Source organism: Pseudopipra pipra, chromosome 4 (assembly GCF_036250125.1).
Source record: "Pseudopipra pipra isolate bDixPip1 chromosome 4, bDixPip1.hap1, whole genome shotgun sequence".
NCBI classification, from domain to species: Eukaryota; Metazoa; Chordata; class Aves; order Passeriformes; family Pipridae; genus Pseudopipra; species Pseudopipra pipra.
The window spans coordinates 13,708,396-13,996,753 of NC_087552.1; the positions used below are offsets into that span (position 1 = coordinate 13,708,396).

A 288,358-nucleotide genomic window follows, 5' to 3' on the forward strand; every position below is an offset into this window, starting at 1 on the left:
TCTGCTCTGCCTAGCTGCCTGATGCTGCAGATGTCTGAGCTGCTGCTGGTGAGTGCTACAGAAGGCTATTCAGCTTCCCTTTGCAGTCTGCTCTATCCCCTGATTCTCCAGGAGATACCGTAGCTGTGGCTGCAGATTAGATTTTTCTCTCCCTCCCCCTGCGAGACCTCTGTGTGCTTTGACGTCATGTGTGCTCCTTTCAGTTGCCATAGCAGCCCCATTCCCCAAGCTCTGCCTGTCTCCTCTGGTAGGTTCCACAATGGTACAGCCAGCATCACGCTGCACAATGGTTTCCAGGCAGTGAAAGAGCGTGATTCAGCAAGCCACTCTTCCCCCCCCCTCCCCTTTTATTTCATTATTATCAGACATTTTGCCTCCCCTTTTTCTGTTCTGTTCTACCCTATCCCCCAGGCTTTTATTCGGTTCTTTAAAGGAAAACCGTGATTTACCTCGAAACCAGCTGCCCATCTTTTTTTTTTTTTTTTTTTTTTTTTTTTTTTTTTTTTTTTTTAAATTATCATCTTTTTTTTTTTTTTTTCTATTATTATAAATAGCCCATTTTTTCCTCGGCACTCTTTGGAATGTGATTTAAAAATACCACCTAAAGTCGCAGTTTGGGGAAAAGGTTTCTGGACGAGGAGAATAGCTCGCAAGCAAGGAATGGTAGGTGTTGATGCTAATATTCTTTGACTAACTGCTTTCGCAGGGTGGGGTGATGAATATTGATTGCTGTTTAAAAAACAAAACAGGGGAGAGGGAGAGGGAGACACACAGGTTAATGAAGTAAATTGCTAACCGAAGCAGGAAGGCTGCACCTGTCCTTTTTGTGGCCGGAGAACCATCATTTTCCTGTGTTCGGGTGTGTATGATCTTTAATGTTTGGGCGCTGCAGGTGACCGGCGGCCGTGGGAGCAGGGCAGGGGGCACATCACGGATGGGAGTGTGATAGTGCTTTACCAGCTGGCTCATGTAAACAGTAGTGTTTTACTCAGCCTCATCACCTCTAACGCTGCTTGGGGGCTCTGGGGGGAAGGAGGTGTCTTGGCTTGCAATTCGGTAGAAATGAGTACGTTATGTGGGTTATGTGGTCCATACAGAGCCATATGAAATTCGAATGTGTAAAAATAAAGAGAAAGAGAGGATAAGCAACTGTAGGAGACTGAGAGGGCAGAAGTCTTGGCCTTTTGCAGTGGTTGAATAGGAAAAAAAAAAGTCTGTGTGGGGAGAAGTGAGTGTTTGACAAACCTTGTTGGATGTGGGGATGGGGGTTGTTTTTAAGAAAGTGGCCTTTAATCATCACTCTTCTACATTACTTGGGTGCAAGTGAACAACTTGGCCCATTGGGTTTTACAGAACCAACAAGAGCTTTCAGGAGAAGTGTTTACAGCAAGCTACAGGCCAGTTATTTTAAAAAAGAGAATTAATTATCTGTAGATGCTGCAGAGAAATCAATGTTGCTTTGCAGGGAAATCCTCTGACAGCAAAGCTACTTCTACAGGAAGAAATGTTGGTTTTGTTTTTTACAGCAGAGAGATATTATTAAAAATAATACAAATTTTGACCTGGATAATTAAGTGTTAGAGCATTGTTTAATAAGCCGGTGGTGCTTCCAGTGAACCATGATGGGCATGTTTCACAGCATTCATGTACAGAGGGATTGTAAGCTTGTTTACATGGGCTCTTTTTGCTGCATAGCTTCATGATATCCTCAGTGCAACCTTCCCCTCCTCTGCTATGTTCACTGTGAGTTTTGCCAGAGACTTTTTTAGAGACAAACTGATGCTATAAAAATACAAATTTTGAAGAAAATGATGGCATAGAGTAGAGATTTATTAGCAGGAAAATACAAATTAGTATATTGCAAATGATCAGAGGAATCTGCAATCAGCTTGCTGGAGGACACAGAGCTTGTCCTGAGAGCCCAGCTTCAGAAAAAGAGAACAGGATGGTGTAGGTACTGCACAGGGCTGTTTGTCTCTGCTCACATGTAACCTGTCTTTGGCCCCAATGCCTTGGGAAAAGTGGAGTGCACCAAACCTCTCGTATTTTAACCCTCTTTCAAAACACTGCTGGGTAGTCACTGGTCAGGAATACTCTGGAGTAATATTTTCCTCTGTGGTCCTCCTGCTGTGTGCTCTCTTCCTGCTAGGAAAGGTGGCATAGAAATACCTTTTCAATAGGCTCAGCTAATGACTTTGTCTTACAGGGAAGCAGATGTGAATGACAAAGGTGATTTGACCTCAACCATTAAACAATATTCTTTTTCTCTGATTCTCAATAAACTGCACTCTTGTGCATTGTTCTCTCCTGCTGTTTCAGAACATGCATAATTTGTCAGGGTCCTGTTGTAATTATGGTTTTGTTGAGGAGTATTAGGATTATCCTAAATAGGATAAGGACAGAAATCACTTAGCATGAAAAATAAGTTACCTTCAGCTGCCTCTCTGCCTGCTTGAAAAATGTCCTTCTCATTGTTAAAAAACTCCTTCAGTGCACACACACATTTTTATGAGCAGACCTTGGGGATGAGTGTTTTCTTGCAGGTTTGGGCTTTTTTTCCCTCTTTTTTCCACAGTCAGTGCTTGGCATGTTTGCAGCCCTTTTTTAGAGGTTTAACAGTACTGGATCAATATACCATCAAGCAGTGTTACAGTTCTGGGATCTGGCTTGTGAAAGCAAAGAGAGGTATCAAAATTTCACTGCCATGGTATTGGACAATGTCATAAAGTTCGTCTGTAGTTTGCAGTCCATTGCAAAACTCATCCAATTTAAGGAAGAGCTAAAGGATGCCCAAAGGAGGATGGTTTTAGCATTGCTTTTGCAGATGACATTATAGTTTTGTTAGGACTTGGAAGACAGAAAAGCTGCATTTAGGGAAAGGTCTCAGTAACCTCTTAAATTGTTGTTCAGTAAAAACTACCCAGTTCTTTAGACAATTCAAAATTACAGAAAATATCACCAGCTTGTTGATAAATTTTCAAATCAAAGTGAAGTGGTTTTTTGTTTGTTTGTTTTTTTTTTATGGCAAGCGTTCTATATCTGTAACCCCTCCCATTCCACTGATTACATTTTGAGCTTATAATAGCACTACTAGAAATGATGTCCTAAAAGCCTAGTGATTGCAGTATTACCACAGTTGCTGCTCTGTTATGTCATCAGGAGTAAAGGAGAGAGACTTCCCTGTCTCTCCCTGTATTATTGGACAACAATACTGAATATGGATATAACCTGGCTTTCAATGCTCATCGTCTGCTACCCTTATCTGTGATTCTTGCACACTTACAGTTTTGAAGGCTACTTGCAAGAAAAATGAGCCTTCATGAAAGGGCAGCAGTTAAAATTAAAAAAATGCTGCACTTGCTGTGAATTCCTTTTTTTTTTTTTTTTCCCCTTCTGGCAGCACCATCTGTGGAGGCAGATATAAGAAAAAGTCTCTCACAGAAACAAAATCTTTTGTACTCGGTTAACCGCCTGAAACCGATGGTCTAAAACTGAGAACAACATACAATTTTAATTAGTGTGAAATATCAGGTGTTAGGGCTATGTTACCTTTCTATTATTTGTGATAGTGAGATTAAAGTAGAGATAAAAAGCAGTACAGGGGATGGGACAGAATTTCACAATCCCCTGTCCACTATTTGCAAAAGTTACACAGCTGTCCTTGAGTTGCTATACTGTGTTTTAGCCTGATAGCTGTAAGCTTTGTTAGCAAGCTTTAGAATCTGTCTTGGCCAGTTGTTAGAAGGGAAGAACAGGAAATTCAGGTCCCATTACTTTCCAGTCTTATTTGTTTGTTATAAAATGAAATTTTTTACCGAAGAATTTGGTGTATGAATTCACTATTGGGGGTGGTGTGTTCTCCTCAGCTTCATCTCTACAGAAGGGATGTAAAGTCATGAAAAAAGCTGGAGGTTCAGAAGATCCTTCCAGTCAAATCAGTAGCTGCTTCACCAGGATTCTACCCTAAGAGGTCAGTAATCCAGGAAATTAAGAACTGCAATTTGAGGTGGGGTTTCAGGAAGCCTGAGTTCACTGGACCCAGTTCAGTGAAGTATAGTGGGGCCTCTCTTGTTAAGTAGTGATTTTCTCATGAGGATTTTTAATCTTCTATTTTTAGTACAAGGTTTTAGTTCTCTTCTAAGATATTTGAAAACCTGTTGTGGTACAGGGGTAAGAAAATGTTGCCCAAACCTTCCACTTAATAGTAATCTCTCAGTTTTGTTCAGTGGTGAGACACCAGAGCACTGTGTGTTTGATTGTTGCATCTTTTATTCACTGTCTTAATACCACAGCATTTGCTTTTTACCACATTTTTTGAGATTGTCTGTCATGCACTTTGGCAGTAGAACTTCTTTTGTAACGTTTTGTTGTTTAACTGGATGCTAGTTTGATAAACAGCAGTAATTCTCAGGCCTTTTCTTATGCCTATATGTGTCCATATCACACAATTTTTAAAGCTGTTAATAATGTCACAAGTCAAATTTAATTTCCATTCCCAGGTATTGATGACAGATGACTGTATACATATTTCAGCTCGTTATAGGTAAAGTTTCTGCTCTTCCTTATTCCAAAGAAAAATTTGAAGATCTGACCTGAGAAAGATAGTATAGAAACAAAAATAATTATTTTAGAACAGTCTTATGACTTTTTTTATCACCATCTGTTGCAGTTTGAACAGACTTGAATATGTGCTCCTGAGAAGTAGGGCCTTGATTTTTTAAATTTTTTTCCCCCCTTTTTTTGCTGGTAGGGGAATAACCATGACACACCTCCCCCACTTAAACAGCACTTCATTCTGCATTGTTTTCTCTCTCTAGCCTTTCTTCTTTGCATGGAAGAAGGGAAATTTATGGTACAGATACTGCCTGAACTGGATGCACTATGGTATAATCAGAGAAAAATCTTAAGTCTTTGCTATATGGTGTGCAGATGCTGATATTCTGGGTTAGTTTAGTTTTCTGAAATTTTCTGTTTCTATCAGATTTGAAAAATAAACCCCAAATATTTCTTTCTCTTTTTTTTTGTGCTTAGGGCTAGTATTAGAAACCTGTACCAACAGCAGGCCAGACTCAAATATCAGCTATGGCAACCCATGCATGAAGTTGATGCCTTTGAACTATTTCCTATAGATGAGACATAGCACATGCTGTGGTGAGTCAACAATGTATTATTGTATTAAATGATACTCCTTGGCAAAAAAAAAATGCCAAATGCCAAAAAATGCTTAATGCCAAAGTGCATGCTGATTTTTTTTTTCCTCCTTTTTCTTTTTTTGGTGGGGGGTGGAGGGAAGGAACATTATTGTTAAAACTTCTTGTAATTTTTAGTACACATTAGCATACTACTGTCATCTTATAATGAGTTTTTCAGGTATATATTTTAGCATTGTATAATTATCAGATGGAGCACATCAGGAATGTGGTTTCCGTGAGAGTTTTATTATAGCAAAATAATTTTTAAATGATCCTACATATGCAGAATTCTGAGTACTATTTAAAATAGTAAAATCTGTTTTACTACTGTAAAATCCACTATTTTACACCGATTTTTCTAACTAATGTTTTGCACCTCTTTGACTTGGCGTGGGGGCAAGGAAAAGTTGCTTTGTGTCTCTGAGATAACTGAAGAAGATTGTGATGAGTCCTCATGGAATTTTTGGACATATATCTCTTTATCCTTGGACAGGAAAATAAATCCTGAGAATAGTGATGAAAAGCAAATGGTCTTTATAAAAATACCCTATAGTTTTAACTATCTTAAGTCTGCTAATAATTTCAATGCGTGTTTCTTGCATAATAAGTCATTTTTGATTCTGATAATTTCTTCAGGGTGGTTTTGGTATACCTTTGGGAGATGAGGAATTTTTAGATTTCTCGTGTAATCTCAGTAGAGTTATTGTGAAACCTTGTTACTCTTGATGGTAGCCAATTTTCTGCTCCAAAAAGGTTTATTTTTTTTTTTTCCACCCCTAATACTATCTAGATGTGTGTCAGTGCAGCCACCACAACCAACACAAACTGAGGGTCAATGGCTTTAAAAAGAAGCCAGAGATTCAAGTGGGTCTGTAGACTTCAAGCAGGTCTTACGTGATTTGGCCTTTATCAGTGGCCAAATCTTACTCCTGATGCTATTGCACCAATCAGGTGTAAATCCAAGTCCCTGAAGTGTTTTTACTGCTCTGTAAGGAGATAGAACTGTTGCTTGCAGATGAGACAGAGAAGGAGATGCACAGTACATACTGATTGGTGGGCAGCAGTGGCACGAGGCTGATGTAACAGTGATGAAATGAGTGCTCTGGGGGCATGCCATTTTCATCCTTGGTAAAGCTGCTGGAAAGAATTAAACAGGTGTCAGCTAAATCTATTGGACTCTGCTTTGAAGTGAGGTGAGTGGCAGAAAGCAGTGCCTAGTAGTTCACTGAGAGAACATGTGTTCTGCTGCAATCTAAAGGGCTTCCCAAGGGGAGAAGCCATATGTTGGACATTTGTGGCATGAAGAGTCCCACCCTGGATGCTCACATCCTTTACTTGTGGACATCCAGTGGAAGCAATTTATTTTAGCATTTATGTAGAACTTTCTAATCTCTCTGTATTACTACTATGATGTATTTAAGTTGTTATGGCTTTTAAGGCCTGTTGTCCAAAGGTAATTCTTGCCAGCAAGACAGCCTTCATCTTGGTTTAATGTGTGGACTTTGGAAACTGTGACACTAAACCTTTCATATATGAATAGATCTGGGTGACTTTTGAATTCACAATGAAGCCATATGATTTTTTTTTATTAATATTCTTTTTTTTTAATTACTGTGTTTAGGGTCATATAGGTAACCTGCTAGTTGTAGATAGTGAAAGTTTTAAATAAGCTAGGAACAGCAAAGTTTATATGATTTATGATAGTTGATAGAGTTGTACAACTAAAGAATTTTGTTAATATGTCTGTAATGAACAGATGTTGCATGAAATTTTTGTGTTGTTGTGTACATGTTAATACAATTAGCTGGTAGTCATGGCAGTCCAGTTCCTCTCTCCATTAACATTATTAAAACTGTTGTATATGTAGAAAAATCACTTTTAAGAAGCTGAGATTCTTAATCCCCACTCTTGGCAATTTTACTTTTAGTAGTATACGTAGTGCTAATACTGGGATACTCCTGTCTGCAAGAAGTGTGACTTGATCATTTGTCCCTCAAGTCATGAAGATGTCTTTATCTTAATGTTGCAGCTACTGATATTGCTGTGTGGTATTTCAAGCATGCACCAAGGGCCCTGTTCAGTGGACTTTCTGAGTTCAGTGCACATCTAAGTCACTTCCTGCAGCTTTGTTCTTACCAATTTCAGTTTCAGGATGGCTAATCAGTACAAATAGCAGGTTTTCAGAGACAGCAAAAAAATTCAGATATGTCATAGGGAGAGAGTTGCTCGAGAAATTTTCCTCCCATTTGACATAATACTACTAGACCAAAATAGTTAAACATGTTTAACAGAAATTAAGGACTTCAAGGTCTTGTTCTGAAGCTACAGCTCCACAAAAAGTATCTGTAGGTGTCTTCAGGCACATAATACAATCTACTAACACGTATTTAAAGCTTTGTATGTGTAGGAATTAGGGATGCAGTCCTGTAAACATATGTGAAGCAAGTTCAGTTTGAAATTTGGGGCCTTGATGTGTAAATACTTATGCTTTCTGTGCGGGCCCTCTCCAGTTAATATTGGTCATTAAGGCAGATGCTTTGAGCATATGACTGTATTTTGAATTCAGCCATGTCTGCTGAGGAGAATGCAAACTTCCTAACTGTAGAACTTGTATGAGAAATCAGAAACCACATCTAAAACTTAGCATATAACAATCAAAGTTAAATTAACTGTCAAAATACTTGTAAAAATGGTCAGGAAAAGTAGCATTTGGAGAACAGAAGTCCTTATCAATATTCATCACAGAAAAGAGCAGGTAAGGAAAAAACTTGGGATATTTTGATTATCATAAAAACAAAGTTAATGTTCTGGGCAATTAGAGATTTGTAAAGCTGAGTTAGTAATTTTGGTAGAAGTCATGTGAGAAAAAGGCTTTGATATAGTTATGGAGAGAAGCAAAGTACTGGGATAAAGGAATTTTTGGGTTTTTTAAAGCACTTGAAACATTTCAAGATCTGTCTATTTGTCTTTCTAGTGTCTTGGCTTTGTATCTTGCTACTACAATTGCATGTTTTTTTGAAAGATTGTGTTGGTTGCTCTTATGTTCGTCACTGTGTAAGTGTTAAAGTGCACAAAGAGAAATTCAGAACTCCATCTAGCCAAGTAAATGTAAAATATAAAGAGCTCCAGTGAGATTAGTGTAGTTACACCTGTAACTGTACTTTTATCAGACTTGTATCAGAGGAGCTTAGAGCACAATTTCCTCTGAGAAACTTGTGTTCGGCTCCTCTGCCTAATAGACAAGCCCTATTTATATTAAATTTCCAACATATTGTAGATGAAAAAACTTATTATCTGTTACTGATGATGGTGATGGAATGTGCAACATATTTCCCCTTGGAGAACTGTTGCCTTAGTGTATTTCCAAAAGCTATTTGTCATGTGATCAGCTACATACAAACAAAGGTCAGAAATGACCTCTAATAGTCAACACTTCAACTCTTCACCTTCTCTGCTTTTCAAGGAGCCTGGATTTTTTTCCAGAAAGTGCTGAGATCTTCACTTTGAATTACAGATTTTGCAGTGAAACCCCTTGATCACCTTTTATTTTTATAAATGTCACTGGAAATGCCCATAAAGGGAATTTTCCCACCCTTGCATTTTTTTATTGTCGTTGATTATCTTTTTTTCCTTTATTTGGATTTTTTTGGTCTCCTAAAGATATTGATTTGCAGAATGTTTTCACTCCCTTTTTAATTCAGATGACATTATGAGGTTTTATGCTATTAGTTCTTATTCTGATTCATATCCCCTCTCTCTCATCCTTGATTTGTCTTTACTGATTCCCACAGCCCCTAAGATTAGTATTTTAATTAAGTTATATTGAAATGTAGCATTGTCAACTCTTGCAGTATTTGGGTTTTTTTAATGCCTTAAGCTAAGTGTCACATATATATGAGAAACTCTGATCTTTCTTTTAATAAAATGTAGGCTTTTTGTTCATTTACCAGGGAAAAATGAAGCTTGGACGCTTCAAAAATGCACAGCCCTTCCACCAAGATTATTCCCTGGCAATATGTTAGAATATTGGGATCACATGACATGGTTCTTAGACATTTGGGACTGATAGTCTTAAAAATAATATATATTTTTAAGTTAGTTGGAAAGTAAAGATTTGCTATCTTTCTGAATGCTTTTAAAGACATGTACGTGCCTTGTGCTGTACCTATGTGTATATTCCTCCAGTAGCCTGAATTGGCCTTGGAAAAGTCAAGCTATTGGCACATTTAAAAAGTGAAGATGAAATCAATGTAAAATATTCAAGTGCAGATGTCTGCCTTTGGGGGATCTCCAGTTGTTTAGTTTCACTTTAAAAGCATTTCATCCATCAGTATTTCATTCTACCACATGTCAGTCTGTGCTTGTTGAAAAGGAGTGGACTTAATTTACAACCTTGTGTCAGGTGTGACCTGTGAATATATCACAGGAAATATTTGTGTCTGCTGTATTTTTTTGAGTTGCTGATGGAAAAACTATCTCTGTACCACCTGCTAGTCCAGTTCAGTATTTGGCAGGCTCCCCTTCCAATCTTACGGAAAATATCCAGGATTATTGCTGTAGAATATGGGAGTAGAATGTCAGACAAATATCTTCCGAACCTTTGAGCATTTTTTTCAGTGTGATTCTTATGAGTTGTATTAAAATAATTTGAATAGCCTGCAGAAGAATAAATGGAAATGCCAAATCAATAACAGAAGACACGGAGAATGGTGCCAGCGGAAAGGTGGAAAAGAGAGCAAGACAGCAGTAAATTCAACTGCATTAATGGGTATGGCATATGAACCCATATTATATAAAGTGGTGGGAAGTATTTTGTTACCACAGGGTGAAAGATTTTGCCTGCTTCCTCTTCTAGGCTTGTTAGCGGGGTATAGCTCTGTGCCTATGTCTTTGTGAACTGTTCTTATCCGAAGTGTCTTTCCTTCTCACAATCTGTCAACAGGAGCAGAAACCTGAATATACTGTGCAATACTGCCAGCTTTTCCTCTGCTCACCTTTCCTCTGCTGTTGTGTGTGTTGGAAAGAGCAGGGAGCAAGTGAAGAGTATGACTCTCCTAGAGAGAAGCATCCACAGTACTGGCAACATCAGCCACTACATTCATGTTCCCTGTACTAGGGTGTAGGTCAAGCTGGCTCAAGACAGCAGTATGCTAACTGCTGTACAGACATTAGGTTAGCTGCAAGCTCCTGGGGCAGTCATTTCCCAGCCATAAAAAAGGGGGAAAACAAGTAAAACATGCACAGAGTTATGGATGCAATGCAGCCATTATGACCTTAATGTCATGTTCCTTCTCTCTCAACTGCTGTGTGTTGGGATGGAGCGTGGCAGACATGTGAAAGGACAAAGGATAATATACATGGTGAGTTATTCAGAGGTCATTTAAAGTCATTGTACATCCACAGCCTCATCTGCAGCCCCTTAGTATCCTTGTTGTGTTGGCAAGGAGAGAGGGAACATTGCAGGCATGGTGCAGTACTTGTGCATTCTTTATGTGCTCAAATTCCTGGCAGGATTAATAAAAGCAATTCACCTGTGATGAGTTTGAGGAGATGTAATTATTAAATAGGTGTTCTTGAGCTGTTGGCTGTTGAATAGCTCTGGCTTGGTTTTATAAAAAAAAAAAAAGAACACTATGAATGTAAGAACAGTCAGTAGTCTCACATGAAAAACCCATCTAGCAAAGGCTTCTGTCCTCTGTGGCCACCAGCTAAATATTTGGAGAAGAAAAGTGAGAACAAGATAAGCAACCATAAATGTTTCTCTTACTGTGTCTTTCTGTATTTTGGAAGCTGTATTTTTGGGTCAGAATTGTTTATTTGTGTTAAAAGTTTTGCTTCCTAATTCAGCGTTTTCTGCCCAGTATGTGTTTTATGAGCTCTTTTCTAGGTGTGCAATATGAAGATCAAGTTCTGGCTGCATTGAAAATGCTGAGCTTTGGTTTTTACAAGTGATGCTGGGTGTAGATTTAGTCATATTCTGGAAAAAAAATAGTTCTTCTTGTGTGAACCCTTTGTAAAACTGCAGAGGCTTTGAAAGTACTATGAAAGTATAATAACATCCTCATAAAAAGTTCTGATTCCTAGCAGATATGAAGTCATTGCTAGAGTAATATTTATACAGCAGCTTCTGGAGTAATTTATTGTTTGTAGCTCTGTCCCAAGCTAGTTTGTGTAGACCAATGCAGCATATGGAATCATAGAATTGTTTGGGTTGAAGGGACCTTGGAAGATCATCTAGTCCAACCCCCTGCCACAGACAGGGCCTTCTTTCACTACTAGTAGGGAGACTTTCTAATGTGTTTCCTTTCTGCCTTTGTTTAAAAATCTAACTCCAGTTAGGTATCCAGTTAGTAGGGTTACTTTCCTTAGAGCAGCATGTACTGGGCACTGAGCAGGTGCCAGTGCTGTCCATTCTGGCCTGTCATTGCTGCATGAAAGGAGAGAAGAATGGGAGGATTTTCTTGATTTATAAGCTGTTAGGAATGAAGTAGAGCACACAAGAGAGAGCAGGATGGAATTCATTATGCTATGTTTCATGGAGTGGACGTGATGGTTTTTCTTGGTTGCACATCACAACCAGGTGACATAATGACCTAAAATGGTATCCAAATGTTCTTGTTCTTGTATTCTCAAAGCAATGTTTTCTCTGAACCTGAGTGGTTACTGTTATTTGCGGGTTTTCACCATTTAACTTCACTGCTTCATGCCTAGTTCAAGTACTGTGTATGTAATTTACCACCAAGAATTCAGAGATAGTTTTTGAAAATTGCTTCCTATTCTTATGCAGGAACATAAAGAGCAAGTAAAAAGGAAATTACATTTTAATACTGTTTGTCTTGAAACAAAAAATCCTCTCTGAGCTGTTCTGAAAATGTTCTGCATGGCTTAATTGTGAATCATAATGCTACTTAAATGCCTGCATTAATTTTATGTTAGATTTCAGTCATCAGCACATAGATAGATGTTTTTGTGGCATTATGAATGCTTGATTTGCTGTTGTATTTAAAATAATTTTTTTAATCTGTCAAGCTGTGCAAAGACAATCTGGTAGATGTCTTCCATGACAGAACAATGTCAAAAAATACCCACGTGGTTGTACAAACAGCACTGATCCACAGACCCTTTCATAAAAACAGCATTTTGAAGGTGGTATATACTCTTCAGTCTAACAAACCTGTAGTGCAATTCTCTGCTTTTCTTTTGAGGATTTGAAAAAATGAAGACAAGGATATCTGCTTGGTTTTGGCTTTGCTAGGTAGTTGCAGCAATTGTTAGTTGAGGTTACATGTGTGTCCGTCAACATAAAGTGTAACATAACACATGTGAAGCAGTATTGTCAAAACAAAAGTATTTGAAAGCCTTGAGTGAAATCTTCAGACTTTTGAAGCTCTTTTATTTTCATTTTGTGAACTTGCAGGCTACCTTTGGGTCTTATTGTGAATGTTTTCTCTAAAAATCAAAAGGACGTAATAAAAAACTCATGTAGGCTCCAGGAAACAACTCAGCTAATAGGAAAATTACAGCAAAGGTACTGGTGTCAGCAGGGATTGGTGGGATAAATTTTACAGCAAATTTCATTGGAAATAATACTGTTTTGCATGGACCAACTGCCCAGCACCCTTACCAGGCAGAATCTGACCTGGGAAGTAATTCTTACTTTTTTTAAGAAATAATAGTCAAGATCTCCCCCCAGAAGCCTATCAGATGTTAAAATTATAAACTGAAATATAGCTCTTTAAGCTTAAATTGCAAAGTCAACGAAGCAGTACTGTTTATCTAGAGCAGGAAGAAATGGAGTGGGTGGTGAAACAGCTTTATGACGCATTGTATTGTATCTTGAAGGTGGGCTGTTGGAATAAAAATTTGCTCACGGTGAGGTTAGATGCACATTGCCCTGAATCTTTTTCCACTTGATAATTGGTAGACTTGACTGGTTGGCTCAAGAGTTTGTTCATGTGAATGGGCTGGACAACAGGTAGTCCATACCAATTAACCAATGAAGCAGAACTTGGTGGGGTTATGGAAACAGTACAGACAAAGACAGCCTAGGTGTGCCTCTGTTTTTATAATTCTGAGGACATCAGAGTTACCTCAACTCTCATTAGCTCTTTGTTCTTTTTGTCAATGAATGAAAGAAAAATTAGAACTTGGCTTAAATTTTGAATAGTATCAGGAACATGTTCTTTTTGACACCAGATTCTGGTGAGTTTGATGACATAAAGCCACACATTCTTCTCTTTTTCTTTCTTTCTCAAATTCCTTTTGCAGCTGTGATGAACATTTCATGCTGTCCTATGTAACTGTAATACTGTTATCAGAGCTAGTATGCTACAGTTTTTCTTAAGGGTTGAGGTAGTATACAGGACCACTCTTCTTTATGGTTCCAAAGTTTCAGTAACTGGAGAGAACTGCAAAGAAGAGAACTATAGTGAAGTTAGACTTTAGTGGCTTTGAAAATTATAGTTAAGTCATCATATTCAAGATTTCAGAGTAAATACATTGTCAAGTGCATGTGACTTCCTAATCCTTGTTCAAGTACTATTGTGTTTTTCCCCCCCCACTGAAAGATTACTTTTGGACTAAGGATGAGTTTTTACACGAGAGATCAGAATAGATCAAAGCAGACTTTTGAGCTGGTTCAAATTAGAATTGCTTGGGTGTTTTCAAAGAAGCAATGTTGAATTGTGGCAGGAGAGAACACAATCCACTGCTGAAGGTCGATGCTCCTTTAACCAACAGGGTGAAGGCAATATGGGCATTTTTAAAACAACGAAAAATATTATGCATAAAATATCATGTATAAAATTACTTCCTAGGGACCCTAGAGCACAGAAATAGCAGTCCATCATACATTACAATCATTATTATTACTTTTTAAATATAAAAGAGAGAACAAGATTTAGTATATTCTGAATCTTCTGCCAGGATTTGACTGTCAGCAACAAAGTCCACATTGGAATGTAAGTGGTTATCCCTAAAATAAATCTGACAGCACATCTGGAAATACTGCAGAGAAACTTTCTACTGCTCAGTGAGCTAATTTTAATCATCTGCAAGCACAAATCAGTTTAATTAGCAAGTCTACTGTTTTCTAATGAGACCTCACTTGGACTCCATCTAGCTCTGGAGTCCTCAGTACATGATAGACATGGACCTGTTGAAGCATGTCCAGGGAAGGGACAAAAAGATGATCAGAGGGATGGAGCACCTCTTCTATGAGGAAAGGCTGAGAGATTGGGGTTCTTCAGCCTGGAGAAAGCAAGCTCCAAGGGAAGACTTCTTTGTAGCCTTCCAGTACTTAAAAGGAAAGTTCAAGAAAGATGGGGACACTTTTAGTGGGGCCTGTAGCAACAGGACAAAGGGCAATGGTTTTAAACTGAAGTAGGGGAAACTTAGAGCAGATATAAGGAAGAAGTTTTATTTTTGTTATTAGGAGGGTTGTCAGATACTGAAACAGCTTGCCTTGAGGTGCTGGATGCCCAGTCCCTGGCAACATTCAAGGTCAGTCTGGATGGGGCTCTGAGCAACCTGATCTCATTGAAGGTGTCTCCTATTCATTGCAGGGGGGTTGGATTAGATGACCTTTTTAAAAGGTCCCTTCCAATCAAAAAGAAAGAAAAGAAAAACTTGGCTAAGTAGATAAACCAATTGTGCTGAAGTAGGCCCAACGCTATTGCACAGTAGCCGTCTTCATGGAGCAGCCTGACCTTTTCCAGTAGCACCTCAGACAGAATTTGGTATCATCAAACCTCAGGTTTTTGCTACCCATCCTGCTGGGTTACAAAGCCCAGTTGAAGCTTATCCTGATCTTGTGATGCGAGCTACTTCTGTTTCACCACCTACTCCATTTCTTGCTGCTCTAGATAAACGCTGCTTCTTTTTTAACTTTGTCTGCAGTTTAAGCACCGGATTAAAATCCATGTCATTTTCCCAACGAAGGCATGCAGGATCTTTCTGCAGATTTCAGCAGAACTCTGGTTTTGATCTCATTCAGAGATTTGGAGGGATGAAGAGGAAGAAGCTTTTTTATTTCAGCCATCAGGATTACCACTATTTTGCCTCAGAATGTGCCTTGCAATAAAAACAGATTCCAGAATCAAGTTATTCTTATTGCTGTGCCTTACTGACAAAACTGTTGTATCTCCTCTGAATCCATGACCTCTGTTTCTTTTCAATGTCTGGTCATCTCTAAGTGAGTTGCTTTTTAGTTTCATCTTTTGCTGGTGCCATGTTAGAAACTGTCTTTGAAAAGGCTTGGTGGACGTTTCCAAAAACAGATGCTTGAAGTAATACTGTGTGGAATGCTCAATCAAGCACCAGCATGATTTTGTGTCAGATCTGCAGGCTTGTTTTGTGTCTAGGGCAGCTAAAGGTGAAAACTAAATATGATGTCAAAAACTTGAAAGAAGGTTAAATGATGTCTTCAACAGAATACTATAAAAAAATCACCTTTTAGAGAAAAAATCAGCTCCAAGAGATAGAGCAAATTCAGACTAGCAAGTCCATACCTTTAAAAGCTTGGTTGTAATGAGACTATTTAGTAGCCATGCTGAAAATGAAACAGATTTCCTTGCCTAGAATGCTTCTTGATTCAATCAGTAAATGCAGACCAGAAACCAGTTGCTATTTCAGTTAATTCACTGGATGCTATATCATTGGTTGGGAAGACAGAGAGAATAGGCAGTAAAAAAGCAGTGTACCTCAGTTCTGCAGGATTTATTTTGCTGATTTTTTTTTTTTCTCCCCAGTATGAGGCACTTGCTTTTGACACTTCAAATTTATGTTGTTATTTATTTTCAATCCTTATGTTCTAGTGCAAAGCTTCAGCTTGGAGTTGAGAGTTATGTGAGGGAGAGAGTGCTGTGAATGCCTTCTGTTTGTCCATGAAAGGAAAGTCTCTGTCCTCCAGAAATTCTGTGTTGTAGCAGAGAGCTGCAGTTTGGAAAGGCTGTGTATCACTGCTCCGAAGGACAAGCATATATAAAGATAATTAGCAGGCTCAGCAGCTAGACAGAGGCAGAATGGGGATACATGTAGCAAGATAGAGGCAGAATGAGTTTTAAACAAAACAAGACATATTTAACTGTGTCATTATGTTGGATTCATATGTTACATGAATGCACTTAATGGTACATGAGGAGGTTTGTGATGTTGAATATACCTAAACCCACGGAGAGCTTTTTCAAGTTGATTTCACCTCCATCTGATATTGTTTTCATTAGCTTTAATGAATATATGACTAGCCATAAACCCTAAAATGTTAATTTATATTCATGGTGAGTTGTATTAGAGTATCTCCTGGCACGTTTCATGGTTGTACATTAATAAAACTTTCTGCTTTTTATTGCCATGAACGAAAATAAAAAATCGTGTCAAGAGAGATTTAAGCCAGTATTTCATCTTCAATACTGAGTAATACTGCAGGTGGATATTGTGAAATTCATGTAGAGAATTGCTTTTTTCCTACAGTAAAAAGAAATATTTGGGCTCAAAGCTTCTGCTAGGCTAGTAAGTCATTAGAATGAAAAAGATTTTCATTGTGGGTTTGGTATTATGAGTTTGTGTTAAATATTGCTTTTTAGTAAGTGATGTAAGCATTTTCTTTCACTTAGGGTGAGGTCCAAAATACATCTGCCTCTTTATCAAAAAGAACAGATGCTGCCATTAAATTGCTCAAATTTACCATCAGAAAATGGTGTTGCTCTGATATTGCACTTCTTTTTTGGCACTTAGTTGTTATACTCAGTTACGTTTTTTTCATGCTAAATAGCAGCTTTTTAGTGATGTCTTCCCCTTAATACACATAATGGGAGGAGGAGGGGAAACCACACAATGCTGGAGTTTACTGTAATTTTTTTTTTTTGTAAGATGTAAAATGCAGGAAATTTGTGGAATACAAAGCTATTTCCTCAGGATACAGAGCTTGGCCTCTTTGTGCATGTGGTATTTTGCGCTATTTTCAGTGCTATAGAATTTTATGGCTTAATTCTCTGGCACAGTGCATCATCAGCATTGTATATTTGCATTGACTCATCAGTCTTGGTTGTTGTTTTTTTTTTAAATAGAATATGTAGTAAATCATAACTGGCTTTTGAGAATTAAAATTAAGCCACTGAATGAATTGATTTGTCCTTGCATATGATAAATAAGTGTGTTTGTTTGCAAAGTACCCTGCTTGCTATTGAAACGTAGTGTAACTGCAGGAGTAAAAATAAGGAGAAGAGAAAGGGAAGCTGGTGTGGGGCAAAGACAAATGACAGCAACTTTGACACAGTTGTTCTTGGAGTCCAGGTTTTGGTGCTGTACGTGACATACTGCAATTTTTTTGCAGGAGACTTTCCCATAGTCAGTGAGGGTTTGTTAAACATTCGATAAGCCTGGTTGACAAGTGTGCTATGCTTGCAGAACCGGAGGTCTAGAAACATGGAGGACAATGTAAAGGGTGTTTGCATAAGAGGGCAGAAAAAGCCCACTGCTAATATGATATTAAGCCTTTGTCATTGAAGTTGTTTGGTAGGACAAGCCAGTGCCATGGGAAAAATCTGCCAAAGGAACTAGTGCAATTAGTTACCAGCTTTTGAAATATTCATCCAAATGATTACTTCGATCTGTTAATAAAGTTAGGAGTAGGAAAATCACAGAATCACAGAATATGTTGAATTGGAAGGGACTCACAAGGGTCATTGAGTCCAACCCTGCACAGGACCATCCCCAAGAGTCACACCCTGTGCCTGAGGGGATTGTCCAAATGCTTCTTGAACTCCGTCAGCCTTGGAGCTGTGACCATTTCCCTGGGGAGCCTGTTCCAGTGCCCAGCTACCCTCTGGGGGAAGAACCTTTTTCTAATATCCAACCTAAACCTCCCCTGACACAACTTCAGGCCAGCCCCTTGGGTCCTATCCTTGGTCACCACAGAGCAGAGATCAGTGCCTGCCCCTCCTCTTCCCCTCACAAGGAAGTTGTAACTGCAGTGAGGTCCCCTCAGTCTCCTTTTCTCCAGCCTGAACAGATCAAGTGCCCTCAGCTGCTCCTCATACGGCTTCCCTTCATGCCCTTCACCATCTTCATTTCCCTCCTTTGGACACTTTCTAATGGCTTAATATTTTTCTTAAATTGTGGTGCCAAAAACTGCACGTCAGGTCCAATCACACATGAGTGCCATTGCATCTCATGGCCATGACTGACTGAAATATCTTGATTTTACTGACAGTTTTCTTATTCCAATTTAAATCTAGAGAGCTGTGTTTCCTTTAAGCCTGTTTTTTTAACCTTACAAAATTTAATTTAGATTAAATAGTCCTGTTGGCATTTAGTGAAGAATGAGTGTCTCCCTTAGTTCTGCTCGAATACTGATTGCTGATACAGACATTTGGTCTGGGTTAGTACTGGACAGCATCTGTTTATGCCTCACTTCATCTCAAGACTTGGGATTTGCTGGGTATCAGTTTTGGTTTTGCTTCTTGCTTTGTTGTCGCTTTTTTGTCGCTTCACACACCCACGCCCCTCCCTCCCATGAAGTGTGTTTTCTTTTCATGTCACTACTTCTGAAAACTACCATTGCCTTCTCAAAGAGATACCAGTTCTGGGCAGGGAGTAGCATGGACACACATGCTTTTTAAAGGCATGTGTGCCTTCTTAAAGGCACATTGTTTTAGTGTTGAATGCTTATCCTCTTTTTGAAAGGTTTGTGAGTGGTGCCTTATCTAAACAGATTTTATGTTTATTTACCTCTTCTTATGAGCCCCTGAAGTACCAGCAGGTGGTGTGGGGGGAAATGAAGTGAGATTATTTTCTTTCTGTTTATTTTCTTTCTGTTTATTTTCTTTCTGTTTATTTTCTTTCTGTTTATTATCAGAAAATGACCCTGGAGCTCTGTCTTTATTTGCATAAACTGTGTCAGAGCGAAAGCTTGTAGAACATGTTTGCACAAGATTTGGGAGTGATGATTTGAAGTGATACTTGTTTTGACAAATATGTTATGTCAGGTAAAAGCAAATTGTTTTGCTCACTTCTTTCTGTACAATAGCTCCCTAATTTTCAGTGTCATATACTTTTGTAAGTCCTGAATTTCTTCTAAGCAAGCCACTTACAGGATTTTGTATGTTTTTTTGATTAAAGGAAGAACTGTGTTGTCTAGGATTTGTAACCTTGCAGGAGAATCTTATTAAGTTATCTTGGTAACTTGGCAACTTGGTTTTCATAGAATCATGGAATGGTTTGTGTTGGAAGGGACCTTAAAGATTATCTATTTCCAGCCTCCCTGCAATGGGCAGGGACACCAACTGCTAGATCAGGTTGCTTAAAGCCCCATCCAACCTGGCCTTGAACACTGCCAGGGATGGGGCAACCACTTCCTGGGCAACTTCTCTGGGCAACCTGTTTCCAGTGCTTCACCACCTTCATAGTAAAGAATTTGTTCCTCCTATCTGAACTTACCTTCTTCAGTTTAAGGCCATTACCCCTTGTCCTATCACTACACACCCTTGTAAAAAGCCCATCTCCAGCTCTCTTGTAGCCCCTTTAGGTACTGGAAGATGCTCTAAGGTCTCCCTGGAGCCTTCTCCAGGCTGAACAGCCCCAACTCTCTCAGCCTTTCTTCATAGGAGAGGTAAATTAGCCTGTTTTCCAGGTTAGAGATTGTGCCAGTGACAATCATATGTGTATCTTAAATTAGTATATAACAAACAGAACGTTTTTGTTTGGAGATTTTTTTTTTGAAATCAGGATCCCAGTGATAACGTATCACCAAATAAGGTACTAGGTATTGTTTCTTGGTTGATTAAACACTAAATTTAATCCGCATGTTGCCTCTTCTTAGCTTTAATATGGAAAACAAATGTAGGAGTTGGAAAAGTGGGGATTAGTGATAGCAAGGCGCATATAAAATCATCTCATACTGTTTTAAGAGTGAGCAATTGCTAGCTTGCAATTCAGAGCTCATTTTTCTAATACGCTTATGTTAACAGTTTTATAATTAAGCTTCAGTTAAAATTATAATAATAATTTCCTTTTCCATTCAAGCATAACAAAGCACTTAAACAAGCATTAATAAGCCTCATATCAACTCTGAAAAATAAGTATTATTGCCCCTATTTTACAGCTGGGTAAGCATAATTGAGGGTAAGTGATTTACTCTGAAGTGACAAATACTGCAAATGGCAGCTCCTGGATACTCCTCCAGCTATGTGGACCTCAGTGTTAAAGTGCATATATCAGGTTAGATCCTTAAATATTAAGGCTTAATAATAAAAAATTAACTCAACAATGCTTAATGTAGATGGAAAAACTTTGTATAAATAACATGCATTATGGCAGAAAATATGGGTTTGAGACTTTTGGGTAAAAGACAAGGACTTGGTGTTCTGGTTGATCTGCCTTTTTTTTTTTTTTTTTGAAGTCTTTTGCTCAGGTCTTCTGCGGATCTGTGGTGCATCACCTTTGGTGAGGGTAGAGATCTCTGTGCTCTCTGCTTCTGTGGAGATGAAGAGCCAAGGAGCATGGCCTGAAGTGGATGAGCACAAATGCAATCCAGGAGCACTTGCTGAGCAAAGCGTTGTGGTCAATCTGTTATTTCACAGCTCACTTGTTCAGACAGGAAGACCCTAAGTCTTGGCTGGGATATAGGGCTTTGATCCATCCTTTGACAAAATGTCCAACTTAAGCTGAATTTGAAGGACTTCATGTGTTCCCTCAGCTCTTTGAAATTTTTCCAGTTTCTTCTGAGCAAAGACTTTGTATGTAACCTGTTAATAATGGGTGTAAGCAGAAAAAAAGAGCAGTCTAAGGGTAGTTGCATGTTAACACAGGGAAAACTTTCCTTTCTGTGGGGAAGCAGATAGGTGGATGTCATCAAAATGTCTTTAATGAAAAAAAACCCCAAACCATAATAGAGTAAAACTGCTGGACTAAATTGCTGACTTTGCAGCCGCTTCCAGAAATATATCCTAACCTGCACCACAGCAGGAAATGCAGAATAAATAATTACAGATCCCTCAATGGAAGGCATGCCACAGGCAAGGAATAGAAACCCAACCTTCCTTCAGAATGAAAAAATAATGAAAAAAAATAGGAGCAAACCACCATAAATAGTGACAAAGCCCCCTGGAAATTAAAAGCCCACTTCCTTGGAAGAGGGAGAATTTTAGTGTGGCCAAAGACTGCTGATGGCTTCTGACTTAAATTATACTCTGGTGTTGCTTACTGATGGTTTTCACAGGTATCATCACTGCATGTATGTAGCATGTGTAAAGTTCACAAATACAGAAGTCAATGCCATTTACATTGATCAGCAGCTCACAACCCTATGGTTGAAAAGGCACCTCCCCATATAACAGCATGTGCATTGTTGTATAGTATATATGGATGTGTCTATTGTCAATTCAATCCTACAAATTTATAGGCAAAACATTTCGATATGACTGAAACATCTTTTTTTCTCTATTTCCTGAGAAGTAATTTAAATATGAGAACAGGAGGTATTTCTGACAAGTATTTAACCTTGTTGCACATTAGAAGTTCAAGTACTTACCATATCTGAACAGTATTTGACCCTAAATTAATTATTAAATAGAAATTGCATGCATATGCAAACTGATACCTACCCACAGATTAAAGGGGCAATGAGTCAGTTGGTACCTGACTACAATGGAAGAAGGAAGAAATTGAAATAGTACTGTGTCTCAGCTCATTTTTAGGAGTGAACAGCTATGATAAGGAAGATTTTTTTCCAATAGGAAAGAATATAATTGTTTTGTTGCATTGTTGGTGTTAGTAGTAGACTACAAGTAACTCTAATCTGTCTCTGGGAGATCTTATAACCTCGAAGGGAAGGAAGCAAGATAAGCAATGTAGTCAGGGTACCAGAGTTAGAATGGAAGAAAATAAAATTTGGGATACTCCTCTGCATTATTAGCCTTCATTTAGCTTTTTTTAACCTTGATTTGAGAAGAGCATTCATTGACTATTGAATTTTTATTATTAAAAAAAAAAATATTCAGCTGCATTCTATAATTTCTGTATGCTCTATTGTTAGTATCAACTGTATTTCTGGATTTGGTACTACCAACAGGACTGAAAAAGAGAGAGCTCTTTACCTTGATAATTGTATGCATAACTTAATTTTAAGCAACTAAATCATCCTGACAAATCCAACTTTAAGCAGTTGAACAGTGCCTTAATCAGGCTATTCAGGTACTTAAAAATAAGCACAGCATTAGAACACATTACTACGTTAGGTTTGAATGCAGAAAACAGAATTGCAACGCAGCAAAAAAAAGTTTCCACAAACAGAAATTAGTTTTCTCTCCAGTGTACATCTTTGACAACCTCCCACATACACAGTTGTATGTACATCATAGTTTAATTCAACTCTAGCAATATCAGCATGTTCGTTGGCTAAAGCTGATGAACTTTCTAGCTGCCATTGCAGTTAGACCAAGAGTGAAATAAAAGGCATGAGACTGAAACAGAGCTCTCATTATTAGATACCAGACAGCTATAATCCCATCTGGGTAGATGTACAGCCAGGATCTGGGTCATGTGAAATACTCCCTCCCTCCAACCAGAAGCCTTCTAATGGTTATTCATGATTAATTTTAAAGTGAGCACTGCGCTATAAGGCTAAGTGAATGCATTATCATTTTTAGAATCCCTCCCACTGAACAGCATTTCAAGCAGCTATTATTGTAACAGTCCTGACAACTCCCTGATTAATCCTCATCCGTGTGTGTCAGATGTTATTAACACTTAACTAGTCAAAGCTCAATCTTTACTACTCTCCAAGTCTGTTTCTTCATGCAGAGCCTGAGTGAAGCTGTCACACATGTCATACTGTCAAGTGAGAATGCATAACCCACTTCTACTTGTTAATTTGTTTACTGGCATATCTTACATAAAGTGCATCTCTAAAGATGGTGGTGGCAGTTCTAATCACTGGTGCAAGTGTCAGTTGTTGTGTGTGCCATTCTTTAAGTGTAAATAAGTGTGCTGTGTATATGGCACACGGTACAGTGTTGGGTGTTTCCCCGTTCACATTGCCCTGATACTCTGCTGATGTCTCAGTTTGTGGTGCTGCAGTGCTGGACACCAGTGGTCATTATGTGTAGGCACAGTCTTTACCATAGAAGGTGACTTGGCTCAAATAGTCTCAGGAGTAATTTGTCCTGCTGTTCACGGTTGCTAAGCTGCTGTCGTGTAGCAGTTGCTGCAGTGGACAAAATAGGTTTCATCTGGCATATTCTCCAACTGGATCTTCTGCAACAATCCTTACAATTTCAGATTTAGAAGTGACTTTGAATTCACTTGGCTGGGTTCTGTCAGTTAGGAGTAGGTATCTCATGCATTTGTCGTCTTTCGTTACAAACTGAATTTTACCTGGACTGACCTTAAAATTTTCTGCTTGGGCGTTTGCCATCTCTAGCTTCAGTCTCTGCCTGAATTGATGCTGTTGTCCTGTCATCAGCTACTACACAAGTGCTGGCAACACCATCAGATTTTTTTGTGTTCGTTAGCAAAAATACTTTGTCAGCTTATTTAATTGCCAGAAATAAGTAGATGGAAAAACACTTTTTTTTTTTTCCCCCGCTCCTTCAAAGTATGTGCTTCAGACAGTTGATTATCTGATCTGATTTGTCAGTATCTGTGTGGATTACTAAGTATGTTTTTAGCAATTTGGCTGTACTGAATGTCTGGTGTGGGGACTGAAGAATGCTGCCTCGGGATAGCCTTGTTAAGATGTCTGAAACAGAGGCAGATCCTGTTCTTGCTGTATCTCTTAAATTTTGCCAGGCTGTCATCCTGTAGAGTCAGCTTGTTTGCTTCACCAGTTTACCAGTTCTGTCACTGCAAAGAAGGTATTTCTGCACCCATATATGATGGTGGTCACTCATCAGTTGATATATTTATTTGGCTTGTTCAAGAACTCTCGTACTTCATCAAATTTCTGGATATTGTGCAATCAGCTCTTTTTTTGTGTGTTGTGATTCTTTGTTTATAGTAAGCTTATAATGCATGCTGGCTTTAACTTTATATATTTATCCATCTGATATTAAAATAGGAGTGGAGAATTTCACCAGCTGTGATCTCCATAGGTTGCAAACGCAAAGCTCAGGTGGTTTTTAAATACCTTTTTCAGCTGTAGGGTGGTACATGAACTTAAGCTGCAGTAACAGAGTTGAAATGCATGGGTATATTGCTTTCATATTGAGCAAAGTACAGCTGAATTCCAGTCTTCCCCTCCACTAGCAGGTTTCCATCCCTAGGTCTATGGTTCAGAAGCAAGACCTGATAAACACAAGGAGTCTGGCTAATACCTTGTGTTGCCTTGGTGGAACATGTCTGTGGTTTGTGTATTTTCATGCAAAGAGTTTTCATGTACTAAGAGTGTGCCTCTGTTGCTGTGAGGGTTAAGGCATCTAGAGATGGCTTTTTGTCTGTTTGCCCTCTTAAATTGTAATTTGGAAACCACTGTATTGTGTAATTGCTCTTAGTCTGTGATGCCTTATACAAGAGAACAGCTTGATCACATCTGAGTTCAGCAAGCAATTTGCAGGTCTTATGTTTGGATATTTTTGTGGGAGAAGAGACATTTATTTCTCTGCATTTTTGCTGCTACTTCAGATACTGACTGAAACAATAGTTTCAGTGGTCCAGTTACTCCTTCACTTATCTTGAAACTACTTTTGTGCAGCTGGCTACTCAGGCTGGTCAATATAAGTCCTTTGGGTTCCTGTAGCTTAAGGCAGTCTCTGCAATTATACATTGCTTTTTGTATCTTACAGTAGGGTCTTCCAATACCTCTAATTTTTGTCTAGTTAACTATTGCTCCATAACTGTAATTCTTAATTCTGAAGAGTTTTTATTTTTATCTGTCTTAGCTATTCTTCTAACATACAGACATACCCAGAACGAGTCAAAAACAAACATCATTTATTTCCTGAAGAAATCTCTCTACTGGTGCCTTCCAGCATCAATCTTGCTCTTGATGACTTTACAGATAATAGTTGCAGGAGAAGGGAATATTTCAAGTAAATTTAAATATTTCTGTATTGTATATATCTGGTAATGGTGGGCTTCTTAGTTCAAGCATTAACATACTGTGATGTAGCTGTTGCCTGACAAGGGTGGCAGTGTACTGTCTATTCTTCCTCTGCCTTTGTATTCAGCACAAGGGTCAGCCATGAGTATATGGCTAAGTTTATTGATAGAAGAGATGGTCATACGTACTGGTGCCCATAAATCCATGTCTTCCCATGCACTAGAAACATCTCCCTCCCCCTGCTGCTCAGGAGTTGTGCTGCAAACTGTATGTAATAATATCAGTAAGCTGTATTTAATATATAGAGATGGTACTGATTTCCTTGATTCTTACATGCCTATTGGTAGTGCAAGTTACTCTGAGCTGAAGCTACCATTTAGGTCATATGTCAGAGAAGTCCCTTCTTTGGGCTGCTGGGATTTCCTCACAGGATTAGGTGTTTTGTTCTGTCAGTCTGCAGTTAGAACCATTTTTTTCCGACGTTTGAAGCTACTCTGGTCACCACCATCCATTTTAATCATGCTTGCTAGGTTCATTCATTGTCTCTTGTTGAGGCTGGTAAAGAAAACCTCACTTCTGGCCTTAACACTTCAAGGGGTTGTCAGAAGTAATGAAGATACTAGATTTTTGGCATCACTCAGCTTGCTTCACACACACAGATACAAATAAGTGTATTGTCCCCGTGGTTTCTCTGCTGTAGCTGAAATTGAAAAACGTGTGGAATGAGAGATTATTGGCAGGCAAATATCAGGACAAAGCAGATTAAAAAATGTGTTTCAGCTTGTGGAGAAACATTGATTCTAAAAATTAGTTTTAGGCAATAAGGCCAGTATGAAGAAAACTGACAAAATCCTGCAGCAGTAAACTGAATATGTCTTCATGCAGCCTGTGCATTTGTAAATTCATAACAATTGCAGCTGCTGGACCAGATAGTCTCCCTGGTTCTCTCCCTGTCCTTTCCTGTGGGAAGATAAGAGGAAGAAAATGGGAATTGCATTACGTTTCCTGTTCCTGTTAATTTTGGATCTGGAAAGGCCTTCTGCTTTACTCTGGTAATTGGGTTATATACTGCAGGAGGCTAATATATTATCATGATTAATAATCTGTTTTGGCAAATTATGTATTTCTGAAAAGTACATGGAGCACACTGCATTTCAATGTTGGAATAACCATGGTTTGCTCATTTATAAACATGCTTCTCTGCTCTCATGTAGAATGTGCATAAACCACATTTCAAACATGAGACAATCATCAGCAGTCAGTAAAAAAGATATTTCCATGGCAACAGTTGCTAAATTGAACAGTGCATCAGTACCTTCTCCCTATTTTTGTCCAGAAGCCTCCCTGTCTTTAGCTCAGATAACATTTACCTTTCTGATGAGTAACAAAATAATCCTACCTGTTAAAAAATAATAAACTTACCACTGTCTATGTGAAGAGTTATTAGAGCACAACTGAGCAATAATTCATTACTGCTGACAGTACTGGGCATCACTCTTTTACATCTGCATTTCTGTAACTCTCCCTAGGCCCTGTTGAACAATTAGTATGGCCTTTCCCCACACCTGGTGGAGCTGCTGTGACTGTAGTTTGGGAGCTCTGGAAAAATCATCTGGCCTGGATGAAAATCTAACCAGTCTTTATGGCTTCTGCTTGAAAGAAAAGAAAAAAAATGTGGAAGTGATGGTGCTTCCCATGGCTTTATGGTCTTTCTTCCTCATCTTTATATACACCCAGGAAAATTGCTGTTTTAAGGAATAAGCTGACATTGTTCAGCAGACATTTGGAGATTATTATTCTTACATGTGGCAGGTAACATGAGAGTGAGCAGGAGGATTACAAGATGATGGACACAGGCATTCTGGATCAATGTGAGTGCTACTCATATAATACCATACTTGATGGAAATTTATAAGAGGGATGGAGGCAGGTCACGAGGGTTCTTTATAGGAGCAGGCAGGTGGCTCATCTCTGATGGAAGGTTAGATAAGAAACTTGGGCTTTGTTTCCATGCATGGTCAATAGAATCTTTCTGCTGTACTGTTCCCCATGGTAATTTCCTTGTACCATAATGAAGCCAAATCTCTGAACAGAAAGAGGCAGTTTTCTAACAAAGGGAAATATTTTGCTTTTAAATCTACCTCATCACTAGCATGAACTGTTCTAAATTTTGAACCAAAGATTTCTAAACAGGAGATCAAGCAGGTAGAGAACTAATTGATACTTTTTCTTTCCAATTTGTCCCTCAGGTATAAGCTGCAGGGACATATTTTGACTGTGTGTGTCTGAAAGAGGAAAATGCTTACTCTTTGCTAGTAGCTAAAATGTTTCTTTTTTACAATGCCTTTGCAAACTCTCAACTCTCTGTTTCCCTTTTTTTTTGGTTTATAAGGCGTAAATTCATATGGCCTTGTTCCATCAGCATTCTGTACTGTTTCACCTCTTTTATAGCTTTTCATGTGACCCAGTTCATCTTGTGCCTCCTTTTGGCCTGTCCTTCCTTCATCCTAAACTGGAAACTTGGGGACTGACGAGTGAACAGCAGAGATGGACTGCACTTATTCCTGCATTAGGAGTCTGGTGGGAAGCTGAAGTCTGCACTGTTCTGTTCCTTGTCTCTTAGATCTATCTTAGGCAACTGTGAGATAGGCAAAGGTGGAGAATATAGACACTAAGGCGTTCAGAAACATTTTGCTTTCCCTTAGGGGCAGTTGGAGATGTAGAATTGGACTCTCTTATGGAGTCAACTGAGGAATAGATCAGTTGCTACTTGGAAGAATGAAGGCAGTCACATGTTGTGGGTTTTAAAATCCTGTCTGTTCCTGACCAAAATGGCACTGTTACCAGACTGATGTATGACAACTTCTGAAACCAGCAGAACGTTTGCAGGTGTTAATTGATTTTGCAGGTGCTTTTTTTTCCTTTTATCTGAGAAGTAAAACTAAATTTAGTCACTGTTGCTCTTTATTAAGAAAATGCAATGAAAAATCTCAGCTGCTTTTGACTGCCCCTGCATCTCTAAACCAGCTAATTTTGCAATTCCATCCGACTCTGTTTGTGATCAATTGTGCTTAATTTGCTGTGTATGAAGGTAGTCCAATGAAGTTTATCCCAGCAGGATGAAAGACTCTTAATGTGGCTGTTCTAAGTTCAGGGGACTGTGTGATTATGTTCTTACAAATTTCTTCACAAATCTGAGAAAGAACTGTGTAAGGCCACAGTTTCCAATGTTTTCCTTCCTGAGAGAACTTGTCCATGCTTTCTGGCAGCTGGCTACACCACTGGATTAAATTTTAAGAGGCTGCTTTTTCTTATTAAACTTAGAGAATCAGGGACATTAATGATAGCCCAATTAGTATCATAATTAAACAAACACAAATAGGCTAGTCTTGGGGTTCCTGAAAATAGTTATGTGGAGCTATTTCAGGCTTAGGTGCACTAATTGAGTTTGAGGTGACTTGGCCATTTGTTGGTTTTACCAATGTGTGAAAAGTGACTTTTTTTGTGTGTGCTCTTGGTTTCATTTGCCTGCTGAGGCTGTACCTCAACTCCTGTGTGGAATCCACTGATGTATTCAGCAGTATTAGGTGTTTCAGGTAGAGTTTGCATATAATTTAGAGCTCCATTTCCATATTTCCAGGGCAACTTAACCATGGGGCACATCACTGGGAAATCAGTCCCTTGCTTCCTACCATTTCTTTGCTCCCAGACTACTTCAAAACAGGTCTTTCACTGCCCAACAGACTTTATGCTGGTTGCCTGTGGTGGTGTAGGTATCCAAGGGTTGCATGAAGTAGATGAAAAAATGCCATTCTGTCTGCTCTGTTATAAAATAGGGATTCATTCCCTTAGTCTAGTGTGAATCATGTCCCCTCTTCTAAAGTCTTCTTTAAGTAACCTCAGCTGAAATGAGGACTCTTGAGGTGAAGGACCATGCAGGCAGAGCAGCAGAAAGCATTGGTGTCTAGCAGTAAGGCTTAGTGGTCTCCAAGCCACGACTAGAGAAGCAGCATCAATACGATCAAAGTACTGCTCTTGCCTATACTGCTTTTGTTTCTCACCTACCCATTTCACTTTCTTTGACCAGTAAAGCCAATAATCACCCCTCCTGTTTTGATTGAAGATGGACTATTATGCCAGAGTTTACGCTGAGCGTTGGGCTTGGCTTTGTTTCTGGAATCTCAGTCTGGAGACTGAAGACAAGAAATTAAATAAGCTATGGGAAAAGTCAAGTGTCCTTGAGGGGGGAAAAAGGAAGAAAGTATAGAAGTGGGAAGGGTGTGCTCAGGAAGGGACATACTGAACGAAAAAATAAGAAGAGAATGTTCTGGACAGAAGAAAGGAAAAAAAAAAGTCAAGTGTTGGCCACTGAAAAATGAGTGGACAGACTGGAAAAGGAGTAGGCAGTCTGGGGAGAAGTATCAGAAAGGAAGTTGGAAAGTTGCAGAAGGAGCAATAAAAAGAAAGCAAAATAAGGAAAAGGAGAAAAAAATGAGGTGCAGAGGTAAAAAAAGATACTTGAAAGAAGGAATGCATTGAATTGGGAAGGCAGTGAGCAAGTTTAGGAATGGAATTAAGGGGGAGTGAAGTTGGTGAAGAAGGATACCATCCCCTGTGTGCTTCCCCACAAGGCCGTTTTCTTTAAGCATTTCAGATGGATGATCCCCTTTGTCTCTTCTGTCTTCCTGTGGCGTTTTCAGTCAGCCTCAGTTTGTCTTCCATGCACTAATTCCTCACTGTGGTGGTTTACAGTCCCTCTAGAGGAATGGCAGCTGTTGACAGCAATTGAAGAGAGTTAGTTGTCGCTTTGTCGTGAGCATTAAGGCTGGTAATTTTATGGCTTTTTTCTTTCTACCTCACAGGAGTTAAACCTCTGTTGATTAGGGTAGAAGTGAGCTGCTGCTGACTACTTCTCTAACTCCCAAGGCAGTCATGACTTGCTGTTGGAGAGGCACAGCTTTATGAGAAGAGTCTGCAGGCAGCGATTTTATCTTTAGCTTTTGTAAAGGTAAACATGCTGAAACTGGGCAGTCTGAAATCCTGCTTTATGTCCCTTTTTTCTTTGCACTTTTTCTCCCCCTTTTTGGTATCTGTCAAGAGAGCTACTGCATTGAGGCAGTAACTGACAGCACAGGTGACAGAATTGTGTTTTGCTTGTCCCTCTGAAAGTGTGTGTTTGTTACGAAGAACTCATTCAAATTCTTGTCATGGGTGTCATGTTCAAATGTTGTGAAACGCTGCTGAGTGAGACCTGACCTCTTGACCTGATGCTGATTATTATGCTCAGTACGGTGCATCCAAGTATTGTTTGCCTCTGTAAGGTTTAATAATGAGCAGAAGATGAAGTAGTTAGACATACACCTGGGTTTTATGTATTTACACTTGCTGTCATGTGTGTTTGTTTATTTCTTGGCTCCATAGACATGAGTCAATGAAACCAAACATGAAAATAGGAGAGAAATTTTTATTGTGTGAGGTATATTTGTTTCTGAATTCAATGTCTTGAGACCAAACAAAGAATAGCCTTAAATTATTATAAAACATAAAGAAGACCAAAAGATCTGAAGAATTTTGCATTTCGCTTCTTGGACATAAATTAGGTCTTTTCTTGCCATGAAGAAGGTAAGAGTCATTCCAGTGTCCTCTATAAACTTTTTGCATGATTTTGTGTCTTTTTTTGTGACATGGCTGGTGATGGCTCTTACTAAAGGCAGTTGACAGATGGAGTGCTGGTGTAATAAATAATACAGGTTCTCTTAGTTTTTAACAGAGACTGCTATTTATTGCCCATATTATTGCCATTGTTAATGGTGTTAGTAAGATGGTACCTTCCAGACTGTGCCCTGTTACAAGGTCTGCAGAGAGGTGTTGGTCTTGGTCACTAATGAGAGGGAACTGCAGTTTAAACTACTTCTTGCACATCTCTGCCAAAGGCACGGTGGCCTTCCGTGTAACTTCCCACGTGTGACCTGTACTTTGAGGTACAAAATACAACTTGCAAGCAATTCAGACTGTTTGTGTTTGGTATTTAGCTACACGGTAAGGGTTTGATAAATCTAATATTCCTGATTAAATAAATTCTGTTATTTATTTAGTTTGTAACTGATACAGCTTGACATTCTCTGCTAAGGCAGAAGTTATCTCCAGTTCTGGTCATTAGACAACCTGAGGCATGTTTCTAAACAAGTGTTTGCAAGTGTTAGAACAGGCAACACCTTTTTGTGTTGTACATGTTGTTTTACTCTTCAAGCCATTTCTGCAGCAATTCTTTTTTTCAGTGTGAAAACCTTCCTTCTCATTGGATGGGAATCAAATGATTCTCATCATTTAGCTAAAAAATATTTCCTGCATACTTCTCTTTGTAAACCATAACCGAGTTATGGTTCTGACAAATTAATTGGTAAATGCTTTTAAGCATCTTTAGCATTGCAGGAAGGATATTAGTTAAGCTTTAATCCAAAACTGGTTCAAGAGAGCCCATTTCCTGCATATAAAGTGCATGAATGACTGGAAGATTCTGAGTTTTACTGAGTGTAGGAAGGGTGCAAATGTAACTGGCCTGTTAGAGACTAATTCATTTTGAGTCTGAGAATGGAGCTGAACCAGGTATGTAGGTGACAATAATGTAGTTATGACAGTTGGATTTTTGACCTCTCTCGACTAATTGCTTCACTCATTAACACCCTTCCTGCATTTCAGCAGCCTGCATACCTGCTTTAGACTGAATTGCACTGTTCTGAGGACAAAATAGACGCAAAACATGCTAATAATGTTTTGCAAAGGGTAATGCATGAGAGGATTGGAGTTCTTAGAGTTCAGAACATGCTGGGCTTTGTGTTCTGTTGTGGTTTGGTGGTAGATTAACATCTGAAAAACCCATATTAGCAAGTGTAGGAAAACATTTTGCTCAGCAGAAGGATCTTTTTGTTTGTTTGCTGAGCAGTATAACATTGACACAATAAAAGATACTGAGGCTCTCCACATGTCCTGAAAGAATGCTCACGTTTTCTGTGTGGAAGAGACTTTGGTGGTGTTTCAACCTGTAATGTCTTTGTGCATGGAAAACATCTGGTATGTGAAGGAGAACCAACCTTCTGCTTGAAATGGTTTTGGCATTTAAAATGGCCTGCTGAGCTGAAACTTAATCACAGACTGCTCAGTCCCTTGTCATAGATGAGAACTGCAGGTTTAATCAGCAACTTAAAGAGTTCAGGATCTAAGCTGAAGAAAATAATCCATGTTATTTTAAAAATAAAGAGTTATTGACGAGGGAAGATTCGCCAATACTATTAAAATGATCAGCAACTGTTGCACTGTCAGCAGTGGAAAATGTTGAGAGTTAATTTCCAGTTGGTATCTTGGAGCTTTCATTTGAACACCTGCTGTTTAGGATCGGGATATGAAGCATTAACTGTGATTACTTCCCTCCCAAAAGGCACCCAAAATGAGGAGCTGTTATGCCTTAAATTAAGATTATGTTTAACATCAGTTCAAAACTGTCATAACATGGACATGACTAGATTGCATATGGAGTTCCTAGGGTTCACTCCTCTGTAACAAAGTGAAATTACAGTCTGCTGATAGATCAATGAGTGAATGCCTTATGAAACATACTCTGTGAGAAATGGGAACACTGGCTATTTTTCAGTAAAGATGAGTAATGTTAGTGTTCACTGTGAGGGACAGGAGGAGAGTCAAGAAATGTTGCCTTTGGCTGCCAAATTAAAAGGCTTTCATGTTCAAAGGACCACATATGTTCAATGTATGATTAGATAAATCTGTATAGTGTGTGTATATATATGTATATCTATATATATGGTATACCTGCTAGATATTGCAGTGTAATGTGGGCTTTAGAAAGAAGTGCTCTTGATTTAGGAAATGTAAATAACATTTTAGCTATTTGATGGTATTTGGGCATGTGGAGAAGGCTTTGAGTCAGAGAGTGATAAAGTGTGTTTCATTTATTTATTTATTTTGTACAAGAAAGTGAGAGGGTGTTTGTTTAATTGCCCATGGTATTTCATACTTTAGATCATTTTCCTGTATTTTCAGTTTGTAAAATTCAGGAGATGAGTAAGATGGCAGTTTTATGAACTACTTAGAAATAAATGGGCTCAAAATATGACGTAATCTTCTGTATAAGTGTTAGATACTTTTCTGTTTGTTATCTGTAAAACTTGATAACATCGGCTACTTCACTGCACAATCATGATAGTGAAGAGAAAAAAAGACATATGGTCCATGTGGTTTCTTTTATACCTTTCTATGTCCAGTCTCATTTAGTGTGATAAAAGCTAAGACTTTATGGAGTTGTTCTTGGAGGGAAAGAAATAAGAATTAACGCTCTGTCTTTCTGAGGTTTTTATAGTCCAGTTTTGTTTTCCGTCAGCTTCAGATCACTGAGTAGTTTGCTTTGGTTTTGGATAGTGGAAAAAAAGGGGAAGAAGAAGCAGAAGGATGATCTTTATTTTCTACTTTTATACACAGTGGCTAAAGCACTTTGTTGTTGTTGGTTTTTGTCAAATAATTTTTCCTTTTCCTTTCTTTAAAAGGACACTATTTGCACTCAGGCATTTAGGAAGCCTCACAGCAATTTAATGAAAGACATATAAAGCTGCCTTTATTTTTTTAAATAGAGTTGCAGAAATTAAAGCAAGATTCTGAAGGCTTCCACTGATTTGGAGTATTTCTCACTTTTGAATTCCTAATGAAAGAATACTTTGGAGCTGATTGTGCTCAGACACTTATGGAAAGTTAGTGGATTTGTCAGTTTTTTTTACCAGTCCTAGATTTCTGCTCTTGCAAACAGTTCACACAGTCAGAGCTTGACATAGGATATTTGCTGAAGAGAATTACTGAAATTAACTGTCCCCTAGGAATTGTAAGTGGCTATCCATTTTTATGCTGTCAGAATTGCTATGACAACAGCACAAATGGTATTGCTGCCTGGAATTTAAGGTGTTATGAAACCTCTCAGCCTGGGGAGAGCTGAGCAGTTAGGCACAGGATGGCATCAGTGTCAGCCAGCTCAGTGAGCAGATAGCTCTCCTGTGCCATTTTCTCTGTGTGTTTGCTGTAATAGGGTATGGCTTATTGGATTTTATTATGACAGTTTTATCTGGCTGTTCCCAATGTCCACGTGGATATTGTGATTCATGTTCGATATTTCCAGCCTCATTTGCTGTGGGTAGAATAGCCTTGTTGAGAGAGACATGAAAACAATAACCAATGATCTGGGTAGTCCCAGATAACTAGAATTTTTACACTGCATATGCAGATAAAAGCAGCTTCACCTGGACTGTCAGATCAGTTAATCTCTGAACATCTTGACTTCTGTTAAGAAAGGTACTGAGGTTGGGGTCAATTATATTTCAAGCTGTTTGTCCTACTGCACTTTATTTCCTCCAATATGTCATCTTTTCAAAATGCATCTGCTTGTAGAAGGACTTTGTCATAGACTGTATTTCACACATAAGAAGTGGTTGAAGGTGTAATTGCTTTTTGAAATCCCATTTGCATTTTCCTTAACATTTTACATCACTCATATTGTACATGACAGGTCTACCTTATCTGACTTCTGCTTTTTAGTATCGTCCTATGGAGAGAAATAATTTCTAACTCTCCTAATTTTTCCAATTTCTAACTCTCAGTTCTGGATGCAGATGTTAGCTAATGTTTTGGAAATAATATTTTGCAGGATAGCTCCCTTTGTCACACAGGAAGATGAAATGGAAAATGTATTAGGGTCTGTATTAATGTTGATTTATTTCACTGTCAGTGCTTCTTGTTTTCTTTAAAACAGTGGAATTTGTGAGGAAGCTTACTAAGATAAAATTTGATAAATTTATTGTAGATTTTAATATGCCTATTCGTATGTAAGCTGTGCTTTTATTTAGACTTTTTCTTATATTTACAATGGCTTCATCTTTCTCTATCCAAATTAAGGCTATGCTCTGCTCACATTATGCTGTCCTGGCAATACAAAGGTACCAAAGATTAGCCAAATAAACAAATTTGCATCTACTTTTATAATCAATGACTTTGATTCAGAATTGGTTTTCTGTAGTCTGTAAAAACTTAAAAGAGACTTGTGTGCAGTTCCAAACTGTCATGAATGATAGTTTTATATTTAGAACTGAGAATAGGAAGGAGAAAAACTACAGGTATTGTAATAAGAAAAAATGTTGGCAGTTGACTGGTTAAATGTTTTCATATAGATAGGTCGATTTATCCTGGATAACATTTGGATATGCAGTGTGCTGTTAGATATGAATATTGTTCATATGCTTTTTTTTTTCCCCCTTGGAATAGCTGATGATATTTTAAAGACAGTCAGGACTGTGGTTGCCTACAGGCCCTCCCACTGAGGCTTTCTGTGTTGTACCAACAAAGTAATGCTATCTATTATACAGAAAACAAACTGAAGAATATTGCAACAAGACCAGACTGAGCTGTTTGTTCCCTGTTTGCTTTTGCAAATGCCTGTGTTGATTCTAGGGCAAGATGTATGGCCTAAAGCTAAAGGAGGAAAAAAGTTTTCAGTGGATGTTAAGAAATCACTCCCAAAAGGGAGAGCAATTAGTGAAATACGCCAAGTGATCATGGAGGCAGCACTGCTGCAAGTAAACCATAACTTTCCAAATAATGACTGGCAAGGTGCCACACAAAGAATACAGGCTGGACTCTAGTAGCTAGGGTATGCTGTACCTGTAATTTTGCCACACATGATAGTCCCAAGACTATCTTGCAAAATGGCAGGATGTCATTCTGAAATCACACTGCAGTCTGGCAGATTCAGCTGGCACTTCAGATTATCCAGTGAATCTCCTCTCCTAGAACGTACATTTTGCTGTGACGTTTTAAGTAATTAATCAGAAATTTGAATCTCCATACAAAGTGAGTTATTTCAGGTCAGGAATGCACTGTTGCTCTATTTTTATTGTACTGCTGTCCTTGATTAGTGCACACTAGCAAGTTCCTAAGCATGTAAGAAACATCATGGAAATGAATGTAGTGACTTTTCTTTGAAGTTAGACACTTATTAATTTGGTGGATGAAGACAACGCAGACAAAGAAAAGCATCTTTGGAATAGAGACTATGTTTTCTATTATGGTTGTTATATTATCAGCATTAATAACATACAACAGGTGGTTTGGATAGTTTCTTATTAGGAAATGAGAGAGGAGAATTTCTTGTAGTAGTAGCAGCAGCATGAATTTTGACTATAGAAACAGAAATGGTTGGAATTGGTCTTTTTGTAAGTAAGAGGTAACTATAACTTGTGCTGGAATTGCCAAGTTGTTTGTTGCATGTGTTTCTACTTCTGTTTTTTTAAAAAGCTTATCAAATACATTTCATGGCCTCATTGTTTTTAATACTTTAAGTGCTCTTGTAATATCTCATACTGCCTTCTTTGAAAAACACCAGAAAATTTTGCAATGTTATGATCAGAGGCTGAAACCATTCAATTAAAAAAATTTCCTTATGTATTCTTCAAGATAGTTGCCTTAAACCATTAACATGCCCTGTTTTAGTGAGTCCAGGATCTGGGCTTTGGAAAAGATACCATCAGAGTAGCATTCAAACTTTATTAGAAACCTACAGATACTGGCTTTAGTGGGGAACCATTTCACCCTTCAACAGTCTGCCTTGCCTCTGTAGGACTTGATAGGGGAGGATGTAAGGCATATTCCTCTGGTTGAAATGTTTGGAAGGAGGTCTAAATGATGTCTCAAAGTTGAATCACTTGAAATATTCAGTCAAAGGTAGCTGAAAGTTTGTTGTCAGCCTAAGGTTTGTTGCCAGAATTATGTGGTATGGGACAAGATTTCTGGAAAGCGGGGTTCGCTGTTCTTGCTGTTGATGGAGTGCAAAGGAAGGGGAGTACAGAGAGCAGCGACTACAGAAATTACTTCCACAGTACCCCTGACTTTTATTGAGTAACTTTTATTGAGTAACAATGGGAAATCTGTCTCTCTAGGGCTTGGGCACAAGGAAATTAGGCAGAGGAGTCAATGGGCCCTCAGTGTACTGTGCCCAAAACCACACTAATTTAAGTAATTGCTTATTTTGCCTTTGCCAAAGTTCATGCCTGAACTTAACACCCCAAATTTACTTTAGTTAGCTTTTGCTGAAATGTGAGATATATAAACTCATCTTCTGTGAGCTTCAGTCAGTCCTTAAAATAATTACCACCGTTCAGTAAGATTCACATTTTGCGACCATGGAGGTCACCCTGGGACAAAAATGGTAATGAAAAATTGAGAAATAGGAAAGGAAGAACAGTGGAAAGGTGGCAGAGAAATAGTTTTACTTTTGTTTATGATGGTGAATATAATGTTTCTGAAAATAATTAGTATACTTTGCATTCCTTCAATAACTTAAAATCCAGGCAATTTCTGTTTATATTCCTGTTAAAAAAAAGAAGCAATTTGCTTTTTGATACATTGAAAACATCCTTTCATTTTGACCATGGTAGAAAGCCACTTTTATAACATTATGATGACTTCCTGTCATCTGAGTATGAAGGCTCATTTCCGGAATTCAGTTAAAGAGAAAGAACCAGCAACCCCTGTAAAGTCATTACAATAAAGATGGAATTATTAAGGACATGATGAGTTATCGTAGTGTGGCTCCAGGAGAAAGGTTGAAAAGCATTCAATTTTTCTGCACAAGTAGAAGTGTCAGCAAAAAAGTCTATCTGCCAGCATCTGTAAAGGACTTAAGGGAATCTAGGAAGAATGCCAGGGAGGAGGAACTATTGCACAAGGAGGCTCAGCTACAGGAATACAGCTCTGTGGTAAAGTCAGACCAATTAATTCTTTAAAGATTTCACCAAGGCCCATCAAAGGTGATTGCAAGATGGGCAGTAGTCTGAGAAATGGAAAATATATTGCCACTTAACTTTTAATACTTTAAACCTAAGCTATATATAAACATGTTGAATGACAAGAAGAAAAATCCAACTAAAACAATTTTTTTGAAGGAAGACCCTCTATTTGTGCATTTCTCATTTATTCTGAGTATTGGACATTTGATATCTTTTTTGATGTATGCACATATTGGGATGTTCAGACACTGTTTCAGTTGTAATATACTGCTAATAATAGCCCTCTCCTTCTGTCCCTATTCCCTTCTTGTTTTGGCCTTTCACAGATGTTTTTTCCCAGTGGATCAGACTGTTTTACTGATATGGAAAGCTCTTTCTGTTGTCTTCTTATGATTTTCTACAATCTGCTGTTGTCTATCCAATAAGTGTGCTACAGTAATATATCTGACTTCCTGGTATGGAGTGCTGATAAGGTCACTCTGGGACTTTGTAGAACAGAGTGATGTGCAAAAATAGCAAAATATATTTTTGTATTGCATCTATGGTCTGGTTTCTGGTACAAGAGTATCTGCAGTTCACAGTCCATTCCCTAAACCATGGCTTATTAAATGCCTCAACTGATGGGTAATAACCATCTCAAAGGAGGGAGCTGAAAAGTCCAAGTTTAAGAATATGTCCCAAGGCTCAAAGTAGTAATTTGTTCTGTGTCAAATGGAGCTCAGCTTTAAGGGATTACTGAATTATGACCATTTTCGTTGGTTTGATGTGCATTTAGGCTGTTTGAGCTGCCCTTTTTGAAGGTTGCATTTGTTACGGGGCCTTCAGGCCACTTCCAATATTAACTAACAGATTATGACACCCAGTAGAGTTCATTTCATTGAAAACAATATAGCGTGCAAAAAGTTGTCTAACCCTCTTATGAAACTGGTAAATTCGTGTTTTACACAGGCTCTTGGGCATTTTGTTTTGCAAAGGAATTGTCCCCCTTTACTGTCCTTGCCTACATTAAATAGTTAACATAGTAGAAGGGGCATTATAGGTAATATTTTCTAGAAAAAAAAGTATTATAGAAAAATATCCCAGTATTTTTCATGCCAAGTGTTCTTTTTTCACCTTAGGGAACCCAAAAGATTAATCTCATGAATGCAGTCCAAGGTCATACATTGTTTTGGCATGCCAGTAAAAACCATTGGTTTCTAGGAGGTATGAGGTGTGGAGCAAGGCGGTTGACTGGCTCTTTTTATTTTTCTCCTAATTAGATTGCTTTTGAATAGCTGCATGTAATATTGTAAAAGAGAGGAGGGACAAATCAGCCAGCCTTGAACTGTCCTAAAATTCCTAAACATTGAGAAGAGGGGCAAGAAAAAGCTTGTTTATGCCAGATGTATTGTTTTCCTGAACAAGAAGAGGTAGAGAAGTACCGTCTTGAGTTTTTATCAGTTTAAAGCACTGAAAAAAGTCCCAGGAAGATCCATGTTCTAGAAACGAAGTTTTGGGTTTATAAAGTCACTTTGACAATCAGCTGCTTTGTGCTGATGTTCTGCTGCAGTGCTGTATTTGCAGAATACTGGTGACATTATCTGTGCTGCACAAGACACAAATATAAAGGGAATTTCTGCTCCAGTGAACTCCTGTTCCAGAAAGCAGACACAAAGAAGGGCTCAACTTGCTGTGCATCCCAGAGAAAGGAGGCGATTGTAGATATAATTCCATGTCATTAAATAATTTCTGCAAGGCTTCCCTTTCTGCTTTTAGTTTTTAGTGATTTGGGTTGGCAGCTGCAATTTACAAAATATTTGGCAGCGTCTGGAGGCTTTTCAAAGTGGTTTTGATAACCTCTGGCAGAGAACAGAAGAGGGTTCAATTTTGTGGAACAAGTTATAGCTTCTTACTTTTGATAGTTTCTTACTTTTCATAGTCACATTGAAATCAGTGAGGATTTCCTTGCCTGATGACTCGGATTTTTTTAGTGTAGTGTCAGTTTTTTAGATGTTGATGACATCTTTCAATTCAGTGCCCAGATTGTCTGAAAGTTGAAGGACAAACATTTCACTGAAAGAAGTCAAGCTCTTTTTTTCTACTTGTACAAAACTGTGCTTTCACTGCTTTTGACAAATTATAGGATTATGACAACTGCAGGCTTGTGACTACTCTTTGTTTGCTCTAGGGTTGGTGGTAGGAATGATGGGAGATAAATATAATCTTGAAGGACAAAGATGTGCGACACCCAGCCTGAAATGGACCTGAAATGGTTATCTGTCTAGATTGCTGGTAAAAAATAATGCAGCTTCATAAAGAAGAGCTCATGGGGGAAAAAAAGCTTGTAATATGGGTGTACTGAATCTGCCTGAAGAGGGATGAATAGGAGGAGTCATGGTGGACAGTTTTTTCTCTAAGGTTTTTATTGAGTATAAAAGTATTGAAACAGACTTAGTAAGTTAAAATCTACACTATAATGCTGACAATCTTTAAGCGAGCCACTAAATAAAACCTCAGTTGTTTTAGATTTCATTTATGAAGAACTCGGGATCTTAATGGGGTAATGGGCAGAGGACTGTTAAAACTCAGTGAGCAAATTTCTGCTTGTTGGGTGTGATTGTTTCTTGAAGTGTCTAATCATAGAAGAGAGAAGATAGGATCTAAAAAGAAATCCCACAAATGTGGGAACAGCAGGGGTTTACTTGTAATTAGAATGGATATTCCTCGCTTTTCTGTACTGCCGCAAACTAAAATTACCAGAAATTAGGTGCATAGAAAAGAGCTAACAGGCTGGGAAAAGCTGCAGCCCACAAGGAAACAGAAAATGATCTCTAGACAGAATTTAGAAAAACTCTTTTCAGAAGGAAGGCTATAGAATCAACTATATATTTCTAAAACACCAATGTATATAGTAATTACTTAAAAGGATGGTATTTTTTCTATCAAAGATTACAGAGGCATTTTCCTGAAAGTTTCCTGGTGTATATAATTTTTTTGACACATCAGCATGCCCCAAATAGGTAATTTTAACAGCTTCACACTGTGTGGTGCCAAAGGTTCCTTTATAGTACACAGAAGCACACAAAAGGGTGGAAAATTGCTTAAAATACAAAATGCTGTATCAGTAGTTTTAATAGAAACACACAAAAAAAGTATGTTAAAAGAGGCATGGTAAGAAACATTGCAAGAAAAGAAATGCAGAATTTGGGAGTCGGGGATGTAGGTAACACAAAAGTGCTATTTCTGGAAAATGTGCCAGTAGCACGAAGGAGACAAACGTTTTCTCAGGGCTTGGTAAATAGTCATGTTTGAGGGGTGGGAAGGGGGATGCAGGGAACATTGATTTTCTTTATTGGTGGTAGACATTGAAGAGACATCCTCATGGGGAAAAAAACCAAAACACAAAACTATTTACTCTTTCTGTTGTTTTGTGGAAGAAAGAGTTCTTTTTTAGAATTTTTATTTTAACTTTTTTTTTTTTTTGCCTACCAGTTCACTGAGAACTTGACACTTCTCAGTATGAGAACACTAATAATTTGTTTACCTCATTTTTCACTGTATTTGTAGTTTATGGCTGTGTTTTGGTGTTACAGGCTATAAGTTTGGCTGACAGGTACCAAACTAAGTGCCTGATATGAAAGCAGCAGCTGGGGAAATCTTGCTTCTGGTGACCTTCAGCTTGTTAAACCATTTGGGTTAGTGAGTTGGGAACTGGCAGTGAATTTGTACAGGCTCATGGGGTGAGGAGAAGTGAGACCAAGCCATGCAGCTCCAAACAACACCTGAAAGGTCCCTCATTGTTTTCTCAGTAAAAACACTTACCTGTCTTCTTAATCGTTGCAGCAAAAGTAGGAGTCAGTATCATTAACAGAAATAATAATAGCACAATAATAAAGGATTAGAAAGTAAAATATAATGATCCATTGTTGAATCAACCAAATCATATTTCCAGCTTTCTAGTTGCCATTGCCATTGTCTCTTTCACGTGTTTGTTCTTTATTGTTGTACAACTTATTGCCATTTTGGATAAACAGGTCTGTGGGGTACGGACCTTGACTTTTTGGTTGTGACTGGTCTGCAAAGAACTGCTCAAAGAGCATTTGCCACAAAAAGCTGTACCTGCTTTCAGCTGCAATGAAGCAGTATTTGATCTTCCCTACTGAAGCATTTAAGACTTGATCTGAAAGTTGTGGAAGTGTGTGGTGCTGTGCCATGGCAATAGCTTATGTCTTGTTCAGCTGTTGGGTTGTGTCGTATTCTTAATAATAAATTCATTGAAAGATGCAGCCTAGTTATCCAGCCAAATAACAGATTTTGTTGTTGAAATCCATAAAGGTAAAGCCACAGGTAGCTTTAAATGGGAAGCTGAATGTATTGTAGATGATAGAGTGTAACATTATAACCATTCCTAGAAATCGTAACATCAGCAATATGGGTGATGAATGTGTTCTGCAATAGTTCATTTCTGGCTGTCTCTTCTTAAAGTTGTTTAGGACCAGGCAGAGCCTCCAAAATGCTCTGGTGGTGGTGAGGTTGGAGCATCAACAGCTGATGCTCATAGTTTTTTCACTGAAGGTTATCTGATGTATGGATTATAGGTAGGTGACTACCATGGATGTGACTCCTACTTCACCTGTTGTCTTTGATTTTTGCAAAAGGATAGATGCATTTGCCCAAATAGCATTCTGCTCTGAGCAAGTCAGTGCTGTAGTGGTCTTCTCCTTGTAATCCAGACTGGCAACTGTGCCAAACTTCTTGGCAGTACTTCACAAAGATGGAGTTTATGTTTAAGGAAGATGATGCATTGTGAAAGCTGTCATGTTATGTTGTGCTGATGGAGGAGCCAACTGGAATTACTGAGACAGAACTCCCTTCAATCACTGTAACCTGTGATTTCTGAACTGAATAGTGTTTTCTTCTAAAAGCTAGTGAAAATGCATTTTTAGGTACTTTGAGGAAAAGATGTTACAAATACTGTAAATATTACCCATCGAATATTTCATACACAGGGAACTTTGTCTAAGTATGTCAGCTGTAAGAACACTCAGGACTTAATTTTTGTCCAGGAAGATAAACCCATGAAAAGAGATGTAAAAATAACCAACTAAGGTGCATGGTATCTAGGTCAACTAGTCAAATTTCTGACTGACCTGCCTTTTTTTACTGAATGCAACCCAAAATGAAATTCTTGGCTGAAGAAAACAGTCTAATTATGGCCTTATAGTTGACAGCCTTGTTCTTCAGGCCTTCATTTCTTCTGATTTCAGTTACACTAGTACATATTGAGAGGCCACATTCAAGTGGCACAGTTGAATGTGGTGGTAATGTTTGGTAGGTAATAGGTAGGTAGGTAACCAATACTAATTTCATGGTGTCTTGCCTGCTTGCAAGTTCGCCATTAAATTGTGACCATTAGCTACCTGTTTTTAGCAGCAGCTTACAATCAGTGAAGGAAGACAGAGCCTCACCAGGTGGCTTTGCCATTGCTTTTGCTGCCTAGAGAAGTGTGCTGGCTGCTCCCACAGCAGTAGGACTAAAACTCAATCTATTCACTGTATCACAAGAGGAACAGTGAGTGCCAGAGTTGAATAACTTTGTCCTTTCCGCTATGGCGTTGTTTCTTTTCTCTGGTCATTAATTAGGACAATGGCCCAGTGCTGCAACTCAGTCAGTAATGTCATACTGATTTATGTTAAGACATTAATAACTAGAAGTTTCTAATTTATTTCACTTTTGCTTCGTCTTACACAGCTTTGACTAAAATGTGTTCGTTGGTCTTGGATATTACATAATATTTAAGTGGTGATAGATTTCTCTTAAAATGACAAAATTTTCTCACGTTCCATTGTTTGGAAGGGAGAAGAGAGCTAGAGAAATAAAGGTGTTTTGGATTAAAATTCAGTTTATTGGTTAAGCAATTTTCAGTTTGACGTTTTAGGTTTGTTATGCAAAGTTCTTAAGCATGTCCATCAGGGAATTAGAACACTCTAGACTAATTACTTTGCTGAATCTGAACTGGAAAACATCACTGAAAGCTATTAGGTTGGCACAGTAAATATGATGCCTTTATAGCAAACTAGAACACCATTTAATGAGATAATCCAAAGCCCAGTGAAATCAGTAGAAAGGTATCTGTTGACTACAGTAACTCAGTACCAGACAAAGTGTCAACTGCAGTAACTTTTTTGAGATTGCAGATGTGTTGTATAATCAGAAATGAAGTTACTGAACTGGCACAAAAATTATTCCTAAGGTTGAAACACCTATATCAATCATACAAAGCTTCTCTGTTATGAGAGTAAGAAATCTTGTATTTTATATAAATAATGTAATCTAAAGACAAGATGCCACTGCTGTTCAGGGAATGGGTATCAACAAATGGTTGTCAGTATCTGTACAGGAGTATTTATCTTCCCTTTGTCCCACTGCTAGCTTATTCTTTCTGAGCATGAAGGCCTTTTGGGAGTCTCTCTAGGCTAAGACTGTGGTTGTAAGTTTCTTGCCTTTTATCTGGTATTACCTGGCTCTTGTTTGTTTGAAAATTTAGTTTCACAGTGATGCATTTTGTATTTTCTTTACTAAGCATGTTAACCTGTAGTGTCTATGAAAACCTGAAGTAATCGTACAGCCTTCTCCTTTTGCCTGTCTTGAGAAGAGATGGGACCAGCCTCCTGCTTCTACTGATTCCCTTTGTATAGGTTCAGTTGCAATCAATTGCTCACCCATCCCATGATGTGTTTATCCAGGTTTGTGCTAGACATTTTGTCCAGAAGGATACCATGAGAGACAGTATGAAAAACTTTACTGAAATCCAAAAAGATTACATCAACTGGCTTCCCCTGATCAGCTAGGCAGGTTACCTTGTTGTAAAAGGAAATCGGGTTTGATAAGCAGGACTTTCCTCTCATGAAGCCATGCTGGCTGTGAAGAATGACTGTGTTGTCCTTCAGGTGTTTTTCAGTACCTCCCAGGATAATCTTCTCCATAATTTTACCAGGCACTGAAGTGAGACTGACAGGCCTGTAGTTTCCAGGGTTGTGCTTCTTGCCCTTCTTGAAAATCAGGACAACATTCGCCAGCTTCTAGCCAGCTGGGACCTTTTGGGATTGCCAGGACCAATCAAAAATCACCGAGAGAGATTTTGAGATGACATCAGCAGCTCTTTGAGGATTCTGGGATGAATCCCATCAGCCCCATAGATTTGTAGGGATCCAGCTGGAGCAGCCAGCCTTCTACCTCATCTGCTTGACTTTCAACATTTTGGAATTGCCTGCTCCTGTGCCCTTAGGAGGTGATGTTTGAAAAGTGACCAGCACTGATGGGCCCCATCACCTGCATCACATTAAGTGATGTTTAATGTTGCAGCATTACTGTCCATTTTGGTTGACTAGACAACTTCTTTAGGTATTGATAAGAGTAAAATTAAAACAATTATCTACTTCCCCCCCCCCCATTTTCTTCTATGTCTAGCCATTGCAGATACTGTTTAATTTTCCAGATTTGTAGGTACTTTGCTACTTGTTGATTTTTTCCTTTGCCTCTTTTAATTAATTTTTTCTTTTACTATTTTTGCTAGTTACTATCTTAATATATGTCTTTTTCTATTTTAAAACAGTTACCAGTTATGTAATGCACATGAAGTGCAGAGAAAACAAAGTTGTTTTCAAGTGTCTATAAACTTTAAGTGAACTGACTGTGTAATGTACACAAGTTCGCCTTCCTCTGAGACCTGAAGGCATTTGGATTTTGTGTCCAGGTCCAGTACAAAACAGAGAGAAGAGCCGAGCTATCAAACCCTCTCCTTTTCAAAGGGAGTTGGCTCTCACGTCCCTATTAATCTGTCCCTAAACTTCACAATGTCCTCCAGTGTGACATATACAATTGTAGCACTGCCAGTGTGCAGACAGAATTTTAATGAAGGGGGTTGTTTTGTTTTGAAATTTTGATGGGCTCAAGTGCATCAAGAATGTGCATTTCTGACAGTACAAAGTGGTACAGGACAAAGACCCAGGCTTGCTCTCTGTCAGAGAGGTTTTAAAATATCTCGCCATTTGATGTGCTTCATTCCACTGTAGAGGAAGAAAAGCTGTAGATTCATTTCTAGCATGAGTGGTCTAGCAGTATGCAGAGAGAAGTAGCTGTAAATCCAGGAAAGGTATTAAAATAGCTATCCCTTTGAATTTGAGAAAAGTGTTAACTGAATTCTTTCTGTGTACCTTAATGAATTTGCAAATAGTGCCTTTGTAATACATTTATATATAGAAAGGTCATTGAGCCAATTACAATAATTATTTTGGCCTGCCTACAGAACTCCTTATACTTGATTTTGCACAGTAGGTAAAGAAATGAGAATGTCTGACAAATATGGATACATTTTTCAACTTACCATCTTCATGTTGTGGAGATCAATGGTCCTTTCTGAACTTTGCTTCAGGAAACAGTTGCATGTGAGTCCAGCCTCTGAGGGTTGTGATTCTTAACCCTCCTAATCTGCAACTGGTGACAACTGGGTATTGGACTTTCTGAGAAAGAAATCAGTATCTCTTAACTCTTCATTCTGCGAGCTCCTTGAAGCAGTGCTGAACAGCATTTCACAAAGGATCAGTGAAATCAAACATGAGATTGTGTACATTTATCACAGTTATGTAAATCTGAGTAACTAATACAAAGACACATGCTTGCAAGGAGTGCTGCATGTTAATGGATCCATAGACACCTAATAATTTGAGCTTTTCTTTACATGAATGATGCTTAGAATTTGTAGTGCATATTGCTTAGAATACACTAGATAAGTTGACATTTGATGAAGAAACCACAAATGTGTTGTGGTTTCTTTACATGTAATTACTCTATCGGGTGTATGTTGGTAAATTCAGTTACTTCCTAGAATATGGCACCACGTGCTCTGCTGTATTATTTATAGGATTGCCTTCTATTTCTGTTTACGTTGCTTCCAGATAATTGTTTGAGAAATGTAACTGTGCTTATTTTTTTACTTAATTTTTTATTCCTTTGAAGAACTGGTAGTGCACACTCGTTTTGCAGGCCTAGGGAATCCCAAATGTTACCTTACTGGCAAGAAGTGCTGCTGCTTTGTGCCTGTATGGGTTTGAGGAGTGACAAGTGATCAGCACATGGACCCATATGAGCTGAAATCTTTTCAGATGAAGGATGTAAGGGGACTCTGGGTGCTGTGAGTAGAGAGAATATCTCTCTGTTCAGCGGTGAAACCTAATGGCCTGTGGGGTGGTGTTTCTGAAAGCGTTCCTCTGAGTTTCATTTATATACATTTTAACTATGTATGGTCTGAGCTTGCTATTTAGGTATTAGGCTGTGTGAATTACATATTTATAGTAAAGGGTGCAGATGCCAGAGTATGAACTTTTTTCATAGTACATGGTTAGTAGTTTTATTCTCTTTGTGAGTAGAGGGTGAGCAGGTGGGTGAAGTCTGTCAGAATGGTAGACATCGAGCTAGAGTTGATATGAAATGAGAAATGCAGGGTATTGGCATGGTATTTCTGTGATCTACAGCCACATTCACATTTATGATTAAATACTACTCTGCATCAGGTGGCTTTCTTCACTTGAGTCATTGTCTTTCTTGAAGAAGAAAGTATTTTCCAACATGAAGCTAAACAGAGGAGTAGTTTACCTATTCATAACTCATTTAGTTGTAAACAGAAATTAAGGAGTCTCAGTATGGTCAAGGATACTTACACAGATGTTTTCCTCCAAGATAAGACCATCACTGATTTGGCCATGCATGTCGTGAGGGGAAAATCCTGAAGGAACTGGAGAGAATTGCAACTTGTCCTAGGTTGTACACTTGTGACTTATGACAGTTATAGGATCTGTGTAAATACAAGGAGGGATGCTCCTGAAGTGCAAAGACATGGTGGTCCATACTCAATGTGGTGGATCATTGGGACTGTGAATACAGCTGCAGGCACATAAGGAGAGGCTCATTAGTGAAGCAGAGTGAATTTTGGTATCAGAAAGGAAATGTGTTCCTTCTGCAGCTGATAATTGCTTGCCTTGCAGACATGGGAGTATAGGAAAGCTTGGAAAGTTGTGTCACCTTTATGATTTATGCTGTCACAATGACATATCCTGACCTATAGGACTTCAGGTAGCTTGAATCCTTAAGCTATTTTACATTTTTAGATTATGTATATTTTTTCTGAGACTTAATAATTTGTACTTAGACCTTGGTTTCCTTGCTTCCCTCTGAAGCAGATAGGCAGTACCAAAAATAATTCTTTTTTTTCCTTTTTTTCCCCTCAGTTTTGATGAGATCCTTCCGTTCATCAGACCATTCTTGTCATAAGCACATGTAGAAATTCAAGATTTCATTTAAGTTTATTTAGAAAAAACCCAAACCAATCAAGCAAAAAAGGTAATAAAATACATTCTTCAGAATTCAACCTCTCCACCTTAGGGCCCCTTATTTTATCACCTGGGTGAAGACCTACAGAGTAATTGAACTATTTTTAAAAGAAGGACTTGCCTGTCCAAAAGAACATCACATATTCTCAGCCCAAAGCCAGGGTGTATGATTGCCTCTTGGAATTCAAACCAGATACAATCCCTTCACGAGCTTTTACAACTCCATTTTTTACCCCATTTAAATCTTTTATTGGTTTATAAACGTGACCTATTGATGTTGTCAAGGATGTCTCCTAAACGTTTTGTCCAATCGTTATTCATAATAACTATTGCATAACCTTCACAACCATGTACTTCATAGTTTCTGTAGGTCAGGGCAATTCAACATGTTATCTGACACCCACTTTGTAGTAATTTCACTGGACGTAATGTTTGTGACAGAAAGAATTCCAGGTTCTACTGTGAAACTCTGCATAGTGATAATAGTACCTAACTGCTTCAAAATAGACTGGTTTAATCAGTGTATAAAATGCTAAAACTGTTCCAGTCTTCATGTTAAGTGAGTGCCTACAGCAGACAGAATGTGAGATTCAAACTGGAATTCAAGAGCAGACAAAAGAATCCCTCGCTAGGGCCTACATATTTCTCAGTCAGCCGAAGCATGTGGTGAAAAGCAAACCATGGATCCAACTCATAAGTTTTGAACTATCGTAATAAAACGCAGAAATTTTAACAAATGAGCTTATTTCCCTCAGTGGTGTTAAAATTTTGCGTATATACGTAGTTAAAATCTATGCAGTTGGTCCCACTGGTTTGTTTTCCACCCACATGCTTCGGCTGATGAGAAATATGTTGGCTAGCGAGGGATTCTTTTGTCTGTCTTGACATTCCAGTTTGAAATATAACTTCTGTTGCTGTAGGCACTGGGGTTTTGTGCTCACAGAGCAATTGGATAATACTCACAGAGAAAGCTGATAAAGTCTCATCTCGGTGAAAGCTCCTGTCTAATCTCAGTAGAAAAAGGCAGTGTAAAGACAAACTCAACAAACTATTGAGATCACATTTATGAAAGGCAGCCTATTTTCACACTGAACTTTGTGGCTCAAATGAAGTGGACATAGGCTGCTCTTGGATGGGTATTTGAGCAACATGATCTAATGAGAGATGGTCTTGCCCACAGCAGGGGGAATGGACTAGATGATTTTTAGAGGTTGCTTCCAACCCAAACCATTCTAGGATTCCATATTTCATGCTTAAATATTTGACATTCATTCTGATCATCTGGGTTTGCATCATTAGCAACTTGGATACTTGATTTGGGCCAGGATTTGGGAGGAGAATTGCCCAGAAAATGTACAAGTTGTGTTCTAGTCAGTTGTTGCAACATCAACTGAAAAGTTGTCTAGAGAAACTGGGTTGTCAATTCTTATTACTGAAAGGTCTTTTCTTTGCACTTTTTCAGTGTTCTGTGTCATTCTGTCATATTTATATAAAAATAATGGCATTGTTACAAAGTGTCTCTGATATACTGGAGTAATTTCTGACAAATAAAATGTTCTCCAGTGAGCCAATGCCCTACAGGTACTCCTTTATATGTGCAACTTTTTTCAGATTAAGCCAAGAAAATTTCAGTAGCACATTGGCACACACACGTGCTTTGCTTCTATGTATTCATAAGGGCTGCAGTAGACTTATACACTGACAAGGTTTTTAAAAACTTTTGTTCTGTGGTGCTCATGGTCACAGTGGAGATTAGATACTGTCTATATTTTGGCTTTGCACTACTCCAAGCTAACCCTTAGTTAATACTGCGGAATTTTATTTCAGTGGTAATTTATCTCAGCAGAATAATTGTCCATCCTGCTGGAATGCCTTTGCTTGGACTCTTAACTCTTGTATAGTGATTTATCCTTCATTAGCAGTGACTGATACCAGTCACCAATGAACCTGTTTTTCCTGCTGCTGAAGTAACCGGTAGAGTTTCCTTTAAATACTGATTTTAGAGGAAGGCATCTTTTCAAGACAAGAAATTATCTTGAATTTATGGCTACAGGTTGGCACATGCCTAAATCTGCCTTTCATTTGCAAAGTGGATTTTTTCTCTGTGTACTCATAAACCATGAGTTGAAGTCTCAAAAAATTACTGTCGTTTTGTTTTTAAATGGAGAATATTTGTATGTTCTTTTTTTTAATCTTTTGAGGCTGTTGAGTTCTCTGTTCCTTTCTGCAATCATAAGGGAGAGAAATGTCTTCTATTTAAAAGTTAAAATTCTTAATCTGAAGTTTTGAGGAAAAACAACAAATACCATTGGACTTTGTGATACCATAGAAAAACTTGTCAGCATTAGCAATAGTAGAGAAAAGTGAGCAAAGGCTGGTTGTGTTGGGCAGTGGCTCATGTTCTTTGGAGGATAGTACACAGCTGAAGTTGGAGGGGCTACCCTGTGCTATGGACTTATGCAAATAAAGTGAAACATTTCTTTTGCTGAGGATTATTTGTGATTGCAACAGAACTCTGCTTTTGTGCTGATGGTGTTTGGCTTTAAAATTGCCTTCCTATTAGAGCTTCGAAATTTGTTCAGGGAAGACTTGTGGCAAATTTTGCAGACTTGCAATGATCACATTCCTTTTCTCCTTTTTCCCTTCTCCTCTTCCAACTCAAAGTAGACTTCTTGCAAATTCGGTTTCCTTTCCAAGGCGACAGCTGCCTTGTGTTCAGCTGACTCTGCATATTTTTGAGAACTTCTACTTCAGGAATTGTCTCTTCCATTCCCAGGCATGGAAGTGCTTCCACTGTGGAGCTGGCGTAGTGTACGAGTCATTTTATTTTTATCCTCTTTGAAATGCAGCTGGGACTAGGCATGAATGCACTAGAAGGCCTTGGAAATGGTTTTCTGTGACTGGTTTAATGTGCCTTTCTGATTGAGAATTGGAGGCATCCATCTTGCTTTTTAAACATCCAATTCATTATTGCTGATGCTGTGTGTTTCATTCATACAACATCTCTTTCAACATATGGACTGATAAACTGCATTGTGCTTAGCAATAGGATAGAGATTTGGCTTTTATATCATGGTTGAATGTTGTTCAGGAGTGATTAACTATTGAACAGCACATGCTGGCTAGCCTAGAAAAGGATCTGATGATCTTCTCTTAACCATTTAAGTATTGCAGGTAAGTTCTGTCTACCAAAAAAACTTAACACAACAAAATCTCAAATATTGCACAGTGTGCTTAGTGTTTCGCTTCCAAACGTCAGTTTGGCTGCCAACGCTGCCTGATTTTTTAAGTATGAACCAATTCTACTAAATAAGATACGCTTCATTTCTAAATTCATTGGAATATTAAAATTAGTCCCAAGCTGATGCCCTTTCTGAAATTCAGGAAGATCTTTGGACTGGTAGTATATGGCTGTTAATTTGGGGAAATGTACATTCTACTGTAGGCCAAAGGGATGCATGTCTCATGGAAGAGTGGGCTGTTTTGTGACTTACAGACTGGGTTGTTCTGCAATCATGTGGGAATAGTAACTCACAAATATGAATTTATTCTTCTTTCAGTGTATCCTTGAGTTTGGAACTTGTGCTTAAAATAAACCACCAACATTTTAAATGAGCAGCTTTCAGATATTATTTGGATTATACAGAGGAAAAGGAGCTAGGATTATAATAATACACACTGTAAAAGAAAGAGAGGTAAATGATGATAAGATACAACTTCACGTTTCAAAAGACAGTGTCTGGTTTAGAGAGGGTAATTTCTCTTAAAGGAAAAGAATCCCCAGAGAAGTTAAGGGGAGAGTAGTTATTCTGAAACATGGCTCTGAATTAGTGAAATAGCTAAGTACCGAAATACAGGGACCCATTTTTAACAAAAGCATTCTGCCTCTGAAGGAGAAGGGTGCTGTAAGCTGTTCCTCATTGTGACATGCTTCACTGCTACCTGAATGGCTTTCCTAAAGCTTGTGAGATGTTAATGCTTATTGTGAGGTGGATAAGGAAACTCCTTGACTTAAATGAAACATTGAGCTCCTCTGGTCAGGTCGATTATGGTCTGTTTCTTCAGATTATGGTGTACAAATGCAGTGGCTGTTTAAAATTATATTTATCACCTGTAAAGCAACTGACTTGAGTATACTAAACATACAGTCTCTTCATTAACAGCTAAAACACTCAAAGTTTTCTAGAGGGCATATACTGGTTCATCATAGAAGTGTTCATAATCCTGATTAACCTTTCTACAGGCAATTAAATTGGTATATAAACTTTCTGTGAATTCTTTTATATCTTTGTAGGCCTAACTTTCTGTTGAGTGGTGTTCCTCTGATGCTACAGATTTTATTCTTTGTAAACAGGAATTCTCCACTGAATGTAATGTAAATTGCAAGGGCATGTTCCGTTGTGAAGAACAAGTTATGAAAATATCTGTCAGAAATAATTACAGTTGATCCTGCTCTCAGGCAGGCGTATAGATTGGATAATTTACTGGTGTCTTCTTCAGCAATGTTTTTTATAGCACTGTTACCAGGAATATCAGAATTTAACTCAAAGTAGTGGTAAAATCACTTGTAAGGAAAAAAAGGGAAAGGTTATTGATCTTCTATTCTTGCCTTTGCACAGTGGTTCGTGACATGGGCTTCCTTGTCCATGGCTGTATAGAAAGCAGAGTATGATCATAGAAACTGTTTTTTTGAAGATGTAGAGGCTCTTGAATGTACAAATCCTTCTGTGTTTTTCGTTGTCATCTAAGAGTGTCTTAAAGGCCTCTAACAGCAGCTTGTTCCTTTTAAAGTTTATGTCTTAAATCAGATGTGGCAAACAAGCCTTTGTAGAAAGCCAAGGCCATGTGGGGGTAAATGTGCCATATGGTGGTCTGAAGTACATATTTTGCCAAGTTGTGTGTGAAAGTGGCATTTAAACATCCTGTGGAATAAGTTAATGGAAGAAGTTGCAAGGCTGTTGGTTGCCATTGTCCTCTGCACCCCTGTTCTCTTGAATATAAGACCTGCTGCAGTTGTCCAGGACAGCAAAGCAAAAGAGAAAGATGTAAATGTGCAGTTGGCAGGACCAAGAAAAGGTAGGTTGGTAAACAGCTCTTGCAATTGGTAGAAAGTGAAGTGTCAGTATTATTCTTAGAGTGAACAACAACACATCTTTCTAATATACCCCTTCCTCACCTATATGGAGCTGCTAAGTTTTATCATTTGCTTCTCTTGAATTTCTACTCCTGATTGTTTCTACCTTGATGTTTTGGGGAGTTTAATTTACCTTCCCTCAGAAAGTTTCTTTATTTCTCCAAATCAGGAATTGTCTTTTTCATGTAAGCCTTCCAGGACCGTGCAGAAAGATCCAGGATGTGAATTCCTTAGCCTTGTCTAATGGCACATTTAAGGAATAATGAATTGCTTGTTTGCCTTTTGGACTGTTCTCTATCCTGAAGGTCCACAGCAACAGAAATGTTCTCTATCCCTGACAGGTATAGCAGTCTCTGACTATCACAATGCATTGTAGTGACCTCCAGGCTTTTTAACCCAACAGATTATACCAGTTCATGAAAGTATTGGCCTTAGAAGGGCTGCAGAGGGTTTGAAAGAAAACAGCTACTTTAATGAGAGAAAATGGACCATTCAGATACCTTGCTTCTGGTATCTGTACAGTTTCAAATTGGAGCATGGTACAATGGAGCAAATGCTCCCAAAATGAGCTAACTGTCCCAACTCAGCCCCAGGCTTCCTTAACCCTGCCTGTCTTTAACTCCTTTGACAGCTGTCTTCTCCTGGGACAGAGGCGAAACTTCGACAGACCGCATTTGTTGAGCAGCACTCCCCAGACTTGCAGCTCTCCCCAGGAAGACCTCAGAACAATTACAAGTGTGTCACCTGGACAAAATGTAAAACTTCGCTGGCAGACTACCCTATCCCTGGTAAGGCACCTCGGGCCACCTAATAACTGATGAAAACAAGTTTAATAAAAAGGAAAATCCCTGTAAAAGGAGTGGGCTACTTGGAGATATTACATGTTTCTGAAATGTTCGTATTACACTGTGATGAGTATACTGTAAAAATGCATGCAAAGTAATCAGAGGACAATGAGTACAGGAAAGAAAACACTTTCTAAAGGTGTTCTGTAATTTGTTGTTTGTAGATGTTGTTTTTAGTCTGCCTTCTCCAAGGGAGACCTGATTGTGATCATAGACTTCATTTATGAAAAATGCCTGTGAGTGTTATGACAGAGCAGGTTTTGATTTGGCCACTGAAAGAATCTTTAAAAAAGTACTGGATGAAATAAGGTGTGCTTGACAGCCTGGATGGCATGGTGAGGTAGACCTGACCTATTTAGCTGTATATCTTACTGTGAAGTTTCACCTCTAAATCTAATTTTAGTATTATTTTCCTTCTGTAAGCATGACTGTGCAGCTGTGAATCCTATGCAAAGCCTTATGTCCATGTTTACCTCTGTGGTTTAGAGAATATTGCACATGCTGGTATCCCCTTTAGGCCTGTATTTAAATTTTTGCAAAATCAAGATCTCAATACACTTGTAATATTCTTCTCTCTGTAGTATGGATGTGTAGTATTATAAGCAGAATATAAAAATAGTGTAAATCTTAATATAAAACATGAGTTTTATCTTAATATAAAACAGTACTCAGTACTGTGTGACTGTTCTTAGTTCATATTTAATGCCCATACATTAATAAAAAATGATTAATCGTTATAATGTGCTAAAACGCTAACAAGGACTAAAACCAGTTCTGAATGACATTCTGTGTTAAATTAATTTGCTAAGCAGTGCTGAGAACAGCTGCAGAAAATCACAAAGTATTCTTGTAACTTACGTAGCCTACTTCTATTTTTTTCACTTGGTGAGTCGTTTTCTTAGTTTAACTTGGCTTTTTGCTTTGTGGTCTGTTTACTTTGATAAACATAGTCAATTAAGTTCACAATAGAATGTGACTGGGTAAACTTGGCTTCCTAGGTACTGATCCTACTGGAGGTATGACTGTTGGCTGCATGTTAAGTTAATGCATGGGAAGTTGGAATAAATGAGGCATTTAATGTTTGGACTCAATGATCTTATGCTCTTTTCCAACCTTAATGATTCTATGATTCTATTTCCATTTCTGGGTGCCCAGTTTGTCATTTTAAGGTGATCTGCTGTTAACAATACTTGGGTGTTGCTGGAGAGGAGGTGTTAATGCTGCTGTAGGTGTTCTGCCTGGCATCACTTTCAGGTCAGCCTGGGAGCACAGGTGCAAAGCCTGTACCAGGAATTAATTTTGGTGCAAGCAGCACTGTCATGATCATGTTCAGGTCTGTTCATACCTGTCTATGAGAGATTAGAGAAGAGACAGAACTTCTCATGAACCTGTGTTATGGAGGAATTGATGGCAGCTCAAAATGCAAGACAGACTCAACCTGTGCTTATTAAGACACTCGTGTTCTGACTAGATAAGTACAAGAAAAAGCCTTTGTTCCCTTTTCATTTTGTGTCTAGTGAAGCTTTACTCGGTATTTGTGTTCTCTAACATGTCCAGCAGCAAATCAACAGCAACAAGAGTCACTGAAATGGTGGAGTTGACAGGTTATGGCTAATGGAGGGAGGATCTAGGCTGAAGCATGCAGGCTCCCTGCCTCCCCAGAAGTCATTTCTTGTACATTTTGATAGGATGTATGTGCTTAACAAAACAAAAGTAGTCCTCTGAGACCATAGTCTCTATCATCTGGATGTATGGGGCTTAAATTAACAAGGAAGTAATTATTTACATATTTTAGGTATAAGAAAGAACGCTGAAGTTCTCACCATACGTGACTCAGAATATTTTTAAATGTGCTGAAGCTGTGTGAATTCTGCCTTAGATCTGAGGATAAATAGTACACTTCAGCTCAGGAATATCTCCAATATGCTATGTTGGATACTGAAATCGTGTCATTCACAAACGTGTATATATCTCACATATCTGGTCTGCCAAGAACTGTTGTGTTCAGTTTGGAATTTTTTGGTGTTTCTTGAGACATAAATTTACATGATCAGAACGTAACACTGTTCTTGAATCTTCTTTTTTTCAAAGATAGTATCTTCAGCTGTAAATTACAAAGACATGCTACCTGCAGGTAAGATGTTGCTATAAATTAGAAGGCCTGAGAGACTGTGAGAGGGAACTGAAATAAAAAGGGGTTTGGATAGGACTGAGGCAGGATCAGTCTGGTACATTGAAACTCAGAGTAATCTGCTGAAATGATTCTCTCTTGTTATTTCAAAGAATGTGTTTCATTTAAATTACGTAGCATAGGATACTTAACTCCTATGTGAGCAAAGTAGAAGTAGCTGGCACAAAGGATTAATTTTGATGCTTTTTTATTGCAGAGATTTAGCCCTGTAATTTAGAGAAACAGGCTAGAGTCATGAGAAGAAGAACAGGACAACATTTTTTTCTGCTGTGTTGTGGTGAATAAGTGGCATTTCTGCTGATTGAGTTTCAGTTTTGGAAAGTGTCTGAATAGTTTTATTTATGTTGTATTACTGCACATATCTATGTGTACTTGTAGAAAACTGATAACGGTATAAAATGTCTGCCTTCTGTTTAAACCTATTTTGTGCAAATCATAAAGGTTTTTATAACATTGTCTTGCCAGCTGTCTACTGCAGCAAATTTGTTGGACTCATTAAGCATCCTAGAGGACAAGATGTCCATAAACTCACTTGGATGAATTCATGAACACTTATACTAGTAAAACCTGGGTTTCTCTGTATTTCTCACTCCTGATTAATTACCCTTTCAAAAGTTATTTAAAGTCGAAGGATGAACAGACAAACTGTATTCCATTAGGAAAGCAAGCTAAAAGTTTCATTCTGCATGGAAATGATTGGTATCCTGCTTAGAAATGTCTGCAGAAATGCCAGAGTTTACCCTGAGGTGCTGCAGGACAAGAGCTGTCTCAGCCTGTCCAGTTGACAGTGTGTTGGCAGTCACCTACAGGTACCTTTCACTTGAATTGCAGGGGCTGAATGTGGCATCTTTCAGGTGTGCTCTCCTCTAATGCAGGGAGGCTGAAACCTCACTTGTACTACTCACATAAGGGTTTGTTAGGTAACAACAAATGGCAGCTGAATATAAAGTTTAGAACAAGAAAATAGCAGTGATAGTTAGCCAGATTTTAAGCATCTTATGCTAACCAGTGTGGCTAGTTCTTATTCATTGTTGCAAGCATCCTGAAGTATTATTATATTAAAAATCTTTTCATAATGCAAAAAAAAAAGTCAAATTTTTCTTAAGTAGAGGTATTATTGCTATCAAAAGCCGTGGTATAGATTTAAATTCTGCATTTAATCAGACTTGTTAATGGGGGTCAGCTCTGGCCAAAATAAAATGCCAGAAGACCCTTTTACTGTTAGCCCCAAATAAAACCCAAACAAAAACCCCAGATATCAAACGAAAAAAAAACCACAGGAAAGATACAAACAAAATATCTTGTGAAAATAGCAACTGGTTTGGTAAACAATGCATTCTGGAAGATTGTTATTCAAGTTGATGTGCTATCAAGGTTAAAAAATAAAATTCAAAAAAATCCAGTGTTATAGAACACTTCTTGTGAGGTCTGGATCTGATGTGGGTTTTTTTAAAGGCTTCAATTTGTATGCTGGTAGTTGTAGGTACTTAAATAACACAAATCTAAGCCTTCCCCTTTGCCTTGCCCCGAAGAAAAGCGTTTTGAGGACAAAGAGCTCAGAGGAGACACAGAGTAACTGATAAAAAGTGTTTGTACTCATGCAGAGAGGTGGAGCAGGGGTAAGGTTACTTTCATAGCCACACTTACAAGTGCTTTAAAGGCTCCTCCTGTTTCAGAAATGTGTTCCTTTTCCCGTTTCGCACCATCATTTACAAATTTCAGCCCACCGCAGCTCCCTGTCACTCAAAAGAACATGGAATCTGTTATTATTCATGTATCCATTTCATTTCACACCAAAACCTACAAATGTGTCCTAGAAAAGAGAAATCTTAGGGGGAAAAAAAAAAGATTATAAAAATCCTAGATTTCACAGGGAAATATATCAGTTTATTCAGCTGCTCATTTCTACACTCCAGTATGTTTGGCTTCAAAAACGAAATGCAAAAAAAAGAAAGCACTTGCCTATGCAAGCAAAACCATATTTTGTTCCTTTGTTTCTGGGAAACAAGGATGAGTTTCTGTTAAGTCTTCCTTAAGAGAAACACAGTCTTCCTTAACTTTTGTTTTGTTTAGGGATTTGACCCATACTATTTATAGTAGTTTTCAGTAGGTGGATTAAAGCCAGGCACCCAAGCCACTATTCCTGACTGAATGAACATATCATTTTTTTTTCTGGTGCTTTGGTTTTATTCTCTGTCAGATGTGTGTGTAGGAGCTCTTGAGGTCTTTACAAAAACCCTGGTTTTGTACAATATCCAGCTCCTTCTTTTGCTTAGCACACTGAACTTGGAGCAGGGGGGAAGGAGGTCTAAAAGGTGTGTTTTTTATCATAAGATTTGCAGTAAACAGTCAATTACCTTGGAAATACATTAACTATGCACATTATTGCAAAGGATTTATGTAGCATAGAGTATGAAAACTATTCTGTACTCTACAAGAGGCTGAAAACTATGTGAAGCAAATTTCTTGTCTAAAATCAGTTGGTTTTTCTGGATAGCAAGTCATTTTTGTGTGGAGCAGCTTCATGACATTCATTACATGTTGCAGTTGCCCATGTTATCACTTTGAACTGGAGAAGAGGAATCCATCAGCTGTCTCACGGCGGCATAATTCCTTTTAAGTGATGCCAGGTCAGTTGGGTTTAAGTTGATTTGTCCTATTTGCATTTTCTATGGGAGCTGGAAATGACATCAGAAAACACTAAGGGACAGTCATATCTGATTCTCTGGGCATCTGCTGCTGTTTGGGAAACAGTCTCAAACTTAGTGATGATACAGGAAATCAGTGTCCTTCAGTACAGCATTTTCAGCTTGGCATTGAAAAGCAGGCAGCAGAGCTGTCTGGTTATGCTTTCTGGACACATGGCCTTTACGAGGTTCAAGAGAACAAGAAATGTATTATTATACTTTATATATGAATATATTTTATCTATGTCTATTTTTCATAATATTCATCTGTGTTTAGAAGCCTAGAAGATAGGAACAGAGAGTAAAATTATGCAAGGTGCTGCTAAGCTTCTGTCTGGATCAGGAGAGGTTTATACTTGTTTACATTTAGGAAATGACTCTAAAAACCCATTATGTTCACTGCTCTGTTGCTCATTCAAACAGCAATTGCCTTCTTATGCTGTATATTCCTTGCCTGCTGTAAGAGAAGAGCTAAGTGTAATTGGAATTTTACTGACCAACAGATGTTTCAGAGAAAGGAAATGATTCCCCGTTGAGCCCTTGATAAAGGCTGCCACCCAAAAAACATGTTAAAGCCCTGAAACCCTAATCCAGAACTCTAGAGCCCTGGCATATGACCGAGTTCTACATTTTTTCACTCATGTTAACATTTCTAGTTTGGGAGAGTGAAAGCCAGTGCTCCAGTGGAACTGTGCAAGGGCTGTGTTATGCTTTATGAGTATGGGCCTCCACTGAGGCTGATGTGAAGCTGCACTGTCCACATGGGAGCTCTAGGAAGCATTTGTGCCTTGGGCACACACTAAGTGGCTGAGATTTTCCTAGAACAGAAAGGGCATGTGGATTTATATCTCCCTTAAGAGCTTTCTCTTCTTTAGATGACCATGTGCATTATGAACACATGTAAGGGGTGTGATTATTATTGCTACTGATCCGATGGCATGTGTGTGTGAAGCTTCAAAAAATATGTATTTGCCTATACTCTTCCAGGCTTGTAGTTAAATGGGATGAATATAAGGCAAATGATTTATAGGGAATAGAATTAATCAAGTGTGAAGAACTGGACAAAATAAGTAGCATTTACCTTGCTATTTTGTTATGAGCCTAAAGAGAGCTTGACACTGGACATCAGGAGTTTTCTAGCTCTGGTAATTGAGTCACAGCTGAAAAAGAAACCAAAACCATTAGAAGAGCAAGATATGGATTGCAGCATTATTGAAAAATTACATGAGAAGGAGCTAAATGGAAGAGCTTGAGAATTATTTTTGCACTTACATTTAGGGAGTCAAAAGCAGGATAAGGTTGTGCTCTTGTAGTTCTTAAATTCTTTAGTAAAAGTACCTCATGTAAATACATGTTTACCCTTATCATGGCAATGTATCACATTGTGATACTCATCTCTGATCTTCCAGTCCAAATTCTTTCAAAGTAATACATGGATTGGTCATTTAAGTTATCTGTAAATAACCATAATAGGACTTTTCCTGCACAGTAGGCCTCAGATAGGAGGACCCTAATTGAAGTTCTGAACCAGAATATCTTATTTGCTGTAACCATTAGCTATTACAGGCTGAGAGAGCTGGGGTTGTTCAGCCTGGAGACAAGACTTAGGGAAGACCTCATTGCAGCCTTTCAGGACCTTAAGGGGGCTTATAAAAAGGAGAGAGGGAGTTTTTATACAGGCAGATGGTGACAGAAGAAGGGGCAATGCTTTTAAACTAAAAGAGAGTAGGTTTAGTTTAGATGTTAGGATGAATTTTTTTACTGTGAGGGTGATGAGGCACCAGCACAGGTTGCTCAGAGAGGTTGTGGATGCCCCATCCCTGGAAGTGTTCGAGGCCAGGCTGGATGTGGCCCTGAGCAAGCTGATGTAGTAAGTGGCATCCCTGTTCATGTCTTGGAACTAGAAGATCTTTAAGTCCCTTCCAAACCTAACCATTTTATGTCTGTGATTATAGATCCGGACAGCCTTGTTTTTATTAAAAACCTGGCCTTGCTGTACTTTCTGCAACAATATATTAGTTTTGAGGTCTAAAAAGAATTGTACATGAAGAAGTGTTTCTACTTACTGTATCTGAAATTCCCCTCCTCTGACTTTATCAAAGTCACTTTGTTCCAATTCTACAGAACAAAGAGAAACAAAGAAAAAAAGTTACTTTCTTGTGATGCTTAACCTTTGTGTTTTAACACACTGTTCCTTGCTTTACTTGCATACAGGAGCCTAAAAGGAACATGACTTTGTTTTAATCACTCCTTACCTCTCCAGTCAAAGTTCACAAAACTGTGATTTTTTTCCTAATGTGGTAGTTTACAGTTATCTGTATAATAAGAAACTAACAATAGCCTTCATGATTCTGTATTTTTGCATTAATGAGCTACTATATTTCTAGTTTTGCATATGGAAAACTGAATAACACTATTGCAGCAAAACCACTTGGCAGCAGCAGATATGCTTTCTTTAAATAGTTCACCTCTCACTGTTTTGTCAGACCCTGGAACTTTCATTGTATTCAGTGGATAAGTAATTATCATTATTATTCCTTGTAGTAATGGATAGTTTTATTTCCCTTTGTTTTATTTTTGGTGTAGCTGCTAAATATAGTAAGCTCAAGTTTCTTGCAAATTGTGTGTCAGACATGAAGAAGTTGAGCATCAGTGAAAGCGTACGTGCTACACTTCAGTTTTTGTGTACTTGGGGGCTTGATTAATGTAAGAGCTTCATGGCTGAATCTGATGTAGTTCTTAAGGAGAAATACCTATCTGAAGAACAGAAAACAAACATATGTGGGATTATTAGAACATATCAGTGTCCATGTGCCTGCAGGCAGCCAAGGAGGCTAAAGGGGAAAGCACTGTGCAGTTGTATGCTGGGTAGAAGTCCTTCAAACTACAAGCCTACATTAACTGTGGTTAGACTAGAGCAAGGAAACACCCACTTTTGATGTGTTTTTGTCTGCCTAACTCTAAAGGAATCTTTCTTTAGCCATTCTGCACTAGCATGACAGGTTCTAAACAACAGCAGCATAGGTGAGTGGTTATGGCCCAGCAAGCAGACAAGCTGTTCTTTCCAGTCTTGCATCATGTTAGATTTATTTATTGATCATCAGAAGCACAGGGCCTTTTCTTACTCCAGTAAGACTTTTCTCTCTTAAATTTAGAGTTTTAATCAACAGAAGCCAGAAAGTATCAAAATATTTTCTGTGTTTTCTAAAACAATATATAAATGTCATTTGGTACGAACAATTTGCAGTGATTTTGCAATAAATCCTGCTTGCATCCTCAAGATGAGTAGTTCTGGCAGTGTTTTTGTTATGGAAGTAATTAAAATTTACAAATGTTAAAGCTTAGAAGGGAGAACAGCTTTTCAGAAGGCAAGAAATCCGGATTTTAGTTGTTTGAGAAATAAGCTGGTTTGTAGCTGCAGAATTTACAGTGTAATCTGCTCATGGCCACAGACTTGCACTCCAGAACTAAGCCTCTTACGTTTTTTAGAGTAATAGTATTTTTAGTTGTGTGGCTACTGTATTAATATGCAAATACAAACCAAGGCAGGGATTGAGCATTGTAACTTTACAAACAACTGGAGCAACTGTCCTTGTTTTGATTAGAGATGTTGGATAATTGATTTCCCAAGGCACCCTCCAATATGGGTGATTATGTGATTCTGGTCCTGAATAACCATGTGTGGTAAATTAGCTGGCTCAGTTCAATGGCAAATTACATAGTTTTTTTAAGGTTATCATAAATACAAATGTTTCAGATGAGCAAGTTATTCCATAGTCCTGAACAGCTTTTCATATCTCCACCATACATACTTTGATACAGGAAAAAGTAGCATGGGTAGAATGTAAGAAAATTTTTTATCAAATAAGTAAAAGCTTGACTAAATATTATTTTGTTTACATAATTTGTTCCTCTTACATGACCAAAATAATAATTTTTCCCCTAAATTGAATTAAACCGTTATAGAAATTGTTGCTTACCACAGTGCCACAAAATGAAGGTATCCTGAAACAGGATCTATATGTTGATCTTTCATACATTTCTGCTGAAGTTAGAGTTTTACTTTTAACTAGGATTTTCATTCTTTTTTGCATGTTAATGGAGTGGTTAACATTCGTAGCAGAGCAGCCTATTAAGAATGAGATCCAATAGCATACAGTTCAATGTATAAAAAAATTAATTCCAAAGTATTAGAACTTAAAATATATAGTTTTTTCAAATCTATTAACTTTCTTGATACTACCTGATGCAGATAGTAATTGAGTATTTTTCTCTATGCATTCTTTAAAAGATAGGTCATTTTCACCAGTCATAAAATGCCAGGGCCACCTGTATTGAAGGCAAATACAAATTTGAGTTAGTTTGGAGATTGTGCTCTGACTTTGGAGTGTATTAAAAATAGTTTTGATGTGATTCATTGTGTACCTTCAGGCAGTTTTGCCACTGACATTTATCTAAGGAACAGCTTTTTATGGATTTTTTTTTTTTTCTAATAGGGAAAAACAAATTTCCGAGAGGGAAGAATTTTTCATTCAACTGTGCTGGTTACCTGAAGTTTTTGTCTTTTTCTTTCCAATTAGCTTTTCTTCATTTTTGTCTGACAATAGTAGTCATGGTCTTGCACATTTACCACTGGAGATTCATTCAGTGTAAATTCAGAGCTGTTTCCAACATTGAAGTTTAATTTAATGCCTCTAGGCAGTGGCTAGGTTTTATTTTCTCTTTGAATTTGCATCAGGAAGGGAAGATGCTCAGCTGCAAATGAAAAGATGGTATGACAGATTGTAACAAGATCACCATGAACTTTGACTAATTAATCTTCTGCAGCATCTCACAGGAGTAGGTTCTTTTTCAGATAGTACCTGTTCATAAAAGTATTACCTGTGTATGTGATATCGTGGACTGTTATAACTTTGACATTTAGAACAAGTGTTGTTAAATTTGGAGATCTAACTCATAATAAAGGATTGAGGAATACACAAGAACCTGGTAGCAAGGCCAGGCTTAGGGCTCATTTGTTCCTGTCTTCTGCACATGAGCTGTGATCAATAGGAAAATCTGTTTATTAGTCCCTTGTCTTTTCAGTTTGTTTGTTTGTTCTTTTTGCTTTCAAACCTATTTCCTCTGAAAACCTTCTCAGTGCTATTCCTAGATTCTTTCTTCACCACTGTCTTTTTTCTTCCAGCAGCTCATTTTAGAGCTACTTGCATGATTCTTGTGCATTTTTACATGCTATCCCTTTTCATCTCAGTGGAAAATGATCTGTTTCTGCTGGGATTTAACCATGGTAATTACACTGTTCACACTATTTCTTTCCCTGGTTATTCCAAGAATAATTAAAGTGAGAGAATAGACACAATAGAAAAGCACTCTTTTACAATAGAAACATTCTCCCTGTCTATTATTAATCTACTTGCAAATTTTGGTTCATCTTTATCCTGTCAGGTCTTGGAGTTTCTTGCTAAGCGATGGGTCTCCTGTTGAAGTGCTGTGAGTTAGATGTGAAACAAATTTAAGTTCTATAAAAATTGCTGAAAAGCCTGAAGTTTTTTTCTTTGAAGACCAATTTGACAGGATTATTTGAACATACATATCCCAATCATATCTGGCAGCAATTATATGAAAAATGTGGGCAAATTGCAGGCCTTCTTTCTTGAGCATATTAAAGGTGACAAAGCCCACATTTGAAATTCTGTAGGAGTTTGGGGATCAGACATTACCATTCTCTGCCAGTACACTTTGTCATACTGTGTGCATTTGGTCAAGTCTTCATTATTTCCTACATTCCTCTTGTTGTTTATACAGAGCAGAATAGCCAAATTTCAGTAAAGGAAAAATATAGTTACAGGAGTGACAGCAGCACTGAAAATTTCAGAGAACTTTTAAGATACTGTAGTGAGAGTATATATTTTCAGATGAAGGATGGAGGAATTCCAGTACTGGAAATGCATGAAATTATTGAAACACATTTTCAAATCAGGAAGCGTTAATAATTCATAAAGGTTAATCTTTGAACATTAGTGTTTTTTAAGAAGGTTTTTAAGTGACAGATAAATTGATCCATTTCCCCCTCTCACTGAAGTGGGACAGGATTTTTTTAAAAAAACTTTAAATGATAGTGCTATTTCATGAATTTTTTTCATGCTCTGAATATTTATATTCATGAATGAAATATAATAAGGCAGTAATAAATACTTTAATTTACCTTTTGTAGCCCAAGTACAGAGCTACATGCCTGTGAAGATAGGGAGCACATTCACTGTACCCATTGTGCACATGAGATGTACTTGGGTGGTAATGTCAAATAAGCAGAAATGTTGGATTTGGCACTTGATATGAATATATATATATTGAGATTATCACAATTTATGGGACTAGGCATAGATTATAGCATATTTTTGGGAGATGTCCTGCGATTCTGTTAAAACTTTCCAGTTTACAGCCACACTGTGCCTTTTAAATCTAGTGGTGTTTTATGTACAGGTAGTTCTGTCTATTGTATCTTCAGTTGCCATTTGATTCCTGTTTAAATTAGAACTTGTACTTCTAATTTATTTATTTTTTTAATTCCATGTGGGGTTATTTTTTAAATTAGGATTTGAAGCATTTGTTTCCATTTTGTTTTGTTTTAGGATTTGTAAATACCTCTCAGAGTATAGTCTCAGGAGCATGTGAGATGGTGAGAACAGCACCAAGGGCTAGTTTGGAATCTTCATTGTAACTGCAGCAATACTGGTTTAAATAGAGGTCAAACAGCTGCTGTGGTTTTTTCTCATGAAGGGAAAAGCCCTGTTTCATTCCTGGATCAGCGCATTTGACATAGGTGGTTATCCTGTGGGGTGAGGTGAAGAGTCCTGCCTGACTGGGCTATGACAAAGAAAGCAGCATTGCAGCAAGGCAGCTGGCTCCCTCATCTCTCTGAATTAAAAAGTCATGTGGAGCTTTCCTGAGGATCCACATTTGTCTTCTGAATTTTCACAAAAAGCATTAAATATGCTGTGACAGGCCAAGGAATTTGCCTCGTGTTATTGAGAACGAGGGATTTGCCCGGTGATTAGGAGGCACAGGGATGAGGAACCATCATGAAGATATTTGCTGAAAAGAAAGTGACTGTGATGCTTCCTCCAGACAAGAGAGCTCGTTAAGGTCAGCTAGTGAAGCAGCTTAGAGGCAACATGATGGGTGCAAGTGCTGAGGCTCTCCTGGGGTTGGTACAGCGACAGTTCCAGCCCCTCAGAAGTTTGCATCTGTTTGGCTTAAGGCAAACACAGCTTCTCTGTTCATGATCCAGGAGCCAATCATGTGAATGATAGTGTGGTCTGGGTAGCAAAACAAGGCTCCCTAGGCCAAAAGATTGGTTGTCAAATTGCCCAGATGTTCACTGGATTACCAACATCATATAGCATTGAGGGCGAGGAAGGAATTCAAGGATGAGCAGAAAGATTTGAGAACTACATTTACTGTTAGTTTTCTAGTCTGCTTTGGCTACTCTCGTTTCACGGTTTCCTCTCTGCTCTCAGTAATTATACTAATAGTATTGATTCAATCCTTTCAGTCTTCAAAGAGCTGTTTGAATAATAAGAAGATAATCCTCCTGACCCCCGGAGAGACAGATAACCATTTTTAAAAATAAAAAGTCCTTGTCCAGAAAAGGCAGATTTGATAGCAGCACTGCAGGCAAAGGGAAGGTCATGCCTAAAACTGGGGCATGTCTTTAGTCAATGTTCTGTTTTGAAGAATAGCTTTTTGTAAGGGAGGAGTGGAGTGAAGAAGAGGATGACAAAGCAGCAGGCTAGGTAGAGGCCAAGCCTCCATGGTATGTTCACAGTTCCAGGCAGCAGTTCCCTCGGGGATTGTGCCACTGGACAGCTCAGAAAATTTTCAGGATTTTCTTTATCTTCCCTTCATGTCTACTTTCCTCCTCCTAATTTTAGTGCCTCCTAGTTCTGTTTTACCCGAAAGTAGATCATGTATTTGCTGCTGAGTCTTGTATGTTTTTACAGCTTCTGACATACAGATGCTTTGATCATGATGAAAATTTGAGATCCAGTTGTAGTGTTGGTATTTCACAGGCATGTTTTCTCCCTGTGATGCTACTGCAATCGCTTCCCAGCTGGATGCCGGCCTGGGTTTTTACGAGGTGTTTTGTTGTATCAGCACTGTTTCTTTCTCCCAGCTCTTCCCACCCTGAGTGATTTCACTCAAGGTTGAAAAGATAAAGTGCCAGAAACAGGGTAAAGAAATATTGGATGCTTATGCTCTCACCTAAGACTTCGATCTCTGGTGAGTGACACTGTTTGTCTCAGTAGCTTCTTGTTTTATAACTGCTTTATGTTGTAACACAATTATCTCAGCATCAGGCCAGTTCTTTATTCACTTTACACTGACATTTCTTAAACGTCTCTAGTGATGTGGTGTCAGGTAGCACCAGAGGAGATATGATCAAAGAGATTTATGCAGGTGAGTGTGAATGCATTTTCTGCGTGAAGGAATTAGAAGTTACCTACATGTGTGATTCCTTACAGGGCGCTGAAGGGAACCTTGTATGAATTCAATATACACTGTGTAAAACATGAACTCAAAGCTGTTTTGCCCTGGGTACACGGTCTTATAGACCTCTGTGCTGTGCTGTGTATTCTCATTCCTGCTGTACAGTTGGAGGAACTCAGCTCTGCAGTGATTCATTTGGTATATCTCATGTACAGAGGAATGTGGGTATTGATCTAGGCCATTAAAACATATCATGCTTCTATTATTTTATAAGCATGGACTGCATACAAGGACAACATAATAAATTGTAAAATGTATTCCAGTTCATAAAATTCACCAGTCTATTGCTCTGCTCAGGGTGACTATTAAGTTACAGTCACTCCTGTGGAAAGTGAGGAGCTGTGTATGCCCAGTAATGAATATATAATACAAAATGTGTCTTCTCAGTAGACCCTCACAGCAAATGCAGTGAGAAACCAAATTTCCCCAATTTTCTTCCCTTCCTTTCTTCACTTACCACTACTAGTTTCTTTCTTGAATGTGGTATATTATAACCATATATTGATCATATTGACATTTCAGTCATTGATTATTATAGCAATATAATGTATCATGCCAGTGTATATAAGTGCAGCATGACAGTGTAACTATCTTCTAGCTTTCCAGAAATCACTGGCAATAGGACTAATGACAAAAGTTTTTTTTTTTTTTAAAAAAAAAAAAAAAAAAAGTATTCTTTCTTCTTGTTTCAACAGAAACTAATATAAACCCACTGTGGAGTGTGAGGCTCTGGTAATGACTCACTGGGCAATGAGACAGCAATCTCAGACATTGTAACGTGATGCAGAAAAGGTCATGAACTTGCTTTCATAACAGGATTATTCATACGTTCATTCATTAAAAATTAAACTCGTGTGGGAGCATGTGATGCATTGAAGTTGGCAAGTACTGGTGAATACTTTCTTGCAGTTTCTTTAGTCCTGATCAGTTGGTGCAAGTTGAAGTCACTCCAGATTAAGTCTTGTCTTATTTAGTGCCATTTACACCTGAAGTTAATTAATTGTTCCTGTTGGAGACAAGTGCCCTAAGTAGCTACATAGTGTTTCAGAATCATGGCTTGGATGGCTGCTTTGTTTTGATTTTTAAGTCTCTCTAATGACCTTATGTTGAAAAGAAAAACATGAAGTTATATATTACTTATTTCATCTTACCTAAGAGTTACTTTCCTTTTTAGTTGTACTGTTAAAAGGTTGTTGTTGTTGTTGTTTGGTGTGTTTGGTTTGGGTGGTCTTTTTGGAGTCATGCAGAAAAATTGATGTGCTTCAAAGTCTTGTGACACAGATACCTATTCCAGCTTGATAGCATTGCTGTGTTTTGGTTTGTGGTTTGTGGGGTTTTTTTCCCATTGATGTCCATGCTAGAATGCAGCTAGGAAAGGATTGATTAGTCAGAGCTGAATGTGGGACTCTGGAATAAAGCTAAAACAGCTGTAACAGGGTACACAGGAAGGCCTGTCTAGTCTAGTGTAGGACTCCCTTGGCCAGCATCAGATGCCTGTGAAAGAATCTAAAAATGGGGTGAGCATATAGTGGCAGACTGTGACTCAGAGTTGTCTTGAGTCAGGGGTGATATTTTTGAGGTCAATAGCCTTTAGCAGAATACTTCTTATGTGAATTTGCCTAATCATATTAGTACTTATGTTGACTTCTGACTTCCACAGCAACATGAGGCAGGGAGTTTCACAGTGATAAAGGAGCATACAAAGATGTCTCTCCTATTGCTGATTCTAAATCTTTTTTTTTTGATAACATAACGTGATGCCACAAATTTTTTTCATTAAAAAAAAAAGTAATTGGAGTCTGTTTTCATTTTTAAGTATGCCACTCATTTTCTGGATCTCCAGCATACTTCCACTCAGTTCTTTTACAGGCTAAAAAAAATTCCCAGTCTGTGCAGTTGTTTCATGTGTGGAATCTGTATGTGCTTTGAACCCTTTTTACTGCCGTTTACTGTAGCTTTTTTAGTGGTATAATCTTAAGATGAGAACCAGAACTACATTCATAAAGTGGTTGTGCCATGGATTTATACAACGATGTAATTAGTCTTTCCATTTCTATAATATTCCTAATATTTCTCAACTTAGGACTTTTTTCTTTCCTCCCTGTAACAATAACTGTCTCCCATTCCCACATTGTTTAAAACATTATTGACCTGATTTTAATTTTTTGTTGGTGTAGGAGTATACCAGTGACATGATAAACTTTGAGGTAATGACATCAGTTACTGTAAAATTTTAAAGATGTAATCAAGTAATATTTGAAGCCATAACCTTGGTGAGCATCAGAAAGAATTTAAATCCTATTCACAGTTCAGTGTTCCAACATTTCTTTTGTCCATGAGCTGGACAGCAGCTCAGGTTGGGTTTAGAATCCAAATGTAGCTAGAGCTGCATTGTACTTGCACATCAGCAGACAGACAAGATTTCTATGTCTACTTTTCTTTAATTGCAGGTATTTATGAGCCGCCATTTCTTGTATTATTGTGGTGAACCTACTCTGGATGTGAAGATTGCCTTTTGTCAGGTGTGTGTTCCTTACAGGTAAAACAAGGTACAGTATATACTTGTACTTCATTTTTGCAATTCATACTATAATAAAAGAAAAATAGAAGTGAATTTCAGGAGCTTACTGCGAGTAACTGGTTATAAGAAAGAGAATAAATACAAAAAAATAGGAAAATCACAAAAATTACTTTTCTATTTACTTTTAAGTTTAATTTGTAGATTGATGTTAATGTAATTTTTTTAGTGAAAAATAATGGCACAGTTTGCAAACAGAAAAAATGCAAACTAAAACTATTTTATCTTAGCCTCTAGGGTTTTTTGAGACAGAGCCTTTTACACTGTAGCCTGTGACTGTAATTTTCTGTCCCTTAGTTTACCTTTACTGGAAGTGTAGGGAGGGTAATTAAAATTGTGGTGTTTGTCTTGTCTCCCATTGAACTCCATGTGCTATGCAGGTTCCAGAGTCGTGACACTGCACAATGGCCAATTCTGTATTTCTGCATTACCCTTGAAATTGCTTGGTCACAATACATGGAAGTCTACAAGGCTGAAACTAAATCAGTGATGCAAAGAAAATTTGTCCAGTTGATTGATTTGTCCAGTTTTTGATTCTCTTGGTTAAGTTAGCTAGCATATGTGTATGTATATGTGTATTTTTTCACTTGTGATTGAAAGATGACTTTTTTTGCTCCCTTCTGTACAGTCTTTTGTGCTTGAATTCTGTTTCTTCATAGTTTAGGGGTTTTTTTTGTTAGGGGGGTTTGGTTCTTTTTAAGGGGTTGGAACACTGTTGGAACAACAGTAGTCTAACTCACTGGGGGGACATTAGGAACATTCTTCAATTCTGAGAGTGAGAGTGATGCTGCATTCTTAGAAATTACTTTATGATTAACACTATTTTTTGCCTTTTATATTACATTGGGGTTCAAGTAAGTTCAAGTAAGTTTAAGAAGAAAGGGCTACTACGTGTATATAAGCATTTAACACAAAATAGTGTCAAATGTTGGAAGGTTTGCTTTATGTTTTTTAACTCTGAAGTACTAAATACTTGTTCTCCTGAGAAGGTTGGCTCTGGACTAAGTATCATCAGTTCTGGGATGGATCTTGGCTATTCAGTTTGATAATCTGTCTAACTGTCTTCTCTATCTTCTGTTCTTTGTGTGATATGTTCAACTGGCTTAATTCTTCCATGGTTTTTGACAGAAGGGATTTTGCTAAGTATAGTGTTTTTGTAATGTTTTGACAGTTTGGTTCAAAAAAAAAAAATTGCAAAAATTGCAAAGCAGGTTTTTTTCTCACATTTTATGAAAAAGATGTTATTGATGAAAACGTTACTTTCACTATGCAGAATAGTGTTTTTTACATAGCTCTTGTGCTGACCTTCCTCTCCCTTTTACTTATACCAAAACAAAGCTGCACAGAAACATTTCTGTTTTACACATGCAGAGAGGAAACGTACTCTAAATCACTTCCTTTTACATCCAGTTCTCATTTAGTCTTGGCATCAGTCAGTGCACGGCTATGTGCAGCCAATCTTTTCTGTCACTGTACTCCAGGTTCTTGATTTACTGAAGACATTCCTTTTCTGTTACCATTACTTGATAAAAGGTGTTCAGAGGAACACAGAGAACCAAATGTATTCACAGTGTTTTTGTTAAAGTATATATGATGAAATCAACAGCATTTTGGATGCATTTTTATCACTGAATGAAATAGATTCATTTTTAATGGCTGCAGCAGAGGAGTCATCCAATAAATGCACACAAAGAGATACTATCCCGATATTGCAGGAAACAGGATTCTATTCTTCAAACACTTATCACACAAATACCTTTTTCAGGGTCTTCAGATCTTCACATTGATTCTCTTGCAGATAAAAGCTGGTTTAAGCTTCATGTTAATTTATTCTCTCCACAAAGACAGGTGCTGACTGATCCAAATAGTAGTTAGCATTGTGTACAAAAACAGTCTCTAAATTAAGTGTTTTGTTGCATTAAGACCTTAACTGTCATGGATGCTGTTCATTTGTATTGCATAGGGTGGGATGGGGGTTATATCTCTGTCCTGGTCATACTTCATCCAAATATTCAGATCTTTATTTAGAGACTATGAATAAGTCTCCAGGTAGCCATATTGTTAATTCCATTCTTATTAATGCTAATGTGGAAATCAAATGCCCTGTGGTTTACTAATAATTCTTCTGCTTTAAGTATAAAGCTCATTTGTACCTTTATGAAACTTCCATCTGCTGAATCAGTAAACTGATAAGATTCTGTTAACAACAGATGATGATGTCACAGCAGAATGGTTGTAATCAGCAACAAGTAGATACTGCCACTCATATCTTGAGGTGTCTAAAACTGACAACTATCCTGACAGTATCTAGACAAGAGAGCACAAAACTGTAGCTTTGAGTGAACATGTGGCTTGTGTTTATTACGTACAAGTCCTGCTTCCATTTCAAATTTATGCACCACTGCAGACTTTCTACAAACCTTAAGAGTTGTGCTGGAGTGTCCTTTATAAAGCTACAGCATTGAGCAGAATTCCAATTATTTTTAGTACTAAGGATGTATTTTTCTCGTAGCATATATTTGTGGTGATTTCTCTCTCATGGCCTAAAAGGCATAGCTTTATGGGCTGTGAAGGAAAGTGGCATATGCATAATTATGGACTCTTCTCTTGACAAAGAGCTTATGCCACTGAGCATATACTAGTTTTGTATGATGAAATGCTAATTCAGCAGGAACAGAATTTTAATAATTTCCAACATAAGGAAAAGGGAAAACCCTTACTGAGAAACACCCAGTAGCATAAGTAGAGTAAATATATACTTCCTCACCCCTTCACTCCATTTACAATATAAAAATACCTAAGTCTGGAATTACTGGACAATGGTAGCAAATTCATGTTCTGAAACAGCCATCTCTTTTAAGGCTGAGGAAAAGGATATCTGCTTTTCTATCATAATAGAAAGGTAGGACAAGAAAGCCTATATAATTTCATTATACTTCTGTAAGGTTGATATCACCAACAAGCTTTATCTGTAGTACACTACACATTTTTATTGAAGCACAGTGTAATGCAGAGTAGTATACTGTAAGTAGAATAGGACATTAAATTTTAATACTAATATTAATAATAGCTAACAATACCTAAAGGATACTGACTGCTTCATCCATATTTTCCTCCATTTAGTTTTTCAGTATATTTTTTAGTCAATATCAAGACATGTATAGCCTGTCAGAATTTTCAAGTAGTCTAAACTTGTAGCTACATGGGATAGCTTTATTTAGAATACAATTCCTTGATTTTTTTTTTTTTAACTTGGTCTGGTAGTACTGAATTTTCTTTTCTTTAAAAAACACAACTTTATTATTACCATTTGTATATCAGAAAATTTCTGTATTGCTACACTTAATATTTTAATTTAAAAATTCAATTTAAAAATCTAATTGAAAAAATAATTTTTTTTTTAACAGAAAAGTGGGATGTGGAATTACTGTGAGATTAGCTATTGAGGACCCAGCCACACACATTAAGAAAAAATTTAAAGTGAATCATGAGTGTAAATTCACATGCTATTTCTTTGGTTACACATCATCGCTAGTATTTATTGCCCAATTTAAACAATTTCATGTGCCAGACACAGTATATCAGTGTTTTTGCATGCTGAAGTTGGAACTGGTGCTGTACTGATGCCAGCGAATGAAAACTTAATGAAATAAATCTTAGTGTGCATATTGAGAATATTTTTGCAAAGTCCTGCTCAACTCAAAATAACAAACAGATCAACAACAAAACCCACCACCAAACAAATGAACAAAAAACTCCCAAATTTAAAAGGCTTTAATTTCTCTCTAGATGTATTTTTCTCCCTATATTTTGCTGTCTTATTTTATTTCCACAGTCATGTTTACCTGTCTTGAATAAATGGTATATAGACAGTGCAATATTGCATCAACGACCATTTAAAAATCACATGATTTTAGGAAACTTCTCATTTTACACACAGAAAAGATCAGTATTAATAATGGCATTGCTCTTTGTTTATTGGCCGATTCATCTAGTCTATTTTTGATGTGTGATAAACCACTTTTTTATTTATAAAAAGGGAGAATCTTTTCATTAACTATTGTCTTCACAGCAAATACTGTAATTATATTATCATATTGAGAAGTTTATCTTTTTAGTACTTCATCTGTACTGTTGCTACATGCCTCTTTATTTTTAAAGGAAGACATGATGCGCACAGCACCTCACTCTTACTGCCCTGTTTGCATACTAGAAGAAAGCTTCTTAAACAACACCCAGTATATCAGTGTAATTTCAATTTTCTGAGAAGTGTAAATCATTTGAAATATATTGTATTACCAACATATGCAATAAATAAAGAAGAGCTGTTAATCCCATCTTGAGTCTCCTATGCTTTTAACACACTGTGCTTCTTCAGAACCCTTCTTAACCCCTTCACTACTGTTGATAAATTGATTGTACTTTTCATTCCTTAATGTTGTGGTGTTTTGGCCTACTTCTACTGATCCCATTTCTCTTTCCTAATCTTTGTTGTATCTTGCTTCTTCCCATGTTATTGCTGCTTTTTCAAATCTAGGGCCTCTGAACAAACTGAATACACACACTGCAGCGTTTCTTCTCATCTAACACAGTTAGATGTTGCTGTTGATGTTGCTTTCCTCTATTTTGGCCACAGATCCACAGTGGGTCTTTGCTGGTTTTCTGTTTCTGGAGTTGTACCTGAATCAGATGTTTGCAAACATATTCACAGTAGCTTTAACACCTAGTCTCAAATCTTTCTTTTCCATATTTATGGCTACATTTTTTATTTGGATCATTGATGTTGTTCCTGTCCATAAAGAAACCTCAGTCTCAAGGAATTTTTTCTCTGTGTTTCTTGATCAGTCCTTTCAACCCTACTTTCTTTGGTACAATGGCCAGGGTTGGATGTCACCTGTGTGTCAGTATTGAGTTCTTCAGGCATCAGGGGAACAAGGAATCATTTGAACTAGTTGTTTTGTTGTGCAGACACTCACATATTGGTCATCTGTTTGAAATCTGGCCTGGAATGAAGCATGCACTTTTGGGTCATAGGCACTTCTGAGCAACGTGGGATACCACAGTTATAAATGAGCTCTGAAAATTTTGTGCCTGTAAAAAAGGAATTAAAAGTAGATAAAACTCAGTGAACATGCTGAGGACAAGTGAAGAATAAGTAAGTAGTGCTTGCTTTGTGTTTTGAGTAGATAAAACTGAAAAGGAAAGAGAGAGAGCAGACCTGGTGCTTCATGTGTAATCAGAACTAGGTAAGAACTACCTGATCTGATTGGTTTTTTTGATATCTCAGTTAGAAGAGGTTAAGCAAGGACAGTGTTTAAACAAAAAAAAAAAAAAACAAAATAAACCCCCCCAAAACCCAGCACTTACATATATTGTACTTCATCTAATAAGATGTTTTATATGATGTGTTAAAATAGAGTGAACAAAGCAAATGTATAAATATCAATGACTAACCAGTTGAGGTTGAGTTGTTTGCAGGGCTCACCTGGCTACTTGAAAGGCAAACTTCATAAAGGAATGTAGATTGTGTCTGGAGTCTAGGGCAGGGCTACTGGAGAGAGATTAAAAGAAGGCAGAGAATTAACATTTAAGTCCCATTCAAAACACACTAAAATTAGGAAGACTGACTGCCTGATACAATCCTTACAGGATGAGAATGAGGAGGAAGAATGGAGAACTGTGGTGTGATATGGCTGGTAAGATCAAAACCTGTAATATTACATCCAAACACACACACACAGAGGATGAAAAACCTACTTTCTGTAGGAGTTTTGATCTCTTTTGTGGACTTTTGAGTAGAATAAGTGAGAAGTCTGACTTTATGGTGAAAAAAATAGGCATAATTTCTGCCATAAATGTGGCATATACAGAATACATGATTAAAAATACTTTAGTAGGTCTTTCTGTGCAAAGATACTCTGTATTTCCCAAGTGGCGTTTTCTGTGGCCATCCAAATTGACACAGCAAAACCTGTGATTGTTAAATCCAAAGCAGAGGGCTCAGTAAATGCATGTTTATCTCAGAATTCTGACACTTGAATCTTGTGAGAAAATTACAGCTGTGCAAGTGGGAGGATAGCCATTAAATTAATAGCGTTGTTGCCTTAGCCGATGTGCAGGGGTGAGCAGGTCTTGCCTCTGTAGAAGTTTTTGAAGCTGGCAAGAAGACTGAGTGTTTTACCATACTTGTGAATTTCAATTCGTATAATCTCAGCATCTGACTCTTAAGGTCAAATTGTATCTTTAAGATATTATCCTTTTGGATCCTGAGGGAATCAAAGGCGGCATCCACCTTTGAAATGTGCTCTTGTCTGTACCAATCTCTTTGCCTGAGATGGGGTGGAGGTGTGGGGGGCCACTGGTGAGCTGTTGGGATTGCTGGCTCAGAACAATCTCTCTGTCGCATCCTGCTGGTCTTTGGATGCTGTGCCAGCTGCAAATTAGGAGGCAGCCTCCCATCTAATTCTTTTCCTCACCTGCATTTACACAAGTGGAATCATTTAGCTGATTTCAGTAGCCTTGCATCCTAGCACCCTGGAAAAGCTGTCCCTGTAGGTATTCCTGTGGGCAGACAGGGACAGATGCTACATGGAGGTCAAGTTTCCCCTCCACTGACGCCTGCTAACAGGTTCTGTGACAGCACTCATTGTCTTGGAGATGCAAAAGAGAACAATTTGTCTCAAACTGCCATTAGTGTGATTTGTATCTATAAAAGACAAAATGGATGAGATACTGAGCTGTGAGAAATTGTGATATTTTAGGCTCATCAATAATAGAAGGAATGGTGATCAGAAACAAAAGTCTGCCTGTGAAATATAATAAATATGGTTATTTTGTAGGATAGAAATAGACAAATAAAATGGGATATCGGGAAGCAATTCACCTCGTAATATAGAAAATAACATCCTTTCTTTCTGTTGTGCTTTTTAACCTTCTTGCTGTCTGTGCTCTGAAAGAAAAAATGGAAAGAATGCAGTTTGTAACTGTGTGAGCCACTAAGTTATTTAAGTTTCACTGAACTTTTAAGTAATTGTTCTTTGAAAGCAAAATATATATGCTCACTAAGCATTTAGTAATGGTGAGAGTATCTTTTTCCCTTCACCTCAGATGTTTCAGTCTTGACAATTTATTTTCTGTCCTTCTCAATTGGTTGAATATTAAGCAAACATCATTGCAGATGTGTTTAAATGAGCCAGCAAGGATAGTTATGTTTTCATGGCTGAAAAACTTTCGCTTCTTTTTCCCTTAACTTTCTCAGGATGGAGGAAAGAGAATGGCACTGAGGAGTGGGTGTGGGAGAGTGTGTTTAGAAGTTTTCAATTTTATCTAAAAACCAAAATAATGGTGCTTACTTTTTTGTATATGTGAAATGAAAGTTAAGTTCCTATCAGTGTTGAAGCAATGTAATTCCATTGTCTAAATAGTTATGAAAAACAAGAACAAATAGCACTCTAATGCTTACTTTGTCTCTGAGGAATAATCTTTCACATTATGCAAAGGTCTGTGAAACTTAGATGTGTTCTGTTCAAAGTGAGAAGAACAGAAAAATTTGTTTTTGTTTCACATCTGCAGTGTTTACTGTTACTTTGGGGCCCCAGTATTGTAGCTTGCCCAAGTTCATTTAAAGTTCACCTGAAAATTTGAGTCACTGGAATTCACTTTGCTGTGTGAAACCTATACACCTTTTCTGTGACATCCTGAGAAGCAAACCTGATTGCCATGTGTTACTATAAACTTCCTTCCCCCATCTAATTCTGAATGAAGTGCTGGTTCCTAGTTTCTTAAGTTGTCAGTATCAGTCTCATTTGAGAGAAGTTTCTGGTTTAGGTGTTTATACAGAAGGGTGTATACTGGAAATTCCTAGCCTTGGGTTCCTTTCTGATGCCAGGTAATCAAAACTTTAACTGTAGCTGCCAGTACAGAACTTGTAAACATTATGCAGTAAAACCTGGATCTGAAATAGCTTAGTGGTGTAGATGGAGGACAGGGAAAGGAGGAAAGGGGATGTTTTTTCTATACCAACACCAAAGCTTCTCGAAGGGGTTTGAGTGAGCGCTGAAAACATAACAGAACAAGACAAAAATGTAGTGTGCGGGTTTCTTTAAGATGAGTTATATGGATTTGAAGAAGAATTTCATCAGGGTTTGAAACTAAAGCTAATACCGATGTGCTCTATAAAGACTATGAATTTCCTTGCTAATGGGAAAAGGTTTTTTACCTTAATTTTAGAGTAAAACAAAACTGCTGTTTCCTTGCCCTCATTAGGAAGTGGCTGTTGTATCAGTTTGAAGATGGTTCTTGATTATGTGTCATCTTGGTTTGGGGATCTGATCAGATGTGATTAATCCAATAATGCTATTTAGGCTTTGGAAAAATTGGAAAATATGGGGGGGTTTTGTAGTTTTTTTAGGAGTCTGGGTTTTAAAATGAGGAGGCAATCTAGTAGATGACCTGGAAACTGTTCAGTCTGTCCACAAAGCTGAAGTGTTTGTCACTCAGTAGAGGCATTCTGCTTGAAGTTAACTTCAAACTGAATCAGAAGTAATGCTCGGTGTTTATGTTTTTGTTTTTTGTCAAAGACCTTATGGTGCACAGATTCTTAAATACACAGAAAAACATTAATCCAAAAAGAAAAAAAAAAGATTCCATGAAAAATAAAACAGTCTTTACCTTTTCTACTCGCACACTGTTAGGAGCAGATTGTTTTAGGAATGATCTGTGTAACATAGACGAGAGCTGCTCATCAAGACATTTGTGTGTTCTTACCAGTTGTGGTTTTCTGTGTCCCATGACTTTAGTTGCTGTTGGCTGAAGCAATTACATTTGCTAATTATCCATATAACCGAGGTACTATAAGTGGTGGGTTTGAGCTGGTTTAATTAAGATTTAAAATAAACACCTACTGGAACTGCTGTAGTTCAGAAATCCCACTGTAGGGAGCATGAGGTTCCTGAGACCAGTAATTCACACAGTTAGACTAACTTAAAAGCAAGAAATTTTGATGTGCACACAATTCTAAATGTAAAGTGATAAAATATCTGTTCCCATGTAGCTCCATACCACACAACAAGCTGTCAGGTAGCTTAGGAGTGAGGACACAAACAAGTTGTGGCAGGCCTGGCTCACCCAAGCCTTAATGCAGTTATCAAATGTGTTTAAAAAAGTCTCTGTATATCTGTGCTTCCAGGGGAGCTGGCTATGAGTCAGGCTCACTAAGGAATGCAATTTTTATGCTGACACTTTATATATAAACATTGGTTTCAGAGTAATGGGTGTTAATGCTGAACATCTCGTGCATTGTTCTGATAATGACATCAGAAAAAACCACGCTCCAAATGTTTGTGTCTAGCCAGAGGGAGCTGTGAAATTCTTATCTGTCAGGAGCATATTTTTTTTAAAAAGAAAGCCTCTCAATCCCAGGTCTGGTATAAATATCTGGGCTAGTCAAATTTATGCATCTCTCTTCACCTAATGGAAGAAATTTTAAGACTAAGACTGCATAGTGTGAGTCAGATGCAGTCTGTCTTGCAATGACAAAAATTCAAACCTGTTGTGAAATCATTTCACTGTCTGTAACCTTCAATTTGCCGCTGTGTCAGTGTCCATAAACCTCTCACTTTCTGTCTTAGGGCAGGGCTTCCCTCCCCCCTGCCACATCTGAATAAAAAGTGTATGTAAAGTTTCTAATTGGTCTCCTGAGATCAGATTTTGTGTTTGAATGAAGAGCTACATTTATTAAAGTGTTTTGAAGTCTCTAAATGAATTGGTTAGGATGAACCAGTGCTGTCCAGTGACAATGGGCCTTCCAGGGAGATAATGGACAGAAAAATAATATTAATTGTCCCAAGGCAAACCTGACAATCCAAGTTCTCAGCAAGGTCAGTTATCTGTTTTTAATGACCAGCTTCATGGAACACTTGAGTGATGTTCTGTTCAATTGAAAGAGTAATACAATCCAAATCAACTTTACTTTTTTCCTGTCTCCGTCAAAATTGAACTTAGTAGTCCACAGACACGTAACAAGGCTGATTATTCAGATTTTTGGGGGAAAAGGAAGAAATTTATAGTAGAGCAATTAAGAAAATTTAAAAGCTGTGTTTGAAAATAAATGCACAGACAGAGGCACATCTTTACTTTTCCATATCAAAGGCATTTGGGAAAGTCTTGATTTTCATAACTGAATTGTCAACTATTTGAGGATATATCTGGTGTAATACATTGAACTTCTGCGTTCTGTGCTCAACATCATAGTAGAAATCCTAAATTAAAAGCATCTAATTCTGATTTTTATCTCAAATTGCTGTGTATTTTGCTCCATATTCCTAAGGAAACTAAGCTCAGTAGTAGTCATAAAATGGTTATAATGTAGCTTTCTGCATGGTAATTTTGCAAACTTGGGGGAGTTTTTCTAATTTTGTAAAAATTAATAATTTTTAATTTTACAGTTTTGGGGAGGAGCACTGCTCTGCAGTGCTAGCTACAGTGCAAGAATAAACTTGGTTTTGTGTCGTGAAAATTGGCATTTGCTTGGTACTAATGCATTTACTAGATCATGAGAGCAACTCTCCTATCCTTAGGAACCTAGAACTGTGGAAGAACTCCAAACCTTCTGAATACTCTCCATGATACTGAGCCATGTTGGGTCACAGTTTGACTCATAAACTGCTCCGTTTCTTTTGCAACTCCTGTTGAAAGGTTCTCAAGGCCTTTCTTATGCTCAGAGAAAGTTTTAGCACTTGTGAATACACTTATTTGCTCTGTCTAACCAATGATGGAGAGTCTAATTCCTGTGTTTCTTGTCCCACTTCTACATTGATGTAAGTCATCTTATTTTAAAATGAGGTATTTTTTTTCAATACAAATGAGAATGCAGAATCTGCAGGAACTTATAAGCCACTAGTCATAAAGCAGCAGTAATGGCAAGCAGAGACCAGTAGTTGACAGTTAATGTCACAAACATCAGCTGGAGAATTGACCAGTTTTCTTTAATCTGTGGCTTTTTATGGTGGCTTCCTGCACGAAAGAAGGTTTGATACAGTCTTTGAGAGCATTTGAGGATTCATGTAGATCTATGACAATGAGCCTAAAAGGGCAAGAATTTATATTGAAAAATTAGGCTGGCAGTGTTTTATCAGTATTCTTATGTTTTACCAACCTTGGTTCCTCTCTTTTTTCCACTCCCTCTTCCCTTCCCTTCTTCTGTACAACAGGGATTTGGGAAACAAGTGGATGTGTCATATATTGCCAAACATTACAACATGAGCAAAAGCAAAGTTGACAACCAGTTCTACAGCGTGGAAGTAGGTGACTCGACCTTCACAGTTCTCAAACGCTACCAGAACTTGAAACCCATTGGCTCTGGGGCTCAGGGAATAGTTTGGTAAGTATCAGCAGTTTCTCTTATGCTTTTATACAGATTTGTGTTTTGCATTTCTTCACAGTTTGCTAGCCACAGACATCATCTAAAATTGCAAAAATAGCAGTCAGGCAACAGACGTCCTGAGGCAGAAGGAGCCCAGTGGTTTGCTAATAAATTCTCCAGCTGGTGAGAGTGATAGTACTAGGTTTGTTTCTCCACATAGCAAGAGAGCAGGAGAAAGATGTTATCATAATTGACAACTGTGGCACTATTTCCAGAGGCAGTGCAGATAATATCCCAAGTAAACCCTGTAATTTTAGTATTTGTACAGTAAAAATCACTGAGAGCTATATAGAAACTTGTCACATCCCATAGCATTCTCAAGTATTCAAAGTGGAAGCTTTTTGAATCGAGGTAACTGCTAATGTTTCCTTTATTTCTTAAAAGTGATGTCTCAGTGATACGAATAATGGGAACAGAAGACACAAATTCAGTAGCTCTCCGAAATAATGCAAAAGGCTTATGGAATTTGAGATTAGTATGTTACAAAGTTGTGATATCCTGATTGGCTTTTATAGCTGTATTTTTAGACAGGGCTTTTAAATTTTTGTGCCTTGTGTTTAAATGTCTCTGTGCAGGCATTTGTTAGCTGTTTCATTATGAGGCATTAGGGTAATTAAAACAATCTTTTATCTATAACTTCATCAGAGATGGAGTCTTAATTCCATCTGTCATCTCTATCACTGCTCTTTTCTGGCTTTGATATGCTGTGGGTTACCTTACAGGTGGAGGCAGTGGTAAAGCAACAGGTTCCTTTAAACTAGTGGCACATGGACTTCCGTGGATCATTGGCATTGGCACTGTAATTGGCAGTGTAACAACACTGACAACACATCCTTAGGTCTCAGTCTATCCCTTCCACTGTTTGTTATACTTTGAGACCATGCAAGTCCAAAGACTGATCTAAATTATTAAGTACCTTATTTCGTATCTTAAACACAAAAGGGCTAAGTGGTAGTTTAAAATCAGCTTTAGGAAAGAAGCATACTCTGAGTTGAGAACTAGTAATATTAATTTTCCACTATTTGTCCAAATCCATATTTGTCCAAATCCAAAACCAGATTGTTTTTCTTCCTACTTACTATTCTCTATTCCCTTTACAGGCGAATCAGTTCTTGTTGAACCTCTCTGCAACTGAATTGCTGTAATGGTCAATTATGAGCAGCAAAACCCCATAGAAGTTAAGCTAAATAAAATCAATAACAGGCTGTGAATTTTTCCCTCATACTGTGAGTTGACAGCAAAAATTAAGAATCTCTTAGGAAATAAAATCTAAACAGAAAACATGTAAGTTCAAGAGAAAGTTAATGTAAGTCCCCTGAGATGGCTGAGCAGCGTGGAGAGGCCATAAAACACCTTTTACAGTTTGATGATATAGAAGTATTTCACGATAGATGGGAAAGATAATGAGTATTTTTCCTTAGTTTGTGTTACATTGTAACCTCCCTTTTGTGAGGCATAATTTACCAGAGATACAGTAACCATCTACAAACAAAGCATGAATAATCAATAATGAAGTGATTAATTAATGAAAAAACAGTTGTGAGATAAATATATGTAGTTTAGCTAAGAGAAATCAATACATGATGAAAAACCTCCTGAGTTGTGTAACTTTCTATTTGCCTAATAATAATAGATAGTAATAATAAGTTTACTCAGTAAATTTTAAGAGTATAAGTTTCTACTGTAGAAACTTACACTTATTTTAGAAGCTGTAGCTATTTTGGTGGGTATAGAGTTACATCTAGAAAAAGCTGATGAAAGGAAAAAAAATACTGAAAACCTACCTGTTTGTGGAGTGCTGCTTGCTCTGGCAGGGAACTATTTTGTCCTGCTTGTCTTGTTCTTTTGCAAAGAACCCAGAGGTACCAAGAGGTAATTGGAGAGCCAGAGGGAGGTGCAGGAGTGACCTGATGTTTTTCAGGCTGCTCTGGAAGTGGGTGTTGCAGGGTTCCTAGGCAAAGGCACAGAGTACTGAGATCTTTCTCATACAATTCTATAAATAGGTGTCAACATAAGCAGGAGACTTTCAGTGGAAACTAATTTATGTTGTGGAACAGAAGCAGGCATAGGAAGCAGGGAATGTGTTTATAGAGAAGTGGGGACTTGATTTCACTTGATTATTCTGAAAATTACATCAAAGACAAAATTATTTTCTTGATATAGGAGCATTAAAGATATTAAGGTCTCTGGGAGATGTTAATTTACTAAATTACGTGAAAAAGAGAAAACCACATGGTGTGATTGTTATAATTGTCATTGTGCCCATGTGAAATAATTATAAACTCAGTGAGAAAATGGTATTGGCTATAGAGACATAGAACATTTGATGTCTATGGAAATGAGTCTTTGGGAGCTTTCAATGAGTTTTGTGTTAACTATGTTCACAAAATTATTTTTGCCAGCTGAAAGAAAGATATAAATAGCTGCTTGGAATCTCTTGAGCAGGGAAGTTCCTCTTTGCCCTACAAAAACTACTCTTAATATGAGTGTAGGCTGCTTGCTTACTGTACATCACACTGACATCAGTGAGAAAGACTATATAGGCTGTGTTTGCATATGATTATCATGTTGTTACAGGCGTGATGACAATGGGGCATAGCTGAAACAGAGCTTGTAGTTTATTAGACCAAGCTGTAGTTTTAAAAACTGTGCAAGCTTTTAACCACGCTGTGATAGAAATGAAAAACTGTTTTCTGAGTTTAATGAGATACATGCCAATTAAACCACTGATTGAAGAGGTAGGTGATACCCCTCTGCAGTGTCAGAAGGGAGTTGGCAACTACTTTATTTTGCAAGGGGGACTGAGAGAGACAGATCACTTTCAGCCTGCATTTGTGGATGGTTTAGATGACAATGGATGGAGAGGAGTTCTCATGTTCTGTAAAATCATCAGAAATATGCTGATGTTGGAGTGGGTGTTTCTTTGTGTTTTAAATGAATGCTTTTTGCCTGGAAGCAAGGTAATTGATTTGTAGGTTTTCTGCTGTGGTTTGCAAGCTATCATTTTTTATGTTGCCTGTGATGTTTTTGATAGTCTGTGATGTCTAGAAAAATGATGTTGTACAGAAATATTTCAAAAGCAGTTTGAAGGGGCTCTGATAATTTTTGAATTTATGATAGAAGCAAGGGTGAAGTCCAAGTTTTTATGGCAGATAGGGAAGACATCACTTACAGGCTTGAGGATACAAGTAATTAAAATCTTAGAAGTAGCTTATGAAGACATTTGGCCTGGTTTATGACCACATTGGTGCCTCTACCTGTGTGCAGTATTAGGAGAAAGTGTTAGCTTTGAAAACAAAGTTGTCTGGGTGAACATCAAACAAATGGGTCTGATGATGCATTTCAGCTGAAATCCTGGATGTTTATCTTGCTCTTTTCTTAAGAGTAGACAGGCTTTTATGCTGCGTAATATTGAAATGTGGTCTAATGATGTGTCAGCTAGACCCAGGGGAGTGTTAGCTGGGAAGTTGTCATGGTTTGAGATAGTCCCCAAATCCAATTCCCTAGTTCCATCCCCCCTCCCACATCTCAACCTAATGTGAGATGGGCTTTTCCAGACAAAACACACCAGACTCAAAGTGGGGGAAAGGGAATATATTACAATGACTGTACAAATAAATACTATGTCACATTATACACACGATTATAACTATCTCTACCATGACATATAGTATTTACAGTGGATCAGGTCTCCTCTCCCCTCCAAATAAAAGTCCAGGAGGGAAAGAAGGACAGATCCCTTCCAGTCCTTAAGCAGCAGCATCTTCTGAGGCAGCAGTCTGTCTGTCTTCTCCACATGCAGCAGCTGATAGCTGGCTTTCTGCCAGCACTCAACGAGGGAGATATCAAATTCCCTCGGCCCCATCGCCTCAACCGAGGGGTCTTCCGTGGGCTTCGTAACCCCAGACAAGGTCGTATCACCACGTCATATCACGAAGACACAGGGGGGTCTTCGTGAAGGTCTGGTATCTTCAGGAGACTCAGCTCCTTGCTTGCAGGGCCTCTGTGCTCTGCCTCTCAGGCTGCCACCGTGGCAGCAGTGCAAGGGGGGGGAAGAACCAAGGTCAACTCCCCCTACATTCCATCTGGCTGTCCCGGTCCAGCTCCGGGACGTCTCTTGAGCTTCTCAGCTCCTCTCTCTCTCCGGTGCTGCTGTACTCCAAGGCTCCTCTAAAATAGGAGTCCATGTCCCTCTTCTCCAAGAGGGTCTCCAAGGGAGTTTTGGGGGGCTCTGGTACAGTCTTACCCCAAACTCTGTCTCTCAGCTGCTGGCTCTCTTTCTCCTGGCTCTGTCTTCCAGGAGTCTTCTCTGCGGTGCTGCATGTTTCTGTTGCTCCTTCAGTTCAGGTCTTATCTCCTGGCTCTCTGCCACCGTTTCTCTGGTCAGTCCCAGCTGCTGTTTTGTGCCCATGGAGAAAACATTCTCCCGGCATAACTACAGGCACCTAGCCCAGCTTTATGCTGTTCCAGGTCCCTGCAGCCCCCCAGCTGGGGCTGGGAGGGGGCCAGAGGCCCCAAGGGGCACAGAGCCCCTTCCTCGTGGCTCACAACATGGCCACCTCTCCTACAACCAAAAACTACAACTCTTCTCTTCCGGTCTGGTTGTGATATGTTTACATTTCTGCAGGAGCGCCCATTGGGCAGAACTTCAAAACTTCTAGGGGTTTCCAGCCCTTGGGGTCTACCACTTCTCTTAGCCTCTGGGGGAAAACAAGGTCCAAACCACGACAGAAGTGCTTCGTGCTGTCTCTAGTTTATGCGGGAACTTTTTGTGTGAGTAATGTTTGAGTGGGGTGTATGGGAGCAGGAATTATGGTTTTATGATAGTTTCGAAGAGTACTTGTCGCTTCTCAGCGAATGTGTTATAAATTTAGAAAGACACCTCATCTACGGATATCGAGGAGACTGTATATATATTCCTGAAGTAGTAAATTGGGCAATGCATTGTGGGTTTTTTCCCTTGAATTAGTGGTTTGATTATATTTTTGAGCCTGAACGTGAAGAAGATAGCAGAGCCTTTTTGTGTTCCCTGTAATAGGTAGAGCCTGCAAGTCAACAAATAGCTTGCTATGTTGCCTAAGGATACTGTAGGTTGTCCTTTGCTTTTTTAACTGTAATTTGGTGGTTGAATCTTAAGGAGTGCAGTTCCTGTCAGAACTGATAGTATGTGGTGAGTTTGGTTACTTCCATTCCAGTTACACAGTTGCATCTTGCACCTTGTCCTTAAGGTCCTGTTGGCTGGCACTGCAGATTTATCCTATTCTATTAAAGATTCTTCCAATTGTATCCATTAGTTCAACTAGTATTGTCTTTCTCGTGCTGTTGTGTGCTTTGCTGATGTGCTTTGACATCCTACTCCTGAGGAGGTTTTTGAAGACAACCTTTAGAGAGTTTTACAAGTATGTTCTAGGAGAGTAATGTAGGAAATAACTGTCAGTTTGTACTATGAACTACTGCTGTACTGTTAATGAAATAAGCATGTCAATTTAAACAAATTCTCTGATGTTTCCCAGTGCTGATATCATCTCATACTGTGGCAACACATGGTGATTTTTAATTTTTTTTCTTCTCAGAACGAGTGATTTAAACTATTGCCAGATTTTTTTTTTTCATTTTGGGTAGTTCTTAAATGTTGAAATACTATAAGTTGAACTCACAGCAAGCTTCAAACCTCACTTGTTCATTTGTACATTGCAGGATTTTTCCCCAACTCCCAGTTTGTGTTCTCATTGTACTATTCTTTGGATTTTCTAGTGTGTCTGCTCTGAAGTGCCAAAAACTTAATTGTATGTATCTGGTTATCCACTGATCATCATCAGATGTACATCTGGAATAGAATGTTCTGCTTTGTGGTTCTAATATGCCTATGCCTTGATTCTTCAGAAAGATAGAAATTCTCCTATTGTATTTGGAATCTTGGATTACCAGCATATGAATTTTAAGGTGCTGAGAGACTCCCAGCGGGTACAGCAAAGTCTGAGTATCTCTCTGGATTTGAGCTCCAGAATATGGAGTGAAGGTGCTTATTTAAGTTGGAAAGATTTTTGTTTCTTAAGGTTATATTATTAAAAATTGCATGTTAACACATATTCAGAGACAGTTTGCTTGGATATGAAGTAAGACGAAGAGATAATGTCTTCTAGTGCTCTTGCGAATGACTCAGTGAAGAACTGAGCTTGGATATATAAGAAACCAATTTTAGGGTTATAGAGAACTGTTGCCATATGACAAACTATATATAACGTCTGAAAAATGCAATAAGTGGACTGTCTTAAAGAATAAGCAGATTGTAGCCCTTGTTTGCTTTGATTCCTACAACTTCTGCTATCTACTACTTCTACTATCTTTAATAGAAGTGGGAAAAAAGCAGAAGAAAAGGTATATATCCAGTAGCAAGGAGATGACTGAGGCAGGATCAAGACCCATTTTTATATGAGAGAGGAACCTGAGATCTAGTGTTTGAGCAAAAACTATTATTGTATCTTTTTTTTTTTAAGGTCTGACATGGAATTGCTTTACAAAAAATATTTCTCAATTTTTTTTTTGGTAATGTCCTTTTTCTACCTAACTGCAGAGGTTCCTGATAGGCAGGAAGTCACCAAGTATTTCACGTTTGTCTTATCATGTTTCATTTCCCTTTGATAGTACCCTGAAATCTAAAATCCAAACTGTAATGGTAATCAGAAATTATATGTAATAAAACATGCCACACTATTCTCTCCTAACAAAGATGTCAGACTCTGTCTCTAAAATACTCAGACTGCCTATATTTCTGACTATGTCTTTTTTTTCCTTCCTTTCTCCTTAAAGAACTGTTTATTTCCGTGGCTACAACAGTTAAGCAAGCAAAATTTTTCCATACTTATATTCTGCAAGTTTATGGGAAAAAAAGTCAATGAGTTTGTGTAGACACTATCTCTGCACAATCTGTTTTGTGAACCCTGACAGCAATACTCTCTTTGCTTGGTCACAAATTCAGCACCGCAAAGGCACTGACAGCCAGGATTTTCGGTTGGGTCGGTGCAGCTTTTGGGCATAGAGCAGGTTTGTTCATAGCCGTGACTGGATAAGCATCTATCATCCTCTTACAGGCACGAAAAAATGTATCAGCTGTTTGTAAAATCTGTGTCTGCAGAGAAGTAACTGATGTTTGTGTAACTTAAGCTCTTTCTGTGTTGGCTGATTAGAAACTCAACTTAATTTACACTTTCTGCTATCAGGCGGTAGTGTTTTATAACTCTCTTTACAGATGTCAGGTATCTATTTGCTCCTACCCTGTCAAAAACTTCCTTTTGGTCACTGACAGATCTCTCTTTTCTCACATTTGTACCATGTCACTACTACAGTGCAGATTGGACAGATTTTTTTCAAGAGTCTACTTGCTTCTCCTATTGTGTCAGATTGTCTGCCTGGAATTCAGTCACAAACAAATTTCAATTCAAGGAAGAAACCAGGATTAGATTTAGATACTGTCAGTGCATTGCAGCCATTCCTTAACTGACTTCAGGTTTATCCTTTTACATCATTCACCTGAAATCCTGTCACCACTGAACTGAACACTGTTGCATCATCATCACTGGTTACCATGTGTTTAACATGAGAACAAGTGCACAAAACACTTCTGTTCCCTCATAGGAACACGGGATTTCTCCTGTGACAGGAGAATGGCTGTGACCATAAGGAATCAGGGAGGTAGGGCTATAGGAGAGAACATCTAAATAAAAGGGCAAGTATCAAAACAAGAAAGCAATGGAACCAGAAATAGAAACAACAGAGCCAGCCTGGAAGTATAGCAGCTCAGATAATTTGATTTTCTTTGTCAGTATATATTGTTGATATTTAATCTCTGATATTAGTATAGTCTACAGATTTCTAGAGTGCTCTACAGACAGCAAAATATTGTCCCTTGTCTCCTAAAAAACAGTGACAGCCAAAAAAATAGTTGTGCAGAATAGACAATATGAAGCAAGAGATTCTGTGTGAAGTCTGGGTGAAGTTTGTGAACAATGTCTGGCATGACATGAGTGGGAAAACTCACCAGAATGGGCAAGAGTGGGTAAAAAAAGAGACAGTTACAAAGGGAAGCAGAAAGGAGGAAGACTGAGAGACAGGAGTCCCTTTGCAAGTAGCAAACAGGACATGGAGGTGTTTGGTTTTCGGGGGTTTTTTTGATTTTTTTTCTTTTATTCTTTTCTGGATTCATGGTCTTACACATTTTCATCCAAAATTGATTGGTGTCCATTTACAAATAGGAAATAAGCTTTGTAGCTCTCTGGGGTCACTAATTCACCATTAGGCACAGGAGGGGGTAGAATTTCCGATTCCAACAAATATTATATTTTAAGATTATGTCTACACATCTACATCTTGAAATTTCTGGTATAATAAGGCAACACAAAAACCCAAGGAATTTTTAATCTTATTTGTGTCGAATAGGGATATTATGTGTTATTATGTAGCAGGTGTCCTTACAAACCACCAGTTTTACCTGCTGGCATCTTAGCTGTGTCAGAGATGTCCCTCAGAATGAGAGATCGTAGGCACACACAGTGCTGCTTGCTCCTGCCCCTCCCAAAATGCCCCGACAACAAAAGAAGGGATGCTTCCCCACAGGGCAAAAGCCTTTAGCTCCCAGAATTCCCAGATGGTCTCCCATCCGAGTACTAACTGGGCCTGACCCAGCTTAGCTTCCGAGATCAGATGGGATCAGGTGTTCTCAGGGTGGTATGGCCCCGTAGGCGCCCCAAAAGTTGACAGTGCTGCTCTTCTCTGACAGCCAACACACCACCACCCACAGCTACACCACTAAGCACCCACGACACATAGATGGGCACCACGGGCACCTACACCCAATCACGAGTCCCTAATTTGGCACACACCGTCCTGTCCCCCCCTCAGCTGTCACCACGACCCTCACTAAAACACACCCAGTGCCGCTCACTCCAGCCCCTCCCAAAAGGCCCAGCTGGACAAGAGTGGTCAGTGAGTTAGAGCAACCTTGGTCAGGTGAGTTACTGTCAGCACAGGGGCAAGGTATGGACTCCCTTTGGCTGGGAGGGTAAAAGTGACATATGTGGCAGCACTGACTTTCTTCCCTCCCACAACTGCACCAAGTGATGTTTTGGCCTCTCTGATCTTCTGTTTCTGTCTGCTTAGAATGGCCTTGCACAGATAGCAGGGTTAGTTTGGTTAGTTTTGGAAACCAGAATCTGAGTAGCCTTTTAGGGTTAACTTTTTTGCTTTTTTTCCCCTTTCGTGATTATCACATTGTAGGTGAAGGCTCGCTGACAATACGCTTTTATTCCTTGGTTGAATTTTGACTTTTAATCAGTTCAGAAATGAAGAAAAAAGGTTGTGAAATAGTGTTTCTTATTCACCAAAGTGACAGCTTTTGTTCTGTTTGTCAGGCAAGCGAGCAAGTCTTTTAAATTATGGTTTTGAGGTAGTTATGGGAGATAGTAGCTGGTTTCTATTCCAGTTTGTAGATCCAAAATTAGCAGATTTATCATGTGACTGACAGTTTGAATGTGCTAGGTACTCAAATTCTGCCAGGTGCACGGACTCTGATCTGGAGTCACTATTTCCCTGGTCTCGTAAATTGCTGTTAAATGAGGAAACTGGACTTTATCTGGTTTTGCTGTTTCACAGACTTGAAAATTTGTTCAAAACTTATGTACCCTGCTGACAGTTGAGAGCACCGAATGTGAGAATATCTTTGCCAGATTCAGTGTTTTATATCTATTCTCCAGATGTTGAGCAAACATCTACTCAGTATGGTGTAACTACAAATCAAGCTTAAATTTCTTTTACCCATGTATTTTCTGTCACTGAATATTGAGAGGCACCTCCAGCTCTGATCCATTTTTCAGTTTTTTTACCTTACTCTGTCTTCAGTAAGTTCTTGAGCACACAAAGAGTGAGTAGTGTAGCATACTTTGGAAACCATGAGATAGTCATCTCTTATGTGTGTCACATGTAAGGGAAGGCATATTGGTCTAGAACCCTTCTAAAGCAGAATGAGTAAAAAACTTGGCTCCTTTCACTGACCAGGTTGAATTTCCTCAGCTGGCAGTTAACAAAAGCTACTGTCAGCTAGCAGACTGTACAGTGAGTTAGTGACAAGAGACATGCAGAAGCAGGAAGTACTGGTTTTACAGTTCTATTCAGAAAAGTATTATACGGCAGAGTTGCTTTGAGAGCCAAGTATGAAGAATTAGAGCATATATAGATGAGAAGTATGTCAACATACTTCATATTCAGCATCCTCATGAATATTTTAATCTCCAGGCAAACTAAAATGACACCCATTACGAGTGGTGAGCCAGGCGATGTGTGAACTGTACAGCTGTTTCCACATTGCCTTTCCTACTCTATCCCTGCAGTGTCTTTGTGAGTGAGAATGCTATGGGAAGAGTTTTTATCTTGCATCACTGTACAGAACTTCTGGATTCCAGAATGGTTCTTGTTAGGGCATCACCAGCTCATGTAATTAGAAAGGTAACTCAACTAACTTTTACTGTAAATATGATCACTAAAAATAAGTGTTCCAGCCTTTTTTATCCATGATACTTCTTTTATATTGTCTTATGGCTCAAGCAACTTCCTTCAGACCACCAGGTTGGATGGGGCTGTGAACCTGGTCTAGTGGAAGATGTTAGATGGAAGGGGGTGAGAACTGGATGATCTTTAAGATCCCTTCCAACCCAAACCATTCTACGATTCTATGAGTGCATGTGCATATCTGAACAAGTTCTTTAAGAGCATAAATATGTAGGCATATTGTGTCACAGATCTGACTGGTGAAATATTCCTGTCGAAGTAGTTTCTTCTAGCTGTGGCAAGGGCTTGTCTGTTGGACTCCCATTTCAATAACCACAGTTATGAGTGGTCATGTGAGCAGTTCTTACTCCTTTTTTTAATTTCCGTACGTTTTCAGACAGAAATGTATGTAGAGGTCTTTATATCACCTTTTCTTGTTCAATGTACGGGTCACCAGAGAGCTTTGGCATAATTTCTGACAAAATGTAGCACAACAGAAATGTATTTTCATTTAATCAGGGCCTTTAAGGAGCTTTGCAAAGGAGTATTTTGCAAAGTGGGAAATAAAACAAGGATGTAGTGAAGTTAATAAACCTGTATTACAAAGCTATAGTAATAATTTCAATGGCACTATAATGAGATGATACCTGAGACGTGGGCATTTTTAAATCAAAATGCTTTTCTCTATTTTAAAATATTTAACACCTGAATTTGAAATCCATTATAAGAATTAGAAAATAAGCTCCATTTTCAGATTGATTTATTTCAGTGGTAGAACCATAAGTCTTATATACAGCATTTGAGAACAAGCATTTTCTAGTAAAGTACACTAAATAAATAGTATTGTGCAAGCAGAGAGAGCATGACATGTCTTCTCTTTTTTTAACTGGATTTTGCCTGCTACCAGTTCATTAAACACATGAAAGTGTGTCCAGAGTGAACAGTGGGCCTGATTCCCAAAGAGATTTCTTTTAAAAGAAAGCTGTCTTTCCTGATAACATGCTGAAATATAAAAATAGAGCCACACATTTTGAACTTTTGTCTTAAAATCCTCCAGTTTTAATGGTGTGTCTTTGAAGTTTAAGTGCTGCAGAATTCACCATTGACCTTGACAGCAATGCTGAATGTTCATTCAAGGACTGAGATGATAATCCCAAACAATTCAGGCACTTCTGTCCTCTCTCATGTTACTTCATTCCAACACGAGATAAGAGATCACGCGTTGAATAATAGGCAATGAGTTGCCTTTCTTTGGCAAAAATTTCCCAAAAATCCCAAAGTGGAGACCTCCTTCCATTTAAAACACACTGAGGTGATAGCTTAGTTTGATCTTTCTTTTTGGATTTGCTGCTTAGGTTTCATGTCCTCTTGGCATGAGAAGGGGCTTCAAAGGACACCAGCTGGAGCACTTTTCTGGCAAGGTGTTTGCTGTCTTAGGACACCTGTGTGGGACTCCTCCGTGCCCTTCACCACGTGCAGTCTCTGCTCCCCCCTTCAGTGCTGGAAGGAATGTTTTGAGCCCAATCAGTAATCTCTGCAGTGATGAGGAAGCTAATGGAAGGTCTTGCTGACTGATCTATTTATTCTGTGAAACATCCATGGTGATGGTAGAAGAAAAAAAAAAAAGGATGACTTGTGTTGCAGTTGGGGAGACAGCTTGATTGCATTTTCTAATCCAGCTGTTCCCAGCTGATTGCAAGAAGCTGTGAGCTGACAGAAACACAAAACAAATAGCTGGAACCACGTATGGAAACAAGAGAAGTGCAGCAGTCACCCATTAGGAAGCTGTATAGGTCTCCTTAAGCCTCAGCTCTGAATATTGTCTCAGAGCCTGCTCCATTTCTCTGCATTTTGAGGAGAAATAGACCTGATCCAGAATGTAGAGTTGCCATTCCTGACAACAGGTCTGCAACTCTTCAGTGGGGTTATACTTGTTATTTTTTGGAGTTTCAGCACACAGGCTTGATTCCAAAACTAATAAGGACATTGAAAGGGTCTTGTTTTTGTGCTGTCCTTTGACTTGTACTGCTTGGGGCAAACTCTCTGCACGCTGGTGCATGTATGGAATTCTTTTGTTTTATACCATTTTCATGGAAAACATTCACTATATTTAAGGATATTTCCTGTAGTGAAGTTTTCACTCAAAAAATATTTTTTTTTCTATATAAAAGTCATTGAAGAGAGGAATATGCATTGTTTATATGAATGTCTGCCTTTAGAAACTCAGAAGTTACATGTTGAAGGATTAAAAAAAAGTTAAGAATGAGAAAGTCTAATTTCATTCTAAAATTTGGACTGATAAGGGAGGTCAACATAAAATGCAAACTAACGAAACCCATCAAAAAACACCTACCAGAATACACTTACAAAAGTTTGCTTAAAGCAAAATAATTTTTTCACTCTTTTTTTTTGAGTAACTTGCTTGAAAGGGGACCTTAAGTAGAGAGAACATAAAGTACTTAGAATATTTTATGGTTAAACTTTCATAAACCACATTTACAGAAATTTCGCTCAATATAGGAAAAAGATTTGGCTTTTGTTGTTCCTAAAAATGACTTCAGAAAATGCAGTAGTGATAGTTATCTGAAACCAATGGCTTCAAAGGCAGAGAAATTACTGTGAAAAAGATTTATATACACATCCATCTCTGCTTTTCTTTTTATCTCTATGTGTATATACACTTAGATGTGTATCTGGGCATGAATATAGAGTGTGTCCCGCTCCACGTGTTGGTGGTGATTGTTGAGGATGAGCTATCATTAGCATTCTTGTTAAATGTGATTTTCAAGGTTACCAATTCCCTCCACTGACGGAGATCTCAGCACTAAATAACCAGGATATTTCAAGTGCACAGCTCACTGCTTTGTTTAACAAGATCAGTTTCAACTCTTTTCCTACTTGCTGTGCTGGGATGAAGGAAATGAGGCAAAATGCAAATGTCAGTGGCAAAACTACCTTACTTAGAAGGATCAAGTAATGCAGATATAAATAGCAGTGACTTGTAATAAACAGAAATGGAGTCTTTCTGGAGGAAGGCAAAGATGACTGAACTTTGTCACTTTAAAAAGTAGGTTTAATATTACGTAGCTTTTCAGAAAGATTTTACTGCTGTATTTGTCACAATATGTATATGTAGGAATAGGTAAGGGGAATGTTTAGTGTCCCTTAGATTTCTACAACGTTCTGTGAATAGACTTCCTTAATATAAAAAGCTGTTTGCTGAGGTTGTCCAGAGTCTCCATTTCACAACCTGCCCTGGAAGACTGGAGGCTGGGAGCTTCCCTTCCTGTTTTAGGCTTCTGTTCTGTCATCTGAGAGCTAATGATAGTACTTTAATGAAGTAGTGGCTTAAAATAGGGTAAGCACCTTGAAAAGGATGTGTGTGCCCCATCCAAAGAATCTTGAAAGTAAAGACTATCAAAAATTGTATAAGATCCCATCTCTAAGAGTCAATTTAAAAAAAATACACTTTTCTGTGGGTTTGACAGTCTATTCTGGGGTAGAATATAATGAAATTGATAAATGTTAAGTTTCACTGTTCATGAAAAGAGTTATTCCTGTATGGAAGGAATAATTTTAAGTATTTACTTGGTAAGTGCCTATTGAAATAAAAGCTTGGACATGAAACTAGAATGTTTTTCTTTACTTTTTGACATAGGTATAAAAAGGAATGCCTGGTCCCTCAAGTGTATGACAACAGAGCACTGCTCATTGATCATTACAGTCTGAACTCATGTAGAATATTGGTGGTAAACGATGACCTAGGTTTGTGTAAATTTGACTAGGAGGTTCATTTTTTTTCCTGCTGGAGTCAGCAAAGAGTCTTGTTAAATAGCTGTAATTATATATATCTCTTGATAGTCATGAATGTATATTCACATCTGGATAAAATTTTTATCTCTGCTAAATAGGTTTGTTTCAAATTATTTACAGTTTTAAAAGGCATTTTTTAACACTAATAATTACCTTGTCAAACTAACTGTAAACAGAATTTATAGGGAATGAATTTATTTACTGCATTTTCTGTCTGTACAGCTGCCAGAGACATGGAAGTAAACTTTGAGGATTTTTTGAGCTCATATTGCAGTAAAGATATCATTTTATTACAAGACCAGGAGTGATTTAAACTCCTTGTTATAAAAACAGAAAACGACATAAATTAAAAAATAAATTCATAGTCAAGCAAGAGAAACAAGTGCAGGCTTTTACATGCAAGTCCAGCTTGTTATTTGGGACCTTGAGATTGACTTTCACACTCAGCCTTTTCGTCACAGTTCTCAGACATTCATTACTCTCTCCCTCTTATTCCTGCTCCCTTGAATCACCTGTTCTGCCAGTGATTGAAGTTTGTCTTAAGAAGGCTTATCATCAATGCTAACCTTGGTGTTCCAAGGTAAGGATTTTGTGTAGCAAGCGTCAGAGAGAGCACCTGGTTGTGGTATTTGTATTTTATCGTAGAAAAATGCATAGTTGGCTGCCTGTAAATGAAAGCGTCTCTCCGGTGAATAGGAAAAAAAAAAACATCAGGGCTATTAATTTACCCAGTGCAATGAATTTGCATATTGACTTCGTCAGGTGGTTGAACACCTTCCATTTGGTAGAAGACAATGATAGAACTGCAGTCAAGATCCTTGTGTCCCAAAGTAAATATCCCTCTACAAAGGATTGCTTTAGTTCCTTCATGGTATGTAAAGGACTGGGAATCGATCAGAAAAACCAAAGGCTTAAGAAGCCTTTGGTTTTCTGATTTGACAGAGAGAGAAATTTCAGAAAAGCGGTGGTCAGAAACTGAAGAAAATATTTGCCCAGACAAACTTTCAGTGTTTTCTAACATTCGAACTCAGTAATTTTATGATGTAACTAATGAGATTAAAATATGAGAAAAGATTCTTAAAACTATTCAAAATACTCTTACACAGCTCGGATGAGTCTCACAGGCTTTTCATCTTAAAAGGAGTTTGGTGATCAAGTAATATGGATTAGCTGAGAGATTTGTCTGCTCAAAGGTGTTTGCAATATATATCCATGAACAATAGAGACAAAATATTTAACTGTTCAAAGATCATGTTTTTCAAATCCTTTGGCTTTGCATTATATTTGTTCATTACTTCCTTAATGGAATTCAGGGGTGTTTAAGTTGTGGCCTTTATGTGATGCCATGTTATGGCCAAACTAAATCAGAATGAGATTCTGACAGGAGATTTGCTTTTTGCTATGTACTGTTAGGGTGTAAATCACACATCATGTTCCTTCTAACACAAGGGTTGGTTGAGTGAAATTCCATAGAGAGAGGGAAGTCAAGTCAGGCTGGATCTTTGATAGCCTTATTGCTTAGGCTGCTTCTTATGTGGTTTAACTAGTGAGTGCATAACTAGTGAGTGCACTGGTTTAACTTTGTTTATGCATGTGCCTAGCATGATATTAGCTGGGTCATAAAAGTTACATGCCTTATTAAGGAATAGGAGAATAAAGAATTGTTACCAAATGACAGAGTGGATGGTGTTGGAGAGCCCCTGGTCTAACTCACCTGTTCAAAGCAGAGTCAACTACAGCAGGTTGCTCAGGACCACTTGAAGAGTCTGGCTCTATCTTCTTTGCCACTCCCAGCAGATACTTAGGAACAGTGATAACATTCACTTTAAGCTTCTCCAGGCTAAAAAATTCCAGCTTGCTCAGCTACTCCTTGCATGACACAGATGTTGCAGTCCCTAATCATCTTCATGGCTCCTCAGTGTAAATCCTCCAATGTGTCTGTAATTTTCTCATACTAGGGAGCCTGGAGCTGGACTCAGCATTCCAAATGTGGCCTTAGTAGCAATAAGCAGTGCAGAAGGATCACTTCCCTTGCCCTGCTATCAAGAGTCTTCCTAAATGAATCCTAAAAGTAATCTTTGCAAAACTCTTCATCACTTTTAGCAAACAATTATTCTTGTTTGTGGGATGTATTTGGTGGGTTATTTATGCAAAGTGGTGTAAATGAAATATTTCTGATTCATCTTCTCTTGTGTGGTTCCCAAGACATACATTGCCTACACTTTTTTTTACTTATTTTGAACACTTGTACATTTTGGTTGGCTTTGTGACTAAGCTTCTGATGCTTGCATGCTTTCTGCTCTGTACTTGGTCAGTAAGACTCTGTCAGTGAATGTCTACAATAAGCAAGAGTTAATATGAAAAAGAATTACAGCATTTTGAATATTTACTTTGATGCTTTAAAAAGCCATTTTTAGGACAACTAGTGGTTTGGTTAATTTATCTCTTGGGAAATACACTGTTGCTTTTCATGGATTAGCAGAAAACTTGTGTTATGTCTTGTTTTGTTCTTGGTAAAAGGAAAAAATCAGGAAGAGGGTCTTAGGACACTGTGCATTTGGAATGTTTCTAATTCTTATTGTGCTTTGTGGAATTTAGAAGTCAAAATTTATGTAGTCAGATTCAAACCACCAAAATAAGTGGTTCAATGCATAGGAAGTAATGATTATTTTTATAACTGGAGGTTGCACAAAACATTTAGAAATTTAAGGAGAATTTTAGGAACCCCAGCTTTAAAAGCCCAGTTTGTAAACCACAGCCTGTATTTTTTCATGTTTTCAAAATTTCTAACTGTGTATATGTAACATTTTTTTTCATTATCAGGAAATGGTAAAAAAGAACTGTGAAATGGTTCTGTTTCTAGATATGTTATTAGAATTGGATTATATGGTCTCAGAGAATGATTAAATAACTTGACTCTAGATAATTGGGCAATTGTTCATTGAGCCTCTCGGTGAAAGTGTCCTTAATCATGACAGAAAAAGCAAAAGCCTCTCCACTGCACCAATGCACAGAGAGTTACTTTATGAAATAACTTTTTGTCACATACAGTTTTTGTAGTATTTTTATTTTGAAGTTACTTAATTTTTTTCTCCCATCCCTTAAAAATAAGTGTTTATTTCCTATGGAGCTGGAGTTCAGAAGTAGTGGTGTGTGCTGTCTTCTGCAAATGAGGTGCTACATCTCCTTTTGATGTCTTATTTTTTTCTTACGACAAAATCTCTCCCTTTATCACAGTATCTTTCTCAGTGGAAAAAAAAGGAAATGGTAGACTCGAGACTCAGGAATATGCCATGAGAAATGCTGGATACCCTCTAAAATGCATAACCCCTGTGTTTGTAATTACTGCAGTGCTGCATATGATGCCGTCCTTGACAGAAACGTGGCCATTAAGAAGCTCAGCAGACCATTTCAGAACCAAACTCATGCCAAGCGAGCTTACAGGGAGCTGGTCCTCATGAAGTGTGTGAATCATAAAAATGTAAGTTTTCAGTAGGTGGCTGGAGAAGTGATGTGTATATTGGTTTGTTAGGAAGAAAGTTGTTTTGTTAGGTTCCTTTTTAAAACAGAAGAAATGAAAAGTAAATTATGCTTGAGGGCTACAGTCAGTCTGGTATTATACATCCACATGAGAGAGTGAGGATGTTCCATATGCTTATTTAAAGGCTATGCCAAATGTGGATGTCCTGGCAGGGTTAGGATAGTAGAAGTGGAGAGAGCAGAATGGGTTCTTGTCAGCTCCTTATCCAGAAATGCATAAGTGGTTGTTGGAATCTTGGTTCCATCCTCTTGTCACTGGTATTTGTGACTCAAAAGTGGTGTCTTTTGCCTTGGAATATCCATGCACACTCCTTGTTCTGGACTTCATCTGAAACCAACTCATATAAATGCTTTGTACAGGTTGTACAAAACTGCCAAAGAAAACTAAGAACCAAAAGCATATATTTGTGAGTAAGCTAATGTTGCAGAGCCAGGAACTCTGAAACTTCAGCACATTGTGCTGTTCCTTCTAATCCCAGTGATCTTGTTGAAAAACACAGCACAAGCAGCTTCTAGACTTCCCTGCTTCTTGCACTCACTACCTATTGTATAACATTTATTATACATAATGAATGAAAATATTCCTACATTGCAGAAGGAGTGTTATTTCAGGGCTGTTATTCCATTATTGTTAGAACTATCTGCCTGACTGTAGAAACTTGGGTTTTTTGTAGTGAAATAATGGGATTGCCACATTGCATTGTCAAGGGTTCTCCCAGGGATTTCATTTTCCTCCAGTTCCTCAATTTCTCCTATGGCCTGCTGCCATATCTGTGTGCCCATTCCTTTTCATTAGGAGTGAATTTTTCAGGTTGCAATGAAAGATTGCCTCAGATCCTGCAATGACTCTTTCTCCTTATGCAAAGCAAAAATGAGCTTGAAAAAATGTGATTTTAAGGTGAGATTTTACACTTTTTCTCTATCCCAAATTCACATGAAAAGAAAGAGGACTGGCTCTAAAATGGCAAACAGCAGGACTTGTCACTCTAGTATCCTCTGCCCCACTTCTGGGCATTAATTTATCCTTACATTCCCACTGTGTTGATCAGGAATGTACCTGTCTCTTCCCTATTGATTGATGGAAGCTACTCTCAGCCAGACCAATGAATGGGGATCTGAAAATGCAGCAATAAGTGAGGAGTTCTCCCTGTAGGCAGCAGAATGATGCATTCTCACTTCAGTTTTTTAATGGACTAGAAAGAGCAGAGGGCAGCAGGAGCGGCAATAATTTCAAATACATAATTTTAAACGTGCTGCATGAGAGCTGCTAACAGCACCACATTGGTTGGGTCAGAGTTTCCATCTGTCTGTACAGAGAAGTGGAAAGGAAGAAGAGGATTGTAAAGGCACCTGTGCAGAGGTAAGATTCAGTCAGAATATGTGGAGTAAAGAGAAAGAATATTGAACCACTTTTGTTAGAAAACCTAGATGGGTGATGGAGATGGAGAGGGAGACATTCAGATGTTGCCTTCATGACAGCTGTGCTGATATCATCTACCTCTGTTACCTGCACAGAAGGAGAGCATGGGAAGTTCAGATCTGTGAGGTCACATTTTTCCTCTGTGCTGTTTCACACATTCTTCAGTGCCTTACAACAGCCCAGTCCATTTAAAATCAAACAGAAACCCAAAGAGAACCAAAAAAAAAAGGTAAAAAAGGAGTTGCAGCATGTATGATGCCTTTGCACAGGATTTGTCTACTGTTTTGAAGTGCTTCTACTAAAAAATTGTACCTCTCATGGTGGAATTTGTGTCAACCAGTGTGTGTGTGTATGTGACCTGAATAGAGTTCAGGCCATGTCAGAGAGAAGGAAGGACTTCTGTTTAATAAGATGGTCTTTGATTATTCGTCCCCTCAGGTTAGTACTTCCTCATAAATAAGAAATTTCTGGCTGTAGCACAAGGACTGCTATGCTAGATTGAGCTGAAGTTGGTCTTTGAACCTGTAACTTCAAAATTCAGAGGACTTTCTCACCCTTAGTATTTTAGTTTGTCACTGGTTATGCTTCTTTCAGACGATTTCAAGTGCACCTTGAAGAAATCTTAGAGATCTGTGGTGTTTTATTTTGAACGTTGCCAAATTTTTACTGATCCATAAAGTGAGACATGTTAATATAACTTGAGTAGTGAAAAACAATTTATCCTTTAACACATTTCAAAATTAATTCAGCTGATTATGTGTATCACTTCTCTTAATTCTTTTGTCTTACTTTGCTTTTCAGATTATCAGTTTATTAAATGTCTTCACACCACAGAAATCTCTGGAGGAGTTCCAGGATGTGTAAGTAACAGAGGCAGTAATTAAGCTAAAGCTTTAGGGGCATTATACTGTACCTTAAATGTAATAACTCAGCAAAACACAAAGGTTATAAGCACCTCCAGACAAGATCGTGCGAGTCTAGTGGGTAGACACACATTCTGCATTCCCATACTGAGACATCTTTTGACACTTAAAAAGTGACAATAATGGCTTTCATATCTGTTTTGGTATGACTTTCAATGGAGTAAAATTACTTGCCTGGGGAATTATGCCAGGTGTAGAAGACAACTGGCATCTCTGTTGGAGCCTTACACTATTGCACAACCACTACTGTGCGTAGTACAAACCTACTGTGAATGAAATTTTAAACAGTCTGTGTTTTATATAGTTGTTCTCCTTTTATCTTTCTGTCTTTCCCATATTCTGTATGCATTGGACGGAAATGTATGCCATTCTGTAGTCTGATATCAGCAGTAACCTATTAGTTGTAATGAGAATTTCATGAAGTCATGCAATCTTAGGAGGATTTTTGGAGGCATTTTGCATGGGGATGCTTATTTTAGCCTCTCTGTTTCCCTCAGATTCCTACATGTACTTTAGTAGCCACTCCTTGCAATGGTCAAAGGAATGGTCAAAGGCCATGCAGTTATGTCATTTGGTGCTTGTGGCTATTTTGTTTTCTGTGCATTTCCATGCTGTGCTGCCTGATTGCCCATGTAGGTTATAGTCTCTGTCATGGGAAATGCAGCAAGGAAGGATCAATAATCCACCAATTTTGCTGGGATGCAAAAGGAGTAGTGTCTCTGCAGTGAGATACAAACACCACCGTGGTACCCTTGTGAGTGGGCCCAGTCTCCAGCTGTGTTGCTCCCAGTCATCACAAATAAAATGAATTTTGAATCTAGGAAAGGCATTGTTACTTATTTGAGATAATGCTGTGGTTCCTCTTCAACACTGATAATAACCCTGTGACTTTGCTTTTCCATTCAGTTACCTGGTAATGGAATTAATGGATGCCAATCTGTGCCAGGTCATTCAGATGGAGCTAGACCATGAGCGAATGTCTTATCTACTGTACCAAATGCTCTGTGGTATCAAGCATCTTCACTCTGCAGGAATTATTCACAGGGTAAGAGACAGTTTGGTTTAAAACTTAAGGCAGCATGTGAAATAATCATGAAGATTTTGAACACCACTTGACTTTCCTGTGTGTTGTGGGTCAAAGCCCTGCCTCCCAGTACAATAACTATAAGCCTAAGAGTCTTAGCCTATGCCCTTTGCACAGTAGCTCCATGTTAGGTTAATGTGTTTATTAAAAATAAATAATAATAAAATAATAAGCACTGGAAATCATCAAAGTGGTTATGGTCTGACGTTGTAGTCTGGTCCAAGTATTCCTTGGTCAGGATCCACAGAGGTCTTGGCATATGAAATTCACGTTTGCCATCATTTACATGTAATAAAGCAAATTAAAAGACTGCTAAGTCTATGTTAAATGCATCCTCTCATTTTGCCTCTCCACATCAGAGTGCTGTGCCTGGTAAGGATGTGGAACCTGGTTGTAAATGCCAGAAGCAGCTCTGTGTGTGACTGTTGACAACAGAGGGGAACAGTTCCTGTGACTGTTAGCAGGAGGGAATTCTGAATGGATTGAAAGAAAATACCCTGAATTAGCTTCTTTATTGAAATGTGCTTTTAGTAATTTGGGATTTTCAGATTAAAAAAAAAAAAATCCAAAAATGTTTCCCTTCCACTAGGAGAGCTAGAAAAGAAGGGATGATAAAATGGGTTACAAAGTGGATGTTGCTTTACAATACACAAAGGTCTCATTTTTTAGCATGTTGTGTGTTTAGCAAGGGATGATAGATTTGGCTTTTCAGATAGTGAAAGGATGAGTTGAATTATTACAAATGAAACATTAAGGTATCTCCACACGTACAGTTGGAAAGTTTCTATTAGGCCCACAACATTAAAAAAAAAAACAAACCCCAAACAGTACTCTGATATTAATCCTAGTTTCTTGAACTAATTAATCTTTAATTAATTGCTAAATGCAATTAATTTAACACCAGTAGACTTCTGCTAGTAAAGCTACCCAGGTAAAGTTCAACAGTATGCCAAGTTAGAACAACTTCCAGAACAGTTTGCTACAGAAAATAGTAGCAAGGTTTTGCTGTGTATTTACAGGTATTTCTGATAGTAACTGTGTCAGAAAAGTAAAAGAATTTTTGAAGGGTGACCTAAAGGATCAACCTGTATCACAGCTGTGCCTGGCTTTATAAATGACAGTAACGTGTCTTTTCATTTTCTCTTGCAGGATTTAAAACCAAGTAATATTGTAGTAAAATCTGACTGCACATTGAAGATTTTGGATTTTGGACTGGCCAGGACTGCAGGCACTAGCTTCATGATGACTCCCTATGTGGTGACACGTTACTACAGAGCACCAGAGGTCATCTTGGGAATGGGCTACAAGGAGAACGGTAGGGCTGCAATTTCACAGCACAGTGTGACCTGAAGTGCAAGGTCTGCTTCTACAGTTGAAAGGGGCACCTGAAGGAGAAAGAGAAAATGTAAAGAAATGACATCTTGAATTAGAGCAGTTTCTCACTGTTGTGTACTGCAGCTATAGAATGTATTTGGGATGCAACACTGGTGAATATATCGGTGTGGGATTGCAGAGTAATAAGAAACTCCTTCTTAGTTGTGGTTGAGCTTAAGAAATACAGTTAGCTCTTTCTGACCAGAGTATCCTTGGCTCTTGTGACTGTGAAAGAGTGTGGGAACCACTGGAATTACTGAATGAGTGATGTGTTCCAAAATTGAGTCTGGGTCTCTGAGCTGTTTAAAGGAAGAAGAAGAGGTACAAGCTGAAATAGCAAATCCTAGCCCTTCCAGAATTTGTCCAAATCCAGAGCTAGATCTGAATTTCAGGAACGATTTCCTTCTTCATGATAGATTTAACCAAAGTCCCAGGTTTTACTGATGGGTTTCATGTGGTCAAGATCTAGGTATAAATTTTGCAGTTTGAGTCTTTCTTTTTTTAATAACAAGTAGAATTGCAGAGAAGAGGAAAAAGCTGTAACTAAAAGAAAATGGATATAATTTGTATGTAATCTCCCTAGAAGTAAATAGAATTTTGCTCTGAATAGTCTGTGAGAGATCTTGGTCCCTGGAAAGATTATGAAAAGCAGGTGGGGGTGCTTGCTATAGAGAAACAGGTAAGGAAGAACTCACATTTTGCAGGGGATGAAGGGAAAGCTTTGTAAGTGATTCTCATTTTATAACATGACTGAGAATTGCATCTGAGTGCCAGGTAGACCAGGAAAGGAGGGAATACACTATGACTCAGATTCTGCCATCAAAATCTAGCAGCTGTGTTTGACAAGGAGACTTTTGGATGGCAAACACAGGAATTTATTAAGAAGTGCCCTATTTAATTTCTGTTGAAGAGGTTAGCTAACCTGAGGGAGAACTTCTGCTAATAGCCAACTGCGTCCTGTAAAGTGCAGTGAAACGGATTTTGGGAGCTGATTCCATGACTTAAGAACTACCAAAGGCATAATCACCTGACCTCTTCTGAAATTAGCAAGTCTCTCTATGAATTATTTGTATTGTTTATGAATTTAAAGTATACATTTTAATATAAAATTCTAAAAACTAAAGACTTGTTAGGCAGAGTCTAAGCATAGAGAATAATTTCTGAAAAAGGAATAATGTTCTGTAAAGTATTTTCTAAATGAAATTTTTGCTGTGCCATTAGAAATTTGAACTACACTCAGCACGCTCTAGATAGTTCCTTAGTCAAAATCCAGAGTTTCTTCTACTGTCAAATTAATTCTTTTGCCTTTTTTGTTCCTCCAGACATTTAGTAGATGATTACCATTGTTGATGTTATTGTCCATGAAAGGACAGAAAAAGCATTTGCTTTTCACATGATTAAAACTGCACCAAGAAAAAGTTAGACATGCTTTTGTGATGAAGTACACAGCTGGGAAGGTTCTAAGAACGTTTGCCACATTCAAAGGCCCCGATCAGATGCCCATTGAAGTTATCATGAAGACTTCCTTTGACTTCCCTGGTCAATGAATCTGGCTTAAGATGAATGACCTTGTCTTGCTTGTACAAAGACAAAATCCAGTAAACAGAGAAAGAAAATAAACTATTTGAAAATGAAGGTCAGCTGTCAGAGGAGCTGTTCTGCCTGGAGGCTCTGATCCAGCTCCCAAGGAAGTCAACAGAAAGAGTTGTTCTTTGCTTCCCTGCTCTGGCCTATGCTGCCACATTACTGAAGCTCCCCTACTTTTTTTTTCCTCTAACGATGTACACTGCCTGTATAAGGACTGTTCACTGCTTTCATTTTCTTTCTGCACTTGGTTGGCTAAAGATGCATAATTATAACCAGTTTGCTGCACTTCTGTAGAAGGTCCCAAAACTGTCACTATGAAGAAAACTCTGCCACTGCCTCAGGCATGCTTTTGCTGTCCCATGCCCCTTATACCTGTACCCTCCTTTTCCCAAATGGAACATTTCACCTTTATTTTGTTTTACCAAGAAATGAGTTGTTTGTTTGTTTCTTTGGTTTGTTTTGAATTGCTCTTGAAGGATAAAAAGGGGGAAGAAAAAGAGGAGAAAACTGGTTGTGTAGGTCAAAAATGACAAAAAAATGAGGATTCAAAGCTGAGAAACAACATAGTCTTTTAAAGCATTTGAAAGCAGTTTTTTCCTCTTTACACAGAATTCAGGGGATTTTTTTTTCTGTGCATACTGTGTCACAGTATCTGTACAGCTTTTTTTTCTTGCAAGACCTAAGGGGCAAAACACCCCACCCAAGTTTAGCAGATAACATAGCTATGCATATTGCATCTAAAAGCTGAAGAGGGTAGGATCAGGAATAAGAAATGCTCATAGTATTGTTGGTACTTGTCCTGAGGAGCATTTGTTTTAGCATTTATTTTGTGTACTTACACAGTACAAAGCAGAGTCCACTCAGGTCACAATCTCTGATTCTTCCTAGCTGGTATGTAGGTACAGACAGATACATCTAGATAGGTAATTAGACTGAAATAGTTTTAAATAACCCCTAAGGGTGGTACTTATCCATATAGCCTTTACTTGGGTGAGCAGTTTCCTTTGGAATTGCTGCAGAGAGACTCAGTGCTGCAGGACAAAGTCTAGAGACTGCCTGGCTGACAGTAGGATGTATTCCAGATTATCATTATCTGGGTTTGGATTTTTTCTGAGGAAAAAAAATAAAAAAGACTTGTTTTTTCACCATAAATTCAGTGTATACCATGGGTCTGTGCAGTTATTACTTGATCTTTACTTGCTAGCTCTAGACATTTACCCAAAATGTTGATTTTAAACTTTTTCCCCTGTTGTTACTAACTACTGTTGAGCTGACTGACACAGCTTTTACTTATTTATTTATTTTAGCTTTTGGTGAGACACAAAAAAGAAACCCAACAAAACCACAAAACAAACTGTACTGTTCTGATCAACCTGCTCTTTTTCCCCTCCTTTAGGAGTGTAATGTCATAGTTAACTTTGCTTTTTTTCCCTCCTTCTTCACTTCCCTGTCTCTGCTGTTCTAGTGGATATATGGTCTGTGGGATGCATTATGGGAGAAATGGTTCGCCACAAAATCCTCTTTCCAGGAAGGGACTGTATCCTTGTGCCATTTGCTGCAGCTTCACCTATTATTTGTTCCTCTCCTCCACCCCATCCCTTTTACCATAAAATGACTATACCAGGACTGTAAAGATAGAAGCAAAAAGTTGAATCCCAGAGGTATGACTGAATGAAAATAGCACACTACTGATATGAACAAAATTGAAAATGAAAAACAGATGCACAGAATTATTTCAGTCAGTTAAGTTACTTTGAAACCTGTACTCATTCCATTTTATATAGCATTTATGTTATGCCAATCAGAAATATAGAAAACAAGCATTATGATTGCAAATTGGATAGATTTAATTATTATCCTTGAAAAAAAAAATAAGAAAAAAAGCAAAAAGTCCTAACTTAGCCTGTATTGTTCCTGTAAATCTGTTTTTCTGCTTTCATGTTTTGGAAATTGTGACTTCATAACATTTGTGGTGACATCATAATCTTTTGCTTGCTAATGCATCATGGTTTTGGATTCATCTCAATGCTGTATGGGCTCAGAGTTGAGTCAATACAACATTTTTTTTTCTTTAAACCAAAATGAAGAATTTGACTCGCCCAGTTTAAGGCAACTGTTTATCTGCTGTGGTTTCTAAATTGGCCTGAAATCAGATTCTCTTGATTTAAAAATGGACTTCCCTTTACTTGCATGAGATCTGTGTCAATTAAACTGTATATCCCTTCCCTCTTGTTCTTCTTGTCTTGAGTGATATTATTTTTGCCACTTCCAGAGTGGTAAAAGCAATATTAGAAAATGAAAACAAAAGAGGAGGTGTCTGCTTAGCCTTCTGTTTATCACAGGCTAAACCAAGACCATGATGGCTTGGAAATGTAAGTGGTGTATATTTTGCCCATGAGAATAAAATGCAGCAGCATAGCATATCTTGCACTTTCAGAAACAAAAAGTCATATTATTTCCAGCAAGTTGGCAGAAAGGCACCATGAAAATCTGGCATCAGCAGAAACCAGCAGTTGGTGTGAAGCAAACCCAGCTTTCATAGACATATAGCCACGGAAATAATAATATTTTTTTTGCTGACTCTTGAGTAATTCCTGTCTTGTCATGTTTGTCAGAGTTAGGTCCTGCCTGTCCTATTTTCACAGCTCTGTTAACTTTCTCTGAAAGCAGAGCCGTGCTCCATAGGCCAGTGAGGATGGAGTTATGCTTCACTAACAGGTAGATGGAGAAACAGCAGGTACCTCCTGTTCTGCTGAGGGGGAAACAGCAGCCTTGAACTGGCTTCCAGTCTTATAGGAATGTGGACTGGAAAGTTATTGGATGCAAAACATGACAGTGAAATAAAAATGTTGGGTTTATTATTAGAAGTCTGATTGGGATTTTAGTTGATAAGCAACTGGAATACATAAAAGGAATGGTTCCAAGGCAAAAGCATAGTTGCATGGTTAATGGGTTGCTCTCCTTTTTCAACAACAAATTATATTTAAAAGTCATGTTCTTCTGCCCATTTATAGAAAAAAATAAATGCCATGTAATTTGAACAATGTTTAAAAAAATCATTCAAACGTAAGATTTACTTAGTTTCTGTCTGGCTGTGACATCACTGTCTCACAACAGCGTCTTATTCAGGGATAGAAATAGAATATTTTTAAAATACCTTTTACCATTTCAATATCAGTTAAAAAGAACAACCAATTTTTTTAGCAAATGCAGCAAACATTGTGTAAATTGTGGGATAGTCCTAATTTTTAAATCATCGGAAATCCCATACCCTGAAATGGAGTGTATGTGGGCCAGGCCGCAATTACTACCCTGTTTTGGGGGTGGATTTTTTCAGGTGAATGGGAAGTTAAAAAAAAAAAAGAAAAAAAAGAAAAAAAAAAGGAATCTGTACCTTCATTTCCAATTCAGTATTCATTTGTTAACCAGTTTGACCCCATGAATGAGTTGTCAGTGTTGGGAAGACTGGTCTGTGTATGGGTCCATATTATTTCCCATCCCTCTGTGGCTGTTGATGAGCAGATCTAGTTTCCCTCTCAGGTACAGGAAGAGCTGGAGAAGCATTTATGCAGCTGCAGGTAAACTTCACAGAAGGACATTACATACTTCTCTTGGGCTACCTAAGACCTTCCAACAGAGGGTTTTCTAGCTGAAAGGCAAGTCTGTATAGAAACAAGAAACATCGGTTCTTTTTAATTATTCAGAAGGCTGTCTACTGTGTGCACTTGCTATCAGTATAAGCTTACTTGTTTCTAGTCTGGAGTAGGAATATTTGTGTATGGCACAGCATACATCTAGGAAAAAATTCACAGCTGCTGCCAAGTTTTATGAAAAGAAAAATTTTAAAAAGTTAATCTTATCTAAACCATCACACTGAGTTACCATTGCGCTCAGGTTCTGCTGACTCGAAATGAAATTTCAGTTTTAAAACATAAATAAGAAATGTTCTCTTTAGTTGTTATAAGAAAACTCTGAAATCTAAATGGACTACAACTGGTTTTCAGACAAACAACAGCCTCCAGTCTCCTGGAGAAGTACCAGGCAAAAATTGCCTAGCAGGTATCTTTATTCCTTGTTATTCAGCTAATGCAGATACTGTCAGGGAGACTTGCTTGTCTCAGACCCTCTTGAGAAAAAATCTGGCTTTCAATCCATTTCCAGGTGGATTTACAGACCAAAATATTCCTGGCAAGTTCTGGTAAGCTTTTGTAGTCCACTTCTGAGTTTTTCACTCAGTGTTTCTTTGATGCTTATTCCACTTTTGCCTCAGTTAAATCAGAAAGAATGAAAGCAACTAAAAACTGCCCAATCTCTTCAATGCCATTGGAAATATGTTAGAATCTCCCAGGGCTTTCCCCAAAGCTGTGTTCAGCTCTAGGTAATAAGGTCTTCAAAATCTCATAAGATTTCAATTTAAGGATTGGAAATGTATTTCTGTTTTTTGTGTGAAGAGAAGGGAAAGTTTAAAATGAATGCTTTCAGATGAGACAGATTTATTAAGATAATGAGCTGCCAAGGCCATGGTGATGTCCTACAGGCACACATGACTTAATGGGGAAAATTACAACATTTCTTTTCAGTGCTGAAAAGGAGCCATGTAGAGGATGGTATTCTAGGAAGTTCATGTGTGAGTCCTTCAGCAGATGAAAGAGAAAACAATGACTTAGTCATAGAAATATATTGTGATAACAGCCAAGCATCTTAAGTTTGGCTAGGCCTGAAATTCTGTGGATAATATGAAAAACAGAATTCCTACTGCAAATAGCTTAGACTCTAAGACAGTCAAAAGAGAAAATACCATTAAGACAACAAGAGGGAGAAATTGCAACTTTATTCTGTGTAATTATCAACGTGCAAAACGGATTGTGAAGAGAAGTCAGCATTAACAGATGAAGTTAATGATTTCTGTGGCCACATTTTCAGAAATTCCTTTACCCACCAGCTGTCTTTGAGACTAGTGGGATTAAGAGATGCTCTCTGACATCTGACAGAGGGTGTTCTGTTGCTTTAGGGAAGCAAATTTTGAATCAAGAAAGTCTTTTAGGAAAAGGTGCTGCCTTTCCACCACTCATTAGCAGAATTTATCTTTGCATTTGAAATAAGACCTGCATTGGGTGTAATCCTAGTGTTTTGAGTGCATGTTGGGTGTTTTCTTGAAGTTTAGTATAATAAAACTTCTGCAATTTTGTTTAGTGCAGTCTGTTGCTTTTCTTGTTCCCGGTAATATTTTCCTAAGGCATGTTTTGCCTTAAAAAAAAAAAAACAAACAACAAAAAAACCCCCAAACCCAACAAAACCCAGAACTGGCAATTAGCACCAGGATTATTTAAAAGATACTATGAAGAACGGCTAGCCTGGCTTTCCAGGTTGGATCAGCTGGTACGTGGTAGCCTTGTGCTTAAGTTCTGTTAGTTATGATGACATTGATGGCTAAGTTTGGATTTTGTTGACCTGGGTGATTCCTCGCTGGTATTTGGTTTCGGACTCAGGATTTTTCTTAAAATTTGTTCATATGAGACCAGGTCTGTCTCAAAGAGACTTCAGAATAGATGTGAGGACAATTTGGTTGTTGCCATTCTTCTCTTTTTTAATTCAGATATGCATACCCTAAGAGTTTATAGAGTTTAATTTGCACCTTAGCATGAGACCCCCTCACACTGTCTGTCATCTCTGTAGCATTTGTAGTGGATCTCAGGTGCTACAATGATGATGATCCATTTCTTTCCCAGCAGTCACCTGAAAGATTTTCAGCATGGGTCTGAACATGCAGGTTCAAATGTGACCAAGTGCTGAGATGTAGATATGTGCTACACCCACTGCTACCTTGTAGGAATTTGAACCAAGGCAAGTTATTTGCCCTTTCAGGAACCTATGAAAACTGGATGGTCTCAAATATTTGGGGGGGGTTTTCTGTGCACTTAAGCAGTTTTTGCTCAATGGCAACTGTGCTAATTTGAGCTGAGTTTCACTGGTACAGTTAAGCAGAGAATTTAGAACTTGTGGGCAAAACACTACTGAATTGCCTTTTGTCAAGAGCCTGTAGGTATTTGGTCAGGATCAAAGTAGAGAACTGAAAGACACTCAAAATCACATATCATTTATCAGATATGAAAATATATAAGTATACTTAAATAATATGCTAATCTGTTTGTACTGTAGCAAGAGAGACTACCTGTGGGTTTCCTGCTGAAAGAGGTAACACAAGTGTACTTAAATGCCCTTTGAGACCTGGGAAGAGATACTTCAAAGTCAAAATGTAAATAGAGGTAAAAAGAGGACCCGAATCTAGCAACTGCAGGATCTGCAAAACATGTTTTAAATGTTACAGTCTGTTAGATGCAGCGTAGTGTGTTTCACATTCCTTGGCAATATTCTCTATAGGTCTCTCTTACTGTAATGATTTTTTTTTTTATATGGTTATATTTAAAAGAAAATGGGAGAAAGGAAAGGGCATGAGTCATTCCATGTGCCTCCACTCATTCTTGAGCTTGCCTCTCAGGATTCCCATGGCCTTTTCTTAATATACACGTGCCTCTTAGTATCCTGTACCGTCCCTTCCAGTACCACTGCAAGCTCTGCTGTTCTGAAAGGAACACTTGAGCATAACTTCCCAAGGGAAAACAGTTATTTTTTTAGCACTTCTTTGGCACTGCAACTTAAGAGCCAACCTCTGAGGGAGAACACAGATGTTATGTGATTCCTACCTCCTTCTGCATTTCTCCAGGTGGGCAAAGCTCCTGCACTGTGGTGGGTTGACCCTGGCTGGATGACAGGTGCCCACCAAAGCCACTCTATCACTTCCCTCCACAACTGGACAGGGGGGAGAAAATATAGTCTCATGAGTTGAGATCAGGACAGAGAGAGATCACTCACCAGTTACTGTCATGGGCAAAACAGACTTGACTAAGGGAAATTAGTTGAATTTATTAGCAAACAAAATCAGAGTTGGATAATGAGAAATAAAACAAATCTTAAAAACACCTTCCCTCCACCTCTCCCTCCTTCCCAGGCTTAACTTTATTCTTCATTCTCTATGTCTTCCACCCCAGTAACACAGGGAGAGGGGGAATGGGGATTATGGTCCCTTCATTACATGTTGTTTCTGCTGCTGCTTCCTCCTCAGGGAGAGGGGTCCTTTCCCTGCTCCAGCATTAGGTCCCTTCTACAGGAGACAGTCCTCCATGAACTTCTCCAGTGTGAGTCCATCCCATGGGCTGCAGTTCTTCATGAACTGCTCCAGTATTGGTCCCTTTCCATGGGGTGCAGTCCTTCAAGCACAGGCTGTGCCAGCATGGGTACCCCATGGGGTCACAAGTCCTGCCAGCAAACCTGCCCCAGAGTGGAATGACACAAAACTGGGAATTTGCTGTGACTTAGCTGGAATTGAGGAAGATAGGGATTTGGTGGCTTTGGGGTTTTTTTAATCCTTTTCAAGTGTTTGAGCCATCTCCACAGCAATCATGACAAGTGCCACACATCACAGACTTTCCTCGGCATTGGCAGTCTGAAGCCTTTGTAGCTGTGGTAGCTGGAACATGTGAAAAAAAAGCAGCTTTGCCCATGTGTTACTAAGAATTACTGAGTATTTTTATAAACTGTATCCTTTTTTTATTGCTTAGGAACAACAATCTGTAAAAACGAGATAACAGTGTCCAGTACAGACTACTGTATTTTTCCTCCTGAAAATTCAAGTAAGGGCCTAGAAATTGTTCTTCAGAGCAGATATTTGTGCAGCTCAACAACAGAGATGAAGGTAAAGAGAGGTCTTGCCCAGCAAGGTGGCTTTCCATTCTAGGAGACTTTGGAGAGAAAAACTCATTGTTGTGACAGGCATACTCAGTTACCTTGACATTTTACTAGAGTTTGCACCTCAGCCATTGGCAAGCGGCATTGTGTGCTAACTATTTTGGCCCACAGTTACACAAATAAAATCAGGTATGATGATTTGCTTCATTAATATGTCTATCACAGTCTTCCCAAGTCAGTTTTGAGGATGCAAACATCTCTTGTCAGCTTGCAGAGGGGCGATTTCTGCATCACTAAAACAGAAGCTATTACAAATGTGTATGTTTGGCATTCTCACTGATGCTCTGGGCAGAAAGTGTGAACTAGCCCATGAGGCTGGGAAAGATAGTAAAGCTCATTCAGCTGTGCCTGCCTCTCTGGTCTCCAGAGTTTCCCATGGCATGCATTTGATGAATTTTAATCTGAATGTCACGATTGCCATTGAATGACAGCTGGAGTTTACTGAGTGCAGAACTGAAGAACCACCTCAGTGTGTTTTACCAGGGGCAGTTACGGATTTTCCTTATGGGATCCCTCTCGTTGTGCTTTGTTAAGCCCCAGAGAACCTGCAGTTTGGCAAGAGGAGAATGCAGAGTTACAAGAGAGGTGTCCATGGAAGGTTGATTTCCATATAGAACATCTTTGGCTGGTTCTACAATTCCTGATCTTTCTGCATCTTTGCTGAGTGGAATCTGGAATCTGGAAGGATGAGCAAGCACTCATTTGTTTCAGGAAATGTGTGAGACTAAAACACAAGAGGCATACATCTCTTGTTAGCGTTCTTCCATCCCAACTTTCCCCTCACTATCTCTCTGATCACCTTCCCTGTGAAGGGCCATGTCAGCAGCCAGACCAAACTGCTTCCCCAGGACACAGGAAGCTTTAGGAGGCAGGGGTCATGTATGTGTGGCAGCAGAACAACTTCTGTTCAGCCTCTCCAAGCTCTATTCAAGCCCCTGGAGAGATTTTGAAGGTTCCTGTGCAGGACAGATTAATTCCTTAAGTGTTTTGCAAGACAACCCTGATGCAATCCCTGTATAGAGTATTTCTCAGCTCTTTGGTTGGGAATCTGAACAAGGAGGTATCCCAGAGAGGAAGAGATTTGCTGTGTGAGTAAAATATTTCCTTTATTGAGGAAGACAGTTGCATATGGTTTCTACTGAGGTGGCTATGCCAGGGAGGCATTTGGTGTCCTTGGAAAGTTTACTCATATTTTGAGGTATATGTACATATTCAAGAATGCGTTTCAGAGCAGCTCTATGCAATAATCTGGTATGTAGAGATTTTGAACAAATTAAAAATCCCCTCATTTTAGTAATCCAGGATAATCTAATGGAGAGTGGGTTTCTCATCAAGGGCTGTGCAAATCTCAGCAGATTCACTTCAGAGAGTCTTAAAAAGTTGTAGGTTTTATTCCTTAACACTGTTTCATGTGATCTTAAAGCAGCAAGGCAAATAGTTGCTAAACTGAAGTTTTACCCAGAACCATGCAGAAGTCTCTGTGACTAGAAGTTAGCCTGCACTTGATAAAAGCTTAGGGATGTTCCATGTCTTGGTGGAGCATTGCCAGTCTTAGTGAATATCTTGTATTTGAAAAAATATCTTGTACCAGATGTAAATTTTTAGTGCTTTGGAGTTGAGTGCAAATGTTTAGAAATTGTGGTGTGCTTGTTTTTTCTGATGCTTGTACGACTAAAATTACTCAGACTACATCTGGATTGGTTATGGACTGAATGAAGCAGAGGATTGAGGCATAGATATCTGTACTGCAGTCCTTTCTGGAGCTTTGCACAGGTCTCAGTGCCTTAAGTGAGACTTCTGACAGCTGCTGCTGTATATGCTGAAACTCCTAACCTCCAACTGACTACTTCTCTTAAACACACAGCTAAACTCTGGGTTCCACTTTGACTTATTTCTAATTGGCTCAGGAGAGAAAAAAGAGGCAGCAGTCAAGAAGGCTCTTCGGACATTGGTTATATTCAGATGTTCACCTTTGCTCCTTCTGATTTGCAAATTTTCCTTCCCAAAACCTCAGGAGTAGCGGAGTATAATCATCTCTGATTTTACACACTTTGCAGTTTAGTAAGTCACTAGTTCAACTTCTGTGTGTGTGCTCTGAAGCAGAGCATAGAGCAGTGATGTCAGAAGGCAGTCTCTGAAAATAAAAAGGAATTAATAACAGACGAACAAACAACTGCTTGCTCTATCTTTTCCTGATATTTTGCATGCCATTTAGCTTGTGATTAAAGCAGCAATAATTTGCATCTCTAGGTCTGCTTATTGCTTCCAAACAAGTAGCCTTTTATTTAGTTTTTTTGGGTTTTTTGTTTATTGATTTATTTGTTTGTAGTGTTTAAGCTTTTCATATGCTAAATAAAGCAACAGGGAACCTTTGACCAAGGCATGTTAAGATTTCCATAGATAGGACGTTTGCTTTCAAAGTCAAATGCACTTTAAATTGTTGCTCAATATGAAATTATAAGAGTAAATTTACCCAAACAGCATGATGCTTTCATATTTTTCCCCACGGTTTCTGGCCCTGAGAGACCAGTCTGTCCCTTTTCTTGCTTCCATGCCCTATGACTTATCATAGAGCAAGGACAGCAGAGGTAATGTGGTTTCATGGTATCACTATGGGGGAAAATGCCACCTTAATCCTGTGCTGGATATAAGGAGTCTGATTTTCACCTTGTGTTCCAGTGTAAATTGTGGTTAGCTTTGTCTGATGATCCAGCTGAACTGCTCTTCTCTGTATGAGATCAATAGTCCCCCAGTTTGCTCTGAGCTTCAGTGCAGAAGGTACAGCTTAGTGCTTCTGTGTCTCAACCGGCCTATTTAGAAATCGCCATTTCCCATCATGGCAAATGGAAATCTTATGAGATTCTCAAGACCCCTGTTATGGACTGCAGGCTTCACTGAGACCTGGGGGAAGTGAGCCAACAGGCTCTAAAGCAAGCATTGTTGAAGTTGAATGATCTCAACAAATTCTATTTATATCCCTGAATAAGAGGTGGATATGTCTTCACAAGGACCCAAGATCCTTTTGTGGCTTCTGGCAGTTCAGCTTCTGAAAATATGCATGGATCTCTGGTAAATGGAATGATAAAGGAAAAACAATTTGCATACCCTTATTGAATACAGAGACCAGCATTCATTTACAAGACAAAGCAACATAAACCTAGGTAATGAATGCAAACGAAAACTTGAAAAAGACAAAATTAATTGGTACATTTTAATTACAAAGTTGTATTATGACACAGTAGCCAGCTGTGGGTCTCACTTGGTTTTCTGTATTTAATAGCATTGTCCTTCATCCACACTGGGGTAAAGAAAAGTGTTGGAGTTGATTTTTCTCAGACCTGCTATGTTGTCATGAAATTTGTATGCTCAGACAGAAAAGCACCCACAAAGAGCGAAAGGCAGGTCCATGTCTGCAGTGTGGGCTGCAGGCACAGTGCTATAGCATGATTGGATAAGTCTTCTCATTTATTTGTTGTTCTGTTCCTGTTTTCTTGTTTACCTTCATTTCATTTTTGTTTTCAGTTGACATGTGGTCAGTAGGGTGCATCATGGGAGAAATGATTAAAGGTGCTGTGTTGTTTCCTGGCACTGATCGTATCCTTCCTAGCAGCTATTTTGGCCTCAGTAGGTACTTCCAACCCTTCCCCTTCCAGCCCTTTCCTGCTAGACTAGTGCTGACATATATCTGTACTGTACCTAAAGAGCTGGGTTAAGTCCCACTGCAAAATCCCTGCAAACCAATATGTCAACAAACCATTACTGCCTCTCAGCAACAGCCTTAGGTGGAAACCGCAGTAAGTATAGCATAAGGAGACGGAAAACAACGTCCTACATGGCTCATCAGAATCACTTTCTGCAGCCAGAGACCGCAGTTTTGTTGTTATGAATGCCTCTTTATTCATTTGGTGGTGGGTGGAAGGGGTGTGTTTCATAAAAGAGGTTTCTTAAAGGTCGTAGCAGGGTAGGCACAAGCCACTGTTTGCTGCAGGATGGCATGTAAGAGGTTCTGCATTTTACATGCATTTCTGCATGTCAGATTAACTCAGACGTGGCTAGTAGAAATGCTTATTTCTTTGTTTGGTTGCTCTGCAAGTGGTATTAAAGTAGAAAAGTAGGAAAATACTTCAATTTGGACACAACTTCTTCTTCCCAAGACTAAAATTGTCATTTGTAGCAATTTAATGACTCAGAAGACTGGGAAATTCTTGAGGAACTTTTGTAGCAGACTTCAGTCTGTCATCCTTTATTTAAGTAAATGTAGCTATTATGTGAAAACAGAATATATTCGTGATATATTCTTGAAGTGATTTATAGATAAGTGCATTAAATCAGTGGACAAGAGGACCAAGCAGACTAGGTATACATGTTTTCCTTAGAGACCATTCTAGATTCAGGACTGAGGCAGCCATATTCTTATTTTATTTGATGCTTTATTAAAACTTCAGTATGTACCTTATTATTTACCAGTTTGTGAAAATGTTTCTTATGCACAACAGCAACAGAGCACGTTTGGTCTAACTCCGGTCATTCATGGTCCGTAGGATTATGAAAATGAGAAATGGAGATGACCTGTGTACAAGTTTTCCTCCTAATCTAAACTCTGTACTTAGAGGAATTTCTGGGCATTATTCATTTTCATGTGACTTTCTCTGAATGTGTGTGCATGTACGCTTATGTGTGTGTGTATACACATATCAATTCAATTCAGTACTTCACTTGTGGCCTCACTCACACTTTAAAGGTTTCAATATTTTGGTCAAAATGTGGGAAAAGTATTATCTGAAGAACATTAAAGAAATGAAAGGAGACAGTTATATCATTAATATTTTCACAGCCCTGTCTAGTGAGATTCTGATTTGTGTTTTGTCCAAAATGCTGGGTGAGCATATGCGTATGAAATGAACAGTACACTCCCCTTGTGTTTTCGTGTGCTCAGGAGCACATATCTTCTGCATATGTGATAGTAAACCTTTCCCTTCTATGTGGTAATGGGAATCATTAGCACCTATTTGTGTTCTGGAAGATTTGGCTCAGGCTGTGCTTGTGTTTCCTGTGAATGTGGAGTGAGACATTTATGTGTAGGGGTTAGCATCCTTCAGTACTTGGAACTGTTTTTATGTTCATAGACTTACATTTTGTAAGGTATCATTTAAAGAAACCCCCAAATAAATACAAAAAGAATTGAATATGTCTTTAAAAGCACTTCAGAAACTGGTTTCTTTGATACAGCTGCATACTTGTTAAAAAGAAAGAGCACAAACCCTCTATAATTAAACCATTGTGTTCTATTATTGCAATAACTCCACAGAAATCATCACTACCAGCTGCTGATGTGTTTGGGATTGGTCTGTAATTGAGTTCACATTCTTCATTTGTATTTATAACACGCTGCTAAACTTGCACTGTGTTTTATATACCACTCTGCTTTTCTTCTGCTGTTCCATGAATGTCTATTCCTTGAACAGAGAATGATGCCGCTGCTTTCTTTCAGGCTGCTGAGCATCCCTCCTCAAAGCCACCTCTTCTCCAAATCCATCCCCCCACCCCTTCCCTGCTGCTGAGCAGCCACCAGCCGGGGTTCAGCACTTCTGGCTCCCCTGCCCATCTGTGCAGCTGAAAACCAGTCAGAAAGCTGCTGAGACTGATGACCTCGTGGCATCTTCCTGACCCCTGCACAGAAAATGCTTAGCATTGCTGTGGAAAGGATTATTTCTTCAGATGAGTTAGGCAGCTGTATAATTCCATCAGCAGAGATTATAAGCCCCAAGAGCTTGAGGGATGTATTTAAGGATGTATTTAAGTGTAGGAGCAAGAGTAACTAGATATCTGCTTCTTTAAAAAAGTTTCCTCTTTGACATAAAATTGATGTAAAATGGGTTAAGACTGGCAGTGTACCAGAATCTGCTATCAGCAATTTTTTCTTAATAGGCAGTGCTTCATTTCACAACCACACTCTGATTTGAAGAGTATTTAATACTAATTTGTGTCAATTTTTATGCATAAATAACTATGAAAAGCAGTTTTGAAGCTGAAAGACTGAATATTCATGAGAAATGCACTGTCAGTCATACATTTGACTGCAAAATTTACTCTTTGCCATTTTCCAGTGGTTAAGGAGTGTAGGTCATTTGATACTGTTACTGTTTACACAACTAAATGGTCCATTCAGCTAACTTAAAAAATTCTGTAGCAAAATCCACAAGCAGAAAAGCAGAAAATGCCTCAAAGTGCAGAATGGAGTGCTTGGCTAGGCTGCAGCTCTGTACCACTCCTGTAATCCATTTGAATTCACTGAAATCACTTGAGTGAAGCTGAGAACAGAACCCACCTCTTCTTTTTTAAACTCCCAATTGTGAAGGATGGTTTGCAGTGTCCAAAATCCTCGTGATCTTTACTGATCCTTGAAATTTTACTGTTTCTCTACCATTTTTGGTGCATGCATATGATGCAGTTAATTGTGAGCTAAAGCCTTATTTTTTTTTTTTCTTAATTTCACATGAAACTTCGTTTCAAGGTTGACAGCAGTAGTTCTGGTTTCAAAAAAAAAACCCCTATTATCATGAAGCTTGGATATGCTTGTGCCTCGAGCAAGGAGAAAATGGCAACATGGTGTGATGTGTTGCCTCAGAAGCAGCATGAAAAGCTGACTGTACCTGTGAGTTGACTTTTGTTCTGTGTGTTCTTCTCAAGATCTTATGAGGGAAACTGTTACTCTTTTCTCATCACTGCATAAGTGATCTGAAGGAGTTGAGAAGGTGCCTTAGTCCTCTGGTGAGCTGTGAAAGTGGTAGTTACACATTTTTTTTTTAAACTGCTGAATGCATTTTGGGCAGACAAGGATGAATGTGCCTTTAGATCCTGTAGCTGGGAAAGCTTAGGGAGACAAGTATATGTTTCAGTACAGAGGTGTGGGGTTAGCATGATGTCAGCTTCTCTTGGTATAAACCACAGGTGTCTGCAAAAGGTATCACACAGCCTTATTCTGCAACTGCAGTCACGCTGTGCAGGTCAGAGAGATTGGGGCACAGAGGTTTTATGCACAGTTTTATGATTCATTTAGGAGGTATTTAGTAATGCTGATGCATTACCTACCTCTAGGCTGGGTACATCATCATCATTGTGCATCCAGCTGGACACGTTACAAAGCCAGAAGTGCACCACCACAGAAGGTTCTAAAAGGCTAGAAACAGAGAGGAATACTACTAGTAGATACTGGAATAGTGAGGAGATGTTCATGTTTTCTTGTGCTTGGGGATTGCCAGCTCTTGTGCTGCATGGAAAATGTCCTTAAAGATGTGCCAGCTCTGTTGTGCCCCCTTGACCCTGAGAGCTGCTTCCTAGGGGCCCAATTGACTATCTCCTTGAAGAACTGGAAGTTAGTTTTCCAAAATTCAGGATCCTGACTTTACTCTTGGCCTGACACATATCCCTCAGGACTGCAAGTTCCACGAGATCACTGCAGCCCAGGCCACCTTCAATGGACTTCAGTGGTGTCTTGGCAGTGCTGGGTTAGCGGTTGGATTTGATAATCCTAAATGCCTTTTCCAACATAAAAAATTCTACGATTCTATGGAATTTCTCTTAGAAGTCACTAGGCATCAGTCTTACCAGAGCTCTTTTGAAATTTTCAGCCAGTGCCAGGTGCAGCAGCAGATGTGTTTGTAGAGGAAGTTCTCCAGCCATCAACAGATTTGATGAGCTGCTGAATAAATACTGGGCAGAACTTCAAAACCATATTATGGAATTCAGAAGATAAACAGGGCTCAGGAAGGGCAACTAAATTTCAGAAGACAGCCAAGATCATTAAAGATTCTCACAGTCAGAGTCAAAATTCACTCCTTCAGACCTTGTGTTGAGACCAGTTCTCTGAAATTCAGGAATATGACCAGTGTGAGATGAAGAAAATAGACAGAAACATCAGCATCCTTGAAGGACTTTTTTTAATCTATACTGATGGCCATTTCATTTCAACAAAAACAAAACCATTTTTTTCGAGACCCATATTCTGAAACACTAGTTGTTCACTTTTTTATAGACTCTTTTCAAGCATAGAGGTAGTTCACTTACAAACTTCACATCAAACTGAATTACTGGTGAAATGCAGAGTGGCAAAATTTAGGTAGTTTTCTGAAAATACTTTTGATTATACATATTTTGCCTAATAACTTTGTCTTGGGTTCCACAAACAAATGCTGCTGTATTGAGTCAGAATGATCTACAAAGAACTCTTAGATGATGCGCTGTAGCTGGTCCAGCTCTATGTGTACACAAGTCATTATAGCATCGACTACAATCTCTTTTTAGAGGTGGGTTTATACTTTCTAGGATGAATGGAAAATTATTTTTGTGGGCACCAGAGAAGATCTCAATAACTACCATAAGGCTTTCTCTGCTTTATGCAGAAGATGCAGGGCCTGTTCTGACTACATAAGAAGAGAAGAGGTTATTGGAAACTGTTGTAGCAAACGTTTTAAAAACAAATTTCTTGGCACATTTTCTTTGTCGAGAAATCTGAACTGATGAGAAATGACACAGAAACTGCAGAAATTTTGCATGAAAGTCTAATGTAGTCTTACCTGGTCGAACTAGTACAGAGTTCTTGGTTACAACAGTAAGCAAAATAGTATTTTGTATTTTCCAGAGTATTATTTGCATTAGAAATCATAAACTACGTAGGAAAAGCAGATTTGTGTATTTGAACAAAAAATTAATTCTGCTTTAAATTTGAGATGAGAATGATGCTCTGTTTGAAAAGTAATTTTTTTGGTGTGTTTTTCTTTAATGAGCATCCATTCTCAATGGCCAGTGATTCTATACTGAAACAGAGATCTCATGGAGAAACCACCAAAAAAAAAAGAGTGCCCAGGCTGAGAAAAACCATTCCCAATACTTGTAGAGTACTACTAAATGGACGAGAGATGGTCCATTGTCTACTCAATTCCATTCAATACAGCAGTGGAACTCTGCTAGAAATGGTTGTACTAAACACAAATTGTTTGAACTTTGACAATGTGCTAGCAGCTTATAATTTTATTTTTGAAAAGCTACCATCTGTATGCAAATATAAGGAAAATGAGAACACACTTGCTCATATCCAGTAATGTAAATCAGTTCATGCATTTTCAAGGAAGTATGCTATAGAGGAGATAGCTGTCAAGACCAAATGCTATGCAGCCACATTTTCAATCACTTCACCAGAAGAACAGTTTGAGACCTACAGAAGACACCACATTTTATAAATCCTGAATATGTAGCATTGCTGAAGCAAGTCTTCATGGGATGGGTATCTAAGTATTCTTCATCTGAAATGGTCTTAATAAGTTTCCTATTACAGGAAGTTATCTTTTTGACAACTGACCTATTGCATATATTTTCACATGAAGCTTTTTTATTTTCCTTCTTATTTAACCTTTTCTCTTTGCTGACTTTCCATCCTTTGAGTAATGTGTGGTACTTTTGCTTCTTGGAAGTCAGAGGAAATGTAGAGATAGAACTGATGTAAAAGACTGGGAGAGTAAGACTGAGCTGCAGGTTGCTAGAGTTGACTCAGCTGATATAGACTGATAGGCAGATGAATATATAGAAAGATGCATGCAGCTGAGTATTCTTGCAGAACTTCAAGGCCAACATTTGACTTCTGTTAAACACTGTGAAGTTGAGTAATCATGAACTGTAAGAAAAACTTGTTCGGAAAGGACAAAAAGAGCTTTTGAATAATTACACAGATGAAAACACAGAATGGTTCTGTTTTATTGTGATTGAGAAATAGGAGCAACCCTACAGTTTCCAGGAACTTGTTTACTATGGTTTGTGCTTGAGGAGTCCAGTTTTTGATTTCATATCCAAATTGTTGCAGATACATCTGAGATAGAGAAGCAAACTGTGTTCTTGGAAGCACTGATCAAACCCATATCAACTTCACTGACAAGAACAAGAGAAACACTTATTTTAGGATTCTGCTCTATCACTCAGATCCTACTTCCTATACAGACTCCTATGAGGCTCTTATAAATGCTTGTAACCTTGGAATACTCATAAATTCTAACACTTGTGGATACCCCTTCCCTGGAAGTGTTCAAGGCCGGGTTGGATGGGACTCTGAGCAATGTGACCTAGTGGAAGGTGTCCCTGCCCATGGCAAGGGGGTTGGAACTAGGTCGTCTTTAAGGTCCCTTCCAACCCAAGATGTATGATTCTGTGATTTGCTTGCTGCTGTGTAAGCACAGATGGTCAGTAACTGAATGAAATGCCAGCTAAAAAACGATAGTGTTTGAAAATTTTAGTTAAAATGTTGTCATAAATGTGCACCTGAAAAGTTAATGACAGCTGCACAACTAATACCACTATCTCCTAACTTCTGAATGATCAGTGGTAGTTTTCTGACGTCATTTTATTTGTGCTACACATTATTTTTATTATCACCACATGTTCTATTATAGAATATAAATAGCAACTACTATTCGAATTGCACAGTGTTTTCTGTTACATTCTAATTTTTTACAAATGCCACATTCTTCTCAAAGTGTTCACCCAGAAAATGCTCTGCATTTACTGTCTTGTCAGATGGTAGCATTTGTAAATGTAAAGTCTTTGTGAATTGTGTTGAGATCAGTATGTAAATTGTGGGACTGTGGAAAAAATATGAATGTGACACTGATGTCTCCCACAGTGAAACTACTTAGTTCTTTTGTTTTTTAACTGTCTTATTTTAGAAAGAAAGGTCCAATTAAAAAAAAAAAATTAGTTGAGCTATCAGCTTTGCAGTTGGTGCCACAATTTGGTCTTTGGGAGGGAAAAATACAAAGCTGTTCATAGCAATTATTCTAATTTTGTTGAGTTAGTGGCATAAAAAAAATTGCCTGAAGCAGTGCAATTCTTGTTCTTGTTGGTGGAATGTGCAGATTTAAGGAGAAAATTATTAGAAATGTGGTTCCCTCAAGATTTTGAGATTGAAAAGAGATGAAATGTCTGTCTGTCTGTTACAAAGGAAACGCCCCGTGTCAGTTTTGGTTTTGTTATGCCTACCTTAAAAAAAGCAAGATTTGATATGCCCTAGTTCTATCTCCAGAAGCAGCACGTTTAGCCAGAAAGAGTAAAACTTGTGCTCCAGTGGAGTTAAACTTGTGCAGAACTGCTGATTAATAGGTGAAGAAAGTGCAGTCCCGTGTGCTGGGCAGGGAAGCATGGTTCCCCATCATCACCACCACTGTCCAGCACAATTCCAACAGCTCTGTTATAAGCAAGTATTTTTACAGAATTTCTAGTGTTTTCCACATCACAGTCCCTAGATACTGCTTGAGGAAGATTTTTGAAACAGGCTCCGTTTTCAGGAGAAGCGAACGATTCCATGAAGTTATTTGTATCACAGTACAACTAAAACATGCTATGGCAAACATCAACCCCTCATGCAAAACCTTTTTGTTGAACATAACAAAATATAATCCTTCAGTCAAAAAAACCCACTATGATTTAAAAAGATGTAACATGAGAAGAAAAAAGAAAAATTATTGTTATTCGGAGGCTAGGCAGCTTAGGTACAAAGACAGTAATTTGCTGTTTAAATTTCATTTTTTTTACTATCAAGCTATTACTTTGTACTCTGTAGAAATGCTTTTAATATGTTCTGATTGAGACCAAGAAGTATTGCAAATTTTCTCTTATAGGCAAGCTCCATTACCTTATAGATTGGAAACCTGCAGAAATATCATTTATCTGAACTTTGCAGGCCAACTGGGTGAACAAAATGCTGGTCCTTAATTCACACTTTTGAAATACATTGCATCAATGCACACAGAAACATAAATACCGATAAACTTTCAGCCAGTACCTCTAAATAGATGACTTTATTGTGGAATCTTATTTTTCCAATGGAAACATTTTCTTCTTAATTCAAAATATTATTTTCCCTTTAGAAATTTTATGCCTTTGCTTTAGAAAAATATGTCACTTAATCTGCAGTTCAGCTTCTGGTTATTTTCCAGGTAAATAATCGAATATTTAGAAAGCAAAGGAAGAACAATCCTTAGGACAGTATAAGAGTGCAAAGAGCTTGGTGAGCTTGGAGCAACCTGAGGCCTCAATGATAAATCTTCATTCAAAAGATACACATTTCAGAAATGTTTTCTTAAATCTTTGCAGTAACTCTGTATGGCCACCTTAGTGTTAGTACAAATGTTACAGTGCTAGTGCCAGAGGCAGGCTAATAAACCCAGGTTAGATCCCCTCTTGAGTCTTAAATTATCCAGATGCTATTGTGAATAGTTGACACATTTTCCTTGATCCTGCTTGGGGCAAGGGACAGCTGAGGTGATTCAAATAGCTTTAAAGTAGACATTTCATAATTTCCCAGAGCTCTGGGTTGTAATTATTTCCAACTTTCAGTCTGTCCAGCATCTGTTTAATTTCAAGGGGAAAAACAGAATCTTCTATTTTTCTTCTTCAATTTTTTTTTTTTTCACTCAAATATGGGTTAGTCTTTTTTTGACCTGGGAAATTTCTGTCAGAGTTATGAGTTCACTAACTTGTAGTTACCATTTTTTCAATTGATGTGCAAATAACATCTATAGTTACAATCTCTCACTGGTTAATGTAACCTACAGTAGATTTTGATTCACATTAGGACTGTTCTATATATTTTCTATATATTTTTTCATTTGTTCCCTGAAGAATTGCTGAAGCTAATTCTAACTGCCAGCTAGAGAAAGCTGCTTATCTTTGCTTCAATATGTGGACCTCAGATTTTTTTCAAGACTTTCCTTTTTTTTAATCTTGTACCATGGTGGGTACAACTTCTCATCATTGGGTTTACCACAGATACATCACAAACGGTGACTGTGTAAAATGTTACAGTGAAAGGGAGCTGGACCAGTATTTGGCAAGGATGTTATTACATATATTGGATCATGTATTGGATCTTAGAATATAATTCCCTGATAGTAAGGTTTAGGCAATTGGAGAAACATTACTAGAGAGAAAATCTGTGTGTCCATCTGACTAAAAAATGATCTGTCTCTACCTGCTTTCGCTGGCCATGGTTTTGTTATTGATATTAATAGGACCAAAACAAGTCCTGAGTGCTCCATCATGTCAGTCTGTGTGTGTGTGTGTGTGTGTGTGTGTGTATAAATATATATGAATGTATTTTATTTAAGAGTTTTGGCAGTATATGAGCAATATAAGTCAGAAATAATACAGTAAAGAAGCATGATTATCCATTCAGATCATTCAGTTACTCAAAACCAATCCCTGAAGTTGCTGTGACATAAAGCCTGACCTTTTGGCTCCTGGTGCAAGCCAGGGCTGCAAAAGCTCCAGTGCTGTCCTCCTGCAAAACAAGTCTAGTCAAGGAGTGTAATATGGTGGCTCTGCCAGCTTCCCTTGGCTTTGGCTCTTGTTTTTGCACTGATGACTCCCTCTCTTAAAATCTTCCAGTTGTGGGTGGTAGTTCACTTGTCTGTTGTTTCTTAGTGAGAGCCTTTCTGTCAGCTTAGAAGAAATGTGTGCAGTGGGCACTGGGCCATTTTCTAAGGATTTTCCTTCTCCCCTCTCTGTCACTGTTGTCAGTGGTTCCCACCATGTAGGCCCTATTCTGGGAACTTGTACTCTTTTTTCCTTATTACTCATGTCTAGAGCATCTTATTACATCTTCCCCCTGAGCATGTCCAAGTCCCATGAAATTTGGTAATCCCACAGAGCTTTTTTTTAGTTTTTTGGCCTTCATGAAATGCCTGAGCAATGGTTAACCTGCTCTGTACAAGTGTAAGCCTCTGATGACTGCTTTGAAACAAGTCCTGAAGCAAGCCCTCACTCTTTATCAAATGGCCTTCAGTCAATCTGCACAAGTAATGCTTCCAGTGATGATTTTATAGCTTGACTTTCTCACCCATTTAGCTTCTCCTGGCACAACTAACGGCATCTGTTTTTCTGTATTCTCTGTTCTTTTCTGCAAAGCATTTATACACTCCGTATTCCGAAGTTGCTCAGAAAGGCCTGCTTCTGAAATAGTCCAGCCAGCAGTCACTGAGGTGTTTTAACTTGAATACAAGTTTAAAATGTCAAACCACTTTATTTTTTTAAAAAAATGTTTAATGAAATATTCCGGCTACTCTTTGAGCAGCTGTAGTCTTGGATAACTTTAGTGTTGTTGCAATTCTTTGATTTTCTGTTGAGAAAAACATATTTTTCGTGGACAATATGAGTTAAACTACATACAATCTATGTAGTGTGTGTGTGGGAGGTTTTTTTCCTACATAAATCTTTGCTTTCGTTAAAAAAATAACAGTTATTCAGAAAAATCTTTACAAACCACTGCTGTTTCTAGCAACCTTTTTCAGTTGAAAATAAAACCGTTTAAAACACTGTTTTGGAATTCTTAAAGCACATGACTAAATAATTTTCATTCCTTTAAACACTTTTGATTAGTAAACCTGAAATTTTTAAATTAATTATTTGATTTTTGTTCAAATAGGACAGTTAAGGGGAATCCATATTAAGCCTATCTTTACTTTTCAAAGTATGTGAAAATACTGTTTCCTTTTCCCTAAAATAAAACACTTTTTTTTTTCAATCTGAAATTGCTACTGCAACCAAGAGCTGGATTTGGCTTAACTTTATTTTTTTCTTTTTATTTTCATTCTGTTGATCTGATTTCTTTCCTAGATTGTGAGGAACTGTCTTTAGTATTTGCAAGACTTCACACTTATGACATTCATAACAATAATAACTTAGAAGAATAATTTTTTTAAAAAAATCTCTGTGCTGAAATGCTTTGAATGTTTGTATTTTAAAAGCCTTTTCTTTCCAGTATGTACTTAACCAAACTTCCTTAATCATATATCTTAGGATCAATGGCTGCATGTACTCCCTTTTTTTCCATGTTGTTTCCATCAGATTCTTAGCTCTGTGAAATAGGCAGTGTGATGCAGAGATGGTACTGATAATTTGCACGCTAATTTGTACGATAATTTACGTGTTTTTTTGGCACAGTAAGTCTTGTTCTGAACATGGCTGGAAGACCTACATAACACCTATCAGATGCCTAGTTGTTATCTCAAGAAAACTAAAAAATCAACACCAGAACAACAAAAAAGCTCAGTACAAAATGCCTGTAATACAGTTTCTTTTTAAGCATTAGAGCCTGTTTCTTAATAGTCAGTATCAGTCTAACAATGTAGATGTCTTGTTTTCAGTTAAAGAGAAACATCTGCCTACACCTGTGCATCATTTTTCTACAGAAAATGAGTCCCAGCACATTCTTATAAAATCAAACAAAAATTTTTGTGGGGTTGCTGGTTTGCTGGTATCAGAAAAATTAGCACCAATGAAGTTACTGGAGAGAGTAAACACACAAGTGCGAAGCAGATGAGTTGGGGGTGACTTTTGTCCTGTGCAGAACTTCTTTAACCCAGCTGGGTCTCACTCTCTACAGACTGAACAGAAAGGACAGGTGCACAGAAGAACATGTTGTTCTTCCAGGCTGCACTTGTGTGGTCAAAGTGACACAGTGGCAATCACCTGCATGTAAAAAAAGAGAGTGCAAGGCATTGGATTTCAAGTTTTAAAAAAACAGTAACAGGCATTGACCCAAAGAGAGGAAGCTGTGTGTTTTCCTGTAGTGGTGGTGGTGGCCTTAGGATTGCACAATGCCCTCAAGTAAGTGTTGTTGTGCGAGAGAGTTTTCCCCTTTGCAGGCTGTAGGACCTGGAGGCATAGTGAGAACGAAAGGTAGTGACTGTAAAGATGTCATGAAGAGAACTAAACACCTCTGAGGGTTCTCAGAGAACACAAGCAGAAATGTCAGGAGACTACACTGGGGTTTGCATTTTGTTTCCCTTAACTACTGGTGTTCAGATATTGATCAGTGGAATAAAGTTATTGAGCAGCTGGGAACACCCTGTCCAGAATTTATGAAGAAGCTGCAGCCGACAGTACGGAACTACGTTGAGAACAGACCCAAGTATGCTGGCCTCACTTTCCCCAAACTTTTCCCAGACTCTCTCTTCCCAGCTGACTCGGAACACAACAAACTCAAAGGTATGTCTGAAAAGGGATGTGGTTCACATGCAACAGCTACAGTGCAATGAAGGATTTTTCCAATTTTTCTTCTGTCTAGTTGCACTCCCATTTAATGCAGTTAATTGCAGGGACAAATGACTGCATGAGTTTTGTTCAGCTGAGAGGCTTTTGGAAATGATTTTTGGAGATCCTGGTGCTTGGGCAGCCAAGGGAACTTAATCACTGAAGCATTGAGCTTATCCCCGTGGTGTTCCGTGTGATGATTCTGTAACATGAGGAACTGAGATGTTCCTGTATTCTTATTCTTGAACTTGTGATACAAAGGAGCAGTAAAACTTCTATTGGAAGATCTCAGAATTTGCACTGGTTTTTTTCAGGTGTAAAATACCAGATCAGCCAGATGCCTGCCCCATAGCTCTACCTTTACTAGAAAATAGAAAGATATTAGTAACGTCAGCCAAAATGATGTAGCTGAGGTTTAATATCCACTATGAGTGGATTTCTTCTTTCGAACAAATGCTGTGGGTCAGTTACCATACGTGAACGAGAAAACTTAATTACAGTGTGACTACATATGTCCTGCATAAGAAAAGTTACAATGATTTTAATCATACATTGAAGTCCTTTTTAGCTGAACAGGGCATTGACCTTCAATTAGAAAGAGCGATTAATGTGTGTTTAGTGTAGAAAGGATTTCTCGCCACAGCTCTGGACCCCCTGCAAACTTGTGCTGTGTATCAGTTGTGCACCACCCGGCTACTTGGAGCCACCTCCTACAGTGGCATGGAACGGTTTTCAATTGCTTGCAATTTGCATGTCATTACATGGCCCAGAATTTTCTTCCAATTAACAACTATTTCATAGCCAAGCTGCTGTCTTGGCTCTGGGAGCAAAGTGAAAGGTCTGAGCAGATGCTTTTGGATACGCAGAATTGCATACTCCTACTACAACACAATTGAATAATGGAATTTTTCTGGGTTTGCAGTTAATGAATAGAAATGACTGTCAAACAGTGCTGTTATCTTTTGGATACAGAAAGTACATACATTTAGGCATAATGAATGCCAGTTTTTAAGGTATAGTCACAGAACAAGAAACAGTACATTAGAAAAAAAACCTGCTTGTGCAGCATTGTATCATCCCATGCTCTGCCCAAATATTTCACCATAATGTAATGTTAGTGGTTTAATTAGATCTCACTTTTACTCACCCATGTGGGATGAGATACCTAATAATATTTTTGCACTTATTGCTCTTTACAATTTTTTTTAATTTCACTGTCTTTTTCATTTACACAGCAAATAATTTTGAGCATCAGAGTTTAGAACGCATGTATCATAATAAGAGAAATATATGTTGTCATAATTTTTTTACATGTGTCTAGGTGGTATTGTATTTGTTACAAACTCCAGATAGTAAAAAAACATTTGTGTCATACAAGGATGAGTTTGTGGCCTGACAGGCACAATGGGATATATTATCACATAAAATAAATCAGTGCTGCGACTTAAAACTCAATGTGTGTAGATATATAGATATATATACTCACACACACACACATATATAGATATGTAGTGGAGGAGGATGTGTCCCACTAATTTAAACTTTGTTATGCAGGACAAACAAGACTTAAGCAGTTCCAAGGCACTTCCGTACCACTGTGTGTTGATCCAAGGCTACAGATTTAAGTTATTGCTTCTAATGGAGTACCCTAAGATTAGCCTAGTATCTCTACTTTAAAATATGTAATTTTAATGGATGAAAAAAGCTAGCTGAAAAATTTTAGAACATTTTTAAACATAGAGAAGTTTAGATGTTTTTCTGAGCCAGTGTAAGAGTACCTGTAAGTATCAGGCTTTAATTTGGTAATGCCATGATTTTAGACTTCATTATGCTAACTTTGGTTCTCAGATCTTGGTAATAATCACAAATACATCAAGCCATTTTTCTTGGGTATGTTATTCAGCCCTCTACATGGAATGTGCCTACATGTAAAATCTCACTGAAGCTTGTTAGGGAACTTACAGTGCGCAGCCCTGATGTTGGCACCTTCCTGAAGAATCCAACCTGAAATGATTACTGAAGAACATTTGTTGTAAGAAGGCAAGGGTGCAGAATTACATACAAACAATCTCTAAAAGGGTTGTGCCATTGTTATTTTCCCAACCCAATTAACCCTCCTCTGGAGGCAGTGATTATATTGTACTAACACTGTTTCTCTGATTTCATTGTTCTAGCCAGCCAAGCCAGGGACCTTTTATCAAAGATGCTGGTCATTGATCCGGCCAAGAGAATATCAGTAGATGAAGCCTTACAGCATCCATACATTAATGTTTGGTATGACCCAGCAGAAGTGGAGGCGGTAAGTGAGGCGGGACTCTCTACTTCAGGCTGCTAAATGCAAATGTGATTCATAGATTCCTGCTGCTTTACAGCAGCATGATAAGGAGTATGCTATAAAGAAACGATGTTGTGACTGTGGTGATCTTGGGATTTATGTGAAATGAGATCTGTAGGGACAGGATATCTTTCTTTTTAGATTAACTGATAATAGATGGGAGAAGCAAAAACACTTCAAGCATATGAAGCCATTTTCTGCTTTCTTCTGGACAAGATGAAGAAAGGATTTTGAACCCAGTATCTCATCTGTTTTTTATAGTTATAGAACTCAATCTGGCAGAAGATACTATCTTTCTCTCTAAACCTTTCCTTGTGGAAAATAGCAAACATCACTTTCTATGTTTGTGTTCAAGGATATATGTGGAGAGGAGGAGAATGAAACAAAACAATACAAAATCCTGAAGTCAGCATTGAGAAAAATCTTAGCAGACATAAATTCTTTCTTAAAATGAAGCAGGGATTCATTTGTTTTCCTGGGCTACAGTTCAATGTACAGTATCATGTACACTGGATGCAAACAGAATGGAATTTTCCTTATAATCCTGTTATGCTCTAGACACTTCTCTGTACACCTTGGTGAGGCCGGTGTTGACAGGAATAAGTGCAATCTGTCAGCACATCAATGACATGGTATAATAGGTATAGGTATAAATACAGAGGTGCTCTATAATACTGTGCATGAAATGTAGAAAAACAGAGCTCAGTATTTCAACAGGTTTAGAAATCTTAATCACAGTAGGAATTGAAGACCTTGCAAAATGAAATCACTGCTGTTTAGTGATGTGCTCCAGTTAAGTCTGTGTTCTTGAAAGTGTAGTAAACTTCAAAACTAAATAGAATGCACAAACCCCCACCAAATTTAAAGCACATGGGATTTTTGCAGAGGATGTTACTTATCAGTGCTTTATAGGGCTTGGTTCTGCTATTTAGAGAATCTTTAGTTTGTGTCCTCTTTAGTTTTCTTGAAGAAAAAGGTTTGTAAGTCTAAAGATTTGATACCCTGCAATATTTTACCCCCGGTACATACATTTTATTTTCACATCCCTTTGGAATTGCCAGACATCTCATTTCATTGCCAGACACTTTTATTGTATTTCCTTGCATTTCTTAACTCAGTTTTAGGAACTACTCTTGATGTCAGAGCTGAGAATTGGCTCCCTCTATAGGTATGCTTTGCCTGTGAATTTAACTTCTGATGGAGAACAGGAAGGGAGTTTGGGTACAGTCGATATCTTATTGTAATGATTTGCCCAATTTCCAAATGTGTGCTCTTAGTTGTACTTCAGGTTGAAGTAGAGGTTGAATTTTTGCCCTGCATTTCATTGCATTTATTGCAGTAAATAACTACAGAAAATCAAACTGTCATTGCTTCCATAGTACCTCAAAGAACAGAGGACATCCTATGAGGAAGGAACAGTGCCTTTAAATGTTCAAGTGCTCAGTGTTGTCCCAGTTATTTGTAGTTTGCATCTTTGTCTAAATTGCTTCTTTTTAGATAACCCTCTGTTCTCCTTGCCCACCTGATTCTTTGCACAGTTATTGTGTAGCTAATATGAGCTCAACATGAGCATCCCCAGCTGCTTTCTGTCTGTCTTAGCTTCAAAGTTTTCTCTTCCAAAATGTGCTATGTCTTGTCAATAACACACTACAGATTCATATGAATACTTTCGTCATACTTTGACAGTGAAGTGTTATTGAATTGCTTTGTCACCAATCATTCTGTGGTACAGAGACCCTTCTTCTCTTGGGATCATAGCAGGTCAAAAACCAGGAAGGTTTATGTCATGTGCAGTGTCTAAACATGGGATTAATATTCGATGTATTTTGTCAGAGTGCTGGGAATTCTAGAAAGAGCCTGGCTTCACTTAGCGCTCATTATTTTGCCAGCCTCATTTTTGGAGGGAAAGTTAAATTGGAAGTCTTTCTTTTCGTAGTTAACAGTTTATTAAATTATAAATATCCATCTGTTCACGCTGACATACCTTCAGTGGTTAGCTGTGAATCATTTACTAATTATTTTCTGAAGAAAACCTAACTCAGTTGGATTTTCTTTGCCTCTTGATTTAGCTGTTGAAGTGCTCAGTCAGTGTTTTCCATCAGTGTTGTCTGCATGATGGAATAAGTTTCTCAAACAGATTCATGGGAGATTAGTGGCTTTCTGTTCTTCCTCAGAAGAGTGTCCTGAGGTTCTGGGACTGCTACTAACTGGCAGTGAGTCTACAAAGAGTAGATGTTGTTACAGTGGAAAGAAACCTTTACTTGTGCATTCGTGTTCCAATTTGGCACTTCTGGCTGAACACTTGATGTCTGACTGGCTGTTAGTTCTTTACAAGGTAGCAAGGTACCTGTTGTGGTAAACTTGTTTGGTTGTAACAAAAGTGATTTAGAGCTTCAAGCATGAGGTAACTTGTTTCCTCTTAGAAAAAGCTGTGTTGATGTGCACAATAGGTTTTGTCCATCTATCTGTGACCTTGGACCAGGGAACCTAGGAAAACATCCAGAAATCTCATGGAGTATCTTCTAGCACTTACATCCAATGTCTTAAATGATTACAATTTTCTGGAGTAGTTAATATTATGCTGTAAATCCAGGCTCTGCACTGTGCAACTTTCTTTGTTATACTTCAGTGTTACTTGTTGCAATCTTGTATTAAAAAACAAATTGGATAAAGAATTTAATTGATATCACAAGAGTCTTTCCATGTCTCTCCAATAAATACTCTGCTGAAACATCTGCCTTGTTACAGTTGCAGAAGAGTCAGGATCAAATTCAGTAAAAACATTCCCTAATGCCATGCATTAGGTATGCCATGGGCAAGGGGGAAATGACTGTCATCTCCTGTATTTTTGTTAGCTCTTGCCAACTTTACAGCAGGGAGTAGGTACTCATCTAAAAATATCCAACAAATGAGCTGTTTGAGAGGCAGACACTTTTGCTGATTCACTTAATAATCTGACTGTGAATTTGTCTTTAATGAACAAAACCACAGAAGTTATAATAGGGTACAGCTGCACAAAGAGGTAGTGTTTGAATGACGTGTCAAAACCTCACAATGGTTATCTGTCTCACTAATGTTAGATTTGCAGCATGACGAGGCTCTGTGAAGTGACCCTCTCAGACTGCCCTGCAAGTGTGCAGACGAGAGAGCAATAGGAAAATTAGTGATGGAGGTGCTGCTTTTGGTCCCTTGCATTATGCTTAGCTGCCTACTATTTTTCCTGGTTACCCCACTGGAATTTAGAAGCCTGCAGTGACTTCCCCCTGCCCATGTTCACTGCACTTTTTTTTATTGTATCACTTTATAAGTACTTTTACACAGAGTGAAGTGTTTCATCATGTAGCTAAAGGTTTGGTAGAGGGATGTTTTGGGGTTTTTTAAGTTTTCCTCACATATTGTAACATGAGGCAGGATTCCTTCCGCTGTCAATAGCCCTGTACAGTAGGGATAACACAGAAATAAGGATAGGGAGGTATTAAACAAGATGACATTTTCAGTGAGTGTAGTACTGGGGGAGGGGGGGGAGTTAGTTAACTCTACCTGTCTAGGTGGATTATTCCATCTCCCCAGTAAATGGCTTCATCAAAAGCAGCCAGGCATCTGTTGTACACTGTCCACTTCATTGAGAGGCCTAGGAGGACAGGTAAGTGAGAGCATTTAATGTGACAGGAATTTTGAAGTGAGTTGTTGCAATGTCATTAAATGTCAGTGTGTGCTGGAGGAGGCAGTGAAGAGCACTGAAGTCAGCTCAGGGAATAAGCAGAGAATTTGGTGTCAAAGTTTAACCTGGAGGTAACAACCCTCTATGTTTGCCCAGGTTTACAGCATTATAAATGTGAGGAAAACAGATTAAATAGCCCTGTCCAGACTAGTGAGACAGTTACAGTCCCTTTTTATAAGTCTATTAAAAGTTTATGATCTTTTAGAGACTGAGTGGGGGCAATAAAACTATTATGTCTCCTAATGGGCAAACACTGTGCACAAATGGGAAGTGGTAGGAGTGCAATACCCTTTCCCCTGCAATGTGTAACAGCATTAAACTCTTCTGGTTGGCCTTAAATGCCATGTTATGATTCCCTGATACAGAGAGGAAGGACAGTATGTTATTAGATGTGGGATTTGCCATTCACTCATAGCAGGCTACACAAACAGTGCTGTGACTCTCCCACAGACTTCTGTATAAAAACAAACCACATCCTAAGCCCTGGATAGCTCTGGAGCAGTCATTATATCAACATTTAGAACCCTTGCACAGTTTTTAAGCTTACCTGTGGACTGAGTGGGTGAGCTAGATTTTGGGTTTAGAGGAAACTCTTGTGTCTAACATACATAGTTAGCCAGCTTCTTTTGAGCACATTCAGCCTGCTGCAGTATCTTTGATAATGAAGTCACAGTGTTAGGTTCTCCAGAGAACACATCATTGATCTGTAGTTATTTTGAAGCACTCTTTTAACACTCTGCTGAAGAGCGTTACAGTTAAGATGATTTCTGTATTCAACCAAGAAAAATATCTGTTTTAAAAAAATTTATAAAATGCAAATAATGTATGTTTATAATTCAGTGGAATTCCCAAGATTTTAGGAGCTGTTGAAATCTGTTGTCACTCTTCACACCTAATTTATATGTAGGAAAACTAGAGTTTAAAGGGTGAAAGTATTATTTACTAATATTACACAGCAATCTATTGTAAAATCAGAATAGGAACATATAGACCTTACTTCTGTGTATTATATTTCATTTAAAGATTCCTTCTTCCTGCAAGTTACATGCAGAAACTATCTCGGATCCACTTTTAAACAGATATTATTATATTTATTACTTTCATGTTATAATATTTACTTTACCTATTATAACAGCATTTGTGCTATTATCATGAATAAATGAGACACACGATACCTTTTCTCCCTCAAATTGCTTTTGTTTTATTTTTAGGAAGGAAGTTTCCAGTGTCTCTTGTGTCTACATAGAGACTATCCTGTTTATTGTAGGTAATCTCAGTATCTCCCTGATGACACATTAACTTCTCTGTTTTCCTGTCTGAAAATGCTGTGCTTGAGGCAATGTTTTAATTTACGTAGCTACCTTTTTTTAGAAGTTGCTATACCTTTTTGCTCTTCATTGAGATGAACTTTGAATAAATCCCAAATCTGATATTTAAGTTTTCATATCTTTCCTAATGTTTTTGTGATGCTGTCTATATGCAGGTCACTGGCTTTTTATCCCAAACTGTTCGAATTGTGAACAGAATGGATTCCTAGACACCTGCTTTAGCGTAGTAAGGAAGTTCTTCTTCCTTTTGTTTTTGATGTATTTGAAGAAACTCTTCTTGTTATCCTTAGCCAGATCCTTAGCCAGATTTAATTCCAGACATCCTTAGCCAGATTTAATTCCAAATAGACCTTGGCCTTCCTTGTTGCATTTCTGCATATTCTGACAACATCTCTATATTCATTGCAAGTGGTCTGTCCATGCTACCACCTCGTCTATCTCCTGCTTATCTCTGAGTTTTGACAGGAGTTCCTTGTTGGAAATACTCAAACAGCTCTCTGATGCCATTGTGAGGCCTCTCTCAATGATTTTTGAATGGTTTGGGGAATCTGCAGAGGTGCCAGTTGGCTGGAAACTGGCTAATGTTGCCACAATTTTCAGGAAGGGCAAGAAGCTGGACCTCAGAAACTATAGGCCAGTTTCACTTCAGTGACTGGTAAAATTATGGAAAAGGTGATTCTGGGACATACTGAAAAACACCTTAAGGACAATGCAGTTATTGGTCACAGCCAGCATGGCTTCATGAGGGGAAAGTCCTGTTTGTCAGACGTACTTTCCTTTCACAACCCTTTAACCTACCTAGTTGATCAAAGGAATCCAGGTGATGTTAAGTTTTTGGATTTCAGTAATGCTTTTGAGACTGTCTATCACCGTATCCTTCTGGACAAAATGTCCAGCACACAGCTGGATAAACACATCATGCAATGGGTGAGCAGTCGGCTCATGGGTTGAGCACAAAGGGTAATAGTAAGCAGTAGGGTGTCATCAGATTGGTGACCTGTCACTAGTGGGGTTCCATGGGGATCCACTGTGGGGCCTCTGAGGAGCGGCTGAGGTCACTTGGCTTGTTCAGCCTGGAGAAGTGGAAACTGAGGGGAGACCTCATATGACTGTCTACCACTTCCTCAGGAGAGCAAGAGGAGGGGCAGGCACAGATCTCTTCTTTCTGGTGACCAGTGACAGGACCTGAGGGGATGGTCTGAAGTCATGTGAGGGGAGGTTTAGGTTGGATATTAGAAACAGGCTTTTCACCCACCAGGTAGTTGGGCACCTGGAACAGGCTACCCAGGGAAGTGGTCACAGCAATAAGCCTGCCAGAGTTCAAGAAGAATTTGGACAATACTCTCAGGCACATGGTGTAACTCCTGGGGATGGCCATGTGCAGGGCCAGGAGTTGCACACTGATGATCCTTGTGGGTCCCTTCAACTCAGGATATTCTATGGTTTTCTGATTCTATGATTCCATCAATGCAGGTGTCCTGCCCTTTTTGCTCAATTTCTTGCCCATGAGGTTGCACTGTTCTTGAACCTGGAGGAAGTGATCCTTGAATATTAACCAGCTCTCTTGAACCCCTCTTCCCTCTAGGTTATGTTCCCACGGGATTCTTCCAAGAAGGTCCCTTAAGAGGCCAAAGTTAGCTCTTCTGAAGTCCAGGGCTGTGATCTTACTCATTGCTCTGGTTCCTCCTCACAGGATACTGAACTCCACAATCTCATGATCACTGTATCCAAGACTGCCTCCAACCTTCACATCTCCAACCAGGCCTTCTTTGTTTGTTAGTATGAGGTCCAGCAGAACAGTTGTGCTGGTTGTTTACTAGGATTGCATTGGCTTGAGCTGCCTGGTCTCCAGCCTAATTCCTTTCATATTCTTGGCATTAAAAATAATTTTGGAGAGATACCCACTTATCTGTAGCAAAGTGATATTCTTACACAAGAAAATGACTGCTTTATATTCCTCCCCTTGGTTTTTCAATTACAGTATTTCATAAAAAGTTAACCAAGCATTGTTTGGCCAAAAATATTTGCTTGCACATTTCTGGTAGATGCTATCTTAGAAGAATTTTTACTGTTTAAATCCTAAACAATTGCCCCTAATCTTGCACATTTTTTCTTCACCTATAAATTATTTCATTTTGGAACCTTTTGAATATATATGTAATCTCATACTGATTCCTACTTGGGAAAAATATTGTTCCATTCCATGGAAACAAATCTAGTAGCAAAATTTGCCATAGATAATGATATGATGTTTTCTGTTAAGTGGTTTCAAAATTTGTCTTAGATTTTACTGTACTTGCAGTTATTGCTTGTTATCTGATATCCATTAGAAGAGAGATTCCAACAGAAAGATCATATGTTAAAAATATTCCTTTTAAACATTTCTCTATGTTGGCAGAATTTTACAACAGTGATAGATTTTGTGGGGTTTTACTCACTGTAACTCATGCTGCTTCCATTATTGGTTTTATTGTCATAGGATTTGTATTTCACTGGAGTATTTCTGCATCTAGGACCACCCACAAGGGGCTGAGTTGTGAATTATCATTCCTTTCTCTGTGCATTCCAATCTGTGTGTTACCTTCTATTAATGCTCTTCCCTATATTGCTTATGAAGAGAACTTGGGTTCTCAGTCTGAGGTCCAGGACAGAAACTGCTGTGGTATTGTGTTAGGACTGTATAAACCATCCATGACCAGCTGTTGAATACAATTGGTTCAAATGAATCTCAAGTTTCATAGTTTGTCAGAAGCAAATACAAAAAATCATCCACCTGTTATTTTACCTGTGAGTACTGAGTATCCATTAGGATGGAGAGGCGCTTCTGGACAGCTCTGTTGCCTTGACAGACACTTAAAAGAAGGTGTCACCTTCACTACACGACAAAACCAAGGCTGTCAGGTTGTACATCTTTTCTGGTATTCTTTTCTCTTGCTCAGCTCTGAGTTTATAGATGTTGTATCTAAAGTCTTCAGTGATCTGCCACGGGGGGTTTTTTTAGCAGTCAGTTATAGGGCTTGCTTTTCTACATAGAGGTTGATGGTGCACATCTGTTCTCTCACAAAAGAAGCATGCAGCTCTGCTTGGTATACAAGTATGGATATTCCCTCAAGTCAGCAACATCTATCCTTTTATAGATGATTAACTATGGAAGCTGAAAACAGCTTCTACAGCAATCTTTGTTAATGTCAGTGAGGAGTAGTGGTTAGAGAAGAAAGAGGCATTTCTTTTCTTCTTTTTCTTTTTCAAACCAAACTAAATCTTTTTCCAGCTTGTTTGCTGTATCTTCAACCTGTTCAGTCATCTGCATGTAGCCAAGTAATCTTGACTCCTGCTGCATGGTATTCTTACGGTCCAGCTGTTCAGAAACAGCTCAGTCCCCAGTTTCTGTCATGCACACCATGTGTGGAGTTTTCTAAAAGTCTCTGCAAAGACTCAAAGGAACAAATGGGCTCAGAGGCATCTCTTCTTCCATATCCATAGCTGAGATCATGCCTAGCCCACTGTGGAGTCCCTTGGCATAACAGGGTGAAATCTAAAGCACTTGACATCTTCCTTTCTAGGTAAAGAAACTATCAGACCTCTGGTGACAAGCGTGCTGGTGTACTTTGTCTTGCACCACAGAAATAAATACAAAAATGGTATCAGTAACACAACCTGGGTTGTGGCAAAACACAAGGGAATTTTTATATTCACCTGTTATGAGGATCTAAACCATTTAACAAAATGTTTAACCTCACACCATTAATTTTTACAGCCTCCAGTTCCTCTTCTATTTGAATATTGCTAATTCTATTGCTGCCTTTTATGCTACTCCAACTACTGCTCTGGACCCTGCGATTCCAGGAACAGATGCAGACTCAAGCCTTGCTCTGTCAAGCTTTCTAAAAACAGCTCATCCCAAGGTCTCCACTGTGCTGGCACTAGCTCTGCAGAGGCAGGGACAGAGATGGCAGGATTTATTCGAGTGTGAGCTTCAGCATCCAAGTGTGATCCTCAGCCCATTCCACTTGCTTTCTAGCAGTGACATACAAACCAATCTGTGTTGCTTTGGGAAAGTGAGAATGCATCAGCCTCAATCCATGTTTTGCTTTTTTCTCTAGTGAAAAGTTTTTCCTTCCTCGATATTAGAAAGGTATTTAACAAATCCAGTAGTCTCTTGCTGTTTATATGACCACATAAACCCCCTGTCTTTTGTGTGTTTTGGTTTTTGGTTTGGTTTTTTGGATTGGTTTTGTTTATTTGTTTGTTTTACTGCTTTTCTTTTTTTTTTCAGAAGAAGGTCCATTTTCTTTTGGAGTTTTTGTAATTTTTCTTATATTCAGTGAATATTACATTTGTTTCAAAAATATTTTAAGAATCAATTTGTAAAATGGAAAAGCCAGTAACCACTGAAACAACAAGGGGTGTTTTTTTAACATCTACAAGAAAAATAAAATTAATTCCTTTGCTTACCCATCCAAAAATAGATTCTATTCTTTGTTATTGTTGCCAGTGCAGTTCCTTACAAATCAGTCTGGTTTGGGGAGAAAATGGCTGCCTTAAACTGAAGCTAGATGCTGCCACCCATAGGATTGATCCTAACCCGGCCTTTATTTAATGCTTTTTCTGAAACCTGTAAAAACTAAACCATGTAACTCTCAGTTGGCGTGTGCTGTATGAATGATGTATAATAGTGTCTATAACACTACAGCTACATCCACATAGAAAGTTAATGATTACAAATACAGACATTTTTTAAGGCATTTGACTTAGGTAGCAAAGTCAGTTTAGGCTAACCTTTGCACCAAGTCTGAAATCAGGTGCCCAGGAGGACCCTGGTATGGCAGCTGCTCTGATTGCTCCTTTGTTGTGACAATAGTTGTGTATTGTCCTTAAAACCCTCCCTTCCTCCCTCTAATTTTGGAAATTCGTTTAAAAAACCCCTGCAAAACAAATGAGTTAGCAGAAAAAGGGTGGTCAGCCTCGAGGGGATTTTGTATTAAGCTTTGTGGTTCTCATTAGGATTAATGAGAATTGTGGGAAAATAGATTCTTGAAGTTGTTGTGGTATTCTCAGCTCATCTCTGAATCAATGAAAAGATAAGGGGTCATTTCCTTGTATCAGGGAATTTAGATGGGAAAGCTTCACTTCTCCCAGTGTAAGAGCATTGACCTGGCCTCTCAGCAGAGCTCCATTCCCTTATGCTCTGCAAAGGTTTTCGAGGTTATAGATGCTGCCTCTGTGAAGAGGAGGAATTTATTCATGTCATTATTATGCTGAATATTTGTTACCCTTGGCTCTGGCATTCCTGCCGAGAGCCATGTTGTATAGCTGTGGGTTCTGCTAATTCACAAATAAGAGTCTGCAGTACAAACACAGGTAGAGCAGTCAAATGCTGTGCAGGTGCAGCTTCTGACATCCTGCAGTGTGTGAAGTAGAGTTGGGTTGTTCTCCCTTGTTTGTCTTCAAAATAGGAGCTTGGTAACAAGTGAGATTATTCTGAGTTCTCTCCCTGGAAAATGCCTTTGTTTCCAGAATGTATTAATCAAGGAAATATTACTGCTGATTTTCTTGTTGCCTATTAGCCAATTATGCCTGCTTAAGATGTAGTTGAGATAAATTAGAAGAGACATAAGCCAAAGATTTTCTGGTTGTGTGAACTGAGAACAGGTATATATATCTGATCACTTATTCCTTTTGGTTCTGTAATTTTGTTTGAGAATTGAAGTACTGAAGGAATCCATACTCTTACTCCTGTCTGGGGGAGAAATACAAGCTTTTTTATGGGAGTATAAAAGAGTGTTTATACTTGGTAGGAGCAATTTTACTCACCGCCTACACTTTTTGCAAGCCCCTTCCTGAAGTGTTTAGAAAGAAAGGTACTTGCAGGATATTCTTGTCCAACTTGGTTTACCTGTTTTCTTTCCACCTGACAGAGAAGCAGTGGTTCTGTCACTGTGATTCAGTTCCAGCTCAGCCAAATGCCTCCCCTCCTGCTCCTGTAAATTCCTAGCCCTCCAATTTCCTTGTCTTGGCCAGCTTTCTCTGCTTTCCTTAGTAGGAAATGCATGCCACAGGGCTGGCTGGGTGGCTGAGCAGGAGCCCAGTAGGCTCAGCTGGAAGAGTAGAGCTTCCTTACTACATCCCACTGGTTAGTGGTGAGGCTCACCTGCCCTCTTGTAGTATTCAGCTCCCCAATAACACAGCCAGCAGAAACATAGAATCCCCATGGGGGTTGCACGATCTTGGTTGCATCTGCCTTAAGCTTCAGGACTCACTGGAAAAGACCAAGAAAGGTTGTTTTGCTGAATAAAAGAACAGCTGCATTGGTTTTGGTCTCAGACTTCTTAGAGGGTTGTGTCTTACCTTGCTGATGTAGCAAAACTCTTCTGAGACCTGGCACTCACTTTAACTTATGACGTGTTTCACATTCCCTCTCAGCACGTTCTCAGGTATGAGACTTGACTATCCAGGACTTCACCAAATTCCCTTGTCCTTAGCCCTGATACATCTATCATTCTGCAGAAACTTCTCTTGTTTTCAGTGGACTTGTCCAGTTCAGCTGTCATGTAATTTTCCTGGTCTGTATTATGACACTGAGCTATTACTTTTTCAGTTGTATCTGTAGCATGCAAATAGCTTAGTGGACTGATGGAGTTAGAGTCCTGAGGGCAAATTTCTAACTTCAGAAAACAGCTTGGTAAGTGTGCATTTAGTAGGAGGATGTTTTGAAAGGGACACAATGGCCAAGTGCCCAAGGTGAAAATCAGAGGAAATACATATGAGTGAGAAAAGTGTTGTAGGTCTTGCTTCAGTCTTCATTAGATAATTTTACCTTGGATGCTGAAGCTTCTGGGTAGAAGAAAGGAGGGGAGAGTCCTCTGCTTTTCTCGGCTGCTATGTTTGGCAGCTAACATGAGGAGAGGCAATGAACATGTGGCTCAGAAAGCAAAGTTACTTAAAATACATATGCTGGAAAGCTTGGGAATTTGGAATGTGGATCAGAAACTGTGGCAGGGAGATTTAATTCAAAATTAGAGTTATTCTGAGAGGTTCATATAGCAGCGCATCTAAAGAGCAATTTAAAAATTAATATAGTAATGGTACTACTAATTAATCAAGATTGGTATTTGTTTGGTATTCTGACAGTACTTTTTTGCTGGTGAACACAGTTTCTGGGCTCAGTACAAGCACAATGGCAGTTTTATTTCAACTGCAACTATGCCTCTTATTTAAAAGAGGAAAACAGAGAAGTATATTGATTTCTTCTACAAAAAGAGTTGGATTCTGGAAGTGTTAATTCTTTTAATATTCAAATGTGTTTCGTGTGTTTTTGCATGTACAGGATGGATTGTGAAGAAGGAGAAGAGAAATTATCTTTAATTAAGTAATTACTCCTAATTTCCAATATAACAGACAGCTGACTAAATAACTTTGTTTCTTTTCTGCAGCCTCCTCCACAGATATATGATAAACAGCTGGATGAAAGGGAACATACAATTGAGGAATGGAAAGGTAATTGCAGTAAAGGCATGGGAAGGGGTATTTCGGTGGCAAAATGCCACATCCCACCACCCAGTGTGTCTGTGTTAGAATTCCTCAGACATAAAGAATTGACACTAGCCTTACTGGTGCTTTGATAGCAAAATTATAAGGATTCCAGTGCTTCACTGAAATCTAAGGATATCATCTGGAGAACAGACTAATGTTTGGCAGGACGATGCATCAGAATTTTAGCCCCAGTAAAAAGCGTTGTGTTATTGTGCTGCTTCATTTCTAGACAGTGCAGCGTTAAACAATTCTTGTGCTCTAGTTTAATCCCATTTATCTCAGTTCAGCTCCAAAAAGAGATGAGGGGAATGGAAGAGGGAGGTCTTAGGCAAGTAGAGCAGTCGGATTTGTGAAGGGCGCTCTTGGGAGGGCTACAACACTGTGTGATAGTTGTTTTTTTCCTGGTCACAGGTGCCAGTCCCTGCTTGTAACTCTTACAATTCTCTCTTCCAGAACTCATCTACAAAGAAGTAATGAATTCTGAAGAAAAGACTAAAAATGGTGTAGTAAAAGGACAGCCTTCTCCTTCAGGTACTCGGCCCCATTGAATAACTGATGTGATTTCTGTACTGACAAAAAGACAATGGAGATAGCTGAAGCACTTGTGCTACACTTACCATTATGTAGACCAGTTAAAAAGTTTTTATGAAATTCAGTGTTTCTAATGAGTTGACCTTGATTAATTGTGCTCCAGCATCATGTTAATACTTAAAAACTGGCCTTCTTGCTGTTTGAGGCATAGTTGTTCTGGTATTTTCTGTGGAAAGATCTGTGATTACAGATGATACTCCTGTAAGTGGGGAAGTTTATCTCACACTAATATTTTTATACTGCTTAAGGATGCATAACTGAACTAATAATTTGGTGGTTGATACAATAAAAAATAAGGATGTTATCATGTATCCATCTGTTGGACACGCAAGACTGCACACATGATCCCCACTCCAGCTCATGTACGTGTCTGGTACCTGGTCTGGTAGTTTATCCTTTCAGAAGGCTGATAAAATCAGGATAGCTTGCTGACAAGCTTTGTTGACACTTCAGTGAGAAGGGAAAGTTGTCTCAACGACTGATTCTTAAAATCTTGTCGCAAAAAAAATCACAACTAAGTTTTTTCTGAGGAAAATTCACATCAGCAGTTCTTTTCACAGAAATGCAAACTGTGACTGCCAGTACACAGAAATACCTATTTGTGAAGGCATGCTTCCACTGGCAGACTTGAAGTGACCAGATTTTGAGCGCAGTTTTCCAGTAGTGTTTGCATGTAAAACCAGCTCTTCAGAGCTTGTCCTCAAATTAAAATAATTTAATTCAGTTAATTCTGCGTATGTTCAGACATAAGGCTTTTTTCATTCTCATTTTTCACTTGCTGCTGAACTTAGTTAATGTTAGAACAAGAAGGTATCATTAGTAATTGACAGGACAAAGGGAAACATGGCAACAATGGAGGGAGTTAATAGAGTACTGGATGGTGATATTGGAGCACTAGCACTGCACCTGGATTTTGACATCGATGAAGTAATATATTGGAAACAATCCATTGTGTTCTTGCCAAGTAGCAAACAAAGTACAGGACTTGCAGATTTAATTTACTGAACTATGGTAACATCAGTGAAAAGTAATCTGGAGCCTAAGCAGTATCTCATTCTTAAATCTTTCTCCCCTGCAGCACCGTGGTTGCAGGGGATTGATTTATGATCAAGAAACATTGTAGTTGCTTGTTTCAAGAATTAACTATCCAGGGATTTCGTTATGTATTCCATATTCTGTTTTTTCTATGTGGAAGGTTTTTATTGTTTATGTAAAACATTTTCAAACATATAAAGTTGTCATTTCTTACCTGTATTTCTTCTACTGTTTCCCTTTGACTGTTTTTGGATTGTTAGGCACCAACAAGTTTAGCCCCTATTTAAAAACTCATCTCAGATGAGGCTGTTTAGTGAAACAGTAGATTTCCTGTTTTTCTTCACTTTGTGTGCCTGACTCAACCATTTAGCTGAATGAAATACTGAAAGAATGAGGCAAAACACCAATTCTGAGCATAAGGAAAATGAGAGGCTCTACACACACATTACTCACTGGTTAGTGTTCTTGGCAAGAATTCAGGAAGCTAAGATTTGGCACTCTGTCAATAATCATAGCAAGCAAGCTGGAGATTAGTTTCCACGATTACTTGATCAGAGTATTTGGGGAAACAGCTGAAGCTGACAGCACCAGGGATAATAATTGCCCATTGATGCAGCTACTTAAGGTGCCTGTGTATCAGGGTGTCAGTCCCTTGTTCTGCAAAGAATTGGTTAGTATAACATACAAGCTTGAAATGTGGAGCTTGGGGGAGAAACTCAAGTACCCCTCATGTTTATGTCCAGTGAACAAAATCAACAGTGTCTAAAATTGCTCCCAGATCCTATTTCTGCCTGTTCAAAAGATCTCTCGGTGTTTATTTTAAAAAAAGCTTTTTTCCTAAGTCTTTTTTGCTGCAGTTCTTGTCCTGTCTCCAGAGAACTTGGAGAACAAATTCATCCATCATTCTTTCTGTCAGCTTTTAGCTCACGTAAATTCTGTCATCATCACGTCCCTAATCAGTCTTCCTTCCTTTGAACTTCACTACCTGCATCTTTCAGTCTTTCAAAATTACTGCTTTTTTCTACACTTAATCTAGACTTCTATCTTTCAGAGCTCACCATGTCCAAACCTATTTAAGGCATTAGTAGTGCTGAATTGAGTGGAAAAATTTGTGTGTAGGTGGGTATATATGTGTTACATAGATATGTGAGCAACATGTGCATGTCCACATGCACACATAAACAAGGAATTCAATCTTAGATGGTAATTTCTGCATTTCTATTCTTTCTTTGTCACAGAATTGCTGAATGGTTTTGTTTTATTTATAAATTTGGATGCTGTACACTTTACTGACATGCTGACTACTCAAAGGGTCTATGCCATATCATTACTAGGCTGGGAGAATAGAAGTGGTTAGAATAAAAAATTTTCTCAGTGGAACTTAATTGCAACAACACATGTGAGAAATAGCCACAAATCAACCTCCAGGACTGTTGACTAATTCACAACCTTATAACATGAAAACATACACCTTTTATACACTATAACCTCTCCAAAATACACACACTATTTGGCTATCACAGATGCTTATGTGAATCTTCTGTTGAGGTCTCCTTCTGGGTTCCACAGAAGATGTATTATTTATTTTAAACTCTACCAAGAAGTGCAGTAGAACTTTTCACTAGCAGTCTTGGGACTCTTCTGCTCTGTCATTTCTGAAGCAGAGAAGCAAAGCATATAAGCTGTTTTATGCGAAAAATAGGGGAGGAATTTACAAACACCATTTTCTGTTTGGTTAATACATTTTTAAAAAGTGTTTCTGGCTGGTATTATCAAACAACAGGTATTTTCTTTAAATTAAAAAAATTAATACAAGGGTGTAGGTTATTTAGAATTAAACTTAAATTCTGTCCATACTAACTAACCTCCTCTCACACTCTCCTCTAGCCTTCACTACCCAGCTGTAATTTCATACCTAACATTTTCAACTGTCTTCTCATTTCTGGATATTAGCACAGCGTATTCTTAGCATTCCCTTTCTAGATGAAAATTGACCTTGTATTCTACCTTTCCTGGCTTTCAGTTGCTGTCTGATTTGGTCAGTTTTGTTGCTATCCCCCAGAAACTACCTGATACCTTTTCTAGACCTCTTCTGTCATGTGCAGAATCTAAATTAAGCAGCTGATGGACTTGCCAAGCATTGCAACATTCGATATCAATAGTTGCTATTTACACGATTTGTGAGAAGCTGAGCAAATCTCCAGGACAGGCATAGGGTGTTATTTTTTTGGAAACAGCAAAATCTGCAGTTGTCTTTTCAGTTATTTCACCCCCAAATCTGTACCACTTTACAGCTGAAGTCTCGGAGGCACTTCCATTGGCGCTTGTTAAATATGCTTCACAAGAGCCCTCTGAGGAAGGAATTCCTGCTTTGCAGCAGGGAAGCTGATGTGTGGCTTATAACAGTAGCTGTCAAGGGCAGAGCCAGGAACAGATCCCAGGAGCTGTTTCTCACCTGCTCTAACCTTCAGCTCTTTTCTTTAATCCTGCAGCCAGTGAGAAGCTTCCTCTCAAACAGCAGATTCATAAATGAGGCTCTTTTTCATCTTTTGAATGCACCTCTGTCATTTCTGTGCTGTCTCACCTGGCACCCATCCCTTCAGGAACAAGCTGTTGTAGCACCAGGCAGGTGCTGAGCATAGGAAATGAAGCATTCCTTACTGTCTAGGGCAGCTTTTGGTTGGGTTTCTGAGTGTTAGTGCGTAAGTGCTACTTTGTGCTGCTGAATTCTTTAATTCTGTCATTTACATTTAGTGTGGTTTCATTTGATTTCGTGGATATTTTTTGAGTCTGGGAGCTTTGGGCCTGCAACAGCAACTATCATGTCTGTGTGTTGTGTCATGTGGAATTGTGCTGAAAGCTAGGAATAACCATAAAAATGCAATTTCCAGAAACTTAAGGGCTGAATTAATGCTTGCTGAAAAAAACATAACCAGGTTTATTGAATTCAGTGGTGCTGAATCAGACAGAGTGTAACAAAATCTTCACCTGTACAATTTCTGTAGTTATTTCTTCAGTTATTTTGCCTAGCTAAGTGGATTGTACATTCATCAAAGAAAGTTGCACAGCAACAGTTTGGTCAAACATCTATTGAACCTACCAGAATTCTTTCCATTTGATTCCTGAGACAGTATCCATGACTTAATGGTAGTCTTCTGTCGAGCACAGTAAACATTTAGAAAGGTAATATACTGTTTAGTCATTAATATAGATAAATTCAGTCATATTTTCACTACACATAAATGCAGTTGTCTTGACTGATTAGTATTTTAATAGAATGTCACATGATTAGATAACATGTAAACATGAAGTAACAGTATTGTACTGGAGGCTGAGATACATGTAATGAGTACCTGAATGATGTACATGTACTTAACTCTCTGAAAAACAAGTCTTCTGCCAGAAAATATAGATGATTGCTGTCTGCAGTCACCAGCCAGATGTCATTAAGATTGCTCTGTCTTTTTGCCTATTAAATTAACTATTTTATTTTCCCAATGTATCAGGAGAGTAAACAAATGTAAGGGTAGTTCTGATGCCATAATATCTTTGTACTACTACAAGAGTAGAAAGCAGTTCCCATCTGGAGCTTCGAATATTAGTGTTATGAGCTGTAACTTTTCAAAACAGACTGTTGAGGGAGAGATTTCCTGGTAAAATATTTAATATTATCCAATGCCTAAATTTTGTATGGCCCATTTTCTGCTAATGTTTGCCACTGTTTAAAATGGTCCGTGTACTTACATGCCTGTTGCCACAGGGTAAGTATCCTTTGCTTTTTCAAAACACGACACATTCCGGGGTTTCGGGTTTAATCACGTTGGTGTTCGTTTTCGTAGCACAGGTGCAGCAGTGAACAGCAGTGAAAGCCTCCCTCCATCCTCATCTGTCAATGACATCTCATCCATGTCCACGGATCAAACCCTGGCGTCTGACACGGACAGCAGCCTGGAAGCTTCTGCGGGACCCCTCGGTTGTTGCAGGTGACTAGCCGCCTGCCTGCGAAACCCAGCGTTCTTCAGAGGATGAGGTCATTTAGGAGGAAAAATTGATGGGAGTTAAGAGATGAAAAGAATGAGAAATAATAAACGCAAAGATTTAAACGAAACAAGCAAACAAAAAATCTTTTCAGCCTGCTTCTCCTACAGAGTTATGTAATGCAGCTAAGCTCAAGTGTATATTTAACTTATAGTTGCTCTGCTTTGGTCTTCTTCCAGTGATGCTTACCAGGGGGGTAAAAAAAAAAAAAAGGAACTGAAAAATCCTTTTTTTAACCCCCTCCCCACAAGATGTAAAATGAATGGCTGCAAAACCAGCAACCTGCAACTGTCCTTTTCACACTGGCATGACAAGGTGTGCAGTAGCCACTCTCAAACATACGAGTGTACATCTGCCTTCACTCTCTGTTCTGTCGTCTGCCCAGTGAGGCAGACAGAGATATACATGCATTTTTCTCCATATAGGAATAGCACATACACACACGTGCCAAGAGAATTCTGGCAGTGTATGCAGCTGTGTGCCCACAGGAACACACACACCTGCATACGTACTTAGTGTGCACTCCACAACCATAAATGGCCCATTTCAGGTGAACTGCATAACTACACATATGTGATATTACCAGTGTATATTCTATTTGTTTGTTCATTGATGAGGTTGCATATCATGTATGAGGACTTGTGGAAGTGTAAATAACCACACAGAACTGTGTCTCCCTCAGACACTTGAAGATGTAGCACCAAAATTTCTGCTGAGAGTTGTATATATATTTTGAAATAATAAGCAGTTTTACTGAAGGAAGAAGCCACAGAGCTTCATAGAAAAATGTTAGTTTGTGAATGTTAAGACTTGTTGTTCTGATTTTTAGAGCAGATATGCCAAGCTGAGACCAGGTTAGAAGGAAGCACATGTATCTTTGCAAGCTACAGGGAACAAGAATGAAGGTTTTTTATGCATGTCTAACCCCAGAAAGATTTATCTCAGTAAGCAACTTTTCCTGTCACTGTTAAGTGAGTTATCATCTTAGGTCATAGATAGGCTCGCTATTATGAATTACAGGTATGTTTGTAAGTTAGAGGGTTGGGGAATGAGCAGATTGTGATATATGATTATGAAAAGGACGTGCAACAGCTTGTTTTTATTTTATGTCTAGGTCTTTACTAGGTTAGATAGAGAAAGGATATTTGCGGCCCACTCTCCCTCAGTGTATGTTTGCGGCTTAGAGGTTGTTTTCCCTTTAAATCATTCCCTATCAGGGACCTCTGCTACTAAGAGAACAGACCTTCTCCAGGTGCTTTTGGCTGTTCATTTGCTCATGACAAATCACCAGACTCCCCAGGAATTTTTAGCAGCTGTGTTACATGGAAAAGAACCACGGAGCGCATGGGTCTAGTATTCCTATTTTCTAAGTAATAGCAAAGGTTATCATTCAGCTGGTGCTCTGAATGAAAGGGATGCAATCAGGGCTCTTAGGCAGTTTTGACAAGTTCCAAAGAACCCAACAGTGACCGAATATTAAATTGAATTTACCAGGTAATAATCCACAGGGTTTCCAATGGTAAATAACAGCAAGTGTTTTTACCAGAGAATGACAAGAATCCACACAGAATTTCATAACAATTGAATATTTTTCCAGCCAAAACAGCAATTAGCATTCTCCACTGCAAGGTCATTGTTACCTGAGTTGGAAATTAAGTAAAATCTGAGTCATCTGTCCTGTTACCAAAGTGTGCCATGTAAACTGAAATGAGCTAAATTGTACTCTAATACTTTTCCAAATGTCAGAGAGAGTAACTGTTTAGACTATGTTAGTGGATATTTTAAATTCACTATTCTTATGTATTCAAAATTCTACCAAAATAGGATTGTTCTATTGGGTGGCTTACCAGCCTGCCATTCTGTGGTAGGAGAAAAAATTGAGTATCAAGTCAGATTTTGTTCAAAGGGAAGAAAAGAAGAAAAGATTTCTCCCCAGGATGGGTAGAAAGAGAGGTAAAAATTAAGTGGATATCAAATAATTTCAGATTTGATAAGTCTGAGCTGTATCAGAATTGCTACAGAAAGTGGTTTTTTTCTCCCTGGTTGTATTTTTGGTAGATTTTTATCAAAATTTTTTTGAGAATAAAATTAGGTTGATCACGTTCTAAAAACTCAGAGCAGTAATTTTTAAAGCAATAATTTACTACTGCTAAATATATTTAGCAATATTCTCTCTTAAGCCATGAAACATCAAGTCATTATTGAGTGCTGTAACTCTCACTTCAAAGCCAATGATCATAAAAATATTAAAAGGTTAACAGCAAAGCTCTATAGGTATGTAGGCAATAACACCAAGGGTGACTTCTTAGCAATAATGAAATGTATCACCTCCAGATTTAATTAATCATAGATATATATTAATAATATTCAGGTAACTAATATCTGCTTTACATTCCTTAGTGTGCACCATTTGGGTGTGTTATTTAAACAAAACTCAACCAAGTATCTCAAAGAGGCAAAGCTGTATGTAAGGAACTGCAAACACCACCAATGTAAACCATAGAAACTTGGAGTAACCACAGTTCATTGCCAGCAGTATTATGGAGATATGACACAGGCAACAGCAGAGAAACCATTTGCAGTAGATGGATACTTGTAGATCTCCCATGTTTCACCTATTGAAGCCAAAAAACATACTCTTGGTCCCATGGTATAATTCAGTCTTGTTTGGGTTCATGAAGGCTGGGTGGAGAACCATAAAAGGTGTCCTTTGGTCGGCGCTGAATGAACCCACATCACAGGAGTTACATAGGTTTGTTCCCAGCAGCCCTGATTCTGCTAAGCACCAGTGCTTGTTCAAACACTTGATGGAAACTATAGGGATGCATACATAATTTTAACTAGCACGTGCTTTTGTCCTTTGCTCAGCAATGGCTGACATCAGCATGTGCTTAAGTGCCTTGCTGAAATGGGGCCTAAAAGAATTACTGCATCTCTTTTTGTCCTCAAATTAGTCTCCTTTATGGGAAGCTCTGTCTAGGGGAGGAGACTTGGAGCTGTCCACATTGGACACTAGAAAAAAAGCCATCAATGAAGAAAAGCATTAGTTCTTTACAATTCTGGTCCTTGTATGTCCAAACTGAAGTAGTGACCATCAAGCAGGAATAGCATCCTTTGTTTTGCTTTGTGCCAGGGATTTGGTGCTGTCAAGCTGATACAGTATAACAGTGCATGTACTTTTGAATTAAAGATTATAGTGATGATGTTCTGAGGCTGTCTTAAGGGAAACAAATTTTATTTTCTGATTCTAGAAGTTTTGATACCCTTCTCTTCAAGCGTGTTCCCCTTTACTCCAGCATTTTGTTCAGCTTGAAAATAATAAATTTTCTTATTTTTGCCATTGATCTTTAAAATCTACTTCTGTTTAAAATGTTACTAAATGTGGTACTTGAGCAACAATTTTCACTTAATTCTCTGAGGTTTGCAGTTGTAAGCATGATTGCCACCACTCCAGAGATGAAGAAAATTGGGAAGCAAGAGATCTATGACAGATGTTCCAAGGTATTTGGGCACTAAGGAGGCAATCAGAAAGCCTGTGCCAGAAGTGGCATTGTCCTGAAGGGCAGCTGGACACCTTGGTATTTTTGAAAATATGCCTAAGAGCCTATTGATATCTTAAGTGCCTGAAATTTTGTCCCAAGTGGCTTACTTAAGCCGTGTATGTAGCTATGAGCTGGGTGAGGAGAATGGCAGAAGCATTTTAACTATCAATGGCTGCTCAGAGTGCTAGCTGCAAGAAGTAGCATTGAGAAGGTATAGAGGAAAGTTGCTGCAAAACATTCCTGCTTTATTTTCAGGTGGAGTACTTCTGGATAGAATGAGAAACAAAAAGAAAGGGAAAAGTCAGAATGGCTCATAAAAGACCCTTTGTCCATTTTCTTTTGCATTGCTGAGTTTAAATGAGGATGAGGTATTGATTTGTTACAAGTTGATGCAAGGTTATACATGTTTTCAATCCAAAATTTTTGGTAATTTTTGAAAACAGTCTTCAGATACTGACTTGGTAACTGGAATAGTATGTTGTGAGTTTTGACTATATTCCATTAAATTGTAATGTATCTTTAGAGAGTTCAGATATTTGAGTTGGTCGCACACTGATTTATGGGAATTGCATTGTGGTTGATGATCCCCCCCTATTATCTAGAATTCCATGGCATGGATAGATTCAGGAATCTTAGCAAGCTTGCATTACATGAAACGGAGCTTAAATTGGAGTGCAAGTGTGGTAATGTGTTTAAAAAAACCAACCAAACAAAAGCTGCAGAAAGCCTGAACAGGTTTTCCAAGCCCTAATGCACTGATGGTTTTCCTCTGGAAATCCCCAGTTCCTGCACAACATTGGCTGCCAGCGGTGACACGAGCTAGATGATCATGTCACTATGTCGCTCTTCCAAACTTATAACCAATTTGCTTTTATCTTCACATATGTTGCTTTACCTTCTAAGTTTGGGCTAATGCTAGTGAAGAAATTAGACCTGTTGCAGTGCCTTTAGGGAGTTTTCTAAAGTAGTACTACTTAACTGATTCAGATTGTATTATATATTTGGCAGTGAGCACCAGTGGTTTCTTTTCCAATTCTTTTCCGTATTTTCTCATGAAAAATGTGCTAATAGCAAATTTTAGAACTGCCTGATAAAGTCACTTTCAGCAAATCTCCCAAATTTTTTATTAAAGAAAAAAAGGTGTTTTGAGTATTCTGAAATTATTGTGAAGTGTAATTGGAATATTTTAATTCAAAATAACTTCTAATAATGAGTGTTAGCTTATTTATATTACAAACTTTATAGTATTTCAAAAGATCAAAATTTTCTTTCATTTCAGATATATTTATATTTCTTTCTTCATGCTTATTGAGATTTTAAAATTTTGTGTGAATTCAAACATGCAAAACCAACCAAACAAAAAAGACATTTTGCAACAAACTCTGTGCTTCCAGGGAGAGCAATACAAAAGAACACCTGCAGGGAAGAATTAGAGGTTTTTTTTAATAGTCTGGCAAAAAAAAAGTCTGAGTTAATGGTTCATTTTCTGTTTAGGCTATTATTTTTCTTTGCTTCTGTATGTGTCTGTAGGAAAGAGAGGGTGTACATAGGGATGTGATTTTCAGAACCTCTGTTCTACTCATACTTAGTGTGAATAAAGAGAGTAGTTGTAATATAACCACACATCTTCAAGAATCTGATGGCTGTGCTTATTTGAACTTCCACCACTTTGCAAAGGACACAGTGAACTGATTGCAAGCTCAAGGTGATCTTTTTCACACACACACAAAGAAAATCGTTGTGCAGTAGGTTTTAATATTATACAAATATGTAATGTCTTAATTAGTAAGATGCTTGGGGGAGGCAGGGGAATGGTGAATGTGTCATCTTCACTGATAAGCTGGAAAACAGACCTGTCCAGTGGAATTTAGTGGAATTCTCTTGATGTATTAGGAACTTGCCAATGTGGCCTGATTTTTATTTCTTTTGTTGTTGTTGGTTTGGGTATTTTTTAATTAACTATTGATTGCAAGAGGTGAAATGTTTAACTTAATGCATGTTCAGGCTCATTGACCCATGGCAAGTTTGAGTTTTAAAGAGGGTTTGATTTGACAAAAGAATGTTGAAAAACTTCAACTGAGGCTAATGGTGCCTTTTTACTTGAGAGGGAAAAGCTGAAAAGCACATATTGAAGTAAGACACAGTCAATTTGGGAAATAAATGTATCCCTACCATGCTTATCATTTCAGACAGGTCTCTTTTGCTAATTTTCACTGAACAGGGCCATTCTTGTCTTCTGGAAAGCAAGATATTTATAATGTAAATAGTTGTATTGATTTTTTTTTCCCTTCCTCTGTAACTAATATGTAATAATCCAACATGCTATTTCTGTTAAAATCCTTTACAATAAGGCCGCTGTATGCCTAAATATGGTTGACCTCTGACCTTCTCCTAAGTCAGTCACATGCTGATAAAGGAGGGTGCTGGAAGTTTCAGTGTACATATAGAATCATGTATATTTAGTAAATTGGGTAAGTGGGACTTATGGCCAGTATACATTAAGCCACAACAGTAACAAAGCTCCAGATCTTAACTAGCAAAAACAACTGTTCACCTTGCCATGTCCATCCTGTAATAAGATCTAAGTTGCACCTGCCTGTAGTTCTGCATGATCAGACTTCAAAGTATAACTAACAAGATCTGTAATGTATCAGTGTTGATAAACGTAGTTGTAAAAAAAAAAAAAAAAAAAAAAAAAGAAAATTAAAAAAAGAAAAAAAAAAGAAAACCAAAAAAACTCGACCAACAAAAGAAAATCAACAACAGCTCAGTATCAAGACTGGAAGATGAGACATGTCCGATTTTGTTGCACAGTTATAGCTGAAAAGAACAACCGATGTCAGTCAGCAGAAATGGACTACAGTAAGAGATTTGTTAAGGAACCAACATTATTTCCACATTGTTTTGTTCTTACCCTGTTTACTTTGACCATCTGTTGTTCCCTGTTCCACAGGGGACAACAGGGCCTCAGTGATCAGTGTTTTATGGGTCAATGTCACATTAATGATTTCCAATTTCTGTTTGTTTAGCAATTACTGAACTAAGATGGGACTCTCATGTTCTCCCATGTGTCCAAAGGAATCCTGTCAGAGCTTCCTCATGAGGATACTCTTCTCACTGCTGTCTTGACTCCTGTCAGTTGAATGACTTTGCAGTGTTCCCAGTAAACAGCACAACACAGCAAATATAATGACTGAGGGCTTAATTGCGGGCGCGTTGTGGATCTGTACTTTCACTGGGGCTCAAAGTCATGCAGGGACAGGACTCAATTGAAACATGGTATGTACTCTATGCATGACGCCTATATTACACCTTTATGACCTTATAGTGGTAAAACTGCTGATCTTTACGGATGTGGATTTGGACCATCTTTTTTTTTGGAGGAAAATTGTAGTGAACCTCCGTCCTTATCCCACAAACCACTTGCTCCTATCCAGAGCAGCTAAATGGAAGTTAAAATGGTGCAAGGGCCTTCTGGGGGCCATGCACAGGGGTGAATTTCATGCTGTTTGAATGTGATCTTGCCAAAAAGCCCGTATGTCTAGCAGGGGAGACTGTGACTGTCCTATAAGGAGTGTTTGTGTTGTTTACTTTAAAACAAGCTTTGCTAATTAAAGTAGTGTATTCCGGAGTCCTATTTGAATGGCATGAAGGGTTATCAATGAAGAAGATACAAAGTATGCTCCTACAGCTCTCCTGGCTTCTTGTTTCTTTTCCTTCAGCCCTCTCTAGGGGACACAGATAAAGCTGTAAACATGTGGACGTTGCCAGGATTACTAAATTCGGTAATTCAGCGCCTTCTGATGGGCTTCATTTAAGAAGCATTTACAGCACTACATAAATATAAAGGTATCTTAAGACACATGAGATTCAGACTTTTTGTCTTTAAGTAGCTTTAGAGTCTACTCCTCTGGTTGACTGAGTAAAAAATATTGGGGGTGGGGGGAGAATGACCACATGACTGGACAGAATGAAGGAAATCTGTCAGGTAAAAGCTAGTCCTTCTACCATCTCTCTCTCCATTAAAAAAATTTTAAACAAAATCAAGCCAAAAGCAACAAACAAACCTATTAAAAAAACCAAACAAAAAATCATAACCCCCAAACCACCATACCAACTGCAGAGTTACTATTTGGAGACTCATTTTTCACAAAGTTGAACACACTTCACTCTAGGTGAAAAAAAAAACAAATAGGAGAGAGGTGCTGTCTTTTTGGGAAACATTGCTGGTTTTTTCAATTCTTGCACAAGCTATCTATGTCCATAGTATTTCCCAGCAAGTCAAAGCATAATACACAAAGGACATTTTTATATTTGAATTTATCATGTGTAGGGATGAAAACTAAAATCACAATCAGCCTTCTGTCAAAACAATTTCAAGGGGGGACCTATAGAAAAGAATGAATTAAAGCACTTGTAAGCACTGTAAAAAAAGAAATTCTTAGAGTTGTTTGTACTTAAACATCATTTTAAGCATACTACACACAGCTGACTTGCTAAAAAAAAGACTTGCTAAAAAAAAGCAAGATTTTTGCTCTGACTAGCTAAAAAAAAAGACAATTTTCAAGGTCTTTTTTTCTCCCAGCTTGTATACACAGAGATTGGCCAAGCTACAACATATAATGGAAACCTCTGATTTCCAGTGGCTAGAGAATTTTGACTTTTTGATTCTTATCGTAAAATAAGGGGACCCATTTCTTATAGGGACCAGCTTTTTAGTTTTATGGGGTACCTTTTGAGAGAGTTGAAGAGTCCTCTTTTTTGAGAGGTTTGCCTTTTTCAGGAGTCAAAATGTGTTATTTATGTCACTAAACATGTGGTACACATAATTTAATCCAGATCTGAAGCTGTATCTGGCATTTAACTTCCACGTAACCCAGAGTCCTAAATTCCAGAAAATCCGAAGTTGTATATGAACAGGAATGTTTCCTGCAATGCTCCCTGGTATTCAAGGGAAGTACCTTTTGCAGCATCATAGCAGCCTTGGAATTTTTCTTCAGCCAGCTTGTGTGCTGGCCTGAATATCTCCTGCGTGGCGAGAGGCCGCACGTGTGGGACGCCGATGAGCTGTAGCGGATCAATGGACTCGTCTGTGCGGAAGGAGATCCGGGTGCCTCTGCAAAACTCCCGCTCTGCTGGAGGCAAATGAATGGGATGAAGGTCAGTGAACAACCTTGTGCTCGAGCTGATGAACATTTCCTATGGTGCTGTGAGGCCTGTTTGGATGCACTGAGTCCAGCCCACAGGCACCTCACAGTACCTATGGCTGTTGTAATCCCTGTGTGGGACTCACTTTCTGGTTTGGTAGCCGAGTTCAAGTTTTGCTTCTCCTGTGGAACCTTCTGCTGAAGGCTGTTCAGGGTTTACTGTTTCTATGTTTGTCCTGGTGCTTAGAAAGCAACAATTCTGCAGGCTTCGTTCACTGCCCTGTGGCTGGGGTTCAAGTACATGTAGATAGAGACTGGCATTATGTTGCTTTTCAACACGCTTTCCCAACCTCTCTGTTAATGGTACAGCTTGGAGCCCGAACTGCAAAACTGCTCTGCCTCCAAGAAAACATGACTGTAGTGTATATATAGTGTAAGGAGCCAGGAAGGAAAATTAGCTGGTTAAATTAATACCAATCTCCTAATGTATTTGTCTTATTTTGAAATTGACTGCTGGGAAGCAGTAAATGTTGTTTGTCTCTTGATGCTTCCATATGATGTTCTGTCCACATTCCTGGAGTACTTATATATGAAATAGAAATTAGGGTGCTTGATAAAAGAGCTCTCTTTCTGAATATGTCTATTTAATGGACAGACTGGGGCTTTTGTTAAGTAAGTCCCATTATGGGAAACAGCTGGCTGTTGCTGTCTGGAAGATTTTAGCCTTTCTTGCATCATAAGCTTGGCACTAACAATGGAGGCATTTAGCATTCCTCCAGGCTAAATTTAAAATGTGTGAAATTATTCCCGTCTTAATTTCCCTTATTCTCCAATGACAGATATGAAGTAATCTTTGATACTTACAAACTTACGAGGCAGAAATTACAAATAAATAACTGCTGCACCAAATACTCCTTCCTTTTTACAGAGCAATTGATGGTTTAAAGTGTGGATGAGGTAAAAAACTGTACAATGACCCCTTTCTGCTCTTAACTCTAGCTAGGTAAAGGCATGTCTGATGTTACAAGATTTAGTTGTTAAGATTAAGAAATTGATGGCAGACACTATGAAAACATCTTTAAGTCTTGATTTGCCATCAACAAATGTTCAGAAACATTACCTCTGGAATTTTTTGTCTTGGAAGATATGTTTATGCCCATACTTTGAAAGATTTGTCCTCAGAATTATCTAGATGATATTCAACCTTTTTAGTTCAGTTGCACCATCTTAGAAGGAAAAGGATATGTTTAAAATGTCTCATCAGAATGTTAAATCACACTAGAATAAGTGTTCATTTTTTGGGGTTTTTTGTTTGTTTTGTTGGGGTTTTTTGTTGTGTGGATGTTTTTTAATATGAATAATTACCAAAAAAAGTGCCCTAATAGTAAAAGTCCTGGAGGTATGTTATCACGGGGTGCTGTTAAATGTGCCCTCCCCAGAACTGTTTTCCAGAGGGAGCAGTCTGTCTTTCAGGGAAAGATTTGTGGATGTAGGTGCTCAGGGAGAATGGAGACACTTAACATCAGCCTCAATTCAGACTTAACAGGGTTTGAGCACAGAAAAATTCAGAGTATGTCCAAAAGCTCCCTTCAGTAAAATTGAAAGTAAAATTGAAACATGTCACTGAGTGGACTGAAGGATGAAGCTCTGGTTTTAAAATCTATGAACATTATGAGAAACACTCCAGGAGTCAAACCTAATACTACTGCATTTCAGAGCTCCAAGCAGCCAAAACACTGTCCAAATTCTTTTTCAAAAGCCTAATTCCATGTAACAGGCCAGAATGCATACCCGTGTTCTCACAGCAGGAATACCCTGAAATTTTTAGTGTATGTCTTTCTGAAATGTCAGTTAGCTGAAGGATGATAATGATTCTTTGCATAAAGGAAAACACTTATTTTTGGCCATGTGCAGACCTCCCATCTTTTTTTCACCGGAAAGGAGAAAAATAACATCTGGAACAACTCTACAACACAATACCGTGCTGCTGACTGCAGGTGGGTCGGTGGGAGAATGCTGGTCAGGTTTCAGCAATTGTTGTACTCACCAATTTCAGCTTTCTGACATTGTGTCACAAGCGCAAGGCAGGGCTAGTGGACACGGCAATAAAATTACTGCATGTATTGCTAAATTAATTCATTTGCCAACATTGTCACGTGATTTCTGAAATATATGAAGGAAGTTTTAATTTCCCTTTTTTGGCCATAATTACTAGCATGAACAAATTGACAGCATGACCATGCTGTCTGTCAGTTTTATTGTAGGTTTTCTAAGCATTTAGCACAAAGGCAAACGCTCACATGTGCTGCAAGAATTCACTACCACTGTTATGTAGCACAAAATCCAGCAGGACTGTGATTGTACATCAAATATGCACAGCGTTGTGACCAATTCATGGGATCATCCATGTGGAGAGGAAAAAAAATTAAAAAATCAGAGTGTGCAGTGCAAAGAGGGTTTTTTTTAAACCAGGAAGACAATCCTGGTTATCCCAGCTTCTGCTCCGTGTTAGGTCAGATCCCTTAACTCAGGTTAATGCTGCGCTCACCTTGCTCCTCTGAATGTGGTGTTGCAGAGCTGTAGCAACACGACAGCCCTGGAATTTTTCTTCACTCAGCTTGTGTGACACAGACAGAGCTCCCTTCAGCAAGGAGCATGCACGGTACAGGCGAAGAGTGACACCTAAAGGCAGAAATGTGCTCAAGGCTCCGGCAAGGGCAACATTCAGCCAACGCTTCAGCCTGTAAATCATCTGCTTGTTGTATTTCTTATCCAGCCAGACTGACTCGGGACACTTCATCGTGTGGTCTGGAGCGTTTCTTGGATGCTCCAGAATTATGGACAAAGCATAATTCTACGTTATCAGTAAGTTTTTGTTATTTTTCTTGGTTTTCCAATAATGAATGTCTGTAAATGGCTCCCTGTAGCACAGGGGATAACAAGAAATATGGTCAAGTGAACAGAACTGAGGGGTAGATGACAGTGGTGCTAAGCCAATTGGGCATGTGGGTACTTTTGGCCACCATCTATCTCTTCAAAACTACTTGGAGTTCTGGATGTAAAAGACCACAAAGAATTTAGATTATTACCTTTTATGACTTTTCACCTGTCTGGTCTGTGACCAACTTGAAATTTTATAGTGACAAATTCTTCCAAGAGAGCATTCAAAGATACATCCAAATACACATTAGTGTATTTATCTTCCCTTTAGAGAGCTCAGCCTTTAGACAGCAGTACAATTGGCCAACACTATCGTATTGGGAAACTGCTTTCAAATCTCTGCTCTATCTGTTGTGTTGGTTTTTTTCATTTTTATGTCCACTTTAACAGAAAGGCATTCTCTGAACCATACCTTAAGTATGCCTTCCTTCAATTTCTGTTGATATTATAAACAAGATCACAGATTCAGGAAATGGTTTGGGTTGGAAAGGACCTTAAAGATCACCTAGTGACCAACCCCCCAGCCATGGGCAGGGCCATCTTCCACTAGATCAGGTTGCTCAGAGCCCCATCCAGCTTGGCTTTGAACACTCACAGGGATGAGGCATCCACAACCTCGCTGAGCAACCTGTGCCAGTGCCTCACCACCCTCACAATTTCTTCCTAATATCTAATCTAAACCTGCCCTTTTTCAGTTTAAAGCCATTCCCCCTTGTCCTGTCACAATACTACCTTGTAAAAAGCCCATCTCCAGCTCTTTTGTAGCCCCTTTGGGTACTGGAAGGTGCTATAAGGTCTCCCTGGAGCCTTCTCTTCTCCACACTGAACAGCCCCAATTCTCTCAGCTTGTCCTCACACAGGATGTGCTCCAACCCTCTGATCATCTTCACAGCCTCCTCTGGACCCACTCCAACAGGTCCATGTCTTTTCTGTGCTGAGGACTCCCATGCTGGATGCAGTACTCCAGGTGGGGTCTCACCAGTACCACCAAACTACAGAAATCAACCTTGTCATATATTAATTAGTCTTTACCTCTATAACAAATTCTTCAGCAGTGGAGGCAGTCAGAAGTGGCAGACTGAAAGAAATCATACGTGACCACTGTGAGTAATACTGTTTTAGGCTAAACTTTCATTTAGCTCTATACAACTGAAGCTGATGCTCCCACACAGAGCAAACATTATGACATTTAAAAAACCATGCATCTTGCCAAGTGATACAGCTTTTAATCTTCTGTTTTATGCTCTAGTGCGTTTATTTATTAGAGGATACTCCATCAGCTCAGGAAATGAGTTCTCTTAAAGATAATAGCATTCAGTAATTATCACATCTCTCATTTCCCTATGTCAGAGAAGCCATTTAAAACGATGATCACATCCAAATTCCTGCTACATTGCCTGTAAGAGGTGTATGACAAGTAAAGAAAAAAATGTTACTGAATCAACATTGCAATCTTGCTATGAGGAGCTAATGAGTTTGCATTTCATAGTGAAGTGCATGCAAGGAATTCATATTTTCATTGATTTGCTGTCATAGGTGGTACACAGTTAATATACAGAGAACAACTACATAATATAGTAAATGCACAGAAGAGCACTTTGGTTTTTTTTCTTCACAGAAGAGCATTAGGAGGAAGAACAGTCAGAGCAACAACAACATGGAAACTAAATGAAAAATTGCAATTAATTCAACAAACTAAATGGAAAATATTTCCTTACCAAATTTTTTGTAAAACAGAATCCAGTAAGGCCTGTCTCAAGTGGTGAGTTTCTGTCAGGTGTTTCTTTAAGTGCTGTGTGTGTGTGAGTAAGTGATATCATGCTTAAAATGTTTGAAGGCAAGTTAGGAAAGTAAATGACATTGCATATAGGCAGCAGCTCATTTCAATTAGTGTGGTGTTCAGAGAAAATATCTCTGGAAACATTTTGGCACAATAGCTTTTTTTTTTTTTTCCCTTACAACATAACACTGAAATATGGGTGTAGACTTGCCCCCAGGTCACTGCAATGCAGAGGAAATTTTATGTTCTCTTCCTTCCATTCTTTTTAACTATTGAAGAGTACAATTGCTTCAGTAGTATTAACAAACTAATCTACCAGAGTGGGGGTTTTTTTTGCAATTACTCAAGTGTTTATGTGAGAATGCATTGGATGTTTTTAGGAGTTTTTATGTTGAAAGAAAATACAGCAGGTTGTTAAGACTGAAGGACAATCATTTCAGTCAAGTTGTGCTAATAAACTGATAATAAACACTAATGAACTGATATGCTACTTGACTGCTAAGCAGCTGGTTGAAACAGCTCTGAAACTATAAGCAATTTGGTTGTTGATGCTGTGTTCAGCATTTTTAACTGATGAATAAACATCTGACAGCCGTGCTGGCTGTCATCACTCTTCTAGGAAATACCAAGTTAAATGAGCACAATAGAACAAAACAACACCCAATAATTGTAAACAGTCTCCCTGTAGGCAAATGGTTATTCATAATATCAAATCAGAACTTCACCTTCAGCTCAGGTCAAAAGTTGGTTAAATACCACATGTCCTTTTGGAGCGTTAGACTTTTGTAACCATGTGTGAGATTACCCCTAAAACACCTACACATATGAATGCACATCATGGGTAGGGAAAAGTGGAAAGCTGGGGATGGCCAATGCGTTGTCCCACTGTCGGAATACAGGTGTGCTAATTTTGCATTGCAGAGAAGCAGTGGATTCCCCATCGTTCCCCTCCATGCCAGGAGGACTTCTCTAATTCTGTGTAGGGCTCTGAGAACAATTGCTGGTTTGGGGGTTGTGGCCTTTGATGTCAAATAATTCAAGTTGTAGGTTTTGCTTCAGTTGGCACACGATGTTTTCCCTGAGGTTCAGTAATGTGAACCAGAATGTTTATTGTCACACAGATTAAGAACTAGCCTATGGTTTGCCTGTGGGAGCCCTTCTCTAACTAACTCATATAGTTCTGACCTACCCATTGAGAGGGTTTCAAACTTAAAAGACTAAGGCGGGCAGCTCCCAAGGCTGAGAAAGAAAATTACTATTCCTCAACTGAGCAGGACTTAAAATAGCAAACAAAAGAACTAATGTGATGGGGATAAAAGTATGGGAGGTGTACTTTTATCCTATAAAATACTCTTTAAAGTTTAACACTTTCTCTCCGTGTTCTTGATACACTAAAAACTCATCCTCCCCTTTCAGGACAAAAATGTTGTAGGAGCAGAGTTCATTGGTGTGATGCATTAGTCTCCTGCTTATCTCAGTCATAGATGCCAGAGCAGCATAGAGTTAAAACCTCAATGAGAAAGGGAAATTCAGGTACTTGCTGCAGTCATTTCTGCACCTCAGACCTCATGTGTACATTCTCCTATGCTAACACCACTCACACAGGTCCAAGGTTGTATCCCTTCTTCAAGCAAAAACTCTTCCTTCATTGTCTGAGGAGATTTGTCTGAACAGCATCAGAATCAAGGTCAAGCCTTATATACAGATGGAGGTGGAGAAAGAAACTGCTTAACTGCTGAGATTAAATGTAATTATTTTTTGTAAAATAACTAAAATAACGGCTCAAGTGGTTTTGGCTCATTTTTCTTTTTTACTGAGAGTGACAGATTTTTTTCAGGTGTGAGAAGGAGTTAAACACACAGTTTCTCTACAGCAGTGTGGTGTAAGAGTCTGGCAGCTCCATCCCCTTCTCTGCTTCCTGAACCACCAACCACCACCAGACTTTTCAGAACAGTATAGTAATTTCAGGAAATTACTTACCTGTGTCCTCTATCCTGGACTAATTATATTTTTTCAGAAGGAAGAACCAAAAAGGCACGAGATTTAAAAATTTCTTTGTATGAATAACTACTATGTGTATGTGATTGAAAATAAAAGCAAGTCTTTAAAATCATAGAATCCTAGTGTGGACTGCTTCATGCACTTTCACCTCTCAAGCCCTGCTTTTCAAGAGTACTATCAAATGCAGTGCAGTCATGTTGGGCAATTGCCCTCTGGACAACAGTGAAGCAAATAAAAAATGCTTTGCCTCGCAATTTAGATATACTGGATATAGTTAGTTTCTGTATTGTGGTAATACTCTGGCTTGTGGTGGTAAACATTTGACATGATACAATATTTTCAGCCACTTCCTTGACAAGATAATTGAAGATTGAATAATATGCTGAAGTAGAAAACAATTTACTGCCAAGGTTGATTCTATTTTGTTTCTTTTCTAATACTTTGGTATTGAGGGATGGTATAAAAATGTTCCCTGTGCTTACTTTAGTGCTTTGATTACAACTGTTTTTTAAACTGATGAAATCCATTTACAACGAGAACTCACTTTGGTTTTCCTCCAAATACTGTGCATAAATACTTTTTATACAAAGCTGTAATATTTATTTAATGAAAGATTTAATTGGAATGGAAATAGGAAGATACTCTCAGTTTTAAAAAAAAATTAAATGCTTTTCATGTTTTATCTTGGCCATTTGTTATTTTGCAACTTTGGTTACTATACTAGACATGAATGAAATATCTAATATTTCCAACAGCATTCTGAAGTTTCAACACCACCAGGACATTAAATCAAATTTTAAGGAGGGAAATATGAAACTCATTCTATATTGACATTAGTTATATCACTTTTTTAGTCAAAGATAGATCAGTTGGCACAAACAGCACAACCACAGTGTATCCTGTTGCTTTAATAACTAATATTTTATATGTGACATATACATATATATACACATATTTAGGCTGTCAGGATGTTGATTTTGGTATCTACAGTGTGCTCCTACTTCATGTGTTACTGTCTGTGATTCCTCACTTGTCTTAGTAGAAGTGCTACAAATCAGGACTGGCCATCTGTGAGCATACCTTAAACAAGTTGCGAATTCAGTCTCCTACATTTGGAGCTAAACTTCCCAAGATGGCTACAGCACCACTCAAAATCATGTGCAGAAAACCAATCACCCCCCTCTTCCCCACCTGCTTTTCTCAGAAATACAAAATTGTCAAAGGTGTTGCAAATAACAGCGCTAAGATGTTCATTAAAATACTTTTGTTATGCTGATCATGCAAATTTTTATTATCCTGCACACAGTCTGAATTAAAATTTGCCTGGACCTCCTGGTATTTAAGAATCTGTGAAGTTGGATATCAACTCATTATAAATTATAAAGAGATAGCTTGCATGTCTACAAAATGAAGAAACAGAGGTAAGAGATTTATTATTAACTCATTTATGGATGCTAAAGCATGCAAGAGCTAGCAAGAGACTGCAGGTAAATTTAACTACAAAGAAAGTAAAAGATGGTACAGAAGAAATACTTATATTAAAATACTTTGTGTGAATAATACCAGAATTTCAGCCACACCTCTCTGTTTATTTAAATAGCATTATAGGACCATGGTGTTTTTCCAGAAAACTGTCTGTTCTGGTGTGTGGAAGGAGATAGAGGTTTTGGTCACAGCATTCATGTTAATGGTGTGCCAGCTGCCCCAAGGAAGTGCAGCTTCACTGCAAGTACTTGAAGCCTATTATATAAAATAAAAAACAGGCTTAGCACACAGGCATGCAGATGGCAAGATATTAAACTGAAAGATTAAATAATAGGCTAATTTCACGTGCCTTAGATTATCTGATTTTGTTCATTATTTGCTTTAACGATGAAAAAGATGAACACAGTGAAAAGGGAGCTGCTTTGTTGTCTTCAGAGCAGAACAGATGTGCATCAGATGCTGCAGCCCTTTGTGTAAAGAAATGCATTTCATTCTGCAGCATTGCCAAGATAAAATTAACAAAATCATTTGAGTTTCAGATTTCTTTTCCTGAAGATTTAAATACTTGATTTAAAGCATCTGTGGAACAGTCAGTGGTTTGCAGTAAAGCATATTTCTGAGACAGAATAGAGTGTCTACAGTGTTAAGCCAGTTACAAGTGGGCAAGAACATTAAAATACCTGCTTTCAGATACTGTTTTGCTAGCATTTTGTAATAGAAAGTTCTCCAGCAGTGTCATAAAAAATATCCTCTGAAACCCTTCTTGGGTAATAATTACACAACTAATGGTAGCATGGACGTCAGTCTGAGCTTTAGCAGCCAAAGTTAATCAGTGCAGCTCCATTGCCTTCAGTGTATTTACGGCAGTATCAGTAAATTAACTTGCTTGAAACATCTCCCTTTGGAGAAAATCCACATTGCAGTCCATCTTCTAAAACAGAATAATTCTTGTTATGTTTCCTATGCTTCATACCATATTTGAACATCAGAAGTATTAGGTAGGAAGACATATTGGCATTGGAGTAGACTAATGCAATTAAAACAAACAAAAACTGCTTTAAAATTATATTTTCTACGTATAAAATAAAGTGAATGCTGCACCATTGATGAAAGGACCTCCCAGCCAGACCAGGAGAGAAAAGGGATGGAAAGAGATGACCAGTGGATGGAAATAGAGAGAATGTTTCAAGACAAAAGATGAAACATCTCTGTAGAGAATTACAAACCCTGCAGCAGTAAGTATTCCTTGGGCACAGAAATGGCTAAGAAGGCAACCAAGAATGAAGTCATCTTGTCTACAGTCCTGGAGCAGGAGTGTGGTCATGCCACAGCATTCTAACTTCCCTAAATCCAAAAATGTTTAAGTCAGTTATCCAGTGAAATCTCCCGTACCATGCTAATTTGCACCAGGGAAGAAGACTGCAGGCACAGTGATGTAAGAGGAAACCCCTGCTGTAGGTTGGAGTGTGCCAAGAGGAAGTTAATGTGCACAGCTCAAATGACTGCTGATTTATTGATGGCTCATGTATGTAGTATTTTTTAAAAATTGTTAAGATCTCAGTACAGGTTTGGTTTTTTGATTGGTTTTTTGGTTTTGTTTTGGGTTTTTTTCCTCCTCAAGAAAGACAAGGACAACTCTTAGCTACAAATGATTTGAGAAGAAAGAAATACCGGCCCACACAGTGGAGTTTTGGAAGGAATTCCTCCATTTTTGCCTTTTCCATATTACATTTAAAGACTGCTCTGGTCCTCCCTTGTTTTTTTTCTGTATTTTTCTTTCGAGGACCATTTTATGCATAGTGATACTCAAAGGCCTCCAATTTAAGGCCCAACAAGCAAAAAAATCTTGGTTTTTCTTAATTGCAATGTACATCTCCTTTTAGCTCCCGAATTTGGGTTGTCTGCTCATGGAAGAGCAACCACAACATTTGACCTGGGTGTGCAGTCACTTTGTCTGCTTGAAACATTTCAAGGACCGAATAACCAAACTACACTTGTTTTGAACAAACATGAGCCATCCACAGGCTCATGTTTATTTATGCACACTAGTGATCAGACCACTTAAAAATAAGTTCACAATTTACATGCAGAGAAGTCATAAATCAGAGAGCAGACTTCTCTAGCGAAACACTTCAGAAACTTTTGAGCTAACGAAGCTTCAATTCTCGGCCTTGTTCCACTAACCAGGTAAGTTTCTTGAACCCCTGACACCAGCTAGCCTACTGTCAAAAAGAAGATAGTTTATTCATATTAAAATCAAGTAATGTCATGTCTGCTTCTCTTTAGGAGAAAGAAAAATGACAACGTAATAATGGAACTTGTCAGACCTTTTTTAGAGAAAATACACTGCTCGTACTGGAATAAGGCAGCCATACCAGCAGGGAATACAAATCTGGGAGACTATTTTTAAAAATACTAATATGTTTCTCCAGGAACTGTGAAAATATAAGTTCTTCAAATTTTCAGTGATCTTCAGATAAATAATTTATGTTTTTACTCCCACTCTTACACAGCTTAAAAAATGTGGTTCTTTCCCTCTGGTGATTTCATATCTAATGTATTCCTATGGTTATCTAGTAATGATCAGTTCATTGAGATTAAAATAAGAAATAAAAAATATACTCTTTCATATTTTGTTTCCTGCATGTGCAGAACATATGGTGAAGTTTGCTTGTTTAAATCTCTCCCTGATAAGCTTTGGAGACAATGGGTCTATTTAAAAGTTGTAAAGGAAACAATTGATGCCAAATAGTTTCCTGTAATAGAAAAGAGAATTCTCCCCAGTCCCATCCAGCTAAGGGTTTGGACCAGCATCTGATCCCATAGTATATGTTAATCCCCTTATCTTAAGCTTCATTTTAAACTGTCACACAAACCAAGTAAGTCAGAGATAGATTTGGTCAGACTGTGTTTGGGTTTGAATTTTTTTTCTTTTGAAAAACAAGAGATTAGTAACAGATGCTAAACACCCTCTATTTGTCTGCTGTTCTTGAAGTTGTCAGGGTACTTCTCTGTGGACTTTTGGTACTTGAAGGTCAGAAAATATGTTTTGGAAAAACATATGCCAATATTTTTCTCAGTAAATAACAGCAGTTTCCCAATTCTGAGCTCAGGTAGACTATGATATGTATCACAGGGGACTAAGTGTTATTTGGAGCTATGCAATAGTATAATCCAAGTAATAAAAGCACTTTGTTTATGACAAATTCCTTTTTTTTTCTCCATCTTTAATTGGTAATGTGGTTATGATTTGCATGCTGTATGATTTGAACATATGCCTTCAACATATTTTCATTTGTGATAAGGGTGCCTTTCCTAGGGCACTATTATTTTCTATTTCCATGCAATGGGATAATTTAGACAAATTACACAGAGATGTGGACAATGCAATCAAATACTAGCACAAGGAACAGAAAAAAATGACATGTTTTCCACTTAAACGGGAATTAAACACTTTTAAAAGCTTCAAGGGCTATCGTTTTAGAGTAAGATTATTCTTTGTACCAGTGGTAATAAAAGACAGACAATGTCTCACTGGTGGCTCTGTTTTGTCATGATTCAAATGTCATGGCACAGATTGTCTTGTCCAGACACAGAGCAGACACCTGAATGAGTAGATTCTCCTGTTCCCAACTCTGTGTATCATGGATGTGCCTGCCTCCAGAGGTGCTGCAAATGTGGCAGACAAGCCCTGTGCCTCGAGCCTGTCTGTCTGACAGCTCCCTTACCTGCTCCTCAGACTGTGGCATCAACCCATGCTCTGACCCTACTGGGTTCTGCTCTCCTGTCGCAGGCTTTTCACCCAGCCCTCCCAGGCACATCTCCCTCCATGGGCCCTGGACACGCAGCAGCTCAGCCCCAGAAACTCAGATTTCGGTGAAGTGCTCGGACCTCGCAATACATACCTAGTTTATTTGCCGTGGATCCGGCCCCTTCAGCTCTTGCTTTCAATCTTTATGTCAGGACTAAACCAGGCAGAAGGAGCAGCTAAAGCCTGAATTTGCCTTACCTCTTTAGTGTGTATGTACTGACTCAGATGTGTGACACAAGAACACTTGGTGCTTTTGCTGGTGTACACTTCTGTCTCTGTTCACTGGTGATATTGTGCCGTGGCTGACTGGGAAGAGAGGATGCATCAAAGCACTTGTAACTTTAAGGATGCTATGAAAAGGAAGGTACCACCACGTGCTGTTGCTTCGATTGACTCTGTGTTGCTGTTTCTCCTCTTAATGGATTCAGCCATAGTTGTGTGGGTAATGATGATGACTGATTGTAATGGACATAATAAGACGCATTCCATGAGTGCAAAGTAGTTGGACTGTAATTAGTCATGTGATAAGGAAGTATACATGGTACATTTTATGCTTGGGTTCTTAAAAATACAAGCTACCAAACAAAAAGAATGAGATACAGTTTCCTTGATTTTTAGGTGGCTCGTGTACCATTAGTTAGTGTCAAGCCAAAGAGTGGCAACTTCAGAACAACGGAAGTTACTCAAAAGATCAGAATATTCTTATGCTCTGACTGCACTTGTACACACTAAATTTGCTTGCAAATGTGGCCTGAAATGCTCCTTGTGTGCAATGCCCTGTAATTTTTAAACATGCTGAGTAAAGATTTTACTTAAAAGCATAAACTAGTGGTTCCACCATAAGGAAGTATTTTACAAAGAAGCCCTTTGAAATTTAAATAAGAAAGTCTTCTACCTGACAATCTCCACAGTTGCAGGGAGAAAAGGGCATGTTTTAAATTAAAAAAAAAATACAGGATATAGTATGAAAGGTAGTGAAGTGAAAATAGATTAATAACTATTGCTATGTGTAGCCAGAGGAAAACCTTCCAGACACTAAGCAAGAGTCTGATTCCTTCTGGAATACCAGCTCTTCTGCAGGAAGAGTGTGGGACTGGAAGACAAAACTTCCAGTACTTTGCAAGAACTTTCCTGTGTAACCTCAAATATATCAAGTCATGCTTCAGCTTTTCCTTCTTTGAAATATGAATAATATTACATTTCCAGATGTTGTGAGATTTAGCAAATCCATAGAGCAACCTGCTTTGAAAGCTTCAAGAGGCAGGAGTTCTAGATGCCAAAATATTACCAGCCATACATAAAAAGATATAATTAGGATTATAAACTCAGAATTTAAAATTAAGCAATTCATTAACACTTCACCCCAATTGTAAAGTGTTTCCTTCATGAGGATTAAACAATGACCCATCTCTAAGAAGTGAGAAGTTTTTCCAAGGGCGTGTTTCTATTGCAAACCCTTTTCTGTCTCTGCTTGTTCTAAAAGTAATTTATGGCCAGGGGATACTAAAGAAATTTCTCTTTGGGGCTAATGACTGTTAGAAAATCTGTTCATATTTGAAGTTGTGGAAATACATAGTACAAAAGCAACATGAAGACTGTCGATCATACTGCTCCATCTGCTTTACACTTCAAAAATAATTTCCAGTAAACAAAGCAGTGAAACATTATTAAAAGAAGCAGTGTGACACAGCTAAATGGAAGTTGGAAAGAAGTGTCCAACAATGCAAAAGCATGTACAGTTAGATATTTCAATAAAATTAATCCACTTCAGTGGGCACAACTGTGTGAAAAGGTTGTTAACTTCTGGGGTGGAACTCATACCTTTAAGTTTGACAAAATAAGTTTGGTTTGACTAGGTAAAAATCTATCATAAGATATTCCAGAACATAGCATTTAAAAGCCCAGTTTTGTACCACTTTAAAAAGTATACTAAAATAATCCTTACGAAGAGAGAGGCAAGTCTTATGAACAAGACAGCTTTTCTGTCAAATAATTCACAAGTTTTTATGGCAAATATGAGTAGAAATGTAAATTACAATGGTTTATAGAGTAAGCAGGGGTCACAATAATTGTCACCTATGAAGCCAGATTATGGTCACTGTAACACTGGAGTAATTCTGCAGATTTCAATGTAATTACTCTGGATCAACTCTGGTGGAACTCTTGTAGAAAATGATGCCCTTAAGAGATTTACAGGCAGATAGAAGAGATTTCTTATGAGTATGGAAATAAATTCAAGCACTATTAAAGGGAGTACAATATTTTTAAAGCATTTGATATATTTTCTTACTTTTTGCTTTCTTCTGACCCTTAGTTCATTTAGTAGTTTATACAGGGATTCTACTTTAATTCTGTGGCTCTCTCACTCTATTGCCCTGGAGCCTATCTTCAAATTGTTTTTTTCCTAGTTTTCCAAAACTTTCAATGATTCAACAGACATGTTTGCATCAGCATCTCATTATTATTACTTCATCCATAGATATTTTAATCTTTACTGAGATATTTCATGATCTGTAATGTCAGCCATTGGTTTACATATGCTTTGCTACTACTAGGAAATGCAATAACCCAGCTATTGCCTGTGGAATGATGGCACTGGGAACACAAAAGGCATAAAAAAAGTACTGAGCACAATTTTCAAGACCAGAGTTTGTTAAACTGTTGCTACAACCAGTGTGAATGCTATCAATGACATGCTGTCAATGTGAGTGAATGCTACCGTGACAGAAACTGCAAAAAAGTTGTACAGATGCCAACAATCAATGGCAAAAAAGTTCTGAAAAAAAAGTTGGGTTATGTTAACTTGGTATGCTAACTTTTACTGGTTTTGCTACCTTTTAATGAAAAGTCTGCAATTAATACATTCAGTTCCCATCCCCTCCAGTTAGGTTTAAGATCATGCATCTGAATACGCGTGTATTTGCTAGTCAAAAATAGCAAACCTATGCAATCCTTAAAAGATTAATATGAAAAACTTAGTTTCCAGTCATTTCTATAACCTTAACAAAGTGAGATTTGATTAAGCAGGAAAATTTACGTGTGTAGCCTTAGTAATTTCAACAGCTGAGGAAGTGTAATATAATAGTGCACAAGCTGTAAATGCTGGAACAACACATTAGATTGTTGCCTGTAGACATCCACCTACTGAAACTGTAATTGTGCAACTTTCATTGCATGAAATTAAAAACAAAAATAAAGGATGAGCCTCAAATTATAGAATTTACCAATAGATAAACAGAATTTCTTGTTGACATGTGAGTACTGATGATCATGGCAAAATATATGAACTGTTATTTGTACAATCAGCACCTTCTCGGTTTAAAGTGCTTTGTTTAAGAAGCTCTTCCTGTGTTCAGCAAAAGTTGTACTAGCACTTGCACACAGGATGATGCTAAGCTGTGTTGCAGCAAGAGGAATGAATTCATTGAAGATAACCACAATGCTTTGACATGTTGGAGAGCTAAAACAAAGGAATATTCAAAAGCCTCTCTGCCTGGCATTTAAAATTTGGTCAACCGAAAGTCATCAATTATAGAAGTATAGAAATTACAAAATTATAGAAACACTACAATTTTGGAAAAGAAAAAAAACTCTCTTCTCTGTGCCCCTCTTGCCCCCTGGCAACTTGTCTAGACTTTGGTCTGTCCCTCCACACAGTCTAGCTTCTGTTGATGTGAGAGCCTTTTCTTCAAAACAGGCTGCAGTCTGGGACAGCCTTTGTGTATTTCTCAGCCTCGGTGACCCTTCATCTCATTTCAAATCTCAAATAAAAACAAGTCCTTTTCTCCTACTCTCCCTATACATTTTAATGTCTCTCTTCCGCTGCTCTGATTTAACTCTTGACTGTAATATTCCCAAACAAAACCTTCATTAAGATAGACTCCAAAGTTAAATGTAGAAAGAACCAGTTCGAACAAGTAGTTTCTGTCTGGGCAAGATTGTTCTCTACTGTATATTTACTACTATTTCAACCAGTCTGGTTTTAAGTATCTAAAGCTAATTAGCTTTGGTAAATTAGATTTTCTTGAAGATTGTCCTCAAGACCTGTAGGACTTGATGTAAGAAATACTTTCCTAGTAAAGTCCCTATTTTTTTTTCTTTTTTTACCTGGTACTTACGTAACTATACTCCTAAATATATTTCAGGCCTCTTTTTCTGCACCTGTACCAGTACAGGGCCAACAAGCTCACTTCAAACTTCACTGGCATTAGCCTACAGATGGATTTCACTGGGGGGCCAAAAGAACTTCCTCCCACTGGCACTGAGCCTCATCAAATGTTTGTAGGCAGTGTTCTCCCTATCCTTGATTGTCCTTTAGCCAAATGACATAAAATGGCCAATAGTTCTAAAGGGATCTGTGAATCAAGCTGCCAAACTTCAGATATCACTTGTTCTGTACTTTTTGAAAATAAAGTCCCTGTCTGCGCACCAAAACTGGAAAATGCCCAAAACTAATTGTCACTTTTGAGAACCCCAGATAGTCACTGTACTGTCTTGATCTTTCTCAGAGATTTAATCTTTGTGGTAGCTGTTTCTCTTTGCTGTTTCTTTCTGAGCAGCTCACTCTTTGTGCACAATGTGCTATGTCTTTCTTTTAGTCAGTGATGTAAGAAGTTTCTAAAGTTATGACAATATTTTCCATATATTTGCATCCCTGTAAAATGCACAGTAGGTGGAGATGGAAATTATATTTTTCATTGATCCTAAGCTCCAAGTTTCCTTGTTGAAGATGTTTAATTAAAAAAAATAATCAAATAGTCTAATGAGATAATTGTTAAGGCATTCACATACATTTACAAGGCCAAGGAAAATTCTATCCCAAACAGATGCTCATTAGTAGAATGAAGAACGAGGAACTAAATCTTTAGAGGAAACTAAATTACCATCAAATTTACAGTCTTTTAAGAGGGGTGACTCTCTGAAGAGGAGACTTCTGTATTCAGAGACATATTCTAGTACAAGTATACATTATTTCCTTGTTAAGTCTATTGGGTTTTAACACATCTCTAAATCCCACTCATTCTGTTTACTTGAATTAATAATGTATCTTTGAAAAAAAATCGTATTCCTACAAAGAGTTTCTTCTGTGCCTCATCTTCACATAAAATAAAGAAGACAGAACATACAGTAACACAGGTTATAGCCACTATAAATTGAACTGAAGCATGGAAGCAGAGTTTTAGGATAAAATCTATTACAGATCATTAACATCTATAAAAACTCCTCTTATTTCAGTAAGACACTAAGCTGTAGAAAGAGGAGGTGGGCCCTTGCCATGGAATGTATAAATGTATAGAGCCTAAAATGAGCTCTTGTTGGAAACACAGATACCAAGATACCCAGTTCACCTTAAAATAAAAGTAGATAGTTATCAACTTAAGGAACTTGTATTACAAGAAAATTATATTTAAATTACATAACTAACAACATCTCAGGTTACTGTAGCCTCTTACAATGTAAATTAGTTCTACTCATCATCTTTATTTTTGTTATGACTTACACAAAGTCACTGACACTATAAAGTTATGGTAGACTCACTTTCATGCTGAGTCCTTAATACTTTAGTCAGGTATTTAGTTATGAAACAGTTATGCCAAACATTTCTTATTTTTTCTAAAGCAACTGTTTCAACAATTTATTTATTTATTTATTTTAAATAGAAATTAGTCTTTCAGAATATCATTCTGAAAAAGTTCACTTTCACGTAGCCTGAATTCAGGGACACACATGTGGGGGCAGTATTCTTTGCAACTAAAAGTACTTTTCCTATCGTCTTGTCTCCACACAGCAGGGAGCTACTGCAGAAACCCCAGAGGAACCCACCCGAGAGGCTCCAGCCCCAATGCACAAGTGGACAGTGGGGTTCCCACAGTGGATTTCACACCCATGAGGGAAAAAGAAGCCTTATTTAAAAAAAAAAATAAAAATCAACTTTTCATATCATCAAGTGGAACTTTTCCTCACCATGGTTTGTCTCACAGGCTCCAAACAATGGGCCGTATTTGAAAGCTTTGCCATTACGGCTTTTGTTTAAGTTTGAGGGCCAAGACTGCCAAGGATGGGGAGCAGCCAGAAGTAAGATCATCCCCGAGAAAACCAAACCAAACCAAACCAAACCAAACGCCTTTGGGGCCAAGAACAGACTGCCGTCACCAGAGCTGAAGTTCACCCCCGAGAGAATCAATTCGCAAGTGACTTTCGAGCGAGGGCGGGAAGGGGCCGGGGCCGGTCGGGGCGCTGCGGGAGCGGGCGGGGCCGGGCGTGTGTCAGCATCTGCCCCGCCGCCTCGGGGGCGGGAGGGAGGGAGAGTGGGAAAGCAGGAGGGCGCGGCGGTCGGGGGCGGTGGGCGGTGCGTGCCCGCCTCCCCTCGCTGCTGGCGGCCCCGAGGGGCAGCGACCGGCGGGGCGACGTGGAGCGGAGCGGGCAGCGGGAGGGCCGGGCCGGCGGGGCCGGGCGGCCGCGGTGCGTACCGGGGCGCTCGGAGGGGCGGCTGCTGGCGGCGGGCCGGCCGTGCACAGCGGTGAAGGAGGGATGGAAGCGGGGAGGAGGGAGGGAGGGAGCCGCGGGGCGGGCAGCGCCGCCGCTCCCGCCCCCTCCGCGACGGGGCTGGCGGCCGGCGGGGCAGGAGATGCTGCTCCGCGCTGCCTCCCTGCCTGCCCGCGCTCCCTGGCAGGCGCCGAGCACAGCCTTGCTACGGGGGAGGGCGAAGCTTCGGGCTCTCTCGGGCTCCTGGGCTCCCCACCGCCGCCCTCCGTGCGCGATCGGCGGCTCCAGAGTGGCGGTAGGTCCGCGGCTCCCGCAGAGCCCGGCGCGGCCGCCCTGAGGTCGGGGGGGAGCCTGGCGGCGGCCTCCAGCGAGGGGATCTGTCCTGGAGGGCGGGATGGATGGATGGATGGCCGCCGGTGGGTCCTGCTTCTCGCAGGACGGCGGGGGTGCCGGCGGAGAGGTGCGGGAGAGAGAGAGAGAAAGGCCGCAGGGAGCGGCGGGTGGTGGTGGTGCTCCCGCTGGATCGCCCGCCCGGGTCCCCGAGGGTCTCGGCAGCAGCGGGACACGCTTCTGCCGGCGGAGAAGGGCTCGGCTTTGCTTGCGCCAGCCAAACAAAGCAGCCCCCCCACCCCTCGGACATCTTAACAGAGGGAAAAACTTTTTTCCTTATTAACGTTTTTGGAGGAGCAGAAACGAAGTATAAATCTGTTGGCCGGTGATGAGAAATAGCGTAGGTTTCATTGGCTTTTTATCTCCCAGCAATCGACACCTCCGCAGACCGCAGGATAATCTCTCTCATATTCTAGATTGTGTCATTCTCTTTAAATTGCGTGTTTAAAACAACAAAGGCAGTGACTTCATAGGGAACCGCCAGGAGCTGTTCTGTACCCCTCCTGTTTACTGGGGAAACATTTGGGAACCGGTTTGGTTTTGTAGGTAGGATCAGAAGTAAATGTAGGACATGGAAACTGTAAGGTTGGTTGCTGGTAATCTGTGTCTAGCCATCTTATTAAGGTGTGAGTTTTGGAGAAGGGAATATGAAAGCCTTTGCATGTGGAACTAGCCGGGGCAGTAACCGAGATCAGTTCATGAAGCCTTTTCAGGGAAGAGAACTGTACAGCGAAATTGGGTCAGAATACACAGACATTTTCCTGGGGGCTTAACCTCATGTGAGAAGGCAGTCATTGTATATGTATGTTCCGAGGTGTCATGACTCTCGGGTCATTTGTTTGGGCTCAGGTTAGTGAAATGATGACCTTTAATACCCAAAGTAATGTTTCCAGAGCAGGACTGCTTCCTGTGTTCAAATTAAACATCAGGCCTCTGACTGAACTCTGCCTGTGCAATTCTGTGTTTGGAAGACCAGAAATCTGTTCTAAAGATATTTCTTCAAGAGTTAAAATCAACCGGGATAGAGAAACAAATAGGAAAACAACTTAAATAATTTGGTTCTTGTGCAAGAAATCCTGATGAGGAAAGAGTAAATCTAGTTATAGGATCTTTTGGTACTGCAGTTACAACAGAATTTGCTACCACTCCTAGTGCTATCAAACGTACCTATCTATTCAGCTTTCACATTGAGCATATGTGTTTCACTTGGAGTGTCTTTTTGCCAACAAGCATGTCTTTAAAATGTAAGCAACAATTTAAGGAAAGAAGTGAATGACAGCAAGAGAGAGAAAAATATTCACTCTAACTTTTAAAGATATTTTATTACTCCTTTTTAACCTAACAGTCCTGTCTGGTGACTGGAAAAACACATGACTTATATTTCTTCCATACTGGGACTTTTCTTTTGCCTGTGCATGATAAAAAAATTGAACCTTCTTTACATGAGGGTTTTTGTAGTGATTTGTTTCTCTTCAGAGTGTGGTTGGTTGTTGGTTTTTCAAGTTAAAGGTGCAATAAAAGTAAATACTTTTGAACATACCAGATGTAAAAGGAGACAGGCTGTATCACAGGGTGTTGTTATAACAGCTTAATTAAAAAAAAAAATCTCTCCATTCTGAGACTGTTGTTGAGTGGAATTGAAGGCTGTGGGAACCACAGGCTCAGGGACACTTGAGTGGATGGAAGAGCAGGTATGGAACAAGGAAGTATCTGTGAGAAGGATGAGCTGAATGTTAAGGGATAAGTGAGTGCACAGCGTGTATTTTCACCAGGATAAGAGAGCCTCTGGAGAGGATGTGATAGTAGTCTGTTCATGGCTTCACAGGCCCTTGAAAGTAAAAACAGGCTGTGTGGATAAGTGGTAAATAACCCCTGCAACTGGTCATCATGAGCCTGTGATAACTTGTATGTAGCATTGTAACTTGTGCATAGCATTGTCATTTTGGATGCCTTGAAGGGAAGTAGTGAAGAAGCCTAGGAAAGGGAGGAGATTGCATTCCTGCGAGTGGGAAGTTACCAAGGCACAAATGTTGCATTTGCTTGTTCCAGTGGGAAGAAAGTTGTTGTGTTCCTTCGTTTTTTTTTCTTTCCTTTATGGTGGGATCTTTTTCAGCTGTATGGGTCTTATAGAGTGAGTATCACAGAGAAGGGCTGCATTTTTCTAAAATGCTGTCTTTTATCTGTTTGCTTTTTAAAGAGCACAGCAGAGCAAATATTTTTATTTTTACATGTGGAGCAGAAATTATTTGGCACAAAGCTATTTTTCTCCCAACCAAATGGAGGTATGAACAATAATAATTAGTGGTTGTATAGTACAATAAATCTTCAAAGTGCCTTCAAATCTTAATCAGCAAACCTTAATGGCATGCTATTCCTGCAAGAGAGGTAAGTAATTAGACAGATAAAATGAGACTGGGCAGACTCTTAAATGGCGTTTATTGTTGAAGTGCCAGTCAGTTTGACAAAGCTCTTCTTTATCACTGAAGTCTCTGAATACTGCTGTATGTTAAGTGGCTTCAAATATTTATATGTTAAAAGACATGACAGTATGGCCCAGAAGGCCTTGTTAATATAGGCATTCTCTTGTTCAAAGTTCTTCACAGTTAAGGAGACCTTACACTCAAGAGTCTCTCTAGTGGTTGTTCCAAGACTTATTAACTTGAACAAGAGTAAGGTCAACTCTTTAAGGGGAGTGATTTTCTTTTGAAGAGCTTTCCAGCTTACTTGTGTGACGAGCTTAGAACCTGTAGTCTACTGATGGTAAAACTCAAAGTGAGTTCACCAGGAGTCTGTTAAACCTAAGAACATGTAAGTATTGATCTGGCTGCTGCATTTTGGACCCTTGAGAGGGAGTGTTGGTTATCAGCCCAACAGTCTGTCAATCACCCTTTTTTTGTCTCTGCTTACAGAAAAATTGACTGGAGTTTTGCTGTTTTAAAATGAGCTAGTTAGTGGGATGAAGAGATTGAAAAGCAAGTCTTGGGGTACTGTGTCATGGTGCAGAAAATATTTGTAAGCAGTTGCCCTGGGCTGTTGCTTACCATGGGACAAGCGTGGATGGAAGGCTATGAATACCAGAGGAAGTTAATGTTGTATGTCGCCAGTTAACTATTAATGAAATCTGTGCATCTGTAAAGAAGGGTGGAACTTCAGAAAGAAGTGTTTCCCAGCCCCACCTCCTCCTGAAGTACAGAGAATGAAGCTGGCATTTACAGATGGGAAGGGCAGAAGGCGACTCTTTGGTGCCGTTTTCATTTTGTCCTGGCTTCTCTTTCTCCTGGACCAGTTAAATACCTGTTGAGGAACTAGGCCTATTCTTTGTGCATCATTATCTATTAAAATGCTTTCATAAAAGGCAATGAATTGAGTAGGCCGCCTTGGGACAATGATATGCCTTGTGAATTTGAAATCCAATTGCCAGGATAGAGATCTACTCCAGTTATGACTCTGTGTAGGAAGATTGACAGAGGTGAGGAGGCTTTGTTCTCAGGGTTTCATCTGTTGTTCTTTATCTTTTATGTGTAAATTTAATGAGCCACAGAAATGTCTGCATGTAATATGTCAAGAATTAAAGGAGACCCGGTATTAAAACTGAATTTTGATTGCTGGTATTTATTGGGAATAATGTAGTTTTGCAGGACATTGAGTGTTATTAAGGATTTGTAGATGATAGGGTAATGTCAGATTTAGGACTAGGTGTTGTGTCAGCTCATGGTTCCTGCTTTAGTCAGACATTAAATTAGGTAATATGGGGTCCTTGGAAAAGAAAGGGAAGGTTTATCTCCTGTTTTGTAGCTAAAAGTTAAGCAGGGGGGGAAGAATTGACTGACCTGAGAATGATGAAAATTTAAGTGCACAAATTTGGAACTGAACACAAACTTCTTCATGAATTAATCTGACACTGTCTAAAACCCCCACTTTTTTTAGTAGACTTTGAGACTTTTAATTTGTCTGTGCTTCAACTTTGTCAGAGGTAGGATATGGTTTGCTGGAGATTCATAGTTTCTTTATCCTTCTCTGGATAAAGATTTTTTGTTTGTTTCTTGAAAATTGTCTTACTAAAGAGTACTTGTATCTGTGGGAGAAATATGGGAGAGAACATCCCGTAGAGCTTGCTGAAATTTTTGAAAGTGAATCTGAAAATGGTTTCCATGTGGTATTGGCATCTTCTCTGACTGTTTGTATGTTGTGTAGATACTTGGTTTCAGGCACATGTGGAGAGATACCTCAGAAGTGGTGTATATGAAGTCGATTTTATTTAGAAAAAAAAATCTCGGGCTGAAAGGCTACATGGGTGACTTCTCTTAAACAACACTGTTGCAACTTGTATTTGTGCTGTAAGCTTGAAATTGATGCTAAATTTATTAGGAAGCACTGCTATTTAACTCTGTTTCTCAAGTAAAAGAACTTAAGCAGAGTCTCTCTTCTGGAAATCTGCTTTAGTTCCTTGCTACATAATTTGTCGAGGGTAGAATGCTGTTAGATCATATAAATACCTCATTTTTTGAAGGTAGAATGTGCTTTTCATCATAATGAATGCTAAACTTTAACTGGATAAATCAGTGGAAATACCAGGTTCTCCTGTGTTTCATATCCAGTTTCACAACAGCAATAAAAGCTGTTTTGGCTATATCTGTATATGTATGTAGGTGCAGCTGATGTTCTCCAGCAGCCAGATGACAGTAGTCTTCCATGCACATTCCAGGATGTCCTTGTGTATTGGAATCTTAGCACCATGCTGTGTGCTGTATAAAACTGACTGTACTAGTTCATTGTAATAGCATAGTTATGCCAGTGTCTTGGAAATTGTTGCATTTTTTGTCAACTTAAAATGCTATTTTAGAATAGATGTTGAAGGTCATAGAAGTTTGTTAGTGGAAATAATTTTTATAGTAAAGTTACATGCTTGGAGATGTAAGCTTCTCTGAGTCTGGTGTCTATTCTATAGTCTATCTTTATTTTTATTCATGTAATAGCCAGTGCTGTGCTTGTGCAGTGGGCAGGCCCTCAAAACCTGTCAGAGAAAAAACCTGAGGAACTGAGTGCAAAGGTTTTCTAAGTTATTACTGAGTATGGACAGAACATGGCTTATCTCATCATCTCAGGGCTTGTAGACACTCATTTGCAGCTCCCTGTTTGAGCAGGGGAATTGGTTCCCAGTGATTAACTTTATGTTTCAGATGAGGATTTTTTTCCTTTTTAGTATTAATTTCTTTAGCATCTCAACAGTGTGCATATATTGTACTGTGTTTTCACATTATAGATGTGAATGGCTATGCAGGGATCATAAAAAACCACCCCACTAAACCTGTGATGCAGGTGCTTCCAGGGATTTCTTAAGGTCACCAGAGAAAAGTAATGGGACTTGACTCATAAAACTATTTGTGTTGCAAAGCAGTTTTTCAGAGACCCCGTTGAACATTTCTGTTGAAATAAATATTAACTACAAAACTCAAACTTGCAAGCAACCTTATTTGGTGTTAAATGTGTTCCATCTTCCTGATGAGACTGTTGACTTTTTCTGCTAACCACTTCTATATATTGTAATTTTAAAAGATTACATGGACTAAAAAGAGAGCTAAATTGGAGTTTGAAACTTCAATTGTTAGAAATAGTTGTGCTTCCTAGCAAAGTCATGCCTGGTTTAAATGATGAAAGATTTGGACTTGCATATTGCCTTGAGCAACAGAGGGGTAAAAAAGTGGAGCATTTTGATTTTTAACTATACATAAATAGTCAAACTTTATATAACTTTTTTACCTAGTTTGCTCGTCAGAGCATCAGTACTGTAAAGCATCTTGCTCATTTTTCTTCTCTCACCATAATTCATCAAGTGCAACAATATATTATGGCCACTTCTCTCTTCACGTAATTTAGTGTTTCAACAAAAAGAGAAGGGAAATGGAGTGGTAGTTTTGCCTTTCAGAATCCTTACTGTAAAATCAGTAAGTGGAAAATCCCCTCCTAGTGCTTAGGATTATGGTCAGTGAAATAATAGCTCTCTTTTCCCAAGTCAAGGCCAAGTTGTATTTGCCTTCAGTGAATTAGTTTGGGAGTTTGAATCCCAGGCAAGCAAATGGTTGATATGGCTGTACAAGTGCTACTTTAATTCTTTGCTTTTTAATGTCAGTGAGTAACAGCACACGTGTTACTTTGAGAGACATCTCTGCAGTATACGTCGCTGACTGGACAACTGTGTGGTTAGGTTTATGGGGAGTTATCCCTCCAGCAGCCTAATTAAAGACTATGTGTAACTTCCTTAAATGGGGTGTTTCAACAGGTGATAAATACTGCTTTCTCCTTCAGAGGTTTCTCTTATGGTATTTCTTTCAAGTGCCTTAGTGTGTTTTAACTATTTTTCAATGATTGAGGTGTATTTTTTTGTTTGTTCTTCTGAAGCTGGCTTGCTTTCATCTTCTGTAAGTCTCAAAATTGGACTTTTTCACATTACTTTGATATTTAGGAAATAAGAGAGTACCGCCTATATGCATGCATTAATCAGAAATTCTTTTGTCCATATGCTCCCTCTGCACTTTTCAGTAAAGGATTTGTCTTGGATAGGTTTCTAGGAGGATAGAGATTCTGTCCAACCTTCATAGACTCTGTCTTCTAGAGCTTTTGTGTATCTTCAGTCATCTTTCCTCTGTTCTTAGACCAGTGGCCTTGACTTTGAAGGAATTTCCTCTTAACCATTTGAGAGAGAGAGCTTCAGAAACACCTGAAGAAAAAGTCAGCTTATTAATCAGTGCTAGAAAATAGTACAAAAAGTGGCAGAAAAAAAAAAATAGCACATCTAATGAATCCACCGAAATATTAAAAAAAAAAATTGCAGTCTAGGGAAAATGAAGATTTTTATGATATTTTTCCATAAAAATAACTTTGATGTTTTTGCATGCTGGTGTTTGGCATCTGAGTTGATACACCCTGAAGAACGATGAGGATCTCCCTGCTAACTTCACTGGAAATCTGAGTAGGATGCAAGTGGAATACAAATGCTATTGCCATCCTTATTGATATGTAACATTAAAATAGACAATGCAGCATATGTCTGTAAATGAAAAGAGGAATAGCAGTTGTGAGCTGTTAAATGGCTTGTATCTGAAAAAGAAAGAAATTATTTTACAAGGTAGCTAGAATACCTACACAGCACCTGGAAAACTTGGACCTATAAGGTCTAGCTTGTGAAAATGGTGTTAGAAAATCAATATTTTTTGGCAGAGAGAACAGTTTGGGCAAAAAGGGAGGTGGAGAAGGGAAGGGAGGGAGAAGAAAAAGGTTGGGCTTATTCAAGGTGTGCTGGGACACCTTCAGTTCCCTCTAGTTCAGGTTTATGGGCTTTACCAGAATGTCCTTATCTTATGAACTGGTGGTGGAGGCTTCTGTGAGCAGAGGTTTCTTCCTCATAAAGGTAGGGATGAATTTTCAGACCTTCAAAGCTGCAGGTACTTTTGGTGTTCCCAGCTTAGTGGTCATGTTTAAGGCCTTCGAGGGTTAATAATTATCTGTTGTGTATTGTGGTATTTTATTTGTTTGTTTTCTTGGGGTTTTGTAGGGTTTTTAGAACTGTTTGCCTTCTTACCCCTTTTTATGTATAAGGTTCAACTCTGAAAATCAGAAATTTGCCTGGGAAGTCTGCTATAATGATCCATGTAATAAGAACTGCAAGAAATATACACAATAAATTTTTGAGGAAATGCCAAAACTTTAGGCTTAGATTTCCTGAAAGAAGTTTCTTCTGATACTATTTATCTGACAAATATACATGCTTAGTAAAACAAGCTAATATTCAGGAACCTTAAATTTTGTACAGCTTAATTTTTCATTGTGCCCTGTCATTGAATCCCTTGAATGACCTTAATAAAGAATTTGAAGATTATCTGATTATAAAGATTTGCTAGCTGGCAGTGCTGAAAATTTGTTTCATCAGCTATATAGACTCATTTATTGAGTGGCTTTGCAGTGAGGTTATCACATGTATGGAACAGCCAAATCAGCCTGGAGCTTTAAGCACGTGGGCTAACACGTAAAACTGAATTACTGAAATAGCTGGGTAGAGCTCCTCTATGTCAAATTAAAATGTGTGTGCTCACCATGATGGGCACAAGACTTGGGTGTTTGAGAAGTGTGATGCATTCTATAAGTTAGTGTTTCTTTTTTTTATTATTATTATTCTTGTTTGTTTTCAGAGGATTTTTGATACCATTGTATCACATTAGCACTAGTGTTTGTTTCAATCTATTGTCAAACAGTTTCAGTAAGAACAGTTTCTCCCAGAATTCTATCCTCTGTGTATTTGAGAATACACTATGTAAAGGAAGAAAACCTTAAGCCTACTTTTTGTTGTTTTGTCACAAAATCCTAAGGAAAACCCTAACAATGTTTTAATAGCATTTTGTTCGCATGCAGTGTCTTCAGCGGAGAAAATATTTAGTATGCTGGAAGATTGTTTGGATTTGTTGGAAGAAAACATTTGCTGGTGGTTGATAATAGTCAGGCGACTTTGAGGCATGACTGCATCCTTCAAGACCTTCAGCATGTTCTTCTCTAGTGAAATTTGAGAAATAAGTTACTGTTTTCACAGCAAACAAAAGTGAACTGCTTAATTGCATCTACGTTACTGGAGCAAAATGTCATGTGGAGTGAAAGTGAAAATGTGTTCAGAAAGGGATTAGACAAGTGAACAGAGATCATTAGTGACTATTAGATTTGACTGTGCAGCTCTACCCTTTAGCTCAGGAACTCAGTAAACTGCTGATTGCCAGGAAAGGGGATTGGAGAGGAAGCCTGATACAGTACAGTACTTCTTGTATTGAACATTGCTTAGGTTTCTAAATACCAAAAGAAATGAGAAGTTCTTCCAAATTGAGAACTTCTTTAATCCTTTTTTTTACCAAAAAAAAAAAAAAAGAAGAAGCCTAATAAGAAATCTTTTGTGTTCTACATTTGAAGCTTGTGTGTGTCCACGTGGGCTGACTTGCTGTTCAGAGAAAAACCTTAGGAGTCTAAGGAATCCAAGCTCTGGGAACTACTGTACTGTCCATGAAAGTCTGTATTACAGCAGTGTGTTGGTTGCACTTTGGTCAGTGCTCTGGATGAGAGGCATCTGCAGTGGTCATGGCTGTACCTAAAAGAAGGGAGAAGTTTCTACCTAGCTGAAGAAATGTCAGTGTTTAGCTATCTGGTTCAAGCTGAAGTGCCTGGCTTGTTTTTTCATCCTTCTGTCATGGAATCTTTATTCCCCTCTCTTCAGACTGCTTATGGAGGGATTAAATGGTGGATGGTCAAGTAATGAAGGGAATTAATTTTTATACATACAACTCTAGAGCAAAAATGGTTGCTCAGGGAGAGGGGAGAAAAAGACAGGAACATCTTGGTGATATCACAAAGTTTCAGTTGTAGTATTAGTTGTTGTTGAGGAGGAAAGTGAAAATATACTACTTGATAAAATGCTAAAATAGATTATATAAGTAATTGTCATTCTAAATGCTATCACATGAAAGAGCACAACAAAAATCAACTTGTGGAGACATAAGTAGTTGGATTACTTCTGCAGATGAGAAACATGTTGCTTAAGAAATGAAAGACATTCTGCAATGACAAGAGGCATTCTTTTTGTTCTTGCTTGCCTCAACATCAGATTGTACTCTGTTGATACCAGCATGTGTGCTGTGTGTGCTTTTTGGCCTTGCATACTGAAACAGGGCTTTTTCAATGCCAAGCCATTAGTTTTGTGGTATTGTCAGATACTGGTAGAATTTTATGTCTTTAACTACACAGCATTAGAGAGCAGAATAGAATCAGCAAATTGAATTTAACGTAGTATGTGAAATTTCCCTGGTGCTTGCACAGTGCAGAATATAGTTTGCAACGTTATAGAAAATATTTTCATGCTTGACATAAACTGAACTCTTTGATATACACGTTAATTGTCACCGAGTCTGTCCCACCCATTCCCTTTGCTTTGAGAATATTGAAGAACTGAAGACCACAGAATTTAACTTTTCACCGTAATATGAACTGCTGGTTGGGAAGTCTGCTGCTGATGGAAAATCTGTTTGTTCTGCTTCCCTCTTCAGTGGTTTTAGAAAAATGGAAGAGAAACTACTGCCTGTCTAGACTTCAATAATTTTTATATATATATATATATAAAAATATATATATATTTACTTTTTATGTACACAACATTCATTTCAAGGCTTATGATGTATTTTCAATGACAGGCTATAAATGCCAGTTAAAAAACCCCTACTGACAAACAACACAGCACAGTGGTTGTGCTAGAAAGGAATACGCATCTAATAAGAGCAATTGCTTTTTATAATAATTTTGTATCCCCAAGGTATAATGTCTTTAAACTATTTTCAAAGAATTTATGGAACTCAGATTTTTCTCTGTGACAAAAGCTCTAATTAGTGGCCAAGAGGCTCTTGGATATATAGATCAACTGTAAATTGTATATGACTTCTGGGTGGGGAAAGTTTGGGTTTCCTTTTCCTTCCTTTTTCCCACCCCTGCATCTATCAGTTGGAGAAACTGGGTTTTTTTATTGCCTGTTTTTGTAAACTGATGGTGTAAAATAAGGGCGAAGTCTTACACCTGCTTTTACAGAAGTAATTATTGTAGATGATCACTAAAGAAAAAAACCTGCCAGCTAACTTAGCCTTCAGTTAATTTTTTTGCCAAAGCTCAGAATTTTAATCTATACTTTTAAAAATGCAGCCTGTGAATGGTCCTATGCATTTATTTCCCCCTAAATGACTGATATAATATTCAGCCTCTAGATATGAGGATGAGAAAGAGTCAGTAGTGTAAAACCAAATCATCAAAGCACTCAAAACAATTATTTGAGGAAAAAGTGCTTTTATTCTGTAATCGATTAGTAATGATCCACAGGATGCCTAAATTTTGCCATCTTAGCCTCCATAATGATTCTTTAATTTATTATTATTGTGTGAAAGTTACCAATGCTCCTAACTGCTACTTTGTCTCTCAGTTAGGTATTTCTTCCTTGGCTGAAACAGTATATATATGCTTTATTGCAAGCACACTTTCTTCTTTCTCAGCTGTCTGATGAGGTCCTGGTTCCAGCTTCTGTGCTTCTGCACAGTGAGGAATCTGTGGATAGCTCTTCCCACTATGGATTAAGAATACATTACATTCTCCTATCTCTGAGATTTAAATCTCAAGATTGCAGAATTTTGTTCCTTCCCTCCTTTTCTTTTTGTTTCTCCTTGCCTCCTTTCTTTAATACCAAACTGGGTATTTCTGTAAGTGGTGAACACTTGATACTTCTCACTGATTGTTAGTGCTGTTTTTTTCTCAGGTAAATGTGTATGCAGGATGAGATAAACCAGTACAACTGGTCCAGTTTGATAAACTATCATTCAAATTGAGTATTTTGTAAGCAAAGTTTATAGGGAGTGCGTGGTAGTGAAACAACACGTATCAAATTCGAAAATGTTTTTACACTTGATAGAACATTAGAAAGTTTTGAAATCTGTTTCAGACTACTGCCCAAGTGTTGTTTGAAGCATTACATTTATGAATTTTCCATGTGCTGTGTCAATGAATTATCTCTTTCACATCTTTTCCAAAGTATTTATTTAGGAATGGAAGATCGGAATAAGAGTTGAAGAGGTTCATCCCATCTCTTTTCTGACACAGATTTGTGAAAGTTTTTTCATAAAAGCAGAACTTTCTCTTAGAAGTTTATGTCATTTATATACTGAAAATGAAAATAATTTTTTTTTAAACCATATCCTTTTTTTTTTAAGTTTTCAGGACTAAAATTGAAGTACGATATTCAGGACCAGAAGAAAATTTGGATTGTTGTAAAAGTTCTAGACAGGCATGGAAAGGATGGAAGTTGGTGTATTGTTTGCAGACTGTATTGTATAAGACGAGCTGTCAGGTTTTGAAGGGAGGACATTTTTTTTTTGAGGTGTGTGTTTGTTGTTTCAGTTTGTTTTAGGTGGTTGTAGTTAGTGTTTTCTTGGGTCTCCATGTAATAACTGTTGCAAAGTCAAGCTGCTGTACATGAAATTATCAAAGTGATTAAGAAGGCAGGAAAATATGATACATTCCTTAACTGGTCTAACTCTCTGTGGTCCACCTGCATCAATAAAAGATTCAAGTGCTGTTATATTATCCTTCTATTTTTCTTTCACTTAATCCCTCACTAGGGCAGTGGGTTCAGAGATTGCTTCTGTTGCAGTACAGCAAGTATAATTTGTACATAGGCATTATCTGTGTATGTCCTCAGTCTGTCTAGCTTTCCATTACTATTCACAGGAATGTTTTTAAGAGGGATGATGCTGTGACTCGCTTTTCTTTCATAGTTTCTAGGCCTGTAGAGGAAAAGTTTCTGCTAGTTTGCCTTTGTTGTGCAGCCCAAGGGTGTAATATGGCTCTTTGTCCTGTCGTCTACTAATATGAATGTTTATCATCCAGACAAAGCCAAACTTCCCTGAACTCTTATTTTTTTGGTGATAGCAGGCTTGGTGTTATGTCATGGGAGGAGGTGCTGCTAGCTTGTTTTTCCTGTTTTGTTGGCAATGCCATCTTCCTTAGCTTGTTCTGTCCTGTAATCTCTCCAAGTACCAAAATATTATGGTGTGCTATAATAGTGATAATGATCAGATGGAGTTCTTTCTCCATTCTGGTGTGTGAAGTTAAATCAAGTCTGTTATATCATGGCTATCTGTCTGTCTTTACTATAGATCAGGAAGTCTGTTTTGTGTGGAAGGTCTACTGAGGAGTTGTATAAATCACTCTTGCAGATTTTTCATGTTGCTATCAGTTGATACTGAAGCTTATGTTTGTTGTGATGAGGGTCTTTCTTACACTCCAAATCCCATCCTTGGCTCAGAAACCATAAGTTTGGTAAGCATTCAAGGCTGAGCGGCAGTAACAGGTAGATTAATCTTTTGTGGAAGAGAAATGGCATGTTTTCCCATCTAACAGGAAAAGGACTAATAATCACATCACCTTTGAGGGCAGCTAAGACATGGAAAATATCATGGCTGTAGGACTGAATAAATTATGTGTAACCACTGAATTTAAGATGAATCATAAATTGGGTGTGTGTTAGAAATTTGTTCAAGGGGCAGTGTAGTCAATTTAACAATTGTTCAGTTGTAAACATGTACTGAATCATGCAGTATATAATTATATATTTTTCTGAAGTGTGGTGAGCAGAGTGACAGGCTGAGGGACTCAGGTTAACTGGTCAGGTTCTGATTAACTTGTATGATTTTGCTACAAAGCCATCTGTGCTGTGTCAACTCATGTTTTGGAGCAAGATCGTGATTTCCTAACCATAGGCATTCCAAGTCTTCAAGTGGCTTTGTATACTAATTAATCTGGAGTTAAACCCTCCTAATTGCAGGATTTAAACAAGATGGTATAAGCTGCTTGGGAAGGTTTTGGCCTCCATAAAGAGCTCGTTTAAAAAAACAAGCATCCAGGACCAAAAATCTTCATGTCTTGTGTGAAATCTTTGAACTGATAACTATCTCTATACATGCTGCTAAATTAGTTGGTGATAGTTGTCACATAGGCTGTACTGTTCTCAGTACTTGGTCTACACCACATCTAAAGAGTTTAGTGGGCAAACAATAGGTAGATTTTGATGTGTGTTATCAGTTGAAGGAAAAGGATCAGCTATGGATAGTTGGATAAAGAAAATCTGCTTTTAAAAAAAAGGCAGTATTTTTTTCAATAGCTGCAAGATAGTGGCAAGTAATGTGCTTAGAGTCCTTGATAATGATAGATTTAACAGAGAAGCTAAAGAACTTGAGATATACTGCAGTATGAAAATACCAGCAGCAGATGACTGAGAATTTGGGAAATCCTATAATGAACCAGTAGGGAATAATATCCTTCCTATAAAGCTTGTCTTCCATTTTCTGGGCCATGGGTCTGTTTCACAGCATGGAAGTGTACATGGCATGTTTTCTGCGCTCTCTCAGATTTTTGTGTGTCCTGCAAATTGATTACTGGTTGGGAGTGTGTAAGCAGAGAACATGAACAGCTTTAGTCTTAAATTAATATCTGTATGCATGAGTGTGGAGGGAAGTGCAGAAAGAAGGGATCTGAAATCTGAGAGGATGAATGATCACCTTAGTTGTCACAGTTTCTGTGCTTGGGACAAGCAGGTGTTAGGCAGAAGAAGAAATCTCCATGTTTGCACTGTATGACTCAGAGCTCTGTTATCTTCTCTATTATCCCATTGGGTTATTTTCATTAATGATTTCACCAAATACTTTTTCATATAGTTCATGTCTGGACCTTTCTGCTAGATCGCCTAAATGACATTCTTAGTTCCTGGGTGAAAAAAATGAGATGTATCCTGTTCGAGGACGATGCTAATGAATTTCCAACAGCCTTATCTTCAGCTCAACATCACTTCAGGAAAGGGAAACATCTTTGATATCACTTGAGCAGCAGTTAAGTACTTTCAAGAAGTAGCAGTTAAATAGGTAACTTTTTCTCTGGAATGTTAGTCGCTTTTGGAGAGAAGAACTTGCTGTGAAGTCTCTTATGAGGACAGGGCTATAAACAGATGATGGATGCCTTTGAAGTGCTTCTCAGGAAATGGTTCTACCCTTTGAGACTTGTTAGTGCTACACTTGCAGTACCACACCTGTAGAGCGAAGAGCTGGTTTCTGGACAGATGGAGGTCTGTATTAGAGTTGCAGCCCATCTGCTGGTACCCCATCTGTTTTTTACAAACGCTTACAGAATCTTATTTAAATCTGCCTTGGCCAAATCCTTTAATAGGCTCTAGGGACCCTCTAACAAGGCTTTCAGGTAGTTCCTGCTGACTTTCCAAAACAGATCAGTGTTCCGGCCGTTTGTCCTTCAGGGTTTTTTACAAGTCTGTTTGTCCTTCGGGGTTTTTATCTCGTCCTTAAGCAGAAACTTAAAACAAAAGGGAATTGTTTAGTCTATATGAAATATGTGCATGCACACAAGTGAGCATACACATTTTATATTAGATGGATGGTAACATAATACATGCATATGTATATGCATATGTGTGGGGACACTACACACTCTTTATCAAAGAGCGAGCACTGTAAAAAGCACATCTTTCCTGAAGGCCAATGGAAAGTTCAGAGAGCCAGGCATGTAAACTCACTTGCCAGTGCTTCTCATTTCCTTAGAATCAGGTTGCCCTAATTTGAAGCAGGAGCTTAGTGCTTGTTGTTCCACGGACAAGTCAAATCCAACCAGCTGGCTGTTCACAGCTGTGCCATTTCCTCGAAGTGTCGATGTTTCCTGATGGGGTGTCAGTATGAGAAATAGAGTACAATCAGGTATCTCAGGTATGAAGAGGTAGATCTCTAGAAGCTGGTTCTGCATTGGAAATGTATGAAGTTGCTATATAAAGTTAGTCACTGATTTCCCCCTGCTTAAGTTGTTTTAGCATACATTTTCGTGAAGATTTTCACACCTAGTAGGAGGATAATGTATCATAGACAATTTAAGTTACATTTGGTGCATGTAAAAATTATAAATCTTACATCTCGTACTACCATGTCTGAGTAGAGAAAAGCTCTCTGAGAACAAAATTACTTTTTTTTTTTCCTGCTACAGAAGAGTGAAGAAAATGCAGTACTCTTGATAATTTGCTACTGTGCTTGAATTAGCTTGTATTTCAAGCTAATTCAGATAAGTAGAGCAAGGATCTCTCACCTTATGCCTTGGTCCTTAAGACATAGCTTTTCTTGTGTGTACACTTCTTGACAGCTGAAATGTAGGCCTATGTTCCATCTTGTCTGTTTTTCAGGGTAGAAATTCAGACTTTCACAATAAGAATTAGTCATCACTTGTGTGAATAATAGCTTTACACCCAGACAGGTGAGTTCACAGATAAGATATCCATGGTGTCATCTATCTGCAGACCTTGCAATGTTCTGTTCCTTATGCCATATCTTTTTTATTTTTTTCACCAGAAATGAACCAAAGAAATCCTAACGGAGCAGGCAACACGTTTTTTCTGCTGCAAATCCTGTGTTTCTGTGTTGCCTGTGTTGTAGAGCCTATGTAGTTGCTTCAAGAAGTCTACATTTCCAGGGAGTTGGGAATATTACTGTTTTGAGCACCGAAGACTGCAAAAATGGTGCACAATAGGCCTTCCTGATGGATAGTGCCCTCAGGCATCCTGAAGTTTGAGAATACTTCTTCCCCAGCTGTAGGGCTCCCTCAGAATTATTCCTGACAATTACCAGAAACTAAACCATCATTTAGGATCGTGTCTGAGAAGAGTGTTGTATTTGGGAGATGGTCTATCTCCATCAGTAATTATTTGGACTCTCATCAACTGTTTCCACCAAGTCACAAGCAGAAAAAATGTGTATGAGGATGTAGTTCAGTTTAGGGCATTGGGTAAGAAAGCCATTGGAGCATTCATAGCAACTGATTAGCTGAAGACAATACTGGCTAGGTAGTAACTTTTATTATTGTATTTTTATTATAATTTTGATGGCGAAAACCAAGCGAACATGCAAGTGCAGTAATTAGAAATATTGCTAAATGGGGTGATCCATGTGGGAGTTTGTTAGCTTCCATATTAAACTAAATGATTACTTAAACAAAAATCCTTGTGTTGTAGTAGTGCAGCTTCTTTACCTGTATATGTGTAAGGTAAAGCAGCGCTGGAGGAACCGGATACAGGTAGATGTCATTGTCAGACTTGGTTCTGTTACTCAGCCAGTTTTATTTCTCTTATTGAGTATTGTTTCCTTCCCAGGCAGGACATATGAAATAGCTTTTAGTCTGAACTGTACTCTGAATACCAGACATGCATTTTGGTTGAGTACACAAGTCATGCTCCCTGCTAGCAGCTCGCTTTCCTGTGATCAGTGTGTAAGGGTGCTGCTTTCAAACCAAGAACACAACTGAACTGTTTCTGAAACTAGTGCATTTTCTCAAGTACCATACCTGAGGTTGTTCTAACTGTGGAGAAACTGCTTTGGTGCCATAGTGAGGTATCTCTTCTGCTAATTTCTTTTTCCAAAATGTCTAATAGTCAAACATGTGAGGCTGACAAAGATTGTTGTGCTCAAATCCACCTTTCTCCCCCAGGAGGAAGAAGTCTCAAAACCCAAGTGAGCCATGCAGTTCACTCACCATAATGACAGCAAAAGCCATTTGTTGAAGGATTAGATATGAATATATAAATTTAAAATATGGCTTCGAAGTAACATATGGTAGGGCCAGTCTTTATACTTGTTAAGAGTATGTTGACTTCTAAGTTACTTACAAATATACTACAAACCTAACACTTTTCTTTATTACTAAAGGTGGTGGGTATTAATGATTTCCCTTCCCTCCCCCTGTATTAACACATTAACCTAGTATTTCTAGACCTGTCTGGAAGACTTTCTAGTGCCACACTGAAGAAAATAAAGAATTCTTACTGTCTTGGCTTAATTTCTTGCTGATCTAGTTGTGCTGCCTTTGTTATGCTGGTTATTACGTTACTGCAGGGGCTGTCTTACCAAGAAGAGGCATTTATAAAGCAAAATACCTTTCTCTGTTACTGAGACTGAAAGGATTAACATCTGACAGAATGTGAACCTTTCTATACTAGAGAATTTATCTAATGTAGTAAAAGTTGTATCACTTTGTTACCACAGAAGGGGCCTTAAACTAAGCTTTTCAAAATCTACTCTGGAGTAAGTTTATCCATTAGTGAAGTTATCTGCCGTGCAGTACTGACTTTATGAGTACCTGTTAAATCAGTGGAACTTACTTGTAGAGTCACTGAATTTCCAGTCTGTGGTAATTTATATCTTGGTGTTAAATATTTGAGCATTATTCTTCTCAAACATTGTAGTGAATGAAAAAGCAGTCACTGTACAATTGCCGCTGCTTATTTGACTTGCTCACCAGAGCCTCAGTGTCTTATTTGTAAATAGCTTTAGAATGCCACAGATGGTGGGAAGTAGTACTTAATGACTTAGAATAATGCTTCCTAGTGACTCCATGTATTTAAATCATGTGCCTGCTACTGTTTCTGTTCCCCTGACAATAGATTTGATTCCCTCTTCAGCAGCGCTGAGAGCTGCAAGTAAGGACAGACTTCAGTCATGACCTTTCTATAGTATGTGAGGAATGTGTAGCTCTTGCATGCAACAATGGAATGACTGCTGGACTAAAGCTGGAGGTGCCATTCTTAGTGCCTTTTATCTGATAGACAGTATATCATCACTCCATAATGGAATTACGTTGTCAATAGTAAGATGTGTTTTGCTTCTGATTATTTCAGGTCATTGGAAGAGTTTCATCCGTGAATTCGTGTGAATAAGGATGTTATTGGTTCATCCGCTATTTGAAAATGTTACTATTGCCAAGCTAGTTTGTAGACCTGAAATTTTTGCTTTTTGTTTCTAAAGCTTGCCTTAGTCACAGGTCCTCTGTTTCTACTTAGCAATTAAAATGAAAGTTGCAAGTATGAGAAATGCATCAAGGAGACATGCCTCTCCAAGGTGGAGCAGATCAACAGCAAAATAAGGGAGTTGCCCAAGAATCTTACACCGACAATTAAACAAAGAGAGGGATACAAGAGTCATGCTGCGATTTATGTGGATTAAGCTTACTTTGTAGTGATAATTATATACTCTTCTGAATAAAATTTTAATATCAAATGTGAAACATCAGCTACCCTCATGTATAAAAAAGCATTCTACAGTTGCCTAGAAAACATGACTTTCATGATCATTATATACATTTTGGACTGGATTTACTAGTTTGCCTTACACGAAGCTTCAGATAAACAAGTTTATCTGGTTCTGGTGATAGAGAGACAGAAGAGCAAGGGAGGAAGTCAGCACTAACCCTTGCTTGTCTTCCATTGGGAGTTCAGTCCAGTGCCAAAAGCTGGTTTCTTTCCACCTTCCAGGAAAGAAGGCAAGCACTTTTGAGTAAAATAAACACTGCTTGTCCTGGAGGTGCGAGCCAAGATTCTCAGTATGTCACATTCTTCTGTCTTTCAGATATGGGAATGTAAGACTGATTTAAGGCTTTGAAAGGAGAAATGCTAACATCTCATCTGTTCATCTGTGTATGCTCAAATAAAAGGCCAACATTTATATTTCTGGGAGCGTTCTCGCATTCTTTGTGTTTTACCACAAATTTGAGCTAGTTTCTGTTCCTTACTTAGGAGGTCTGAGCTCAACCAGCAGGCTATCAGTTTGAAGAGGAAATGCAATTTTCAAGAAATTTTCTTGATTGTAGTTAGAGAATTTGCCCAGGAGCATGAGACTGCTTTGCTGACATTTCATCCTGTCTGCCTGCAGGAGAGAAAAAGAGGAGAACATTGAAGGAAAAATGTGAGTGGAAGAAGCTAATCTCTTCCACAGTGGGGGGGAGGGCAAAAGTGCTTGGGTTGTAATACTAATCTCTGCTGACCTCTCCAAAATGAAGGAGAAAGGAATAGTGTTAAAATAATGTTATTATCAGGAAGCAGGTTGAATGAAAAGCACCATGAAAGTGTGTTTTTTCACAAAAACTTTGGTTCACCTGATTTTTGGGCATGTCTTTAGAGACTTAAAAAAGAGGTAGGAGGTGAGATTTGGGTCTTGTGGGGATTTTTGTCCCCTCTTTGTATCTATAGGACAAATGAAAAAAATAGTGATGACACAAGGGTTTGTTTCCTTATCCTTCAAGAGAGTAATTGAGAATAATGTGCAGTAATTAACTTGAGAGCAGGATTCTAAAAAAAAATAAATAATTCTTTAAACATAGTTGACTTGATTAGCTTGCATATATGCCTTGATTGCATGCTTGACTTGTCTATTTGCAAATAATGCCTTATTTTCTGGACTGTCTATGCAAATTAGACCTGCAGGTATAGGAAACCACATTTTATGTGTGTATTTGAAAATAAGGTTTCAAAGACTACTGAAGCACAAGCTTTCTAACTTGGCTCCAGGGTTCTGCACTTAAGTGCAGTTTCAGCAACAGTATTATAGGGGATAAAGTAATTGGTAGATGTAGTCCAGGTCTTGTTCAGGGGTGTAAGATGTGGGTCAATGTAAATAAATGGAATAGATGCCAGGATTCTGAAATTAGAGGGCATGATAATGACTTAAGATGCTTAGGTTCTGAAGTGGGAGAGACCAGACTTTCAAAACTGTTCAGGTCTAACTCCAGTTCAGTGTCACTGAGGCTTGTGCATGTTGAGTACTTTCAGAAAGCACTTCAAGCTCAGTGAGTGCTGAATGAAAGTGTCAGTGTTCTATTTTCAGGCTGCTAATCATGGCCTGAGAAAGGTGAATTTTAAGAGGCTCTCTTGGACAGAATTGTCTTGTTAAAGGTTCTTCTGCTTCAGGCATTGCCATCTACAGGGAAGAGGCCTAGAAGGGGCTCTTTGCTTATCTGCTAAGAGAAAAGTGTTCCTTGGAAACTGCCACTTTTTGCCTAAGTATACCTGTGGAGCAAAGGGGCAATATTGCCTGTATTTGGGACAAATAAAGTCAGGTAACAGTGTTCTCTATGGAATAAATAAGGTGGGCTTTTTCACGCAGAAAGTATTTTGGAGGTATATAGAGCCTTCCTGCTATCTCTTCTCTGTTTTAAATTTTGTTGAAGGATAAAAATGAATACCAGAGCATTTTATGCGATTATCTAGAGATTCTAACAGTGTTTTTATATTCTAGATTTTTTTTCCACTACCTCTAGCATATCTAAAAACAGAGTGTGTGCCTAGAGCAGCTGCTCTCCATCTTTCTTGGCAGCATATTCTGATGAGATATCAAGTATGGGATTCAAATATGGGGGATTGCAGGCATTTCAGTTAGCTGATGTTAAAACATAGCTTTTGACTGAAAGTTTTCACTCTGAAGTTACAAGGTGGGGAAAAATGCTGATGCACACAGTAAGGAAAAAGGCAAGGGATATATGTTACTGGTACCAAAGCACAAAGTTGTCAAGCATCCGTTAAGTTGAAGCAGTGTGATCTTTTGACTTTCAGTCTGTTTTTGGAAACTTTTTGACAAAAATGGCTGCTATTACAGTCTTTATTAATAACAGTTTTAGCAATAGCTTTTTAATATTTTGGCTGGCAACATTTCAATAAAATTTGGAAAGAATAGGCCATTAAAATTTTCCTAATTCTTGGTTGCTCTTAGAGACCTTCAATTTCAAATTTTAAATGTGCAAGGAAAAATGGTGGTGATTGTGGGAAATGAGAATTTTGAGCATTTAACTTCTGTTTTGCATACATAATTAAAAAGTGTTTTGGAGACTTTGCAAGTTGTAGGAAAAAAGTATATCTCTTGCAAATGTGCTTTCCTTTGTACTTTGGACAGAGCAAGTGGGAGGCTACCTCATGTGCCATGTTGGCACTGTTTGCGTATTCCATGGGTGTTGAGCTCTTAAGGTGGGTTACTGGGACTTTAAAGTGCAGGGTCGAGGAGTTTACTGAGCTTGATTTACAGGCAAGAGACAGAAGTACCCATTCCACTCATCAGGGAGTGTGTGAGTTGTCTGTCTTAGAGGGAGGAGCTGTCAGATGCTCCTCATGAGGCACACAGGCTTTTTAAAGGAAGTACCTGAGATACAGGAGAGGCCTCTGGCTTAAGCAGCACTTTTTCCTGTAACTGCACTGCCTGCATGGCTTAGGGCTGAGTTGTGTGGAGGGTGAGAAATCACATGCAGAGCTTGTTGATACAAATGATTTACGCCTGAATTTACTCTCTTGTCCTGGAGTGTAAAAGCTGCCTCCACATGACGTGATTCCTTTCCTGTGGAAAGAGTGCTCCTGTTGGTCTGGGAGTAAGCAACCTTCCAGCTTCATGTCTGTGCATCTCCATTATTAACTATTTTCATTTGTCCACTGTCTTCTGACACTATGTTGTGCTCTGTGCTGTGTGAGTGTCCTTGTTCAGATGTTCAGTGCCTCTGATCATGTGTGGGTTTTGGGTGTACGGGTAATCCATGCCCTAACAGTTCATGTGGAGTTCATATCACCACCTAACCCTTTGGTGTTCCTCCTGACCATGACTACATCTGGACTTCTCACCTCGTGAGGCAAGGTGCAGAAACAGGATGGGCTTCACTTTGTAAGCCTCCTGATCCCATTTCCAGCAAAGTGTCGGTGTGGCTTCCTACTAAGATGCCATCATAACGCTGTCCCAAGAAAAAGGGAAGTGAACTCATCCTTGGTGCACCTTTCAGTGTTCTTTAATCTGTCCATTCTCATTACAAGGAGTGAAAGAAGCAGGGCACAGGATTCCATCAGGGAGAGGAACATTGCAAGAAAAATGGCCTGTTGGAATATGACTAAGAGTGCATTGAGAACTCTGCCAGTGCATCTAGATTTCTTTGCCAGTAAACCTGAAACACTGAAAAACACAGGGACTGCCAGGAGCATCTTTGGATATTTGAAACAGACTCGCTTGTACTGTTTGTACAAGAGAAGAATCTTTGTTTTACTTGCAGTTTTGAATTCTGTGAGCCTTCCTGAAATCTGCTCACCCTCTCTCCTTGGATTGCCTCCTCTTTGCTCAATTGAAATCAGCTGAAAGTTTACCCCCAGCAGAGATAACTCGTCTTTATTCTGTCTTTCCTGCATTTCAAGAGATTGCTGTTCTTAGTCTGTTGTCCCCTGTTGGTATCACCCAGCTTCTTTTCTTGGAGTTCTTATACATAGGAGTTTAAATACATGTTTTAAATGATGATATATATTTTAGATGGAATGTTTTACAACTGTATAGCTGCTGACATAATGGTGATTAGATGAGAAGATAGGCAGTCTATAGTTTTGATATGGTATTCTACAAAAACTTTATATGTTTTTCTCTCACAAAAATTACTTGATACTGTCCTTATGTTGCAATTTATGCAAATACTCAGGTGTTGCACAAACCCAAAAGCTTTTGTATTTATTAAGCATTTAAGCTTCTGTATTCACAAAGGACCAGGTACTACTGAAGATTCCCAGAATCTAAGAAGACAGTGAATCTGGAAAAATTATGCATTGCTAACATTAGCATTCCTGAAAATTTCTTGTGAAATTTCCTGTGAAAATTCCTTGTGAAAAAAAATCTGACACAAACAAACGTGGGGAAAAATATGTATTGTGTGAGGCACTTCCACTGTCAGCTCCATCGTGTTAAATTGGTTCCAGGTGGGCTGTACAGGTGGCAAAATCTGACCATGGATTTGCCCCCCAACAGCTTTATCCCAGCTTGCTTCAGTCAGTTCCTTGGTGATAGAGAAGGGTTTTTTGTGAAAGGTTCTTTAATCTTTACAGCCAGTGGTGTTGGCCCATTCAATGCTGTGACAGACAAGCGCTGCAGCTTAAAGATACTTTCCAGGCGGAAAAGTTACAGAGTTTCAGAGAAAGTTACTAAAAAGTTACTGAAACAGATTCGTTTCAGTAAGAGTCCCACTCAAATCCCAGCTTGTGCCGTTTTTCATGTGGCTCCCTTTGTAACGACTGGTTTTTGATGGATTCTTCTTGAGCTTTCAAAATCAATTTGAAATGTTTTGGGTTTGCTGTGTTGTGTGTTTGATTTTCTCAAACTACTGCTGTCTGTAATATGCAAGCAGATGTTGTTGCTTTTACTGCTACAGCTGAGGCCTGGGTGGCTGGGTGGATACTCAGAGGCTTCTTACTGTGATCGAGAAATTTTTTTGTGTAGGATTCTTTTACTGTGGATGTAATGTTTTTGGGAGCCTCGGCAGACATGCTTATGGTTTCTCTTGTGTTGTTAAATGGGGAATTGGCTTATATCTGCTACAGAACAGTCCACACTATTTAATCACAGCTGAAAGGATTTGGGATTTTGCAGGATGGGGAAAAGGGGAGTGACAAAGAAGGATTTTGGAGGGGATTGTTGTTGATGGCATTATGCTCAGCATACTCCTTTAGAATATTTAGCACAAAAAGTTTTCATTTGCAGTTCATGTATTTTTGGTCCCTAGGACAAGATGAGATCTTTTAATCAGAATAATCCAGACAGTGTGATTCTAGATATACATACTGAAATTTGAAACTGTGCCATGAAATCACAGAATTCCCTGGGACAGATGATAGACCAAATACTCACTCTCTGCCAGGTGTAGGTGAATCCCATGCTGACTAGAAACACATTTATCTCCGGTTTTTCATCCATTTATAAGAAGTCTGTATGGGTTTTCCATACAGACATATCCATTTTGAATGGCTTATTTATTTTTCTCTTTGGGAATTCAGATTTCATCTTTCTTTTAAATGTATTCTGGATCTGCTTTGCCTTGCATTATCTTTTGGTGATGACTTTTGAACATTAGTTGTTGAAAATACATCTGGCTTACTAATAGGCAGAATAATTGAATGCTGGAAACTGGCAAGTTGTGAAATAAGGGAAAATAAACTGTGCTGAAAAGCAGCCAGCCATATGTAATTTTTCAATACTGTAGTTAGAAATTCTAGCTGAAAAGGCTCTGGGTAGTTACTTCAGCAAGTATCTTCAAAGCTCATGTTTTCAGATAGAAACAGCAGCATATTCAGCCTTTTATGTTGCCATCACATGTGTATAAACCTGGTTATATGTAAGTAAAAACACATGGAAGGCACAAAACTGCCTAGACAGTTGGGAAACTAAATATAGGAGGTAGTCAGCCTGTCCTCCTTGCAAATCGTTAGGTGAATATCCATGAGTGTACATCTGAGCCAGGATTGCATGCTGATGGGGAGGCTCTGGCTGGAGATTTAAAGGAAGAGGGAGGAGCCTCCAGCAGTACCATTGGGTCATGAAAGCTGTTGATGCCAGTTACTGATCTCCAGGCAATAAGCATTGCTTATGGGACTGTCTTTTCCATTTCCAGCAGCAACTTTGGAGCCTTTGAGAAATAACAAACTCACCCTGTGAAAATATATTCCTAACAGCAGCTTAAACCTGTCAAAATAATGTTAAAAACTGATTTATTTTAATGAATCTGTAACTACTAAGCAGTCAGTCATTTTTATAAACAGAGCAAACTCTTGCCCATAGCATATGGACTAATGCCAGCTCGTTGAGTTTATTGATTTAGAGCCTGCAGTATTATTATGGATGGTTGTTGTCTTAACCCAGGTTTTATTTCTTCATGGTAGCAGGTAATAAAAGTTCTTCATCACCATGGAGAATGTTTTGTATTATTTATATTTGATGGGTTCTATAAATGTTAGAGAATTTTTGTGACTGAGAATTGAAAATGGGCTATTACTACTTGAACAGTGCATGCAAGAAGAAGATAACTCTTATATAGTCTTAAATCAATGTGTTTCATTTCCCAGGTAACATGCATGTGTCACTGGCAGAGGCTCTGGAGGTTCGGGGGGGACCATTGCAGGAAGAGGAAATATGGGCTATTTTGAATCAAAGTGCAGAGAGCCTTCAAGAACTATTCAGAAAAGGTAAGCATTTTTAAAGACTGATGCATACAGAACTGGAAACATCTTGGTTATGTGTAGGTGTCGTATAAGTAAACTGCCTTGTCCTTCCTGGGCTCTAAACCCAGATAACAACTTGCTCCTAGGTTGTCTTTAGGTAAGTACCTAGCTGCACCCCAGCCCAGAGGATGTTTTCACCTCATGTTCTGTCAGAATCTGTGGCACATCCAGTTTCATATAGTGATAACTTTACTTTGGTAGGAATCTACCACAGGGTTTTTGCATGATTTTAGACTCACTGAAATGAGATGGAAACATTAAAAAAAAAGTGATGAATAAGTCTGAGACCATTGGAGCACTTTGGTACTGAAGGGGATGTAGAAATAGGTACAGTACAGTGCAGTTGTGACCAGTCTGCTCTGAAGAAGTGTAGCCTCAAGTAAGACAAAGGTGAGCAACAGAAAACTTGACCAGAGGAGGTATCATTCCCCAGAATTCAAGTAGCAACACTTATATAGCTACTGAGAGAAATGTGGTGTCATCTTGTACTTCAGAAGAGTGGAAGTCAGTATTTCTCCTTCACTCCCCCAGTTTAGTAGGCTCTAAGCTGAGCGTCGACCATACTGCTAATAATGTACATTTTAGCACTAAGTTTGAGTATGGAGCTGTTCTTCCTTATGTTTTCCTTTCTTTTCTTTAACATTTGTAAATCCTTAAGGCCCTTCCTTCCCTTTTTTGCTTTTTATAGCAATAAAAGCTTAACTCAGATACTGAACTTCAGTAGCATCTTTAACCTGGTCTCAGATAACATATGTTCCCATGATGCATCTTAGTATTTCAGCATATTTATGGGAGTCATCTCTTTGTATAAAAACATGCATATGTAAACTTAATCAGTTTTATTTATGAAAAATCAAAAGGCTCACACTTTGAAAATATTCACTGTTTTGCCACATTGCTCTGCAGGGGTCACATCTTTGTTATTGAGGGCAAAATATTTTGTATTTTTTGATTCAGAATTTCATCAAGATTCAACATCTGTTGGTTTGGGTTGAGTTTTTTTTTTAAGATTTGGTTTAGATGATCTGTCAAATCAGACATTAGATCTGTCTTATGCATTGCACAACCTGTGAAAGTAGTCTCTGTTGGATACTTCACAGACTCCAAAGAAGGCAGATGTGAGCAGAAATGCTATATGGTGCTTGATTTCTGATCAAGTTTGATCAACTTATTCAAAACATTTCTTGGTAGGTGAATTATGGGTGGTTTTGATATCCTATGCAAATTTACCTTTTTCCCTTTACCAGCGAGCTCACAGCCCATGTGTGGTAAGAAGTGTTCTCTATTAGGAATGCTGAGTTTATTGTTGCAGTTTAACCAACTGTCCTGTCCTGCTGCTTCTCATAGTACAAGAAAGGGAAAGCTGGCATCTTCTTTCTCTCTCTTTCACTCTTTGTTGTCTCTTGGAGACAATCAGAAGAATTACTTCTTTTGAGAGGGCAGGCTGTTAAAACCTTGATTAAAGAGAGATCTTGAATGATTAGAGGTTTACTCTTGTAAACTTTACAGGAACTGACATATGGAGCTCCATCTTGTAATCCACCTGCAAGATCATAGTTGTATGAGTATATAATAGTGGAACCACTTAATTTAGACCATTTTATACTAGGTCTAAATTCTTTCCAAGGAAGTCTCCACTGAAAATAAGAGCTCACCCTTTCTTGTCCTGAGAGTAACTCAGAGAAGAGTTATCACAATAACTATGAAGACTGCATGCAAGCATTGGCAACGAGAACACAGCCCTCCTTCAGAAGGACAAGTCCTGAAAGATATGAGCACAAAATGGAAATCTGCCTCAGGACTTCTGATGTGTGCTTTTTAAGGCAGGAGAATGTTTGCCAGCCAAGACTGGCTAAGGTGGCAGAAGCTTCTGATCTCACTTCCTATCAGTGAAGACCAAAACACACATTCAGATAAAATCAGTGCCAGAAGAATCTGTCTCTTCTTGGAGATGAAGCTGTTTTATTGAGTTGTTTTTCTGCTAGTTCAGCAAACTATTTTCAGTGGCATGCTATTAATTAACCTGGGATATAGCCTGTGGTAAAAGGCACGTCAAGAGACACTCAAATGAAAGAGCTTTACTGTGTAACTAAGGTTGATAAAGGCAATCTAATTCCTCCCAGCAAGATTTGGATAACCAGACAGTCTTTAATGAAGATTTATCTTCACAAAGGAAGCAATCTAGAAACCTTTTTTGGTCATCTTGAATATTGCTTCTATGCTGGCTTGTAAAGATGCATTGTGGATGTGCAGGAACAGAGAATGCAAAGGTTCCTGTAGGCTTGTCTGACTCAAATTTTTTTCATTATTTGTGGAGGACTTGTAGCAAAGAGATTTCCTAGAGTTATCTTGGTTTCCTTGGTCAAATTTCAGACCCATTTCTTCCATGCATATGGTATGAAAGAACTGCTGTGGAAGTGCCAGGTGTATAGCTCTGAAGTCCCCGCTCATGCGATTCTGTAACAAATTTTAAGCTTTGATGACTGTTTTGTACACTAAGTTTCTTTAAAAAGAAATAAAATAAGGCATATTGTTCAACAGTCTGTGCTCCAGCTGTTTTGTAATGAGGTGGATATAAAGGCCGTGGAAATCATCAACTCTTAAATTGCCATCTGTTGGCAGCCTCCCCACACCAGCCCAGCAACCACACACACTTAAAGGGATTACCAGCCCAAGTAACCATCTATTTATGTATCTAATCCTAGTAGAGTTTTGGTAGTTTGTTTGAAGTTGGGAATCTTGCTATTACTCTGTCAACTGAGAACCTGTTCTTCAATTAATTTCTTTTTTAAGCTGGTTTCAGGAAATTAGGGAAAAATTCCCAAAACAAGCTTCTGTTGGAGATTTGATGACTTCTTGATATCTAAAAGCTCTGTGTGTCTTTTACTGAGTCTACCTTATTATCCATCAAACCACTTAATAAGAGAAGCACAGAATGAAAGTCCGTGTCTTACGTGGTTAATTCTGTATCACACCATGTCTGATTCAGTGACTGATACAGAATTGTTCATATTTTCATCCCTATTAATATTTAGAATTCTAACAGATGTCAAACTCCTTAAAAATACTTCACAAATTTATTTCATTTATTTCATTATAAGCAATGAATGCTTAGATTGAAATGCCCAGTTGCTGATCAGTGATTTAGAAGATCAGCTCTGGTAGCTGTTCTGTCAGCATATTATAAGTTGTTAAATGAAGGAGAAACACAATCTAGGACTCAGTTGCAGATCTGACATCAGTTTTAGTGGTAATGTTGAGATTAATCTGGAGATTTGAAAAGGCCGATACCAGACCTGCCCTTCTCTTACATCTGTTTAATTATCTGCAATAACTATTTTGTTGTTGAAAGGGTGTATCAGCTGTTTAAGACATGCTGCATCTTGTACTCGGTACTCCATGAGGTCAAAGGAAGAAGTCTTTGAAGTAATCTCAAATGTGAGTGTATAAGCGTAAGGGGAGTGCTGTGCTGTGCTCACTGCTGCTGAGAGTTATAAAACAAGCGTCCCTCTAATTTGGTAGGTTTAACTAGAAAAAGATTTATCAAAACTTGAAAGTGGAAAAGATTTCATGTTGCTTAGGCCACTCCTATGCTAAAGTGTGTACTGAGGATTCTGAAAATAGTTGGACCTTATGTTTGGAGACATGGATCTAAAGGAAGGAGGAAGAGAAGGAGAAAAATGTGTCTGATATTAGAAAGACGTGTTGAGCAAAGAAAGACACTTGGCAAGTTGACTGTCTTGCAAATTTGTGTGTGGGAAATGATTTATGTAAAGAGAAGTTATATCATCAAAAAGTGGATGTGAAGAAGGAAGACTGTGGTTTTTGGGGACCTGTAAATCTTGTTGACATACTATTGTACCTGCTTAGCTTGAGCAAGTGTAATGAAAAAAAGGAAGGTAAAGTGTGAACTGTGTTGATGGGACTAATGGTGGGTCCCAAATAGTCACAGATGTAGTTGGGATGGAGGAGGAAGTAGATTGCTTTGATTGACAAGAGGGAAAGTGCACTAGGAAGGCGAAAAAACCAAATCATCATTTTCCACCCAGTCCTTGCTGGCAGGCATTAAATGATGGCTTTTTCCCCTTACCAATATCTGTTAAGGAATGGTTTTACTTTTTCTCACCTCCTGGTAGTATTTGATCTTTTGGTTGCTGAGAAGGAAAGAGACTGGGCTTTTGTAATTTTGTTGGGTTTTTAAAAATTCTTTACTTTATATTCCTTATCCCTTCCTCCATCCTCCACGCTTCACTCTGCACCAAATGAGGCTCAGTTACTACTTGTGCTCTTTCCAGAACTCTCTGCTGGATGTAGTCAGCATAACAACGAAGTCTAATGTGGTGTTATGCTGACTGGGAAGCAACTTGGGAACGATGTGTGTGATCTAAGGATTTAATAGTTCACCCTGTTTCTTGCTCCAGAGTTCTCAGGACCGTGTAAACTTCAGTTAGTCCCTCAGTGTTTCCCCTTGTGCTGCTGGTTTCCATCCCTTTGTGCCCAAGGGAGAGGGAGCAGAAGTGCTCAGTGCTGCTTCCCCTGCACACCAGGCATGCAGGGACATGCTGCACCAGCCCAAAGGAATGTAGGATTTACAGCATAAGTGGTCCCTTGTGCTGGCATAATCCTGGCATGGCTAGGGATGCGTCAGTGGTCTGCCTGCCTCCAGCCTGGCCGAAGCACACAAATTTTCAGGTTCCTTTGCTCTAGGACAAATCTTACTTGTCTCAGTGAGGGCTGTAGAATGAAGCAAGATGTGTGCTGAAAACCTTGTGTATATTTTTGAGTTGTTCTGTGCTTTTTTAAGGTACTCGTTTTGTGTTCTGAGAGAAGTGAAATGTGCATCCCTGCTGACCATTTTTGCCAATGGCTGTGGCCTAAGAGAGAAGCAGGGAAAAGACAGAACTGAAGGAGCTCCAATTGTGAATGTAGTTTGGGAATTCAAAATTACCTGCCATCAATATAGTAAAATAGATCCATATATTGTAAAACAGATCAATTTCAAATATCCTATATTAATTTAATGTCTCTTATAATGTGGTGGGTCTTTTTATCTTTGGCTACTTGTATCCTGTTAAAGCATGTAAAGAATTTTTTTTCCTTTCATTTGTTTGGCAGATGCTCTGTAGCTGAAGATTATTTCTGTTTTTATTGCATTTAAAGCCAGTTCACTGTCTCACTTTTAGTAAGACCACACTATTTATCTCTGTCTTGGCACTGCTTGTTTTAAACTGTGCTCTCACAAGTGTTTTGTTACCAAGTTGCATAGTTCTGGAGTTAACTCAGAAGGCTGGCTCTAGCACAGTTGAAAGCCTGTTGGACAGAGAATTGACCAGCAGCCATATCCTGAATTCCAGTGCTTTTAGAAAAATGGGTTTTAAACTTTTTCTTTTCTTTTTTTTTTTTCCTTTTTCCCCTGTATTTTCAGGAGTATGTTTCTCTTACTGCTCTGGTAAATTATCCTGAAAACATGTTAAAGGGTAGTAGCGTTATTGAAAAATATTTTCTTAAGTTAAATCTGTCTGGTTGGAACTTTGAGACAGTTATTTTGGTTTACAATGCATGCCTTAAGGGAGGAAGTGAAGAATGAGTTATTCTACTCTCCTTTGGAACGGTAGAATAGATTCCCAAAGTTTGATAGTATGATCTGCTATATTAGTTATAAGCTAATAATAAGGAATTTAAGAAAATGTTGACAAAACAAGTCTGGCAAAGTCAGCTCTTTTTCTGTAATTAATCACATTCATTTTACATTACTTCAGGTCATGAAGATTGTTGAGTGTGGGTGGATCAATAAATTCAGACTCTGTATCTGTAGGGAACAGATGCACACTCCTGAGTTTGTTGAAATTAGTATTGGGAAGACTTCAGACTAAATGTGGAGATTTTTAAAATTGTTCTTAAAACTAAATCAGATTTTTATCTCATTAATTCTTTTTTCAGAATATGAAGAGTTTTTATGTGTTTAAAGTATTTGTCATACAAAATGTGAAATTAGGTTAAAGCCTCCACATTACTTAAGGTTCCTGAGTTGGGACTTATAAGAAGAAAATTTACCATATTTTAAGGTGTGACTTGTTTGGATTATTTTTGTATCAGTGTTTTTGTATCAGTGTTTGTAACCCTGTATACACACAGGGTTATTTTTGAAAGTCAGTGGCTAGCTATGGTCATCTTCCTAAAACTGTTTTGTAGCTTTGCTTTTCTTGTGTTCATATAATAGGATAGGACTGTTCACCTTTACATTTCTGTTGTTTAACATCACAACTTACTGCCACAACAGTGAACAGCAGTTGTTCTGCTTTGTTTCGGAGGAAATGGGGTTACAAAATTGAAGGACTTACCTGATAGATCCTTTTACATCTGATACCTGCAAGCCGTAATTTAATACATTTCCTAGGAGATTAGAAATATTCTAGATTACAAGATAATTGAGCAGTCTAGGAATCAGCACTGTAGGAACATCCTGAGCCGATTGGAGAGTGGAAAATGTTGTTAATAGTGGAGCTGAAGGAGGATATTATTGTTCTGCTGTTGTTGCTTACTATGTAGAAGGAAAAGAAGGACTTACCATTCAAATGTGTGTTTTCTCATATCTTTGATATATCATGTAGCAGAAGACAGAGCAATTGCCTCTTTGCCTATGGACAAATACAAGTTAACTTTTATTTTCATTTGGCTAAAAGCTTGTGCCTCCTTCAGTGAAACTGAGCTGATTCATGTTCAAAGTGTAGAAAAAAATATTTGGACTCAAGGAAATGGTCTCTCCTTTTCCTGCCTTAATTCAAGGTACATTTGAGGGTTTAATACCTTCCCCTGTGGGTGCAGCCTGGCCCCTAGCCCCTTCCTATTTTTTTTAGGGGAAGTCTGTGGCCAGAAGTTTCACAGCAGTATTATCTGACATCAAAAACCTAGCTGGCAAATTGCCTATTCAGGGTGTAGGAAGTTTTCTTGGTCACTTTTGGTTCTGCTATTTCGGTGCTTGTTTTGCTGTTTTCAGCTATGTATTCACAGGTTTTGAATGGGCAATCTTAATAAGGTTTCAGGTTTTCTTTGCCCACTTCTACTGCTCCTAGAATCATTCTTTCCTTTTTCACATTTGTAATATCTTTTCACTTTAGACTAAAAAGGACCCAAACCCATTTCTGTTTTGTCCAGTTCTGTCTGCCACTGTAATAAACAGCATTTCATCTCTACTTATTTTGTCTTCTCTCTTCAAACCATTGCTGCAGCAGTAGTGCTATGTTAGTATAAGAGTAAACCCCATTCCTATGATAGGAATTAGCTTTAATGACATGTGCACTACAAAAAATGGGCAATTTGTATGTCAGCTGTAACATAAATGAAATAACTTGAGGACAGGAGAGCTCATGAGTATTTTAGCAGGCTCTCCCCGAGCTTGCTGGTATGAGCAATAGCAAAGTATAGTCAAAAAAGATAGGTGTTACTCCTCAGTGTGATTAAAATTGAGGTGGTTGTTGTGGTTATGAAACACCGCAGGTGGAAAAGGAAGTGTGAGTCTCTTCCACTAATAATATATAGGCTGATAGTAAAATAAAATCAAGCAAGGGCATCAAACTACATGGATTTAATTTCAGGGTGTTTGGTTGTTTTTTTTTTTTACTTTTCAACTACAGCTGATCCTACTGCTCTGGGATTCATCATTTCTCCGTGGTCTCTCCTGCTGCTTCCATCTGGCAGTGTATCATTTACTGATGAAAATGTCTCCCAACAAGACCTGCGAGCCTTCACAGCACCGGAGGTTCTGCAGAACCATTCGCTGTCATCTCTGTCGGACGTTGAGAAGGTACAGTACCTCTTCCTTGGCAGACAGCTGTTGTGTGTTGCTGCTGATCCCTTCACAAAGGAGCTTTAAATTGTCTTTTTTGTGTCCCTGTGGTTTGTGATTTGTATGTGTAGTTTGTGCTGTGAGGGGGAGGGATCCTCCTGCTTCGTTTTTGTTCATAAAACTGGAGTAGTGATTATGGTTGTATGCAGTTATGAAGAACAGTCTCTACAGGTCCCGGTCACATATATGCTACTGAGAGCCATACTTGGGCAGTGGCTGCACAGAATAACTGACCTTAAAACTAGTCTTAAACAACACTTCACCTTCTTTTTGTAAAACATTTCAGTGACATCACCAATTGTAATTTTCAGAATTTTTTTTTTTGAAAAATGCATCTGAGAGGTAAGCAAAGGAGTTACTCAAGCAGTCCAGGGCCTTGACAAAAGGAACATTCCTGCACTTATCTCAAAAGAAAACGTTTGTTTTAATTAGCGTAAGTGTTCCTCAGTTACATGCAAAATTGCTCCTTTCCACCTTTCTTTTTTAGCTCTTCCCCAAGGGGAGATGTTCAGACAGGTTAGCTTTGTATATGTGATCTCCTCCAGGTCATTGATAGGCACAGTCAAAATGACAGGCTTCTCAGATGTTTTAACAAGAATTTGTTGCAAATGGTAACACTTTCTCTGGAAAACCATTCCCTTGGCTTAGTCAAAAATATTTAGAAGTGGGAGTAAAAAAGGAAGTGGAGCTCTGTTTGTATCTCCTTGGCTTCTCTGGATCAATAATCCTTGGAGAGGGAAGCTAACCACAGCCAGTTTTGTAATCTGGGAACAATTATGACATTTGGCAGTCTTCCTCCAGGAAGAACAGCAACATGTTCTTACTCCAGAGGAAAGTGGTATTGGCATCGATAGCTGTTGTGTGCATAAGGACTATTAAAACATGTTTTTCTGTGTTGAATATTTTGTGTTTGCAGCTTTTTTTCTTCTAACCTTGTATAGAGTCAGTTTTCTTTAGGACTCTATTACTGAATACCTACTGAAAATGGGTTTCCTCAGTTACTCTCAAGCCCTTTAGAGATCCCTCTTGCCCTGCATATTGTCAAAATTAATGGCATCATAAAATATGTTTATAATTTCATCTATGAGAAAACTATAAACAATTGGCAACCTAGGTTGAAAGATTTAATAGAGAAGTAAAAATGACACTGACATAAATGCAAATTTGGGTTCTGTTATGTAGGATGCAGCTGCCAAGTTCTTTGGTCATACTGTTGGAATTGTTTATCTTCTTTCAAGAGGGACAACACTTTTGAAGATAGTAATGTTACCTCTAGTGCCGACTCTGAAGTTAATGTACAAAACAGGCCTTTAAAAATGCAGGAAAAAGTTTTGAAGTGACAAGTTTGTGACCTTCTTCAGAGCTGATTGCATTCTTTGTTCTGTGCCAATATTCAGTATGCTACTTCTTTCTTTTTGAAATAAATAGAGGGCTGTTACTATTAAAAGCCACGCTGTGATGTTTCTTGATCTTTAGGAAGGAATTACACAGAGAGACCTCTGTGGCCTGTAAGCTCCAACACAGAGCACATCAATTGGCAATGACCAGAGACTGGCATTCTGTGCATGTGCAATGCTAATTAATCCTCTCTGATTATGGTGCTGTGAATTTCTTTCCTGGTATCAGTATAACTCTGCTTGCTGGATGCCAGGTGATTTGCTTACTTGCTTATAGAGAAGAAAAAAGCTCCCTAAAACATTACTTTGTACAAAAACTTTTGTCCTTTTATGGCTTTATAAGTTGAAGTTATTAGGGCTGATAAATAAGTTATATGTGCATCCCTCTTTTTTTGACTGCTTCCTTTTGCATTCATATTAAACTGAGTATTGGGTGGTACACACTGGTTGCTTGCAAGAAATGTGTTGACTTCATGTTTCTTAGATCTTGTTTTGCTGACTGTGGTAACTTTTAACATATTTAGACCTTTTTTCCTTGTTCTGTAACAACTGGCTGTAGTTCACTGAATTAATTTACTGGAAATCTTTGGTGTTTTCCTTTTTGATTATTCTTCTGAAAGTTGCTGAAGGCAGAAAAATGCCTTGTTTTCGAGGCCTTTTAACAGACAGTGACAGAGTTGCATTTGTGTTTTGAGTTACGACTGTGCTCGCTAAGACAAATTAACAGTGTATTCAACAATAAATATTAGAAAAAAATGATAGGAAATTAATACCCTTTTGATTCTAAAACACAGTCAATTTGAATCCCAAATAAATCTGAGGTAACTGCAAGCTTATTGGAAACGAAGTAACCAAGCCACTCTAAATTATAATGGAAGATTAATTTTGGAAATGAGTTTGATGTTGATTTATTTTGGAAAATATTAAAAGTATTATAGTAAAAAAGTTAACTAGAATTTTTGAATAAATGCTTTTATTTTGAAAGTTGTTTTTAGGTAGATTAGTAGTTTAGGCTTAGTTTAGGTTTAGTTTATGTTTTAGTTTAGGGGTCTGACTTCAAGTCTTGGTTTTGGAAATATCTTTTGTATCTTTTGTTATGTTGAAGCTCAGAATCATAGAGTGGTAGTATATCCTGAGTTGAAAGACACTCATGAGGATTGTCAAAGCCAAATCTAGATTCCAAAGAGGGCAACCTAAAAGTGAAATAATGTATCTGACTGTTGTTCAAACGCTTCTTGAACACTGACAGACTTAGGACCATGACCATGTCTCTAATTAGAATTAACAATTTTTATTATAGACACTTTAATTGCTGTTCTTGCACTGTTGGGGGACGGATGGAGTTGAGGAGTTTATATCCAGTGTATCTGGATATGTATGGAAGACTTTCTAGTATTTCAGTTGAAAGGGTAATGGGTAATAAACCACTTTTCTCAGTATTTGAAAGTAATGTTTCTGGTTGAATGGGGCAGTGATATTAACTGAGGACCCTTCGATGCATGCCTCTGACTACTGACCTAACCTGTACTTTGCATGTAGCAGAGAGACCTTATACATTGTTGGCCTCTGGGAGAGGAGGCTGGTGGGTGAGCCTGTGTTAGCTACACAATGCTGGCTACCTCTTTGTGTCTAGGATAAAGCAGTGTGTCACCTGCATCTGTGTACATTGAATCTGCACCTGTGTGTATTGCTGCAATCCTGCCTGAACATGTCACGGGCAACAAAATTTGCCTCCTTGTTTTCCCTTCTTGAGGGGAAATTGAGCACAGTCTCAGAGAAATTCTCCACGGGTTTGCTCCGGGTTTATCACAAAGAAAAGCATTGTTTCTCTGTTTTTGCTCTACCTGAATATCCTTCTTGCAAATCTGTGTGGGCTCATTGCTCCATCTTCAGTGGGACTGAATCACAGCAGTAAGGAACAGTGTGCCAGCAGTACCTGGTGTATCGCTGCCTTAGACTGTCCTGTGCTGACTCATACTCTGTGCTAGACAGAGACCATCCCACAAGATTTTAGTGGCAGAAATGTCGTATGGGGGTGCTTCTCTGAGTACGTTGAATTTCTGTTTTATATGAATAAAGCGTGTTGAATTTACAAGAACGATTTTAATAACATTTTGTTTCTAAGTATATTTAGTAATTGCTTCTTTACCCTTCCACAGAGCTGTGTGTTGCTCTTGAATACATGAAAAGGAAACTTTTTTCTGGTTTATGGTGGAAATCTAAAAATACATGATACTTGTGTTTGGGATTAATTCCCCATAGACTGCAGTAATAGTATGATGACTTGCAAGCAATCTTGTCTAAAAAGAGAAATATTTGTGTTACTCTTTTTCTGAGTTTTGAGAATATATTTTGTTGTCTTGAATAGGCTAAGAGCCTCCTCAATACAGAAAATTCACTTGTATGACCTTAAGCTAGTTCTACATGTGTGATTTTTAACAACTCTACAAATTTAGTGTGGGAAGAAGAAAATTTTTATAATTTCTATGTTCTCTTCGGTCCATTCATTACCTTTTGTACACTCAGTTTACACCTGAGTTTTTAAAATCTGTATGTGAAGCACCTGAGTCAGCACAGATCTTGTAAATTTATATATCTAGAACTTAAGATGTTTTGCTTTTAGTTGTTGAAGAAGGTGACTTAAGTGAACATTTATCACTGTCCCTGTAACTGTTGTTCATTGCCTTCAGAATTATTTAATAAACTTGTTGCTTTAGGTAGCAAAAATATTACTAATAGCTTGGTAGAAAGAACCATCACTAGTGTATGTTACTTATACAGTCCAGAAAAAACTGCTTTTTTTTCCCCCAACTTACTTACCTGTTTTGTTTTGGCACTCACCTACAGCAACAGCCTATGCTTGTGCTCTTAATTCTGCAATATTTAAAGGTTTTATTCCCTGTACTGATGGGCTTAATATGTTAAAGATATATTAATGTCATTAATGTTGATATTAATTGTTAATTATACATGTAATGATTAATGTATTTGTGCCTTAAAATATCAGTAATAGTTACTTCTTTGTATGTTTATATTCTTTTGTTCATTCCTTTTTTTCTTCGATCCCAATCTTTGGGATCTCCTGATGATAGTAGCCCACTGTTTGAGTCATCCTAAGGTCTGCCTTGCCTTCAGAGTAAAGTTTTGAGGATCCTTGGACACAACCATATAGTCTTTATCTCACACCAGGCTGATCACATGGATTACATGAGTTTGTGGCTTCAATGTGAGATGACAGCTTGAAATTAAACAGAGAAGACAGAGGCACTGGTTAGATGCAGTATGTTCTGTAGCAGTAGAATTTTCTTCTCTGATTCTCATGGTAAAGGAGAAGAAGGATTTGAAAGACAACTGAGCTTGAAATACCAGAGATATATTTATAGGCAAGATGATGTTAAGTTAGTTGCTCTCCTTTAAAGTTGTGCTTTGCGTTTCCAGTTGTGTTCAATGAGTTGACGAATGTCTTGTGTCTTATGACAGGTCCATATTTATTCTCTTGGTATGGCACTCTTTTGGGGAGCTGACCACGAAGTTCCTCAAAGTCAGGTAAGTTTAGGTTTGGTTTTATTTAATAGTGCAACTTCAGACTTGATAGTTTGACTGACTGCATCAGAGTTAGCACAGCATTGGAGTTGACATAGCATCTCGAAATGAGACAGTGAAGAGAACTTCGCAGGATTTTACAGAATGGTTAGGGTTGCAAGGGGCCACAGTGAGTCATCTGGTCCAAGCACCCTGCTCGAGCAGGGTCATCCCAGAGCACACGGCACAGGATTGTGTCCAGACAGTTCTTGAATATCTCCAGTCAGGGAGATTCCACAGCCTCTATGGGCAATCTGTTCCAGTGTGTGGTCACCTGCACAGTAAAGAGGTTTTCTGTCCTGTGAAGTGCGTAAGGATGATGGTGGTGTTGTCTTGCAGGAAGAAGGTGCTGATAGTACATTTCTCTTAGTTTCCATGAAGATATATCTGAGCTAGTCTGTCCTGTAGTGCCACAGGCTGAAAGAACAGTTGAGGCTGCTGACAAAAGAGAAAATAATTTGTTTTGGTTTAGGCTTATATAAAAACAAATATTGAAATAACATTGTTGTTTTACACATAATAAAGCACTTGTTCTCTATGCTGCCGTAAGTTCTGTGAATCTGGACTTGGCACATACAGATACTTAGGTTTCACAATAGCCAAGAAAGGGTATGAATTGTTTGGAACAGGGAGTAGACTCTTGCTATTGACTTGTCAGTCAATGCAGACAGAGTTGCAGACTGCTTAGAGCTGGGTGTTATTGCTCAATGGGGTTATTTTACACACCCAGCAGAACTCCTAGACTGTCTTTCCACAACTGACTGAAGATAATGTGATTCATCATCTTCCTGGATGTTCCTTCCCTGCCCCCAATTAAACTTTTAGAAGTAAATGTCTAAAAGAATGAAAAGAAAATGAAATATATTTGAAAAAGCACGTAATGATGGACTTGGAACTGCAGGATTGTGCAGCTCAAGGAGAGAATAAATTTGTGGTTCATATTTGAGTTTGATCCTACTAGTTGGTGTTGTGTGTAAAGATAAGGAAGGAAGTTTGGAAAGGCTCTTCCACAATTTAAGGATCTGGTTCCTAATACTTTCTGTAACAGAGTGGTAGTTGGGTTCTCAGTTGTACTTATTTGGAAGTAGCTGCCTGAAGGTGAAAATAAAACAGTCTGAAGCTCTGACTGTTTAGGGGTACCTATTCATAATGCTTACCGTGCCTGTCCCAAAAGCCCCAGTAATTTTAGACAGCAATCCACTTTCTTTAATGTCCTGTCTTATAGGACAAGAAAGGAACACTATTTAGCAGCAGTGGGAGAGGGACTTAAAGTAGGTAGAGGTGTTGAGCAGAAAGTAGGCATTAATTTTAGTCCCGGATTTGTTTCTTTCTTTGGTATTAGAGTGTAGCAACAGCTTCTCAGTAATGCAGTGAGAAGGCACACTCTACCTGTTCATAGAATAGTATTTTCCCAAAGATGGTGTGGTGAGGTATGCCTGGAAAGAATTTACCTTTGGGATATTCTCATGTGGTGCCTCTGCCCTGTGGAGTTAGTGGAGGCAAAAGGACAGTCTTGTGTATGGCATTACTTTTAAATGTTAATGTGCATGTAAAGGTTTTCCTGTTTTTTAATACATTTTCTATATTTGTCTGCCTGTGTTAGTTAATGAGCTGCTTCTCTGCTGGGAGTGCAATTGAATACGGGAGTGATTTTTTTATGATTAGTTAGAAGTGATAGATGGGAAAAGCCTATGTTAATTAAATCAGGGTGGTCCAGAGCATTTTTTTTTTATGGTACACCTTAAGAGTACTCATGCAGGGAAGATTGGAAGACTGTAATTATTTGAAGTGCTCTGTGATGCAAAAAGCATGACAATGCTTGTACTTTGTGGGTAACCACCCACTTTGGGAGAGCTGCAGATCAGAAAGCTCAAGTCCCAAGTGCCTGCGGCATCTGAGAACAAGTGTTATCGCTGACTGCTGCATACCCTGAGGAGGGATATTCCACGTTCAGTGTGCTGCATTAACTGAATGGGTAGAATAGAAATAAATCTAGATTTACTTTTTTTTTTACCTGAGTGGGTGTTGTCCTGCAGTTATGAAGCTCTGCTTCCTTAACCAATGGCTTTGTTATTTTATTCCTTATTTTTTGTTGGTATTGTTTTATGATGTCTCTGGAATTTGGAAATGCTAACACATCTGCTGCAAAACATTGGTGAGGTGAGGAACTACACAATATGAGCATAGAGGGTTGTACAAAATGATTGTAGTGCGAATTGAATTTTATACTTGGGACTGGCTGGCAAAATGTTCGAAATCAAGGGAGAGAACTTGCTCTGAATCTTTTCACTTTTATTTTGTTTTCACTTATTCATTAAGCATTTGAGAAAGGAAAGCATCGGTGTCCTGACCTTACAGATCAGGCAGCTTGTTTGGGCTAGAATGTTGCAGAGCATGAATTGAGTCTAGATGCTGAATACCTGTCTCCTGTTCTACAGCCACTATTTTTTCACCACCTAGATGGGGACTCTCAAATCGGCACTCAGATAACATAGGCAATAAGTCTCATGAATAGTTATTTTACGTTGTTGAGTGTCTTTGGTTTCTGAGCGTTCAACAAGTCACTGTTCATACTGATTTTTCCTGTTTCTCCTGTTCTTGTTTGTCACTAGCCTATCAAACTTGGAGACCATCTCAACAGCATCCTCCTCGGCATGTGTGAAGATGTCATTTATGCCCGCGTATCCGTACGGACTGTTCTGGATGCTTGCAGTGCCCACATAAGGAACAGTAACTGTGCCCCTTCTTTTTCATATGTGAAACAGTTGGTCAGACTGGTTCTGGGAAGCCTGTCTGGGGTAAGTCTGTGTCAGTGTTTGAGAAATAATAGAGATGAGCAGGAAGAGAGCAGAAGTGCTAACTCACAGTCACTCTGCAGTCATTCTTTGTCTTGTTTTGATATGTTGCAATTTTGAGAAGGGTCAAAAGAACTGCTTCTCTCCCCATGTTACAAGTTTGTGCACTTGACAATTCCTCCTGAAACATGCATTCACGAGTTTCCGAGGAAGATAATTTTGTGAACTGTGTCTTCATAAAAAAAAAAAATGAGGAGACAGAACAAGATGATGAACTCTAGAGCAAGCCTTAGACTTGTTGCTACTTGAAATGCTTCAAAAATGATTGCTGTGAGTTTTCTTTATCTTAGTTATGTTTGCCTTTTGGAGAGTTGCTTATTAGCAGAAAGAAGGACTCTTTAGGCAGTGTGCCAATTCTCTTGCACTTCTGCTCAGCTCTTGGATATGAGAATTGTGGAAGATTTTATTGTCTAATGATGACCAATCTGTCAAACTGTTTTTAGAAGTCAAAGAAGCTACATGAACTCATCTTGCAAAGTTACTATTCCTGAAAGACAACTTCTGTCTTCACCTAAACCATTACAGCATAACTTCAGAATAGTTAAATTGTTTCAAGTTATAAAGGAAGACCATAAGTTGTCATAGAATCAAAGAATAGTTTGGGTTGGAAGGGACCTTAAAGATTATCCAGTTCCAGCCTCCCTGCCATGGTCAGGGACACCTTGTACTAGACCAGGTGCTCAGAGCTCCATCCAGCCTGGCCCTGAACACTTTCAGGGGTAGGGCATCCACAGTTTTCATGGGCAGCCTGTTCCGGTGCTTCACCATCCTCTCAGTAAAGAATTTCTTCCTCATATCTAATCTAAATCTACTCTCTTTCAGTTTGAAGCCATTCCTCTTTCTCCTGTCACTATAGGCCTTGTAAAAAGCTTCTCTCCATCTTTCTTGTAGGCTCCCTTCAGGAAGGCCACAATTAGGTCACCCCTAAGCCTTCTCTTCTGAACAAACCCAATTCTCTCTGCCTTTCCTCATAGGAGAGGTACCCCATCCCTCTAATCAACTTCATGTCCCTCCTCTGGACTTGCTCCAACAGATCCCTGTTCTTCCTGTGCTAGGGACCCCAGAGCTGGATGCAGTACTCCAGGTGGGGTCTCACCAGAGTGGAGTAGAGGGGCAGAATCCTCTCCTTTGCCCTGCTGGCCACACTGCTTTTTATGCAGCCCAGGGCATTATTGGCTTTCTGGGCTGTGAGTGCACATTGCTGGATCATGTCCAGTCTCCCACCCACCAGCACCCTCAAGTTCCCTTGGCAGGGCTACTCTTAATCTGTTCATCCCCCAGCTTGGATAGATACTGGGGTTGCCACGACCTGAGTGCAGCACCTTGCACTTCGTCTTGTTTAAACTTCATGAGATTCCCATGAACCCACTTTTTGAGCTTGTCCAGATCCCTCTGGATGATATCCCATCCTTCAGGTGTGTCAACTGCTCCACTGAGCTTGGTGTCATCTGCAAATTTGCTGAGGATGCACTTGATCCCTTCATCTTTGTCATTAATGATGGTATTAAATAACACTGGTCCCAATGCAGAGCCCTGAGGGACACCACTTGTCACTGATGCCCATTGATACTCTGAGCCACTGACCCTCTGGATGTGACCATCCAACCACTTTCTTATCTATCTAACAGCCCACCCATCGAATCCATCTCCCTCCAATTTGGAGAAGGATGTTGTGGGGGACCGTGTCAAAGGCTTTATAGAATTCCAGGTAAATGACATTTATAGCCCTTCCCTTGTCCACTGATATAGTCACCCCATCATAGAAGGCCACTGGGTTGGTCAGGCAGGACTTGCCCTTGGTGAAGCCATGATGGCTGTCACAAATCACCTCCCTGTCCTCCTTGTGCCTTAGCATAGCTCCTAGGAGGATCTGTTCCGTGATCTTCCCAGGCACAGAGGTGAGGCTGAAAGGTCGGTAGTTCTCAGGATCTTCCTTTCTACTCTTTTTAAAGATGGGCACAATAAATTGGCAATATTGTCAGATTATTCTCTGACCATTACTTGCTTTCCTTGCGTTCTGTTTATAATTAAAACAAATGCTGCGCAGTTTGTTATTGCTGAAGTGATAGCCTGTGATGGTCCTGAATGTTATCTGGTTTTATATCATCCAATTTTTTATCTCACAGGGGTTATGGCAGTGTAAAAATTTTGGTGTCTAGAGAGGCAGCACTGAAATCAGATGAAAAACTTTGATCTGGTGATGCTTCCTTTCTTAAAAAGATTATGATCTGATTGTTCGATAGTTTCTTCATAAATGTGGTTTGGAAATGCTTGCAGAATGTGAGAGGTCCCTGCATTTGTCTAATATCTGGCAGCAGCTGATTAAGCCAGGCCTCCAGAAATATTGCTGAGCCTGAGCTCCACAAAGCATTGTCTAGTCCCTGAGGTTATGTCTCCTCGCTGTGATGTCTGAAGTCTTGTTTAGTTGCCAAGTGGAGCTGATCTGTGATTCAGTAAAATAAAGGGCTACAGGGCCTTAATCAGTGATTCTGTTAAAATAAAGATCCTTAAATCAGGCCAGAAGCTATAGAAACAGCTACTGTGGAAAGTGAGTCATTTTTCTCCAAGTTCTTCATGGCTCTTTCTGCTTAGCAAATTTTCTACCTTTCCTCCCCTTATTCTTGTCAGCAGGCTTTCAGTGGGAATCTGGGATTAGCGTGACAAACTAATCTAGACTGGCCTGCCAGAGACAGCTGTAGTGGTCCCAAATGCTTGTACTGAAATCCAGTGGGGAGCTGAATCCAGCGAGTGTGTTCCCGTCTCCCTATACCATGTTGATAATGAAGGAGCTGGGCTACTGGTGGTTACCCAGTGCTGAAGCTTTGCTAATTTCCTCTGCCAGTAACCTTTTTAATTCATAACATGTCACTGCATTGGCTTTTGCAAGGAGGCCAAAAAAAATAGCTGAATAGAACTGAGTTGACAGAACAATGACGACATAGCTATGCTGCTGTGTTTTTCTGCACCTTAGCTAGCCATCCCTGCTGGTTTTAATGTTCTGTATGTGTGCTGGAATTTAAGTTAACGAGAAAAACATATAATTTTGTTTTTTCAGAAGCAGAGTGAAACTTGCTATTCCAAGATTGGTTTGCCTCTAATCTTGATTTGCCTTATCAAAGGCTTGAGAGGTCTTGGCTCTGTAACTGGTCATTTGGTGGTCTGTGAAGTACAGCTGAGAGGTCCCTTTTGAATATTTTCATTTTCCATGTTAATGTGCTTTGTAAAGGGCAGTACAGCACAAGGCTGATTCAGTCTGTTTAATGTTAATTGAGTTGCATTGTAACTGTAATGGATAGAAGTCTGCTTGATTCCTCCTTCCCTCCTCCCAGCTAAGCTGCTGTCCCAAATTGTGCTCCTGCCATATTGAAAGATCTCACTAAGAATGTTTTGTTGTAGCAAATAAGACCTTTTTTCAATGATTGTACATATGAAATAGCTTTTCTTAGGGAAGTAGTGATTTTTTTTTAAAAAGAGTAAGGAGTAATTAAGCCTGAAAGGAAAGGAATAGGCCTGAGGGGCTAATGAGACTTCTCACAAATGTGTGCATGGGATTTTACATGTGCAGTAAATTGGGGGGGGGGGTACAAGACTACTTCCTGTTACACAGAAAGCTCCTCAGGCCAATCACAAGTTCTAGTCGTGTTGCAGTCATGGAAGATAGTTTTTGTGTGTTGCTGTCCCTTCAGTTTGCTGTAGAGATGGAATGTATCGAAGTTACATGCTTGTGAACTTAATTTATTCTTAGTGGAAAAAAGGTAGACCAAACATATAGTAAAATAATGCACAAACTATTCAAATATGGATAATTCTAGGGGATATTCTCACTGATTAACCTTTTTTTTTACGAAAAGGTTTGAACTGCCATTCCGCACTTGAACTTAACTGTTTGACACTGACTAGTGTTGTTCATTTACATAAACGATGCTTGTTTCATGTTAATGTGAGCTCTTGCAGTATTTAACTTTGTGTTACTGCCTTTTTTTGCAGATGGATCAACTGTCTTGCAATGGAGATAGAAAATTGCAGCCAGACAGGAGCCAGGCTATTCGAGAGAGGCTGAGGGGAAAAGGGCTTCCCACAGGTAAGTGCTTCATTGCAGTAAGGGTTATGGCTAAAAAAAAAAATACAGCCTTCTGGAAGACCAAGTTTGGGTAGATTTTGTGACCAAAGAAATGGAATAGAGGAGGACTTGCTTACATTCACAGAACTCTGATGGTTCAGTGTCTAGCTAAGTGTAGGTGACGGTGACAGGGGAATGATTGTTTCCAGAAAAGACTTGGCTTTTTTCAGTTCAGTCGTGGTAGTGAGAAAAGGTTTTAAAGGTTCTTGACCAGAAGTTTTGTTTGTGGAGAAGGGAAATCTTCAGCTGAAGGTCAGTCAGCTGGAGGGACCGGAAGCAGCTTTTCTTTGTTCCCTCTTTCCTATGGACTCTGCTTTTTCTTCATAGCTCTAATTGCACAAAGCCTCTTTTCCAGATTCCCGGGCAGCCCTGGTCTCTTTTCCCTGCACACAAAGCTTTTTTGCTGCCTCCTCTTTTTATTCTGAAGAGAGATATTATATGTTCCATCACAGTTCTGTGCTTTGACGGTGCATATGGAGGCCAGGTAGGGTTTTACTGTTACTTCAGGGAAGTAAGGAAAGACAACAGTGGCAGGACAGGGAGGAGGCAAACAGTTGCTGTTGCCACTGTGAAGGAAAAAGGATAAAGTGACATAGGATGACAGCTGATGCTGGCCATGACTTGTCACTGTGTAAGGTCATAGATGTTGTTGTTTAAGGTCAGTGGCAGCATCAGCAGCATCAGCTCTGTGCTAGGCTTTTCAGACAAGAGGATGTATTCTTCCAAAAGACTGGTCTCAAATTTTTCTGGAAGAACTGTGGAGCTGGGCAGGAGCATTTTATAGGTCATCATCTTGGACCACTCTTAAGTCGCTGTGATGCAGACGGTGACATGTTATATTCAGGTGAGACCACTTTTGCCCTAAAAGCTTCATTTTCTCGAAATGGGAGTATTTTGGTGCCAGCATGCAACATCACCCACAAATACTCACCACTGTAAGTTGTCAGGGACAGAGGGTTTTCATCTGCCTCACGTCATCTTGCTGCCTCTTTACCACTAGTAAACTTGGAACACTTATGTTGGGTGGTGTGCTTGAGTTGCTCCTCTGTTTAGTTTTGTGTCAAGCAACAGTGCAGTGAATTGCAGGAACTGAAATAATCCACGGAGTTGTGACAATGCGAACTGCAAAGGTTAGACACAAGTCTGGCAAGGCATTGGTGGTCTTCCTTTGTTGATTCTTTTTTGAGATGAGTCCTAGATTAGGCTACTGTTTGATATAAAAACCTTATGTCAGTGATTGCCAGCCCTTCCAGTACATCACTATGTGTTTAGGAACAGTTTCTGTACAAGCTGTTGCTTCATTTTCTGGCACGAATTCACTGTTCTGGCTGCTTTCTCAGGGGCTTTGTTTCCTTACTGGCTTTTTTTTTCTTCTTTTCCAGAATATTTCTGCAACAATAGGGAGCTCTGTAGGAACACAGGATCTACCTAGTTAATTTTATTTGTGAACTATGTAACGTCTGCCTTTTCTGAATTTCTTAAGCTCTTTCTTAAAATTAATTCTTACCCTGGTTTCCACCAATTTTAAGGGTTGAACCAGAACCTTATTGTTCTGGTTGTTAAATTGTTAGTTTATTCTTTAACTCTATTCTTCCCAGTCTCCAGTGTTGCCATATTCATAGTTTCTTTACACACTTCTGTTCTTTTGTCAGTACTACCCCATTCCATATGTTTTTCAAGAACTTTTATTTGAGCACAATACATTACTACCTCAAGCTTTGTCATTTACATACTCCCTTTCCATCATCTATTCTGCTTTTTATTCCATGACCATAATAAACCATGTTTTGGTGACGATCAAAATATTTGTTAAGTTTTGGAGACATGCAGGGTTGTCTAAGTCTGTTTTCACTGCATTAGCAAACCCTGATTATTCTTTCCTTCGTTGTTTCTAGTTTCGTTTTCTCTGCACAGTCTTTTGCTGGTTTGCTTTTCATTTTCTTAGAAAAGCTTTAACTTCTTTTTTCAAATGTTTGTCTGGTTTGAGGGGTGTTGTTTCTTTTTTCGTTTGTTTTCCTACCTACAACTTCGCTTAAACCTTTTAGCAGATTTTTATTTCTCCAGAAGTAATGTTTGTCCTCCACTTCTTCAGTATATCTCAACAAAAAAGCTTTTATTGTAGGTTGTACTAAACTTTGGAGATTATTGTAGTATTTCCAGCCACTATCTCCATGGCTGTCTGGTTCAGTGCTAGGGTGAATAACATCCCTGTAATGTCTGAAACTTTCTCTGAGAAGTATGTCTTTTAGTTAAAGGAAATAAGACTAGATGATCCAATTGCTGGTTTTTTATTGTATTCTCTGACTTGAAAAAGAAAGTCACAGCTAGGATATTCTTCCCTCTTGTCCTTGCTTTTTTTGAATCACTTATATGTATGACTTCTGAAATGGTTGAGAGTAGTTGATTTATATTTTAATTACAAAAACGTTCAGTTAGGATGCAGTGTCTGAATCTCTGAAGGGCTGTGGAGCTGAATGTGTGTCTTGCTACTGTGTGCTCACTTGCCTTCTGGCTCTGCCTAGGATTTCCAGGTGCCAAGCAGAAAAGGTTCCCTGCATTGTGTGTGCTTGTGAAATTACTGGGTTGGGGAAGAACCAGCAAAATTAGGGGTTCTTGGAGACTGAGGAGTCCACTTGGCTCAGCTGCTGTCAACCAGTGAATTCAACCCAGGGTTTTAAACAGCCTTGGTCAAAATCACTCAGTTTCTGAAAGGCCTCTCTTTTTTAGGGAACATCACATTACTCAAATAATATTTTTGAAATGAGTGAACTTGATAACCCCCAGACTACAGAGTTGGCTGTAGAGATGGGGGGGCAGAGAGTCCCCATCCTCTAACACCTGTTCCTCTTAAGCTGATTAAAATTGCATGCATGTGTAGAGTGTTACAGATAATGTGTGGCACCCCACGGAATAAATATTTGTGCATCACTGTTCCACTGCAAACATTACATTGTCTGCATTGCTCCAAGTCTGGTCTGTTACGAGTCTTTTTTTCAGAAGAGAAGATAAATGGAGGTCACTCATTCCTTTATATTTTAAGCTCTGCCTGTCCTGCTTCCACTCAACCTCTTCCAATTTCTCTGTATCACATTCACTACCTGTGTAAGTCATTCTTTTTCTCCCTTTCCTTAGAAGGTTTACAACCTTCTTAACTTCCCCAAAACCTTTCCCAATTCTACGTCTGTTATCAGTCATGTTTCCTGGTATGTCTTAATAGCATCATCTTACTTCTTTTTATTTTGATCTTAGATATGTTCCTTGATCTCCACTTTGCTGAAACCTCAGGGAATTGTAAAATACAAACCAGTACCTCTCACATAACCAAACCAGTTCCAGCTGTTTTCAGTTCCATTTTTATGCTGATGTTATGTATACTGAGACATGTATTTGAAAGTTGGTGAGGACCCAGTGAAATGGGTGTCTGATATTTATGAGGCAGCTCACATTTGATTTAGGGCAGTTTAATGCTTGTTATTTCTTTTTCTGCAATGGTATGCTGGTTTGCTGGTGCAAATTCTGTCAATGGTAGCGTGGATCAGCTGCCCTGAGGGCACTGCTTTAAATTTCTGGGAAAGCGAGCTGTAGAATGTAATGCTAATTATTATACTGATTGATAATCTCATAGATTGAGGAGCCACAAGTAGAAGGCCAGATGAGAGTTTAAGAAAAATGTAATGGTAAAAGAAAAGAAACCAAAAGAACTTCAGCTCAGAAAAGCATAGAGTCTTTTTTCCTTCAATTATCACTGCTGTGATAATTATTATTGTGATAATATTATTGCTGTGATAATATTATTATTGATAATTATCAATTCTTCTGCTGTGTGCAGCTGAAATAAACACCTCTTACTGCATTTGCAAAATGGCAAACATTTAGAAAGGTAGGAAGCTATCAGACAGGATTATGGCTTTGAGTGAACTGCCTTTCTAATAAGTTAAAGTTATGTCAGTTATCTTTTATCTAAGTGCTTGGGTTTAACTACCTCTGAGGAGACATTTTGGTCAAGTTTAGCACTGAGACAATTGGAGAGGGCAAGGGAGGTGCACATAAGGATGTGTCTGACTTTACTAGTTATTTTACTGATGTATTTAAGGAAATAAAGGTGGTGAGCAGAAGTCTTTTCTGGAGAGGACAGAAGACTGGTCTGATACTTATTGAGGTGAAGTTCTGTTGAGTCATTGTGAAAATCTTAAAGAGAATTTACAATGAATCAAATAGCTGTCTTTTGGGGAAAAAGCAACATAGGGGTATGGTGTTTATTGTCAACTTAGGGGTATCAGTGTGATACACTGAGCAGGTAACTTAAGACAGCTGATAAATCAAGCTAAGTTCATGAATATAGAGATGGTTCAGTAAGAGAGATGTGCTTCTAATTGGAGAGTAGCCAGCTAATACCTTAGATATTTGCAGTCTTTGGAAATTGCTATGATTTTTGCCTTAATTGAATTTCATTATTTTTAGGATCAGTTTTCTGCACAGTATTAATCCACAGTTATCATTGCTGGGGCTTTATTGTTGACTTAGGATAAATGTTTCGAAATGTTTTTCCACCTCATCTGTTTAAATCAAATTTTTTGCTCTTCTAAGGTGACAAGGTTGGATATTTACAGCTATTCATTTCCATCTTTATGTCTTGAAGATAATTATTAAATTAATAAATAGCTTTGTGTTAATGTTTTCCCCAGTTAAATTTATGTTTTGTCTCTTTTGTGACTCATTTTCTCTGGCTATCTTGGTGAATGAGTTTTATGGCAGGGCTGACTGCAGAAATAATTTATTCTAAATTAATATTACAGAATGTTTGCTTTTAGTCAGGTCATACTTGGAACATAGTGTTTAGGAACTGACTTAGCCAGCAGAAGTAGAAGCAGTAAGACCTGTCATGAGTCATCTGAACCAAGGAGTGTTATTTAATTTTTGTACTCAAAACACTTTAGACCTTAAGAGTCTTTACATCAAGAATTATTTGTGGAAGTTACTTGACTAGCTTGATAAAATTCTTCTGATGTGATGAAAGAGTAAATAAGTGCTAAACTCTTTCAAATATAAAGCAAGAGTTAATTCACTGGGTTACTCTTCACCACAAACTATCCTTCAAAAGGTTGTGTAGGCTATTTAAAGCCCAGTTGAAATCTCCATAACTTGTACTTGCCTGGCAGCCCTCTTCCCAGCCATCTAATAATTGAAATCTTGCACCTTGTGTGTTTGTTTGCAAAGTTCACCTTAACTGTGCACAACAGGAAATATTTGGAAATAGAGATCAAAATTGTTGATGTTGATCAACTCCCTGTTTCATGAGACTATATACGCTATCAGATGCAGGAAAAATAGTAGGTGCTCTAAACTGAATAAAAGATGCTGAGGCTCAGTGAAGTTAATTTTAATTTTAACAAGAAATGCTAGTGCTTACTTACTGTTCTTCATGATGTCAATTACCAGTGTAGCTGTCCAGAAAAAACTCTGACCAAAAAAAAAAATGTACCCTTTTGCTTTAGATCTAGGGAAATTGATTGTGGATTCTATTTTAGTTCCTGTTCTGAGTGAAAATGCAGCTTCTAGTCTATAAAGAAGCAGTTTATAGTGATGATCTCCATGTGTGAACTGAAGTAGCTTATGCATTATGTTGCTAAATCCAAGCACACAGATTAAAGCTATCAAAAGCTACAGCACAAACTTAATTCCATTGACTTGAAAATTACCTCATCTGGAAATAGTCTTTTTTTTTTTCTTTTATTTCCCCTGTCTCCTCAGTACTAGAAAAAAAAGAATTGAGTAGGTGGAGAATAACTTCCAGAGTTCAGCAAAACCAAATGAAAGCCAGATGAAGGTTTCTTGTTGAATAAAAAAAAAAAAAATTACTTTTTTGCACTCCAAAAACTATGCCTGTTTTCTTCCAGTAAGTGTTTCTGTTTGCATCTAGCAGTACTGGTGGTTTGCCTTGGTTGAAATCTTTTAAATTTAAGTATAGTAGCTACTGCTATATGGAGTTTCCAGCCTGGCAGTGTTGGAAATGCTGTTACAGTGCTGCTGAGGACAAACTTAGAACTCTGAAGACAAAACAAGAGTGGACTCAAAGATCAGTGAGGAAACCAAACCAGAGATGTCAAAGGCTGTCTCTGAGCAGAAAAGCAGCTGTATCACTGAGCTTCTCCTGGGGTGTGCAGAAATCCAGGGAGGGAATAGCTAGGTGGACCTTTTGCCTACCTGGTTGAGAAACATACCCCAAAAAACTGAGCCATAAACCTGAGGGAGAAAGAGCAATGGTTGCCTGAGGAAGGGAAGAGGTAAAATGTTGCATTTATGAATTATGAAGTGCTACTTGGCAAGGATCACTACCACTGTTCTGAACAAAATGCCTGGTTTCCGGAGCTATTTGGTGTTTTTTGATAGAAGAGCTGTGTCAGTCCAAAGCAGAATGCAAATTGTTATACAGGATTTATAAGTTGGTCATTACTTCCAGTGCTTTCAGCAGTCCTTGTGTCCAGTTCATTTCTTTCTTCACAAAGAATGCATTGTTTAGGAGTACTTCTGTCTGAAACTTGGACTTTTCTCAGCTATTTAGAAAGTAAAAGAAACGAGGAGGTGCCATTCCTAGCAGTCAACCCACAGGCCACATCTGGCTCTCTTGTCTTCTGTTTGGCTCTTAGCCTGCCCCAAAGGGATTGCAAACCCAACTCCTCCACCAGCTACCCACTCATGTTTGAGAAACTAACCACGTTGTCTTGGGAGAAAGAGTTTTTTCTGTTGCTTTGTTTTCTGCACAAAGATGGTGTGGGAGATGTTTTTTAAACTCCTGTATAATAATTTCCTGTCTTCAGACTTTCCAGTCTTGTGCTTGTGTGCTTTCATGCACATGTGGGCAATCTCTCCCTGCCTTCCCAGCCCCCATCTCTTCCTAACCACCCCCCACTCTTGTGTGTGTGTATGTACCTATATCCACAAGTTGAAATTTGTAATAGAGATGAAAAAGATATTCCATTTTGTGCAACGAGAAGGAAGAGGAGTCAGAAAGACTTTAAAGAAAGTTGAGCTGCGTTTATTCAGTAAAAACAGATACAGTATGTGGAGGTAGTAACTGTGTTTGCTTTTACATAGTATTTGATTAATTGCCTTTGTGATCAAGCTGGTACACAAATAATTGCAGATAGACTGGATTTAGTCTTTAGTTTCCTCTTGCTCACAGGAAAATCAACCAGATTACTGTCAGTGTAAGTGAAAGATGGTCTGTGAATGACACTGGTGTTAAAAAGGGTATAGTTGCATTCATAGCTGAAGACACCAAAGGAAGAAGGAAGCAGATCTATGGTTCTTTAGCAGATGGAACATCTGGCAGTTGAAGGCGTGTGTGGAAAACTAGATTTTCATTTTAGCGCCACAAGGGAATTTAATTGTGGAGTCCTGGTGATTAATTGCTGTTTTTATTGTATATATTCCCTCACTGTATATAATATACTTTGGAATCATGCAGTTACTATAATTGCATTTGAATTATTTACAGTAATTATAAATAATTACACTAATGTAACATCAAGTAGAGGATAAACACCCAAGGGCGATATGTGAAATCAAGAACCCATACGCTCAGACGAGCAAGAAGAGTTTAGTTCAACAGAGAAGTAACTGAGGAGGGGGAAAGTATGCCTTTTGAAGTTACTTATGTGCTGTAGCATTTTAGTTGCTCGATGGCTCCTTCTGTCACCATCACTGAGAAGTAGGGAAGCATTTCTCTGTCCTGTTATACATGTGGGTGACTGAAGCATGGAGTAGCTCTGTGTGGTCTCAGGCGAAATACTTAGTGTCTTTAGTGGAGCCAGGGTACTTGGGAGAGGTCTCCAGAGTTTCCATTGAAAATACAAGCCTCTTTTTTTTTTAAAGAAAGATCATAACATGAGTCTACCCATGCATTATAATTCAAAGCCATACAAGTTCCATTATGCAGTCAGGTTCATTTGATCATTAGCTGGATCTTTATTTTCTGTAGGTAGATTTTTGCTGGTAGTTCTTCCCTTTATTTTTCCACTCATTTCATCATAAAAGCCACAGGAAGAAAAGTTGAAGGATAAACTACATATTGGCCTAATGCATTTGGACTAGAGTATGCCATTCAACTGAAAATCCATGTGTTAAAGAAGGGCATATTATTCCAGTCTGCTCTGTTTTGAAAGTGTACTGTTAGATGAAAGGTAGACATATGAGCCTTGTGCTGAAAGAGACTTACTGCAGTCACTTAAGGCCCTTGATCTAATTAATGGTGAGGTAGTGTGTTGAGGAAGTCCAAGATAAAAAAAGGGAAAATACCTTAACAGTTGATTTTGTGACTTTCAAAGTCTGTAATAGTACTTCAAAAAAGTAAGAAGGGATGAGGACAGATTTAAGTCACTAAAAATAGAAAAAATTGGCCTGGACTGGTTGCTGGTTGCCTAATTCAATTTTACTGCTTGTATCTGCAATTGAGTTGCTTCTGTACTGGGAAGTCTTGTCCTTTATCCTTGGCCTCTGCTTTCTGGTGCCAAGAGCAGCATGCATTTTTGACTGGTATAAAGTACAGATCTCAAAGTGCTGCTTTGTTTCAGTTTGCCCTCTCAAGATGCCCAACTTGAGCAGGCTGTGCATCCCTTGCCCCAAAATCACTTCTTTAACCTTCTCTGAGGATGATTTTTTAACAGCTCATGTTGGCACTGTGAGTCAGTTTGGGCAGAGCTTGTTGAAATGCTGTTATGCAGAGAGGGGTGGGGTTTTGCAAAGGTGGGGAAAATTGCCAAGACTGGTGAAATGTGGGAGTGGGGAGAGTAACAAAGGAACGATGAAAGATGTCCTAGAGAATTTTGCAGTCTCAAGACTGAATACTAAGGCCAGCTGTAGATTCCTTTTGGTACTACGTTAAAATCTTATGCTGGCTGCATAAGTCAGTGTGGATATGAGTTAGACCTGGAGAGTGGAAGAGCAGTGTGGCAGTGTAATGCCTCCTGCTCTGCTTCCTGATGGGACAGCTCACCTCCTGTCTCATCATGCAGTTAGCTGGTTGAGTGGCAAAGCTGTAGCAGTGAATACTTTCCTAGTCACTGCTGATGAGATAATGTTCATGGTGTTTGCTTTTTCTCCTGAGGAAGCCCCAGGTGGGTGGATGACTTGGAGTTGGGGAATAGACAGCATTTCTTGCGCGTCAAGGCAAAGGAACTTGTGTCTTTTGCACCTCTGCATGAACTGGAAATAGTTTCTGTTACATCTGGTCTGAATGCTCCAAGTCCATGGAAACTACAGCTTTGGTGAGGAGGATGCTATAGCACTCTCAAGCACCCTCACTGAGAGCTGAGCTCTTCCACTGCAGTTCTCACCAGCACACAACAGATAGTTTTATAAGTCTCTGGGCTTGCTGTGGTGAGGATACCCACTGGTACTAAAAGTACAGGTGTGACTCTTTTCATTGGATATGATTGGATTAATTGCAGCAAGATAATGCTTCAAGTGAGGAGACCTAAATGATCTTTTGAACCAGGAATGTTCTGAGTCATGACATGATGTACTGAGTAATCCTGAATGTATATCCTTGGTAGTATATTGGAGTTGCAGCTGTCTGCTTATTTTGGGCTTTTTTTCTGCTTTGTTTGCCCTTGTTTTGTTCAATAAGGTTTCAGCATGTAAATACTTTCAGTGTTGCAGAAATGGTTGTTTGGTGTTTTTTTTTTTTACATTTAAAAAAATATATGAAAACTCTGTAGAGGAGGTTGTTTTTGGTTTTATTCTGCCTAGAATTATCTTGGAACTCTCATTTCTGGGGAGGATTCTTGGAGCTCCTTTGGATTTGTGTTTTTGGTGATTATCTATAAAACTAAACTGCACTGTTCAGTTTTTTGTCTCACAAATGAGTGAGTTAGAGTCTTGTATAGGAATGTTTGTCCTTGGTGCATGCACGTGAATGTGAAGTATGTGTTTGTGGAATGTGTAGTGTGCTGCTGCTTTAGATGGATAGTGGGAACTTCACAATGAACAGCTATTTTTAAAAGGCTTTTTTGTGTGTGTGAATATTATAGGTAGTTCACCAGCCTTAGGAGGATGTATAGTCTGAGAATAAGATAATAACATAATATTTACCTGACCACAAAGATAATTATGTTTAGTTTAGGATTAAAGCTATATTTGTAAAATATATGTGTCAGATCCTTTTAGAAGATGAATTCATTCTCATTGGCAAAGTGGTTTTTTTTTTAATTGTCTTGGCTAGAGCATGTGGGAACTGTGTAGTTTCTTACAGGACAATCCGAACCTGAACATTTTGCTGTCATATATTTTGTGTGTTGGTAAGAATGAAGAAGTTGCTTGGTTGCATTTGGCTTTAGTCTTGCTTATTTTGATTGCTACTTAAATATCAAAGAAATAGAAACTGAAAACTAACAGCTCAGCCCAGCCCCTCTTCGAGTATCAGAGTTGAAAGTTGTTTACACTTTTAAAAGCAGAAAGCTTTTAAAGCGTTACTGACTACATTTACGAACATCCCTAAAGCATTCTTTGAAATTCTGTTTGAAAGGATAACACTCTAGATAAAGATCATCAGGAGCCTGTTGTGCGAGGGGGACAGTTCATTTCAATCGACTTTGGAAGAGCAGCGGGCAGCACTATATAGCCGTCTTTAAAAGCAATAGATACAGCACAGTAATTTACTTTGAATGACTGCTTGCTTTTGCAGTATCTGCTGCTTCTTAGAGGATGTACATGGGAATATCACTGTAAGGAGGGAGCTAGCTTTAAGGAAAATATCACATGCCATACTGACTCCAGCTGGGTGAGCAGGCATTGCTTAGGCAACCCAGCACAGAATATTTTTAGTTGGTTTTTCTATTCGAGAGTATCACTGATAAAGTGGAGATTGCCACACTGATGCAGTGTGTATCCTGCAAATTGGAGAGTTTAGAATCCCTAAGAATTTTTTCAGTGCACTTGATCAGTTGGAGATATGAGTAGATTATTGCCTATGTGATATCTACAGTAGACGTGGGATTTTTGCCACTCTAATAATGAAGAAGCATTAAAAAATTTTAGTTTGCTAGCAGTTGGGTAGTCTTTAGGTTTTCTGTGAGATATTAGTCTTATGGTTATAATCATAATCCTTTAACTTTGACCTCAGAAAGACTTAAGAACATGAAAGGTAAACTTGCAGATTATCTGTTAATATTAAGAAATTTGATTATACTTACTGATGTTTGTAATTAGTTTTGTAAAATCAGGCTAAAATTTTATGCCTGAGACATACATGATCATTAAAACTTCTCGATGACTATGAAATTATATTCTTCAGAGACTACATATTTCATTGGTATTATTCCACCTCTGACAGTTTCTTTTATTCTGGAAGTAATTTCCGTGTAAGGGAGAGGAAGAAGAGAAACTGTTCCTAAGTATTGGTGGATCTATTTATTGATGAAAATGGAAGGTGCAGGCTCGTAGAGTCACTTTGATCTTGGAAACTTGATTGGTTTTGTTTTAGGAGTATTCTTTATCTGGAGATACTGTCATCACCAAAAATAGTCATTAGAGGAAGATCCAGGATTCTTATCATTCCTAAGTACACAATCATTCTTTTCTTACTACTGACGCTATTTCAAGGAATCTGTAAATCTATAGAACAAACCTGGACTTGTTATTGAAAATTGTAGGCGGTGTATTTGGGTGTGACAGGAATGGCTGATTTCAGTTTGATTATTAAGTAGTATTTTTGATGATAATCCAGACTACTTTAAAAATAGAACTAATGAGAAAACAGCTTCCAGCATGTATGTGATAGCTTGGAGTTTTTCTGTGTTAATACTGAATTATAGTAGGCCTTACATTTTTCTTGAGCACTTCAGAAATAAAAGAAATAAAATGCTCATCATATGAAGTAGTTGGAGTTCTGTCTTTGTTGACTTGAGGCAGCCCTTTAAGTATATTTTGGATGACAAAATCAATGCTAAAGTGTGTATTCAGTATACAGTTGTGTTGGACTACTGTGTATTAAGTAGAAAATTACATGTATGAAATGTCTCCTTATTCCAGGAAAAACATCGGCGACTGATGCACCTGATGAACACAGAGGTCACTTCTCTCAGCAGACCACACTTAACAAAGGACTTAGCAAGTCTATGGGATTTCTGTCCATTAGAGGAACACAAGATGAAGAAGAGTTTTTCCAGGGCATTTCTGCAGATTATAACTCAGGACAGGAAGATGTTTTCTGTCCTCACAGATGTAAAACCAGTGAGTTTGAGAAAAAAGGTCACCTTCATACAGATGTCCCTCCCAAAAGGAAAATATGGGCTTCTTCCACAGATTTGCTTTGCACTACTGACAATGCAGCTGAGAGGAACCATGCTGGAGGCTCTCACAGGCACAGCCATCAGTGTGAAACATTTACAGTACGGACTTCTACTACTGCTAGAAACAAGGAAGCAAGGTACTCTGATGGGAGCATAGCACTGGATGTCTTCGGACCACAAAAACTGGACCAAACGCGCCATGTGCCTGAGACATCAACTTCTGCAGCAATATCAAGTGCCTTTGACAGGATAAGAGAGAGACAGAAGAAGTTGCAGCTTCTGAGGGAAGCTATGAATGTAGAAGGTTGGTGAAGCTTTTTGATTTTCTAAATATTCCAGTCATCAAAAAAAGTGTTCATTGTGATAAAATTGAGTTCTCTTGTAGCAGCTCTTGAAACTACAGAGATCTTTGCTTTGTCTTTTTCACATAGTGAAATCACTGAAGCATCTGTTGCCAATGAAGATAAATGTGCTTGCCCAGGTTGTTTACTCAGTGAGAATAGTTGATCTCTGTAAGTCAACCAGTATCAAGTTGATCAATTAAAATTAGAAAGAAAAAAAGAAGTTGGTAACAGCTCGTTGTCAAATAATTTTCCTTGAAGAAAGATCCTCATCTCCAGCCATTAGTGATGAACTTATGCTACAGAGGAAAGGCAGAATTTCATCTCCAGATCTCTCAGTTTTTGTGCTGTATAATTCCAGACTTAAGCCCTTAAATATGAATTTTTTAGGGGCCTCATGTTCAGGTCTTTACTTCAGTGGGAATACTTGATAACAAGTTCCATCAGTTCATGACAAGAATGCATGGGGAAAAAACAAGTTTTTGTAGTTGTTCTGTGAAACAACTTTCTTTTTTACAAGTTTTTTTTAATAAGTTCTGTGGAACTTATAAAATTGTCTTTGTGCATAACCCTGTTAGTGGAACTGCATATTTTGTTTGCTTTGTAAATGTGATGTGATTTGGAGGGGTTGTAAGTTTGAGACAGTTGGATAGAAGCTGAGAGCAGAGCTGGATCCTGCTTGTGCTGAGCAAAAAAGCATAACTTGGTCGTTTAAGGTATATGGTATGAGAGCTGTATGTACAGAGCTAAGTCAGTCATTTATTCAGAAATCCATAAGTTTGAAAACCCATGACTGCCTGCCTGTTGTGTGTCAGAAGTAACTGTGTGAAAACACACCCTGCTTTGGCCTCCTTTTTCTGCCTGAGGTGTAAACACCTCCTTATTAAGGAGAGATGATAAAGCCTTTTGTCAAGGTTGAATTTCTAAAAATGCCTGCTCATGCCCTTTGTGGCCACCTTGGGAGATGCTTGTACTGCAATTAGCATGGCAAGCCAGTTCTTTCCTATGCATGTGAGCCTTTTGCTCCAGAAAGGAGGAGTGTTACTGGAATGGCATAGGCAGTTTAAAAAGCTGCTGTGATTTCTGTGCAGCTGGAGTTCTTAAGTGCTATCAAATTAGCATCTTCCAATGAGAGTTATAATGTGAAGGAATGAACACAGGTGAAAGCAGCACTGTGGAGATAACATTGTTTATCTCTATAGGAGATGTCTGAGGTACAGGGAAGGTTAGTTGGGTTTTGGTATAAGAGTCTGAAATCAAAGGGGACCATCTCAAGTATGTGAGTCAACTGGGATAGCTGGAGATAGGCAGCTGACAAAGTTTAGGAGGAGGCCACTCCCAGTATTGGGAAAGCTCAATAGCCTTGTTGTTCAGGAGTGCAGCTTTGTGCAGGCTTGTGTTGCACAAGAGCAAAACCAAAAGCCTGGCCAAACCCATTGATGAGCAATGGGTTTATCATTCTCATTCAAGCAGATTGGGAGATGGCAGAAAACAAAACATGCCCGTGCCTTGCAAACTGAGATAGGTCAGGTGTATGAAACTACTGGATTCATAAAGGGAATGGGTGAAAGTGCAGTCAAAGTAAACTGGGAGCTGGGATTTAATAGTCACAGAAGCTGAGTGACAAATGGGTACACGGAAGATTGAGGCAATAGCTAATGACTCATTGCCCATCCTTCTGAATTCACAGTCACTACTTGATAGAAAAAAACAAAGATACTTTTGCAGCAGATAGCTGGGTTTCAGAGTTTTCTACTTTCAAGGAAGGTACATGTGTTTCACTCTTGAATTGAAGTTAGGAGTGCATACTTTACTATTTTATTTTAGGCTCTCCATTGTTGGGGTGGTTTTGGTCAGTTAACTACTTAAAGAAAAGTCTGGGACCAGAACCTAGTTGTGAATATGAACTTTTAATGAGAGGCAGTTTAAAGTATATTTTAGTAAGATGGATGACAAATACTTTTTCACATAGAAGTTAGTTGCTCTTATGTTTTATGGGGCTTGAGAAGCCTGACTGGAAGTATCTGTTCTGCCTTAGTGAGCAAATTCATGAAAGTCTTAATACATGAAGTCTGTTAGTCTGTTAAGACTTCTTTCCCTTTCATTTTCCTTTTTTTGTTCTGTGTTTTACCATTCCTTATCTCACATTTTCTTTACAACAGACAAGTCCCTTGAGATCTTTCATAAAGAGTCATTTGCTAGTTTCATCTGTCAAAGAAATGAACAATACAGTCTTGAGTGTTTTTGTGCATTGCTGTTGTATGCAGTTTTGAAGCACTTAGTAGTTAGAAAGATATTTCCACGTGTCAGTGTCAAGTGTGCGTGGAATTGCTCTTCTGACATAAACCCAGCCTAGCTGAGAGATATGAGCAACTATGTGGAAAACTGTGGTGTAAAATATGTCAACTGTCTTGATAAAGGTAGTGGCAGTTTCTTGGACAGTGCTTGGTGATGCAAGAGTATCCTACTACCTACAGCTGGTGGTCACATAGCAGATAGGGGGGCACCAGTAGAAGCAGTGGAAAGAAGTCCACAGAAAATGACAGCAAATATTGTTCTTTCTCTGTGTCTACAGCATGACTTCAAACAAGGGGTAAGGAAAGGAAAAACGGAGAAGAAGTTATTTTGTAAGACCACGTAGTTTGGAGTGAGGGTTCAGTTCAGGTTGGAGGGGGAGGAATGAGCAAGGAGTCATGGTAAACAGGGTTATTTATGGTTGACTGTAGTAGAAAGGACACAATCAGCCTTCTTTTTCGTAGGTCTGGGGATATTTCCAGTTCACTTGAGCCCAGGTCTAGGTCACAGTTAAACCTGTGTAAATTGTATTAAGCCTCTGCTTTTGGCCTCTGCTGTTTTTCTGTTTTGGAATTTGAAGTGTCATTGGACTCTCTGTGGGTTGAACTTGGCCAGATAAAACTTCCCTCAAACTACAAAGGAATTTAAGTGACATGTGGCGTATTTTTCTTTAACTTATTTTGGGTTAAGCTGGCAAACTTTTTTGTTATTCGTAAAACCTTAAGGAGCTGACTGCCTTGGAAAAAGAAAATGTTCTTATGCACAGGCTCTGGTTTGCCAAGCTTTCACTCAGAACAGATTTTTACAATCCAAATTATAAACTCATGAAAAAGCAGAGTTTATAGTGGAAAGAATGACAGAGCTTTAATTACAGCTGTGCTGTAGTACTTTGTAGTGAGCTGCAGACCATCTGAAGTGCACACTATAATCTGCTGTCAGAACATCTCAGATTTAGCCTCGCAAGCCTTCCAGTGTCATTGCAACTGCCTTGCTCTTGAACTTGCTGTTTTATATTAATCTGCTGTACAGTTTCAGGCTTGAGGTTGTTTATCTCTTGTCTGTTGAAGACGATTGTTTATGATTAGGTGCTACTTAGCCAGATAGAGGCAAGGGAAAGCCTGCTATTTGATTTCAGGTATAGACAATTCTGATCACTAAGAACAGACTCCAAAAGCATGTGTTAATCTTGCCAGGAGACGGGGGAGTAAGTTCTGCATCTTTGCTGTTTTGTTCACTCTTGTTTTGTTATGGAGGTTTTGTGAGATTAGACAGAATTATTTAGAGCTGTGAAGTTGTTAAGTGTTAAACCCAAGCAGTTTACCTTACCAGGAGAGCAGATTTTGTTTTTGTTGTTCTTTTGAAACTTGGGAATTGTTGCTTGGCACCGGCTGATAGTGTCCTGTTTCAGAGAGAAAATAACATTCTACCGTTTTCATTTTGCAAGCCTGCCTTGTCCCTCAAGACCGTGAAAGTGTCATCTATTCTCCCTTGCTCCAGCTTTCTTTGCCTTCTCACCCACAAAACTGATTCCTTGTTTATCTCAGACCTACCTCCAAATGACACAATAGTAAGGCCTTGTATGATGGCCTTGTATGAATCTCTCCTTTTGCTTAGGCAGCTCCCTCTACCCTTGTTTTGAGTGTATGCATAATTCAAAGTGAATGGGTTTATATGTTGAGTGAATGAGTATCTTTTTTTTTTTTTAATTCAGATTTGTTTATGAGGATGTTGTAAATGAGATGCACGAGGTAGCAAGACATAAAGATTGCCTGTGTCCTGTTGGGATACAGGAGCACAGAACCAGTTAGGAGACTAGTGATGTAGTTGGCTGTGGGTTGAAATAGCAGACAGGATACCAAAAAAGCTGATCTTGCTGAAGTTCTGGAATGCTGAATCCAGGAATGGATTTAACAAGCCTTTGTTAAATGTTTTTGCAGTTGGGAACCAGGTGAATTCTAGAGCCTCAAGTTGTGTTTATTCCTCTTTTTACCTTTATTTTTTTCCCACTGAAATTATTAAGTCCTCAGGTTTTGGGTTTTTTTGTCCACTTATTGCTCTCGGTTCATACAGTCAGGAAGAAGAGGCAGTAATATTCCATTTTTCTAGAGGTGGGTCTCTGCCTCCTAAGTCTTCTGTGTGTTTTTCTTACAAAACCATTTTCATTAGCTACTTTGAAGACTCATCTGAACCCCATTTATAAAACTCCCATGTTATGATAGCCTGTGTTTAGCTGGGAAAGTTACAGCTAAGGATACTCCAAATGCCTGGGTTTGAAAAGCTCACTTAGTTTGAAGTTGCATCTTTGAACAAGGAAAATTTCTGCAGGTAATCAGGCACCTGTTGGTAGCAAATTTATTCCAGCAAATTAAGCCCCAGAGATTTGAATTTGGGAGCCTCTGAAGAAGTGGGTTAAATGGAAGATTGGATTTAGGGCAGAAAAAGGAGTAGCAGCTTTACAAACTTACTACTGTAAATTCAATGAAGTGTGCATGCCTTCTTTTTTGTCTTGAATTGAATGTACTCAGTTCATGTGTGGGCCATGGGAGTCATCCTCAGTGGTACATCTGTTTGCATGTGAAAGCAAAGGAAGGTGCAGTTTGCACATGTCTCAGGATCATTGTGCTGCAGTATGATTTAAATTCAGTGGTGGCACAATGGATTCTCATGTGGTTGGTATGCCTGGTAAAGATAAGGTTCAGGTTGAACAGTATTCAGAAATCATACTAAGGAATCTGAAAGTTACTATTTCAGTTGGAAAACTTCAGTTGTTAATTTTACTGGGGCTACAGCAATTGGCTTTTCAGGGAAAAAGAAAGATGTTTGTGGGATTTCTCTAAAATATAAGTACTCTGGCATCAGCCACTATTATTTTGTTCTGAATTACATAGCTTAACATCAGGTAATAAAGCAGCTCTGACAATTCTATAATTGCACAGCAGAATGGCATCCATTTTATCTCATCTGTCGAGCTTGCAGCAGCTCACACAGTCTGGGATTGTCAATTTTTAGTCAACTTTTTCAGTTGGATAAAACATTTAAATTAAAACAAGCAAACAACTTTATGGTACAAACTCTCAGTTTGTGCCTGTGTTCATTTACATACCTTACCCTAGATGGCATGATCCAGATCCAGAAAAGAAGGGTGTCTTTCTGAGGACAGGACCCTGAGTTCTTTCCAAACCCTGGAGTTGTTGTGGTTAATCTTGCTGTTTTCCTTTTCAGCCTAGCACTAGAGATGTGTGTTTTCTGCAGTTTTACAAGGCTACTTTTCTCTCTATAGATTAGATCCTGCTAGGCCCTCTGCATCAGATGTCCATTAGGCTCCCTGGGGGATTTGCCTGGATGGCTGGGGACTTGGGCTGCATGTGGAATACAGCTTTTTCATTTAGAACATGGGTGGTGGAAACCTTGGAGGTTAAAATGCTCCCCTGAGAGGCTTAATGGATCTGTTTCCTTTGTCAGTTGTTGGATGTGAATCCTTACCAGGGATTTGATCTGGATCTCTTGTGTTCTTCCTGTTAAACCTATGCTGCCTTGCATCATTCAAGCTTTCTTATATGAAAAGAGGAAAAGGAAAATTGATTAAACTCTTGGGAAAGAAGCAAGTCTTAGCCTCTTCTAAACGATAGTTAATGTGTTTCAAATGGTATTATCGTACATTCTCCTGTAATAGAGACACCCACCAGTGAACCTCAAAGGGCACACAAGAGCTCCCTCCCTGTCATGAAACTGTCGGTTTAATTCTTCCACCTTCTCCGTGCAGCCAGTAATAATTCTGTAATGATGTGTATTTGAAAACCTGGGTATCTAATGTGACTCGTGTTCAGGATAATGAAATTCCAAGCTAAATGCAGTTCTCTGATTTCTGTTGAAGTTGGCTGAGGTGAGGCTTTCTGTAAATTACTTGTCTGGGCTTGCATGTCTCGCCTTGCGTAAATAACTGTGTTTTGTTACTTTGTACTGCATGAGGTGCCTGTGGGGTTGTGCTCTGCTGCTTTTGATAGGGAGTTTGAATAAAAACACCACTGCAGCACTAAGCAGCACAGAAACAGATTCTTCAAGTTGTAATGCTTCATTTACCTTTGCATTGTGGTGCTACCACGTGTTAACTTAGATTATTAGTACAAGCTTGATATATTTATTTGAGTTACAGACTCTTAAAGCATGCTTAAACTCAGGTTTCATTTTCCACTGAAGTACGAAATGGTTCAAAGTACAGTAAGAGACTGTAATCTAAATACTGAAGTGTTAAGAAGGGTAACTGATAGAATTGGTTTTGCTACAATGTGTTTGATGTTTATGGAAGTTAAATCAATTCTGAAGTCTCTCTTCAGTCACCAGAAATTGAAGAAAACCCAAACAAACAAGGAACCAAGACAACAAACCAAGGCCGTTCAAAATTCACAGGGAAAATTGCAAATATGGGAGACAGGTTGTTTTGTTGTTGTCTTTAGCTTTTGTTGATATTGTCTTGCAGCTTCTTCCCAGCCAAACAGGTTAGAAGTTTGTCCTCATTTTTGAAAATTCTGTATCAAAAGCTTAACTTCAATTTGATCCCAGAATTGTAACTTTGTGACCCTTGAAAAATCCAGTTCTTAATTAGAAGTTTAGCTTGGACGTGATCCAAGTGCCTTCTTTGAAGTTAAATCCTAATATAATATGTTAGAATTGAGGAGAACTTGCTGGAGGAGACGAGAGAGCATAAATTATTTGGGTAACTTTGTGAGCATTATAGATAAAATAGTCTCAATATTTACATTTTAATTGAGTATTTGCAGGTCTGCAGTGCATATTCTCTTCATGCCCTAGAAAAGATTGTTTGGTTAAGAGGAAGTACAGTGTTGGGGGGATGTGTAGGAGGTGTACATAGACATAGACCAGCAACAAACTGGAAGGCAGTTACCAAAGAGAAGATGCCCTAGCAGCAAACAGTTCACATCTGTATATATTTTCTCTACACCAAGAAAAGTGAAGAAAAATCTAGGGCATTTACGTGGAATTTCAGGATGTAGCTTCCAAATTGCCTCTAAACTTTGCTTGATAGTCATCAGTGCAGCCCTGCATGGAAAGGTTGTACAATGCCTCCAGCAGATGAGAAGAATACCTTTGCTTGCATTACTGAGTTAAGTTGTATGGTCTTGGTTAGGGAGAAGGGTGTGACAAGACAGGAGGGTGGTCTTCTCCTTGTGAATGCTGGGATAGTAGGTTTGAGCCTAGCTGGGACTTCGGGGGAGGTCTGTGAAGACAGTGAGATAAACAGTGATTGGAAATCTTACTTTATGTTTCTTGGCTCATGGACTTACTCCTTGGCCTACAGCAGGACAGCAGCTCCTGCTAACAGGGAGTCAGGGGAAGTCAAACACCCTGCAGAGTCACGTATCACACCACCATGTACAAACACTTGTCTCATGTTTTAACTGCCTATTTCTGTTTTACCACATTACTTTTTTTTTCCCCCCAAAATTTTAATGTCTTGGAGAACCAGAATGTAGCCATAATTTCTGTGCAATTTGAGAAGCCTAGGCTGCTGACTAAGTGGAAAAAAATAAATCTGTTTAAAGTCTCATGTCATATTTTATTGTTCCCTTTCCATCATCTTGCTTCAAAGTCAGTTCAGCAGACTTGAAAAACCTACAGCTAATAAAACTACTGGGAAACAAGAGATCTGGTTCTAGTTAAATGTTTTGGTATTGTAGCCCCAGTATCGTGTTTGGATTGATGCCTCACTTAAAGGGCTGGGAGCAGTTTAAAAATAAATCTCCAAAAGCTACCCACTGAATTTGGTTTTTATTTCCCTTGTTAGGCAAGTAATTGCTAGACTGGGGGTAGATTTCTTTGTTGTAAAATCCAGAATGCTGAAAGTAGCCATTGTGAAAGATTGAAGCAACCTCACTGCTCCCACACCCCTCCCCCAGTGAATTCTCTTCATCTTGCTGTAGATTAGTTTGCATATATGCAAACCATATTGCTCATTTCTGAGAGTAATGTGAAATGTTAATTGGGTTTTATGCTGCTAAACTGTGCAACTGGGGTGGGCTGCTGGGAGCTGTTGGTTTCATGGGTTCATTGGCAACTTTGCTTGCTTTTCCCAGTTTTCTTAAAGAATCCCTGCACAGCTCAAGTGAGCTGATCCTGGCTGTTGAGAAGGAAGGTTTTGAAAACAGATAGTCCAAAGTGAACATGAACGAGTCTTCAGTCTTGTTCTACTGCATTATCTTATATCTTTTAATGCTTTTTTCCTATTTGGAATTTTCCTTGCTTCTGTATGAAGTCTAAATGAGTAATATTGTTGACTAACTTGTTCTCTGACCTAACACAAATTATGCTGCAGGTTTATTGTTCTCTCAGAATTTTTCACCAGGCATTTTGTTTTCTGTATGTGGGAAGTTGGAACTTCCAATTTCCTTTTTGCAGCCTCCAGGCATACCTGCTCATGTATTCCCCATTTTGTATTCTTGCATTGTATGTTCCTTGCTATAGTGACTCACACTTGTTTTCACAGCAGTTACATGTGTTTTTCTCTTTATCATCACTTCTGTTTTCAAAAACATGAACTGTAGTCAGACAGCAGCCTTCAACAGAGAAAGACACCAGAAGTTTTCTCTGACTTTGACAGTGAAGCATTGGTATTCTGAAGATTGCTTCGTGTTCTGCTTTTATGCACATTTTTTGCTTGTTTGTTGGCTTGTGCCAAAGTTCTGGGAGATTGTTGCAAATGTCAAGTACATGCCCCCTTCTGTGGAATCCTGTGCTCCAGTATGTTATTTTAATAATCCCCTGAGAGTAGGAAGTGAGACTGCTGTATTGATTTCTCATCACATCAGTTTAGCTGTTCTGGTTAATTAAATATCCTCTAGGGGTTTACTAATTGATTGTTAATCATATTTTGTGGATGTCAAAGATGAGCTGAATATTAATTTTCCAGTGCCTGCTTTGTCTGTGTGGATATTTTTCTTTTTTACATCATGAAGAAAACAGGAACCAAGTTGTGGTAGTTGCTTTAGACACTGGAGGTGCACGTCAAGTGTTTATATCAGTTTTGTTTGCAGGAGGGGTCCATTTTTGTCTTGGGTTTTGTTGGGGTTTTTAAAATATTAGTTTTAACTTTGAAGTGATGATGAGAGAGAAGTTCAGAGGAGGTGGCTCTGTTAGGATAGCCAAGAGGGGCCTGGCAGACCACAGAACCCTCAGACTATAGGAACAGGATGGAACTGCACAGCAGTGTTTGCTTTTAGACTCCATGGTCACAGATGGGCATTTTAACATGTTTTGAAAAATATTTTTAAAAATTTCAAACGTTCATTTGTGTTTGATTTTTGCATATCTGATACCCTGATTTAAACTTTCAGAGCCTTTGAGAAGGTACAAGTCTTATCACAGCGACGTTTATAGTACTTCAAGTGAAAGTCCATCTGTTATTTCTTCGGAACCAGATTTCAGGCAAGGTAAGACCTATGTTTAAAAAAGGGAAAAAAACCCCACCAAACCAAACAAACAGACAAACAAAAAACCTAAAGAAAAAAGTTCAAGATGAAAAACAGACCCCAAAAGTATCAAGTTCAGTCTTTAGTAGGAGGCTCAATAATTACCACTGATACAAAGTTGTAAGATGATGTAATTACAACATTGTGTACAGATCAGCATAATTGTCAGTCTGTTCAGAAATGACTTTGACATTTAGCACTCTGGGAGGGAACTTGGTAGGAAAAGCTGGAAACGGTTAACTTTTTACTAGAGTGGTTTTTTTAAACTTCATGCTGTCTTCAGAGGCACAAAACCAATCGAGTTATAAGTGTACAATAACAGTAAATTTCAAAAGCTTTGGGACATACATGGTTTAATTATTTTTGTATCAGTGAGTTTTGCTAAGAGGGTTAAGTTTGTTGATAGTTTATATGCCAAGGATTTCACTGTAATGCAAAAGTACTACATAGTACAGGCTGTTAGTATGATAAATTTAAGTAATTTCTATTAAATCAGTGGCTTGAAAAAGCAGTAAATGGTACATAGGGTTGTTCGCTGATATATGGCTGGAAAAACCATCTTAGTGAATCATTATAAGTAATGGAGGCAAATCATGGTGTGAAAAATTAGTAAAGAAAACAATAGATAGGCAGCTAGAGTATAGCTGCACTGTATGTATTCTGTATGTACAGAATGCCAGCACAGCCTCCCTGTACTGACTGCTCTCTCAACCTTCTTTGTGGTTGTCTGTCCTTCTGCTTACTGAACCAGAAGCATAAGGAGCAGTAACAAGTATTGAGGCTCCTTTAATGCATTTCCCTTCACTTGCTCGCCATTTAGAACAGACTGCTTAGGTGTTCCAGTCCAAAGTCAACAACTCCTAAGTTTTACAGGCAAGATAAAGCTACTTTCTGGCTACCAGTAGTAGTATTTCTGAACTCAGTAAATGACTGTCAAAAAGACCTATTTCAAAGTCAATGAGGCTGTAATGTGTTCTGCAAGAGCTCTCCTGCCAGCTCTGTTTATTGGGGCTACAGTACAAGAGCAGTAGTTTGCAAAATCAGGCTCTAAGTGTAGCACCTCAGGTGCTGCTACAGGAAAATATGCCAGCAAAGAAGGTAACTACTATGAAGAGAATGGCAGGTTAGTATATTGCCAAAAGAAAAAAAAAATTTTTTTTTTATAAATTATGGTCAGGAGTGAGATTCCAGGGATAAAAATCAGGAGTTCAGTGCCTGATTTCTTACCTCCCTTCTTGTGAACTGGATGCATAATGAGTAGGTGCTCTCTTTCTGTTCTGGAGTGGTTTCTTATGATGTCTCTGCCATGTATGTATGTATATGTCTCAACTCATGGCTGATGAGGAAATGTGTTACCTTGGGAAGGTGTCTATGCAACTGGATGTGGGGGTTTTTTTAATTGTGATTTCTTTTAGGCCTTCCTTACTATTCTTCTTTAAAGGACCATCAGCTATCTTTGTTGGGGGAAAACTGTAAGATAGCTTTGAAAACTGAAATCAACTTTGTAATACTGGTTTGTTTGATACTGTAATGCCATTGTGCAGAACACGTGAATTTGATTCCTTCTAAGTAATCTCATATGACTGAAAAGTCCTTGATTTTTAGATGGGATTACTCTGTGTACTTTCTTGTCAGTCAAGTATTAATTTGTCTTTTGGTTTGTTAGTGAGAAGAAATGAAGGCTTCAAGAGAGATGATGCCAGTGGTGTGTTATCAGGTGCTGATGATATCTCCACATCAAGTCAAGCTAATTCTCAGAGAGCAAGGTAAACTCAGTGAAAACAATATGTCTTGAAGTGCTCTGTCTTTATCAAAGAATGTATTCTAAATCTGCAAGTAAAGATTTTCACTCCCATCCCAGCTTCTGCTTAAGGTTAAAAAAATGGCACTTTGTACTGGCATGAAAATAGAACTATGTATTGCATTCTGAAGTAAAAGTCTCATGATGCACTGTGATGTAGAGGTAAGTTAGGAGTCCAGATTCAGTTCCCATATTTATTGGAGACTGGGTTGAACTCTTATCAAATTGTTATATCTGTCAGAAGAGCAGGGGCTATGGTCTGCTTGGAAATATTTAATTATTTTTTATTGTACTTTTCTAAAATAAATTTTTAGAAGGTATTGATATCAATACAGATTAACTTGTATTTCTTTCATTTAATAAGGAAATGATAATGTTTATTTCTTTGAAATAAGTCAAAAGCTAAAAATTTGGTTGGTTATTCTGAAGAACTCTTACTTTATGTTTTTGTGTTTGAATTAATTTTTTTTAATACTTCAGCACTGATTAGACAGGCCAATTCAGTAATAGTTTATGCTTTTTGACAATTACTTTGCTGTGCTGTGTATTCAAATATTACATCTTTTGAGGTTTTATTTTTTCAAGTGCTGTTCATCCATACAGCTTTAAAAAGTAGGTTCTGCTTTGAACATCACCCTAATACAGCACCTTTTTACAGCAGAAGCATATGTTGCCATACCTGTTATGTTTTGAGAGTGGTTTTATTCTAAAGCTTTGAGAATTTTTATTGACATTGACCTTTGGATGGAAAATTTTCTTCTGGTCCCTGCAAGATACCTAATCACCTTGGAATATTATATCAAAATGATGCAAGTTATTTTTGTTGTAAGGAAAAAAAAATAAAGACACATTTCTTTCCTTCCCTTCTTCCCTCTTCCTTCATCACATTACAACAATGGGCAGCTTTTTGCTTTGTATACTGTAGACCAAGAGAAAGATTGCTGCTGTGCTCGATATTAGGATGTTTTTGACATAAGCTGGAGGGGAATGCTGTTCTATTCTATTAAAGAAACCTGGAGATGTCTGAAGATTGGAGCTGTGTCGGGTGATATGGCAAGACTGACGAATATATCCTCCACGTTCTTTTAACACATAGGGTAACGTGCAGTGAATGGGACTTAGAGCCATGCTTTGAACATGGAGATGAAAGTAAATGAGTGTCTGCTTCTTGCACTGTATTGTGTGCCATAAATGGATCTGAGTAAGGCAGGGTCTCAAATGAACTGTATCTCACTGCAGGTGAACAAGGGAACAGTTACTTGGAAATCTTGTAGCTTTCAGTTATCTGATGCATTTATGCTTATTGGTTTTCTTACTACTTGCACTTTGCCTGAGAAATGCAAAGTAATCTAGAAATGTACATATTGGCATTTCTTGCAGGGAAGAAGTATTTAGGCATTGCTTAACTAAGTCCATACTGGTTTGTTGTCAGGAATATGGTATCTACCCGTGTAACGTCGTATATGTTAATCTGCAGTGTCCAAGCAGTCTTAGAAATCCATCCTGCCTTCACATAAGAGGATTTTCGTTAATATGTGTGCTTTTAGGGCAGACTTTCAAGGGGGTGGGATACTGGTTTATAACCTGTGTAACCCTGTTCAAGAACTGTAAATTTCTGCTTGGTGTTTTATGCTGTCTTAGCACCACTCTAAAATGACAAGGCAGACTGTTACTACTGTGTGTACAGAATGAGCATATAGCTTTCATAACTTATTTATCATAGTTGGGGTTTTTTTTCCCTTTTGATGAAAACTCCCAAGTCAACCTTCATTCTGCTTTGCCTTGAACCCAGGAAATAGCCCATTCAGCACTGTAGCTGTGCTTCAAAATAAAACAGCAGTAATTTGTGGATGCTGATAGAGAACTTTTGTTTCTATTTACAAAATCTTTCAGAAACAGAAAGTAGTATGTGGTATGTAAATGAGTCACATTGTAAATGAGTCATTGCTGTAAATGAATTGGACCTATTACGTGAGTGAAAATGCCAAGGTAAAACAGTACATGGTTTCTCATGGTTCATTTCACATTATTTTTTATTACTATGTTGAGACTGGTACCTTTAATGGACATAATTTGTATACATGTGAAATCTAGAAGGAAAATCTTGATTTGCAACTGTAGCATAGACTTACCTGTTGTGTTTAGTAATAGAATGAATTTTACATTTATGTAACTATACAGTCTTATTTTAAAGCTTAGTATTTTTTTGAATCTCCTGTTTCTGCTTGTTCTTTTCTCTGTGCTTGTGCTAAAAGATACCACTCTGCACTTGCACAGAAATGTCATGGTACAGTACCACAGGTAGTTCTTTACTGATTTTCATAACTGTTTCCCCATTTTCATAAGGTGAATAAGTTTTTTAATAACCTAAGTACCAGAGTAGTATGTATATCCAATACCAAAAAAGTGAGGGCGAAGGCTTGATTTTACTAGCCTTTTTTTTAGACCTGTTCAGAAACATAAAAGCAACCAAAGCAGAATTCAGTCTTGTAGTAATAGTTATATAATACCTATTAACTATGTGATCTGAAGAGAAAACCGTGTGCTCTCTCTATCTTACTACAGCAACTATTAAAACTTTCCAGTGCTAACAAGTGTAAAAGGAATGCAATCCAATAGGGTAAGCAGGGGATTTCTAAGAAAGTAACTTAGTATTTTTATCCAGAACTTTGCATGTTGCTGCTTTAAAATGCTCTGTGTTGCAACAGACTGTGTTTTTTATAACTTAAAACCCCTCGGCTCTCAAAGTAAAACTAGTGATAACAAGTAGTTCCAAGGAGCAGATTCTCAGAGTTTACATGCTTTGGCTGGTCATATAATTCCAAGATTTGTGGAAGTATATGCAACTTAATCCGTTTCTTAAATTCCTTCAGCACTTTGGAGCATGTTTCAGTGTTTTACTCTCTGTTAGAGAGAGATCATCTGTACTTCAGTACATACTAATTTTTCTGATCCTGTGATATGTTCTTGGTCAGTCTGTGTAATTATCCACGGAATTATCCTTATAAAGTTGAGTTGTAAATCAAATAGGGGGATTTGTATTTGAGGGAGTGTTTTAAAACAAAAAAGAGAGCAGTGAAGCTGAGCAGCTTGTGCTGTTTGGGAGAGGTGACCTGTTCTTAAATTAGCAGAAACCATAGATGTACAGCCAAAGTATATTCAAACCCTTCTCGTGGTCTGTGACTGTTGTTATCCTTTAAACTTCTTGGAGTGCATTCCTTGTGGCAATGGCTTGTCTCTTGTTTCCTCTTTGCTTCTTATATTCCTTATTTTTTTCCTTTTTTTTCCCTTTTTTTTTTTTCTTTTGTTTTCTTTTTCTTCCTTTACTGTTTCTTCCTTTTTCTCTCTAGGAGCAGAAGCTGACATGGATCTCTTCCTTCTGTTACCTTTTCCTTCCAGTAGACTTCATTTTCATATCCTTCCTACCTTACCAAAAGACATCCATCCTTTCTCAGTCCATTCCTGACCTTTCCACTGCACTAATCATTAGAGAATGCCTACCTGCTTCCCTTCTTCCAACTTCCTTCTCTGATCCAATACCTGCTAATTTCTTGGTAAGTACACTAGGGGAAGAGTTAATTCTCTTCCCTTTTTTAAAAGCATCAGCCTTCCAGGTGACTGCTCCCCTACCATCTTCAGGTTAATAAGTAACTGTGAGGTTCTCATTTACAGTCAGACACTGCTGAAAATACAGAGTAGCAGCCAGCTACTTGTCTGATGAAGCACCACACAAAACACACTCTTATGATGTTATCTACTAGGAATGTAACTTAGACTTTTTTGTTGTTGTTGTTGGAGTAACAATACTTGCATATTCCGAACTTCACGAAAGAGCTCTACCCATATATGTCAACAGTATTTCCTTGTCTTGGAACCTAAGGAGTGAATCGTGCTGTAACCCCCCCATAGAAAACTGGCAGTCTGACCAAGCCAGAGTAAATTTTGCTTACCCAGGATGCTGAAGGATGCAGATTTATGGTTGGTGACAGTGCTAAGTTAGGAAGAATTTTAAACCATTAGGTTTTTGAGCTTCCTCCACGGACACCCCACACCCACTCCAATTTTCAGAGAAACTAACACATGTCAACAAAGATGATAAAAGCAACCTAAGGACAAAAACTTTTCATTGCCTCTATTACACAGAGCTGTATGTTATTAAAAAGGCAAGATTTTTTTTCTGCAGTAGATGTTTTCACAGTAGCAAGCATTTTCAGATAGAGCCAGTTGCAACATGTCTGTCGTTTTCTTATAGTCTTTGATAATTCATAGATATTTATGTTCAGAAAGTGTTTGTTTTTGTTTTATTTCAGAGCCCATCCTTAGACCTTGATCTGAAGGGCTCTTGTGGGTGTATTTAACTTGGTTCATTGTCAATATTCCCATATATGTCAATCCTAGTAGGTTTCTTCATGGTGAAAAGCTAAGCATGTGCACATGTCTTAGCAGGTCTGAGACCTTTCCTCATTACTTTGTCCTTTTAGGTGCACGTGATTAAGTCTGTTGTAGAAAGAAACAGAGGAGGGAGAAGGGAAACAATGCTGTGAAAGCCCTGCACAGTGGAAAGAACAGTGGGCTCACATTAATACATTTTTCTTTAATTACTTTGTGTCTTCCCTGAAATTTCATTTGAAATTCATTTAAGCATCATTCTCTTCTTGTATATTTCTTATTTTAATGCTGGTTTTATGTGCTAACCAATGACACCTGACTATTAAAAAAATAAAGAGAAGGTGGTGCACTGTTCATAATACTGGTATTCATTAGTAACTTTGTAACAAGATGAAAATAGAATTTGAAATCATATCCACCAAGCATAGAAAACTGTACTGTCTGGACAGGTTTATTAACTGATTTCTCATTCATCAATCATATCTTTTAGGTTCTTCTGAAAACTAGGTATATATATATAAATTGAAAAGTAGGTTATATAAATGGAATGTCTTTGAGTCTGTAGATTACCTTACTATAAAGGACTGTATATCAGTATCACTGCAGGACTTACTCTAAATTTATCTGTATTTCTCAACTTAAATGCAATGATATGCAGGCTTCTAAACATTTTCTTTGCTCTTTCATGTTTTTCATTACTCAGTTTAGATGTATGGGTAAACACTGAGCTTAGAATCGCTTGAATTTCTCTGTTCTTCTCATTTCTTAACCACCTTTTTCATTTTTCAAATAAAAAAATGGCTTTTGTTCACCCAAAATGGGACATGAAATTCTTTCCTTCCACAGAGAACAAAACTGATAGGATTTTTGGGATCCATAGCTGTTGAGAAAAGAACTTGAGGATAGATTGCTGTGTTTTTCTGGAATACTGATGCAGTTTTTGTTAGCTTTTTTCTTGTCTTTTCCTTCAGATTATCAATTTAGACTCTAAATTAGTCTTTGTGGTGACTGTGTATCAATCAGGCTGCTCTTGGGAATTTAAAAGAAAAGGAACTATTTTAAGCAAAATAAGATTATGAAAACATTAGAGGATGATATTTAGAATAATTAAGTATGTAGAATGTTAATACATATGAAATATTTATGTAAATATTTCAGGCTATACTTCTGCTCAGGAGAAATCAGGGAATAAATAGCAGGCCCATGCAAACATAGAAAGTGTTTGGAGCAATATAAAGGACACTATCATTTCAGTTTATTTCTTTAACAATATATTTTTGAGCATGCCTTTTTCACAGTCCCTGCTTGAACACAGAAATGAAGATGTTTTTTAAAGCATTGATATTTTTCTTCCTCCTGTGTGCTCACTGGTTTTGTGCTGATTCACTGGGTTGGTAGTGTCAAGTATTTTTTCCACTGCAGCTGAGCCTTTATTTTAATATGAATAAATGACAGGCAGCTCTAGGAACTTGGCATGTTTGCTCAATTTCTATATTGATGCACAGGGCTAACCTCCTGGCTGCTTAATAAATGTGTTCCATGTTCTGTTTGATAACTAGTTTTTGTGTTCCGTGTTTCCACTTGGGAATGTGCTTAAAGCAGCAGAATGTCTTAGGTATACCTATTAATGTCTGTCCTCCCCTCTGACTATCCTATAGGCAACATGAAGCACCATTTGAAGGCAAACTAATAAGTCAAGAAGTGATGTTGAAGCGTCAGGAAGAAGAAATGATGCAACTGCAGGCTAGAATGGCTCTCAGGCAGTCTCGACCTAACCTCTACCCAGGAGATGCAATTAGATCCTCAGTGCTCGACATCACCAGAGATCCACTGAGAGAAATAGCCCTGGAAACAGCCATGACACAAAGAAAACTGAGGGTAATGCCCTGATCTCAGGTGAACTCTTATTTTCATCAAAACAGAGCAGTGGCTTGACTGAAACTCTAGTATGTGGGACTCATGAACTGGGTCCTGTAATAAATAATCATGAACAATTAAATACCAGGTGTTTGTTGTTGCCCTGATGGGAAAGGACTACTCTCACAGGGTGAAGTTATGAGATTTTTTGCCATTAGTGGCTGCAGAGCCTAAAGTGGTATCAAGAGATACTAAAACAGGCAACAAGGCTTGACAGTTGTATCAATTAAACAATATAGCGTCCTAACAAAGGTAAGGTGTAGATTTTCTCCTGTATTCTGTGGTGTTTTCAGCCACTTCATTTGCATTTCTCTTAGTGGAATGTGGATGTGTCCCACCAGCATCAAAGGTTATTAAATGAACAAATTGGGAAGGTAAAGAAAGAGAGAGAGGATTCATTTGGCCCTTAGGTTCACCCTGAATCCCCATGCAAACTCCCCTTTGCTTTCCCAGCTGTCTTGGCATGTGAATGAAATATAAGATTACAGAGAAAGAGGGAGACAGGTATATAGGTAAACAGAATGTCTGATGTGTAAAAGAGATGATGGCTTGATGCCCTCTGCTGCTACTTTCTGTGAACTGGATATTTTTTTCTTTTAATAAGGATAAGAAAACTTGAAACAAGACTCAGGGATTTGCTGCCCTAATACAGGGTAATAGCTCCTGTATCTGTCTCCAATCCATAGCATTCTGATGAGTTAGTTCATGTGGGCTTTAATTAACCAGGTTGGTTCCCCTCTCTGCCCCCCAAACCCTAAGAGGTTTATGTGCAAATGTTTTGCATTTGGTACACAGGAGGTAGTAGGCAGTTGCCAATGAAGGTTTTCCCTCAAAAGGTGAATCTTGGCCCACTTGTGGTATTGAAGTGGGTATTGCGTAGAGGACTTCCTATAACAGTTTGGACAGATAAACTCCTGTAGTTTATAGGGTGAATTATTAGAACATTTATTTGTGTACAGGCAGACAGAAATTGGCCAGGATATCTACTTGATAGATAGAACTAGGCTGAAACATTTCAGACTTCAAGAGATGAGACTTGTGTGTCATAGGCAGAGATTTGTCAAGCGGGAATTGTCACCAGTGCGGAAAATCTTAGTGCTGTCAGGCAGTTCCTTACCAAGATAAGCCCAGATGGTCCCAGTATACAACCCATGTATTTAAAAGGAAGACAAATACTCCACCATTTGCTTTTTGTCCGGCAAAGGAAGGAAAATATACAGTGTAATAATGTCACCGACACTGTAACTTGCCGGTGGTGTCTGGCACTCGTGCTGGCAAAATCGTGTTATTTAGGCTTAGCACTTCAATGAAGGAATTCAGTGCAATTTTCTAATTTCAGACTTCGGTTTCTCTTTTGCATTTGGAGTTAACTGTGCCTCAGCCTCTTGTTCCAGCAACACAGTGTTCATTCATACTCTTTTGCGATTTGCAGAATTTCTTCGGCCCAGAGTTTGTGAAAATGACGATTGAGCCGTTCGTCTCCTTGGATCTACCGAAGTCTATCTTGGTAAGAAAGGGGCTGTTCAGCCATCTGAGGCAGGGGAAGTGTGTGAAACCAACAAATGTGGTTTTATCACAAGTGTGAATGTTGAGAGAATTTTATTTCACAAAATGCAGACTAAGAAAGGAAAGAGCGATGACACCAGGCGAAAAGTGAATGTGATGCTTCTAAGCGGGCAGAAGCTGGAGCTGACCTGTGATACCAAAACAATATGTAAAGATGTCTTTGATATGGTTGTTGCCCATATTGGCTTGGTGGAGCATCATTTCTTTGGATTGGCTACTTTAAGAGGTAAGAATAATGATTTGATGTATTTGACAGGTACAGAATAAGAGGAATTAGCTACATGGTATTGACAAAAGATGAGCAGAGACTGCCTCCCTCAGAGGACACAAAAGGGCTTTGGGTTCTGTTAGTACAGCTTAGGAATGCTGCAGCCTGTGGTGGAGGCAAACCCTTTGTGATGCAGAGGAGGGCTCTTGCTATAGAGGGAGATGCCTCTGTTGCTCCTGAGCTATTAGTTTTTGCTATTAGTTGAATACTCTTTTCCCCCACTGGGTAGAAGGTCATTCTGGGAAAACTAATCCAAGTTTCTTGTTGGCCTGTCTCACAGGCTTTTGAAGAACTGTAACCTTTACAATATTGGCATGACATAGAAGCCATTAGCAGCTCACAAGCTTACTCCATGGCAGGTACTCTTAAACATTTTGCAGAAATGTAAATGGGACAGAAATAGTAAGGGAAGAAAAGACTGACAGATTTTGGATTTCCTCTGGGATAAGAACTTATACATTTAAAAAAAAACCCTAGCTCCTATTATCATAGAAGGTAACTTAATATTTTTTTTCCATATTGGTGTTTTCAGGATAACTATAAAATTATGTCTTCAGCCCCTATTCAGTATTCCCTATAATATATATTGTGCTTATAAGTCATTGCTAGTCAAGAGAAAACCTTTCTGTTCAAAACCTGATTTTAGAGTTATAAATATGGTCTTTATCCTCCAACTGGAAAATATATTTGGTTTTAATGTTTTTACCAATGTGCTTCCCTTTAACATTCATGGCAGACAATGAATTTTTCTTCGTTGATCCTGACATAAAGCTAAGTAAAGTAGCTCCAGAAGGATGGAAAGAAGAACCAAAGAAAAAGAACAAGCCTCCTGTCAACTTCACTCTGTTTTTTCGCATAAAGTTTTTTGTGGATGATGTCAGTCTGATACAGTGAGTGTATGAACTTTTTTTTTTAGCCCCTTGAGCCCTAAATATATGGACAAAAACTGGCTATTAATCAAATACTGGAAATTTGCTGTAACAGGAAGAGTGCCAAAGATAGTGGGGGGGTTTTCATGGTTTCTGTTTTATTTTCCTGTCCTAGGCATACGCTGACCTGTCACCAGTATTACCTACAGCTGCGAAAGGACATCCTAGAAGACAGGATGCACTGTGATGATGAGACAGCCTTGTTATTAGCATCCCTAGCTCTCCAAGCTGAGTATGGAGATTACCAGGCAGAGGTACATAATCCATTTCACCTTTGAAACTGTGATCTTGCTGCTTAATTAAAAGCCTGCGATCTGCCACACATGCTTTACAGCTCTGTGCTGGACTGGAAGCTCAGCTGATGTGCTGTTGGCAGGTTTTGCTGTGAGCAAGTGTTCTTTCAGTCTAACACAGGTTGTTGCAGACTTTAGTTCAACATCTGGGTGTTGAACCCCTTCTTTTCAGTGGAAGTAGAATCAGGCTTGAATATGAAGAAACAGATGTGAAGTTAAGCTCTGGGTCAGGATTGAGATTCTGATTCCCTCCCGTTACTCAGAATCATTTGATCCTATGATTTGTAACGTACAATTCTTTGTCAAAATGAATGTTTATGCTTCATTTGTGCTCATAGGGTAGTATATGGAGGTGCCATCACAAAAATGTTTCATGTTGTAGGTGCATGGCATGTCGTATTTCAGACTAGAACACTATGTCCCTGCGAGAGTGATGGAGAAGCTGGATCTGTCCTACATCAAGGAGGAGCTGCCAAAATTACACAGCGCTTACGTGGGTGCATCTGAAAAAGAGACTGAGTTAGAATTTCTGAAGGTAGGTGGACAGCAATTTGCTTCCTTAATCTTAACTTAAGAATTTCCTGTTTGGAATATGGGTGCATGGATAGCCAAAGCCCAGGAAAACAGCTCAGAGTCTGAGTAACACTGAAAGGAAGAAAGCTGAAAAAAAATTATTATTTTTTTTTTTTGCAAAAGACACATCATAACAAGCAAAAAATAAATGGTAACAGATGGGAAGTTCTCTCACTTTTTTGCAATCAGTAGTCTTCATGTTTTAGCTCATGCTAGCTACAAGCAACTATTTATTCTTGTGTTTACTCTGAAGGAAGCTGTGTTAATGAGGCAGCACAACCTGCATTCCCCATATCTTTTGTGCTTTCTTTAAAGGAGAAAAAAATATTTAAATTATGAAAACTTTTCTTACAGATAATACTGTTCATGGAAGCACTGCCAAGGAGAATTTCTTGTGTAGGTACTGTGTAAGGTGATAGGAAAACTATTATCACAGATACATTTGGGTTTTTCTAAAAGGACCATTGAGAAATCTAATTACAGTGTTTGCTGCTGTTGCTTTTGAGATAATAATTAGATTCTGCCTTGATACAATGACTGCAAATGAGTTGGTGGGTGAAGGTTTGTTACTGAAACACCGAATAACCACTACATTGGAATTCCACAGTCACACTGTACTTCCACAATCTCTTTGAGTACGCGAAGAGGCACTTGGCTGACTTGGCCCCTTCTGAGCCTGTTCATCATTTCACAGAAGTGTTCTTGTAACTTAACCATAGGAAACAAGAATAGGGGACTGGATCCTAGCTAAACCCAGCCTTACTGGGGGTGGGGGGAGCAATTAGATTCCCTCCTTTGATTTCATTACATCAGTCCCTTACACCAGTAGTGAAGAGACAACAGAAACAAATGACTGGGTGTGCAAAGTGAGTGAAACCGCATCTTTTGGTAGTTAGGATACCTTAATGTGATCACAGTATTGCAATGTTAATTTAGTTCTGTGTTTTAAAAATGTGTCAATAACAAGTGCATCTGGCTAGTTAACGTTACTTGATAACAGCTGGTTTACTAAAATCTACACATATATACATACATGAAAATATTTTTAGAGAAGTATAATATTTGTACAGAGGTATGAAAACTTGTATTGGCCTTAACTTCATACTCATAGAAGTTTCATTGCATTGATCTGTACAGTTGTGTCAGAGGCTTACAGAATATGGTGTTCACCTTCATCATGTGTTGCCTGAGAAGAGATCCCAAACAGGTATCCTTCTGGGAGTATGCTGCAAAGGAGTTGTTATTTTTGAAGTTCACAATGGTGCCCGTACACCTGTACTACGCTTCCCATGGAGAGAGACAAAGAAAATATCCTTTAGTGTAAGTTGGCCTCTTTTCCTCTCTCTCTGTCTACACATCTGTATTTGTGTCTCCCTTTACTGTGAGCCTTGTGTTCGTTATTTTTGCAAATTTGGCTGCCATTCTAACAGCATAATCAGACTGCATTTTGTGTGGCTGTTGTATTATGGGATTGAAATGGGAGTTGTGATGTTTTAGACATTTTTTTTCTTTCTATTAGCTTGCATTCCATGCTGTTGAGATTCCAGCCTCAGAACAGAGTTTAACACCTGTGTTTTGGCAAATCTGTATTGATGTGATATGTGGCTTCCCTGCCTTCTAAGGAAAGAGCTATTACAAGGATAGATCAAGGGCTACTCTAAGCCTGGGGAGAAGCTTTGCCCCTTTACTGCATTTCTGGGCGATCTGCCCATGCTGCTGTGTGGGGCATGGATGGTGAAGGAGCACCAGAGAATCCTGCTTTAGAGGACTGAGTACTGGAAAAAGCCAGTTCTCAGTAGGAGTTATACCTGTGTTGCTTTTAAGTTGTTATATTTCCAAGGGTAATTAAGTTAAATGATAACAGATAACGGAGGCTGACACTTGATCTGGACAATACCAGCCAACTTCAGTGGGTGCATCATAATCTGGTGATCATGTGTCAGTTTTTAATGAGGCATTGAGCTTCAAGTGCTTACTTTTATGTAGGTATTGAAAACAGTACTTCTAATTCTGCCTGATACCTTATTGAAAAGCTACAGCATGTTTCATATGATTTTAATTAGAATTGAGAAACTGAAGTTTAAAAATTACTAAAAAGGTAAATTCAAGACCTGAAACATTAACTGATTTCATAATTAGATTGGCGTCTAGTTCTTTTTCTCTTGAGTGGCAGCACCCCATGTGACTTCTTCAGGGGCTTTTGAAAACCCCATCCTGCAAGATGTAATAGGGCTGGTTGTCACTACTCAGCACCAACAGTAACAGAGACGGATTAAATAATAATAAAGCACCATCTCAGCTAGCCCAGAAGTAGCTTTAAAGAGATACTTTGTAAATCTCAAATTACTTTCGACTCCTCTTTTAGCAGAAATATCTCCCATCAGTGCATCATTTGCTTCAGGAAAGTTTGAATGCTATAACTGTGCACAAGCAAATACAAAATTGTGTGTAGGCTAAGAGAAATAATTGTCTTCAACTTTTTTCTTTCTCCGTTGTGTAGAAGAAGAAAATAACTTTGCAGAACACATCAGATGGTATCAAGCATGCCTTTCAGACTGACAATAGTAAGACTTGCCAGTACCTTTTGCATCTCTGCTCTTCCCAGCATAAGTTCCAGCTACAGATGAGAACCAGGCAGAGCAATCAAGACACTCAGGACATTGGTAAGGACTGTGATACTGTGTTGGTCTTTAATAGCAATCTGTGTGTATTTTTGTAAGGAGAAAAGCTAACTTCAGTAATTCTGAGTGCTACATATGTGTAGCTCTACATTTGGAGGGTTTATACTATGGAGAGACTCTACTAGCTAAGTTTGTTTAGATTTTGTTTAGGGGGAGTTGGGAAAGGAATTGAGAGAACACAACAAAGCGGCACAGCAGCTCCTCTAAACTAAAAGGAATCTACAAATATCTCACTAATAGTGCTTTCCCCTTTGATTAATGGCCTTTTTTTAAAGAAATAACATCAAGATATTTCGATAAAAGGACTTTTACCTTTTGCTTAATGTGAAAGGAATTGGTTTGATAGTGTGGAATTATGGATATAATGGTGTGATCATGGGAGGACAGATAAAATTGGGAGCATTTCATGATGCTGCATCCTTAAGCTGTGGGTATAGCTCTCTTTATTCCACATAATGCTTCATGGACCTACTTAGGAACAACAGTGATACTATGTCCTTCGTAATTGCCACTTCCTTCATAATTTGTGAGTAAAATAGGAAATGTAAAGACATTCTTTTTAGATAGAAAATATTAACTGGAGAATGTAATCATTGAAAAAAAAAAAACCCTGTACTAATTTCTTCGCTGTTTGGAGCAGAGCTCACTTGGCTGGCTGGCCTTCAGCATGGTCTGGAAGTGCTACTTGGTCAGTCTGTCTGCTCATTCTTTCTTTGTTCCCTGTTTTTATCTGTCTGCATTCCAGTTGCTGTTAATCCAGACTTCCACAAGTGTAGCTGGGATGGAGTTTGACCCATTGCTGCAGATATTGCCATCTCTAATTTAAAAAAAAAAAAAAATAGAGAGAAGGGGTGGGTGTGGGAAAAGGCATGTGGCAACTATGCAGCCTTTTTTCTGTTCTGTTGGGCTCAGCCAACTTCAGGCTGAGAAATAGACCAAGTGACTTAAAGTCTTTATGCCATTCTCTGATTTAGTGTTTGCTTATCCTAAATTGCGGAGAAAAGCCATACACGAGAGGCTTTCTTAGCTAGGCAAACTTGGTTGCTTTTAACAGATGGAGTGTGTTATGCTGTGGGAGTCTGGAAAACAGTAGTTTGCCTCTGTGCAGTGCAGATCACCTGGAATTCAGAGGTCTCAAATTCCGCCAATCATTCATAATCAGAAGCAAAAAAATCAGCATTATGGTTAATTCCATTACACTGGTTATTAAAAGTAAAAACAACTAAACAAAAAAATTTGCTTTTGTCATAACCTTACTGATCTGGGTTAACAACACAGTGAACACAAACATGTGCCTTGCAGTGTTCATGAGGTGGAGTAGCAGAGTACAGAAGATAATTGTTCTTTGGAAGATTATTTAGAAATACAGTATTGCAGTGTATTGTGAGACTCACTCTGATTTCAGTCACTGAATGGGAAAAATATTTTGAGACAAGGAGCAAGGCCTGGCATGCATAGTGACAGTGAACAAATTTTCATGGAACATAACTGAGAATGGAGGCATAAGGCCTTTATAGCCCCTGTGAGGTACATGACATGTTCTTCACTTGTTGCACAATGTCTTCAGTGACCTGGGGGGAAACCATTTTAGTACATGTAAATATAATAGAAAGACTTAGACCTGCAAAATAGAAGGAAAATGCCTCTTGAATAATCTTTCTGCATGAATAGGAGGAGATGAGACACAAGTTTAAAAAAAAAAAAAAGTAAAGAAAAAATGCTAGCAGTTTTATGGTATATAAGAAATAAGATAAGCTATAGCATGAGGAATGGTGGTTTCCTTTTTGCACAGCTTCTGTGGCCATGCAGTGAACAGAACCAAGCACTGAGTTTTAAGATGAGTGTTTAGGTTCCAGAAAGGGCATATGGAAAACCACAAAAATGAAGTGAGGGTTGAGTCAACCTTATGGAGAATTAGTTTTGAGCACATGAGAATTTTCAGTTATGGGGTTGGCAGAAGGTGTGAAAGTATTCATCTGAAATCCATAGAAATTCAGTTTGATGTTTGCAGAGGGTAAATACAGTGTTAAGAGATATTAGAATATTTTATTAAGGTATTCTTCCCCAGGATGGGAACACAGCAAGATCAGGTGTTATTGATGCTTTCTGTCAGAGTGGGGAAACTGGGATTTGTGGATTTCTAGTCTAATTGAGGAAAATCATTCTTTTGTACCTCATTTAGTCTGGTGGCTGTGGTTAGAGGAGGTGTTTGGTGTGGATAAGAAAGTGGCAGTTGTGTACTAATTCACCTTTAAAAAGGAGAAAAACATACCTTCCACAACTAAATCTGCTCAATCTGTATGCCTGTTACTGTTACTAGTTACTGTTAATTCCTGCGCTAGGTATAGGAGGAAGGAATGTCTTTTGGAATGGCAGGGCTAAGGTTGCATTGACCAAATAGGCTCTTTCCTAAATGTCAGAGTATTTACCATTAAAGCTAATGGATGATGTGTACCAAAAGTAATATTTTCCTTTTAAGTTACAGTGCAGCTTCCTAGAGCAGCTTATTTCAGAAATGTTTGTACGGTTTAAAGAAAATACCAGTTAATCCTAAATCAGAAATATGTATGCAGCTGGGGATTGCCTTTCCTCAGACTTCCTTGTGAACCCATTCCAAGACATCAGTGAAGTTTATGAAGGGTTCAGGTGGCCTGATTTCCTTTAAAGTGTCTAACCAGCCAACAAGTTGCCACAGCTTATCAAGTTTCTGTGTGAGAGCCAAGCCACAGGAACTTAACTGCTAGCCTTAGGAGGCAGTTAGGATAATAGAAATGAGCCCTGCTCAGCTTTGCTCTGAATTAAGATGGGGGTTAGACTAAGTTGTATTATCTTGCATTCGCTTTCAGCTAAGAACATCCACCCAGACAGTTCCCACGACTCAGCTGACAGTAATTTAATTACAGTCCAAAACCTGTCTCTCTCTGCTGCTTAAGGGAATCCTTGTTAATGTGTCAAAAAGTCTGGCAAACCCCAGTCAACGCTTTCTGTTCTGTGCTGGAAGGCTTAGGATGTTTCTGGCAGGGAGGTCCTCAAGTGCACCTGAGTGAAGTGGTGCTCTTTAACCAGGCAGAGATGCTGCCAAGCCCCCATGACCTCGCAGCTGTACTGTAAATGTGCAGGGACTCGTGAAGAAAACTAAGCAATGAATAGATGGAAGTTTGGTAGGATGTGATACTGTGGAGATGGGGGAGCCCTATTTGTTCAAGTTCTGGAGAAGGCTTGTATGAGGAGGTTAAAGGAAGTGTAGTCTTCCAGGTCACTTGGCCTGAGGGTATTATTTGTTTTGCAGAAAGAGATCATGTGCCTGTGTATAAGGCACAGCAGTTTAACAGGGAATGTGAGTCTTCATGCTAATAAAGGGATAAATATTCTGCTATTCTGTGTTTTTGGACTTTGGTATAGTAGACAATCAGGTTAGTGTAGTGTCGGGAACTCCAAACTTCGCTTCCTGAGCAAACTACGTGGTGGGTGTTTATATGTGTCTGATCATGGTAAGTACTTCTAAGCATCTAGGGAAGATGTATTTTATGTTGGTTGTTTTAAAAGCATGCTTTACACAAGGAGGTCACACTAGCTCTACTGAATAACTTTAATTGTTTGGGGGTTATTTTTGTTTTGTTTTTTTTTTTAATTTCCACAGAAAGGGCTTCATTTAGGAGCCTAAATCTTCATGCAGACTCTGTCAAAGGTTTCAACATGGGACGAGCCATCAGTACAGGCAGCCTGGCCAGCAGCACTTTGAACCGCCTCGCCGTTCGACCCCTGTCTGTTCAAGCAGAGATTCTGAAGAGACTGTCCTGCTCTGAGCTCTCACTCTTCCAGCCACTTCCTGGCTCTTCAAGGGACAAGAATGAGAAGATTCCATGGGAGGAAAGGCCCAGAGTTATGAGCAAATCGTTTCACGACCTGAGTCAGAGTCACATCTCTGTCTACCCCCAAAAGAAAAATATTATTACTGCTTTGGACTCTTCCCCTAAAAAAATAGAAGATATAATGGGAAGAGTCTTTCAGCAAATGCCAAAATTTGATACTGGATCAGCAGCGGGAGCACTAAAACCAAGCAAGTAAGAGTCTCTCTGACCACCCTGCAGTATCTTTGTGTACAGTCAATGTACATTTTGCATCAGTTTTGATTTATTATTCATACCATTATTTTATTACATTGATCCTTCCCTCTCCCAACTTCCTCTTCCCTCTGTCTGGTTCCCCTTCTCTCCTTCTCCCCTTTAAGTTCAAAATCTCATGCAGGTTTAAGTAGAAGCCCTGAAAGAAAGAAAAATGAATCAGACTCATCATCCATTGAAGATACCGGTCAAGCCTATGTTGTAGGTCAGCATGCAAAAAATGATATTACTGTATTTACTAACTAACCTCTAAAATTGCTTTGGTTGTAATGCTTTGATATATTTATTAACCAATGGTAATATTTTGATTTGAAAATGGGAACAGAGTATCACATGTTAAAGCAATCCAGGCATATTGCCTGTTGTTCTTGTGTAATTGTTGCAGTGAATCAAAAAAAATCCTCCTTTGTTCAACACCAGTCTGTACACAGGTGTGCAAAGTGCTGGTACTTAACAGTAAATGCTGTTGCAGAAAACATCTTCCATTTTGGCACTTCAGGGTGCCATTTGGTTGTATGGATCTTTTAATAATTTGCTAGTCTTCCCAGTCTGCTTGTCAAGCTTGAACATTGTTAGTGTTCTCTGTGGAGAGGACGTAGGGAGCGAGTTTTTTGGAAGTGACTCAGTTCAGCTATAAGCTGGATGTTAGCTAGTACCTTTGAGTTAATGCACAGGGTTTTTTGGTTTGGTTTTTTTGTTCAGATGTAATGAATCAGGTACAATTTTTTTTGCAGTACATTGGGTGTTGCACAAAAACACTTTTGTAGTGAGGTAAGCCAGATGTTCTTACCTCGTTTTCTTGGCGAGGATTGGAGTGCACACAAGTAGTCTTACTAGGCAGTAAAAATACAGAGTTCACATTAAAAAAAAAAAGAAAAAAAGATTCAGAGCAGCTAAGTAGACTTAAAACTAACATGTTGGGTTATTGAACATTAATTTTTAATACCTGTGTGTCATCAGTTTCTGGTTCTAGAAGGATCCCTGTTATAACAATAGAAACTACAATGACTGAAATATTTGCAAGCTTATCTTGCTGTTCTGCTTTGCTGTGGTTACAGAACAGAAAAAGAGGAAAAAGGTTAGGTTTATGGGGATGGGGGTCAGTATAAACAAACTCAAAAAAGGAAAAAAAAGCAAACAAAGCAGAGTGTAACATACCACATCTGCCCCCACTGTGCTTTAAACCAGAATTGACTTGAGAACTATGTTTTTTCAGTACTGAGAGCATAAACTTCTGAAGAGTGAGATGAGATACGCAGTTTCTGTAGTGTCTGGTTGCTTTTAGTTTTACAGTTAATGTTAGCATGTGCTTACCCATAATCTTCTGGGCAGCAGTTCTGATAAGGATATTAACTACATGTCAGAAAGTCCTGCTGAATCACACTGCCTATGCTGGGGGACATGCATTCTTTGTGTGATGAAACTCATCAGATAAAACTTTAGGGTTCATAGATTTGGAAAAGGCTGAGACTGCTTTCCTAAAAAGCTCGAATCACCCTACCTCATTTACTTTCATAACTTGGTATATTTATTATTTTATTCTCTTTAAAGTAGGGCCAGATTTGCTTGGCATTGATCATTTCAAAGAAAATATGATCCTATATGCAAACCATTTTAAATACAAATAGTTCAAGTTGCTTGTTTCTGCAGCAGCTTATTTGTTCCTTTACAAAATCTTACAGGACTGCTGTTGTATTGGTTTATTAGGTTCAGCATATTCGTCTAATACTGTTAGAAAATTCAGTCTTTAACTTCATTGCTTAAAGTTCCGTTAATTTTATATGAAGTTAATCATGGCTGTAAAGGCCAAACCTCTGTCCTTCCTTTAATTCATTGCCTTTGCATGAGCTACCATCTATCTGAACCTTGAACTACAACCAAAGTACATGAGTAATTTGGATTTGCCAATGCAAAACTAGTTTTATGTTTATTCACTTTTAAAATAAGTAATCTGGTATTGTGAACGAGCCCATCTGTACTGTGTAAGTCTGTAATACTTCTTAATAGTTTCTGTATTTAAAAAAAAAATTGATAACAGCATCTAATATGTCCATTCATGTCACAGGTATTAGCATGAATACTTCAGAAAATCTGTCATCAGCAACGTTGAAAGAGAGCGGTAAGTGGATAAGTGATATACCTGTAGAATTAAGTCAGTCAGTTTGTTTGTCACTTGTAAAATGCTTCATTGTTCCACATGTTCTGTTTCTTCTTTTACCAATGTGTTTGCCTCCTCCCAACCTGAGCAGGGCACACAAACACAGATCTAAACACTTTGCTGAACTGAGAATAATAAATTTGAAGATTCTAGGACTCAGTTGTGTTGTCACTCCATGAGACTATGCCAGGTGCTTTTCTTAGGAGGAATAAAAGATTTTAACTGCTGAAGGTGGGAGCAAGTTATAAGGGTGGTAGAGGTTTTTTTCTGTATTTGGACATGACTTAGAAGATGAAAGTTGGACCCACTAGATCAAAACAGCTTTTCAGATTATCAGAGAAGTAATCTTTTTTAATGGAAAAGAACTTCAAGGCAAACCTGAAGGGAAGTGTTCAGCTAGTGTCTGATCACAAAATGTTGGCTTTACAGTTGACTCTCTGCAAACAACACAGAACAGAGTTGCCACACCAGAGAGAGAGATCACTTTGGTGAACTTGAAAAAGGATGAAAAATTGGGCTTAGGTAAGTGGCTTTAAAATTGTTGTTGACGTGTATTTCTTGAAGCCAAAAACAAAATAAAGCTTTCTGGTCTGTATTTTAAGTATTTATTTTAGGACTGAGGAAAGCAGTGCAGACAGTAGCTGGATTTTGAAGGCATTTAACATGCTGAAGCCTGGACTATTTTGATAGTTATTGCTGGTGATGTATTGAGTGATGTTAAGCAAATTTGTTTCTCAGTTTTTCCATATTGTAAATGTAGGATAATACTTACATTGTGAGCTAGTCATCCTAGAAGTTAACCTCTAAAGTTTATCTCTGTGTTCAATATTGAATTTTGTCTGTGTGGACACCTCACAACTGTGACAGCTGAACAAAAAAAAGACATAATAAAACCATTATGAGCTAATTGTGGAGTGTTTTTCTTACTCCTGTAATATCAGATGGAACACTAATTTGAGGTTTAAGGAGCCAGGGAGATGAGACATTTACATTCCATTCCTTCCTCTGCCACTGAGGTTTTTTTCATAAACCCACATAATTTTTCGCTGTATGAGTAATGAAAAATTTGGTGTCAGTATTGTGCTTTAGGAAGGCTTTCTAAAGTATCCTTAAGGACATTGTTCTGTCTGTCATTCAAAATAGGACTGTAGTGTAAATTTGAAGAGGGGGAAAAGGCCTACAAGACAGTAATACTTAGTGTTTTCACTGCACCGTAACTTAAGAGTTGACCAAAAAAGAAAGAAATTTAGAAGAAATACACTGTTTATCTTCTTTCTTCCCCATGCAATTTATGGTATTTTGCTGTTTTAGCTGAATAGAGAAGACCTGATATTTTTTTTTTTTCTTCTTGAACTTCCTTCCCAGGTTTACCCGGTAGAATGAGCAAAAATAGATTAGAAGTCTCAAAAGAAAACAGGGAGTTGAAAAACTCAGATCTTAAGACCAGGGTCAAACATTTACATGAAACATCTAACAGGGGAGAAAACCATGAATTTTTAAGTAATAGAAAATAAATTTCATCTGGTCAGTGAATGTGCATTTCATATCATCTGTTTGTACATGTATCTCTTGCCAGAGTTGTCTTCTGTAGCCTTTGCTGGAGTGTCCTGGGCAGCCAGGGAGACAAAGTCTGAATCAATTGCTCAAAACAGAGTATGCAATAAAGCTTAATCAAAAAGCTTTGCTGTTTATTTTCATGTAGACTTAAATTTGAGATGTATTGTTTTGTTTTACTTTACATGTAGTAGAATGACTAAGTTTTTGTCTGCTCTGAAATATGGACTTGGATTGTTTTAAGCTACCCTGTGATCACTGACACTGTGGCCTGCTTTGGCCCTTTTTTCGTAGGCTTTCAAATAGTCGGTGGAGAGAAGACAGGGAAACTTGATCTGGGAATTTTTATTCATTCAGTTATTCCTGGAGGACCAGCTGATTTGGAAGGATCTCTAAAACCAGGTGAATAGTGTAAATAGCAAGAGGTGTATACATGTAGGAAAAGGCCAAACCAATTCCACTATGGCTGTGGGTGTCACAATCCCTTACAATGTTGACCTTCAGTTACCTTCCAGATAACTTCTGAAAAACTAGTGATACCTCTTTGTTAAACTATAAAAAACCAAAAATCATTCAAATGTAAGTAAAAATGATAAAGCTTGAAGTAACAGAAAATTGAACTTACATATAAAGATAAGGGCTTTATTTTCTATTGTCTCTGTTACAGATGCTTTATAATTTAAAATTTTTAAAACTCAATATTCATACTTTGATTTTGGAAAAAGTGAATGTAACAATATACTATACCCATAACTGTAGCAGGGGAGGAGAAGGAAAAAGTACAAATCATAATATGGAAAGGTTTGGCTGGTTTAAAAACAGGAAATATTCATGACCAGTTCTTGTGGTTTGGTTTGGGATTTAGTTCCCTATTCCAGCATCACTTGAATTTTAGTAATTTTTAATCCGTGCATTATGTACAGGTTTTCAGATCTGTACTGCACATTCTCACTGATGAATAAAAATGTAGATGTTAGATTGTATCTAAACAAACCCCTTTGTGCAGGACACCGACTAATATCCATAAACAGCACGAGTTTAGAAGGTGTCAGCCACCACGCAGCACTGGAAATTCTGGAGAATGCACCTGAAGATGTGACGCTTGTTATCTCTCAGCCCAAGGACAAGCTATCCAAAGGTATGGAACTGCAGTCACTTCTGTAAGCAAGCTAATCTGTGCTTGAAATTGTGTTCTGAGGCAGAATGATGAAGTAACCTTTGGTGAGGACACACCAGTTGCAGCGTAAACAGAAAGTGTTCTGCATAATATGAAGGGGTAAAACCTTATGTGGTTGTAAGCTGAGAAATTCGTGTCATGCTGTAGATAAGATGTTACCAGCTTCTGATGTCTGTCTTGTCTCCTGGTTTTCAGCGTCATCTAACACTGCTCATATCAGTAATGGAAGCAGGGGTTATTTGAGGAGGCCATCGTCGGTGCAGGACAATGAGGCAGAGTCCTCTTCCGAAGAACACAACCGGTCCCGTGGCCACCAGAGGCCTGTTTCGGGGAGCTTGTCTGGCTTGTCAGGAGGCAAGCGAGATGGAAGCATGAGCTCCCAGGATTCCAGAACTGAGAGTGCCAGCCTGTCTCAGAGCCAGCCAACCAGCTTCTTTGGCAAACATGCAAGTGGCAGAGCCCAGCAGGATCCTCAGCTGTACAGTGATTTCCAGTCTGGGGTTTCTAAAATGAACGAGAAGAGAAGATCCTCATCAGACAGTACTCGAGCGAAAAATAAAAGGCCTGGGGTAGTGGAGCCTGTGGAATATTCTGACCGAGGGGATTCTGACATGGATGAAGCAACTTACTCTGGCAGCCAGGAGCAACAGCCAGCTAAAAAGGCATAGTGGATTTCATATGAATATTTCCCATCAGGATAGTAGTGGTAGTGAACTAGCTGTCTCTGGGTGTCAGCAAGGTGAAAGGATGTGGGGGAAGAACAGCCTAGCCTAATGTGCAGCAAATCCTAATAGCTAATTTCTAATAGCTTGGTGATTTGGTTCAAAATAAATGGAGAAAATCACTTCAGTAACTTGAAACAACTTTCCAGCTTTCCAATGTCATGAGATGGGCATGTACGTTGGGATGAACATACAGTCCACTTGTTGAGGCTGTAGAAAACCTCTTTCAATTTTGTGTGTTTGTCCAATATGATCATAATCTAGTGACCATCCCTAGAGGTAAGTTTATTCACCTGGCAGATAAATGAAATTTTTCCTAGATAAAGTAGGAGTCATGCATTTGGAGTGGGTAGCAGTAGAACTCATTGTCTTTTGGGATTGATCTAATCTGTGGAAAACTGCTTGTGTAGTAAAGTTCAGCGAGCAGCCATGCTCTGAGCAGACAACCTGCTGCTTCACCTTTCCAAAAGTGCACAGTGGCAAGTACTGCAAATTAATTTTCAATTTACAGTGATTCCTCTTTTCAGCTGATGGAGGTTATTCAAGTAAGTTGTGGCAGCTCCTGTGAATTAATCCAACCGGCTCTAGGCTGCTGTAATACTGAAATACTGTCGTTTTGGTGTTCTGTGACCAAGTCACTTTGACAATAAAGACTTGGTTGCTAAATGCCAAGCATATTTCTGTGCTAGTGACCCTTAAGAGTCTTACTAATTGGTACTTTGCCACGTGGACTCCTTCTGGCTGTGTCTGACTAAAACCCCCACCCTTTAGGGTCTTAGCTGTAAACATCTGTTCTAATGGCAAATCATTGTCTCTTTTTGTTTTGTTTGTTTCTTTTTCTTTTTCCTTTTTTTTTTTTTTATAAAGGAATCTTTCTCAGCGAATACAGCAAACAAAGTGAATTCTAAAAGGGTTACTGCAGCACTTCTTAAACCTGGAGATATCTTTGAGGTTGAACTAGCCAAAAAAGATAACGGCTTGGGAATAAGTGTCACGGTACTGTTTGACAAGGTTTTTAGATGTTTTCTCTTTTTCTCTACTCCCAGCAACCCATTAAATTGCTAAATTACAAGGAAGCAAAATACTTTCTGAAGTCACTGTTCAGTATATAGTTTTACTGATGTGTGATTAATCTTACCAAAGCTGAAAAGTAATACTATTTTATATCCCTTTTCTTGTCATCTGCCCTTTAAGTAATTCTTGTTTTTTATTCTATGGTGGAGCCCCAAAGTCCTTATAGACTCTTATCACAGATGCTGCTTTGTGAGTACAAAAAGAAAGATGGTCTTTGTCCCTTGCTACCTAATATTGTGGCAAATTTACAAGGAAAGAATCTGACTGACATCGCAGGCAGTGGAAGTGGTAGTGTCATTTAAGAGTATCCATGCACGCTCACACACATATACTGTGTTCAGTGTTCTCCCTCTGCTGGATAAAAGGCAGAAAGCAAAACCTACTCAGATCGAAATGAGACCTGGCTGACACTGCTTTCTTGCAACACGAGACAAAAATATATCTTTAAAGACTAATTTCTCTTCAGGCTATAGGACTTTGAAGGTGGTTTTATGTTTAGAGCCTGTCGTACTGCAGACTGGCGCTTCAGGGAAGAAGAGAATAATTTATATCTGAAATGCACACATTGTCCACTGCTTCTGTTCTTGTATTGAAAAATACATTTTGGTATTTTAATATTCAACTAGTTTCACTGGTGGATTGGTCACCAGACTCTTCAAAGTCGTTGCTTTGTCAAGCTTATAACTTGGAGGAACAAAGGTTCGGCAGGAATTCATTATTGAGCAGCATCAGGCCTGCTGTGTGCACTGGGTTTGTAGAAGATGTTAGAAGATACCAGCTGATGCAAAGATTTCCCTTAGAGAGTGACCAAGTGGTGTCTTTATGGACCTTTGTTTTTTCAGCCTCCATTCTTGCCCCTACCCTGCTATCCTGTACGGTGGTGATGAGGAGAGGTGTGCAATTAACTGTTTTAAGTTTTCACATGTTTCACTATGTGCTTTGAGAGTGAACATTAATACACTGTTGGTCTCCCTCTTCCCTCCAAGTTTGTGGAGCAGCAGTGAGCCAGAATCACACAGCAGTTTGGGATAGAAGGGACATTTACAGATCATCTAGTCCAGCCCCTGGCAATCAGCAGAAAGGCAAAGGCCCTTCAAAAACAATGTCAGTTCAGTTTGAGCAGATTTTTTTCAGCTTAGACCTTCAAACTTGTCTGAGCTAGGAGAAAGCAGCACTCCCTAATTTCCTGTTACATCAGAGAAGTTGTATTGGAGTAGGACACTGCATGGGTGTGCATCTTCTGCTTTGGCATGCTGTGCTCCTGCACATCTCTGAGCTTTGGTATGCATGCAAGCATGTGAAGTCTGACATAATGCACACATTTCTGCTGAAGGACATTTGTTTGTGTTGGGTGCATTTGCACTGTCATGCATTGTGTTTTTACAGTCTTCCCACCCCAACTTCATTTATAGTAAATTGCATGACTGCAAAGAACAGACTCGGTGTAACATTTTGGTTTTGATAGTTTACCTGGTTTTAATACGTGCCAGTAGCCCAAATGCTTCCTAAGTACAGTTTTCCTTGTGTGACACTGTGTTTAATTACTAAGAATTCTAATTGCAAAAAGACTAACAATCTTATTTTTACTTTCTGTTTAGGGTGGTGTAAATACTAGCATAAAGCATGGTGGTATTTATGTGAAAGCAATTATTCCCAAGGGAGCAGCTGAAGCAGATGGCAGAATAGAAAAAGGTAATATTTCCATTCTTTCACTTGGGACTCCTTAATGTGAAAAAAGAGCAGGGAACTGTCTGTGATGGACAGTTCAGTATCCTGTGGCCTGGATACAAGCCCTCTTGTTTGCCTCCTGTCATTGTACCTTTTTCACTGGGAAGAAGAGCTGTTCTTCCAAGCTACTGCAGTTGTCATTTTAAATATTAAATTGATAATTCTGCAGATGAACATTAAAAAAATAGTCTAGAACAACTGCAGAACCAACAGTGCTGAGACTGTGGTGTGGAAAAACAGGAGATAGCTGCGGGATTTTTATTTTCTAAAGCAGCTTGTGTTAACAGAGAATGCTTCTCTGTTCTGGCCATGGAGAGAGAGGGCTTTGTATTATTTGTGACCTTCTTGCTTGGCATGCTTGGCAACTTGATACAGAAAATGCTGTAATTGTTATGGGTTGTCTCGTTTGTAAGCCAGGCCACATTCTTTACTGAAGTGAGAATTCTCTCTGTAGACTTAAGATTTCTTCATTAGAAAGAGTCTGTGACAGGTTGTCATTCTGTTGGTTAACACTAGTTTTGACATGGGATTATCCCACAGAATCATAGAATCATTTAGGTTGGAAAAGACCTTTGAGTTCAACCATGTAGTTTGTTTGCAGAGTTCTCTTCTTGACTCAGAGTATGGAGAGGAAGGAGAATTTGCGTAAATAACTGTCCTTGTTAGCTGAGACTTGAAGCTTTTTGTGCATCGTATATGTTTTATAGGTGATGTTCTGCCTACTTTTTCTTAAATTATTAATCGATCATTTGTAGGTGACCGCGTGCTCTCTGTCAATGGGATTAGTTTGGAAGGTGCTACCCATAAGCAAGCTGTTGAAACTCTGAGAAACACTGGACAGGTAAGTGGCTACTGGTTCTACTCCTATCTGTTGTAAACTAGTTCTTCATGAGTGAAAAGAGACTGGAAATTCTCTCAAAAAGAGATTGGAATTCTCCCCAGTGTCTGGTTACTTTAGATGTGCTTTTTCTTAGCCTCCCTGGCTTCCTGGCCCTCAGGTCTTGCTGCCCACCCTAGTGAAATTCTGGCTCTGTGTGCAGGTGAGGTCTGTATAGAATTGGTTTCTCCTAGCTCATGGGTTTCATAGGAAGGAAGCCCAGGTGCACAAGTTAGAAAGCTGGTGTAGCAGCATGCTACAGGTCTGCACCACTGAGGAGACAAGGGCCTTCGTATATGCAGCTGTGTTTGCATGCTACATTGGTAGATTTACCTGAGTCTTGGTCTTTTTGGATAGCACTTGATTCTGTCAATGGCATGTCCTCATTTAATAGTGCTATTTATGGTGGCTGCTTCATATGTGGAGTAGTGTGCATACCTGAAAAGAGCCAGTGAATGTACACATTCAGAACTGCTAAGGACTACTATTTGTATTCACTTTGTAAAATGCTCTTAACTTTATTCCCTGTACAAATGTGAGAATGATGCTATCTTTGACAATTCTTAACATCCTCACAGCTTTATTGGAAGAAAACTCTTCCTTGCTCTGTGTTGGCAAGTATCTTGCAAGTCCACTAGTGTATTTTGGAGGTTGTCACTTAACAGCCCTTAAAATAAGGAACAAATGGAGGTTATATGGGGAGGGGAATGTCTATAAAATATGCTGCTGTTAAACTTAGGACTTACAAGTTAGAATAAAACACGTACTGTGGACTGTGCTATCTCCCTGACTGTTGCCATTTAACTGGAAAATGTTTCATCTCTTTAGGTGGTGCATCTGCTGTTGGAAAAAGGTCAGCTTTCAGGGGCCAAGGCTCACGCTCCAGTAACAACACAGTGCACACCTCTAAATCAGGTGGGGCAGTGTGAGCCACAGGAGAAGCCAGCGGTAGAATCTACGAATGCCAAAGATTACAGCTTTGTCACTGCAGGTCAGGTCACATGGAACAATTGTCTTAGCTATCAAAGCATCCTTTAGTTTTCATAATATTTTTCTTCAATTCTTAGAACAACAGGAGATGGAGCTGGTAGGAATGTATACCAGGCCCCTGCACATAATGCAGCCTCTTCCTTTGTGCTGTTGCATTTCTTTTTAAGATTGCCTTTCACACCTTCATTACTTTGTTTGGCTACTATTAGCTGTTCCCTCTCTCACTATTTCTTGTTGTTTCCCAATTTCATCAGTCTTACACGCCAAGTCTGTAGCAAGGTTGGAGTAAGAGGGATGCTGCTTTATCTGATGCTGCTAAGGAGTGCCAAGGGATGGTTAAGCTACTTATACATAAATGAGAGCTTCTGTAGGTCCTGCAGTTCCTGTCTAGATGAGAGAAGACATCAAGAGCTACATGAAGAGACCAGAGAGATTTGTGTAGCTGACTAGAGGTTGACATATGTCAGCCTCTTCTGCTGGTGACTTGTAGAAGTGAAGGGAAGCCTACCCAGATGGTGGAACCACTGCAGATACCTTTGGGTCTTCTTGCATGGAATTTATCCTGTCTGCCAGACCAGAAAGGTTATGTCACTCTGGGCTTTAAAAGGCTCCTTAACAGACTTCCTGGTGAATAATATTCCGGAGACACTCTGCCTTTCTGTATACTGATGTTGTCAGGGCATGCAAGCAGACTGAGAAGTCATGATCAGCTTTTTTATCCTCTTTACCTTGGAGAGATCTTTTAGATAACGCTTTTCTTCAATAAAGTGAGAGAATCCCATGAGGGGGAGATTGCCCATTGTCATGTCTGGAATAAGAGCACCAGACACTTTTTTTCATGACCAGTGTGCTGTAGGAAATAATAAGTTAATGTTTCTTTTGCAGAGAACACATTTGAGGTGAAGCTGTTGAAGAATAGCTCAGGCCTTGGGTTCAGTTTCTGCCGTGAAGATAACCTGACCCCAGAGCAACTGGGATCAACTATTGTGAGGGTGAAAAAACTCTTCCCTGGACAACCTGCTGCAGAAAGTGGGCAAATAGAGATTGGAGATGTCATTCTGAAAGTGAATGGGGCATCGCTAAAGGGTTTATCCCAACAGGTTTGTATCTTTAGTAGTGCAAATCACGTTGTGGTAGGCTTGCAAGTCTTGTGGGGGCTGTGTCTAACAATGAATCCACTGTGGCCATAGGAAGTCATCTCTGCTCTGAGGGGAACGTCTCCAGAAGTCTCTCTTCTCCTTTGTCGACCACCATCTGGAATACTACCAGACATCGACCCTTCGTTGTTGGTAAGGTGTATGGCATGTGATTAATTTTTTTTTTAATTATTTGCTGTTTAAGGTTCATTTATTAGATCAGATGAGTGGGTTAGTTAAATGCAAGAGATGCAGATGGAAAAATGGGGAGGATGCTCACAGACGTGGTTCTTGGAGTGAATCCCTTAGAAGTGCACTAAGCATTTTGTGAAAATGTGAAAGGAATGCATGGCTTTAATAATTTTTTCCTCTATTTTGTGTCTTGAGGGAAATTGGTTTAATACACTGTTTCTGTGGCAGACATTTCTTTGCAGCCTAGTGGTTTGAACTTGATATCAAACAGATATTTTTGTGATTCTGTGAAGAATATAGTGCAAAACACCCGTTTGTCTGGTGTTGATGCATGTAAAAACAAGAAAAAGGTTGCCATGTTTACTTGAAATTAGAGGTGTCTGAAAGAATATTTTCAGTATGTTCCAATAAGTAAATTGAAAGAACAGAAGAGCATTTTAGGATACTTCAAAGGAGTAGAAATTAAATGTGTTTCAACAAAATAGAATGTAGGGGACAATTTGCCTGAAAATCAGGCTTTCCATAATACAGGAAGGTGTAAAACTAATGAAGACAAGTCTTCAGTTTCAGTTCCCCAAGGAAGTGGTCACAGCACCAAGCCTGCCAGAGTTCAAGAAGTGTTTGGACAATACTCTCAGGCACATGATGTGATTCTTGGGGCTGTCCTGTGCAGGGCCAGAAGTTGGACTTTGGTGATTCTTGTGGGTCCCTTCCATCTCAGGATATTCTATGATTCTTTGATTCTAAGTTATTTTAATATTATTTTCAAACAATAAAAATAATTAAAGTCTGACGAGAGAAACGTAAATGTACAAATACAAATTTAAGTTAAGTTAAAATTGAAGTAAGAGGTAAGCAACTGAAAAAACAAATAATACAAATAACTACTCCTATAATAAACCTGTTTGTAGTGTGGAATAACTTTTATAAAACAGTGCATATATTAAAAGAAGAGATGACAATTTTTGTTTATAACTGTTTCACAGTTCGATGTGTTAATAAACACAAGAATTTGGCCATAAAAGCCTAAATGAAGCTTTTAAATTTTGTCTGTCTGCTAGCTGACATCATTCTTGGGAATACATGGTTATTGGTAAAATTGTTCTTCATTGTCATGGGAGTTAATAACTGGGTTAACAATTGCCATTTGGCATAAATTATCTTAGTTTTTGTAGCATGTTGTGTAGCTTTTTGGTTGAAAGCCCCCTTGTTTCCTTCCTATGTGAGATTGGTTTGACTTCAGTTGCTCTGTAAGTGTCAGCATTGTGATCTAGTTGGAAGGGATTTCATAGTAGTTGCCTGGAGGACTGCTGGGCATAGCTTAAAGACATCTGTCAGTAGGCTTTCTAAAGCTAAAGCGAGGGGTATATTTGTCTTCTCATTTTCTGAATTTTCTGATTTTGAGCAGTATATATTTCAAAATTTTGCACACAGTGTCTTGGTCAAGTTGCACTGAACTTGGTGAAACTGATGTTTGCACGACTGAGTAAACATCTAAATAAAGTAGCCACTGACTACTTGTTTTTGGTAATTTTATGCAGCCTTTGAAACTTTCTTTTGTCATCAAAACTGGATTATGATGAATTAAATGTTTTTGGTCTCTGTAGACACCCATCCATTCACCCCAACAAGTATTTCCAGAGGTCAGCAGAGAAGTTTCTGGTCCATCAAATGGAGAACAAGGTGATAGCTCAGATGAAAATGAAACTACTGATCTGAACAAGAAAAGGCTAAAATCTCCCTCTAGAAGAGACAGCTACAGTGACAGCAGCAGAAGTGGTGATGAGGAGGTGATGGACTCAGCAGCACAGGTGGGCCTTGGCTGGAGTTCTACACTGTACCAGAGCTCAGGTGAAGCTGAGACACGGGCACAGAACCAGTATGAGGCACACAGTGGGCAGAAGGAGGCTGTTCGCACCATCCTGTATCCTGATCAAGAGGTCCCTAGCAAGGCAGAGCTTGAGGACAGGTATGCTGTTGGTAATTATCCTCATAATATTCCAGAAATGTTTACAAAAACATTTTATTGGACCTATTCATGGAAACACTTTTTTATTTTGCTTTTTAGATCTGCATAAACTCCATATTGGTCCATATATTAATTTATGAGTCACAGCCTTGTTGTACTTATTCTTGGTTGTTTTTTTTTTTTCTGTTTTATCTCTAGTAATATGCCATTGGATTTGCAAGAGATCCCAACCTGTAGAACTGTACCTGATGTTACCACATCCATTTTAATAAATGACTGTTATGCTACTCCTGCCTCTGAGCTGACTCCACACCTGGGAGGAATGGATTCATTACTCACCCAGCTGGAAAAAAATGCTGAAGAATATGAACCGGTAATTTCCTATTTCTGTCTTTCAGTACCATAGATTGTACTTTTGTGGTCAACTGGAAGTTGTTTTAGCCGTGATATTCAGAGTGACTGGATAGAAGTTGGGCACATTGATTTACAAATGAGATAGTTGCAGGTTATACTTGCACTGACCTGGGTGTGTGCCATGTAAATGGCACATGTAAAAGTGCCATTTGTAACCAGTGAACTGCAGCTGCTCATGCAATGTCTGCAGGCATTTTCTTTCTGGGCATTGAGTTGGTACCCTTCCCTCTGTGAATGTGGAGGCATCCATGTGTACATAGGTAGATGTGTATGTGTCTGTCTCATGCCTCATTTCATGCTGGAAACCTTGGCATTAAATATTTATCTGCCTCTAAACACATACTCAGGAAGCCGAAATGGCAGATATCTTGCTTCTGCACTTTTAGTTTTCTGGGTGGTTGTTCAGATATCAGAGGATAAATTTGGGCAGCAGGGGCATCAGTAGACCCTCTTCTTTGCTGTATTTATAACTATGAATCTCAAAGACTTTCTGCTCTGCTGCAGAATGCAGCATATTTTTGAGGCTCTCCTGGGATAGCTTCTTGCCACCCCAGAAGTGTCTTGTGTATCAGAAGGGACTTTTGCTTCCATATCCTCACATAACTTATTCAAAGACTGAAAAAAAATTAAAATTGAGCCTTGATATGCCTCAGTTGTGAAGGTCTTTCAGGTTACAAAGCTATTCTAGCTTATACTCCATTTTGACAAGAAACAAGTTGTATTTTTCTTAGTCCCTCCTTCAGAACTTTTTCTCAAACCTTCCTGATGCTTGGTGATTTTTTTTTAACTGCAAATGAGGCAGATCCATATCTTTCAAATCAAAATTAATGCAAATTAAAACAGGCCAAACATGTCCATGTGTTCAGTTCCAAGATAAGCTATAGTATTGTATCTCACTATAGGAGATTGTTCACTTCACTGTAGAAATGTTCACATACTTTGTTCTGAATACTTCCTGATGTGTTATTTAAAAACGCAGAGCCTTTTTTATATATGGAACTAGATGAAGGTAAAATAGGGTGGCAGTTTTGACATGGGCCTTCACAATTTTGTTTAAAGTTAACCTTTAGCCCAAGGTTAACTCCACACAGAACATTATTTGGTTCTGTCATTTAAATAAATAGGTAAATCAGTTGTCTGTTTCTAACTGTCTTAAATTCAGTAAAATGTTCATGTTACTTCTGACTGTCTGCATTGTAAAGTGCTGTTTTCTTCCCCTAGGAGGTAGAGCTCCGAGTCACTATGACAAAGTCAGAAAAGGGTAGTCTGGGTTTCACAGTGACCAAAGGTAATGATAATGTTGGCTGCTACATTCATGACATTGTTCAGGATCCTGCCAAAAGTGATGGGAGACTACGACCTGGAGACCGACTGATAAAAGTGAGAGAATTAATGTTTTCAGATGGAGGGATTGCATGAAAAGGACAACTTTGAGTCAAAAAAAAAAAATCAAATGTGGTTAAGGAATAAAGGCATGCACCTTCTGAGAGACATAATTTGATAGCAGTTGAGGAACAGCAGTAAATGGTTCCTCAGTAATGCTGTCTTACTTGGAACTTAACAAGGAGATCTCTGTTTCTTTTATTTTTGCAGGTTAATGACATTGATGTCACCAACATGAGCCATACTGATGCAGTAAACTTTCTCCGTGCTGCCCCAAGGACTGTCAGATTAGTGCTAGGGCGTGTTTTGGAGTTACCAAAGATGCCAGTGTTGCCTCATTTACTGCCTGATATTACACTAATGTGCCATAAGGAGGAGCTAGGTAACACACAATTACACTGCTTTTGGGCCTAAAGCAAAATTATCCCCTTCAGTTACAAAGAAAGCTTGATTTGTTTTTTTTCCCCCCCTCTTTTCCTTCATAGGTTTGTTGTTATCAGGAGGTCATGACAGCCTTTATCAAGTTGTGTATATTAGTGACATTCTCCCCAAATCGGTTGCTGCCAGAGATGAGAGTCTCCATGTACTAGATATTATCCATTACATTAATGGAGTAAGCACACAGGGAATGACTCTGAAAGAAGCCAGAAGAATGCTGGAAACATACCTTCCAAAAGTGGTACTCAAAGCAACCAGGTATGTTTTGGAAGGTTTTATTTTTCTTGCATGATTGTATGAGTATATGGGTAAAACGTGTTCCCGATATGACAGGAAATTCACCCCAGTGATACTAGGTGGCATGTTATTGAGGGCTGATGCCACAGAGAGGATCTGTATGTTCACTGTTTTTTGCTGTAGTGGAGCAGAAGGGTACTTGGTACTTGCCGTGCTTTGTGTTTCTTGGGAACACAAGGCTGTGTCCAGCTATGAACTACAAGTGTTCAGACAAACCCCCTGCCCTTGGGTCACAACAACCCTCTGCAGCACTACAGGGTGGGGAAAGAGTGGCTGAAAGGTGACCCAGTGGAAAAGGGCCTGGGGGGTGCTTGTTGACAGCGGCTGAATGTGAGCCAGCAGTGTGCCCGGGTGGCCAAGGCCAATGGCATCCTGACCTGGATCAAAAAGTGTGTCCAGTAGGACCAGGGAAATCATTGTACCTCTGTACTCAGCACTGGTGAGGCCACATCCCAAGTGCTGTGTCCAGTTCTGGGACCTCACTTCAAAAAACACATTGAGGTGCTGGAGTAAGTCCAGAGAAGGGCAATGGAGCTGCTGAAAGGTTTAGAGAATAAGTCCTATGACAGACAACTGAGGGAGCTGGAGGTGTTCAGTCTGAAGAAAAGGAGGCTCAGGGAAACCCTTATCACTATCTACAACTACCTGAACGGAGGTTATAGCAAGGTGGGGATTGGCCTCTTCTCCCAGGAAGCTAGTGACAGGACACAAGGCAATGGCCTCAAGCTGTGCCAGAGGAGATTCAGGTTGGACATCAGGAAGAATTTTTTCACTGAAAAGGTGGTTAAACATTGGAATGGGCTGCCCAGGGAGGTGGTGGAGTCACTGTTCCTGAAAGCATTCAAAAAACGACTGGACATGGTACTTAGTGCAATGGTTTAGTTCACAAGGTGGTGTTCAGTCAGAGGTTGGACTTGATGATCTTGGAGTACTCTTCCAACCTTAATGATTCTATGAAAATACTGTTTTCAAAATATGAAAATGGTTATACAAATACTCCTTTTCTCAAAGCTGCTACTGAGATTTCTGTAATCATAAAAATGAGATAAAATGTTGGTTTGTGCTTAAATAGTTCTACTGTCACATGGTTGTCGCAGCACACTGATGAATGTCAAAACCCTGTGGCACAACTCCTAGTGTGCCACTGTGTGTGCCACTGTGTTTTCACTGACCCCTGCTGTTCTTTTATGGCAACAGTGTAAAAAAACTCTCTACATTACTCTGTTTCAATATTTACCTAAAACTGAAACATTTACTTCATTTTTTTTTAAGTCTTCCAACCATGCCTGCTGTTCTTTGCTTCTTCTCTCCCTTTCTCCTTCCCACTGTGTTTTATCCCAGAAAGGGAAGGAGTTGCAAAGTCCTGGGGCTGCAGGGTTGAATCTTTTTGTCAGAATCTAGAAGGAAAGTCCAATTCTTATGAACTCTTCAGTGCTCCCTGAAGTAGGAAATTACATAGCTATCACTGCTTATTCTTTGTCATTGAATATCTTAAGTATTCCAAAACTGTTAAAATGGAAAGCATGATTAGCAATTTTACCGATAGTACTATTTACATCGATATGTGATGATTACCGTGATTTATTTATTTATTTTTAATAAAGATTTCTGTAAATATTTCTTTTCTTAGAGATGGTCATGCAGTGCTCCCAAAATCCAAAAGCCCTGAAAACTCAAATCCATGGCCAGTGAAAGCTAATGGTAAGATTTGTACTCTTACTCATTGCAAGTGAAATGCACATGTTTATAAAAATGAAGGAACTGCTACGGGCCTTAAGATACTATCCTAGTCCAACTTACTGTGATCAGCTCCAACAGCTGTTTACTTGATCTTTCTTTTAAAAGCTACATGAAAAGAGATTCAACAATAGCCTCTTTATGATTCCGTTTCTCATGTAGTTTAGAAATTCTCTCTAATATCAAGCTTAAGTCTTTCAAGGAGTTAAAAAAAAAATCAGTTGATTATTATAACTGTTATTAATAATAACGACGATGTTGATGTTGTTTCCTCTGTTCAGGCATAAAAATACCAATTTGTTACATTGGAAAAGGCTTCAAGTTCCTTGTTCACTTTCTTAGACTCGGGGTCCTTTATCACCTGCACTTCTGTGCAGAGCAACTGCTTATGCAGTTATTTACCATTAACTTTTTTTTGAAATGTGGCCCTTAGCATTTGACTTGATTCATTGTAGTCTTGTTTTTCATGCTTCCTTTAGTGTATCTTGATAACTTGGAGTACTGATCTCACCTAATGAAATTATTGCAGCTCTAACAGTAGTGTTGTCCCCATATTTTCCAAGCATGCTACTCATTTTGTTTCAATAAACATAGTCAAGATATTCATTAGGAGCAAATCCTATAACCAAATCTTGAAAGATCCCACTTAAAACCCCCTTCCTGTAGATGACTTGTCATCTATAGGTCATGACAAGACGTAAGGTTACTCTCAGTCTTCATTTATTTCATCTACTGGTTCCTTCATTTATAAGAGCATAAAGTATATGAAGATCCAGAACTTCACTAGTAGCTGGGTGTATATCATCTACTGCTTCCACTTGGTCTCATTTATAATACTAGTAATGGTACCTCTGGGGTAGGCAGTGGTCTCTGACATCACAGTGTCATTCTTTTCTTTACCAAGAAGGGAAGGGTACCTTTGAACAAAGACCCAGATGTCAGATGATGTTTTTTAAAAAAATGTAATCATTGACAGGTCATAGTGGGGTTGTATTTTGTACATTTCAAGGGAAAGGGAATCAACCCTGTTCCCAAAGGTGCATGTTTCCACTGTACTTCATTAAAATTTTTATCAATATTTCTCTTTGCCTAGAGTTGCTTGCTTGTATTCAGGCTTTCTGATCCCATTGAATATAACATTCAAAAAGCATTATGGAGTATAGTCAATCAGATGTATGTTTGGCAGTGCTGAGAAACCAGGCAGGCAGAAATGCTACTCATGTCATAACATAATATTAAATGCCTTGTTTCTTTCATAAAATAATTGATGGGGACTAATTTAGTTTCTGTGAAAAATTGCTGTGAGGTTGTTGTTTTTTACCCATTTTTGTTTAGGCTGTTCCTGTGGTGATCCCTGTGATAAAACAGTAAAGACAATTGATGCTTACGGGCCCAAGGTAACTATTCCTCTGTTGTGCCTATTATCATGAACCAGAGAAAAGGATCTACTTTACACACTTTAAAAAAATAAATAAATAAATTAAACAATCCATTAATCGAAGTATGCAAACCCACTATTGTCAGTTGATACGAATAAGCAGTGATCATAATAAATACGCAAGCTTTTTAAATTGGTCTGCTCTTTCTTTGGAACAGCTTTATTGAAAGACAAGTGGTAATATGAGAAGGATGCAAGGCTGTGATCCAGAAAACTCCATTCAGCCCACGGTTTATGCAGATGCTTGCATGTTACATTTGCTAGGTGGTTTTCTTTTTTCTCCCCTTGTTTTTCCTGAGAAATGCTGTGTTGTGGGACCAAAAGTATTGAAGCCTGCATATGTTTTGTAGAGGTTATAATAATGTTAAATACTACTATGTGCTCTCTTGTAGAAGCTGCTTCTTCATCAACACGTACTCTTTTTCTCATAGTACTTTAAAATCTTTTTGCTTTGTTCTTTTCATATCAAATTTTAACACACCTAAAAGCTTCCCACCCATCACCCAGCTATCTCAGATAAACTCTGATTCATATTGTATTGTTTTGTTGCTGAGAAAAGAACTTTTTAGTGGTTGGTTTCTGCTTCAACAAACTGCCAGACTCTTTTAAGAGCTAGTTTGAACTGTTCTTTGCTTTCTTAGATAAATGGCAATGGCATCCTAGGACCTTCTCAGGGAAATACAGAAAACAATATCCATCACACGAAGGGACTAATGAACCTCTCAGGACCAGGAGATTCACCTTCCCTAGGATTTACCAATCAGATATCAGATTTTTCTAAGCACATGGACAAATCAGGTAAGAGGAGGTGAGGTGGGGACAGCATTATTTTGTCTTTAGTGTGCAAGAGAATCACAGCATTGTTGAATATGCTGAAATAAGTCAATGTTGGGCTGGCAGTCAATTTTGGAAGATCATCTCCAAGTTGTGTGCTTTGCTTTAGAGGATTAGTTGATGTTGAAAGTAGATTTATGGAAATTGGATTCTGTGTTAGAGAGAAATGAAGACAAGCCATGGTAACATCTAGAGATAATGCCATGGTGCCTGCCCTTTTAATTTTTTTCCCGCAAGCCATCCTATATTGGGAAAACTTGTCATTTTGTACTATTTTTCTTCAGGAACAGAGATTCCAGATGATGAGTATTACGATGAGGATGATCACAATGAAGTTGTCCAATATCTGTTGGATGTTGTAGATGAGGAAGCTCAGAACCTCCTAAATCGTAATAATGCAAATTCAGATGCTCAGAGTCTTCTGCATCTCAAGAAGGCTGCATCAGAAGATCATCTGCCAGGTAACATGAGCCATTAAAAAAGCATATCATTAACAGCAAAACACTTTTTGAAAGAAGGTGCCAAATAAGTAGTTGATTTGTCCAGAGGGAGAGTTGATGTATGAACTGAAAGTTTCCCAAGTTGAACACAGACAAATAGTTGCTGATTCAGATGCAACTTAATGAATCAGGTTCTGGTTTGATAAATCTGGTTGGATTTTGCTTTAAGTAGTCTGGGAAGATGAATCCCATTCTGCATTCTTGTCTCTTGAGTGAAATTGATGTTGTTTAGGTACCTGGTCCTGCAGCTACAGTTGTATTGGAATGCTGAAGCATTTTGATGTTTCATTGATAGCAGATTGCACAATTTGGAAATTTGAGATCTCTCAAAACCAAACAATTTTCCAACCTGCTTTGTCTCTTTTAGAATGATTGGGGTTTATTTCAGTACCTACTTCTGCCTGTACACCTTTCTCTTCCTCAGCTCCACTTGTTATTACCCGAAATTTAGTAAGCAGTAGGATTTGTAGTCCCTTTGTGGTATCACACTAGGTACGCATGCTCCAAAAGTTCAGGTGAGATGCTTGCTACTTCTGTAAAGATTTCTTCCAAAACTCAAGATATACCTTCCAAAATTATAATTATTTCAGCACTTTTGATGCACCTCAAGATCATTGGGTTATTGTCATTGGTTATTACATTGGAAATCAGAGATTACTGAGGTTCTGGCTGTGCCAGCTGAGGAATATCACTGGAGTTCCACCAATTCCAATTTCTTGTAGCTGGCATCCATCCTTTGCAACTGAAGGTGAATTGAATCCATAAGATACAGCAGTGGGGTGCTACCATAGCAGACAGACACAAATCAAATTTTATCTGGCACATCCTAATTAGGTTTTGTTAATACAAAGAGCGAGTAGAATCCTGATTTAGATCTACTCTGGTCCAAAAGTAACTGAATTGCAGAAAAACTGTTGACATGAGAATATGATAATTTAGTAGTACCAGCCTGTCCATCTGTTTATGCTGTGACACAGATGTTCTGTTAGCTGTGCAAACAGCCTCATATACCATGAAAGCTGTTCCAGTTATAAAATAAAGGAGCCTAAAATCTGATTATCCTGTACAGTAAGCTCTTTTCCAACGTGCTGGCAGCAAAGGGACTTAAAAAATGTTTCTCGGTTATTCTGGCACCTGTATTCCCTGTGTAGTGCCAGAGAGGTGTTAACAGGATTCACATCTGTGAGGGAGTGGCTCCTGGACATCTTTTGGTATGTTTATGCTGCATCTCCAGATTTTCTTATTCAATAGAGATGAATGGAAAGGTGACAGAAGATAAGTCTGAAGACACAGACTGTGATGGTTCGTCTTTACCTGAAGATTTTTCAGAGGTAGGATGGCAAGAAGCTGTCAGACATTTGCCGATTTTGGTTTCTCAGACACCCTTTGAATTTATTTTCCTTACTGGAAATAACTTTAAATGTCTTTTAAATGAGAACATCATTGTCAGTAGTAGCTTTAAATGGTGTACAAACATTTATTATTTAAATAGCAAATGATTGTCATAAATTAACCATATAAAAGAACAAAGCATATAGTTATTTTACGCTGTCATATAAAGTCCAGCAACTATTTTTTTCAAAAAGAATGGTAATAAACTACCTTGTTAATGTTACTTCAGGCATTTAATCTAAGATTTCATTGATTCCTGCTCAAAGAAGGGAAGCAGTCACAATGAATGCTGTCTAAACTTCACTATCCAAAACATATATTTGAAATTTCTTCTACAGTTTTTTGCTAGCATAAGTTCATTAGCTTGAATAGCTTCTGTATGTTGTTACCCTACAGTATTATGTGTCCTGTTTTACATCAATCACTAGATGCCTAGGTTTTGTCTCATGTTTCAAATCAGCAGAACTCTGTCTATCCAGCATATCCTCGCTGCTGCAGCTTTCTGTCCAGTTAGTAGAGCTGAAAATCAAATCAGGAACCTGGCTCTGTGTCAGTGTGCTCTAGGAGAGCCACGAGCAAAGCTCTCTGAGTATGGCAGTGGAAACTTGCAAGTTGGCCTAAGAAGTATAAATTGTTTTATGGCATTTTTCTTGAAAGAAGGATAGAAATGTCACCTTGTCTTTTGAGTCTTCATGTCTGTTGAGGAAGATGCATATGGGAGTATGTGTCATTTAGAGGTCAAGCCCTGTTCTGTTCTGTATAGGAACTGTGGCTTGACAGGAGGCAGTTTTCACTATCAAACTTATCTCATAAAGGGTTTTTAAGTATTAAAACCAAAAAAAGTCAAATTAAATGACTCTAACTTAGATGACTCTAATGCTGCTGTGAGTCAGGATTGATTTTAGCATAGTTTTTTGGCCTTGTTACAGCACAGTATTTTTCCAAGTGCTTAGTGTTCTTGTCCTCTGTTATTTTGGGTTAATGAGATGTCTAAAAGAGGAAAGTCTTTCATTATGTGCTGCTTTGAACTTAGTACCCTTCAGAAATAGTCCATGTAATTGTTAATTGTTTAAAGTTTGCACTGGGTGAATGTTGTAACTATGTCCTTTAATGTGTTTTGAAATATTTCTTCTACTAGCCAACACATGTAAATGGTTGTGAAGACTATTGTGAAGCAAAAGCTGTGCCAGAAAGGTAAGATTTCTGTTCCAGTGTTGTTTGAAAGCAAACCTATGGAGTCTGAAACTCTGAAGTGGAATATGTTATAATAAGAGAAAAACAGCAACAACAAAAAACAACAAACCAACCCCAAACCAAAACAAACCTAGTAAAATATCTATGCAATGTCTTGTTGAATTTTCTCTGTCTATTCCTTATTTGAAAGGTTATAATTTGCCTGAATACTATTCAGCTTTGTGGTTTACTATGCCCTAGTTTTACTTGTTCCTTTGATACATGGTTATAGCAAACCACTGGACTGTGTTCAGATGCCTCCAAATAACATAATTTACATTGTACTATTTGGTACTTGTATATGAAGAAAACATTCAAACAATGTTGTCTTCAGTTCAAATCTGTATAAGCTTCATTAGTGTTACTTCTTCTGGTTTTAGAGCACTGTAACTCACCTGTATACTTCCAATGGTTCCCACTGGGTGCCTGGGGCTTATTTATTTTACATGGAGTACTAAGGACATACCTGACCAAGTTACTATTTGTCCCTTTGAGCCACTTTGAACTGTATGAATTCCCAAGATTGTTTTTCTTTGTGAAATAATTTTAGTCCTTAGTCTTAGTGAAATTTTAGTCAAAGTTTTTATGCTTTTATGTCTTTAACTTTGTGGGAAGTTTTGGATTGAGACTTAGCACAAGCAGTGACATTATGACCTCAAATACTTAATACGTTTATCACCATCTTCAACAAAGATAGAAAACTTCCAATTGAAAATAGATGTTCTAGTGTGTAGGTACTGAATTATATGAATGATAAAAATCTGTTATTGGA

The 288,358-nt window shown here is 38.6% G+C and overlaps 2 protein-coding genes, 2 long non-coding RNA genes and 1 pseudogene across 11 annotated transcripts in view; 2 read left to right on the forward strand and 3 right to left on the reverse strand.

Annotated features, from left to right (window-relative positions):
• The first annotated feature begins 262 nt into the window (after nt 1–262).
• Nucleotides 263–157,982, forward strand: MAPK10 (mitogen-activated protein kinase 10). Of its 8 annotated transcripts, none has more exons than XM_064651670.1 (15): nt 263–663; nt 5,032–5,151; nt 54,193–54,349; nt 70,285–70,356; nt 81,623–81,792; nt 99,538–99,667; nt 101,948–102,006; nt 102,976–103,114; nt 104,303–104,468; nt 107,580–107,651; nt 129,770–129,952; nt 132,172–132,296; nt 144,815–144,878; nt 145,368–145,445; nt 150,385–157,982. In XM_064651670.1, exons 2-15 carry the CDS (start codon nt 5,144–5,146, stop codon nt 150,525–150,527), a joined length of 1,566 nt encoding a protein of 521 aa, XP_064507740.1. In that variant the 5' UTR covers nt 263–663; nt 5,032–5,143; the 3' UTR covers nt 150,528–157,982. The 8 variants fall into 8 exon arrangements, with proteins under 8 accessions (XP_064507740.1, XP_064507745.1, XP_064507747.1 ...); XM_064651671.1 differs by lacking the exon at nt 263–663 and adding an exon at nt 845–859; XM_064651675.1 differs by lacking the exon at nt 5,032–5,151.
• Nucleotides 59,220–61,483, reverse strand: LOC135412788 (uncharacterized). Its single transcript, XR_010429951.1, has 3 exons — nt 61,351–61,483; nt 60,366–60,444; nt 59,220–59,463 (listed from the first exon to the last, which is right to left on the reverse strand). It is a non-coding gene; the product is annotated as an uncharacterized LOC135412788 (long non-coding RNA).
• On the reverse strand, nt 75,149–83,776 carry LOC135412787 (uncharacterized). Its single transcript, XR_010429950.1, has 3 exons — nt 83,619–83,776; nt 77,296–77,361; nt 75,149–75,503 (listed from the first exon to the last, which is right to left on the reverse strand). It is a non-coding gene; the product is annotated as an uncharacterized LOC135412787 (long non-coding RNA).
• Nucleotides 90,454–90,574, reverse strand: LOC135413903 (5S ribosomal RNA; annotated as a pseudogene).
• A 19,908-nt stretch (nt 157,983–177,890) lies between the features above and the next one.
• The window catches only part of PTPN13 (protein tyrosine phosphatase non-receptor type 13), a 117,520-nt gene continuing 7,052 nt past the window's right edge, over nt 177,891–288,358 (forward strand). The window contains exons 1-41 of the mRNA XM_064651678.1: nt 177,891–178,065; nt 203,437–203,556; nt 211,227–211,396; nt 216,316–216,381; nt 219,030–219,215; nt 223,260–223,353; nt 235,423–235,986; nt 245,668–245,763; nt 247,469–247,568; nt 253,651–253,870; nt 255,342–255,416; nt 255,527–255,701; nt 256,480–256,633; nt 256,788–256,926; nt 257,348–257,500; nt 258,676–258,858; nt 260,039–260,201; nt 263,860–264,283; nt 264,451–264,548; nt 266,409–266,462; nt 266,931–267,023; nt 268,350–268,457; nt 269,062–269,193; nt 269,428–269,894; nt 270,822–270,965; nt 272,627–272,720; nt 273,512–273,597; nt 274,462–274,624; nt 275,509–275,723; nt 275,814–275,912; nt 277,559–277,920; nt 278,119–278,293; nt 279,556–279,714; nt 279,928–280,099; nt 280,203–280,413; nt 282,083–282,153; nt 283,525–283,586; nt 284,269–284,425; nt 284,746–284,922; nt 286,213–286,292; nt 287,492–287,547. Of these exons, the coding sequence (XP_064507748.1) occupies nt 203,442–203,556; nt 211,227–211,396; nt 216,316–216,381; nt 219,030–219,215; nt 223,260–223,353; nt 235,423–235,986; nt 245,668–245,763; nt 247,469–247,568; nt 253,651–253,870; nt 255,342–255,416; nt 255,527–255,701; nt 256,480–256,633; nt 256,788–256,926; nt 257,348–257,500; nt 258,676–258,858; nt 260,039–260,201; nt 263,860–264,283; nt 264,451–264,548; nt 266,409–266,462; nt 266,931–267,023; nt 268,350–268,457; nt 269,062–269,193; nt 269,428–269,894; nt 270,822–270,965; nt 272,627–272,720; nt 273,512–273,597; nt 274,462–274,624; nt 275,509–275,723; nt 275,814–275,912; nt 277,559–277,920; nt 278,119–278,293; nt 279,556–279,714; nt 279,928–280,099; nt 280,203–280,413; nt 282,083–282,153; nt 283,525–283,586; nt 284,269–284,425; nt 284,746–284,922; nt 286,213–286,292; nt 287,492–287,547 (6,512 nt within the window). The 5' untranslated portion in view covers nt 177,891–178,065; nt 203,437–203,441. The remainder of the gene's footprint in view (nt 178,066–203,436; nt 203,557–211,226; nt 211,397–216,315; nt 216,382–219,029; nt 219,216–223,259; nt 223,354–235,422; nt 235,987–245,667; nt 245,764–247,468; nt 247,569–253,650; nt 253,871–255,341; nt 255,417–255,526; nt 255,702–256,479; nt 256,634–256,787; nt 256,927–257,347; nt 257,501–258,675; nt 258,859–260,038; nt 260,202–263,859; nt 264,284–264,450; nt 264,549–266,408; nt 266,463–266,930; nt 267,024–268,349; nt 268,458–269,061; nt 269,194–269,427; nt 269,895–270,821; nt 270,966–272,626; nt 272,721–273,511; nt 273,598–274,461; nt 274,625–275,508; nt 275,724–275,813; nt 275,913–277,558; nt 277,921–278,118; nt 278,294–279,555; nt 279,715–279,927; nt 280,100–280,202; nt 280,414–282,082; nt 282,154–283,524; nt 283,587–284,268; nt 284,426–284,745; nt 284,923–286,212; nt 286,293–287,491; nt 287,548–288,358) is intronic.

Bases quoted from the DNA above. Each gene is read 5' to 3' on its own strand.
- MAPK10 (XM_064651670.1), top strand. The intron at 70,357-81,622 runs GTGTGTGTTCCT...TCTGTACAACAG, and splicing joins TGAAGATTGCCTTTTGTCAG to GGATTTGGGAAACAAGTGGA. The intron at 104,469-107,579 runs GTAGGGCTGCAA...CTGCTGTTCTAG, and splicing joins AATGGGCTACAAGGAGAACG to TGGATATATGGTCTGTGGGA.